At 36.8% G+C, this 288,358-nt stretch overlaps 7 protein-coding genes across 22 annotated transcripts; 1 reads left to right on the top strand and 6 right to left on the bottom strand.

The window, feature by feature from the left end:
• Positions 1–2,896: 2,896 nt before the first annotated feature.
• LOC117413894 (ly6/PLAUR domain-containing protein 6-like) lies at positions 2,897–29,658 on the bottom strand. Its single transcript, XM_034023331.3, has 5 exons — positions 29,482–29,658; positions 11,568–11,757; positions 8,951–9,049; positions 7,713–7,843; positions 2,897–5,665 (listed from the first exon to the last, which is right to left on the bottom strand). Exons 2-5 carry the CDS (start codon positions 11,683–11,685, stop codon positions 5,498–5,500), a joined length of 516 nt encoding a protein of 171 aa, XP_033879222.3. The 5' UTR covers positions 11,686–11,757; positions 29,482–29,658; the 3' UTR covers positions 2,897–5,497.
• Positions 29,659–58,952: 29,294 nt separating this feature from the next.
• LOC117400278 (ly6/PLAUR domain-containing protein 6B-like) lies at positions 58,953–89,251 on the bottom strand. 5 transcript variants are annotated; one of them, XM_059032378.1, is made up of 6 exons: positions 88,990–89,251; positions 82,604–82,650; positions 61,475–61,620; positions 61,236–61,334; positions 60,761–60,891; positions 58,953–60,457 (listed from the first exon to the last, which is right to left on the bottom strand). In XM_059032378.1, the coding sequence occupies exons 3-6, from the start codon at positions 61,593–61,595 to the stop codon at positions 60,287–60,289; spliced, it is 522 nt and encodes a 173-aa protein (XP_058888361.1). In that variant the 5' UTR covers positions 61,596–61,620; positions 82,604–82,650; positions 88,990–89,251; the 3' UTR covers positions 58,953–60,286. The 5 variants fall into 5 exon arrangements, with proteins under 5 accessions (XP_058888361.1, XP_033855906.1, XP_033855925.1 ...); XM_034000015.3 differs by having other exon boundaries at positions 61,236–61,337; positions 88,990–89,247; XM_034000034.3 differs by lacking the exon at positions 82,604–82,650 and having other exon boundaries at positions 61,236–61,337; positions 88,990–89,247.
• Positions 89,252–92,271: 3,020 nt separating this feature from the next.
• LOC117412040 (kinesin heavy chain) lies at positions 92,272–129,039 on the bottom strand. Of its 2 annotated transcripts, none has more exons than XM_034019998.3 (26): positions 128,535–129,039; positions 118,697–118,784; positions 117,626–117,699; positions 116,040–116,144; positions 115,185–115,233; positions 114,913–114,968; positions 114,563–114,650; positions 113,962–114,086; positions 113,543–113,647; positions 112,649–112,797; positions 107,759–107,907; positions 104,585–104,760; positions 104,256–104,324; positions 102,749–102,955; positions 102,096–102,242; positions 101,001–101,189; positions 100,579–100,696; positions 100,125–100,201; positions 99,678–99,787; positions 99,327–99,428; positions 99,044–99,104; positions 98,711–98,782; positions 97,524–97,628; positions 96,517–96,733; positions 95,772–95,894; positions 92,272–93,340 (listed from the first exon to the last, which is right to left on the bottom strand). In XM_034019998.3, the coding sequence occupies exons 1-25, from the start codon at positions 128,658–128,660 to the stop codon at positions 95,782–95,784; spliced, it is 2,877 nt and encodes a 958-aa protein (XP_033875889.1). In that variant the 5' UTR covers positions 128,661–129,039; the 3' UTR covers positions 92,272–93,340; positions 95,772–95,781. The 2 variants fall into 2 exon arrangements, with proteins under 2 accessions (XP_033875889.1, XP_033875878.1); XM_034019987.3 differs by having other exon boundaries at positions 100,125–100,204; positions 128,535–129,038.
• Positions 129,040–132,837: 3,798 nt separating this feature from the next.
• On the bottom strand, positions 132,838–147,773 carry LOC117413657 (enhancer of polycomb homolog 2-like). 2 transcript variants are annotated; one of them, XM_034022895.3, is made up of 14 exons: positions 147,304–147,772; positions 144,648–144,807; positions 143,775–143,920; positions 143,477–143,683; positions 142,451–142,599; positions 142,231–142,363; positions 141,794–141,979; positions 141,478–141,567; positions 141,064–141,212; positions 140,471–140,799; positions 135,858–135,994; positions 135,074–135,230; positions 134,297–134,630; positions 132,838–133,670 (listed from the first exon to the last, which is right to left on the bottom strand). In XM_034022895.3, the coding sequence occupies exons 1-14, from the start codon at positions 147,454–147,456 to the stop codon at positions 133,598–133,600; spliced, it is 2,403 nt and encodes an 800-aa protein (XP_033878786.2). In that variant the 5' UTR covers positions 147,457–147,772; the 3' UTR covers positions 132,838–133,597. The 2 variants fall into 2 exon arrangements, with proteins under 2 accessions (XP_033878786.2, XP_033878792.2); XM_034022901.3 differs by lacking the exon at positions 132,838–133,670 and adding an exon at positions 133,731–133,878 and having other exon boundaries at positions 147,304–147,773.
• A 10,209-nt stretch (positions 147,774–157,982) lies between these two features.
• LOC117412948 (methyl-CpG-binding domain protein 5-like) lies at positions 157,983–207,523 on the bottom strand. Of its 5 annotated transcripts, none has more exons than XM_034021623.3 (11): positions 207,092–207,523; positions 179,683–180,363; positions 178,849–178,951; positions 176,674–176,854; positions 173,953–176,208; positions 166,767–167,822; positions 163,458–163,672; positions 161,905–163,116; positions 161,278–161,351; positions 160,367–160,433; positions 157,983–159,970 (listed from the first exon to the last, which is right to left on the bottom strand). In XM_034021623.3, the coding sequence occupies exons 2-11, from the start codon at positions 179,790–179,792 to the stop codon at positions 159,899–159,901; spliced, it is 5,346 nt and encodes a 1,781-aa protein (XP_033877514.3). In that variant the 5' UTR covers positions 179,793–180,363; positions 207,092–207,523; the 3' UTR covers positions 157,983–159,898. The 5 variants fall into 5 exon arrangements, with proteins under 5 accessions (XP_033877514.3, XP_033877497.3, XP_033877505.3 ...); XM_034021606.3 differs by having other exon boundaries at positions 161,278–161,390; positions 207,092–207,522; XM_034021614.3 differs by having other exon boundaries at positions 161,278–161,390; positions 166,776–167,822; positions 207,092–207,522.
• Positions 207,524–207,580: 57 nt separating this feature from the next.
• Positions 207,581–223,707, top strand: LOC117401472 (origin recognition complex subunit 4-like). Of its 4 annotated transcripts, none has more exons than XM_034002223.3 (14): positions 207,581–207,723; positions 208,031–208,181; positions 209,483–209,559; positions 212,435–212,525; positions 215,022–215,097; positions 215,334–215,419; positions 216,710–216,758; positions 217,800–217,951; positions 218,733–218,906; positions 219,076–219,162; positions 219,648–219,756; positions 219,933–220,028; positions 220,631–220,698; positions 221,278–223,707. In XM_034002223.3, the coding sequence occupies exons 2-14, from the start codon at positions 208,125–208,127 to the stop codon at positions 221,458–221,460; spliced, it is 1,305 nt and encodes a 434-aa protein (XP_033858114.1). In that variant the 5' UTR covers positions 207,581–207,723; positions 208,031–208,124; the 3' UTR covers positions 221,461–223,707. The 4 variants fall into 4 exon arrangements, with proteins under 4 accessions (XP_033858114.1, XP_033858140.1, XP_033858122.1 ...); XM_034002249.3 differs by having other exon boundaries at positions 207,632–207,752; positions 208,105–208,181; XM_034002231.3 differs by having other exon boundaries at positions 207,632–207,752.
• Positions 223,708–223,853: 146 nt separating this feature from the next.
• Positions 223,854–271,666, bottom strand: LOC117410738 (activin receptor type-2A-like). Of its 3 annotated transcripts, none has more exons than XM_059032375.1 (12): positions 271,633–271,666; positions 246,514–246,721; positions 245,343–245,452; positions 238,693–238,847; positions 232,425–232,448; positions 229,545–229,688; positions 229,052–229,195; positions 228,495–228,640; positions 227,972–228,086; positions 227,431–227,569; positions 227,120–227,250; positions 223,854–226,656 (listed from the first exon to the last, which is right to left on the bottom strand). In XM_059032375.1, exons 1-12 carry the CDS (start codon positions 271,664–271,666, stop codon positions 226,462–226,464), a joined length of 1,545 nt encoding a protein of 514 aa, XP_058888358.1. In that variant the 3' UTR covers positions 223,854–226,461. The 3 variants fall into 3 exon arrangements, with proteins under 3 accessions (XP_058888358.1, XP_033873406.1, XP_033873414.1); XM_034017515.3 differs by lacking the exon at positions 271,633–271,666 and adding an exon at positions 268,511–270,008; XM_034017523.3 differs by lacking the exons at positions 232,425–232,448; positions 271,633–271,666 and adding an exon at positions 268,511–270,005.
• Between the last annotated feature and the right edge of the window lie 16,692 nt (positions 271,667–288,358).

The raw sequence follows: 288,358 nt of genomic DNA, 5'->3' as shown, positions 1-288,358 counted from the left end.
CAACACGTTTGAACAGACAAGAGTGGAGTCTCTATATGTTCCCAATCATGGGGAAAATGTCATGGATAACAAATACAGTACTGTCTTTGTGTTGTCTGCCTGCAAGATATCTAAAACAAATATATATTCAGCAGAAGAAACTAAAGTTCAGCCACTGTTTCTGTAATTGGTAGATTACATCTGTGCATTATCCTCTTAATGCTGTACAACACTTTGTAAAACAGCCTTTTCTTTTTGTACCATTAACAATGCATGAACGGTAGTAGCATTGTTTTTTATATAAAACCTTTTAATAAAGTGCTTTACCAGCAATCAGTCCCTTCTACAATAGCAACAAGCAGTGTAGAAAGAGTAGTTTTAACAGCACCATGTATTCCACTCTCTCAGATATATATATACCTGCGTTACAGCTAAAACAAACATTAAGGAGGTCATAGTGGCTATGGTTTATACTTTTTTGATGACAGATACTTGGCATAAAAAAACAAAAGCACAAATAGAAGCTGCAGGTGCTTAGGAATAGCTTTCATCAGTTACCTCTTAGCTAGCCATAGAAAAAATTGCATTCATCAAGGTGCAAGAATCCATTCGCTATAGATGCCTGAAGACAATCCAAGTTAGAACTTAACGTATTAACTGTTAAGTGCCTGGTGCAATTTTAGTTCAATAGCAAACTGAGCATGGGCTCATTGAGTTCATACTGGTGCCAGTAATTGGGTTTGAATGGAGTATTAAGTTACAGTATACACTGTAGTAACAGAATTGTATTAATAATTAAAAGGTTGTTTTTGTTGGGTCACTCAAAACAAAAATGTACCACGGAGTTCAAAATGTCAGATTTAAAAGTTACGGAGGTATTATGGAGGTATTATGTTCTAGTAATGGATGAAAATGAATTTCCCTTCTCTTTTATACACTGCCTAGTCTCTGATATTACTTAAAGTGCCCAAGATGTGTTATTTATCAGATGACTGAGTGCTTTAAAAGTGTCTGTGTCCTTTTGTTGGCAACTATGCAGCACACTTACACAGGTGGTATTGGCAGGCACTGGTTGTGGTAGATTACTCTTATTGCAAAGCAAGCATTTATTGAATGGTAACAAAGATCAATATGTGGGGGGTCTATAATGGCTTTAATATTTATAATTATGTTATTGCTTTTTCATTGTGGACTTGGAAGCCACTATTAAAATCATGTCACTGTCACTTATGAGCATGACATCATTAAAATATTTGACAACCAGTATTCTATATGATCTAAATTATTATATTACTCTTACTAGTGAGGAAATACATCAGCTAGCTGGAATGTCTACATTGGTCACCAAAAGCTGACAATAGCAGTTACCTGCAGGGGGTACTGAGCATGAAGCAGCAAGTAAAATTAGAATTGGAAATTCAGGATTACACTTCCACAATACCAGTTTTTTTTTTAAGTTGTGTAATTGAGTTTTTGAAACTACGCCAACTTAGCTGGTCCCATGCTGCACTTAATCATTAAAAACGTATTAGCAGCCAGCCATTAATTACTGGTTATCACTGTACTTTAAGGCTGTGCATTGTAAGCTGGAAGCAGGTGAAATCCCTAACAGAATCTGAGGAAATTGCCAATCATTACAGGAACCTGCTGCATGGAGATGATTTACTCTGATCTAAGCAGTGGCGAGTATCAAAGGCTCACCAAGGTTATCACAACCTCCATTCACCTTGGAGAATGGCCAGTGTGTTCCTTTTATTTGTGAAACGTGTTAAAAACATTTCTGCTGACAGAGAACCTTCCTGTGCATTATCTTGCGGATTGCTTAACAGTGTTATCTGCCATTCAGTTGCTTTCATTATTCACTGTAATTAATGTATGCCATTCCCTGTTATTGTTATTGCAATATGGTGCTTTAAGCCGTAACTACTACTAGGGGATGCTTGGAGAGGCTTGTTGCTGTGTTCAGTTTGTCTAAACGGTGGTGGATCTAAGTAAAGTTTGTAACATCATTTTACAGGCAGAAATGCATTAAAGAGACTCACATTAATTGGAACATGTTGGATTTTTCTGCACATTGTTATTATCTCAGTAGCGGTATTTAGATCAATTGACCACAACCCTTGAACTTATGTAGCTAATGGTTAACTCACTTGTTTTTTGGACTTTCTGAAGCTCTGTGCTCAATGATGTGAAGCAGATTGCAAAAAATGAATTTAGTTTAATTCAGATTATGGCAGTACATGCATCCAAATTGTGCAATCATTAATGAAATGCCATCCAGTGAAGAAAAGGCCATAACGCTGTGCAAACGTGCCTGACCTCCAAATTGAATCATATGCGATGATAGCTGGGGTAGGTACTTCAAAGGAAATTAGCTGTCAGTGGGACCTAATTCAGTACCTATGGAGCAAAACTGTTAGAAACTGTAGAAAGCTAAAGGTCATCTTAAAAATGAACACCCAGTTGCCGATGAAATCTAATCCATTTCAGAAGGACTTTTTAATTGAGCTTTGGCTTATTAACACCAGCTAAAAGATCTTAAAAAAAAAAGACATCAGTTATTTTGGCCTCTGAATATAAGATCCCTTCACGACTAAACTCCAATGAAACTCTGTGTTATTTCATCTCTTAAATCTTAAATCTTTAATCTACTTTGAATGCAGTTACAGTTTCTACAGCGTCAACTGAATTTTATGCACTCATTCAATCAGTGGACTCACTGAAGCACTGACAAAGAGCCATGAAAATAACCCTTTGACCTGTGCTGTTACAACCTCCAGGGTCATGTTTCTGAATGCAGACACATTTTGTAGAACTTGTAAAGCATTGAAAATCCTCACGAAATCCCATAAAAACCTTTTCATTTACAACTGCCATTATGGCAAAATGTCTTATATTTTATATTTTAGGGGCTTTTAAGGTTCATATAGCAGGTGAAGGGGCCCTAAGCCAATGTGGATTTTGTTTACCAAGCTTTGAAGAGTTGGACATGATGGAATGATTGAGAAGAATGTATAACACAAGCATTTTTGCATTGTAGAGAGACCTTGTACCTCTTTTTATTATGTTCACTGAGCAATGTGTTTAGGGTTTCAAACAGAAAATATGCAATGATTGAATTGCCTGTGCCATCAGATACCCATAAATACTGTGAGATGTCAAAATGAGCATTGATGTTTGTGTTTGTCTCTGATTCATTTCCATTCTGATCACAAGTGATCTGTGTCCTGGTTCTCAAAGGTCACCTTTGAATGCCCCAACCAATTTATTCTTTTAAAAGACCCACATTACATGTTGTTCAGTACCTCAATGAACCAGTGTCCCAGAACATAAACGCAACCCAGCAACAAACAGCTCTGTATATGGGTGACATGTTCTTGACATTAGCCCCATTTAAATAAAAACAGACTCCCTAAGGAACATCACTGGAAAGCTGAAACTTCTGCAAAAACCTGAAGTACGAAGCATAAAGAAAGGAAGTGCTTTGGCTCATTCATTTCCTTTCAGTTGCTGTTTTGCTACCTTCTTTTACTTTCACTGCACAGGTTCTTAATATTTACAGAGCCTCCTTTGCTTTTGCTTGTTGTTTGTGGAAGGAAAGTCTATTCAATATGAAAAGCTAAAGGTAAATCACCTCCATCCCTCATTCTCCATTTACTTTAAATTGCTCAAGTGGTCAGTATTTACATAACAGGAATGTAATGAGACAACAATCAAGGACCGGATTCTTTGATGTCGTTTACGCTTCTCACTTGCTGAAGTTGCATTGAAGCAGGACCAGTGGGTATATTTTCTGGAAGGTCTATGGCAAGCAGGGTGATAGCATTATTTACTGAAGCTGGCACACAGCTTATCATGCAGATACTAGGCTTCCTATTAAACTCCAGCGACAAAAACATAATATCAGATAGAGCCACTATACACAAACTCTTTTGTATGTTGATGTATATAGAAAAAAAGCTTTGAAAACCATTTTAATATTGTTTTTTTGGCGTGAATGCAGAATCCTAGATATGTAAACATTTTAATCAGTAACAACACTATTCATGCATTTGCAGTGTCTAAAGAACAGCAAAACCCAGCCTTTAGATATACAGCCCTGTCTATTTAAAGCACTGCATGAGATGAAGAACTGTATCTGTGCAATCCAAGAACTGAATTTCTTTTCAGATTTTAAGTGAAACAATGTGCCAAGTTCAATTCATGATCATATTTACCCTTCTGTATGTGACGTAGTGGCAGGTGGTGTAAAGACAAAAATAAGCTCTAGATTCACAGCTGAACATAACGTCTGCTGACATTGCACATGTACATGGTTCTTCTTTTCAACGAGTCACTTACAACAGTTCACTGACAACTGTTCTTCAACTAGCCCCTTTTTATTTCAAATAAAATCACAACTAGTGTTTGGTTTTAAATATTTTGTCATGTTTTTAATGTGAACACTGGCAATGTATCAATGTATATTTGCAATGTGTACAATATTTACATTAACGTTACACAAAGAAACAAATTAGTCTGTGCTTATTATTTACAACTTTACCAGTCCTAGACAGGTACTGTATATACTGTACAGCTTCACTGAATACAGTTACCAACACACTGATAAAGAGATTGGTACTGTGCTTATAGATTTGATTGGGGATCTTCAAATAATGAATCCACTAGTGTATGTGCCACAAACATCCCAATGCTGAGATGCAGCATCTTGATAAATAGAGAATTTCACAGTGGCTTTTGGCAGACAACAAGCATAGCCTCTAAATCCAGTAACTATCATTTTTCACTATCCCTTCATCCCACAGCATGGGGAAAAAAGGAGCATTGTCGTAGAAATGTGTTTGAAGCAATGCTTAAAATGTTCTTCATTTTGTTCACATCACAAAATGGGGAGGATGGGGGCATCACAGAAATAACTTTAGTTGACAATCTTGTAAATATATTGCTAATAAATACAAGAGTGATTCCACATGTTAAAACATGTTTTTTTTTTTTTTTTTTGTTATTAAGTTTTGGTGCCTAAAACACTATATTTTATTTTCTAATATAAATGTATTATACAAAAATAAATACTATATAAAAACTGTACAGGAGAAATGGAAAGACAATATTCAACTCACTTAATTAAACAGTTGCATCACATACCAGTATTTGTTTACATTTAACTTAACTTGACCCATCACAAAGTGCCAATCCTGGACCACTGAGCATTGTGGGAAGGGGCAGGATGCGAATGTGCCCACAAATTGCCTTAAAATACAGGGTTCCAGTGACTGTTATAAGGTCCATTAGAGTAATTAACCCTTTAATGCACTACATATCAGTGTTTCACGTGACTGACTTGGAAATGCGTGGATCTGTTTCTATTTTTATATCATTTAATAGATGTGCTTTCCTGAGCTTTACATTTTCATCCTTGAAGAAAATACTGTAAACCATCACATGATCAGTAATAATAAGTTACACTTTTAAATAACATGAAGGGTGTTTTTCAGAGCCAGTTTCACTTTTGCATCAGCTACACGAGCATCAGGAGCATGATGCTGATACAGGTTAAAACTAATGAGCTACTGTGAAAATGCTGTGTAGTTTTGTTGAGTGGAGAAGTGGTTGCAAAGATTGCCTCCGTCTCATTTCTTGGCAATGGCAAGTTGCAGATATTTCCTTCACAACAAGAAGTGCAGACCTGTGTTAAAAAAAAATTACAGCAGTTTGTCACAATCTGATATGAATGCAGAAGCCAAACTACCACGTTTCATCATTGACTATACATAGCTGTGTTCCTGTGAAATGCCCATAACATTAAGGGATGGGTTCAGTGTTAAAGTTTAGGTTTCTTATTTTTCTGCCCTTTGAAATTAATATATAACAGAGGGTGGTTGGTACAGCAAAAGCAATAGTTACTCAGGAACAATTCCCAATAAATTTCATAGACTGATGTATACTATTAAAATAAGCCATCTTCTGTATACAGTGCACTCTGTTTATAAGAATCAGTGATATATGAATCAATCGCATATTGTGATCAAAACCACTGGGACCAAATCATTCCTATACCAGCCAATGTAAAATAATCCGCTTGTAAGAATCAAGCAATCCGCTTATAAGAATCATTTCGGGGCAAACTGACTACATGTAATATGATACTTGATCAAGTGCAATGGTGTGTACAGCCAATAAAAGCTGTTTTTGAATTTGAATTTGACCACATCTCACGTCATTAGGCACGTACGCAGAGTGGATAGTGCAATGATGCAGGAAACACTGCATTGTTTGTAATCAAACGTGACTGCGCCACTGCATTGTGCACGTGTGTTTTTTGTGTTCTCTGTTAGTGAACAATAAAGTGAATACACCTTCATTGAATACATACTGAGTACAGCAGTGTTATTGTGTGATATGCATGTAGAGGGAGTGGGATTGAGGTGCGGTGAGAAGGGGGGGGGGGGGGGGTTGCAGAGCTTTGCATCTCCGCTTAATGAAAAACTGCGAAATTTGCATCGCTACAGAAAATAAGTAAGCCACAGATGCTTAAATGCAGTGGTAGTTTTAATTCAAAGGTCACTACATGTAACACCGCACGGCAGTTAAACTAGGCACCCTCACGAGACGATAGTTTCTCAAGTATACTGTAGTAAAATAGGATTCTGCAGCCTTGAGTACACATAATCGTGATCACATAACAAGCTGTTTACCAACGAGGACTTTTTTTGATGTATTATGCAGTGATTGAGCACCATTGACATCTGTATACTGTATTTAAACTGCTGATGGCACGCTTTTGCTAATTGTAAAACAATAAAGTGGCCGAGGACAGTGTAAATTATCAGGCTGATGTTGGTTTTATTTTTCTTACACTGCGGTGGTGAAACAACCGCTAATAAAACAAACAAAATAAATCTAGCTCTCAGCTGGATCACTAACTAAACAATACTGTGTGTGGAACAAACACTAGATCTCTTACTCGAGTTCTGTTTTTTTTTGTTACTTCTGCTCCCTTACACCTCTATAACCCCATCACAAAGCTATCGGCTAAGCCATGGGTAGGCAACCCTGGTCCTGAAGTGCCACAGATACTTCTGGTTTTTGTTTTACCCAAGCCCTAATTGATTCAATGATTGGCTTAATTGGTCAGAATTACCATGTGTTCCAGATATGTAGCAATTGATGATTAAGAGATACCTTAAGCCATTTCTATCGAGGTGTCATTAACTTTAACAAGCAGTTAACCAATTGACTATTATCCATTTTTGTGGGCGTGCATACATGCGGGAACTCATGACATCTAGTGGTCAACCCATTACACTACAGGGAACAAGCTCTTATTCTCATACCAAGTGTGATTCTGCACCACAGTAATCATATCGGTCCGCTTTTAAGAATCAACCGCTTATAAGAGCTCTTATAAACGGAGTGCACTGTATAATGTAACATGGATGCCCCCTTTCACACATTTACATTAATGCTTGCCAAAGTTCTGGAAAACAATTCTTCACCTTTCTTGAATAAATTCTCCTTGAGCCTTTGTCTTTGTTTTAAAAGCACCCCCTTTGCTTTTGGTCTATGTTTATTTAGGCTTATGTCTTTTATTAAAACCTTGAAACTTGTCTCTGCTTTGTCTTGGTGTAATAGATCCCAGCTTCTTTTTAATAACATCTCATTTTAATGTTTTATATCAGACTGAAGAGACTGCCTTACATTTCCGCTATCTGTCTTGCCCCTGTGTTCCTCACCTCATGTCCTTCATGATTAGGCTGAATGCATCCTGTAGACAAACAATCCTCCAGGGCTACACAGCGCTTAGTAACTGATATACTCTCTCCACTGGAATCCATTTTGTGACGTGTAAAACAGTATCTTGTCGCTGGTGGAGGGAGATTGGGGGCATAAGAAGATATTAGAAATTTAGAAACATAACTCCTCAGACATTTCACACACTATTCAAATACACATGGTGACACAACACAACCAACTGTGATTTTAGAAAATCGTACAAATGCTTATTATGTAAAAGTCAAGAAGACATTAGACACTAGTGCCTTGAGAAAATATTTTTGAAGTAGAGGATGATTCATATAAATGCTTCCACGAGGCATATGCACAGCCTGATTAGCATGTTTAAACTGTTAAATATACTCAGATATTGCTTATATTCAATATAAATGTGTTTCCCTTTTGTCAGGATTGGGTGGAGATGTCTTTGTTTTACTGGGGGTGCTGTTTTTAATTGAAATTTTACTGTCAGGCATACAAACCAGAAACATCCAGTAAAAACAGAACAAGGAGGTGGCAATTTCCTGTACTTAATGTAACCTCAAGTAAATAAAACCTGGGTATTTGAAGCAAATAAAAATCACACCGAGTATAACAAAAAATCCCAATGACTCCATATGATAGTCATTATCAAGTTATGTCCGGGTTTGGTTTTATTTTCCACTCAATAGAATTAGATGTTGGCCTTTAACTGGCATTCCAATCCAATCAAACCAAAATACATCATAGCAACACATCTAAAGTATTCCAATCCAATCAGACCAAAATACATCATATCAACAAATCTAAAGTATTCCAATCCAATCAGACCAAAATACATCATATCAACAGATCTAAAGTATTCCAATCCAATCAAACGAAAATACATCATATCACCAGATCTAAAGTATGTTCTGAGACGTTTCATTCCAACTATGCAAATAAACAGCACTTTTGCGTAGAGAGGGCCGTTACATGACCTCTGAAAAATCTTGTTTATGGTTGTTTTCATTGCTTTGCAAAGAGTTTCACTTTGATGAGTTTCATACCAGGTACTCTACGTGCTCTTCGTGTACTTTCATGGGATGACAGACTCAGACCCTTCTCACTTTGCTTTATCCATATTTTTCTGATCCAAAGGGTTGCATTATGCAGCAGAAATGAGAACTTACCAACTGTTTCAGGCTTTCAGGAGAGAAAGAGACAAATACGTACTCACCTCGTGGGCAGTAAACATCTGGTGCCCATCGATTGCATTCATAGTTATCTGAAGCATTTTCACACGTGAAACACTTGAACCCACCAGGGTATGGGGTGGCTATAACAAAATGGAAATGATACATTGTTCATCAGAGAATTCATTAGCCCTAGAATTTTACAGTATGGGTTAGTTTTCAAAAACTGTACAGGGCTCATAACATTGAAACATTTATTTGAATTGGGACTTGCGCAGATTTTAAATGCAAATGGTTTAGTGCAACATACAGTACCTCATGTAATCAAGGTCAATCTTGACTGTGAATGCGTCCCTCAGGTTATAAACATGATGCTTCTGATGCAAGAAAAGACAACACTCCACCTGACACTCATTGAATAGTTTCAAAAGAACTGAAACTGTATGGATAAACCATCTGTTACGATCACACAGCGGGTTGTTATGCTCTTTCATTTAGTACTATCAATGTACTAATCTGGTAAGACCTCCGTTTCCCTGTAGCTCTGACAGCTGTGGGTCTAAGGGTCATCCAAACTTCAGTCACTATACAAAGACCCACAGTAAGCAAGCTGCCATTGCTGCCATGAAGCTATTTGTGCCATTTTCTTTTATGAAAATCTTTTTAATAGCCACATGTTAATCAGTAACATAAGCCATGCCATCTCCAGTAGGGCTGGGGAATGGTGTGGTCCAAACATGGCTTATATTAAAGAGAAAACTGTCTTCATACCAGTCAGGGAAAGGAATGTGAATTGCCATAGCACGGCTGCAGTTGGCAAAATGTAGCATCACATAGTCAAAATAGAAATACACAAGGTTACACTGGTCCTACTGAGCTGTGAAACTGCTGTGTGACCAGAACGGTTTACTTATTAGTGATTAGTGGACGAGGAAGCTGGTTTGCAGATATATTTTTCCAAAGATCCTTCTTGATAAGGGTTTTATGATCGAAAGCCTGACCTCTAATATATTGACTTCCCTCTTTAATGGTACCCTTAATCTTTTGTTTACACATCCCTTACTCGCTCATCATTGTCAATTAGATTATGGTAATCTATAGTTTATTACAGTTTAAACCATAGATATTTTAGACATTTTTCTCATGTCACAGTGCCTTAACTATGGTAGCAAGACAAATACATGTTTATCTTGTTATCTTGTTCAGCAAGTTATGTTAGATAGCTGAGATAAAATATAGTCTAACTGCATATAGGACCCCAGAAAACACAGTAAATGGCAAACAAAATGAAAAAGCTTTGTTCCCATAATTCCGGCTCTCTCAATTAGTAGCTGGGACAGACTTACTCACAATATTATTAAAAACAACTTAACATGCCTTTGTGTGTAACATGCACAATAGCAGCTGACATATAACAAAAACCTAGTCTGCTTTCAAGGTCCATTTAGGAACTAAATTGTGGCCACATTATCTGATTCATATTAGAAACAGTCCAGCCATGTCCTATTTGTGTGAGGCTGCTGTACAGAACATCTTGCCCAAGTCAGTTAGACTTCAACTAAACTTGAGGGGAGCTGCCAATTAATTAACAACATTTGTATTTGCTACAATTTTATCATAGCAACATAATTTCTTTATGGTCCCAGCATTAATTAAATCAACATTTATATTAATTAAACTTGGAAATGGAGCCAAGTTACATGAATTAATAAGGACTGAAATGGGAAGCAGTGCAAACTGTCTTCACTGGCTACCCTATTCTTTTCTCCGTGGTCCATAGCAAATTACTGTCACAGGATGCCAGTCTATCAGAGAAGAGGAAATGGCCAATAGTTTTGAAGCATTTTTGTTGATGTGATGGGAGGTAAATAAAGGGGCCTAGACAGTGGAATGAAGACTGCTTTGTGCCACTCTCTCACCCACAACTGACAGGGGGTAAGATGGGGAGAGATTGTGTGAAGGTTCCATGGAGATGTTTGAAATTTTGTTCTTCGTCACTTCAAAGAATTGATTGGAGCGCCGTTGTGCTGCACACAGTTGTTGTTGCAACTGTATATAAATCTCATTTGGCTGATGATCACAGAAGTTAGTAAGCCCTATAGTCTCTGCTCCTAGGCCTTGGCCTCAACAATGTGGGCAGTCCTTCAAAGAAATTAGCAACTTTACAGATTCACAGTGGCCATTAACAGGCTGTAATAATATCCTTAGCTAATCACTGGTTTTAAAGGAGCCTTTTGGTCTGAGCATTCATGCCTGTGCGGCTTACAGGATTTCAACAATCAAACGGTGTTACACTGACAAGGTTTAAAATTACCAGCCAAGGCAAATGACTAAAATCATTTTTCTGCCAACCCAGGAGTCTTTTCACAGTACTTTAGTAGGGTAATGAAACCAGTATTTTAATGACTGCAAGAGCGTGATTTTCTGTAGCAGGTGTGCTATGACACAAACGGTTTGAACCAGCTGTGTTGCTAAACTGACCTAACAACATAATATTTTAATTTATTAGCTAATCTACAGTACATCGAAATAATAATAAGTCAGATAACTAATTATCACTGTTACTAATTGTGGGCATGTAAATCTGAAAGAAATGTGCCTTAAATGAAAAAAAAAAAAAATGAAAAAACAATGTTTAGAGAAGGTATGAGTGTCTCTTACTAGAAGGATGGAGGTAGATGATGTCTTGCACTGTAAACTCCCGTGAGTGGACTGCTTTCAGCCAATCAGCAATCAGGCTTAGCAGCAGGACCCAGGCCACTGCAGGCCAGGGTTCCATTGCCGGGTGTGGCCTCACACATACAGCTACCCAATCAGTCAACACCTTCTTCACTGCTGGATACCTGGGCACCTAAACAGAGAAAGAGTTACCATGATATACAGGCAAGTGCAATGTAAAATCATAACGCAAACAGCAAACAAGGAAGGAAGGACCGGACTTTCCAATATGGAGGTTTTTTTTATTACGGTAAGTTGATTTACCTTATGGAGATGGCAAGCTCTGATGCTAACACTGCCAAGATAAAATCATTATAATATCTAAACTAACTTGAGTGCATTTGCAAAACTTTTGTTCAGTTTTGCAACATTTGAGTAAAAAAAAAAAAAAAAGCTGTAATTCAGCCAGGCAGACAGCACTGCACTGCTGAAATGATTGTTTACTAGAGATGGGTCCTGGGTGTGTGCAGGAACTTGCTATCTGCTCTTTGTTCTGCTTTTCCCAGCAGACACCCCAAAAGACAAGCCGGGGTGCAAACAACACCTAGCAAGGGCTGATTACCACCCTGGAATAAAAGACCTCGAGAAATCTTGGAAATTGTCCATCGGTCCTTCAGAACAAGAGGACAATCCGCTCATAATTATTAAAATGACCTCTTGTCGGTAATCTGATTTAGTGCCCCTAACTCATTAATGATGCGACAGTCATTATTAATCACTGCTAACTCTAAAGCAGCTTACATTTGAATCTATCAAATAAAAAGTGCATTTTAAAGAGAACCAGTGTTTTGGTATACTTTTTTTGTTTTGTATTGTTCACATTAGCAGCAGTGTGAGGTGAATTACAATCATGCAGATATAACTGTGTACAAGATATAAAAGATGATACTTTTGCCTTGTGACTCTTTCCATTTCATACAAGTAGCTTATATATTTATATGGCAAGAAAAATGTCAGTTACTTAGTATTTATTACATTTTAGTGGTTATCAGGGTCTTGTCTAGGGGAAAGAGTGTTTGCCGCTGATACAGTGTACCCAGGAAGACTAGACAAAGCAAGTCCCTTTTCCCTCAGGTTTCAGACTAAACAGGAAACTGTTCTCTTGGGTTTTGACCTGTTACAGAAATGAATGTTACACAAGTAAAGGATACCAATCAGAAAGAAGTCACAGCATTGGCTGATACATCATCTGACTATAATTAAGATTACATTTATTTTTTATCAACAGGTTTTTTTTTTTTTTTTTGTGAAACACAAAGGTTATTTAACCTATACAACCTGGTCATAATCCCTATCCAGGACAATACACCTCCAAATTCAGCTTTAAATCAACAATATTCTCATTTTCAGTCTGCTCCACTGACTGCTGTACCCAATTACCCAATTACTGAGTTTGCAGAACCTTGATTATCAAGGGGACATGTTATCCCTGCCTTCACAAAACCAAAGCACAATAGCAGTCCTACTTCTTATGGGGAGCTGCAAATTCCAACATTCTTTACTTCCATGCCAGTGCCCACAGTAAAAGGGACTGATTCTCTCGGATTAGAATATGTTCTATGAGCAGAAAGCATAAGCTTAGCATTCGCCTTGCCTGTGACCCCTATCATTTATGCTGTGCCTCTCCACTTTTGCAACAACAACAAAAAAAAGACGGACAGACCATGAGGTCAGGTTTCAAGATGCAAGCCAGGTTTTTGCAATCACCTTTGCTTACATCTAGAAAGTTATCTACTGATCTGAAAGGAGAACATTCCACGTTAATCTCACAGAATGAGAACAAATTTGGAAGTGCCTAAGAGACCGTGAATTATACAAATTATTTTTAGTGTTGTCAAATTAATGTGTTTTTCTCCTTAAAAAAAAAAAAATGTCTGGTGACCCTTGATGAACTGTGCACTGTTTAAACTTTTAAAACCTTGGTGGCAAATGTCAAGCATTGTGCAACAAAAAGATGATTAAGGTATTAAAGAGCTTGTTAAACAGTGTATGTTGTCTCTAAAAGCAGTGGGCTACATAAAACAGCTAGCTTGTCCAATCAGTGACTATACCTTTGGCTATGACTAGTAACATATTCAAACATTAAACCACAGCGAGCAAGGAAATGTTTTATCCATTGTTAGTTTCAATCATAATTATAAGAGACCTGCAGCAAAGCACAAAGAAAAAAAAAAACAGTACATCCTACCATATATTAATTGCTATCACCTCAGAAGTATAATAGTTTAAAAAAAAAATGTTTTAAAAATGCATGTATTATGGTAAATATGTATTCATTTTTTTTAATGGTATTTTTTGGTTGCTGTTTGCGAAGGACAATTATCTGACTGGTGTTCCACATATTTTGGTCTTTCACTTCTACTTGTAGTTTGCATTTCTGCCTTGTATTACTTTAAACAATGGCACCCTAAAACCGACATCCTATAAAACTATATGAATCCAGCTGTACTTGGACTATTTAGTATTTTATTACCACTCTTGTTAAGTAATTTATTTTCCATGAAGTGCTGTAATAATGAATTATGATAAGAAAACTGTTATCGAGGCTCCTACATTTCATTTTTTCAAAGCAGATGAACCTGTACAAAACATTTCAACACGTGCAAGCTGCCAGCAATGGCACTGTGCCCACTTTTCTGATTAAAAGAGAGTATTCCTTGATAAGTTTCCTTTAAGTGAGCCAGTAAGGTCATGGTTCACTTGGGCGTCAACAGAATTTACTATTTTATTAAACATGTCAGTGAGAATGCCAGGATGAGAACAAAAACATTATTACTCCATTGCTGTGACATGCCTATAGTGTGTCTGTTCACTAACTGGCTAACCATATCCTTAATGGAAAATACTTGACTAAGAACAGTCTTGTTAGGACTTCTGCCTAGTCCCATGATATAATATTCTGCTACTGTAAGTTTTTATCTGGGTTATGGACTGTCCAAGCCACTATTTTAATTCTGTCACCGAGCCAAAAACAGCACGGTATAAGACACTTTTTAACTTTTCATTTTATTTACAAGTATTGGTTTCACTTGTCAGAAAAAAAGTTGTTCTTTACTTAAAAAGTTCCTTACTATGTGCAAAACTATATCTTGCTATCAGTAGAAAGCTCTGAAATATTAACATCTACTGTACCATCAAAACTGATAGCTACTGTATCTTGGTATTTTCCATCACTCTGTTTAGTGAAGACAATGCTATGTGAATTTATATCTACAAAGCAGTCTGTCAGTTTAGTGTTTACTGTTCTGTAAGTAGCTTAATAAAACTCTGTCAACCAATCCTATTGACAAGTCAATAGTGCTACTATTTCCTCAGACCCAGTCTATTTCCTGATACAGATTTACAAATATACACGTCATTAAACTCCAGCAATGTGCCTTTTGGCCGTGACCAGGAATTGGAAAAAGACCATCTTGGCTGTAATGTGTAACCATGAAACAACAGAAAAGAGATCCATACTTTCTCCAAAGCTATTATGAATAAACATTTTCCAAGAACTGCATTTTTTCTCCTCATTTTTTGGGCAGTCAACTGAACAACCACAATTCTCCTAGAGCAATCACAATATTTCTTGCCAGCACCCTTGCATTATGTCACTATTGTTTTCTGACTGTAGCACAAAGCGGGTCATTGAAATCACCTAAACAGCCCGTTTAACAATATGCTAGTTCACCCAAAACTGGCCCACTTCCTTAGGAAAGCTTTCTAAATGCTTTAGAACACTCACACTGCTGAAAATCCAAAGTGCCCCTGAGAAAAATAAATAAATACATCTGAAGAGACAGTCCCAATGGATGACGACAAATCTCTGAGCAAAACTCAAGAATCCATACACATTAATGTCATAATCTGTGTATTATCTGTGAATAGTTTTGACAAAAGGAATTAAGTAATGTACAGCCCTTGCAAGTTCAAGAAATAGCTAACATTAATTCACCACTGAATACATATAGCAGACTTTTAGTTTCTAAAGCCATCTTCATTTTGGCTCTGAAATGTGTGTCAGCAAATTGTTTAAAGAAAGTGTTGCATCACCTAGAATTTTAGGATTGAGACATATTTTTTTTTTAAAACAAACTATATGAACATAATTTAGATATTTTATAAAACATCATGTAATCAAAGAAACTGCAAAATGTACAGTATTTCTTGTTAGATTTCCAAATTACACATTTTTCATTTTGTTTCAGTTTTTAATTAACTATATGGAAAACTACAAAGCGGTATGTAATTCAATATGTTAACGTAACATTATTCAGCAGGTTTCATTCGACTTTACAAAGCAAAATTAGTTAATTATACAGGGAGATGCAAAACTTTTGGCCATAACTGTACTAATGATATGCTGGAACTAAAAAAGGCTTACATTGAAGCTAGGATAAGGGTCTGATTTCACATTGCAGGTGCTTAAGCTAAAGCCTGGGGACCTCTGATTTGTATGCCTTTTTTTTCTCAGAGGTTCTACGTTTTTTTTAATGCTTTTGCTGCATGTCCTGGTGGAGTAGTTAAGGCTAACTCTATAACCTCTGGAACAGGTGTGATGGGTTACTGAGACCTAATCAGTCAAACTTGAAAGAATAACTACCTGTCACTGGTAGCAAAAAGAACTTTAGCTAGAAACTCTTAAGAGGGTAGAGTTACAGACTGAAATTTTGACTTCATTGTTTTTCCAACCAACCTACTGTTTTTGTCAGAAATCGTATTTATAAGGGTATTCACAACCGATGAAGCAGTTACTGAAAAACAAAGCTTTCAAATATTAAATAATTTTCATGTTTAAAAAACAAATAATGTTTTTTTTTTGTTGTTGTTTTTACCATGTCTACTTTTGCCTCTTACAGCTTGGATTGTGCAGAAAGAAGTACCAATTCAAAAGGGTCTGGTTTTCAGATGGATATCATTTACCTGGCAACAATTTACAATCATAAAAAAACTACAGTTAATTCTTAATTGGAGACATTTTTAAGATCTGGGTAGGTAAGGTTTACAAGTTAAAATGATTTATAATTAATTCAGATAATTATGGATATAATTATACATTTTGCTGGTATGGTTTCCAAGATAAAGTTGAGTAACCTGTGCCAAGTTTATTCTCTTTATTTACAGCTTAGAATTGCTACATTTTTTTTATTTATTTATTTTTTTTAAGAAATTATGCAAAGCACGTAAATAGTATGTAGACTATTTAACGGATTAATTTTCCACAACAAAGAGAATACATGTCTTGATTCCTTGTTGAGACAAGAATTATAAGTGTTATGTTGTCATGTATTATCATAAAGACTGAATAACCATGTGATGACACATTGCCAGCCTCATCTTAAAAAAAAAAGGATCAAGAAAAAAGAAAAATGAGAAATATGTACAGATGAAATTGTGTCTGGGCATGGTGACCAGGAGGAGATGACATTTTGAAAGGTTATTTTGATAAGAACCAGAGCTCATCTATCTATAAACCCCCATTAATACTATATTGTTCTGGAGGACTTCTACCCGTCTCATGAATCACAACATTTGATGAACATGAAGGAGAAAGTTGGAACTGACGCACATACACAATTTGTTCATTTTTTTTTCCAGTGTAAGCTTTTGAGCTATTTAAAAGCTTTCCATGGCACAACTTGCATAGTGTTATAGCCTGTTCCAGCGAGTGTTTGTGACTGCTGAGCATCGCATGGATGTCATCAAGGTTTCTTTCCTGTTCCAACACTGCAAATTGCTGTGATTATCTCTGTGGGAAATGGAATTTATTCTGAACTACCAACTTCTTTATAGCAAGTGAAATACTATAAAAAAATACCTAACCAGCATTCCTACTGTGACATAATTTGCTGCTGCTGAATGAATGAATGATAAAGCTTCTGTTTTCACGTGTGTTTCACAGTGATACTGGATCAACCACCACACCTACCACATTTCCAGCTCTGCTAAACTCATGGGTCAGTACTCTGTTCTAAACATAGGGTGAAACATAACGACACCCAGTTCTCCATACTGTAATTATCCAGAGTTTTTCCAGAGTTTTTCCAATAGAGATAATAGAAGTCTGACTCCTAATTATGTAATGATTTATTATAAAATAACTCTTCTTTCCTTTTGCCACTGTAAAGTATAAAATTAAATGCGAATCGAATTTGCTTTCGACTTGAAATACGAAAGGTAGCCTTGGATACCTTGCTCATTCTATATGTGAAAATGAATGGGCAAAATGGTGAGAATATACTGTACAGGGAATTGCTTAACTACCTTTTTATTATTATAATTGCACTTAACAGTAACAAAACCATTTGTATAAAAAATGTATAATAAAGGTTGATTACTTGAGTAGTGTTTCTTATTAGATTGCTAAACTTAAAACTATTTATTAATTAAACTATCAATGAATGGACTGCAATGACAGGCAACAACCTGCACACCTGCAACAAATTTAAGACATTATATGAGGATGCCAATAATTAAGGGCCATTGTGGGTTGAAGTAGGAGAATCAGTGGTTCTAACTGTTGGTGAACAATGGCTAAGGCGTCGTCTAAAAGAAAGCAATATGGCAAAGCGAGTTTATTTGTTTTACTCAAAGAAGTGGAACGCCACAAGGACCTACTGTTTTCAAAACTTGGTGGCCGTGTTACGACTACTGCAAAGACGGTTCGATGGACTGAAATTGCTGCTAAAATGAGTGTTACGAGTGACAGGAGGGCCATATCCTGAGAAAAGGCTAAAAAAAAACCCGGTCTGATGCCTTGATGCCTTGATGCCTTGCTCAGTGTCAACGTATCACCCAATACATTCTGGAAGGAACCGCTGGCAAGAAAACGTTGTGTAACCAACACTTACAGTTCTGTAGACAGGGCATCTCTTTGATTGTCTGCTTACATGCGGCTCAAGCGAGGTAAAAAGTTCCTGGACTTTGCAATTATTTCCTCATTAGATAGCTTGTCAAAGATTTTACGCACATGTCTGTTACTGTAATTTATCTGCGTTGATGTTCTAAGTCTGTAATTCTCTCGCTCTGTGTCGTAGATGTACAGCATGCATCAGAGACGCCATTTGTTTAGCAACCATACACAAGAAACTCGAGAAAACTAGGTGAGACTGACCTTTCATAATTATATGATGACAAATTTGGTGGTGATAAATTAAGAATGGTTTTACGAACGAGTGGTCTGAGTGTTGGTATATATAAGCGCAACTTACGATATCATATCTGCCAGATACGCATTCCTATGTGTATACAGAAACAGGTCCAAGACCTGTAATATGATAGTCTAAAAATCCTTAATATATTTATCAGTATATTTACAATTTTTAGTGCTGGCACAAATATCCAAATATTCGAACAAATATTTTTTGACATGTATTCGGATACAAAAATCAGATGTTCATATTCGCTAGAAATGACAAAAATACCTTGCACCTCACCAGAATTTGCGCTAGTTTCAAAAATGGCAAATGAAAAAGAGCTCTGTGTGATTTGTGAGATTGAAGTGTTTAAAGTTAAATTTCAGTTTTAGTTTGCTGTTCAGCTACAAAAAGGCACAAGTAAACCTCATGTTATTATTTTATGAAAGCGTGTCTATTGGCCACTGTTTACTGCAAAGAAACAGCAATAGCAAGGAATGAAATGCGTCATTCAACTCATTATCTTTACTTAACAACTGATGTATAATCGAGTAGATAGGGGTATTCCAAGATTACTATTAACTTTAGTTGTAGTGTTCCTATAAAGTTACACATGTAGATAATAAACGTTTTACCTTTCCTAAATTACATTTCATCAACTTCACATAGATCTGCAGTGTGGCATGTGTCTAAAAACACCTTCAATTCTGCTTTTAATACACATTCTCACAATTAGACTGGGGAATGGTACTTTATTGCTTTACTGGGTTTTTAATGGAGCTGCTGTTTAAACAAAATGCTTATCTTAATTGGTTTTGGCCAAAGTGGATGCAAGATTTAAAACAGATATTTTATTATCATGCTTCCTTTAAAAGGTGCTTGAATAGTAACTGTTGGTTCTTTTCTATATTCTTGAAAATGTAATTGGACTGTTGCCACTAATAATAGCATACAGAGGTGGATTGTTTTCTGACAGGTTTAACTATCCATGCAGGTCTACATGATGCCAATACATTGAAAAACAAAAAAAGGGCAACAAAGAGATCACGATGCAAGGGTAGGAAATTGAAAACAGTTCCCTACATTTTACTAATCTGCTCCGGGCAAGAGTAAACAGCCATAGGTATTTATTAAGATGAAAACGAAATGGGCTTGGAGTTCTGCCTGGAAAAAAAAAAAGAATACTACATTAATGTTCAAGTTATACTACTTTATCAAAAGGGTACAATTAAGAGTATGTTAAATACCAAAATGCCCAGAACTTAAACAAAAAATAATTAAAAACCTGCTAGCAAGTTGTCAAGGAAGGATCTTAAGAATGGCCAAGGCTATTGCAAAACGGTGGCAGACTCTCTAAATAGAAACAAAATAACCTAATTATACTACACAGGATACAAAATTTCACTGCTAGAAATTACTATTGTTTTAATAACTGTTGTGACAATTAGATATATTACAGTAAGACCTGTGGCATTCCGCTTTAGCAAAGCCCTTGGCTTCTATAAGGAATCACATGGTGGTCTCATAACTAGACACAACTGAAAGTTCCAGCGTTAGGATTGAGATATCAACAGGATGTTCTGTCTACACCTTCTAACTAGCTCAACAGGACCATGCTTCCTGTTGGGACCGGTGCATTTTCCACTAGTATGGACAGTATATATTGATGTTCTTTGCGTTAGAACAAACGACGAACAGATCCAAGAACGGGTCATTTGGGTTCATATTGTTAGCAAGCTAAATTTCTGTCACTTATGGATGATGTCATAACCTTTGATCAGCACTAATCTTGGACTACAGTACCTAATCTAAAGTAAGGAAGTCCAAGATTAGAATTAATCAAGGTGAAACCAGCCAATATTCTTCTTTTGTGCTTCTTGCTTTCACAATAGTCTAACAGCAGGCAGAGTTTAAATGTTAGAAGAACACCCTCTTATGGCTGACAATTACATATCTAAAAAGTCTTTCTCCCCAAAATTAAATGAGAAAGTTCAACACACTAATTCCTCTAAAATCTTAACCTTAATTCTACCCCTACAGTAATTAATCATGGAGAGATTGTTATTTGAAGTGTCAAAAAGTGCTAAAAGTGTCCTGCAATTAATCAAGGTCTCTTTGCTATGCCCTCCCCAGAATACAAATCCACTGCACAGCCAATGCATCTTACAGTGGTTGTCAATTGCTTTGGGAAATCTTGATCAAAGTGCATCCTTTCTTATGACATAATTATGTAGAATAACACATGATGGTCTTGAGGAAATTAAATAACCATTTCAATAGTTCATGGAAGGTTTTGTTCACTGAAATGGAAATTAGAAAAAATAAAGGTACATATATGTAATTATTTTATAACTTAAATTTAAAGGGAAAAGGAAAAAAATATATTATTAAAATAGGGGACAAAATAACACAATAGGACCAAGATCAAGCAGAATATAGAAAATTTAAAACAGGCAAAACATACAATCTAAAGAAAGTGTTCACTGGGAAGTTCAGTGATTTCAGTGAGATAATAAAACCAGTTACAGGTTAGTAGTGCGGGCGGTTACTTCTGTACTGTTACATATGAACATAATGCTCTTTGTGGATAACTGCAGTTAAAGCAAGCCTTCCATCTGAACTTCATTGGTATTCACACTTGAAAAAAGGAAAGTCTCTGCCTCAGTCTGTTTGGAGATAAATAGAGGAGAGCTGAAATGTTAGTCAATATGTCTGTTTTAAATCAGTTTGTGCTTGAGGTTTCAGGTTAAACATTTCATCGAACAGCCCAGGTATTAACTCCTGGGAGCTCTTCCATGTGTTTAAAAGTATTATTGTATGCATCTAGCTTTCTGTCTAAACTTGTACTGAGAATCATCACCTTAGTGTTTTAGTTATGCAGACCGCCACTAGACAGAATGTATAAATAATTTAAACAATATATATTCAGTTCAGTTGCATGAACCCAAGTGATTGTCTAACCAAGTGGTTGCTCACAGAAAACCCTTTAATGTCTAAATTTAAAGGCAGTTTTTGGCTTAATTACAGTACCAAGCCTGGAAGCTGATTATGTTCTACTCTGCATCAATTCCCCAGTTTCATTTGAAAATGCAGGAGTTCAAAGCAGTGTCTCAATTAATTATGCATCTTACGCTTTGATCTATATTAAAAAAAATTTAAAAAAACATCAAGATGGTCAGAATTACCAGTATATTCGGACAAGCATAAAAATCGAATATATAATTTTATATATTTTTTACTATGTTTTGCTATTCGTAAGTGCTTGATTTGTATATTTACATGTGTTGAAATAAAAATAGTCATATGCCCAAACAACAGCAGGTGCACACCAGGGTGCAAAGGACCTTTAGCCTTGCGTGCGGTTGCTTACAGATTAAATCCATCTGCTCTATAAATCTGTAAAAAAAACTGCACGCAAAAAAAAGCTAGTTAGCACCAGAATCAGAAACGCCACAAGGCGTCTGAATGCTCCCGCCTTATGAAATGGGTATAAAACCACTTGGACAAGTAAATCAAGATACAATTGTATAAATTTAAACTGAACACAAACCAAATTACTGTAAACTGGGGGTTTGGTTTGGGTTAGTAGAGTCTAATTCACTGCCAGACAATTTGTTTAACCCTACATCTAAACATCAGTTTCATGTCAGACTGGCTGCTTTTTAAGTGGAAGTAGACAAATTCTTACTGAGTATTAAAAAAAAAATGACCAGGTCAACCAAAATAGACTGTTAATCCTCGGGCAAATACTGGTAAGACACACTGGTCACACAACAAGGAGAGGCAGAGATTTTTAGAGAAGAAACTTCTGGGGTTTTCTGTTTAGAATGACTACTGTGAATTACTGTCACTGCTTTGAGCCCCACACTACAGGAACCAGAACTGTAAGAGTGAGCCTCTTCCTGCAATGCACAGCTGAAAGTGGTTTGATTTACCACTTGGAAGAGTGCAGATCTCAAACTGATTGGAGCTAAAGGAATTCACCCTGAAGACCAGCTAAAGCACAGTGTCAGAGCTTTTTCTTACTCAAGGTCATGCTTTGTTGTAATTGATAACCAGCAGTCCTTTTAACCTCCAGTGACAGACACATACTTTTTTCTAGTATTTAAATCCCCTACAGTTATGTAAAGGGCCAATGCGTGTTATACTGTGTTGCATTTAGTAGACAGTTCATTTAAACCTTGTTCATAGTCATTTTTAATACATACAGACATTTTTTCAGCCTACAGCAGCAATCAAAATAAGTACAAGTCACCAAAATCCTGATTGCAAGTGAATGTTTAATACAAAACATGATATTTTATTGTAAGAAACCAGACAGAATCAATGTCTTGTTTTTATTGTATAGAGAAATGCCTGCAATGACAAAAAAATCCTTGGCAACAAAAGGAATATCAATAGCTTACCAAGATTTTTTTAATTAACTGATCAGTAGCAGTACACTTTTAAAATCTTTGGATTATGGAAACAAAACCACTTGGAAGAAAGATGAGATAATGAGTTCCACTCATTTCTGTAAGAATGGTCTGTAATTCTATTCAGAGCTAGAAGTTGTTAGAATTAATTAAAATGCTTACAAGATCACATAGCCCAGACCAAGGTATGATAACCACTCTGCCTTTATCACTTCTCTCAAGTGTATCTGCAGGTAGAGTATTGTGCAGGTATTAGTGTTTTTTCTTTCTTCCCCTCTGTTTTGTAGCGCACCTATGTCTTGTGATGTACCAACGCCCACATCCAAAGATATATATTGTCATAATTCTGTTTTGCAGTGTTGTTGCACCCTGCACTCTGAAAGAAGTGCTGTCACTTGGCTGAGGCTTCCAATGTAATGCACTGTACACCAATATGGATGCAGTGTTATTGAACCCTTTGAGCTGACCCTGTGAGAGTTTCCTGAGCCCTAGCAATGAATGGGATTAAGAAGAATGCAACAGAACCCCCATAACTGTCCTACTATCAGTAATCAAAACAGGGCAGTGTAAGCAGGCGATACATGTATCTTAAAATTAAATTGACCTAAATATATTGTCCATATATCTCAGGGTCTTATGCCATGCACTTTGTGTTGTACAGTCGTGCATGGGGTATCTGAAGGATTTCTATCTGTCATTTATCATCTCATTGGTTGGGTATTTGTATTATAAAATGAAAGAATTTTCTTGTTAAGTGCTTGAACTGTCAAGTAAAAACGTTTAGTCAGATTAGTGGTTTGCCTTTTAAAACATAAAAAACTACTAATGGCGAGGGAATGAGGGTATACTGTAAGTGGGTGTTTACTGTATATCAGTCTGTCCATCTCTGCTTTGAAGTACAGTGCAGTATTATAAAAGCCTGCCTCCCTCACAAGGCAACCATCCACATGCGGGTATCATCACACATAAAAAACAGAAAATATAAAGTGTGCTTAGATTAAAATCTGATCTTACAAGCTGCAAACCATTTACCTTTGTTCAGGGACTTGTATACAGCACCTGAGACTAAACTGGACCCTGATCCAAATGCCATGCTGTTAAAAGCAGTGGGCAGCAGTGTGGCGTAGTGGTTAGGGCTCTGGACTCTTGACCGGAGGGTCGTGGGTTCAATCCCAGGTGGGGACACTGCTGCTGTACCCTTGAGCAAGGTACTTTACCTAAATTGCTCCAGTAAAAACCCAACTGTATAAATGGGTAATTGTATGTAAAAATAATGTGATATCTTGTAACAATTGTAAGTCGCCCTGGATAAGGGCGTCTGCTAAGAAATAAATAATAATAAATAATAATAATAAAAACATCTTCAATACACATCTGTATATTATTACTTTCTTTCAAAATGACTGAACATCCATGTACAATTGGGCTCAAACCCCTTGAAACAAATGTACTGTACTTCAGACTGGCCGATCCCATGTAAAGGTATAGCATATTGTGATAAGTAAAAGCTGGATAGGTCTGGAATGACCCCTCAGGGACTCCAACATCAGCTTAGAGGTTAGCTCTCTGCTGCCTGTGCACTGTTCTCATTTATCAACACAGCTCTACAAAAATCATGCCGTTGTAAGCTGTTCTTTACAGCAGTCAAGCATCCCAGTACAAATGGCATGCTACACGCTTCTCACTTCTCAGCTGCTCCTCATTATTCCTCTGTATGTGCTATGCATCAAGCTGCTGTCTGTTTGTGTAGCTCCCACGCTTCCTACTTCAAGACATGAATGAGTTATATGTGTGAACACTGCTTTTAAAACACTTTCATAAATCTGTCATCTCCCGACATGCATCCTCTCACTAGACACATAGAATTCTGGCTTAGTGCATGAAACCTAAATGATGTTCACTCACCTTTTTTATCAATGAGCAAAACAAGTCACATGTATACATAAATTGACCTTATGAGTTGTCTCATTTTGTAAAAACAAAACCTGTCTTTGCTTTGAAAGTAATGTACTCATTTTGCACTGGACCCTAACTTTGTGTTAATAGCAAAACAATATTAAAAAAAAAAAAAAAAAGCTTCTCTTGAATATTGATAAGGATCATTTTCAAAAATGTGGAGAGCCTAAAATATGAAAAGTTACTATTTTAAATTAAAATCAAGAACAAGAAAGACCCGTAACCCCATCACATGAACACTGAATAAACACCAAAGGGCACTCATGGAAGATGACCTGCCTCTTCTCATTATCACTGTCAGTCACAGATGACAGGAAGATTTACAGTACAATAAAAAAAGTCTCTCTTTCACATAAATGCCAGATAAATTATGTTAATGTTAGGGTTCATGTTAACCCATTAAGTACCAAATATATTTTTCTTTAAACACGGGATGTATTTATGTACTTTAATACATTCTAAATTAATATGTTACCATTCTATACGTTTCCAATCTGTTAGACGTGTATAATGACAGGCACATGTACAACAAAGATTCCCAGCGTACAGTCAAGTTAGACGTGTCTGTAATCAGACCACTGAAATTGCACGCCGGTTATGAAGCTCAACACTTAGAAAATGGAGCGTTATCGCCATTGTGGGGAGGAAAACACCAAGAAATGTATAGTTTTCAGGTTTCAGCTTCTTATTTTATACTGAGGAGTCATATTGCAATTGCACTGAATGGGTTAAAGCAGACAGAGTGTACTGTGATTTGATGTTCCATCATAGAAATGTAAATATCAGTTTTATACAGACCAGATTAGTTTGTTCATAGACATATTTACATTAAAGTTCCTACCACAGTATCTTGTATAAGCTGACCTTTACTGCCTGGTACAATAACATGCTGGAACTACTTCCATCTGCTCTGTTCAGTTCAACAAACAGATTACAGTACTTGGCATGGAGACACTTAAAAGCTATGCCAGTTTTTTATATGATATTGTGCAAGCTATATGAATCAGAAATTCGCCAAGTACGTATATTAGGAACAGTAAAGTATGCTGTGTTCCCTGTTCAATGAGGTACAGATGAGCTATAGATATAAACTGTGCAGACATTATTATTATTATTACTATTATTATTATTATTATTTATTTCTTAGCAGACGCCCTTATCCAGGGCGACTTACAATCGTAAGCAAATACATTTCAAGTGTTACAATACAAGTAATACAATAAGAGCAAGAAATACAATAACTGGTTTAAATCACTGAATCATGTAACAGCTTCAGACACCACACATTCCTCTGTAGTCCCGCTTTACCATTCAAAATCACATTTAATTACAGTACAGTGAGTACTGCCAATATTGCGATCCAGCACATTTTATGATGTGCAGCACTTTCCAAAATTAAACTGTTCAAATAACTAATGCCTTTTCCGAATCAGCTTATTAAAAATTACAACAGACCCTGAACATTGGGCTCAATGAAGCCCTGGTAAGCATATGGTGTTCATATGAAAAATGTTCTATACCCTGAACAACCCAATTACTGATGATGAAAAACATAGATCAACTATTTGCCTTCCTATCTCACAAATACTATAGTTTTATTAAGAACACAGCACAGATGGTCTTTTTGGTTTTAAATCTAATAATTCCTGTACAGAAGGCACAAAAATGGTAGTACAGTATAGCTAATCCTGCTTATAATGATTACCATTCAGGTATTGTGTAAAAGTGGTCTTCATTGACATATATATATATATATATATCAGTACTGTGCAAAAGTTTTAGGCAGGTGTGAAAAAATGCTGTAAAGTAAGAATGCTTTCAAAAATAGACATGTTAATTGTTTATATTTATCAATTAACAAAATGCAAAGTGAGTGAACAGAAGAAAAATCTACATCAAATCAATACTTGGTGTGACCACCCTTTGCCTTCAAAACAGCATCAATTCTTCTAGGTACACTTGCATACAGTTTTTGAAGGAACTCGGCAGGTAGGTTGGCCCAAACATCTTGGAGAACTAACCACAGTGCTTCTGTGGATTTAGGCAGCCTCAGTTGCTTCTCTCTCTTCATGTAATCCCAGACAGACTCGATGATGTTGAGATCAGGGCTCTGTGGGGGCCATACCATCACTTCCAGGACTCCTTGTTCTTCTTTATGCTGAAGATAGTTCTTAATGACTTTCGCTGTATGTTTGGGGTCGTTGTCATGCTGCAGAATAAATTTGGGGCCAATCAGATGCCTCCCTGATGGTATTGCATGAGGGATAAGTATCTGCCTGTACTTCTCAGCATTGAGGAGACCATTAATTCTGACCAAATCCCCAACTCCATTTGCAGAAATGCAGCCCCAAGCTTGGAAGGAACCTCCACCATGCTTCACTGTTGCCTGCAGACACTCATTCGTGTACCGTTCTCCTGCCCTTCGGCGAACAAACTGCCTTCTGCTACAGCCAAATATTTCAAATTTTGACTCATCAGTCCAGAGCACCTGCTGCCATTTTTCTGCACCCCAGTTCCTGTGTTTTCGTGCATAGTTGAGTCGCTTGGCCTTGTTTCCACGTCGGAGGTATGGCTTTTTGGCCGCAAGTCTTCCATGAAGGCCACTTCTGACCAGACTTCTCCGGACAGTAGATGGGTGTACCAGGGTCCCACTGTTTTCTGCCAATTCTGAGCTGATGGCACTGCTGGACATCTTCCGATTGCAAAGGGAAGTAAGCATGATGTGTCTTTCATCTGCTGCAGTAAGTTTCCTTGGCCGACCACTGCGTCTACGGTCCTCAACGTTGCCCGTTTCTTTGTGCTTCTTCAAAAGAGCTTGGACAGCACATCTGGAAACCCCTGTCTGCCTTGAAATTTCTGCCTGGGAGAGACCTTGCTGATGCAGTATAACTACCTTGTGTCTTGTTGCTGTGCTCAGTCTTGCCATGGTGTATGACCTTTGACAGTAAACTGTCTTCAGCAACCTCACCTTGTTAGCTGAGTTTGGCTGTTCCTCACCCAGTTTTATTCCTCCTACACAGCTGTTTCTGTTTCAGTTAATGATTGTGTTTCAACCTACATATTGAATTGATGATCATTAGCACCTGTTTGGTATAATTGTTTAATCATACACCTGACTATATGCCTACAAAATCCCTGACTTTGTGCAAGTGTACCTAGAAGAACTGATGCTGTTTTGAAGGCAAAGGGTGGTCACACCAAATATGGATTTGATTTAGATTTTTCTTCTGTTCACTCACTTTGCATTTAGTTAATTGATAAATATAATCTATTAACATGTCTATTTATATTTCCAGGTGATTTATATACTGATGGTTTGACTGTGTTGACTAATTCCAGATCATCTTGCAATAACACTCTCAACCCCAAGTCATTGCACAAACATGGCTCACAACGTACTGTATGGTCCAGTTGACATAGGTAACATGATTTGTTAATAAGGCCGTTTTAGTCAAAACAAAGACGAAGGGCAACATATGTACAGTTATTTACCGGTTGATAATTCACCTATATACATTATATAGGTGACAAAAAGGGGAAACTCGTTTTTTTATCATTAGAATATTTATTTTCATGCAGACCGCTGCAGTGACAAAGACATAACAGTCAACACATTCCATATTATACACATTAAAAACGATCCGTTACAAATGTCATAATACAGTATTTCATTAGTTGTGTTAAACTGTTTTAATATGATTTGTATTTGCTTACGACCTGTTATGTCAATGCCCATCTTACACTTTAGTCTTATTTTTATTGGAAACTGTCACAATAACCCGTGCATGCGTATTGGTCACACAAGTACACACAGTTACAATTTTAGAACGAACATATGAATACCAAAACTTAGCCTCTACAAAACCAAACATGTGTTGCAAATGCATATTGAGAAGATAATATTGTATCCCATCCTGTCACTGCACATCCCATATTTCAACAAATTCACTTTTCAAATCTTAGTTCGTATTCATCAATTTATTAAAACGTAATGATGCACAAAAAGGTGTATTGTAACCTTTGTCTCTATCTAAAAGTAAACGTCTATAAAATATATTATGTGTACCCATCGCAACAAAATATTGTGCAAAATAAATTTTAAAAAAAATCTATTGATCTATTGTCAATTAAATTTAGTTTAATCAATTAAAATGTATTATTGTTGTATTTTGTATCTCCATGACGCCCAAACTTGCATTCTCTATGAAAGGTGTTTGCTCAACATAAATAAACTGAGTAAAATATGTGTCCATTGTTCTTTTGATGGATATAGCCTACACAGACAATGCAAGCAATAAAGTAACATCGCGGGCGTTTACTTGATCCTGCCACACATAAAACTATTTGAGATGCATTACGATGACTTACCTAGAAACGCTTCCGTTTTTAACTTCAGTTATTCTACTTGTAGTATTCCACGAGTCAAAACAAACATCCACTTCTGCGTGCGTTAGGTTTGTTAAGGGATATTATTTGAGGTGTCTCTGGTTTTTACTTTCTGAATCTGTCATTCAGAGGGGCACGCAGTCCTCAATCGCTCTCTGGCCGCTTTCAGGGTTAACCAATGAGGATTCTGATTGGGCGTGACCATCGCTGGAGGAGAGCGTCCGTATTGGTGAATAACCGATGCCTTTGGCATATCTGCTGTGAAATCCAGGATCTGGCGACACACCCACTGACTGTTCATCACAGTCCGTGCAAAGAGAAGAGTTGATTTACGAGTTTGTCTGGGATTATATCTTTTTTTAAAAGACAAATTAGTTGTTGGAGTCTTGGAATTATTTTGGACACCCCTATGTATTCGTTTTTTATTGTATTAACGTAACGGACGCCTCTGTGCCCACCAGCTCATCTTGCACTGCTTCTGGGTTACACAAAAATGTTTAAGAAAAGTTCCTTTCTCGCATTTCTCATCAGTAATGTAAATCTTAATAATTAAATACAAATTCGTTTACATATACAACACGTCATTAAACGTGTAATGCATTGTTCTTTTTCTGTTTGCTGCCATTTAATTATTAATACCTATTTGCCAATATTTTGATAGTTGTCTGTGAACGTTGGGGAAAACTGCAATACATGTCAACAGTTGTAAAGTACAGATAGTATCAGTTGACAGAAATACGCGGGTAAGCAAATAAGGACAAGTGGTGATAGAAGTTTGCTGCTTTAAGATTAATAAGCTCTTCTCCAGGTGTTGTTTTGGAACCTACAGAGGATTTAGCATTTTATTACAACTACCAGTATACAATTTTCCAGCAATATGCATCCCATTTAGTTTATAATTCACTATAACTAAAATATGATATTTAAGCACGTCCAGTTTTATTAGTACAGCATTTAAAGCTCTGAACACAGTGATTATTTCTCCTTCTACGTTTATTGACAGAAACCAGACCTAAGACACCGCACTCTACTGGCGAGAGGTTGTAACTCAACATTAAAATAGACCCCCATAGTCTCTACAGTACAGCTACTGCAATACATTGGCAATAAATAAATAAATAAATAATATCTATCTATCTATCTATCTATCTATCTATCTATCTATCTATCTAGATAGATAGATAGATAGATATTGGTACCATTTGAATTGCTATTTTTTTTGCTCGTTGGCTTGGTTTGAATATAAATAATTATGAAAAATGAGTCTAATTTAAATGTGGACAGTTTTATGAACATGGTAGACTGGTTTAAATCCAATAATCTGTCAAATTGGATAGTTTGCAAAAGCATGTTACAGATTATAAGTAGATAATTAGTGTTAACTTGTCCTGTTTACAGAATGTATTGCCTGACCATTGTGTATGGCTAGCAGGGTGAAATATATGTTGAAATACTGACACAAGACAGGACATATATCAATGTCTTGAGGTCCTCCTTCAGGCCAGGAATGGAGTGTCAAAGGCCTTGTTGAGGTCTAGCTGTTTTAGCATTATTATTTCAGATCTGGAGCAAACTTACACTAAAACTTAGAAATCTCAGTCTTAAACATTTTAAAAGGCAGAGGGGTCACTATGAGGCTTTCAGGAAAAACAGGAAGGGGAAATTAGGTAAGATCTGTAAAGCTTGGGTTCTCCAATCTCCATGTCTAAAATCACCACAACAGTCAGCTCAGTCCCCTTTATAGCACTAATACATTGTGGTAAACAAAGACTCACACACATTCAAAATGTAAGCTATCTTCCTTTAGACCGCAAATGGCTGTTGAGTTTGAATTTATGATTATGTATGAAGAGGGTTTGGAATACATTCTACTTCCTCTGTAGTTAGTTATTGGATTTACTTTTTCTTTACATTCAAATACATCTTTGACTAAAGACATAATTTGAAATGATAACATCTTATTCAATTTAATAATAAATTATTTTGTTACATGTATTAGTAAAACAAGTGGATTCAAAACTGTCCCCAGTGGATACATTTAGTACAGTACATCATTTGAAGTGATTTAATAACAAACAACTTGCATACAAAATATTTTTCTTTTAACAGGCAGTAAAATTAATCATACCTTCTTCTCATCAGAAAAGTCTTGTGAAGTTTGTAGTTTTTGTTATATATCAACACCACATGTTAAGATGTAATTGTCTTGGGGGTTAATTGAACAGTTAGAGCCATCATTTGAAGAATCTATGTATTGAGTTATCTAGTTTTTTAAGTGGCTTAAATGGCAGACACCTCTTATCTATCAGTGTTTACAGTATTGTATTTATTGTTGTCAGATCAAGAACCTGGTAGAATCAACGTGTCAAACATGTTTTTCTCTGTTTCGGAAAAGGGAGACCAACCAAGTGATGCACTATTGCCTTCAAGCTGTTGTCATGCACTTAGAAGGTGGATCAAGGACATGTAAAGAAAGTATAAAGAATGCTCTGCACTAAGTACAACAGCTTAAAGTTTGTTTTGCAGCCGGAGTAGAAACTCAGTTGAAACTCTGCAGGACATTAACACATAGAGCACTAAGTTCATAAAAGCTAAAGCTGTTTTTGAAGTACTTTTTTTTACTCATCAAAGAATGCCCTAGCATTTTTAAACCAATTATACCATTATTTTAAATTGTTGCTAAATGCTTTAATGGAACCTCAGTTTTAAGGAATTTATCCTTCGTAAAAATGCCTCTCTTCCAAATTCTAAACATGAATGTTAATTTTGCTGTGATCAGGGGTAAAGAGGCATTTGTTAACAATAACACACATAAACAAACATGCATAAAGAAAATGAAAACGTGCCAAAGACCTGATTGCATGCAGGTCACAATCTGATGCACTGTATATAAAATTTGGAACATAAAGTTACTGTACCTTTTGAAGCTGTAATTTATAACAGTTCATAAGGCCTAGAACCTTTGTATATTGGTGAGGGTTGATATGTGCCTGTGTACTGGGAACTGCAACTTCTACCAGGAAATCATGGACCAATAACATTTTAGCTGGAGAGAAATGTAGGGAAATTCATTGAATTAATGGAGCCCATTTGGCACAATACTTGGTAAATGCGTCTCGTCACACGTTTCTGTGCAGATGGTGAAGTTGATGAAAAATGTCAATAGTAGTAACAGACCCTCCACCTTTCCAGCCCCTCCGCACAGGGATCATAGGACATTTAAGGCTCCACATTGGTCAAGATGCTATTTAAGAATAGGAACAAAAAAGAACAGATGAAAGATATTTTTAAGTCTAATGAAGTAAACTCGAATTACCCATTTAATTGAAAGACATCAGCAATTGATGAAGGGGGGCTATTTCTCTTAAAGGGTGGAAGAACAGACTAATGAAGGTACCAGAGCTTAGGGCAAAGACATTTTAAAAACTCTGTGCCTAAAATGACCCTCAGTTCTTCATGTACAGTAGTTATTTTTTATTTATTTTTTTTGACATTTCAATTAACAACCCAAAGAGCATTGTGTTCCTAATAGAACATTTGAAAGTAGCATTAAAGGAAACGTGATCCTAATTTGGGAAAAGGACTTGAAACAAAACCAACAAACTACAAGCACTCTTAAGAGTTTGCCACAATACTCCAGCTGGTAATCCTTAAACAGCAGAGCAACCGTGTCACTGTATGGGCCTTAAAACACCAAGGAAAGATATAATCATTCAAAGGTTAATCATGAAAACCAAATCCTGGTTCCACTTTGGACTTTTTGGTGATCAGTTTGGCATGGGTCAGCACATACACATTAAGGTATAGCAAGCGTTTTCTATAACATCCGTGATATATATTTTAGTAACCAGTTTTGCCTTTCTTGGTTTTCTCAGCTGAACTGTAACGTAACACCAGATAAACAGGCAAGGCAAGGTATGGAGAAAGTACAGCGACTCCATACTATCTCCATATATTACAAACACAATTCCTGTCTGTCTGCATGCAGTCTTTAGAAAAAAGGTCTGTCTTCTTAACAATGCTCTTTGATGATCATCAATTCAAACCAAATCCACAGCTGAGAACCTTAGGGTTATTTATTTTATCTTGAATCCTTGTCACTAACAAGACTTGCTATTATCATCTTAAGCACATCACTAGACTTTGGTCTACTGATCAATGAACCGCAAAATAAACAGTTTTTTTTTTTTTACAGACATTGCCTGTGCAAGACAACATATTACACCAGGTCTGGTCTCCAGTTAAATACAGAATTGATTTTAAAACAAACAAAACTTTGAAAGGTTGAGAGTCTTGTGCATAGGTGCATAGGTGGAGAGTCTTAAACAAGTCAGTGCAGAATAACTGGTTCAGTCAGTCAATGGTTGCTGTCCTCGACCTGAATATAACGTATACACACAGTAGCTTATCATACTTAGTTGGGAACATCCTTTTCAGGTAAGGCAATATGCATGTCAAACAATGTACTGTTGGTTTTTATTGTTGTGCTGGATGACAATTTTTATTTCTATTCAATGTCAACACATCTAATCACAGTGTTTAGTGTTGTGGGTTTGTTATCAATTTTGTAACATTCAGTACCCATTAACATTGCAAACTGGTGACTTCATCCATTTACCTTGGAACGCACACAGTAAAAAGTGATTTAGCAATGACTCTCACCAAGTTTAATGTAAAGTCATAATGCATGAAATGAATGAATCACATGGCCAGTGATTAATAATTAAAAAAAAAAAACAATATCCTCTATCAGTGAACACACTGCAATCCTTTTCTTCCAAGTAATTATATTACAGTGAGTTAGTCAGAACCGTACCATTTAGTGCCTCCTATTTTCTGTTCTGAATGCCCCTTTATCTAATCTCCATTTGTGACCCCTGGTCCTTGTTTCTTTTTTCAGGTCAAAAAAGTCCCCTGGGTCGACATTGTCTATACCTTTTAGGATTTTGAATGTTTGAGTCAGATCGCTGCGTAGTCTTCTTTGTTCAAGACTGAATAGATTAAATTCTTTTAGCCTGTCTGCATACGACATGCCTTTTAAATCCGGGATAATTCTGGTTGCTCTTCTTTGCACTCTTTCTAGAGCAGCAATATCCTTTTTGTAACGAGGCGACCAGAACTGAACACAATATTCTAGGTGAGGTCTTACTAATGCATTGTAAAGTTTTAACATTACTTCCCTTGATTTAAATTCAGCACTTCTCACAATATATCCGAGCATCTTGTTGGCCTTTTTTTATAGCTTCCTCACATCTAGATGAAGACATTTGTATAATTTAACAACACTCCTTGATCTACACAAAGGCAGCCTTACAAAGTGCTGATACTATAATGTTGTTAAGAGGACACCTTATCAACTCAAGAACAGAATAAATCCATTGCTATTTGGTGTCTTCGTGTTTGGACTAATCCTTATGAATATTATAAAACAATTTCAAATTAGTACACACAGAGACAAATACAAAGAAACCTACTCATATTTCAACACTGTACATGTTTAAAAATAGGTCACTGTAACTTTTTGGTATAAACTAAGCCAATGCTGGTATTTATCACATAAACTACCATGTGTGCTTCAATATTGCAGCACAATGACAATTTGCTAATAAAAACTTCCCTCCAGTATTGTTCAATTTGGGACTGTTCTATTTAAAACACAATTGAACTGGATACACTGCACCAGATACAGAGATCTGTAATAACACACAGGCCTTTGTGTAATTTGAATAACCACATAAACTCAAACATTTCCGAAAGTCTGTCTATCCCAGGTGTATAATAATAATAATAATAATAATAATAATAATAATAATAATAATAATGACATAACTAAATTATTATTATTATTATTATTATTATTATTATTATTATTATTATTATTATTATTATTATTATTATTATTATGGTTGTGTAATATTGTTTTGTGGTGTTTTGGTGGTGGTTGGCAGGGATGGGGTTAATTTGCTATCCCTGCCAAAATGCATGTGAGAATGTGGCTGCTCCTAATTGAACAATTGGTGCTAATTGGGAGCAGCCACATCCAATAAATAGAGAGCAGAGGGCTCTGTTAAAGAAGGAGTTTTGGGTGTGTGAATTTGTGTTAATATAGAGTCTGCATTTTGTAGTTAGAGAAGTTCAGTGAAGGCTCTGCTCAGCCTGAACAGTTTTGTTTTTGTTGAGCAGTGTTTTGTTCAACTTTTCTATTTACTTTTGTTTATTAAAATGCTCATCAGCGCTTTGAAATGCAGCTTTCCTGGTCTCTGAGTCTCTGTCCCTGCCGATACCATCTAGGCCCGCAACGCTACCTGCCACAGGTGGTTATTTACAACCTTGGAATTTTTCAAGCTTTCACCACCCACAGATGTGGTCACTGGTTGCAAATATTGAAAATAATTCCATGTTGTTGAGATTCTGTAGTGGCTTCAGTGAGTTTCCTACTGAAAACGCCAGGAGATGAGGCTCCTTGTGTCAGTCGGTGCTGTGGAAACTCTTGTCTGGTACACAGTACCAGCAACACAAACTAGTTTGACTAAGGAAGTATATATCCAACTCTCCTGATTTATTTTTAATCAATACATATTGTTTCAAAATGTTCCTTAATAAAAATAATGATTCCCTATATGTCCATCTTATTAACAATAATCACAATACAAGTCTGGTGTGTTAGCCAGAGGTAACTGGGAAGACTTATGAAACATAAAATATTTATGTGAAGGGATCATTTCTTGCACTTCTACCTTGACTCAAAGCAACTATATTGGATAGTTAATAAAAGCCTTGTCATTAGCATTTTCAGAGACACACAGTTATAAATAGTATATATTAATACTGAAGTAATATTCATTCTGGACAAGGTATTTATGCAAATATTCTGCAGTTTAGAGGGGAAGCTGCTACACCATTACACATAGCAATAGAATGCAATATGAAGGGTATTCAGGTGGGAAGAAATACATTACTAGATGTCCTCTGGCTATCAATTGAATTACAAGCTATGTGGTCTGCTTCTTGAATGGAAAATGAGTTCAACAAAAAGAGGAGCCCCCAGTGCTGTCATACTCTTCATTTGAACACACAGACCCATATTTTTATTGCTGATTATCAAGCACTTCTTAAGGACTGCCTGCCCCCAGTACTTGCATTATGAATAGAGGTATTGTACCATATCACAATGTTTGATCTGGCTATCTGTGCGGTACAGGTTCTAAACAAAAAGACAAGACACATATCAGGTTTATTTGTATTATAGGTATAGTTTAGTAAATATTGCAGTGGATATTCTTATACAGTATCCAGTACTGTACTTAGAATAAACACCTTCAGTTATGAGGCTGCACTAAGCTTTCAGCCCCATTATGTTTTGTATGCAGCAAACACAGAAGAACCCCCCCTCCGATTTGCATTATTTGTATGTGCTCCACAGTGAGAGAGACAATGGAAATATTGAAGAGCTTACTAGCGCAGACAGTAAGCTATTCATTCTCAACGGAATATCTCTGCTGGAATCAAGAACATGTCTTCAACTGTATTCTTTTTTTCTTACATTGCAACAAACCCCACCCCACCGATAAGTGCACTTAAAAAAGATTCTGTAGGGTCTTTATCATGGTATCATCCTTGATTCTAGCTGTGTATATACCTACAGACGTGCTCAGATTTGTTGGTACCCTTACAGCTCATTGAAATAATGCTTCATTCCTCCTGAAAAGTGATGAAATTAAAAGCTATTTTATCATGTATACTTGCATGCCTTTGGTATGTCATAGAATAAAGCAAAGAAGCTGTGAAAAGAGATGAATTATTGCTTTTTCTACAAATATATTCTAAAATGGCCTGGACACATTTGTTGATACCCCTTAGAAAAGATAATAAATAATTGGATTATAGTGATATTTCAAACTAATTAGTTTCCTTAATTAGTATCACACATGTCTCCAATCTTGGAATCAGTCATTCAGCCTATTTAAATGGAGAAAAGTAGTCACTGTGCTGTTTGGTATCATTGTGTGCACCACACTGAACATGGACCAGAGAAAGCAAAGGAGAGAGTTGTCTGAGGAGTTCAGAAAGAAAATAATAGACAAGCATGGTAAAGGTAAAGGCTACAAGACCATCTCCAAGCAGCTTGATGTTCCTGTGACAACAGTTGCAAATATTATTAAGATGTTTAAGGTCCATGGAACTGTAGCCAACCTCTCAAGAGGAAAATCGACCCCAGCTTGAACAGAAGGATAGTGTGAATGGTAGAAAAAGAACCAAGGATAACTGCCAAAGAGATACAAGCTGAACTCCAAGGTGAAGGTACGTCAGTTTCTGAACGCACCATCCGTCGCTTTTTGAGCGAAAGTGGGCTCCATGGAAGAAGACCCAGGAGGACTCCACTTTTGAAAGAAAAACATAAAAAAGCCAGACTGGAATTTGCTAAAATGCATATTGACAAGTCACAATCCTTCTGGGAGAATGTCCTTTGGACAGATGAGTCAAAACTGGAGCTTTTTGGCAAGTCACATCGGCTCTATGTTCACAGACAAAAAATTAAGCTTTCAAAGAAAAGAACACCATACCTACAGTGAAACATGGAGGAGGCTCGGTTATGTTTTGGGGCTGCTTTGCTGCGCCTGGCACAGGGTGCCTTGAATCTGTGCAGGGCACAATGAAATCTCAAGACTATCAAGGCATTCTGGAGCGAAACGTACTGCCCAGTGTCAGAAAGCTCTGTCTCAGTCGCAGGTCATGGGTCCTCCAACAGGATAATGACCCAAAACACACAGCTAAAAGCACCCAAGAATGGATAAGAACAAAACATTGGACTATTCTGAAGTGGCCTTCTATGAGTCCTGATCTGAATCCTATCGAACATCTATGGAAAGAGCTGAAACTTGCAGTCTGGAGAAGGCACCCATCAAACCTGAGACAGCTGGAGCAGTTTGCTCAGGAAGAGTGGGCCAAACTACCTGTTAACAGGTGCAGAAGTCTCATTGAGAGCTACAGAAAATGTTTGATTGCAGTGATTGCCTCTAAAGGTTGTGCAACAAAATATTAGGTTAAGGGTCCCATCATTTTTGTCCATGCCATTTTGATTTGTTTTATTATTTACAATATTATGTTGAATAAAAAATCAAATGCAAAGTCTGATTTCTATTAAATATGGAATAAACAATGGTGGATGCCAATTACTTTTGTCAGTTTCAAGTTATTTCAGAGAAAATTGTGCATTCTTCGTTTTTTGTGGAGGGGTACCAACAAATTTGAGCACGTCTGTATATGTTAATCTAACATTTAAACAGGCGTAATGCTCTAATGTAGGAAAACTCTTCAAAAGATTAGAAAAGACAATCCAGGGGCTCTGAACACTTTTTAAAGTGTGTCTCATCGGTGTCAAACATGTATTATATATACTTGTGGTCATCTTTTAAATTAACTGGGCAATTAACAGGAATTACAGACATAAACAAGAAATAAGGTCTGTTATTGTCTCTGTTTCCCTATATTAACTGTTCAAATTGGTTGTTTAATTCAATTATTTGTCTACCAGCAATCGTAACTACTGGTAATCATTTCACATGAAGTATTACCATACCTGTTACCCTACCAACTAAAGACATGGAAAAAGTCAACTTTAGCTGTGTTGTGGATGCTCAAATGGTTCAGAAGAGTGTGGTGTTCATACAGTGTAATCCTGTTAAGTGTTGAAAAATGATACTGTCTGGATGTCTGATAACAGAATCCCTGCAGTGCCATAATTGCACCCTGTCTAAACCAATTCAGGTCTTTCTGGCTAATTACTACATAACAAACCTAAAATAGTGCAAATTTAACGCCATGTTTTGAAAGAGCTAATCCTGTCTAGTGTTTATCCTATAGATAGGATATTTGTGTTAGTGAGTGATACTCTAGTCTATGGCACACACGTGTGTGCAGCTGGGCAAAAAAACGCAAAGATTTTATTTACTCAAAGCAAGCAGTCTCCAAGTCATTTCTACAGAATTCAGTTGCTATCGAAAGGATTTTTTTTCCAAATGATTTTTTAAAAACAAAAATACAAATGTGTTTTGGAGACATTCAGCCAAGGCCATTTCCATGTACTGTATTATAAATACCTTAATCCAATGACTCTGACTATAATACCACTGTATATCTGTCTCTGTATGTGGGAGTCATGAAATCCAGCAGAAGCATGCCAATGCATTGTAAAACTAGCTTTACCAGGTTCAATAGATTGATTTGAAAATGGTGGATTGTGCTTGTAATGTAAAACAATTAAATATAAAATGAAAACAATAACATATTTCCCTCACACATGTTTTCCTATTGTGTTCATCCCTTAAAGGTTAACATTGTCATCTTGTAATTGGCACCTTTCAAGTGTTAGCAACAATTACCCACTGACACCATCGCTATATTTATGTTTTTTTGTTAGAGGTGTTTTATACTAGGCTTGTGCTAATTAGTAGGTTTTATAACAGCACAGAGCAAACAGGTGGTGTCTTGGCAGACTTCCCTGTATTAAGGAGGCAGTGTGGTCCAGTGGTTAAAGTCCAGGGCTGGTACCCAGATGGTCACTGGTTCAAATCTCACCTCTGCCACTGATGGTCACCAGTTCAAATCCCACCTCTACCACTGACTGACTCACTGTGTGACCCGTGCAAGTCACTTAACCTCCTTGTGCTCTATCTTACAAATGAGATTGTTAAATCGATGTCCTATTGTAAGTGACTCTGCATATAATGCACAGTTCACAGCCAACCTCTGTAAAGCACTTTGTGATGGTGGTCCACTATGAAAGGTGCTAAATAAAGGTATTATTATTATTATTATTATTATATATCTGTCAGAAATGGTGACTGTGAGGAACTTCATTCGGATTGGTATCAGTAGTTGCAACTCAAAAGGTGTCACCTGGCAATAAGAGTTTTTTATTTAAGTGAGTTGTTCGGGGTGGAATAATTAACTGTGAAGTCTGTTCTGTTAACTAGAATTGTGAATAGCACAGTTATCCATTTTCAAGTTGTTCATATGAAATATGATTTCTGCAGTCTTAAGCTCTTTTCACACTGGCACTCCTACCCAGGTCACAATCCCGTAATGTGAAACTACGTACCTGGGTCGTACCCGGGTTGGCCGGGGTTCCAGCGACCCAGCTCAGCCTCTGGGTAGACACGCTTTGACCTGGGTTGAGCGAGACAAAATGCATGACGGCTGTTCGGAAGCCGATGACATAACAAACAGCCCCGCCTGCGTGTAAGTTTCACTTCAGCAAGGAACGTTTCTATTTAGCCATATTTTTGTTGCTTGAGACACCATGAGCCAGATTGCAGCAGGGATGAATAAACATTTGTTCTAATCAACACTTGGGCCGACCTGTTCAATCCAGAGAAGCTTGGATGGAAGTGTTTGTAACAAGCTGCTTCCTTGGCATTAATACACGCATTATGTACTTGCGTCTGTCACCTAGGTCAACCCTGCTTTATCAAAAGCAGTGTGAAATCACATAGCCGACCCGCATGACACCATTTCCTGTCCTGGGTAGGTTTCGACCTGGGTAGAACAAGCCAGCGTGAAAGGGGTTTTAGATAAAGACTGACCTGCCAGTGCCAACCAAGCTCTTATGATGTACTTTCCTATTAGTCTATTATTGTACAAGGCTAGTTTAACGATTCCCTTTTTGGTTAAAAATGCATTTACTAATACAATCCAAATTTAAATAATTATTTCCTTCGTAATTCCCTAAATAGCGGGTCTGATGGAAATATTCCATTATGCAGGAATAGGGGTCAATATATTTTCCACGTTTATCATTTAGAAAATCCACTGGAACAAGCAGTGATCAGTATTTGCAGGTTCATACTACACCTACCTCCAATTTGTTCTAGTTTTTAGAATTGTACAGACCTCAAATTACACAGCTTATGTCATTCTCTCACATGGTCTACACATCTTTCAAATGGCCCCACAGATTAAGAGGATGCAATGCTCCCTTTTTGGAGGAAAGCTGAGACTTCATTCAGACTCTCTCTCCTGTACAGCACCACGGGGCATTTATTACATGACAGCCTCCCTAAACATTAATTTTAATGCTGCAAGAAAGGTTGCTAGTACCCAGCAGTATACCATGTCATTAATACTACAATAACAATGGTTTAAAAATAGAAATCCACACAATAGAAACAAGACCGTAACTCAATTATACTGGTCAAGGATTTAGTTTAGGCCTGCATGAATGTCATGGGGGATTTGCTGTTCCCTTTTGACATTTGCTAAACAGAAATTGAACTTTGAGACCTGTCCTCCATCTTTAATTATACTTTATACTGCTGCAGGTGCTAACATTTCTCTGATAACTGCTGTGTTTCTAGCAAGTCTTACTGCAGTAAGCTATGGCTGGGAAGCCTGTGACCATGTCTCTCTCAGACTGCCTAAACTCTGACTCCCCTCTAATTCTGAAATCCTAAATCCCAGCTAAGATCATCCACATGTGCTAAGTAGCCAGGAGATAAACACAAGTAGCATGAGATGATCAATGGTTAATCTTTGGCAAATAAGAAATGACCCAAGCCAGAAAATGTCTAAAATGTCTTAATGATGCATATGATAGTGCACAATTACCAATATCCTATGCACGCACAATAAACAACCTTTCTCAATGTTCTCTCTTCATTTTCAATTTAATATAAGTATGGTTGACTGGCGTTCAGAACTACCTTCAATTATGTCTATTTTTTAAATGATCAGGATTTTGAGAAATGTTTAAATAAATAGCTCTTACCCTATAGCAGCATTAGGAAAGACCATTCATGCTTTAATAAGCTCCATCAGTTGAATATAGATTTAGCAGAAAAAGACAGGTGTCAGACAAACAAACATAGTTTGAAATTCAGATGAGAGGAAAAGAAAGTACAGTACAGACCCCCCCACAAGAAGAAGCTCTACGATCCGGCAGTGATTTTCAGAAATTAACTTGTAAGCTGCTGAAATCTATTGCATGCCTCCTTTAGTTGAACAAACCATGCAATTCCATCTAAAACACACTTTGGGGATAAAGTTCTTGCTACTATTGCAATTTGACCCACCTTTCAAGGAATTCCAGTCTCTCAAATTCTATTCATAGGCTTATGCTGATGGATTAACGACCAAACTAGTACAACTTGCTGCGTCTAAAGGTCAAAGAGTTTTTTAAGGACTTAATCACCCTGTTTTTTAAAACCAACTTCCCCTGCCATTTTCCATACGTTAAAGTCCTGGGAGTTACAATTAAACACATTCTCATTGGGCCGACTTGTCAGTGCAGCACTTTGAATAATAATAAAAAAAACATGAATATATCACTGGCTAAAGATTACAGCAGTTCCGAAGATTTACAGTATCTCTTTCAAAGCAGGTCTAATTGTGATGCAGGAGAGTTTTTGAACCCTCACATTCATTTACATGTGATATATATATATATATATATATATATATATATATATATATATATATATATATATATATATATATAAAGATATGTACAACATATCGAAACGTTGGGCAGCTGGCTCTTTGAGCTAATATATATATATGTATATATATATATATATATATATATATATATATATATATATATATATATATATATATATATATATAGTTAAACACTGATATACACTTAAAAAAAAAATAACATCACAACTTAATGCTGAAAGACACCTTATAAAGAACATGGTTTAAAAATGTCTTAGTAAGTAATCCTTCTATATTACCCCTTTTTGTGCTCAGTAATAAATTACATATTTGGTGATTATAATGCAAAATAATAATTCATTGCAAGCAAAAAGAAAAGTATTAAAAAGTAAGACATTTATAACGTGGCATTGGATGTTGATGCCAAGGCATTGCTAGATTATGGCTGAAGCCTTGCTAGTAATGCTTTAAGTTACTGCTGCTTATAGTGTAGGGGATGAATTGAAGGTCAAATGCTGTCATAAGAATGAAAATAGACAGTAACTGTAATATTATTTAGATTAGTTTACTTTTTATATAACACTTTATTGGCAAGCAAAGAACACACTCCAGACATAACAGCTTTGCTTATTTCAGAAGCTTGGAATAAGATCACAAGAAATAGGTTTAGACACTTTTATTGGATAAATTGCTGAAACAAGAAACTATAAGAAATATCATAATGCGTGACCAGTAAGCCTACAGAATTCCCATCTTCTCATTCATGCTCTCATTCCAATTGTACAGCTTTCAAGGCTGCACACTGTAGTTTTTCTGACAAGCTGCATGAAAAACTTTGTTTCAATGGCCACCTGTTTCTAATGACCTCTCTAATGTATGCCTGTGTATGTATATATGTCCAAGTTTACTGTGGCTGGTAAGAGTTAATTCTTCAGAAGTTAAATGTAGGAAGCTACATACTTACATACATACATACATACATACATACATGCATAAAAAGCCCAAACATCTGAGACACATCTTCACTTGACTAGCATATACAGTATTTATTTAGCTTAGGTCCTTCAAAGAGAACAACTGGCAGCCTGACATATGGTATATGAGTCAGTAAAGCTGAACACAGGTTCTGTGAAAAGAAGACAGCCATGCTGTGATGGGTGGAAGCCATGGTATATTTCACACCAAGTTCCTTAAAACTGGGGTGGTAAGGGAGGAGATGGCCTGCTCAACTAAGGTGAACCCCACAGTGAGGGGAAACCAAAAACCCCAGATTGAGTATCGAACTCCAGACGGCACCAATTAGCAGCCTGCAACCAGCAGGCTCCCCTCTCTGGATCTCAGCATCCTTCCACAGCAAGACCTGACCTTTACTTTGATAACAACCTACATTTACTATCCAGCTCGCTCTGACAGCTTGAAGTGTCAAGTAAAGCTTCAAGGTTTAATCGTCATGGAAATATCAGAGCCCACAGAAGAGGCTTGCTACTTTAGCTCTGAAGGCAACACTGACAATATGATATCTGGTGACTTTTCTCTCTCAAATGTCCCATAAACACAACATTAAAAAAGACACACATATTAAAATCCTCTCATTTTAAAAGTGAAGTGGAATTTTGCATGTAAGTGTTTTTACATACATGGTTTTAAACTATGAGAAGTACATCCATAGCTTGCAACAGAGTTTATAAAAGCTGTTTCATTTTCTCAAATGAGATGTTGTAGGCTATACAGTAATAATATACAAGTATTTTATATTTTTTGTAAGAGTGGTAACCTTGCAGAATTAGAGTGAAACTGAGCTAGAATACAGGAAATAATGTTGTACCAGGAAGCAACTTTTACAGTGTGGATTTTAAAACATTGGATACCAACCATTTAATGCTATACTTTTGCACCATAAACACAAAACAGAAACTAGGCAATGCACAGCAACAAATAAACTTATATATCAAATTACATCTCAGCAACTGCAAGCAAGATCAAAATATAATAAAGAGCACAAGATCATTTTAAAAGTAAAACCACAGACAAGCAGCTAGGTGTAATTATTATAGTGCAGTTAGCTCATAAAACATATCACTAAGTTCTGTTAATGTATTACTTCTAAGTTCACATTAGGCTATCTTCAAAATAAATCAAAGATTTGTCATAAACCTTTATTGTTGTGGATCAAACATAAAAATGGCATCTTCTCCTGGAAAAGATGGACGCCCCTGTTTACCACTGTTGTAAACTTTATCTTCACTTCCTTATTTACACCAGATGAATATCTCCCCTTATAATCTGTACCCATTACTGTCTGAAAGATTATTAGTCACAAGCATCCTGACAGTAGTTAGTTTGTCTCTAATATTAAATCCAGTAGTCTGAGACATGGTTGGTGGCAGTTAAGGTATTAATGCCCTGTGTTTTACTTGCTATCCACCTGGGCCATTCATCAAGCTGAAGTGGCTTGGGAACTGTGTAATTAAATGTGCTACATGTTTTCCGAACTACAGTCACAAGAAGATCAAACATAAACAGTCCAGCAAGACTCTGTACAAATGCAGTCAGGTTGTTGGGGTGTCAGATAATTATTTTATTATGTACTGTATTACCAAGACTAAAGTCAACATTAAAACAACAGCTGGAAGACCTCTGGAGAACATCCAGTATTCATATTGTAATAAAGAAGAGTACCAAGAAAACTAAATGTGTAAGTGTCACAAAGACGGCCAGAGTGGGTGGCGTCAGACCAGAAGCAGGGAGTAAATAAACAGAGACTTGGGGTTTTGGTGGAGCTGAGCGAATGGTTTCGCTCAGCATTTAATAAAACAGCACAGAAAATAAAAGGTTTGAACAGACAAAAACACGGGACACGGCACTTGCGCCAAAATAAACAGACATACAAAACGGACTAAACACTTAACAAACGGTGCACGGAGACAAACAAACACGGTGAGTACAAACAACTATTATATTTACTATCTTTACGTTCTCCTTCTCTCTCACCCGTTCTCCTCTTCCGAACACCCAACCACGAGTGACTAAAAATGTGCCTATTTATACTGTTGTGCTGGGATTCAATTACTAATTAATTATTCACTTGAATCCCAGCACGTGAATTAATTCTGTGCAACCCCGTGCTCACATATTACATTTAACCAGCACGTGAAGTGATTTGTGCTCTCCTCGTGCCTAAATACAAATCTACACTTTAAATATACGTGAAACACAGACCCGTTTATATCCCGTGTACCAATCTATACACCAACATTAACACACACACGCACGCAACATACAACACAGATCACACAAATGCACACAGGGGCGGGGCACTTTGCCACATATACCCCCCCTTGTGCGCAGCACACATGGCCTCAACGGCCACCTCCCCCCTTAAAAACCCAGCAGTCCAGAACAAAGTCTCGGGCTGGGAAGGGAGGCTTCAGTGGGCCCTTGGCTGGCAATGCTGTCAGCACCCCTGCCGGTAGTGGCACGGCTGACAGCCTGTTGGTCCCATCCTGCAGCGAAAAAGCTGCGGGGGCAGGTGGTCCCCCGACCTCCCCCTTCTTCGTAGCCGGCAGCTCCCTCCTGTGGGGCTCCGGCCACAAGAACTCCTGCAGCGAAACTGCTGCTGGGGAAAGTGGTCTCCAGACCTCCTCCCCCTTCTTCGTGGCCGGCAGCTCCCCTTTCTGGGGCTCCGGCCACCGTACTCCCTGCGGAGGTACGGGCAGCAGAGGCAGCTCCTGCTCCTCTGCTCCGGGCGGTGGCGGAGGCAGAGGCAGCTCCAGCTCCTCTGCTCCTGGCGGTGGTGGAGGCAGAGGCAGCTTCAGCTCCTCTGCTCCTGGCGGTGGTGGAGGCAGAGGCAGCTCCTGCTCCTCTGCTCCTGGAGGTGGTGGAGGCAGAGGCAGCTCCTGCTCCTCTGCTCCTGGAGGTGGTGGAGGCAGAGGCAGCTCCTGCTCCTCTGCTCCTGGAGGTGGTGGAGGCAGAGGCAGCTCCTGCTCCTCTGCTCCTGGTGGTGGTGGAGGCAGAGGCAGCTCCTGCTCCTCTGCTCCTAGTGGAGGAAGCGGTGGAGGTGGCGGAGGCAGAGGCAGCTCCTGCTCCTCTGCTCCTGGTGGTGGTGGAGGCAGAGGCAGCTCCTGCTCCTCTGCTCCTAGTGGAGGAAGCGGTGGAGGTGGCGGAGGCAGAGGCAGCTCCTCTGCTCCTGGCGGCGCTGGCTCCCTCCGCTGTGGCGGCTGGGCTGGTGCGCGCCGTGCTGCCTTCAGCAGCATGAATAGAGGCTGCTGGGGGACACCAGCCTCCTGCCCCTCTCCCCCCCAAAAATTTCCAGGGGGTTGGGCCTGTAACTCCTCCCTTTCCGGCTCTTGGGGCTGAACCAGCAGGCATTTTCCCTCTGCTGGTGGCTTGGGTCCCAGAGTTGTGGAAGCCCCGACTTGCCTCCCTTTGGGCTGTGGACGCACCGACTCCTCCCTTTTGGGCTGTGGACGCACCGACTCCTCCCTTTTGGGCTGTGGACGCACCGACTCCTCCCTTTTGGGCTGTGGACGCACCGTCTCCTCCCTTTTGGGCTGTGGACGCACCGACTCCCCCCTCTTGGGCTGTGGACGTTCGGGCTCCCCCCACTCAGGCGTAGGACGTTCGGGCTCCTCCCACTCAGGCGTAGGACGTTCGGGCTCCTCCCACTCAGGCGTAGGACGTTCGGGCTCCTCCCACTCAGGCGTAGGACGTTCGGGCTCCTCCCACTCAGGCGTAGGACGTTCGGGCTCCTCCCACTCAGGCGTAGGACGTTCGGGCTCCTCCCACTCAGGCGTAGGACGTTCGGGCTCCTCCCACTCAGGCGTAGGACGTTCAGGCTCCTCCCATTTGGGCTGTGGACGCTCAGGCTCCTCCCGCTCGGGCTGTGGACGCTCAGGCTCCTCCCATTTGGGCTGTGGACGCTCAGGCTCCTCCTGCTTGGGCACTGGCGAGCTGGCACAGGGGCATCCTGACCAGTCATGTCCCCCTTCCTCACACCGCCCGCACCAGCTCGGTGGCACCTCGGAGCAGTCCCTCCAGCGGTGATCCACCTCTCCGCACCAGGTGCACCAGGGGAACAGGTTCTCTGGCTCCTCTGGTCGCTGTTGCACTTGTGGCTGGGGCGGTGGGAGCAGCAGTCTACCTCCCCCTGCTGGTGGTGGAGACTGAGGCGACCCCTGCTCCTCCCTCTCCTGATGGACAGGGCAGTGGGCCACGAAGTGCTCACCTCCGCAGATGGGGCATCGTTGGGGTAGCTGTCCGAGGGGGTACCAGGGGCAGTTGGTGCTGGAATGCCCAGGCTCAGCACAGCAGTAACACCCGGGCTGCTGTTCCTCCTCCTCCTCACCTTGGAAGGGGCAGATCGCCACCGTGTGTCCTTGGACCCCACAGGCCATGCACCAGCCTTGGTCCTCGAGGCCCCCGAGGAGGTCCTCCAGGTCCCGGCAGCCGTCTCTCCAGCCTTCCATTTTCCCCTCGGGGTGCACCAACCAGTCCCATATTTTTCGGGACGGTGGGGAACCCGGTGGCAGTGGGGTGGCTACTGCTGGTTGGGGTGACCGCTGCTTCGGCTGCTTCCTGCAGCTCTTTCTCCCCATCCCTCTTCTTGCTCTTTTTTTTTTTTTTTTGTAATCCAGAAATGCTGTTCCTGCTCTGGCCTGAGTCCTGGAGGCGCTGTAGATCCCACGCAGGACACCACGTGTCACAAAGACGGCCGGAGTGGGTGGCGTCAGACCAGAGACAGGAAATAAACAGACAGAGATTTGTGGTTTGGTGCAGCTGAGCGAATGGTTTCGCTCAGCATTTAATAAAACAGCACAGAAAATAAAAGGTTTGAACAGACAAAAACACGGGACACGGCACTTGCGCCAAAATAAACAGACATACAAAACGGACTAAACACTTAACAAACGGTGCACGGAGACAAACAAACACGGTGAGTACAAACAACTATTATATTTACTATCTTTACGTTCTCCTTCTCTCTCACCCGTTCTCCTCTTCCGAACACCCAACCACGAGTGACTAAAAATGTGCCTATTTATACTGTTGTGCTGGGATTCAATTACTAATTAATTATTCACTTGAATCCCAGCACGTGAATTAATTCTGTGCAACCCCGTGCTCACATATTACATTTAACCAGCACGTGAAGTGATTTGTGCTCTCCTCGTGCCTAAATACAAATCTACACTTTAAATATACGTGAAACACAGACCCGTTTATATCCCGTGTACCAATCTATACACCAACATTAACACACACACGCACGCAACATACAACACAGATCACACAAATGCACACAGGGGCGGGGCACTTTGCCACAGTAAGTTACTGCAAATGAGCTGAGAAAGTCGGACATATACAACTGTCAGTGGTGTCTTTAAGCCAACTCTAATTTAGAAAAAAAAAAACATGAGAACCAATTACTGATTTGAAAGGACTTTTAGGCCATAAATGTATACTTTTGGTGCTCAATGTTAAAGAAATTGAGTTAACTGAAGCATAATACAGGGTGATTAGAAAGTATGTTTACCACATCAACACATTTCTAATCACCCTGTACATTATTTGAGGTGCTGCTGAAATTCAGCTTTTTCAGAATGTCCCCAACAATGGTCAAGGTGATGTATTGTCTACCAAATCTTAATCCAAATCAACAAATCTATCAAGAGCTAAAGCAAAGTGTAAAAACTAAATAACTTCATCACAAGGAACTTAATGCAAGAAGAATGGGCTGCTCTGAATATATGTGGGACATGTGTTCCAAGCTGCAGGTCAAATAAGGTCAAACCAGTTCAAGGGGGATCAAACATACCACAAGAGACACTTTTCCAGGTTATGTATCCTTTCCTTTGCCTTTTACCATTAGGTATACTTTCTAATCAGGACTGTATTTTCTCTCTGTTAGTTAATGAGGATAAAACAAGAAATGGTCTGAATTCCATTTGTATGGGACAGTGCTCTTCATTATTAAAGCCCTTTGACAGTTGGCACTGACTGCCACGTGATGCAGCAAAGAATGCAATTTAAAGGCTGAGTTTTAGGTCAGATGGATACAATACAGCATTTGGCAGCCCACCTTTAACATTACTGTAGCTACACAATTACTTAATTACATTATCAATAGTTTATGTGAGATTGGAGTAATCTGTATCTGAAATACATCTATTGAATGTGTAAATGTTCAGTAATGTCTAAATTGGGAGTTTAGCAGCAGGCTTGGGCTGGCTCAGTACATGGGTGGGAGTTCTCCAAGGAATGCCAGGTGTTGTGAGAAGCGAGTGGTGTTGGTGGCTCAGTTGGGGGGAACTCTCAGGACAGAAACTCAATCCCATGGCCCAGCATGGTGGTGTCGGAGGGGCATTGTGTGGTTGGAAGAGTCATCTTTCAGACAGGACATTAAACTAAGTCCTGCTTTTCTGCAGGAATTCAGGATCTCTCACTATAACCATCTCAGTTATGAAACATTGGAACACACACTTTTAATAAACGCAATTAACTTTATATAAATTCCACAAAATTGTCAAATATTGCTTGTCAATAAATCTTTCAGCACCTGTCTTTCTAGTCACATAATTGTCCTGACCAAGAGCCGTTCCCCAGGCTATCTGACATGCCTATTCGACATGACTATTCGTCTTCACCTCCAGACTCTCCCCCAGACTAGCCCCCATCCCCAGCTCCCCATTCTACCTCCATTTGCTCCTAATGCCCCCTTTACTGACTTTCCCCCCACATCTTATTCTGAACTCTCCTCCATCATTTCAAAGGCCCACCCAACCTCTTCCCCCCTGGATCCCGTCCCTGCTTCCCTTCCCCCTTTACTCCCTCTTATCCTCCCCTATCAAGTCTCTCTTTTTAACTCCTCCCTGTCCACCGGTATCTGTACTGCTGCTTTTAAATCAGCTATCATCATTCCTCTGTTAAAAAAACCCACTCTCGACCCTGCCTGCCCTGCCAACTACCGCCCAATCTCTCTCCTTCTGTATTTTTCAAAACTCCTTGAGCGTCTAGTTCACGTACGCCTATCACAATACATATCTGTCAATTCCCTCTACCCCCGATTCCAATCTGGTTTCCGTCCTTCCCATTCCACAGAGACTGCTCTCCTCATTGTCCAGAATCATCTGGCCAACTCCTCTCACGCTGGCCTCTCTTCAATTCTCATTATCCTTGATCTCTCCTCTGCCTTTGACAGAGTCAATCATCCCATCCTTCTCTACACCCTTTCCAACCTCGGTATTTCTGGAACATCCCTTAGCTTGTTGCACTCATACCTATCTTCTCGCACCTCTGCTGTTGCTTTCAACAGCTTTACTTCTCCCCCCTCCCCTCTGACTGTTGGTGTTCCCCAGGGCTCTGTCCTTGGACCCTTGTTATTTTCTCTGTACACCTCACCTCTTGAAGCTCTAATCTCTTCATTTAACTTCCCCCACCATTTCTTTGCTGACGACACCCAGATTTTCTTTTCCTTCCCTTCCTTCACCCTTGACCTTTCCGCCCGTATAACTGCTTGCTTGACTGCTATCCAATCTTGGATGGCATGCCAATACCTTCTCATTAACCCATCAAAAACTGAAATCCTTTTGTTCCCCTCCCGTTCTTCCCCCCCCTCCCACCCCCACCATTTCATTTCCTCCCCTGTCCCTCATTCCAGTTAACTCTGCTCGCAACCTTGGCGTCATCTTTGACACGACCCTTTCCCTTGCTGATCATATTTCGGCCACTACATGCACCTGCCGATTCTACCTATTCAACATCCGCAAAATACACCCCTCCATCTCTTTCTCTGCCACTAAACTCCTGGTTCATGCTCTCATCTTCACCCGCCTCGATTACTGCAACTCCCTCCTCCTTGGCCTTCCCTCATATGCCTTCACACCACTACAGCAAATTCAAAACGCCTCTGCCCGTATCATATTCAACCTCCCCCATTCCTCTCATACCTCCCCTCTTCTCCACCAGCTACACTGGCTCCCTGTTTACTATCGCCGCTTATTTAAATTCCTTACCCTAGTTTACAAATCCCTCCATGGTCTCGCCCCACCCTATCTGGCTGCACTTATCACTTACTATGTTCCCTCCCGTCCCTTACGCTCTCAAACTCTGTTGTCCCTCTCGGTCCCACTCTCGCCCTGTGCTCAATCCTGTTTCCGTTCCTTCTCCCTCCTGGCTCCCCTTCATTGGAATAAACTCCCACTTCATATAAAACAGTCCCCTACACTACGTAGTTTTTGCTCCTCCCTTAAAACGCATCTTTTCACCCTAGCCCATCCCACTGCGTGTCCTAGCCTCTAACCCCAGGTCAGGACCCTGCTTGCTTGCCCAACCCTGCCCTAGCCTCTGTTCTCACTGTGGCACCACTCTACTTACTCACCCTTGCCCAATAAAAGTATTTTCTTCCTTCAGCCTTTTCTTTTGAATGTACCGTTTAGTTTAAAAATTGTTCAGCGCCTTGGTTAAAGGCGCTATATAAATAAATATAAATAAATAAAATAAATAAATGCCTTTTTCAATTTGCTGATGAGTGAAGATGACAGGTTATGGGTTTTCCAGACCTCGTGGCTGGGGTGAATGTGAGGTTTTCTGCAAAACATGATCTTTGTTAGTTTTGGGTAATCCTTTTTTCAAAAATGTGTGTATTTTATCAATAAGATAGGGACAATGGTCCTTAAAGACTAAACTGAGACCACCAAACCCCAGTCCATTCACTTGATCGAGATTGTTGGAAGATCTGTATTTGGTTACAGCCCTTCTGGCCATTTACTAACACAGAACAATCCCCTGAACAAAGGGCAGTACTGTAATAAACAGCTTTCCAGGCAAACAAATATTATGCTTCAAAGCATGGAATTCTATTGTTCGAGAATTGCTAGAGGAAATGAGTAATAGAGGTATAACAAGCACATGCTTCGGATGAAATTGAATTAGATATTGCTGAGGAGGTCACATGTTGTTTTGAACTGTAACAGTAAGTATTAAATAACTGTCTTTCTTTTTTTTTGCTCTGAATGCATGTTTCTACACAAGTTCTCAGTACTTGAGGTTGGGTAATTGAGTGATTTTGCCCAATAGGCAATTTTAATTTATTGTGACGACAGCACTCAAGCCTGTGATCGCTGGGAATTTCAACAGAAACATTTGCATGTCAAAAAGACACCTCTCAATCTATCCATGGCCTCTGACACTTAATCTAACCCTGTAATATGTTGTGTTGTATAAATTGTGCTGGGGATGTTAAGACCTTCAAGGCTATGATTATAACATTATTTAGAAAGCTAAATATCACCATGTTTACATTTTTACAAAGCTGTGCTGCACTCAAATGAATTTTAATTTTATGTGACAATGCAGATTAACATCTTGAAAATCTGTTAGAATAGAAATGAAAGCCAGTTGCAGAAAGTATAGCTTTCAGATGGGTGTTAAGTAAACATAATGCCACCAAAGAAAGTTAATCTGTCATAAAAAAAGTTATGAACATTTTACAAACTTACCCAATGCAGATTGGGATACTAATACAACAAATTATTGGTATATCAATTTCAAAAGAACATGTTGTATGTCATAATAACAAATAACAGAAAGTCCATCGTTGTGTATGCATAGAAGTGAAGGGATCCCCTTAATTTAAAATCGCACAATTTAAATACACAAATACCAGTTTAAAAAGAACAAAAACATGAAGTGTGTATGCTTGGTACTTAATTAATGGAATAAAAAGACTGAAAGGGGATTTTATGATATGCTGGGGCCTTGAAACAGAACATTTTTAGTGGGTATTTGGCAAGATCTAGGGGTCAATACCTGTGTTTTTCACAATTGATCATGATATTACTTGAGCAAATGGGACCTTGGTTTATATCTTTGTTGAGGATTAACACAGATTATAACCTACATATCACACATGGAAATGTCTCAGGCCAGCAGCAAGAGCAAGTCTGAGAATGCAATTCTTTCAAAGACTGAGAACATCAGTGGGCTCCAAGTAAAGGAGAATTGAGTAGTTACAGGAAACTTAATAAAACACAATTCCACAAGATGCATTGACAATGACAAATTTAATGGACAAGCTTTTGTTTTTTCAGGAGAGGCATTTTAGTAGGCCTTAAAAAAGCACTTGTGTGTTTCAACAATGAGACATTCTTCATGTGGGTGCATATTCTAGTGAGAGCTCAAGCTCCACACCTAATAGACTCTGAACAAAAGAATTGTACCAACAGTCAGAACAACTTGTAGACAACCATTTTGTTGACCTTAGATATCTGCAGCCATGTGTATTGCACTCAAACTTCCCGGAAAGGTGTTTTATAGCCATGTCTTACTTGCTGTTTCTAAATGTGACTGATACGGGCTGGAGAGTCTGTAGGTTAAAATACTTTGAAAAAGAAAACTTATCTCAGTCGCTTTAAAAAATACTTCAGCTCAAGTAATTAGGTTGAGTATGTGACATTTTATTTTTTAAGTGTACTGTATGTCTTAAGGATAAAACATTTGATCCAGGTCATTTTGATTGTGTATTACAGGTGAAATAAGGCCTGTGTTATTTTGCAGGGATATAGCAAAGTACAAATTGATTGAACAGAAAGAGGAATTGTAGTCTACATTGAGCACAGATTAATGGTCTCACATGACACACCGCAGTCTCACAATTCAGATTATGCCAAATCAAACAAGTTAAACTGTTTCTGAAATTATTATTTTGCCCTTTCTTAAAGTAAATGGCTGCCAATGTTATCTTTTAAAGTGAGCAGCATTACTTAAATTGATTATCAAACATTCTAATACGACTATTCTTGGCAAAAACCTGAAACTACTGCCAACTTGCTTTGACTATGAATGGTACCTGACACAGAAGGTTATATAGAACATTATATTTGACATATCACGTAATTGTCACTTTGGATTGTTTGATGGGCTGTCTTGAAGTAATCTTTAGCACAAAAGCTCAACTCAGAGGTAAGGAGATGAAACCGTGGTAGTTATTTTGAAAATAGATTCATTGTTAAAACATCTTTTTATTTGACTCCTGCAGAGGAAAAGAGGTTCATTAACAATGTTGGTTCAGGACTGTGCTGATTTGAATCCTAACAGCATAAATACTGTTGTAAGAATAGTTTTACTTCCGACAGATTAATGTGACAATAGCAATACCAACAGGTTCGTACTCTGCTTCAGTGCCTCTGAATTTAGTAAAAGAAATAGGCACACTTTTTTATGCGAGAAAGGACTACAGATTAACCATAAGTTAACGTGAACAAAGACCTGCATATATACACAGGCTTTTTATAGTTCAGATTTCAGGACACAGATGTTAATTATGACTCAATATTGTAAAAGTAATTTTAATATTTTGTGAATATTTCACAAGTCTCACTTTAGTTAGATATAAGATAATATTAATACTGAAGACAATTGTATTATTTTTATTTCTTTTGAAATCCACTTTACATCAACAGGTGTTAACATGAATCCTGTGACAGACATAAGAAAACTATAAGTAACTCTTAATAACACTCTCATCATCTACAATCTTTAAACATGAGAATCTGAGTGGATCAATTTAGTAGATGCCAGTTTTAGTCAGTGAAGTTGGATTTGCACTTTTAAAACTGATTGGTCGTTTATCAATGTCAGTGTTATTCATCCAACAGACCAGATCTAGCAGCATTTATACTTGTCATTCAAAAGAGGTCTCCAAAGAAACATGACAACCAGAAAATGCCATTAATATTCCTTGTTTCCTAAAGTTTAATGTTTGTAAGGAGACTGGCTTAAAACCCTTTTGAATAAAAGTGAACAGCTCTAGCAATTATACTGAAACAGTATCCAGAGGGAGAAAGGGGGATCAAAGATAGCCGACTAATGAGATATCCGATAGCTCCAGATGATTTTCACTGCTCTCAGCACACCCTTAAGACTAAATACATAATTATAATAAATGAGTTATTGTACAGTCATTACCATTCAAGGAACACATGCACAGGCACAAGAAAATGTAGACTAAATATTGTACACTAGCATATTATACTTTCTTCCAGAAATATAATCTTATAGAATATTTTAAAGACTTTTTAAATTTCCAAAGAAAAGGGACCTCCCAAATGTTCCTCAAATTACAATGATGGGCCACTTGGGACTGGTTTGAAGAGTACAGCTGGCCTACCTAATCCCTAGATCTCACTCCAATTGAGGCTCAATGTTAAGAACTTGAATGAATCAACCCTATCCAACTGTCTAACACTGTCCAATTGGAATATGGGGGTCCCTGTTACTATCCCAAACTCCATAAACATCCAGTAGTGAGCTACAGAATATGGACATTTCCAATTAGTGAATACCATGGGCATATATTTTAGGTATTAATGCTGTGTACTCTAGTTAGGATTTATTTTGTATATAACTAAGTTTGCCATTCACAATATATATTCTTCAAGTCTGCCAGTCCCCTACCGAGATAATAACCATTGAGGGGTACTGTGACATCACAAGAGTGAAGACTGAGTGCTTTATGAAGTGCCACAGAACCCAAGGCTGCAACAAAATGTTCCTTCTTCATTCGCTCACTGCTGACCCTTGCCATTACAAACAACCTTTTATTATTTATGATACATCATATTGTTCAGCAAGACCATTTTTCGTGACCACTGGTTACTCACACAGATCAGTAATAATCCTTCCAGTTTTCTCTACTTCCTCATCCCCAACAATTTTCAACACTCCAGTCTCTCTCGGTGAGAATGGACTGATACAATCTTGAATTGCCTGTTTTTGCTTTTATAGCAGATTAACAAAGTCTTTGGTCTATTTTCAACCTCAGCAAAAGTTGATTTATGTTTTATAGCTAATTTCAAAAACAGTAGGCCTATAACTTTTCTTTTTTTATTTTGCTTAAACAGGTTTTTGTAAAATGAGTAAAACATAAAAAATTCCATTCCATCAGTCTATACTTTGTTTAGATTGGGCCCAATTGTCAAAGGTTTTTATTACAGAGTGTTAATTACTAAACAAAGACAATATCTCAACTTACAAAATAATAATGAACAGTCTTAAATTAAATATATTAAAATGTTTTAGTTCCGTAACTTTAATAGGTGTTTTTAACCTTTACTAGCACAACTAGTCACAATGACAAACCAATTATAATCTACAGTCAGCTACCATTATATTTCCATAAAATATTGTGTGGTTTTACATGTCAGCAGCTTTAGTTTGGTTGCATTCCAATTGATACAGACTTGGATGTTAAACAACTGGATAGTTAATTCAGTGCCGAAAACAACAGGAAATAAATGCCAGTGTATAACATACATATATTACAACATTGTAGTTTATCTTCAGTAAACTGGTATAAAAAAACACCATGTGTAAAATAAAAAGAATTGTATATATTTTATTTGCTATATTATTTCCTTCACGTGTCTGTCTTTAGAACTGCATTCCAGTATCAAAAACGACACTAGAACACTATTTAAAAGAAATATTAACACAATGTGTTATGAACAGTTGCAGAAGCACACAGCAGACATGACACAACAATATATATATATATATATATATATATATATATATATATATATATATATATATATATATATATATATTGTCCTGAAGCCAAATGCATTGTTTTCTATTTTAATGAAAGCACCTTTGTTATAAGATCTACACATTTAAAGAAGAGGACAGTAGTAGGTTATTTACCTTACAGTTATAGAAAATCGGATAACTGGGGATACACAAATACTAACACAAAGAAAGGGAATTTCCGTACTTGTCCTGTTTCCAGAACTTATTTAATGAAACAAAAACCCTGACTATGGTATCATCGGATTAAAAAACAGGTAATTAAAACAAAAGGTCAGTTGGAAAGCAGCAAAATATCCTCAGATGTTCGCACTCAGAGCAAACCCCCCCCCCCTCTCGTTTGAAGGGCCTGTTTCAAATAATAGGATCCTGGACCGACTGCCCAATTTACTTTTAATAACAAGTCAAACAGGACCACATTTTGAAAACCCAGTTTAATATTCTTGAAACTGTTCTTGACTGCTGTTAAAGACATTGTACCAGTCATGTTCCTCACTCCCTCTAGGGAAGTGAACTCCAGTCATGGAGTGCGGTTCCACTACAGGAAATTAAGAACACTTAAAGTGTTACCTTCATACCTAGAATTAAATGATTACGAGTGTCAGGCATCAGGGGTTTAAATGGTTCCATTGAACAATCCCCTACTGTAAAGCTCTGTTAACATTTCAACTATCTTTGTTTGTTTATGTAGTTAACACTTTGTTTGGAGTGTACACAGAGGAAGGCAGATTGCACTCTAAGAAAAGGAGTTTGTTTCACTGACATAGACCCATAACAATATATAATGTCACAGTCCACTAAAAATTCTAAAATGTTTCATTGAAAATCCACAGCTAAAAATAAATGTACCAGTATTGGTCAATCGAATACTCTGCTCTATAGCTTTGTTTTCCACTGAGAAATCCACACAATCATAATTTTAAATCATTTTAGCAAAGAAACCAAAAATATGCTGATAAAGTATTAGCGATATTAAGTGAATTAATACGTAATAAAACAACTTTTCTGAACAGTCCACCTACGATTGTAACAAACCTTCAGCTAGTGTGAGAAAAAATGCAGTTAGGCAAGTTATTTAGCAAAAATATTTAATATTTAATAAATGAATAGTTTTCATCTTGTATTGATAAATACCTATATAATTACCTGTTTGGGAAACACGCAAGTTTCCTTGTCTCCAGGGCAGAAATAAGGTATGGGTGGTCTGTAAATAAGGTAGGGGTGCTCTGACATTAAACCACAAGCGAGCAGTGCTTTTCAAAATATTACTAAATCTAGTAATCTTCAAATACACTGGTACACAAGTGTGGTAAAGCCTATTAATTGTTTACAACTGGGTAGTTTTCCCAAACTGGTCTTAAACATTAACATTTGAATTACATTTAGAGGCTGACTACACTAGTTTTCTGAAGAAGCAGAAAAAATGAACAATGTTTAGCCATCAGAAGAAAATAAACACTTTTATTTTTTTTTTTTTTTATAAAATATGTACAAAGGGAAACAGGTTTGGGTTACAGTAAGCTTGTCAACAAATGAAGAATTGTTTCTGTTGCCAGTCCATTTTTACTTTACCTGATGATGATATGGTTTGGGCTGTGAAAGTGCCCCCAACCCTGTGCATTATAATACCAGTAGTAGAGATATTATATTTTACATATGCGTTGGCTGTGAAACTGAGCTATTTGCTAGTAAGCAAGAAAAACATGGCCCCCCTTGTGTGTTTCAGCTATAATACAAACCCTCCTCCCAAACATTTACAGCTTACTAAGTACTGTGCATGCTATCTTGTGCTATTTTGGGAATTTGGATGAATTGCAAATACTAGATCAATATACAAATATTACAGTTCTGATTTCTGTTCTGATTTTATATATTTAAAAAATATTATATTTAAACATATAACACTGCACACTGCACATTGCCATAATTACATAGTTTCTTTGAAATTAAGGAAGTGCTAAATGCCATTTGACTTTTCCCCTTTAGACCCATATATATATATATATGTATGTGTGCATATATATATATATATATATATATATATATATATATATATATATATATATATATATATATATATATATATATATATATATATATACACACACACACATACATACAGGCCTACATAAAGCAATTGTCAATTACAGAAGTAGATGCACCATCTACAATTTTATAATTGATGGAGTCGTTGATTCCTCAAATAGTATACAAATAACTTTGAGGAAAGTGTAGAAAAAGTAATTTGAAGAAATGTGCATCAAATACAGTTCATTCCAGAAGTCCTCCATAGCAACAGTCCATCAGTCTTCACGTGCTACATTTTGCTGGACTCACCTTCCCATCGTTGGATGAGTAACCCAGTGTCTCTTATGTTACTGTATGTTGGTAATAAGCTCCTGACACCCAAGGGCTCAAGAAGACTTGTAAAATGAACATAATTTTCTAAAATAGCAGCCATGCATTGTTAACACGTTGAATAACAAATGTAAGACTGCCTAAGGCCAAATACAATTAGTTGACATTTTCAACTTCAGTCACTTGGGTATTGTAATTCCTTGGTTAATAGCCAGTTTGTATCCTTCAGTGGTTATTTTTCCTGGATGCAGCCCCGATAAGACACTGTATATGCATGTAATGATCCAGCAGTCCATATATCACGTACCATGCCAAGTTTTCCTTCATACAGTAGTTTCTTCTTGGAGAGTTTTGCGTGCACTGAAGATAATTCTTCTTGTTCTTGTGGACTCAAGACGTCTCATACATGTCATGAAAGCAGCAAAGCAGTAAGAAATGTTAGTGAGAAAGCTGCAGAGCTCAACGTCCTGGCCATGGCCCCCGATGAGCTACGAGACTGCTTGATGACAAACACTGCGTTGGTGTGATTTGTAGGGACCTCCACATTGCACACCATCCCCTCACAGCAAGAGATACATTCCTGAAATACAGATAAGGGAATGCTTGTAGCCTCATCACACATCAGGCCCAGTTCCCTCATTTAGCTCTATCATTGTGATAAGTTAAACTCTTACTTCAGTGTTTATAAATAAATGTGCTACAGTTATCAACTTAAGGGCCCCAATAAGGAGCCACACATTTTCAGACTCTTTGGTGATCAATTAATTCATGTTCCAATACAATCAAGAGGTTGCTTTGAAAATGCTATATTATAGAGCTGTTGAGTACAACATGTTGCTAAAATCACGATACGAGCACCCTGTATTTTGAAACTTCCACTCACTGTGTGCCCTGTGTCCCTGTGGTGGCGGCAACCCACAGCGTGGCAGTCTGCCTTCACGGCACATCTCTTAGTGACAGACTTGCTCCTCCCCTGGCTGGTAAAGTGATGCACCGTCATGCAGTAATTTGTATCTGTACAATATAATAAAAAAGGTTCATTGAAGATATGGGGTTTGAGGTCTCAGTTACATTTTAAATGCAGTGGTAGATCACTTTTTACTATGCTGTCAATAAAGGCCACTGGAACGGAGTAGTCAATATATGTTTACGGATGACAACAACAAAAAAAGAATTATATTATTTCCACACCTAGAAGTATTCTTGGACCCCTATTATCTTTTTACACATTACGTTTACACATTAAATGGCATTCATTTGCAAGCAATGCACAAAGTGGATATTAAACAGTTGTAATGTAGTTTCAAGCTACACAGTTATTTTGTCAGCAATGAAAACCTGTTGTTTCTGACACTCACGTAGGGGGCACCATTTATCTTCAGCCCATCGGTTGCAATTGTAATTGTCTGTTGAGTGGTCACAGGTGAAACACTTGAAGCTGTTTGGGAAGGGGGTTGCTGCTAAAGAGAGCAAGAGTCTACGTCATTGGTTGTCTCAACTTTATTGTCAGAGTTCAAATGTTTAATTGTTTTGTCCTATTGGACCTATAATCATTCTTTAGCACAAGCAATGGAAAAAATAAATAATAATTACTTACGATCGACTGGTGGGGAAAAGTTGTGAAAGTTGATATTTCTGGTCATTCCAGAGTCTGCCATGATAATGATTAGGAGGACCTGAAGGAGAACGGCCCAGCAAGGGAAGCAAGAGAGCTCCATTCTGGTTTTACACAATTCCCCACGTCTGGAATAGAAGAGTGGTATGGTTATGTCTAGCAGCTATTGCTGAGTCTCTGACACTATTAAGCTCTGACAGCATTCTGCCAATACAAACAATAAATACTGTCTACAGTGATCTTACACTATACTTTTGCAAAAGGATGAATGGAGCTATTGCATTTGATCTTGCTTTACAATGCCTAAACATATTTGGTAAATTCAAAAACAGACCTATGTTTAATACCGTATGTTCAATAACCCTCCCCCCCACCCCCCAAGAAAAAACAAAAAAACATTTTTTAAAGTTTGGTATTTTCAATATTTAATTACCATTTCTATCAAAAAAACTACTACAGCTTCCACTTGACTATGTAAATAATTGCCCTTAATTGTCTCCTTAAATATTTTCAAGTCAACCACTTGATTATCCAAAGCACTCGGTTATCAGAACAAAATGTATACAACCCTAAGGGTATCATTCATGGGGTTTCCACACAAGTTTTTTTTTTTTAAATCGAGACATTAACACGAGAAAAACATCTCATGTAAAATGCTTTTCTGGGTTTCCATTCACTCAGTTTATTTTACTTGAGTAAACCGGGCTTTTCACCCGACGTCATGCAAATGAATGGGAAAGGTGGAGGTTGATATGTAAATTAGCCATGCATAAAATACTCGTGCTGTTTTTGAAGATTACTAGTGAAATTTTGTGAAAATGTGGTGTCCATGCGCAGAGAACTGGTACATGAGTGAATCTATGCTGCTGTAATAAAGCACAAAACCTTGTATCTGGTTGGTTAGTAATGTGTTTTACTGCTCTTGCCCAAATTGTTTTTCAAATGTCATTAGTGGGGTGTCATGTTGTTAGTAGTGGATACTGTTTCAACGACTCATTAATTAAAAATAAACTCAGAGGTATAAAATGAAACTGACCAACAGGTATTGCAGATCACCATGTCTGAAAACTGGCGGTGGAGTTCTCGGTGGACAGTTTTTGATGACACTGGCTGCTCGCGCCCTAGGTTGAAATTTGCAGTCAGTTGATCTGCAGTTGCTTGCCTGTTTTGCCTTGCACTTCGAATTAATCCACGGATACCATGATCCTGGAGTATGCGCTTCCGCCCACAGTTGCCCTTTGCTGATGATGTCTTTCCCTCGGAGTTCCATGCCGACATCACCTTAGACACCGTTGCTCGTGAAACATCAGCAAGTTGAGCTGTTTTGGGTGATCGAGCCGGCTCATCACATCCAGTTCACCAACTATATTTATTAACGTGGAGGGCAGACACGCGTTGTCTTTGGACATAGCTCGGATCAAAAAAAGGACGGGAATGAATTCAGTTACATTTAAGCAGCTCACTTGCTCTTCGTGTTTAACTTTAGCATAGTTTTTACAGCAAGGGTTTTCTCAAACAGCTGTGTAATACTATAATAAGGGCATAACGCAGTTCATGGTAAGTGGTTTTATACAGAACTGTAAACCCACAAGAGATATTCAACATGACAGTCCAGACACAGCAAAAAACAATAATAAAAAAAGCCAACCGCCAACTGGGTTTCCATGCGAAACTGGGCGTGGATTTTCCAGTGTGTTTCATCATTTACACGAGTAAATGAGATTTACCCCATCCCTCTCTTTTGCCGTTTTTTTCAGCCACAAACCTGACTTACACGAGTAATTCTCCCAAACGTGCACACACACCGCCATTTCACATGCAAATTGACCCGCATGGAAACCCAATGATTGTTGTCAAAAGCAGGATAACCCTTGAGTGGTTACATACTCTCCGTATCCTTCAGGCCACAATGGAAAAGGGGCTGTAACCTCACTTTACACGCCTAACATAAACTCCTCAATCCTCTGACAGGTAACAACAGGCCAGGTAAGAATACAATGCCAGAAACAAGGGCGTGACAGAGTAGGAAATATCACCGACAGATAGGAACAATTTGCTGAGGTCTTCCAAAGTGCAGTATTTATTAACAGAGGTGAAAATGACCAGAAATATTTACTTTTACCCTAATCTCAGTCTTCTGGATGCAACTCAACAGAGCAGTAATTGAGCAAAAAAAAAAGTCTAGTCTATACTGAAGGTTTAAAGTAATGGAGACAGTTATGACAATATTTTTCCTTGAACATTTATAATTTATAACATTTATAAATATAATTTGTTTTGGTGCAAATTCCGCTTAAAGTAAACTTATAAAATGTCATTTTTTGGGGGGATGGAACTTGGGATGCACGCACCCTGCCATTAGGTAGTTTTAAGACAGGTGTCCTATTTATTTGCATGGCAATACATTTTGTCTTAAAGAAACAGTTGCACAATGTGATCCCTGGCTGAGATCCAAAGGTTACCTCAGTACAGTATATCTGACACACTGGTACCTCCCAGCATGGGAAAGTAAACTCAGACCCAAGCAGAGTCAGTGCCAGATAATACAGTGTATTACCATCAGCCTACAATTCTGACTGCGTAACATTGACTTAAAAAAATAAAAACTCTATTGAAAATTTTGCACAAAAAAATTATACAAGCTTTTTACTTGTTTTGTCTTCTCCAATACTGTGCTTGACAGGCAGTATCAACTCTACATATACGCAAGATTCAGCCCCTGTTTACAAAATACAGCAAATCCCTTTTACTCTTTGTATTTTAACAATAGGACATTTAGAAGTATGCATTCAAACATTTTGAAACCTGTCCTGACTATTAAGGGCTGTTCCAGCTTGGAATGGAGAGCTGTTCTGTATATAGTTTGAAGGTATTTGTGAAACATTACCCTTCAAGCATGCATGTTGGTTTTCAAATGAGCCATGGGCACAACGAAGGGAAGAAATCAGTGCTTTTCTTCGAAAGCCTGCAAGGCTGACAGGATATTAGGAATAAGACCGGCATAGATATGAGCAGAACTCAGTAAGGGAATCTTCTAACATGAAGTAAATCAGGGCACTAAGATTCATTGTGAAGCTTGGAATATATATCAGTATATCATAGAGGTAGATACTGTAAGTTTGAGACTTGGTCCGCACCTTTCACAGACTGACATGTACAATTATCTGGCGCTCACATGGTTCCAGTGTCGTCTTTAATAGTGATGTGTTTGATGACTAACTCCTGTTCGGGACTCTTAATGGTCAATAAGTCAAAAATTCCACCAGGCAACTACTAGATAAGGGAAACTCGTTAATGAAAATGTATGTTAACGAGATCAAGAAGAATGGATGGAAGCATAATTCGCTGTTATGGAAACAACTAGCGTACAGGGAGAATTTATTTAGAACACTTCACATAGAAAATGCTGATTACCTGGTGTGTGTGTAAAAATCGGACGGTACGGATTAAAAAATAAATAAATATTAAACCCCACTAGTCATTTACCCTCTTTATTATTATTATTTATTTCTTAGCAGACGCCCTTATCCAGGGCGACTTACAATTATTACAACATATCACATTATTTCACATTTTACAGATATCACATTATTTTTACATACAATTACCCATTTATACAGTTGGATTATTACTGGAGCAATCTAGGTAAAGTACCTTGCTCAAGGGTGCAACAGCAGTGTCCCCCACTGGGGATTGAACCCACAACCCTCTGGTCAAGAGTCCAGAGCCCTAACCACTACTCCACACTGCTGCCTCTTTCGGGGGGATATTTTGCCATAGCTTACTCTAGAAAACTCTTTTAATGTGCATTTTGCAATCCTTTTTTGGTTAAAAAGAAAAAAAAAATACAGTAAGCCATCTATGTATATTGATAAATCAACATAATTTCGGAAATCACATTTGGACAATTATTTAATAACGAGATAGGCATAACGACCGCCAAAATCAATGCTACATACCGGTTTCCTGACTAACACTAGAGTTCTTATTTACAACCTTTTGAAAATCCTGCCCCAAGTTTCAGGCAAAGTTGGCCTGGAAAGGGGGAAGTAAAACAAAACAAAAGTAATAATTTAGTGTGATAAAAGGTTTGATTGGTTGATGAAGGATCTCATTATTAAGTGAAATTTGCATATTAAAAGCACCCAAGATGACTCATGCAATGTACATCTAGATTAGGAGTTTGTTGCCATAAATAAATAAATACAAAATCATAGCATATTGAATGTGGAAGCTTGTCTATATTTTGTATGATTTTTTGTATGCAAAAAATAAATAATAATAATAATAATAATAATAATTTTAAATTATTAATTACTTCCATTGTTATGTTTCTGTGTGAAAGCATACGTAGTTGACAGTCGAGTCTGTTTACATTCCCCCAAATGTAGTTTTAGCTGCAGGGAATAAGCTTCCCTGCCACCTTAAAAGCCGCTTAAAACGAGATCACTTTAGAAGCCAGTTAGGCACGTTCCTGCTATTGAAGTACTTCCAGGTGTATTATAAGAGGTTATAAATGACATCCTCAGGCTTTGTTAAAGCTCAAGAAGCACAATAGAAAAGAATACTGTATATCGGTTATAGGCCTACTCACTGCATCTGAAAAGAAACATAATACAGATGACTACCTTTTTGATTCTGTTAATACTACTGGCTACAGGGAAACTAAACACTCAAGCAGTGTGCGTAGTTATATCCGCTGTACAGTAACGATTACAGTATATTACTACAGCTACTCGGAGCAGCCAGCCTTAGTCATGAAGGATGTCTTCAGGGCAGGAACACCCCCTAGACCTTGTTCAGAGCCCAGTGTTTTCTTGCAGTGAAATGCCTATAAAATTGTTCACATGTTCCCATTACTTTTCTTACCTAAATGCAATTTCCTACAATTTAACCCCTCTTCATAGATGCCAATGTGGGTACAGATACTACAACAGCCACAGTTAATTAAAACACCTCATTCCACATCCTTCTGCTATTTAAAACTGTAGTTCTTTGTGGGAATGAGGGGATGTAAAAAAACAAACTCTGTCACCATTTTAACCACGGATGCAGACATGGTTAACTATTGTTCTTCAATCATTGACTTTTTAACCTGTTACAACAAGCTATAATAAGCATTATATCACACCTGTGTGTATTCTACTAATGATGTATAAGATAAATACCTTTGCACAGAAACCCAACAACTGTATGTTGTGTCGGCTATCTCCTCATAGTGTACATCAAAAGTACCACAGCTATGGCCAAATGTTTTGCATCACCTAGAATTTTACGATTGAAACGATATGAACATAATTTAGATCTTTTATTGAACATCATGTAATCAAACAAGCTACAGAATGATATCGCAAAAGTATTTCATATTAGATTTCGAAACATCACATTTTTCAATTTTTGTCAGTTTTTTGTTAAGTACATGGAAAACTACAAAAGCGGTATGTAATTTAATATGTTAACGTAGCATTATTCAGCAGGTTTCATTCGAGTTTATGAAGCAAAATTAGTTCATTCCATAGGTTGATGCAAAACTATTGGCCACAGCTGTAAATTATTTCCCATTACCAAAACGGTTTGGCTGTGAAACCCCCAACACTGACCCCTCAGTTACAACAGAATGCAAATTAGTTTTAGGCTCTTACAGTGTGATAAGAAGTGATTGCACAGACTCATGCTCCTGAAATGGAGTTAAGGTTTGACCTCAGATGGACCTGAAAAAACCATGTGTAAATTGCCATTTGCTGCTATATGTGATGACACTCCCTGTGTAAGGACAAACAGCTTTCAAATACATGGCTTACAAACAGAAAAGACAGCTGAATTTTTCTAAAAGATGTTCCAAACATTCAAGCGGTCTACTCCTTATATGTAGTCGATGTAGTTTTTTTTACAGTTATATGTGCATATACTGTTCACAGTACATTCATTATATACAGACTGTAGACACAAACACACATGCAAGTACAGTTAGACAGACATGCAAGACAGACAGATAGACCATGTTAATCAGACATGAAGCTTTAATCCTACCTTGTTTCAAACTTGCTTAGGCTGCCTAGCTCTTTTGCAAACCACTGCTCTGGGAGTCTGGACTATCTAACTGCTGCTCACACTTATCAGCTTCTGGTCAGTGACCTCACTTATGACACTTTGCACACCACTGCTATTGGCCAACAGGTGATAACTCAGACAACTCCAGGCTGTGTGAGCAATGGTTTGTAAGCAGCCTTCCCTGCCTAGGCAATTAGTACCTCCCAGCTTACAGATCTTTTTACCTGTTGGGGAGGAGTTTGTGACGGGTGACAGAGCATTAGCTAAACGGCAGGATGCCCAGCACAGAAGCCCAATTAGAATTTCCTTTCAGCCCAAGGCTACTGTGCAAACAAAAAACAAACAAACAAAAAAAAACACAGAGCAGACAACTTGGACTAAGAAATGTAATGGATTCTTTTTTGTTTTCTGTTTTTATGAGTCAGACTCCTATGTCCTCATGTATCATATTCTTTACATCCAAATGCAAATTTGTAATTTTTTGTGAAAGTAAACTGTTACTTTTACATAATGAGTAACAAACAACTCAGAAGTATATTTAAATTACTCAAAAGTGAGCCAACTTTATAAGCTGCTACTTATATAGTATTAACAGTTCTGAAAATGTTGTGCAAATTGCATTTTGGTGTAAAGACCTTGAGAAATGTGTACCGTAACACCACACCTACTGTACATATGGAGCACAGGAAACAGTATGTTCTTTGATCAGATAACCCTTACACAATTATGATATTATCTTAAACTCAAAAAAGCCAACTTAATCTTGTGCAAAGCAAAGCACAATTATGGATCTAATATATTGTAGAATGTATTAAAAAAATACCTGTGTCCTGACAAAAGAACAAAACTGCCCAGATCTACCCAGCACAGTACCCAGCACAGCACAGCAGGTGATATTTTGACCATGGTGATATTTCAACAATACAGCCTGTATGGTCTATTTCAGAGACCAGGTTGGCTTTTTTCACAACAATAAAGTTTGTTACTGCAGCTATGTTACGTTTTTTTGCGCAATATTTTTTGTCATCTCTTTTCAGATATTTATTTTTCCTTTTTATAATGTAATAAGCACTCAGAGGTGCAACATGAACTTCTACTGACACACACCGGGAGTTCTTTTCAGCCATTGAATTCAATGCCTATCATGAGTGCAGAATCTTTTCCCCTTGCCAGGAGATTGCATTATAGGTAGCCATGGAGTCGAAAGGTTTTGGAGTAATGAAATTGTTATCAGCTGTACATGTCAATACAGGTGCTGCCCCTGCTCCTTAAGAAAGCCAAGATATCAGTTATCACCCCAAGCTGACTTATTCCTGGCTTCCATCACTTCACAGACTGGGGGCTCATTTCAAGACAACAGAGGAAAAGAAAACAACAGAGAACATTCAAGAAAATTAATAGTGCTTACATGTTCCCCCAGGATAATCAGAAACACAAATTTTCCTGCTTTTTCTCAGCCTTATTATACTCAATCCGAATCACAATCCTCTATAAGTGCTGCTTTCAGATGATTGTAAACATCAAAAGACATTCACCAACACGGTTGGCTAGGGATATTTACACTACATGAATATATGCACAAATAATTTATTTTGCTTTATTTATACAGTGTTTGATGGCTGCAATTACCTTGATATGGTACACTTTAAAACCAGCTCTGAATCTGAACCCCTCAGTTGAGTTTCAGTCTAGGTAACATGCTCCAAGACAGCTGTTTATTTTTTGACCCGTTTAGACCTACATAGCAATGGAAACCCTCCAGCCTCTGATCCTGCAGTTTTAACAGATGACCCCTCTGTACATTAAATATGACAACCAGTCATAAAACATGAGTGGGAGTAAGAGGTCAGGTCATGAATGATCGAGTCTTTAAATAATAAGAATAAAATAGGCAAATACGTTGTGGAGAATTTGCACCGTGGGCAATGAAACTTCTACAGCTCCGTAAAATTCAAGCAGAGCGTGATGTTTGGGTGTGAAATGCATATATTCATTCCAGAACCGTCAGTGAATTGGTAAATATAAAAAGGTATGTAAGGGTTTACATGGATTTAAACTTCTTTAGGTTATTGCAGAGAATACACTGAACACAAGGATGTATGCCTCTGTAAAGCTTTCTAAACAGTTTGGTATGAAGTCACGTCGGAGTTGGCTAGAGAGAAGCCTGTCCTCTTTCTATCAGCCCCAGGTGCTTGCACTGAACCAAAGGCCCCTTGCGTTGCAGGCACAGAGCACCTGGCTTTATCAGGTACCCTCTTGTTTATTTTAACAAAGTTCCATAACACCAAGCAAAATTCTAGTACTGTCTAACCTCCAGCCAACAAAAAAATAATATAATAAATCTTGCTAACAAGACCCGCACTGCTCAGGATTCAGTGAATGATACTGGAGTGATTGACACTGCAGCTGTTGATTTCCATGGGATTGCTGTGCATGCATGTGTACGAAAATATCACTTGTTTGCTGAAATCATGCATGAAAGGTCATTTTTTTAATGAAAATGTATGTCACTGACATACATCCCCCAGCCATTGCTGTACATAGAAAATTAGAGCTACCAATAAAATGAAACAGATCACCATGACCTACATCCACTGATACATTCCTCCACAGACCCACCCCCCCCGACTCCGATATTAAATTGCACTAAAGAATGTCCAAAAATAATTAGTAAATATACAGTAATAAATCAAGCACTTTACAGTAATTTAAATGTCTTTGGTATTCCCACTACACTCTGAAATTCCCACAACTCAAAAATAATTACTGTTTTCCTGTATCTGTAATCACACCACAGTAGTTAATTCCAGAGACTTACATTGATCCCAAACTACAGGTATTGCAAGCATGCCTCTTTGGAATTTCATTTGTAAAATAAAATAACTTGAACTTAATAATAAATAATAATAGTAATTATCCAAATGATACTGTGCACTATAGTCATAGCTATTGTACTGAAAATGGCTTTTTAGAAAAATAGTAAATAATCTTAAAAACATGAACTAGGTCCACATTTAATTTAAGTTGCCTGTAGGGCACTGTTATCTAACTTCAATCAGATACAAAATATTTTATAACAAAAAGGCCTGACTCGATTTCAAAAACATAGCAGCAGCATGCATGGGTGTCTGACAAGTGAAAATGCCTTTTAAACGACTGTATCATGTTTCTGAACGTTTCAAAACAAACAGTAAATCACCTGCAATGTAGGAGTCCCGGTCCTAAAGCCCCCATAACATTTTAAACATCTGCACTGGAGATTGTGGGTGGAATGTTACATGGATAGATATCTGTATCAAAACCCTTCACGCCGGTTTTCACTTTGAGATACACCTGGTTATGACTTAATAACCCACATCAAGCTCTTAAACAATCCACAAATCAATCCTAAAATATTTTCTTTTCAGCCTTTTAAAGATTTATTTTTTACACAACTTAACTCTCATCACAACAAAACAAAAAAGTAAGAGGATTGCAAATTAGTGGGTTGTTATAATGGGATTAGAAGGTGTAGAATTGTTTTGTTGAAGTCTTTCACTTAGTACCTATTAGTATACTTTATCACAGCACAAATACTACAGTTCCCTAACTACAAAATACACTTAACCATGCTGAAGAACATTGTCATCTTAATAATTATCCAACCCAAATCAGAAACAGACTAAAAATACACTGGAGACTGAACTGCATCTGCCAATTGCTGCATGCAGGGCACCACCTTAAGCCTCTGATCACATGATTACCACCCAACTCTGCACATATCTTCCCTTGAGGATTTGCTTCTTTTGTGTTACTGTAAATAACCTGTACATTAAAGGGAAGGGAGGTAGCTTGCCAATTGAGTAATACCATGTTATTCTATTTACCTAGTCGTTAAGACTGAAAAGCTTTCTAGAAGATAGGTGCGGAGGTTGGAAAGGTACATTTCCTTAGCCTGTAAGCTAACAGTGCGAGATAGGTGTGGAGGTTGGAAAGGTACGTCATCTTAGCTTGAAAGCTAACAGTGTATTCAGCAGATACTTTCTGACCTAATCTCAAAAAGCCCAGACCAGCTACTTGAATGCTGTAACGATCAATACTGTACAAGCTCATGGCCGGAACCACAGCTGGGCAACTTTTGTGCTCACCCTGAAACAAAATACTCATTATACCTTCAGAAATGTTAAAGGTTCTTTATTGCAATCCTGAAAACTAAACTACTATAAATGAGCTGCCCAGAAATAACCTAAAGAATGTACAGTTCATTAACATCTGTGTAGCTGTTGATTTTTAGGCAAATCTGAAACATATTCCTCATAGTCACATAACTGTTCACATCAAGCATGCATCCAGGCACTCTACAATAAGTTTGACAATAGTCAAAGTACCTATCATGCGCCCTCATTATTTGGAGGGCAGTGAATTACAGAAGAGAAGGGTCTTTACAAACTGAAGTACAGTTTACTGTCAACATGGCCTAATCATAAACTAAACACATTTGTGACTTGCCAAATTATTAAATAATTAACCATTCACCATCTAGCAAATTCACAAGGTATGACAGCAGCAGTAACAATATTTACTGAATTCTTTACACCCACAGCTTTGTAATTACAAGCATGAGCGCACCATGACCACACCAAATATTATTTAGCAACTAAGGGTTTGTCGTATTTGTGGTTGGTCTGGTCTTTCAGGAAAGAGCGCCACTTGGTACAGTACCCTGGGCTTATAAGGCACTGTTGCCCATAGTGACGACTATTAATAGTAGGAAATTCTGGGTCGGCTATCTTTGTTTGGGGTTGGAAAGCTCATATGTTTTCAGCAGCACAAAAATGCAACTAATTTAACAAGGCTAATGAAATAAAAGACTATTCCGATAGTTAGGGTTTTATTTGGTTCCATTAAAATACTTCAAATTCCAACATTTTCTTTGTCAAAGTTACTGTTCTGTTAACCCTTTCAAACAAGAATTTACATTAAAATGAAAATGTGTTGGAATGTACACAGAAATAGCTTTCCAATAATGAATTTTCATATTCTGAAGAATTTAAAAAATAACTATTTTATATACCGGATTCTGCCAAGTCAACACCCCGGTTCGAACGATCGCCCCACCCCAACTTTTAGCTGACAGTCAAATTTTCACCATTCATTTCTGGTTTTTAATAACCATGCGCAATTATCTTCAGTTTAGGATCAGAGGATACAGACTCCGCAGTCTGGTTGATTAAGCTTTCCTGTTATTACGCTACAATCCACATTTTGGACATACTGCAGCAGCTTTGAGTTGTATTTCACCAGTTATTACATATGTTAACTACACTTCTTGATATCATGACTGTGTGCTGTGCTCTACCTTTGAATTGTAAGCATGCCTAATTGTAAACATAATCTATCTACCTAATGTTAAAAATACTCCCTCTGCAATAATGCCTGTAATTCTGCACCTGTGAGTCAACGCCCCCCACTCCCACACACACACTTTTGCCTTAATGACAATTTTACTCCCCCTGGGCAGAATCCGGTACACAAAAAAAAGGTTTTATTACAGCAGAGCTGACGAACATGCTAAAAGAGCCATGCTGATCTAAACAGTTTTAAAATTTACAATATGTATACTGTACCTTTAAATAAAAAGAGGTATATTTTTTAGATCAACGAGCTATAAACTGTATGGCTCAAGTGCCATCTATTGCACTGTCCTGTGTTCGATTGCTTGGCCTTTTAAAACAGTAAAATCCTCAAATTGGATGTTGGCATAATTCTTTGTTTACATGGAGGCACTCTCCTATATTTTTTTCTTGGTTCAGTTTAGCCTAACCTCTGAGGTATTTTGTTTCTGCCTTCTGAGTAAAAGAACAACGTTTAACTGCCTGGTTTTACAGGGCAATTTAAGAAAACTAGCACCTGGAAACTCTTAAATGAATATTGTAGCTGTAGCTAGAGCTATGCCAAGCACGCCATGAAGACAAGCTGTCAGTGTCACCGCTGCTTTGAAATTGAGAAGTTTACATAAAGGATCTACAGCTTATGTACAAAACAATATGATAAAGTTTACAGTTGCTCAAAATATCTGGGTAATATTAATACATACCTGTTGCACATAACACAGACTCTTCTGATCTTCATTTAGCTTGGAAGGGTAGGGCTATATTACACATTTCCATAGGAAAATCTTAATAATGTTTTGCTAAACCTATTCATCAAAAATGCTGTAAAAATGAAATCCTCTTGTCTATATATTGTCCATTGATTTATAAGCAGAGTTGTGCATTTAGAGGATTTATTCTCATCAAGTTCAAGCACATGTGGCAACAACAGAGAAATCTGATCCCAATTTATCTGTGCAGGCAGGTTTGCAAACTTACTTAAAAGCGAAGCAGGTCTGTGCTTCTAAAAAGAGAGAATTGTACTGTTTGTATACAGGTAATACACAATACATTTTACTCACTGTAAATACTTTCAGATAATATTAATGTACATTACATTTAAGTTCACTGCCAATTGGCCTATTGATGTTGACTGCTGTTGAGGGCTACACTAACAGATACACATTGGGATATATCGTAACTTCCATATCATGCCTGGACAATGTTCCAAAGGAAATGCCTGGAAATAGCTGTTACTCGATTGATTAATGACTACATTTTGAATTAAATATTTATGCAGGGTCATATATTAAACTTTTTTTTCCCTCACTCTTTTCAGTTAAAAAAAAAATGTAATAAATTCAGTAAAATAATCAATAAATCAATTTATATCAACTAGTATTAATTTTACAAAAATTAATATGTGTCATTCCCTCCAAGGCAACATTCCAAGCAAGAGGTCACACACTATAATTGATGGTATAAATACTAGTTTTAACACATTTCCGCTTGACAACTGCCTTTCATCACATACATGTAGTTTAACCTCTCAAAATTATAGGCACAAATTACTCTCACAAATACAAAAAGAAAATAAGTGACATATCAGGTATCACTGAGGCATGGGCATTTGCACACATAGCACTTAAACACCCTGTTACTAACTAACTCATTCAGCCTTTCTGATGAGAAGTTAGCTTTTTAGTTGAATATTTGCAAGTAAACAAACAAACGCCTGGTGAAAAGCAAAGCTGTTCAATAAAACTAGTTAGGGGTGCTCTGGAGCCTGTGACAGTGCAACACAAAGCAGCAGTTCTCGCAAGCCACCCAATAATGGCAGTTCCTTACGACAGGAAGTGAGAGAGGTTATGGCAGATAAAAACTCTTCAGGTTTTATTACTTTTTTGTCCCCAAGCTCATTCATCCTTGTTTGTTAACCGCAGCTCTTCCGAATCAGACGCCCTGCTATAAAGGACATACCACAATCAAACAATACAACAGGAAAGAAAAAAACACTTGCCTTTGCTATTGTCATGAGAGGCTTCCCTGCTGACAGCGAGTGTTGATTTGAGTGTTAACTGGAAGCACTGTTGCTTCCAGTTAACAGTATTGCAAGCACCACAACCAATCTGCATTGCTACTTATGTAGGAGACACATTTTAATAAGAGCTCCTTTTGTTGGATCAGCAATGTCTGGAAAGACAATCTGCACATGCAGCTGAGCCACTTAATGCTTTATTAAAGTCATTTTAATAATGGTGTTTGTCTTTAAAGTGTTCTGCATCTTTTTTAAACCACCTGTAGGGCCATGTATCTTATATGTGTTGAAAATTAATGTTGGTATTTCACCATAGGCAGTTATGGACACAGAGCATTATGGTGCATAACATGGTGCAAACCTAAAACCTTTGATTTAGATTTTTACATTTTCTATTGCAATGTGGAATTTGGCACAAAAAATGCAGATAAAATGAAATGTATTTTTATGTTTACTTAAATGTTAATGAAAAACTTTGATGACACTGGTATGGATTTCAAAAACAGAGAAAAATACTAATGCAGGTATGTATAATTTAATGTTACTATGCATGTATGTAGCTTTCTATTCAGTTGCATCTATTATTATTATTTGTTTATTTAGCAGACACCTTTATCCAAGGCGACTTACAGAGACTTGGGTGTGTGAACTATGCATCAGCTGCAGAGTCACTTACAATTACGTCTCACCCGAAAGACGGAGCACAAGGAGGTTAAGTGACTTGCTCAGGGTCACACAATGAGTCAGTGGCTGAGATGGGATTTGAACCGGGGACATCCTGGTTACAAGCTCTTTTCTTTAACCACACAGCCTACAGTGGCTCTCACTGCTGCTTATGCATGTTAAATATTTAAGGCTTTTATTTACAACTGCACTTTAATTCCCCCTGTCACTGTTTTAAAATAATACTTAAACCACTTTGACTGGAATCATTCCAGTCATTTGCTAACACAGTAAATACCATATGAGAGAACTGTTATTTCAGGACAGTCTCCAATTTGACCCAATTGCATGGAATCTGACAAATGAGTCTGCTATAACAGCACCCTTGAGACTCGAAACCAGAAAAAAAAGGTTTCAAAATCACATGTAGAAAAGAGAGTGAACTTAAAACATAAACTTGCCATCACAAATGTTGGTTCAGAGAACTGCAAAATGTAGGACACACATGACGAATCTCTATTGGTAGAACCAGGTAAACTACAGTCTGGCTCACTGGCAAAGGTTGTCAACCCTGACATAGTCAAGATACCTTTTATATAACTTCTTAAAACATCCTATAGATAGGCCACGTGTCTGCTTTGAATGCTGAGGGGAATTCAGTACTGACGCTTCACAAGTTATTCAATAGCATACTATATTTTATTTCTGTGCACAACAGGACACTGGTACTAACACTACCACCCCACCCACGTATTATAATCATAAAGCACATTCTAATGTATTTGTCTAACGTATGTCACATCTGTACCTGTAACTTTAAATAAATGTATGCATCAATTGGCAGGAATTGACATAAAGTCAGCAATTACCTAACACTGTGGTTCCCAACTTTTTTGGGTGTGCGGACCCCTTCTGAACCTCCAAAAATTTTGTGGACCACCATGTATTACTATCATAGTGAGTGACACACAGCCGTTATACAAGGAAAGGCGTATTAATTTTGCTTTCCACTATAGTGCGATGCATTATAGTAAATTGATTAACTTATTTAATGAGGTGGCTGGTGCTGTTTCAGTGATGTCACAGTATGAATGTCCAGTTGGAGTGATGACAGTTTTAGCCTTAAATCTGGTCCCACATCCATCCTACTGCGTTACTTTGATTTCAACCCAACAAGCTCAGAAAATCCACTTTCACAAGAGTATGTGGAGGCAAATGGCATCATGTACTTCACTGCCTTGTCGGACAGTTCCGGATACTCAGATTGAATGAGTAACCAGTCAGATTTAGTTGCGTGAATACTAACTTTAAAGAGCTGTCACATAGCTTTGTTAGGCTGTCTTCCTCCTTTGATGTCAAGTTTATGTGCATTTCACTGTCAATGTTCACAAATGGGTTACTAATCCACCGTTTTTGGAGTCTGAGTCACTGTGTTTCATTTTTAAGTGGCACCGAAGCTTAGCTGGCTTTAAAAGTTTAGCTCACCAACGCCTCGTAACAGCCGAGGCCATGACTCACTTGCCTCGGCTGACGAGCTGCCTCTGTACTCCACTGCCACTTGCTTCATTTTCACTCATTTTCCTCTTCAAAAACCCTGTTTTTATCCAGCAATCCATTAAAGATACTTCCCACGAGCGGGGCAAACCACGTGGGGTTGCTTCTAATGTGCTGCGAGTTGCAGCGTGTGACGTGATTCAGTCACCAGGCTAAATCACGTCACACGCTGAAACTCACCACACATTTAGCCACACTAATACAATGTGTGCAAAGTGTAATACAGCGGCAGGTGCTACGTTCTGCCGAAGATGATTTGCGTTGTGAAATTGGGGACTTCCCGCTGCAAGGAAGCTATTTTTATTTTGTTTTCCCGCGGACCCCCCTCCGATGGCTCCGATTGACCACAGGTTGGCAACTACTGACCTAACACATTAACCTTTGATAAAAGGTCAGAGAAAGAGACCCCATCTAACATACCTATTGTCAATACTGGTCTAACATTAACCACTATGGAAACACACAGTATAACCCATCAGACACATGTGGCACAGGTTGCTCTCTGGGTCACTTTATTTCTGGTTCTATTTACTTGTGTGTTTGAGACAGGACTTCTCTGGAGCTCAGCTGAGATGCAGAATCTAATTTTTTAAAGAAGGTCAGTGACTTGCCCAAGATCGTTTATGAGATAGAATCTCTAGGAGTGTCATCTACCCTTTCAACTTACAAACTCCCAAAAGCTTCACACTTAATACATACTAAGTTATTAAATGTAATTCGTTAACAATTCACTCTCAGGACATGTCACAACAAAGAATGTATATAACTACATTAAAATATTTATCAAGCAAAAGCTGCTTTACTTGTTTCCCAAGTAAAGGTTTAACGTGTTCAGCTCTTATAGATCACCCATATTAGGAATAAACTTAATTCCCCCAGTTATCCTAGGATTATTCTAAACTTGCAGAACTGCCAGTACGTTGTCTGATGGCCAAAGATAGGGTTAGACCAGTTCACACTTAGAAAAAAATGGTCTGCAAAATATGTATTACAGCAATAACGGGGGTTTTAATTATTATTTATTTTTTTTAATTACATGTATTTCCCAGGAGAATAATTCAGTCTCACTTTTACATGAAGTGATGAAAACGCTTTGGCTAAAGTGAATCTTCTGCACCTTGAGGGGATCATTCGCAAGACAACCCCAAGCTGAACACGACACGATTTCAGCTATCTAAAAAAGTAATTTAATCCCAAGCCAATGGGGTCGTATTTCGGCTTGGGATCCTAACATCCACTGACCTGTTTGCACATACCATGTGGTTAAAAATGTTTTTAGTTGTAAGCTTTGTGAAATTTGCAATTAACAAGGTTCATATACAAGCACACACTGCCTTTCTCTGTTGTAATAAAACTGTTACTGTGCAAATTGGAGATTATGGATTATTTTGTTCACTTTAATTATACAGGGCGATTTCATAGATTGCACAATATTGTCGGAACTTCTGCTCACACATTGACATAAGGACGTGTTTTTCTAAATAGTCTTGGAACCAGAATCGAAATACCTGGTTTGGAAAAACAGTGGTTTTCTGCTGTATGGAGAATTCCCTTTGGCTCCTAACAACCTTCCAATCTGAATATCAGATGGCATCTGCCCAATTACTTCTTAGCTAGGATAGTTCTGTAGAAGATTTTACAAACAGCAAATATGGCAGTAGTTTTTTAGCCGTAGGGACCAAGGGAACTTTTTATTAAGCAATTTGGAAAGATGCTTTACCTGAGCGTACCTTAAGCACAGATGACCTTTATAAGACTGGAAACACCCTTTCTGATATCATACATTTTCTATTAGCTGACCTGGGTATACGCGCTAGCTGCTGCTTACACAACCTTGGGATAAAAACACAGATAAGTGTTCCACTCTATAACAAAGCCTTCCTCCTCTTCAAATTGGATTAAAGGAAACCCAAGTCCTGGCTTCACCACCTGGCACCACTTAACCCCCACTCCCCTTTCTAACACAACTTTACATCGTCTGCATAAATCTACTGCTCCAGCACCATCATTACAAGAAGAGGTAGAAACGAGGTCGCCTTAATTGGAAGCCTGATTCTCCCCTTTTTACTTTGTTTAGAAAAAATAGAAAAACTGAAAAAACTGAGAACCACGAAAGTCACCAGCATTGCAGCTTTCACTCCACACAAGGCCTCTCTTTGTGCTGGGCCTGACAGGAAATGGAGACGCTTTCATTCATTTGCTAATAAATGAATGGCTCAGGTATCGTGGGCCTGGCATTCCACAGGTAAATCCAGGCTCTGTTTGCCCCAGTGGCACCCCTCCAACTCCAGAGACTGGGCACCTGGAGAGGCCTTTTGCTATCAAGCTTGATCTTAAAAGCATTGCTAGGAGCAGTTTTATTTTCGTGCCACAGAAAGAGAGTATTTTAATGAAAAGTAAGAAAGCCTGAAAGCGGCCCGAGTTTATATTAGGGCAAGAGAGTTCCCTCCTGAAAATGAGGGCTCATTTACATGCATGTCACATTGAGCACCACACTCTAACCTGGTGTTAACTGAAGCAGTAGATATACTCCCTGCACACTGTACAAGATCAAATGTTTCTTTATCATGGGCCACCAGTCCCCTATTTTAATAGTGGTGCAGCATTTCCAAAACACACTCAGAATGTGCATAGGAATATTGAAAATATTTTTTTTATTTATATACCAGTTGATGGCAGATCAGTTTTTATCAGGGTTTAACACACAGAATATTAGGTTTTACAAAATGCCCCCCCCCCCTCCCCTCCCCCCCCAGTTTAAAGTTAATTGAATTGGGCCTTAGGAGAGAAAACATTTGTGCAAACGGTATGGACAGGTATGGACAGCCACAATGCATATCAGATGGCAGTGCTAGAATTTAACAGCAAGCAATAACGTTTTATTGCTATCACAAAACAAAACAGAAAGAAATACAAAACAGAGGCTGTTTATAGAAAGATGAGAGAGGAAAAAAGAAAGAAAAAAAGAAAGTAAAAGGACTGTGGAACAAAACAGCCTTTCACCCCGAGAACACACCGGCCTATTCATTCTTTTGAACACCTGAGCATGGATTCAGGGGAGCATTTAAATAAAAGATACATTATTCATGAATATAAAAGGTCTGCCTCTCACAGGTGGGAGATATAATTTCAGAAACAATGCCATTTTTTTGAACTCTGTTTTTAGATTACTGCCTCATAAGCATTCATCTGCTGAAAGCAAAATGTGTAAGGGCATCTGAGTTGCACGTTATAATATATAAAACTTGCTTGTGGTATTCAATAGAATCAGATTCTCTTCTAAATTGCCAGTGGTTCTCAGTCTCAACTGAAATATAACATTCTATTTTACTCAGTAATGTTATGTTGTTTACATATATATGATACATTATGTTTTGTTATTGAATCTATAACTTATCAGAGACTTAAAATAAGGTACGGTACCAAGCTTTGTAAACCTACGTACGTAACTGTTGTATTATAATTGCTACACTGTATTTGTGTGCCACTTTTTTGTTTCCATACCATGCATCTTCTATGAAGCTGACATGCCACGAAGGCTTTTACTAAACTTGAAATGGTTGAAACTGCCATGCAATGACTCTCTCTCTCTCTCTCTCTCTCTCTATATATATATATATATATATATATATATATATATATATATATATAGCATAACCTGTACATATTCCTTCCCCCTCTCTCCTGTTCACTTGTAAAACATTAAGTGCAGTATGATACATCTGGAAATAAATAATCTACAAAAGGTATACTACCAATATAGCTTTAAAAGTTTGCTTATTAGAAACATTCCATTGCCTTACAGTAGATACAATCAATTGATTAATATTCCCTCAGTTATGTCCCATATCCTGTCAACTTCATTAAACCAAGCTTTCCTTTTCCGGAGATTGAAAACCATTAAAAACGAGGAAATCAGCAAATGTTCTGAACCAGTGGTTTTCAAAGCCATAGCTTATGGTGACAAATGCGGAGAGGTCTCTTGGAAACACCGTCACCAGCAGTAATTGCTGGAGAAGCCAAGCATAACCAGTTAACAATAGCCTACTGTGCTCCGGAACAAGTGAGAAATTAGGAGTTAGCAGTATGGGAAACTTCTCTTGTGTCTAAAACACTGAGTCACTCATGATATTATAAGGCGCATAATTACATTCATGGACTTAGGGAACTCTCTCTGGCAACCCTGCTTTATAACATCATTTGGATCATTCTAGCATGGGCCATGTTTTCAATCTAAAAAGAATGGTATAGCAAAACCACAGCGTTGCATACAAATAGTTCATAAGCCAACAAGCCACCAATAAGGACTAGCTAAAATGAAGGGAAGACATGTACAGGTACAGTACATGCACTTTGTGATGGGTTACATGAGTGTTCACACTCAACAAACAGCCTGTTTTACATGTGTGTTACTTTCCTTTCCTGTGCATGGACATATATTTCCATCATCCCTTTCACAAACAAATAAATAAATGGTGAACAACAATGTTGCTGTTCCATTGGACCACATTAGGACAAATTTCTCATTTCATCTGTTTGTATTCCATCTCTAAGATAGACATACTTTTATAAGTTCCTCTTGTCTAAGTTCTTTGCTCCATTTCTATGCAATGGCTGGGGGTTGCAGAAGCTGATTAATGAACCTCGTCTAACTGCCCTTTGTTTTAGGAGCTCAGGCCCTGTTCCCCACTTTCTTTAGGTACCTCTGTTATCTGTGATCCCTGGAGCTGATCCTCGAGCTACCTGAAGCCAGGCGGAGTCTTTCAACTGTTACACTCAAAGGGACAAACTTTAACTTACATATAGAACTTTTTAAAGTTACAACCTTAGCAGAACACTGGTATGGTTTTTATTCATTAGTGTTAAAATGTGTTTCACTGTTTTTCTTGCTTTGTACACATATAGAATTTCTTGACAGAAGTGTGGATTACTTACAAAAACAAAACTCAACAGAGTTTATTAGTTCTCCTCTAAGTTTAAGTGCTGGTGTATTTATTGCTCTTTTTGTTACTGTAGGAAATCCTACTAAAATCCTTATGCATGCTTCACTCACAATGTAAAACAAAAATACTTCTTCTGTGCTTTACATTTCAAACCTTTGTTTAGTAACTGAATGACACAATGTAATGCTAACCATCAACTGTTGTTTAAGGGAAGAGAAACTATTTTAAACATAAACCAATTTACTAATCAGACATTGAAGATGGCTTCAAAATAAGTCATGTGGTTATTCAGTTATGGGTATGGGAACTGTGCTACAACAAGTACAGTGAATAAAAGACACTGTCTAAACTTTCTACTATTCAGAGGTAATATCATGACCAGGCATATGCAGAAACCACAAAGAACTGTATTGTATCACTAACACAACTACCTTAAGCCTGTCACATGAATATTGTACAACTGTCAGTAATTTCAAAAGCATCCTCTTCAGTCCTTTATAGAAGTACTTACCATTTGCAAACAATTTAGCAGCTAACAGTTGCAGAAACTTCCTAGACCTGAAAACAGAAAGTTAAAACAACATGTCCTTTAAAAATGAATGAACATAATACTTTACAGACACATACACTTCAGTTATCTGAAGTGAGTTTGACACACCATAAACAAATATTTGACACTGCCACACAGCTGCCTTTACTTGCCTCCAAGTACGATTTGATGTTCCGTTTCTCCTATGAGCTGCTGTTAACCATTTATGCAAAATACAAAATGACTGTTCAAGTTCACAACAGGAGGGAGGAATTCAATGAATAAATGAATAGAAAAGCTGAACAGTAATAGGAAAAATAATGTATACACACCTGTGTGAAATATACTATACAGTAAAGGTGCTGTACATCATTTCAACTGCTTTTTAATTCTGTGCCACGGTTTTATTGTGTCTATTAAGCGATCATTTAGAGCTCTCAATTAATATGCCAGCTTATTATCTCTAAATTTGAATTTGAATTGACTTAAATTTCAGCTCATAGTTTCTGAATTTAAATACCTTAAATGTCATTATCCCTCCACAAAATTTGAAGTGTTTCTTGCAAACCGCAACGCAATAATGCCAGGTTCAGGTTTAATTTTGTATGTGAAGCTGTTGAAGGACTGTGGCAATGTGCCCCACCCCTGTGTGCATATTATGTGTTGTATGTTGCGTGCGTGTGTTAATGTTGGTGTATAGATTGGTACACGGGATATAAACGGGTCTGTGTTTCACGTGTGATTTAATAAGTGTAGATTTGTATTTAGGCACGAGGAGGGCACAAATCACTTCACATGCTGGTTAAATGTAATATGTGAGCACGGGGTTGCACAGAATTAATTCACATGCTGGGATTCAAGTGAATAATTAATTAGTAATTGAATCCCAGCACAACAGTATATATAGACACATTTTCTTTCACTCGTGGTTGGGTGTTCGAGAGTGGAGAACGGGTGAGAAAGAGAAGGAGAAACGATAAAGTGAAATAATCTGTAAGTGTTTGTACTCACCGTGTTTGTTTGTCTCTCCGTGCACCGTTTGTTAAGTGTTTAGTACGTTTTGTTTGTCTATTTATTTTGGCGCAAGTGCCGTGTCCTGTTTTGTGTTTAAAACCTTTTATTTTCTGTTCTGTTTATTAAATGCTGAGCGAAAGCATTCGCTCAGCTTCACCAAACCACACCTCTCTGTCTGTTTATTTCCTGCTTCTGGTCTGACGCCACCCACTCCGGCCGTCTTTGTGACAAGGACATATAGACAGAATTTAAGGAAATGTGGAACATATGGAGTGTGACTTTCAGTGTAGTTTTGTACAGAGCATGGCATAAAAGTATCATATACTGTAGTTAAATTTGGGGATACAGGGAAATGATGGTCTGACGACTCTCTAATAAACTCTTGAACATGAAGTCCATAACCCTATAGGGGGCGCTTAATTGAGAAAAGAAACGAGTCATGTGGTCCATCAAGGCATGTATGTTTTTAGTACATCACTTCCCCCAGGATGGTTTCCTAAATGATCCTATACGTGCTTTAACCTGTGCATGGTTTTAAATAGCTTAAATGTCATATCAAAGAGCAGCGCAACATGTAGACCCTATAAATGTCTGAGCCTATGCAAGGTTTCTGCTCTGCTTTATTTCAACACTGAATTGTTTTTTCTTTAACTTCCACCTATGCCTCCTGGCCCTACATAGTGTCTGTCACCAGTATTGATCATGTCTACAGCTGTCACTCAAATGTTCTGATTTTTATCTTTTAAAAACATTAAAAAGAGGAAAAACTTGAAACAATGTTCCATTTTTCTTTGAACAACCAGATAGAATCAATTTGATGTTGGCTTCCAAACGATGACAAGCAGATCTGACAGATTGCTCGCTGAGTACCTTTAAAAGAAAGATGCTGTCAGTACCTTCAACCCAAAACCACTGGATCACAAAATGAAAAAAGCAGCATTTCAAAGTCACAAGCCTCTCCCCTCCTGCATGCTTCTGTTTCTATTTAATCCATCAAACGTGTGCATGACTCCGATCTTGCTTTCACCCAGTGAAGTAACCTGGGGTTTTGTCTGTTTCTGTCAAGTAAATGGTTGTAAGCTTCCTCGGGTGATGTCAAGTCTGTCATCATTGATCTAATCCATGTTTTGTTATTTTGCTGTGAGTAGTTGGTGCAAATGAATTGGAAACAGTTGCACATCGCTCAATGTGGGAATTGTCTTGTGATTTATCAGCGGGAAACAAGTACAGAGGAAACAAGTACAGAGGGTTTTGAATTGCGTAGTAGATTACAGACACTGTAGAGCTGCCACAAATAACATGGTAAGGAAATATTTTATTGCAGAGCACTGTATAGTCATTGCATATTTGCCTATTCGCCTTTTACTAAACATAATAAATCATAAAAACAAAATGTGGCAGTGGGTATTTAAAGTTTTGTTTTTTTCTGGAGTTAGAGCTTTGTGAATAGAGCTGAGTGTTTCAAACGTGCTTGAATTATTATCTTTCTATCCAAGCATCCAGAGGAGGCTGGGGCTTCTGGTGATCAGTCGTTTTCTGAGGTGTAACACAGGAAAGCTCAGTTGACCTCTCAACATCACATCACCCATTCAGTCAGCAAGTTGTACGGATTCAAGATAATATTGATTGACCAAAGATACAGGTGACTTTAAGATTGACAGTCTACACCCACTTCCCTCCAGGCAACCCCTCGCCTCAGAACAAAGGAGAGTGACTGTGGCAGTCTGGCTCGCAGTGGTGTGGTGGATGACGTCACGGACCAGGAAGTAACTGACTCCAAAACAGTGGATGGGCGGGTGAAACCGAGTGCAAAAGCACTCAGCGTATTTAATAATAAACAAACAAAAGATTTAAACAAAATACAAACAAAAGGGCACGAGGGCCAAACGAATAAATAAACAAACAAGTAAGTGCCGTGCTGGATAATCCAGCACGTATTAGCAATTGTTTTTTAAATGTTATTCCTTCTCTCCGCTCCCCGTACTCTCTACTCCAACACCCCAACATCAAGTGCAGAGAGCTGCAGGTTTATATACTCTGGCCGAGGGATTAACTAGTTGTTAATTATCTTATTATCCCTCGGCCAGAGTCTGCACGCGTTTGGTAAGGATGCATGACTGTCAGCTATTTAAATAATCAGTAGCTGATCAGCCATGCATCCTCACGGGGTTTTTAAATAATAATAAAAGACGCGGCGCTTTTACCCGCGCCGCAAACAAAAATACAAATAATAATAAATAGGGGCGGGACACTCCGCCACAGTGACCCTTGCCTATTGTACAACTCAGATTAAAATGTGGCTATTCCAGCAACAGAATGTCCTGGTTATCAGTTTTGAATGAGCCTCTATCATCCTGGGGCATGTCCCATCATCTCCTGGTGTCCATGTGACACAAAATAAGCAGGGATTCCACTGACAGTTAGACGTGACAGCTAGACAGCTATGCTTATGCTTCTGAACACTCTTTAGTTAAACATTCACACATCATTGTGTGATGGAATAAAAAAGTTATTTGTCTCTGTCAACATAAAGTAATTGTAATTATGTAGATCAGGTTTTACGTAGAGCCAGTTATTTCTAACAGTTCACAGAGCCTTTATAATGAGGATTCAGTTCCTAAAAGTAGATAGAATATAGAATAGGTCTTACTTCATCTCATATCTTTCTTCTTTATTTTTTATATAGTGCCTTTCATAGTGGAACACCATCACAAAGTGCTTTACAGGGGTACGCTGTGAAATGTGCATTATATGCAGAGTCACTTACAACAGGACATTGATTTAACATCTCATCCGCAAGATGGAACACAAGGAGGTTAAGTGACTTGCTCAGGGTCACACAGTGAGTCAGTCAGTGGCAGGTGGGATTTGAACCAGTGACCTTCTGGTTACAAGCCCTGGACTTTAACTACTGGATAGGCGGAGTGTAAATCCTAAATGACGTTGTTCATAAAGGGCCCGTTTCTACTTGCCTCTAAGCAATTATTCAAAGTTCATGCAGCACTGTAAATGTATTCAGGATAAAGAGCACTTAGGTACAGTACAGTAGTGTTTGCTCAAAACAGACTGAAATGTGCTTACTGGGTCATATCACAAAAGATATATACATATTTATTTGTTATCTTCCTGTGCATTTAATACATTTTCCTATCAGATGAATAATGTATGTTTAAGCCATGACTAGTTTATCAAGCAGGCAACCAGTATAAATATTTGTTGCTGGGTCCATTCAGGCTTTGTAAATCTGATATGTCACACCTGGTAGCTTTCCTAAGAATGAATCAGCGCTAAACTAAAACCTTGTTGCTATTGTTGCACTGTCTAAATAAAGACACATTTTTTCGCGGTCACATGAAAAAAACTACAGTTAGCGATGTAACTTTATTTGATTCTATTAGATTTCTGGTTACACCTTGATATTTTGGGGATTCAATGAATTGCACTTCAGTAACGCAAACACCCAAGATTACCCACTACTTCATCAACCTAACATGTTCACTTTGGATACAAGTACTGTCTGTCCATGGGGCATTTGAAATGGGCTGGATACAATCTGGGGATAACTACAGTGCAGGGTTTTCTGATTCTCCTTAATAAATGTAACAGTGACACAGTCACAGCCATGCACTCCTTTTAAGTTTGTACTGGTAGAAAAGTCACATGGCAGTAAATGTCTGTACACCAATACACATTAAGATCAGAGACAGCTCTGGAGCAGAATTATATTGAAAGCCAGCAGATACTGTAGTATATTATTTCTTGTAAAAGTATGCAAGATATTTGAAAATAATGTACCAGTAAATGTCCTATGTTTTATTATGGACAAATGGACCAGGTCAATTAAATAAACCCTTAATGCATAATATGTAATGTCTGCTTAATGCATAATGTCTGGTCTGTTATCATTGTATTGAAATCAAATATATTTATTATAACTTGGTCAAATAATATAAATAATAAAAATCCGTTCATTGATTCAAAAGATACTCTGCCAGAAAAATAATTTAAAATTAGTTAACAATACAGGGTAATGTTCATTATTTTTCATGCAATTCATCCCAGCTATCTGGAAATCTGCTCTTTAAATATGACTCTATCCGTATGTCTCCAGGTTGAACAATATATTGCAGCGATCATGCTGACTGACTGATAACACAGGTAAGCCATAGTCTTGACTGATCACAAAAATGGCTGTTAGGGTACCTGGTATCCCAGTTCCTTGTGGCACTGCTACTCAAGGTTCACTGATAAAATACCTGAAAACAAGGGTATCTGTCAGGCACCTTCTGTCAAAATAAAGGTACAGACTGCGGAGTTACCAACAGGAGAACATGAGACGGTTGGCTCTTAACAGCCTTGGGGTCAAAAAAGATCCCTCAACCACTGATGAAATTGGTTCTGCTACAGGTTCATTCTAATGACATACGGAAACTGAATAATTATATTGTTTGTTCACTTGATTGTTGGAAATTCCTTGTATCTTTCAGTCCAGTCCAGGATTATGTATGTTTTCTCCTATAAAGATAATATTTTCACCATGGGCAGAGGATAAGATCCAAAACATTGTTCTTTAAAATATTAGGTGGATTACTTGTGATTGGTGTTTGAGAGCATACAGTAATAAGAGATCCACTTTTCAGTGAATGCTGTTTGCTTTGGGACCCATTCATTAAATCACTTGTTATAGTGACTGATTCTCTAATGAAGTAGGAGTTACTTACCTCAGAAGCCTGCTATTATAATCATACTCATTTCAAAGGCATCTATTCTACCAACAGCCACTTGGACTGACTTTTTAATTCAGTGGTTAAAGTCTCCTATAAGTGACAAGAATCTCTTCAGTAAGTGTAGTCTTACACACAAGGGTAGGTCAACAACAGGGAACTGTTGTTTCATCAAAGCTAGTGCAAAACCACCTTTCACACAGGCAAGCTTAGCAGTGGGAGCAGAAAATGCCAATAATGTCACATGTAGATGCAAAGGCAAGTCTCTGCTTTGTACCCTTAAGTGGACCTTGCCCTGTAAGTCAGCTTTTTAAAGTATGTCAGGGTGAGATGCACTTAAACGACTGCTTCATTTACTTACCCTAAAAAGTAAGTGCATGTTCTTAAACAGAGTAAACTCACCTAGCTAAATCAGACCAAGTCTCTATATATAAAACATGCAAAGTTAAAGAATTAAATAAAACAAAAACTACAAAGCATTACCACTAGAACTCAAACAACTACATACCACAGTTATTTTTACTGAACAAGATTAAAATCAGTTGTTTTGCAACAACCTGCTTAATGTAGAAATAAGTGGTAGGATATTTTTAAAACCTTATATGCAATGAAATGTTGTGTAATTCTTACCTTCTTTTAATCCAGATAAATTCTTCAAATGCTTAATCAGTCATGTAACAAAGATCTCCAGGCGTCTCAGCTGCAAACGACAACAAACTCCACAAAAACTAAACTTAGTAAATGCTTCCACAACTTTTTCTCTCCCTCCCTAATACAAGCAGCCAAGGCGCTTCAAACCAGACTCCACAAAGGGCGGAATCTGACACTGAGTGTGGGCGTGGTGAAGTGGCAGGTGTAGGCTTCCTAAAATGAGGAGACGTTTCATTTGCAGTCATAGAATGAAACGGATCAGAAAGTGTTAGAATGTAACGAAAAGAACAACAACAAAAAATAACTTATACAAAACTAATATTTTACTGTGAGCAAACAATTCAACCATCTGCACCACATTTATTCCCAACGGTTTTATCGATTAAAACTTCAACGGTAAATTGTGTTTGTTTTCTATGCTAATCTGCATCGGATGCCATGTGTTTATATAACATGATCTGTGACGCATCGATCTTTCTTGTACGAAGAATATTGTAGATAGATGCCAACCGTTTCTCAACAAAACACCCGACGTGATAAAATGGTCAACTTTATGAACTCTATCCACAATCACTCTCACTAATACCCCGGAGCCTTAATGAACAACATAATAGTAATGCTTCTGCGTCATGCTCAATAGAATGACACCATATATGGGTTGATGAAGCGCAGCAAAGTCAAGACTGGAACAGTCGGAACGTTTTCAAGACACACAGTAACAGCAGACAATACACTGTATCATTTGTATACTGTTATACGGTCATGTTTATGTCTCTCAATCCAGACGCAGCTGCTAGCTGCCTTCACGTTGTACATACTCATAGCTAGCTATAAGACTTGTATTATTAAAATGATACATTGCTAAGGGCATGAAACAGTACTGTCTAGATTAGAACCAGGAGGGAATAATGTACAATTTATATATATATATATATATATATATATATATATATATATATATATATATATATATATATATATATATATATATATATATATGCATCCTGGTAAAGACTGGATCATTAAATCAGTTCCCTTTGAAGTCAAGCATTCTGTGGGGTTTATGAATGTTAAATAAGTACCATTTACAGAAATATAGTAAGGCAGAACCCAGTACATTATACTACTACTTTTGTTTTAATTCATCCCAGTTAGACTGACTTTAAAAGTGCTGTAATAAACTAATAATATACTACAACTACAACTATACTACAACTACAACTAATCTCATTATTTACTGAAGCAGAAATGAATCTCTTATCATGCCCCCTGTGTTATCACACCAGAAGGAAAACAGTGCTATAAAGTTTATTTTAAATTTTATTTAGCACTCTGACATTTTAAAAGAAATTATACACCATGCAGTCACCAGTCAAACAGTTTACTGAACAGCATGGTTATAATTAGGATTAAGAGCCATCCATTGTTTTGTATTTCTATTACATAGTTAAGATGTGAAGCTATAACTTACAGCATCATTTCCCTAGCAATGCTTTTTTGTACATCAAAATAACATTTTTAACAGGCCTTTTTTGTCCTCCTTAAAATTTATTCTACAGATACATGGTGATGACATATCTGCAATACACAGGTACATATCTTACAGACACATATGTTACTACACATTGATTTTAATATCCTACAGTTTCTAAACAGCCCCTAGAACAGACAGTAGGCAGGCTTTTTGTTTTTGCTCTTTCTTATTTTTGATCTTATAGAGGGACAGTGGCGCTCATTTCATGAAAAAGCATTGGATGTGGTTCAGATATTCATGAAAGCTGCAGATTTCTTCATACCCCACATGCATAACACACTAAAGCTGCATTACAAGACATGGGTTCAGATGGTGAAGTCCCCACTTCAAACACTGACGTAAGTCATGCTGGCTGGGATGCACTGCAGCTGGAGTATGCAATGTTAACTTGGATTGTTTTCTTATACATAAAATAACATTTAAAACATGAAATGAAGTATATAGGTTATGAGACAATACCAACATCTGGACTAACATAGCAGTACTGGGACAATGAAATGCAATAGCAAAGATATGATATTTGTAAAAAAATTAATTTCAACAACAACATACCCAGTGTTTAAATATTTACCCAAACATTTTAAAATGCTAAAAAAAAAAAAAAAAAAATCTTGGAAGTTGTCTTTTCTACGTAGAATTGTGGCAGTTCACTTTGCTGTAAAATATTTGCCTGCTTTGTGGCCACCTGCTTTTAGTGTGCCTTATGATCCCCTGTATTTTACCAAGGGCATGCTTGTAACCCATAACCCCCCCCCCCCCCTCAAAATGCGAATTGCCTGGAGGAGCACGTCTGTATGAACAGCTGAAGTGGTACACTGTGAGAGGTCATTGCAAGGTAAGCTTTCTTTGAATCAATCAGCAGGGATATCAGCAACAGCTGAATCGAAATTATTATGGCTGAGGTTTTCTTCTGCAGCAAACCAGTCCAGGAAAGTCGTCTTTTTAGGAATTTGCCAAGTGAGCTGTAAAAATCCCCCCTCGGTTAAGTGCTAGATGGACTGACTGGCTGATCAGCATCTCAGCTCTGAGGGAAATTCTTGCTAGATCACAACCCATTGACTTTCTGCAACTAGATTGCGACAGAGCAGAACCCCGTCTCCAGTTAGCCAAAGACCTGGTACTTCTGGAGACTGGGAAATGTTGTCAAAATGATGACATAATGAAGGTAGTTGACATTATTCAATGGATCTCTATAAAAATCTGTGCATGTACATCATTAAAGTACAGAATATTTCAGAATTCTGGACCCAGGTTATTTACAATTCATTAACACATTTTCAAAATGTGTCCAACCACCATAAGGCATATGTGTAAAGGATTAGTCCAGGTATGCTGGCATGCTGGATCAGTCTGTGCTTCCAGACGTCTGAAATACCCGGTACACACTCTTACCAGACGCCCTATGAGATATACTACCAAGATTAAATATTAGGCCTTCATCATGCCCCCAAAAAATAAAGATGTACACATAAATACATTCATAGTGTTCAATAATAAAGCTTTCTCAAAATCAATGCATACCTTAACTGAATGGTGTTTGTTTCCACTGAAAACATAAAAATAAATTCTTAGAATTTTTCACTATTATAGTGAAATCCATTAGTGAAGGTGTTTCTAACCTTAACCAGGAAATGATAGGAAATGATGGTAAAGAAGGAAGCAAAAAAATAAAATAAAACACAAAGAAGATGGCAGGTATAAAGGAAATAAAAGCAGGAATGCAAATATACAAAAACAAATATGACATCTTTATTAAATAAAATATACAATAACAAAAATAATGCAAACAATATACTTAAAAAATGAATTGCAAAAAAAATTAGGTGCTAGAAAATATCTTAACATTTTGTGTTGACCTTAATAAATGTGACATGAATATGTTTTTTATAGATGAAATTGCACCCTTATTAAAACCAATACACAGTGAATAACAATTAGATTCCGTTGTTTTGACCTGAGCCTGTTTACCAGCAGCAGTACTATCTGATCTAGTGATAACTGTTACAAGGTTAAGTGTTGTTTACCTGTACAGTTCATTAGGCAAACAACCCTTTTTGGTGACGGAGATGTCTTCTCTACACACTCAATACAAACTCTTACCTGAAGTGCTATTTTAATCAAGTTTTATTGTTAAAGTTTTAATGTTAATGGGCAGGAGCAGCAACAACAAAATAATTGCATTACAAACCTTAAACAGCAGCAACAAAATCTTTTAACTCCATTTGGTTTATACATTGCCTGACCAAATTTACTTCACCAGCCTACCTGGTTTTAACTGGATCTAAATCTGATGAAGCCAATTTGGTCACAGGTAAGATGATAATACTAACAAACAAATCATTTAATTTCATATTAGGATAGCATTCTATATTAGGATTGCTTATGTGAATTTGTTTTTACTTTCACAAACCTATATAACACAACAGTTGGAGTAAGTACTATATCATATAGCAGTGTTACTGACATCACATTCCACCCTCCACCCAAATGCATATACATTGACACTGTATTATACAATACACAGACTCACAATAGAAGACATTAGCCTTCCTAAAGATGTTACTTCATTACTTGTTTCATGGTTAACACAGTCAGTGGAGAGAAAGCACTATTTCAGCAACTAAAGGCTTTTCCCTATACAGCATACTGTCTCTTTCAGACAGTGAAAAGGAAAAGGAAAGTGTGTCCACACTTAGCTTCTGAAAAGCTTGCAGGTGAAAGCTCTGGAAGATGAATAGCAGGTCCTGTAGGGGTACTGATCTGATGTTCAGATGTTCTGTACATGCTTTTTGGGCTCTGCAGAGGAGAGGAGACAAGTAATTCAATGTAAGTTAAACAATCTTTTTAAGGTCTAAAAAAGCCCACTAAAAAGCTATTGTAATTACAGTACATTGCTTGTATGCTGTAAAATGCTATTTAATACACTTTAGGCACAAGTAAAATCAGACTTTAAACTTTAAACAGTGCTCTTGCAGAAAACACAAAGAATGCCTCTCTGGTGTATGAAATGGCATTCCATTCTAATGGCATTTACTGCAGTTCTAATGTATTCTCATAACGATCCAGTCTGATCACACAAGCAAACTGTGCTCGCCTGGCACATCAGTAAGCTTTAACTACCAACAATCCTGCTCTTAAACCTCTTCCAAAACATTTTGCCACCACATATATTTCACCATTTCAAATCTTGTAGTGTACATACACATCAGTAAGGGGCATATTCATCAAGTATTAACGAGCCAGGAAATGCATAGCACCCCAATGCAAATAGTGACATGATAATTCTTTCTAACAGTTTTCACAATTGTCAAAAGACAAGGCTGTGTAGTTGCAGTACTTTCCAGAACATTCAGGTCAGCAAATATACAAATTTGACTAGCTCTACATATGTGTTGCAGTGGCTTGACCAAGACCTAGTGCTACCAGAAGCTGAGCTGGCAAGTTACCACTGTTGGGATAAGACCTGAACTTTGTTAGATTAGGAAGATGTTTACAATACTGATAGTATCAATGCATTCATGTTTAGCTTTTTAGAAAGTTGCTGAAGGCCCAGGTGAAAGAGCAAGAAAGCAGCACCTTTATTGTTGGATTCCACTAATAAGTCCTAGCTAGTGGCTCATTGTTCAAGTAGAGACAGCTGTGTCTTGTCCAGTGTTGAAGATTGTGGTGATTTGGGCCACTGTAGCACATCTAATGTATTATATGACACATCATGTGGCCACATAAATGTGCTTACATTAAAGACTAGGGGATGTTTACTTACTTTCTCAGTGTACATTCTCAAGGCATGGCCAGCTGGATTAAACTTCTGCACATATTAATTAATGATGAATAACATTGCTATGATGAAATTACATGCAGCAAGTAAAATGTATCTGTGTTAACATATCACCTTCACAAGACTTAGTAAAAACAAGAAAGCAAAATTAAGGTTAATCATATACACATACAAGTGAATTCAAAAGCCCAGTCGTATGCTGCTAGTTTATTATCTCACCGAGTGCAGTAGCCAACATGTTTTAAATATTTAAATATAGCATCTTTATAAAATTGATTCTTTTTTGCAACCTCTCACTGTTTCTATAAATATCAACTTTGCTTGCCTGACCCCTTTATATCAACTTTGCAGTTTTGGGTGATTTAGTAGAGAGACATTCTGCCCACTGGTGGTAATTAATGGAATTACATGCCTAGAATCTTACAAGAACAATGCACATCCTACTGCATTTTCCTTCTGAACAAAGTACAGAATCATACTGGACTACTACTGTACATAGCTGCTGGTGAACACACTGATCCCCCAATAAGAGCTTAAGAATGTACCTATACTCACTTAACACCCAAATCAATCACAGGGGGTGGGCTGTTCTAATCTGTACTTTACCCATGTTCAGACCCTCAGCTGTAATTCCTGTTCAGTCAGACACACATACAAGCCTTATAAGCAGTGGGAGGTTATTGCACCCTGGATGATTGCTGTGTGCGTCTGGGAGAGCCATATATATATATATATATATATATATATATATATATATATATATATATATATGGCTCTAAAAGCTGCTCCTCATTAGCAAACAGGCCGGCCACCATCAGGCCAGAGAGTTTCCAAGGGCCAGCCAGACAGGCAGTGAATAAATACAATCCGGTCACTTGATACTGAGAACTGATCACTTCTGTGAGAAATCACACACAAAGCAAGGCGGAAAAGGGGTCTAATACATTATTATTTACTTATTTCATTTTTAGAAATGTGGTTTTGTACTCAGTTTGTATTAGACTTGGTTCCAGGTCTCCCATCTGGGTACAAATCGAATGCTCTTTTTCAGGTTTACAGGGAATGCTGACTTGTTTGTACAATGTAATCCAGTCAAGGGTCCCTTGTGAAAGATCACAAAGGGATGGTGTGGATCCCGCTTAACCTCCACTTCTTCACATCATCAGTCCTACTGAATCTCCTTTGAGCAAGGAATGTTCACCAAACCTTTAAATAGAATGCTTGTTTGATCTTACAATAGCAGTGGTGAGAGAGAAGACAGATCGCCCAGCATCTTCAGTCACTTTGTATAGGTGGGGCTTTGTCCCATATAACAGATACAATTACATGTTCTCTGCTATGGAGTGTAATGGAGAATAGGCCAGGAATATGTTGCACTCAAGAGGCAGACTGACACATCTATACCCCCCCCCCACCCCCTTCCCCCAGAGCAAGATGAGTTGTACTAACCATTCATCCTCTACTTCATGTTGTGGTGATAACTGGAGATCGACGATCCTCCTCCGCCACCACGGACGGTGTGGGCAGCTGTTGGTGAGGATGCTGGGCAATGCCCAGGACGAATAGGCTTGGCTACAGGATAGAAGGAAAACAGCCATTGTTAAATTCAACACTGTAGGAAAATATAGTGTGTACTGACCAGCACCAGCAGTAGATCTGTCAGGTTAATCTTTCTGGCTGTCCTCAGTAAAAGCTAAACATGTTACAACTCCTTGGGTTTTTCCAAGACTGAACCATCACCAGATAAAAAGAGTTTCTTCTTCATTAAGAATTTCTTAGAATTTCAAGATGCAGTGTAGAGGCGTCATTACGGGACCTGGTTTGGAGGGGTCCATTATTCTGTGTTATGTGAAAATGGAAATCTGTGTATTGGCTTAAGCATTGTACTCAAGTTTTGCATCCATGCTTTAGGTATTTAGAGTACAAAATGTAAAAGTCAGTCAATTTACTTGTCTGTGCCCTAGGATTGCTATTGCTCTTGCAAATATGAATGTACTGGAGAAAACACAGCAACTTGCACCCAAAGGAGGCAGGATGCATCAGGAAGCTTGTTGATCCACAAACTTACACACAAGCCTGTCCTCCACACAGCTGTTCACAGAGGTGCTTGTTTCTTATTGGGGAACCTATCTAGAAACTGTAGTACCTGTAGGAGTCAATAGAGGGCGCTAGCAGCTGTGCTGGCTAGTCTTACCGATCTGAGCGGAGTGCCCTCGCCTGGCCATGTTCTTGGCTCTCACGGCTTCCTTGATCCGGTCCACCTCCTGCTGGTAGCGCTTGCGGTCCTTCATGGTGTTTTCTTTGGCCTCCTTCAGTGCACTCTCAAGGGCCTTGACTCTCTCAGCTGTAGCTCGGAGACGTTTTTCCAGTTTAGGAAGCTCACAACGCAGATCTGCATTGTCACGTACCAGCTGTGACAAAACAACAAACAAACAAAAAATAAATAAAAAAAGGTCCGCGCCACAGGAAAGCAAGCTTATCTGTGAAGACAGATTTTCAATATCTAAGGGAGTTCATGAAATGCAAACAATCCTCCCAGAAGAGATTTAGCTCTTGAGTGAAGTGGAAATTGATGCCTTTGCTTGTTGTGCTGAAGCACAGATACACACCTTTCTAAAACATTGGCATACACGATACCAAAAAAGATAGCAAAATGCAATATGCATGGTTACTGTCTCTTCTAGTTATAACTACTAGCCTAAAGAGGTCCCATAGTTTTATGCAAGTATTTTGCTAAACCCCTTGTAAATGTATACCTAAGTGAGTCTTTTTTAGTGTTTGCTATGGTGGCTGCGTAATTTAGCTCTTAATCCATTCCATTGATTACACAACAGTTACCAAAACAACTAGAACTGATCACTTTTTCAATATCTACATAGTCAAAATCTAAATAAATCCAAATAAATCTTCTAGTTTCACACAAATCGTTTATCCTATTTATCAACAAAGCTTTAGTTAACTGATTTATCACCCTTTAATTCACTTGGCTTGGCTTTCCTGCCATTGCCGTATTAAAAAAGCATTTAGCAAACACCATACTGATTCTAGGTTAGAGCTTAACCATTTTGATTGACCTTATCACATGTTTATGCCGCATGGTATAGTTAGCATAATTATTATAACCTTATGTTGAATAAAACTACCCACAGGTACTTAGAATCAAAACGTTCCCCTTGTACGGGCACGTTGAGCAACACCTACCTGTTTGTGAACTTTTGTAAGCTGCTCCAGGTTGTTCTCAAGAAAGGAGATTTTCTGTTTCTGTGCGGCGCTCCCCCCTCCATCATCACAGTCCAGTTCAGTGCTCTGAGAAGAGAAGTATGAACTTGAAAGCAGAGGTGCAAAAAAAGAAAACTAAAGTCGACTAAATTGATGCACTCTATGGTATTAGTATATCCGACTCTCTTCCTTTAAAAGTTCCTCAGCACATACTGAGACACTGTTTCTGGATATGTATTTTATAAAACTCTAGTAGTTTTATTTTAGTGCCCAGCTAGCCAATAACTATTAAGCCTCATTGTGAACAAGCAATACGTTGTGGGGGCTTGACTGCCAACAATGATCTGAACAGTCTGGATCTCGACACTGAAATTATGAACAAACAGTATTCCTGGAAATACAGGCAACACAAGTACTGCAGGGTGAGATGCAAATGTGCTCTTATTTATTAAACAAACAAATACAAGATTTAAACAAAAACAAAACACTACACACAAAACAAAATGGCATGAGGGCCAAACAAACAAACACACTCACAGAACAAAACAAGTATCGTGCGTAGCAATTGTCTTTTAGATTCTCTCTCTGTCAGCGATCTTTCACTCTGTCTCTCGTTCCTCCTAACACCGAACAACAACTCTGGTCAACAAAAGCTGCTGGTTTATATCGTGGTCGAGGGATTAACTGGTTATCAATTAGCTTGTTTATCCCTCGACCACATTCTGCACAGGTTTTCTAATAAGCATGGTTGCCAATTTGTCAATAAATTATTAGCTGCCGACCATGTATTCTCAAAGGATGTATTTTGGTAGAGACGAGAAGCAAACATCGTTCCTATCAACTATAGTTAACTAAAATAACAATACAAATACATTAAACAATAACAATAATACCAAAACAACAGAGATAAACATAGGGGCGGGGTGTACCCCATCACAATTCCATATAAAACAGAGGTGTGTTTTAATTATAAAAAACAAGAAATTGTCTTCTTTTGAGAGCATTTTTTAAAAATTATTTACAGTTGAGCTTGTGATGAAAAAAAAAAAATTTAATTGTTACATATTGCAGGGATCTCTTCAACGCAGTGGTGCAAGCCACTGGCCGGCTAGCCAATAACTACTAAGTTTGGCATCCTATATCAAACCCATAAGAAAATAGTGACTTACTTTCTTGACGCGAGTCGTGAGGTCTTGAACAAAAAGTCTACGGAGGTTGTGGAGTGTCTGGAGCTCCTTGGCCTGACAGAATAAGACAGAGCATTAGCTGCTTCATGGCATAGAGAAACAAAGGTTACCTCTCAGCAAGCTTCATGTTTGAGACAATTGCATTAACAGACTGAACATTTAAAGATTGCCAACTTGCTATTATGGGTCTGGTTAAAATCCCAACCTCAATCTGAAAGCCCTTTCCTCTTGTCCAGTTCATGTCAAAGCTAATCTCTGTCCAGACAGCTGTGATCTTAAGAACTCCAGACTATTAGGATTTTGTGTCCTTCTTACCACAGTCTCTTCTAGGCCTTTGAGGTCCTGCTTCGCTAGCTCCCTTTTGTCATTAAGGATACTGAAAGAAAAAACAGCTATAATGTGATAAAAGTTGTGTTTTCACCTCACTATCACTTACAGGACTGTGCAGTATCCTTAAACATGGGAAACACAAAGATTGTGCAGATTTTCTTCCCATAAGCTTGTCATAATAAAACATTTCTATTCTAGCAGCTGCTGATCTGGTGATTGAACTAAGGTGATTGAATTGAGAAAAAATAATGCATCTGTAAACACGAACATGAGTTTCTGCAGCTTCATATCCTTCTCCTGCTCTTCAGTCTTCAGTTTATCATAATCGGAGATGAGTTTTTTATGCTCCAGCTGCAGTTTCTGATTCAAGCTGGAATAAAAAAAACAAAGTAAAATAGACATTTTGTTTGATACAACAGTTCAACATGTATTTTGATTCATTTATACATACCAAATGAATAACATACACTCATAAAAAATGAAAACTGGGATATTTTCTGTAGAACAAAACATAAGCTGTGCACACGAGTTATGACAGTTTTGTTACTCAGTATCTGGACTAAATGGGGCCTGACTTTCAACTGGTAGTCATTTCCGTAAAGCAGATCCCCTTTCTTACTCTTTGAGCTCATCGATCATTTTCTGTTTGTCCTCGATCTCATCTCGCAGTCTGGACAGCTGCTTCTGGTGGATCTCTCTGTGACTCTCCATCTGTTTCTCCAGGGTCTCCTGAAGAGGAGTAGAGTGAGAGGTCAGCTCTGAAGTGGGTCAAACAAGACACCACCCAGCTAACTGCAGTGAAATATATTCAGGAATTACAGTAGACAACACTTTCAGCCTCTCTGCCATGGAATTAATAAGGTAATGAGGTGACTGTACATCACTGCTAAGTGTTACTAATGTTTTAACTCTGAGGGGTTGATGTAACTCAAAGTGTACATTTTATTAATGGTCATAGAAAGCTTTTTCATTTAATTATTTAAAACAGAAGCGCTAGGATTATGTTTGTTACTGCTATTACGTAAGTATCTCTGTTTTCAGTGATTTCCTTTTAGTTTCATATTACCTTCATCTCTACAGCATCCTGGAGCAAGGTCATGTGTTCCTTCTCTTTGTCCATAACTGACACTTCATGCATTGCATCTGCTAAAATAAAACAATAATCTCAGCTTTGAACCCCTTTATAGCTTTATATTTATATTTCTAATGCCACTAAATTAAATACTATGACATCTTTGGAAATCCAACCAAAGCGTCTTCTTTATCTTCAGAGAAAGGACATAAGCAAAAGCACATTGTTTCAAGAGCACACTTTAGACCTGCCCCAACAGGGACAACCTTCTTAGGGGGTGAAGGAGCAGTTCATTCTCCATGCCTATCTGATCTAAGGTCACCAGTGATAATTGTTTATAACAATCATTTAACATGTGACCAAAACCTTATTCAGGGCTCCAGAGTGAAAGCCTAGTTTATTAACCCACATGCAAACAGCCAACATCCCCTCAGATCCCCTTTGTTACCTTGGGCATTGAGTTTGGCCAGCTCCTCTGTGAGCGCGTCCTGCGACTCCTCAAGCTGTCTCTTCTTCTGCTCCACATTCTGCATGTAATCTGTCAGGGACTTGATTTTAGCTTGGTGCTGTCATGAGTAAACCAATACAAAAATCAGATTAACAGCACAGCAGCTAAAGTGGTTTCAATGCAGCTGTCCCACCTAAGTGAACATTTTAAGTACCACACTCGCTACCACAAATCTACCGGTAGCCAGTTTCCCAGTGAAATCAGCGCTTCCCATTTTGTAGATATTAAGGGAACCAGACAGGCATTCATCTGGTTCTCTGAGCAGACTAATGCTGGTATATCACACAGTACCCCTCCTCAGCCACTAGAGGGGGTGAAAACCTTCCCCTTGGCGTTCCTGCTGGCTGTACTGCTGGCCTCACCTGCGAGATGAGGAGCTGACAGGAAGCCAGTTCCTTCTCGTTGACCTGCATCTTCCGGGTGGTGTCGATCTGCGAGGTCTCCAGCTGCTTGCTGCGGTTAACTAGCGACTTCACCTCCGACTTCATCTTGCTGATGTAGAGACGAGCCATGGTGAACTCCTCCTCAATGACACCGTTCACCTCGGTCATCTAAATGCCAGGAGAGACCTCACAATGACTCACTCCTGGCCTGGCACCCAGGAATACCTGAGAGTGCACTGGCAAGGTCAGTTAGCAGGCAGGTAATTATTCCCTCAATGAACCAGAAAACTGTTTTAGGCATGAAGGTGTGATAATGACAGTTTGACTGGCTGAGATAATTGTGGTTTGTACTAATCTCCAAGATAAAAGCGCAATGTTTAACACATGCGGAGTGAGGGGCTCCCAACAGCAGCACCATAATTCTTTTAAAATACATTAATACATTATCCATCTTCAGCTCTACAGTTCATCTTTATCTAGACTTAAGTGCTACCAAGGATTTTGCAACAAAGGAAATTAGTTTGGATTATTAAGTATCAGACTGCTAACCTCATCCCAGCCCCATACTCACAGGGAATAATGTGATCATTATTACTCTATACCAATGAATAGCAGGTACTTTATTAGTCTGCATTCACTGCAGAGGGGGACTTTTCTTCTTCCATACACTAAGAAATTTGCAATCCAACTAGTAGTTTTGTTAAAATCTTTGTAACTTATTACCACATATAGACATCCTAGAAATATTCTAACACCAGTATTGCAAGAACTACAACACTGTATCACTCTCTGTGCTTCAATGCTATTGTTAAACAGTTTAATTTATTTAAACATGAATACATACTAATTTAAATTGTCATGGTCAAAGCAACTTAAACACTAGTTTTTAGCTGCAAGTGAGTACTACAGTCTCTTAATACCAGCAGAGGGCACTATTTCTCTTATTTGGCTGTTGCTGCTTTTCTAATCTACTACTTGTACCAGGCCAGGCCAGTTTGCAAGGTCTGAATTATTAGCCTGTGGTTCCAGACACTGGAAAGCTCTTGTGTTTCGAGAGCAGACGGCAGGCCTCACCACTTTGATGTCGTTGGTGCCGATGATGCCCCCGATCTCATTCAGGTCCTTCAGCAGGAGGTTAAGGATCTCAGCTGCTCTCTTCTTCTGGTGCTTGCTCAGTTCTTGAAGCTGGTTCAGCTCGCGCTGGACGGCCCAAAGGCACGTCTACAAATAAAAAAAGAAGAACTCAGTGTACTGTACTCTGATTACCGATATCAGATAAAATGCTGGTCTGACCAGTAGCCAGAAAACAAGAAGATGCCATAACTCATCCTGGGGAATCTTTGATGTAGCTGCAATCTCAACCACTGATTTGTGAATGTTCTCATATATTGTTACTAAGTGTTTAAGCAATGGGTGCATTGAAGGTATGATATGAATGTGTAAATTATAGAAATATAACCAGAAATGTTTCTAGAATGAGAAGGATCTAAACCAACAAAAATGTTAACAAATATGTTTCCATGAGAATCAGATTAAACTGACGAGAGAATAGGAAACAACTTCTTTATCCCTAATTTAGTCAATTGTATGTGCATACAAGGAAGTCCTTGATTTTTTCTGGATTTCAAACAGAGGGAGCACATACAAAAGTTTTGCTGCCCCCCCCCCCACTACACACACACACGCACGCACGCGCGTGTTCCAGATCACACCCCGCCGCTGCTCACTGTTTTCTGGGCGAGCTCATCGGCGAGCTGCTCGTTGGCCTGGGTCCTGTCCTCCACCTCCTGGGATTTCTGGTCGTAGTTGACAGCCAGCTCCTCCAGGGCTTGCAGCACCTCCTTCACCTCGTCCTTCGCAGCCTCGTTCTCCATCTGCAGCCTCGTCAGGTCCTCCTGGATCTTCTCATAGTCCCGCCTCGTCGACGCCAGCAGCTGCAACACACACACAAGAATGGGGATGTCAAGAAAGTTATACACTCCAGAATCACCCAGCTCTAAACCTGCTGAGCCTGTTAGCACTTAGAACCTAGATCCTAAAACGCCCGCCAGTAACTGTTCCTAAATGTCTCAAATGGAAAGTACAGCATGCAGTTCCAATCCCTCCAATTATGTTTTAAAAAAACTAAAAACAGTGCTTGCTTTTTGTAAGCAAACAATTTCACTACAATGTTTACTACAATGGCTAAATATAAACATTAAAGGGCAGTATAACCAAATTGATGAATTGTCTGAAAACCTTAATGTTAGAGAATAAAATGTGCCACAAATTGACCCACCTCAACCACTAGAGAATGCTAAAGAGCTATTATCAGATGAGTGAGAGCTTCATTCCTACTGCAGGCACTGCAGTTATGTATTAACTGTATATCTGTATTACTGTATCGTGTGTTTTTATGTGTGCATTAGGGCAGGGATAGACAAAAGTCGTTATGAACTTTACTATTTATGTTGCAATTTTCCTGACTAACAGTGTCCTTGCTTGACTCCTCTGAGCGAAATGTTGGATGAGCAAAATGAAAGCCTGGAGTTAGTGGCTCACTAAAAGGTTTACACATTAATGGCATGATTCATAGTTCCTTGCGTTTATTTTTAGATCAGGATAATCTGGAGTTTTAAAACACAGTCATTTGCCAAAGTAATTATTCCAGCACACTAAATATCTGTCAATAGCAAAACTAAGAACATAAGAATAAAGGCCATCATAAAGCTTAGCCTTTATCACCAGAGCTCCAAGGTTTCTCTGATAAGCAGGAAATTCAATTGTTTGCTGTTCTTTGAACGCAAAACGTTCCGGTAGGTGCCAGAGATCCTACAGATCCAACAAAACCACCCAATTCACAGGGAGTGACCAGGAATGCATATGCCAGCCCAGAACTCAACCACATACAACATAGCCAGGCTCTCTTAGACAAGCAGTTACAGACCTAATGTATTGCTTTCTTGTGTACTACCTCATTTACACCACAGGGGTCAGTCTCACTTGCGACCGCCCCTGAAACCCTACACTGGCACATGTACAAACATATTTACACTGTTCCTATATTATATAATGAGGGAGCACATCTGTAAATATTTATATATGTAAAAATGACTCGCTTGTGTTTTTATACTGTGGCTCTGGGTGGAACTTAATAATTTACCACAGTAACTCCCAGGAGCTCTTAGGCAATCCTGTTATCATTAATAATCAGTCCTGGGTCAGAAACAAGATTAGCTATGTTGGTTATCTTACCTCATCCTGGTCTAGCATCTGCTGTTTCAGTTTCTCGGCCAATTGGCTCTGCTGGTTAATCTCATCATCCTGCAGCACAAGAGAAACCAATTCAGTTTAAAGCACCAACAATAAAGACCACCTTCCCTCTACCTTCCTTATTTGCAATTGTATATCGTTTTTTAAACATCACTAATAAAACGTTCATAGATGCATTACGAATTGTTCATAACAGACCTTAAGCAAACACATCAGTAAGATGTCAATGCCCAGGCACCCACACATCACCACACCAGTAGAGTTACATACAGTTAAAGATCAACAAGCCACATTGCCGCCCACATGCAGACCTTGTCGTCAAGCTGTTTGTACAGGTTTGCGATGTTCTCCTCGTACTTGCTCTTCTCCTCTGCTGACAACGAGGGGTTGGGGGAGGCCAGGTTGTCGATAATGGGAGTGTTATCACAAGGCTCCAGGTTCTTCTGATCCTCAGCACTCAGCTGCTCATCTTCAGGTACTGCCTCACCTATTGAAGATAGATAAGAGCAATTATATTAATGCTGATAAGAGCAATGATATTAATGCTTCTAAAGTATTAATGCTTCTAAAGTCTAGCCCTATGCATCTTTAAGTATGCAGGATACAGACCTGCCAAGGGATAAGCAATGCCTGTACAGAGCCTCCAGAGGCTTCTATTGTGTAGATCATCAAGAAGATTATTCATCCAACCAAAGGGGTTTAATGATTTTCAAGAAAAACACTCAAATGAACATCTCCATTTCTCTTACAGAGACTGTCACTCTGACTGGGGCCCGAAACTGCTGAAGAAACACTGTGGAAAGATTCCCTGTATCAGTTGTGCCAGGACAAGAGCTAAGCACTCTCCTTTTGTGTTTGGGATTGTGGTTGACACCTTAAACCCTAGTTCTGTTTTGTACCACTAAGCAGCAACCTGGACTGCTGTTTATAAAGATCGCAACCTTATCAGCTGACCTGTCCAGGGATACAATACAAAAATCTTATAGCGTGTTCGTGCTTCTGAAAGAAATATTTTAACTAATGTATAACACATTTTTACACATAGGTTTGACTGGAATAGTCTAAACGAGATGCAACTATGATAACTGAAATAACAGATGTGCAGCGGTACAGTAACGATTCAAACCTAGGATTCCTCGGTTCACAGTCTGGACCAAACTTCACTCTTTCAAGGAATGATCTCTTTGTAGACAGTACTGCTCCCCTGTTCCAACTCGATGTTAAGACGCAATGACCCCTAGTAATAGAGGTTATATTGAAGAAACAACAAAGATCTCTGTAGATCAGGGATGAGCAGCAGGCAAGACCAAAAGGTAGAGCTTTTTTTTATATATATATAAACCTGCTATTACTGACATGCTTTGTTGATGCAGGGATTAAAATCGCAATTATCCTTTAGAAGAACCGGTTAAAAAGTGCGATCTTTTAGATGGAGAAAAAAATGATAACAACTGTTCACGCTTTCAAGATTAATAACAAATAAACTAAAACATGTGTACACAATGTGTAAATGCTGTAAATAAGCATTTGTATAATTGTGATCTTATATATATATATATATATATATATATATATATATATATATATATATATATATATATATATATATATACACACACATATATGTATATATATAGAACATGCTTAATTAAAAAAAAATGTGTGATTAAAAAATAAATACATTTGGGCCATTATTGTTCCTTGCAATGACACTGGTAGCAAACACTTCATTAACAGCTAAGGATTGATGGCGTCATATTAGGCCTAAGGCTTCTACATTCTTCTAGTTTCTATGGTAACCCTGCAGCACTGTAATCAAGATGTAAATCAATGTCCTGCAGTGATCTGCGTTTCTGGGCCGAGTCATGGCCTGCCAGCGTTACATTGTAAACTACAGACAAAGTCGACATGAAATGGATAGCAGACACTCCATAAACCTTAAATCAGTATTTGAGCAAAATAAATAGACATCTACCATAACTTAAAGGAAGACCTGATGGCCCCACAAACAGTGCAAACAGCACTTTCATTAATAATCATAGTTTCCATATAGAGTAGTATTTATGTTTCCAACTATAATCTAAATGCAATCACTAAATGGCCAGACGTCTAACAGTCATGACTTTTTAGGGCTTAAAAATAAATAAATAAATAAATAAAATCAACTGATTACCTTTAAAATGTTTACTTTTTTCAGCATATATGCGTGAAGTAAGCAACCACAGCCAAAAGCCATGGGACAATATTTAAATGTTAAACCACCCAACCACCTCAAATAGGGTCAGAAATAGACATTCTCCCTCATAAAATGCCAGCAGCTGACTGGCATGTGCCATGTCACATTTGGGAAAGCCAGTAACATGCTCCTACTGGCCAAATACTGAGGCTTGGAGTGAAGCCTCACAGTGGGCTGGTAATTCAACATTTCTAAATTTTTAAATTATGACTGTGACGCAGTTTGTCAATTCCCTGCTTTGTTGTGTATTTCATTTACTTTCTGTGTTGCACATCACTGCATAACCCCTTTCAAAAGGGCAATTAGAACAAGGCCTAAAGAGGTATGGGTAAGCATTCAATTATTTAAACAAGTTAAGAAAATCAGCTCTCTTAAGTCTTTCCTTAAGGATTTATCTCCTATACATGTCTCCATACATGTATCTATATTGATTTGATTTATAACTGCATATGACTTTACAAATCTTTCTGTCCACCGTTATAAACGATTGTAGCTTTCATTCAAAACACGGAGCAGTGGCTCTATTCTAAACTTCATTATAACAATTACATCAGCAATACTCAGCTCAGAATTTCCTAATGGCCAATAACCTGCGCTACTATTCCCCACGGACCTCGATCTGTACTGAAGACTGAAATACATTTGCATAATAACTGCACTACTGTACTGCTTCACTTGCTTACACAGCAATGTAAGACACCATGGATGCGTACCAACAGTCTGATACTGCCTTAACATTATAAATGAAAAATAAATAAATAAATATGGACATTTCACTACCAACAAATTGATGAAAAGATCCCTTACATTAAAATTTTCCAATACTCAGGTACACAGGATTAAATTACACACAAAATCTATGTGATGCTCTTTTTTGAGATCAGTGACAGTCTTCCTGAACACCCATTTTAATCTTCAGGAGATGCATTTCTCAGTTTAGCTATTTCATCAAAGCAATACAATCTTTCTAGAGATCATAGTCTATAAAAATGTCTCAAAGCAAGCACACAAGGGACATGGACAGAGTACGTTTTAATAGGTTCAGGTTTGGGAAGTTCATAGCTATCAGTTAAGACAACAATTGCTGATATTAAGGTCACAGCTCAATAAACCCCGAGTTCCAATGCCAATCCAATCCAATCCAATCCTAAAATAACCAATAAAAATGGCCATTAGGCAGCAGGCTCGGCTTATTTCACATCAATTCAACCTAGATAGATCCACGAGCAAGAGAAGCTCCCCGTCTTACCGTTCCTCCAGCGATTTAGCTCCAGCTCCAGCTGCTGGATGACATTCTTCAGGCTCTTGCTCTTCTCCTTCTCCTTCTCATACTTCTTCTTCCACTCCTCTGCCGTCAGCTCCAGGTTCACTGATACTGTGTTTTTGATGGTTTTGGCTCTGTTTGCAGGATAAAAGAAGTAGGATAATCACCAACACAAATCTCAAAGAATTCCAGTCAGGAACTAGGATATTCACCAACACAAATCTCAAAGAATTCCAGTCAGGAACTAGGATATTCACCAACACAAATCTCAAAGAATTCCAGTCAGGAAATAGGATATTCACCAACACAAATCTCAAGGAATTCCAGTCAGGAACTAGGATATTCACCAACACAAATCTCAAGGAATTCCAGTCAGGAACTAGGATATTCACCAATACAAATCTCAAGGAATTCCAGTCAGGAACTAGGATATTCACCAACACAAATCTCAAGGAATTTCAGTCAGGAAGTAGTCCCAAGAACCCATCGGTGTCACAAACAATTAAATTAGGATCAAATCAGGATATATAAATTCGGATAAGAAAATACATTTTGTGATTCCACCAACTCACAAAACAATACTGATTTAAGGTCTGTTTATTTTTTTTATATGTGTTTAAAACATTCTTTTAGGTTTGAAAAATGAGATGAAACATCTAAGCTTCTCTAACACAGCTTCATAAACTGCAAGCTTCTTTAAATTAATCAAAATAAACATTCCTCAAAACAGAAACAAAATTGTGGGAATTTACAGTATATATGCACATTGAGTTATTAGAGAGGAACTGGACCACCATGGTATGCATGAAAAGAGTAGGGGATGTCTATGTTCCTCAATTAGGATCTCATTAATAGTTTTGATATGATTAATTACACGATTCAGATAGCCTTTATTACTCTTAGCATCAGAAACCTTTCATGTCTTTAGGGAATACTGTTGCTATTCAGTAAAATCAAATCTATAGCACTTTCTACTTAAAATCCACTCAGAGAAATTAATTCCTTGTGAAGAACTGATACAAACAGTCTTTCAGTGATAACTGCCCATCTGAAATGCTGTAGTGAGTGTCTGTCTCTGACCTCAATATAAAGCCTCACTAACTGGATGGTACTTGTTTAGCCCCCAGGGTTCAAACCACTGTACCAGTTCAGCTCATTTTCATACCTGGAGGGAATATTTAAAAGCAATTAATTACAGACGATCTGCCTTGTCACCACACCCACCTGATTCACACATATTTTGTAGGGAGTGTTTGTGTATAATTATTTCATCAACAGTCTCTGATCCACAGCAGATTTGTAACAAGACAACAAATGATGAACTTCAACCACTGAAAACAGAGAATTTCAGGAGGGTCTTGTAAATGTACTTTAACTCAAATCAACCATCCCTAATCCCTGAGTTTACACAACTGGGTTTAACAGTGTTAGGACTTCTATGGTTACGAATGATATGTAACCAGCTGTACTATAGATAAACAGATGCACACAGCCTAAATCTATGGATTGCATGAAGTCAACAGCATCAACAGGACCTACCATACCACTACATTAGTAATGTTGCCATTCCAGAATTAGTTCAAATATTTAGGTAGGTCATAAAAACAATTTTAAAATGTGTTCTCATGTTTCATATTTATTTTGTCAATTTTTAAAAATGACACTCACAAGAATAATATGTACCCATTATACAAGCTCAAGGAGACAAAAAATGAAGACGAAATTAAAACTAAAATCTGAAAAAATAGGGAAGAATAAATTGAATGTTTAGAAAAAAAGCTCAGTAATTGAGATGCCACTGTCTTCTGCCCACTGAACACAGCGTATTAACTGAACAGGCATAAACTGAACAGGAAACATATGACTGAAAAATTACTAGGTACACATTTATGTATTTTTCATTTCAGTACAATGATTTCATGTCACCAATGGTAGAAAAGAACGAAATGTGGCTGTAAGAATATAAATAACAATCCCGAGACAAACCAAATGAAAACCAGCAAGCACAAGAGCCCACAGATAGTAAACGGCTGTCTGAGCGATTGGAATACAAACAGAACGTAAAACATCAGACATTTATTCCTGTGCCCCTAACAAAGCTCTGTTTGTCAACTGTTCCGAACAACCATTTCATTCTCTCCACACTTCGTTCCAGAATTGTCTCTTGGTTCATGCTGCAGCATTGAAAATCGTCACAGTGTTTACACTTGCCAGTCAGACAGTCTGCTATGTAACATGCACAGAAAACAGCCCAATAACCCAATACAAATATTCCAAAATAACTGAGATGCCACAGCTCATTTGCTTTTGGTTTGATGGACACCAGGTGGATGCAAGAATAAGGGAACAATTACATAGCCCCCAGGGTCAGAGCAATAGTTCAGAGGGATTGGTGTTATTTAAACAAAAGTGAGACAACACAGTACTGAACTGCAGCATATTACGATTCCATTGTGCTGGTGCCCGTAATATAACTGGGGGGAGCATAGAGCTTGTTTGAAACATCCGAGTAAGAATAATTTAATGTATTCCAACAGCATTTCCCTCGGGTCTACAGTCACCTAAAACACTTCAGTGAGCAATGGCTTGTGGATTTGGATTGTCAGAAGCTGAAAAAAGCCATCTAGCTTGTCTACTTTTAAATCTCAACTGTTGGAAAATGTCACCTTTTTAATATCTGTAATACCTGAACCATTTTTTGAACAGCTCTTCTTGCTCAACCAATGAAGCTTGTGAATACAATATTACCAATTTTCTATTTAATTCAACAATTAAAGTGCATTTTTTCATTTACACTGTAAAGCTAAGGGAACACAAAGCCCATTTTTCAGGAACTGTGGCTTGAAACCTGGTTCCAGGAAGCAACTTTGCTATAACAAACCCTAAGTCTCCCCTGGTGTACCATGCAGTGGCCTGAAACCTAGTCTCCTGAAACCAAGTTACAAGCCAGGCTTTGTGTTCCCTCATCTGAAAAGACAGAAACAATAATACTATGGGTTCTTCATCCAATAGCCTTGAAATATTTGTTTTAATGGATCTATGTGAAACACCACATGGTGTATACAGAACAATATCTAGTTGTTTAGAATGTTTTTTATGCTTAAAAAAGTGTGTTTGTCAATACTTGCTGTTATTGCTTAATACAATCCAAATCATTTTCTCTTCAAACTGTAGCAGATTAAATAACAATGAAGGTTAATTTTCTTGTCCTTCTCGGTTACTAAATAATAAATGGTCCAGCTGTCCTGCATTTATCCCATTAATCTGCATTAAACTAAATATCTAGAGAGTTACATACATAATGTGATGGTTCAGTAGCTCTCCGCATTAGCTATGTCAGCAACCATATAAACGGCAAGCTCTACACTCACAGGGGAGATTCTTGGTTTTGTAAGGCCTGCTTCTGAATGATTTAACTACTAAGAATCCCCACGCAGAACCTCATTGAGGGTTTGCTAAACACTGTACTTCACAGCGCTTTAAATATAAAACACAAAAAAGCAGTTAACAGTTTAATAGTAATCCACTTTCTATCTTTTACATCTTATCAAAGCTCCTGTCATTTTACAGAATGTTATGTACAGTATGTTAAACAAGAACATTTCCCAAGCTGCTACAGCATATCACTGGAAAATGATAAATGATATGTTCATTTATATGTGATGTATCTCCTCAATTCTTGTCGAAAGGTGGTTTACATACATACTGTACATGTATTTATATCAATACATATGACACACCATATAATACTGTATGTTCCTATAAAATGTTATATTGCCATAAATAATATATTAGGCAAAAAAACTGGTTACAAACAGTAGGCTTAATACTGTACCAAATACAAATATAATAATGTTGGAGAGAATAGTTTTGGCCTTCTGAGAATGCTATTTTTATGTTATGCTATTTGTATGTGTTCTGTTCTTTATCTCACTGGTGAAACACTAACCACCCAACCAAATGATTTATAATGAAGAGACTAGCATAGGTGATTCTGCACTTGGGTTAAAGTGTCCATAATACTACAATACAGCAAAATTCATTGCGGTAATACTATAGACTGACTAATTTAAAAAACTTGTGAAGCTTCAGGACACACCACAGCAACACCGAGCCAGGGATCCTAGTTAATTAATTTATACAGTAACAGTGCAAGAAAGCTGACAGAGGCTATGAACACAATAACGCCACTGTGACTTCTGACAGCAGCAGATTTAGTGCAAGTTAGACACAAAACCATACATGGGAAAGTCCACTGTCTGATTCAGCAGAGTAAGATTTATGAAATCTGGTCTTGACAATGCACTAGTGGGTTGCTACACAGGACTATATTTTTAAACCAATGGTAAGCAGTGCTATGATCAGTAACATCTACTTTCAGATGTATGATAAGTTTCCAGAACTGCATCATTTTCCTCAGGGAAGGGTGGAGTGGCTATAAAAAACAAGAGCTGGAGGACAAAATACTGGATATAGCCAGCTCAAATGTAGCTTCCCATCCACACATTGTAATCACCCACCAGTAAAAGGTATAGACACGACAACAATGAACTGCACAGCTAAAATTTCGATAAACATACTCATACTGGGGGAGCACAAAGCCACTTTTTCAGGAACAGTGGCTTGAAACCTGGTTCGAGGAGTCCGGGAGACCTAGTTTTAGGGTGTGTCTCCCCTGGTGTGCCATGCAGTGGCCTGAAACCTAGTCTCCTGAAGCCAAATGCCAAGCTACACAGTGGCTTCGTGTTCCTTCAGGTTAACAGGCAAGTCAAGTCATACCAGAAAAAAATCACTAAGGGTTACAAATCTAGTTTTGAAGTATTTCCTCAAGACATAATAAATGTGGTTGAATATAGAGAGAAGTTCAGCTCCCACCTCTGTCCGAACATCAGGGTGGACTTGGTTTCAGCCTCATTATAGACAGAAGGGGAGCAGCAGATGACGATGGTGGTTCTGCAGTTGCCCCCCAGAGAGTCTTGGAGAATACGGGTCATCTTGCTGTCTCTGTATGGTACGTGGGTTTTCTAGGAAATACATTAGCACAGAGAATACAAATAATGATAATAATGTGATAGACTCATATGTATGTGTATGTTTTAGCTCTTGACAACGATTTCTATCGCATACCCCACCCCCCCAAAAAATGTTGGAATAGACATAAAAATCGCCTTGACAATTACTCATTCAGCTGGAAATGATTCCCCTGTCACTTTCTATTTGAATGATCTTAGGAGGGTAATAACTGGGCTAAGTATATTTTGTAAGTCAGGCTTCCTCTATTTAACAGTGGTGCAGAAACGCAGGGGTTAGTGAAAACACTGAAAAAGACTTACTGTCCAAACGGCTGTCATTGAATTTTATACATTTCTATCGCTTTTGTAACATTAAACTACTTAGATTTGGGATTTCTCATTTGCCAACAAGCCTCAATGTATCTGACATCTGGGTCACAAAATGAAGAAGTTTATTGAATAGATTCTGCTCTGCACTATTACCTTGGCAACCAGTGGGCAGGCCCATCAAATACTTTATTCAGACAGCAGTATGCTAATGGGCCATTCCATGAAAATGTTAAAAATGTAAAACTGGACAAGTCATCAATATTAATATACTGGCAAGATCAAGTCCTTAGTACACCTTTGCTATCACACACAAACACACATCACTCCTCAAGAAAGGTGTAAAAAAGCAAGCAAAAGTGACCTCATCAAAAAGCTGCAAACGTTACCACACTAGGATTCAGAACGCATGAATAGTCAGATAACTTACAGTCCCTTCTGCCAGTGCAGAAATGACATTGCCCAGAGCAGACAGAGACTTGTTGATATTTTTAGCTTCATCTAGAACAGCTCCTTCTGCACCAGTCTTGCTGACCTGATGAACACAGGCAATAGAGAGCGCAGAGGATTAGTCAGAAAGAACTTACTTACTTCTATAAGAACATACACCTCCTCCACACCCACATCCCATTGAGCCAATGGGCCTTGTATGTGCATTGCCACATGTTTAATGTATTAAAACAATAAAGAAGTGCAAGCTCACTCACATAAAAATGAATAGAACAGACTGTGAATAAGGACCCTTACCATTGCTTACATAGACCCTTTAGCATTATGTGATAGCTTTTGAAACTTTAAAAACACAGGCAATGGCTACACTAGACACAGCGGGTGAAGATAAACGCTTACCTTCTCACTACCAGCCAAGTCTACCAGATACAGCTTCCCACACAGCTTCTTCTCTGTCTCCACGTTTTCTTGTTTAATATTAATCAAGAAGATGCTGTGGCTCCTGGAGCTGTGTTCATTCATATCTGTGTGGGGACAGTAGGCTGTGTATAAACTTGGGTCCAAAAGCATTCTACAGTATAGTGAGTAAAGCCCAAACAAAGAAATGTAACACAATTATGTAAATCACTTTAACCTAGTGTGTACCACTAGAAAACCTATGTGTACCAGCATTACACTTTCCACATCACCCTCTTATAGAATGTGAGGTAGACAGACAGTCTAGCAGCATTAATTATTGCATCATAAGCTTGCAGTGACTTTCAAACTGAAGTCAGTTTATAAACTCAAGCATTGTTTCCCTTGCAGTCATTTAAATCACACATTATATACTCAGCAACATGTAGCTAGCTAATTACACAACTTATATTTTCTATAACTATTAATCGTGGCACGATGGGCAAAACAACACACTATTTGCAGATATCTAAATAAATGTAAAGGAAGGTGCTAACTCTTTTTTCAACTCAACAGCAGAGAGATGTACGCGAGGGATACATACTTGTAACAGCAACGTGGCGATTGGCTTTTCCTTCATCAATAACATCCATCACCTCCTCGGGACTGGAGACAAACCTCTCTGTGCAACCCTAACAAACAAGCATCAGAGAAAAGGTTTTACAAACTGAAGATACCTATGCAGTGCACAGCATTTAAAACTAAAAAATATATACTGGTATAGCACGGTATATTTGTATCAAGTAAACAATTTGTTTTCTGTTTGTTTTCTGTTTGTTATTTTATTTGGGTTAAATGAAATTGTTTTTTGCTAGTTATAATATATTTTTCTATTTCTTTAGAAATAAACAAGGGCACAAAGCAGGCTTGTTCGGTAACATACTGTGTACGCACCTTCACATATGGAACTCTGTTTTTGTCTTCATGTACAGCTAGGTTGGTCTTGGAAACTACAAAAACACACAGATATAAGTAATGGTACCGGAGAAAGATTACACTATCCCCCCTAAACCAGACTTCAACATTGTGAATGAATGGAAAAGGAAGCACTTCAATAGGAAGACATTATCAAATAAGCTGTTTATACGTAAAGGGGTTCAGTTTACTCTCTTTGTATATAGTGTGAATCATCAGAGATAACTGTGCTAGGGGTCTGAACTACTTACCATCTAGCAGATCTCTAATTTTGTCCATGTAGATCTCAAAATAAGAAACCTAGTGGGGGAGAGAAATGGGAGGTTAATCATTCAGTTGCTATTTTTTTTAAACAGGCCTATCAACGGTACCTACAGTACCACCTTCAAATCAAACCCATTTAGCAACGTAATTTTTGTGAGCATCAAACATGTTTTTAATAAGGATTATAACAGGTAAGTAAGGCATTGATACAATCATCCACTGAAGATAAAAATAAGCAGCAGTTATCATATAACGGAATGATCTGAAAGTCTTCCCCTAGATAGTGGTCTGGTCTAGACTTTCTGCAACGCAGGCAAATCAGCAGTTGCATGGTCCCATCGTGTAACGAATTACATTAAAACTGCTGCAGAGAGGTACAATTAGCTGCATCCACATCTCTCTGTTTCTGTAGAGGAGTATATGGTACATTATTAAAGTATAGATACCCTATTGTCAAAAATACGTGACTTCATAATGTGATGCTAGATTTAATAGAAATTCCTTGACAAACATTTTGACTAAATATATTCTTCATATCCTATTATTGAGTATTTTATAGTTCTAGAATTACAGTATCCAGCATATTCTACTAACTAATGCTAGAATTAAGTTGGATATTCCCAAGTTCTAAATGATGAGTGTAACGTTAATATTTAGAGAATTTGAACTTTTCCTAAAATCTACTGCTAGTGTCACTTAGCAAAGGATGATTCTAAGTGACAGTCTTTAGCGGGCAGCTGTGTCAGAGCTATTTAGCCCTGCTGTTTGTTGATAACCGCCTCAGCCCTCACACACCCCTCGCTGGACCAGACACTTTATATAAGCCATCAGTCTGCATTTACCTTGATGTGGAACTCTAGGTTCTCATCCATGGAGTAAATGTGATCGAAGATGTCGTGTGAGATTCTAGGAATGATTCCCATCAGCTGAGGGTTATGCAGCTTCCCCTGGAAAGAAAAGGGGGTTTATATTACATTATCAGAGCAAAACAACCATCTTCAAAAAGATCAGAACCAGAACACTACCCTTAATTTAGAATGTGTATTACAAATGCTGACCAAGATACAGTGGCATGTTAACGTCTGATAATCTACGCCTCAAAGAATATTCAATGGCGAAATACTGCATATACTGAATGGAGTATCTTGGTCTATACACTGTGTGAAATGTCAGAAGCTTTAAGCAGAGACTTCCTATACCCACCAAACATGGAGAAGGTGGCAGTATGGCCTAATGCAATAAAGCTTAACAACCTGTTAAGACATGATTAATTCTAGCCAGTTTGAGTGGGTATGTGCCAAGTAGCACTGAAAAAAAGGCATTGTGGAGACTTAAAAATGGGGTTTGAAAAATTACTTCAAGCAGCATTCAATTTTCAGCAAACCTTCATGGTGATTAAATTGAGATCCCTGCAGTTTTGCCTGAAGGGATAATTACATCTTGAAATGCATGCTGGGAACACCAGCTATTAGCACAACAACCCACAGTCCTTTGCTTTGTATCAATCTGGTAATTTGCAATTACAGTAAACACAGCAAACGCACACAAAAAAATTATACGTCAGGCAAATATTCCTTCGGTTTCACAAAGCATCCTGGAGTTTCAGGAGTGTTTTAAGAGCCAAGACCCTGCAACATTGTACCTCCAACAGAAACAAATGCATCTATAGTCCCTGGAGACTGGTGCTATTTTCAGCTTCTTGAAGGCTCCAGCTTTCTTGTACTTCGCTAATCACTGCTAAATATAAGGAAACCCCATCTTTTTCATTTTTGAGGGATGTTAAGCTATGCGAAGCTTGAAAATATTTAAGTGAAATCCCTGCTTTATCATAATGCCCACTCACAATGCACAGGCCTCATCATAATCTCATTTTTAGAATTATAATGCTCTTACATCTCATGTGTGAAGACTTCTAATTTACTGCACAATGCAAGAGAGAAAAATAAAATCTTTCTGAGCCAGAGAAATTAAATTGAAAAATGGTTAAAAGCCAGTACAGTACAGTACAGTACAGTGTAGTACAGTACAGTGCAGTACAGTTTAGTACAGTACGCACCAGAAACAGTCCTGCAAATGCCATGCAAGGAAGTGCTGGTACCAGCAAAGAAGAAGAAATTCATAGACTTTCACACAACAGATGCTATCAATCCTGCTCATCAGTGATTGCAAGAAAAAAAGCAAGGTACCTATTACATACTGTATTGAAAAGTTTAAGGATTATTTCCCGAACTACATGATATGATATTATGTAGAGCCCTTATCATTTATGGTTACCCTGTCCCCATCACCCCTTTATTTTATAGAGGACTGTCACTGTTAGATCACCTGTACATATTCCATATACTATAAACAAACACCTTCACTTTATTTCCATTTTGTTTGTTTTTGCTGTTACCTAAAAAAATGTAGGCTGCCAGACTGCACTTACCTCCATGGTGTGTGTTTTTCCTGAGGAGGTCTGACCGTAAGCAAAAATGGTTCCATTGTAACCTCCAAGAACATCTGTGGGAAAAGATGATGACTATTAAGAGAGGGTATCTACCACACTAGCTGCAAATGCACATACAGTTAGCACTAAGTGCACTGGCTAACAGGTGTACTTACTGTATGCACACCTGATATGTTACTAAACTGTGTCAACATGGATTCTGATATCAGATGTCAGAAGCTAAGCAAGGTTTATATCGGCCAGTACTAACGAATAAGGAACATCAGGGATGCAGGAAGTGGCTTCATGGTAGCTCAGCTGGAGAAAGGATTCCTTCCCAGTGATGGAAAACTTGATCGGCTAGCAACAATCCATTAGTGTTTTTGTACAGTTTCTTGACATTCAGTCATTTTCTAAGCGTAATAACACATACCAATATGGACTCTTCTTGTGTAGTTGAATGCACTTGTTAATTACAGTATGAATTCACAGCTTGTTGTGTATTATTTCTTACATATAGTCCATCACATTGTACAGGCTTGTCCACTATAGCTTCCCCAGCCCAAATGCTGCCACTGCATGTTATTATTATTATTATTATTATTATTTGTCTATTTAGCAGACGCCTTTATCCAAGGCGACTTACAGAGACTAGGGTGTGTGAACTATGCATCAGCTGCAGAGTCACTTACAATTACGTCTCACCCGAAAGACGGAGCACAAGGAGGTTAAGTGACTTGCTCAGGGTCACACAGTGAGTCAGTGGCTGAGGTGGGATTTGAACCAGGGACCTTCTGGTTATAAGCCCTTTTCTTTAACCACTGGACCAGACAGCCTCCTGTGTGGTCCAGTGTTGACTTTCTAATGTAGCTTACCTATTGCAAGAGGGAATTTAAAAACATAATTTGTGATTTTGGTCAAATTTGATTATAGAATTTTGTTCTGATCTCGGAAGATTCTATGATAGATCTTAGAATCGTGTGCCAGCATAAATAGTTGAGATTCAATTTGCAGTTAACATGAATTTGGGCCTAAATGTTCTATCACCATTTATTTATAATGTAGACCTACCTTTAACAATCTGCTTTGCACAGGCATTGTAAACATTTTCCTGTGAAGTGTTAGGTGGGAGCACTTTGTCAAAGATATAGGGCTTGCCCTGTCAAATGAGAATGGATAAATCATTATTAAATCATACACCCATTTTTAACCCAGATTACTTTACACAGAGAAACTATCAGCCTAAAAATGATTCAATGCGTGTTGACTTTCAGCACACATACTGTACTTTCTGAAGTGTCACTTCAAACGCAACGCACTGACAGTTTCTATGAGGGAATCTCCTTTTTCTAGTGCCCACAGTGTCCACAGGGAAATGGGTTAAACAAAAAAAAACACCTATTAACCTACAGTCTATTCCATTTATTGTAGCTTTTGAGTTGAAAAACACGATATGCTCAAATAATTCTAACAAAGAATGAAACTAAGCCATAAAGTACTGACAGATTACATGCAAGTTGGGGGTCCGTTGTTGTTTTAAATGGAACATCTCTATGTTGGAGAGGAGGCATTACAGCTGCACACCCCTATTGGTCATTTTTCAAACCACCAGCTTTCTGCTTCTAGCAAATATGGTACATAATAATCGAAGCAAAACTATTGAGAATGATAAGTGTTCCTTAACATGTCATGCAGCCAGGAGGTGAATAATGTCTCTGGTGAGGTGAGTCATCAGTCACCTGCTACAACTTCCAATAAAGCTGACACTGTAGCCTTGCTTTCACTTCATCGCTGCACAGAGACACTGTACAGGGGGAAGAGGTGAAGCGAAAGGGAAATATCTGATTAGAGCGCATATCAGCTGAAGGAAAACAAAAACAAAATCAATACACTTGGCTGGGACTCCAAAGCTGGGGATATAGTCACATTTCTAACATTTTAACTGAGTCAATATGAAATGAGTTTTAGTAATTTGCTCCAATCTATGCCCACAAACCCATCGCCATCAGACAATGGGTGTTCAAAAACAAAAAGGGAATCGGTGTGTTAAAAATAATAATAATAATTAAGGTTATTGTTTTAAATTTGGATTAAACTCCCGTTTAAATCCTGTCTCATATGATTCTCTGAACAGCTGTTGCAAGGGGCTTAATACAAATGATTTAATAATAATACACATTTTAATAACAAAAAAATGGAATCCTCAAATATTTCTGTACATTTTCATTACAGATGTTTTTGAAATGTTTAATTTGATCAGAAATCAATTTTCGTTATGCATCACCAGAAGTACCCCATGTGACACTAAGATAAAAGCTATTTTAATGACATCCGTGGAGGGTCCATCATTCTATGCTCAGAATACTAACGTATTCATTTTATCAGGCTTGGGTGACACCAAGAACCCCCTCACAGTTTATAAACTAGTAATTTGTGCTCAAATTATACTGAAATTAGTATGCACCTGATGTGTGCTAACCGGTAAGAAAGCTCAAGGCTGTGGTAGGCAGAGAGATCCACTCCACCCCAGTGTGCAATTACTTCAGCATAATGAAACGCTTGTCATTTCTGTATGAAGAAGCCTGCGACCAGACTTAGCCACGAGTGAAATAATCCCAAGCTAGGAGAACAGAAACACATTGAACTCAAACAATCAGATACATTATTTATATACAGAGGTTTATGTAGCCTTCCAGACCCTGCTAACACTGAATAAATCATCCAGAACTTCAAAACGCCCAATCACAATTCTAACATAATACAATAACAAACTAACTCAAGTAGACACACATCTGTCTTGTGCCTTCTTCAGTATACTAAATAAACCTGCTTTGAACTGTGGAAAATTATAGTATAGTTAAGACATCTTTAATACGGCTGCTCAAGTTTACAGAAAAAATGTTGTTGAGACAAATAGTTTACTGCATAAAGGAGTTTCCAGTAATATAGATTTTTGTGATTTACTGATACACTTTGGGCTTGGGGAGAATACATTATTAGTATAGCAATACTACCAGGGGGCATTCAATGTAAAATATAACAGTACTACAATTTAACTCCATCTGCAAAGATCTGTGAGGTCATGAACCAAGCAATTCTACCACAAAGCCAAACTTAAATGTAATCAAGGGGCTCACAGGGAAAGAGACCTCTGGGGAAGAGGCCTGTACGATCTTCAAAATTAGAACTTCAGTAACCACACATTTAGCCAGAAGGGTGGGCAAAAAGCACAAAGATAATGTTTAAATCTGCAACATGAAGTGACAGAGCAGTACAGCACATTTGTTCTGCTCAAACAGTACTCTTTTGTGTTTTTATTTCAGTAAAGGATGGTCCAGTATTGAGGGTTAAGCAATTGAAGGGAAAAGGTAACGCAAACCCCTGGAGTATTGCCGCTAGAGCCTCCTCTCTTCCATTACGCAGACTTGTAAGAATAAGATAATGCTGATCGCAGTTCTTTTAGGCTTTTTAGGCTGAGCGGAGTGAACGCTACCTGCGCCATGTCAACAAAAATTACCAAAGGGCGACTGTACTGTAGCTTTCCATCTGAATCCAGGGATCGATACACACAAACCCAGATCAAAAGATAAAACTTTTAGGAGACGACTGCACAGGGATCTTTTTATTAAAACGCCTTGCTTCATTTTCAGAGTGCCCAGCATTGATTGCTTTTGGATTTAGGTAGCCTTTGTTTTGTCTGGCTGTTTATGCAAATTAATAAAGACATCGCATTTGCTGGTCATATTTAGTAATTATTTGAAATGATAATAAAAAGGTGATCAGTTTTCTTGGAGAGTATTACACGATATCAAATAAATGCTTTTTTAAAACTACAACATCACTGATGTTCTACTTGTCCCCAATCTCCACACAACAATAAGGAGCAGGCTGCATTTCTATGCTAATTGTGAAGGTGGGGGTCAAGACACAGTTAACAGAGAAGGCTGTGTACATAAGGCCCTAGTTGCCATAGAAACCAAGCCTCACGGGGAGTAAGTAAGGCATGACACATGCTTAGAAAATGCATCCACCCCACGTATCCCTAAGCAATTAAAGGCTCAAAGAGACATTACTGAGACAGAATCGGAAGGCATATATATCTCAAGCTGTTCATGCAACCTTGTATTATCCACTACATGTTAAATATACCTCATCCTCCTTCTGTTTCTCTGTTGTAATTTCAACTGCAATCTTTAGATTCATGTTTTTGCAAGCCTTCTGAATACAGGATTGTATATACTACAATTGTATAGGCTACATGAGGCACATAACAATATTTTGGTACGCAATTTTGTTTAAAAAAAAAAAAAGAGTATGCAGTATGAAAGACTAAATGCCCCCAACCACACAGATTTTCTAATTCGGGGAACTAAATAACACCATTCTGTTAATGTCCCTTGAGTGTGAATTCCATCTATCTTTACAAAACAGCAGGTAGAGTGCATTGGTAAAACAATGGGTTTCAATCCTGACATAAAAAGATCAAAGTCCAAAACAAAGGTTGATAATTCAGACAAATTCCCATGAACAAGGTGTAGCCCTGCGAATGAAAAATTGTTTTTTGAGTTGTTGTAAATGGTACTGTGTGTATTTATGTAAATAATTGTGTGTTTATTTGTGTAAATAATTATTAGAGAACTGGACGCTCCGTCTGTGACATCCTACCTGATGTGTTTGGTTGCGGGGGGAAAGCAGCTGGTGTGGCCAGCTGCCGATCACTAACCAACAAAGGGGCGTAATGTACTAAAGGGTCCCGCAGATACACCTCAGGGCTGCTGTAAGGGCATCAAACCATCGGGCAGTCTGCGCTGCTCAATGAGGATATAAAAGCCAAAATCATCCGACCACAGTGTGTTTAACCGGGGCCAGGTTTGTTCCAGAAAAAGGAAGACTGCGTGTATATCTGGGGTTGGGCTGCTGGTGGATGTGAAAAGAACAGGGATTAGGTTGGGATTGTAGATCCCCCCTCAGTACAGCAGCGAGGTATAGAAGCGGGACCTACCATTATTAGTGGAGTAGCACAAGCTGCATTAATGGCACCTTTTGTTTAATTGTGTTTCGTAAAAACTGTTTTATTTTGCTTGATGTACAATCTGTTGTATGTCCTCCGTCTCGGTCTCCCGTAATATGTTACATTAGGTTTCATGAGAAAGGGGTGCAGTATAGCCCACAGTGACACCCCAAATCCACAACTGCAAATCAACACACAGTGGAATGATCAGCTGCCAGTAAACAATTGGATGTATCTGTAGTTATAGCCTCCAGCTTGTTAAACAGAGGAGAACATGTGATTGCATCACAGCATGTCCCAACATTCTGATGTAACTACTGTTCGATGTATCACTTCTTAATACTGACTAAACTCTACTGAACCCAAGACACTACGGAGAAACAAGCAGTTATAGAAAAGAAGTAAAAGGATAGAGAAGCAGTTTCTGACTACATATGAGAAATACTGTTTCTGATACCAAGAGCATTTTGTTACCGATGACAGTTGCTGAGTCAATTCAACTGATACGAATTAACTAGCCAACTAAATATAGTTTAACAGCTACTGTACTGTACATAAAGCAAGGGCAATTGTTTTGAATAATGAAGATGTATGCAAACCAACTACGTGAGCTTTGAGTACCAAAACAGTGCATGTTGTTACGTTGGATAGTGCTTCAAACCATTTAAAGCACTATCATTCTAATAAGGTCCATTGGTCCAGAAATTGGTTTGTAAGTTTAATGGATACAACTGGACATTTAAGCAACGTTTCAGCATGTTGTCAGCTCACAGCAACACCAGTTCACTGCAGGGTGTTATTATGCAGCGCCTGCAGAAATCTGTGGTTCGCAATCTACTCTCTCTGTCCGTAACAAACAACTTCCCTTTTTGAGAATTCAAGAAGCTCAATGGAATTAATCTATTATAAAAAACACATTTAAAAAATACTCAATCAAATTTCAGGTTATACCCTGCAATTATATTTAATGACCAAAAGGCTACATCTCCATGGAGATGCCAATATCAGACAGTGATGAGAGCATCACTTCCAGCAATGAAACAGAAAATATTCTCAACAAAATCTGAAGGATATGAAATACCTGTTCTATTTCCTAAAACAACTCAAATAACAGAATTGTAAAACAACTCAAATAATAGAATTGTATAGCACCTGGCTTCTCAGAACAATTGTGAAATTGAATTACCTTGCGTACAAATTCTACCCAGTCCCTTACAAGCTAAAGTAATTTCCAGATCAGGATGGCAAACGTACCTTGTTAGAAGCGCACAATTTCTGTTACAGTAAGTATCATAATAAATGTGATATTCTTGATGAAAAGGGATTACACTGAACATATTTTTAGCTGCTTCGCCATTGGCACAGTGCATCCTGATACTTCCAGGTCTTGAATTCCCTGTTTGTCCCTGCCTGGATGTCCCTCTGCCATGGTCTGGCTCTCAGCTTGCACCCAAGACATCGAGGCCTGGATGTCTGCCAATTTTCTTCAGCTCAACACTAACAAATCTGAACTTCTTCTAGTAGGATCGAAAACTCAACTCAAGAATCTCAATATTGCTGCCTTGAACCAGGCCTGCTTGTTATACCCGGGCAAAAGCGCGCCACACTCGGAGAGCGCTCTTTTAGATTCATGGCCCCGACTCTCTGGCACTCTCTCCCAGCTTTCGTGCGTGCAGCTCCCACAATCGCTCGCTTCAAATCAACTCTCAAGACCCACTTGTTCTCGCTTGCTTTAAATTGTCTCTAAGCCTATATTTGTTGTTAGCGGTTGTCTAAATTGCTATTTCAGGTTTTTCTTATTCGTATAATTCTGCTTGACACACGCATCCACAATATTTAGAATTCACATCCTAGCCTTTTATTTAATGTATTTGCATTGTTTTTTTACTGTTGTATTTCATATACTATGCCATGTATTTCACTGTATGTAATGTATTATTTATTGTTCCTCACTATCTTGTAAAGCGCTTTGTGATGGTGGTCCACTATGAAAGGCACTACATAAAATAAATATTGATTGATTGATTGTTAAATTACATTTGTAGGACAAAAGATTAAGGTAGGCATGACTGACTGACTGACCTGAGGCATTCTATCATCTCAATTTACACCAGCTGTTCTTTTAATTTGGTCTTGGTTTAATTGTGTCTCTTTGTGTGACTGATTTCATTTCCATTTCTGCAAACCCAGTATCAATTCACAAGAGCCGAGGGAAGGGAAAGCCAGACTATCATTTTTTCTGTTCTATAGGCAGTTAGATGTTTGTCAACAAATATGTTTAATAAACTACCAAAAACAATACAAGTGTAAATTACAAACCCCAGTTTTTGTCATTAAAGCCGAATTATGACATTTTGATTCACTGCCAGGTTTATTAGCAAGGTGTTGTCATTTTATTCAAAAGCTTGTTAGACTGTAAGCAGTCATGAAACCACTGATGATTCCATTGCAAATACTCATTAAAAAGCAACCTCTAAAAATGTGCACATATTACAACCTTTTTATTTTTTTACAAATAATAATTAATATTATACATTTTTAAATCAATGAATCTAAAAAAAAAATAATACTTTCGCACATAAAATGTAATTAAATATTACCTGTGGATTACATTTTGAAACAGTAGTTCAATTTGTTAAAACCCTTTATTGAATTAAATCAAAAAAGTAAGAAATGAAATACAAATCCCTAACATTGTGCAACTGAGAAAGTTCAGTTCCTCGGTTACAGCTCCTCCCCCAAAGTCAAAGCAGGATGTCATTGCACACACATTTGGTTTACACAGGCTGCTGCTGCTATGTAGCTCATCCTTTGTGATCTGAGTATTTTGATGCAGAGCTGGCTGAATGGTACCAACAAGCTTGCGTACACTGCACCACTACTAAATTCCACAGAGAAGACGACAATGTGTGATCTTCATCTTCCTGGAACAGAAATCAGATGTCCTTTTAAAATGTGCCAGGAACGACTGCCCCTGGAAGGAAAAAATTATTCTGATTGTGATTAAAAAAAAATACTGGGGGACCTACTGCAAATAACAGGATGGCTTTTACTTGCTGGATGGCTGGAGTTTAATGCCTTTTTAATTTGACTGGGTCTGGCTGCATCCTGCTGCACAGCTGGCAAGGGAATCAAGGGGATGAGTTTACTGAACTTCCACAGGAACAGAGCAGCCACAGAGTCTCTGATAACAAGAGCAGCATCTCACTGTAATCTTACCAGGCCAAAAAACAAAACTGCTGGGAGTGTGGAATAACTCATCTTAATCCATCCCACCATCATCACGTGTACTCTGCTTGCTCACATCAGATGCTACCCAATTTAAGGGCACAGGCTGCTAATTTCCACAGTCCCTTCCCTGGGGTTTTTTTTTTTTTTGGTTTATGATAGCTGTTTAAATTCAGCAGATTTTACTTGCAATACAATCACACAGGATGAAGCTGGGCTCAATATATAAGTTATATTTTATTTGCAGAACAACACTATATTGCCATTAGTGAAGTATGAAGAAGTTAGCCATAATCAAAGTCTAAGAGGAATTGATATCCAAAGCAAAGATGATGGTGATGCTATTATTATTATTATTATTATTATTATTATTATTATTATTATTATTATTATTATTATTATTAACAACAACAACAACAATATTCTAGGCTTAACAAAAGTCCTAAAAAATGTATCTGCATCTCCAGAAATCACTGTATTCATTTTCTCTTTCTACTGGGAGGTCCAAAGCGTGTGTTGTTCATTGATATGCCAGGGAACAAGTATGTGGCTTAAAAGAAGAAGATGGTTAAAATGTTGTGTGCATTGTTATAGAAACATTTGCATCGATAACCACAATGAATGAGTGGCATCCTTATTACTGCAGCATTCTGGCAGTGCAGTATAACATTTGGGAGCCCATGTCTACACAGCCTTTGAATAATAAAGCATATACATTTGTAAACAGGTATTCTCTCTTCTCTTCCTCCATCTTCACTCCTCTCTACAGAATGTCCTTTCTACTCACTCTCTGTCTCCCCATCTCGCCAGCTGTACATTTCCAAGGACTCTTTATTAAATGCCAATTGTAATTTGAGGCAGTAGTGTGTGTGCATATGGGGGGTTCTTAGCTGATAACAGATACAACCTTCTGCCTTTACATATTAAATTAAGGCTAATCTAGGCCAGCACCTCATTCAAGGTAATGGAATCATCAGCTGCTTCAGCACAAGCTACTCTTTATTTTCATTTTATTTCAACAGACGACCTTGGCATCCATAAATCCATCCATCCATCCCTCACATGTAACATCTATAACACAGACCCCACTCTTAAAGTGTGAGGGGGTAGGGATTTTAACAGGCTTCATCCACAAAATTTCACTCGAACAAAACAAATGGGAAGAAAAACTATTGAATATCTCAATGCAATATTACATGTTTGAAATGCAATCCATCAATTCTTGGATAGGCAGGCATATCCATCTTCAGCAATATGCATGCAAAGATTATTCAGCATTGGGACAGCGGTTCATTACACCCCAATGCCAAAATGATGCATTTACAGATCTTGCCCTGAGTCAGTTGTTACTAAAATGGAATATTATGGAAGTTTAGTCCGAAGGAGGAAAGATAAATCACCTCCCCAGAATTTGGTCCACTTGAGCTACATTACAGACATGTTAAAGCTGGCATTTGCATAATACTAAACAACCCCATAGGGATACAATTAAGTTGAACCAGTTATCTCACATGACTTAATCCTGTTAGTCCTATATTATAGTTCTGCCAAAAGTCCTATAATACTGTATGCATAGTATTGTATAGTGTGCTTTAATGTAGTGTTTCTGAATAAGCAAGAAGTAGAAACATAATTCTCGGCCTTCTTTCGTTTTAAACAAAGTGATAGGTGATCCAGACTCTCCATTTTCAGATATCGTTTGGTATTTTATGGATACCAGGTTACTTGGTGGTATCACCCACCAATACAAGCATGCCCAGTGTTCTTGACATCACTCTCACAGGCGAGCTAAAACGCTGCAACTGCAGAATCAATAGAAACTAGAACCTGTCTACCTACCCTGCTGTCTATAAGGCTATTATACCTAAAATACCGGTAAAAGAAAATAAAAACACAGCCAGATCTATCGGATCAGAAATACATAAAGCAAAATCTCAGTAATCAATGTCAGAAGTTTAAAAGGGTGTTTCCTTCATAATATAGCGAACAAGCTGAAGCTGATAATAACATTTACTTACACGCTTTGGTTATAGAAAACACAGTGATATATATATATATATATATATATATATATATATATATATATATATATATATATATATATATATATATATATATATATATTCATTTACCCAATAAAACTGCTCAGGGGTTTCGTTATTATTATTATTTTCATTTCTTAGTAAAATATGCCTGTACGAAAACATAAAACTTACATTTTATTTTGATTTACAATCATATATTTTATAACACAGTTGTATTTAAAAAAAACAATAACAATAATAACCTGTAATAGGCGCCTGGAAAGACTCGATCAGAACTGATGATGGACACCGACAGCCCATAAGGGTGCAAATTATTTAACAGTGGCCTACAATTCGCACAAAGGTGCAAAGAAGTAAAGAAATGTATACGGTACCAATACAGCAATTGCACACCCCATGCGGAAAAAACAGAAGTAACACACCTGTATTATTATTTTTTTTTCTTTTTTGTTTATAAGATATTGATAGAAAAACAAGTAGTTTTGTAAAAACAACAACCACCAAACACAAGCACGTTATTCTAAACGAAAATAGACAGCATTTTGATCGTTTGTCAAAATAATAACTAATAATAATAATAATAATAATAATAATAATAATAATAATAATAATAATAAATACTTACCGCAATAACCACTGTGTCATCTTCTTTAAATTTAGGAATATATTTGTCTCCTCTAACAATCTCCGATTCATTTAATGGCCTAAAACGGCACATTACTTTTATGCTGCATTCAGCTTGATCCGCCATCTCAGTCTAGTTCAACGAGGAAAAAAAAAGAAAACAAAATACTACATTCACTTCTACAGCCAATTCAGCAGACTAAAGGAAACCTCAGCAAACCATTGTCACAGCAGCAATGCAGTCAATTGCAGCAGTGTATTCCATTCGGTGAGAGATGCCCTTGTTCGGCTCATTCACAATGGATTTTACAATTAAAACAAAATATTGCAATGACTCTTTATAGTTGTGCAGAAACAGAATTGTTTGTGGTCAGACCCTGCTGTTAAAAAGCCATTCTTCGCTTCAGAGTTCAGAAATCGCATCCTCTTTTATGCTCTGCCATCCAGCATCAGCATCAGCATCAGCATCTGTCACTTTTCACCCCCACCCCGGGCTTTCTAATCTCGCTGCATTACATCACCCGTTCTTAAAACACTCAAACCCGTGAGACGTTGGTAAACTGGGGATTGTAGTTCTTCCTATCCAAAAACCTATCTGCATATTACAGTACTTAAAATTCAGAGTTTAAAGCTAAAATTTATTTTCACTCTGCATCACAAACCAGAGATTTTAACAGCTAATAGCAACTTTAAAGTTAGAATGCATGCCGTGGTACTATTTCCTGAAGACTTCTGAGACGGACAAGATGTGCTGCTTTTAACCGTGCAGTAGAGTGGAACCCACACAAAGCACAAGCATATATTTCCAGCATCAGCTCAGAGGTCTGCTAGTAGGCATAATAACATAGATCTGTATTACAGTTATGTTCTAAGTTTTCTAGTTATACAGAAAAATGACCATAGTGAGTGAAACACTGACTATAGGAATAACATATATCCCAACATATTTGAGGCCCTTTAACCAAAATGGTAAATCAATTAATAATATGTGATATTATCAATTGATATTAATAATAATAATAATAATAATAATAATAATAGCATCTTTAGATTTTGCAAAACATCCTAAAGGCTGTATATTTAATCTTTAATGGCATATTGCCCCCCTGATAGCACAACGCCTGGTAGTGTTTAATATTCCGATTGCCTGGCTAAAGAGCAAATCTATCTATTAAAGTTTAGTAACTAAACCACCAACATATCCAAACTGATGCATGTCAAATAATTGACTAAATAAAGCAGTGTTGCTATTGAAACACAATAACAGTACTGCTTTTTTTTAGTTTTATTGCTTGATATACAGTACATTGAAAATAGCTTTATCTCAGATAACTGGTGGCTCTGTCATATGACTTCAGGTTACACTACCAGTGATCAGAATATTTATGGACTATTGCATCATGTCATTGTTTCTGATTACCAGTCACATGTCCAGTCATATACATCCCTAGGGATGGTAAATAATGCATCAGGTGGTCCTTCTGGGAGTAGCTGGTTTAATGAAACTGGAATAATGTCCACAGGCACATAGATCAGTTTTTTATTATTATTATTATTATTATTATTATTATTATTAATTATTATTTTCTTAGCAGATGTCCTTACCCAGGGCGACTTACAGTTGTATACCAAAAAAAAAAAAAAAAATACATATCAATTTTAATAGTTTAATAACTGAAAATCTAAAATATGAAATCTGGAGCTGGGTGCAATATTGGCTACGTGTTTCTCTCAAATAGTCTCTGCTAGTTTTAATTGTTTTTGGTCTAAACCTAAAGGGCACCTAATAGTAAAAAGAAATCTCTGGGTAAAAAATGTCTTCTTAATGCTACAAATCATTCTGAGCAACACCATTTAGGAGAAGGAAAAAAAAAATGAGCACATGCTTGGGAAATTAGCCTTCAAAGCTATTATGTCAACTCAGGTTTACAGCTCCATGTCAAATTCATTCCACATATTTAATGTATAGAACTGCTCTGCCAGCAGATCATGAAATACCAAATCTCCTATTTCAACATGATGTAAAATTAAACCAGAGCTGCAATATGCTGTAGATCTATAAATAACTATTCATTTTTCATACTTGAGCTGAATTGAACTAAAAAAAAAGGTATTTGCTCATGAGCAATAAACAATTATTAGATTATGGATATTGTTTATTACAAATCTTACAAAGCATAGTTAACACAAATTAATTTTTTGCTATATTAACTATTTATTTATTTATGAAATATTGAATAAAATATAATAGGCCAGTATTTCCATTCTAATTATATCTGCTGTTGAGCTGTCATAGTACAGCCCTGGGTGTGTGTTGATATTGTACAGGTCTTGCTTGTGCAAAAACAAACAAAAAAAAAATCAGTTTTGGCATGTGATATCCAAGACACATTTGGATAGATTATCACGCTAATGCACATAATCCAATGTCAGGCTGGTACTACACTGCCAAAGTCACAGTGACCAGAGTTGTGGGCATATGGTGCCTTTAATATAATGAACCCGATAGACTACTGCTCCTGTTTTAGCACCCTTTTTTATTTATCTGCTGCAAGTACCAAAGGACAGTATTGCTAGCAGCAGAACAATAGCAAACGGGCAATACATGTCAGTTTAACTACCAATACAAGGTACAATCAGAATTCTACACTGTGATATAAAACACTGAGATAATTTGCATAGCACATAACCCCATACATCCCTGTGACCTTTGCTCCGACTGTCTATTACACAATACAGTGTGAGATGTCAGGAATCAATTCTCAACTGCATATCAGATTATGAGTCGTACACTTCTGCAAGCAGTGATTACCAAAAAAAGTTGGGGGGGGGGAGAAAAAAAAACCCAAACATTTATTAGGTCTACTGCATGTAGTAGCAGGTGGAGATTATGGACTTTTTTTGTTTACATCTTTTTTGCAGCTCTTCTAAAAGTGCCATATGCAGGATTCTTTTTGGTAGGTTTGAAAGACACAGCATTTAAAAAATGCTAGAAAAATGGCTTTGAACATCCCAATAAGGAAAAGTTACTAACCATTCCTTACCAAAACTTACAAAACTTTGTACTTTTAATCAGAGAGGTTTTGTTAACAAAAAATGCAGCTAACTATGGTAAAACCTGAAGTGTGCACTTAGTCAATTTGATGAAACAGCAGCCCAAAATAGTAAAATGTGAAGATTTACTATTTAAGTGTCCACACTAAAAAATATTCCTTAAATCTAGCTTTTAATTTCTGAATTAAATGTTGGTGTGTGTATATATATATATATATATATATATATATATATATATATATATATATATATATATATATATATAAAAACACTTTCAGTTTAGCAAAAAAATAACCAAATAGTTATTGGCGCTCAACCCAACCTCAAACCCCTCCGCCCCCAAAAGGTGCATGTTATTCTTTAAGGCATCAACAGAAAAGGACCCCTGCACAGGGACATGCTTACAAAAGGGCTTCATCCCCATATTGGGAGTGCAAGTTTCTTGGGGATCCCTAGAGAAAACAATGCCAATTTTGGGTCAAGTACTATGCAAAATAAGATGCGAACAACAGGATACAAGTTGGTACTTCAGTCAGCACTTGGGACACTTTTCAGGTGCAATGCAATAAGTACAAACAATAAAAGACAATATTTAAAACTAAAAACAACATAATATTGGTGTTGTTTCTTTAGGATAAATTGTAAACTTTGAGAACCACTAGGTGGCAGCAATTTGAAAAACCATTTCCTTACCCAGCTGTGATGTCCATCAAGCCACATTGCAGGAAGGTGGTGCTTAAGATAGTTACTTGCATATCTATGTATGAATGGGGGCTGAATTTGGCAGTTCTTTTCAGTTAGAAAAAATTCAGACATCAAAACCAAAGTTTTGATATGTGTATATATATATATACATATATTTTTTATTTCCCTGCATTTTTTTTTTCATTTATCCCAACAAGTAGTAACAGCGAAAGTTTGTCTGAAGTAATGTGTAAACTAATGTTTAGATAACTAACACCGCTAACAAATCTTTACATGAACGTACTACACTATGTAAAGGTAGGCCTAACACTTAGACAGGTTTTTCCTTCTGTTACTTGCCTTGTGGCCACAGGAAACTTTACAAAAAAATCTGAAGAAATGTTTTTTGACACAGTTTTACCCTCCCCTCTCCCAAGGGGTGGTTTGGTGAGTTTCCAATAATTTGTAAGATTATATAAGATAGCAGATAAAATTATCCATACCTGATGATTTACTGACTTTACCCCCAGTAGTTTTAAAATGCAAATATTTCATTAAAAAGTTGATTTGTCTTTTTTTTTTTTTTTTTTTTTTTTTTAAACATTTGTAGAACTTGACTGTCAGATGCATACATTTTTTTGTTCTATGGATACAATGGCATGTTTTTACATAAAAAAACTATGTTAACATCTACAACATAAAACTAAAATTGATCCATCCCCATTTCCCTTGCAAAGTAATAGAAAATACTTTGTCTTAATAATGAAATATGTCTCTAAAGTTGTTACCAAAAGACCATCTAATCAATTTGTGAAACAATTAACCAAGTCAATACTTACATTTCTTTAAAAAAAAAAAAATACAAGAACTTTATATATGCTAACTATGCAAATCTCTATTTTTGTAGACAAAGTCTGATTTATTTGTACAAGATACAAAATGTAAACATGGCAAAATAAATAGTTAAAACAAGTGACATAGGATCCATTTTCATGCTCATGATCCCAAAACAAACTGTTGCACATTGTTCCTCTTCATTCGGTTGCATTTCAAGTGCAAAAGCATGATGACAAATATCTAGAATTCAAGTAACAGAAATAACATACTAATGATACAAATATACTATTTTACAAGGTAGTGATCTTCCCAATTTTACAAAATGTACATATATATTTGACAAATTCTCTAATATTTTGATATGCTGCGATTTATTAGGTCCATGTTGAGCACCCCCGACATTCTAGGGGATACATATTTTGCATTCATTCTGGGACAATTATGCCTGCCACAACTGTTTTTCATAGCTATAAGTCCAGCTGGCTTGGTCTATGTCACTTCCATTGCCACTGTGGTCTCTGAAATCCCATTTAAAGCAAGTCTTTCTGGTTCATGGTTCTCCCTAAAAGAAAGGAAAACTTTAATTTTTTTTATTTCATCCCTCCATTCTAAGGTGATCCATGAAATGTAGACATCCCTTGTTAAAATGTTAGCCCTGGTAAATATTAAAGTGCATCTGTATAAAATTACCTTTTTCTTGTCAAAGGGTACGGATCTTTTTAACATGCTGGAGCTTTGCAAAACAAACATCATTCCTAAAATCATTGTTTCTGAAGGGGATTATACAGTAGGATAATACTAGTTAGCAACTTTACTTCAATCATACATTATAGCCACAAGAAAGTTAAAATAACCTTCCTTTTGGCAGTATATTTTTTAAACATTCCTGCATATTTCCATGAATTTGTTCTGAAAATTGATTTTATTTTCAAATAAGCATAACTCAAAAATCCAAGAAAATAAATCAGCTTTATTTATGAATAAGGAATTTTCAAAGACAGAAAAAAAGAACTACTGTATTCCTAAACTGCCAAACAATGCACTTCTCTGTGTGTTCATTTCATTTTATTTACCATATTTCATTACATCAATGCATCAAGGAAGAAATAAATCGTAAAATAAATAAATAAATAAAAATACATATTGACACAACCTTACTATTTTTTCTATTTCTATCAGTTTACTCACCTTGCTATGCTGCTGATGGCACTACTGGGTGTCACCTTTGGCACCCTGTCCAGATTGGTAGCCACAGTGGCAAGTTTTAAGGCAGATGGCGAGGGTGCTGAAGTCCTTGTGCCGAGATGCACATTCATAGGGGAAACAACACCAACATTGCTGAGGTGAACTGCAGTTGCTAGGCAGGAATTGTTCCCTGGCAAAGACTGGGGACTACTTGTGCACATTGCTGGGATGAGGTGGTTGGTGGTGGTGTGGCTGACAGTCCTTACAAGCTGTACTGTAGAGATTGCTGGGCTGGGCGTCAAAGCTGTGCTGGCAGAATGAAGAGTTTTAGAGGTACCTGTAGAACATAAAATGTTTGAAATAAATAACCATTTTACCTCTGAACTTCTAGGCTATCAAATGTTTCCCTTTATTATATGTATGTGTCCATAGAAAGTGTAACACAAAAATGGGTCACTACTTTGTTTCTTACTGTGTTTTCACTTACTCTACGTATGTCAGTAAAGTGGCTAAAACTGATATAAAACCAAAATCCAAACCAACTAAAGTTATTATTCTTTACGTAACAGCATAGATTTGTAATAATGTGTTTATAAAGTGCTTTTTTATTTACACAACATACGTTTACTTTCTAGCATTTGGTATGAAATACATTCTTCTAAACATTATCAGAGTAGGGAGGTAAAGACGACATAAATGTCACTATCCTTTTTATACTAGACTAGAATGATAAAGTATATCCCAAATTGATCATAAATAAAAAGCAGAATCTGCACTCACCTGAAGGCTGGACGACACCATTGATGTTGCTGCTGTGAACTCTGTTGTCCTTATACACCTCGCGTCCTGGACCTGGGGCACTGACTACAGCTGATGCAGCAAAATGGGCACTTGCCGAATCCAGAGTTTTTGACATGCAGTCTGAAGTGCCAGATACCTATAAAAACACAAAACAAACAGTTAAAATACTAGAAATTGGTTATAGAATATAATATCATACCCTCAAATATGCTTAATCTTGGTGAAAAGAGTAACAGTTTCAAATTGCCAAATGTTTGTAAAATATGGAAAATATTTTTAGGGAAGAACATTGAAGACTACATTTAAATTCCATTTGATATACTGTTGATTAAAATAATCCAGTTTATTCTAAAAATCCACAGAAAACAGTTAATTTGTCAACGAAACCCCAGTCAGAACAATTCAACAGAAAGGCAAATACCATTTTATTACGTAACAATCAGTTGTAACATTACACATTTCAAATGTAACACTCAGAAAATGGCTTGGGATTGCAGTTTAGAAGTTCATATTGTTAATGAAAAGTTACACATTAGCATAATACAAAAAAGTTAGCATAAATCACAAATTAACTTCCATATAAACATCACCCTTCTAATTTTATTTCTCATATTTCTTCTGGATAGATTCAGGAACAGCAGCAATTTCATTATCACTCGGGACTAATGGTACTCGAAACAGCGAGTTATTTTTACAGATTCAACACGTTTGTCCCTTACAAAATACACAATAACTGGATAACACTAGAAATCTAAAAAATTACCTGCGAGTTTGGATGTGCTGGGCGTGTGGAATGCTGGGACTGCTGTTTCTGTTGGAGTTGTGCCAGCTGCTGTTGCTGCATCTGAACCAGCTGCTGTCGATGTGTCTGAAACTGCTCTTCTGTAATGCCACCTGTAACTGTACAGCAACAGAGTCAGACCACAAATGCAAACCAAAAGTATTCAGCACTGTAGGAAAACATTCTTCCAATCAGGTTACAACATTACATCCTTTGGGAAATAAGCTTCTCTTTAAATGCCTTTAATTTAAAACAGCCTGAATATTTAATAGGACATGTTTTTTTTTTTATTACTGCTGCATTTTGTAGAGATTCTACTTTAGAACCTTGAAGCATACCCATTCATTTACAGAAACACTAAATTATTAAACTGACAATGTGAAAATACAAAATACATAAATAAAAAATATGAAGTGTGAGAAGTTAACTTTAAAATACACCATCAATAGCATGAAGACAGTTATGCATAACTTCAGACAAGGATCCCAGATGGCTCAAAATTAGACATAAGATGTGGAGGAAGGCAGCAGAAACTTTCCAAATCTGTACATTACAGCCAGAATCAGCACGTTTGGCAAATCTTTCAATGCTTTTCAGGGGGAATTTAATCTTACAAATGTATCTCAATTGCTCTAAATCACTATGTTCTGTGAAGAAGAATAACTTTATTCCTAATAGTTAGGGAGAGGGTCAAAATTTCACCAATGATAAAAATATTCTGTATAAAAATGCTACGTTTAGCACGATTTTTTTGTTATATTGCATATCACTTTCTCACATCAGCTGTGACAAAGACACTTTTTCTGAACACATTTCCCCGCCCCTCTGTCACAAGGGGAAGTCAGGAAGCAATTGGCGCAACACACAAACTAGATGCTGATAAAAGCCTGGTGTATTAATTAAGGGTACAACAATTAAATCGATGCATTGATTATTGATAATCTGTCCTTAAATTTCCCGAGCTACAATTGTTAAATTAGTCAGGATTTGTGAGATTAATTCAAATGTTTTGCTTTGGAAAATAAAATGGTAACAATAATGAACAACCATAGTTCAAATAGAAATGACTTCTGTTAAAATATAGTATTTTTTATTACTATTACAATGTTAAAGGGACATCTGGTGCGGACGAACGCATATTCTTTTCAGTTAACAAGTCCTTTGTATTTCTTTTTTTTTTTTTTTTTTTTTAATAATCGGAAGTGTTTTAATTTGAATATAAGTTGTGCCTTTTTGTTTGAACTATTCCGCAAAACAGTGTTTTTAGTTATTGGATCTACTGTTAGAAAAACTAATGCATGTTCTTTATTTTGAAAAGTAAAACATCAATGCATCAAAAACGTCTACACGATAATCGAATACGAAATTAGGGTGCCGACTGCACCACTAGTATTAATACAAAAAAAGTTTTAAAAAAGTAAACGTCAAGAAATAGACAAACGCACGACTAACACCATACATATATATACAGTACTGTGCAAAAGTTTTAGGCAGGTGTGAAAAAATGCTGTAAAGTAAGAATGCTTTCAAAAATAGACATGTTAATAGTTTATATTTATCAATTAACAAAATGCAAAGTGAGTGAACAGAAGAAAAATCTACATCAAATCAATATTTGGTGTGACCACCCTTTGCCTTCAAAACAGCATCAATTCTTCTAGGTACACTTGCACACAGTTTTTGAAGGAACTCGGCAGGTAGGCTGGCCCAAACATCTTGGAGAACTAACCACAGTGCTTCTGTGGATTTAGGCAGCCTCAGTTGCTTCTCTCTCTTCATGTAATCCCAGACAGACTCGATGATGTTGAGATCAGGGCTCTGTGGGGGCCATACGATCACTTCCAGGACTCCTTGTTCTTCTTTACGCTGAAGATAGTTCTTAATGACTTTCGCTGTATGTTTGGGGTCGTTGTCATGCTGCAGAATAAATTTGGGGCCAATCAGATGCCTCCCTGATGGTATTGCATGAGGGATAAGTATCTGCCTGTACTTCTCAGCATTGAGGAGACCATTAATTCTGACCAAAGCCCCAAACTTGCAAGGAACCTCCACCATGCTTCACTGTTGCCTGCAGACACTCATTCGTGTACTGCTCTCCAGCCCTTCGGCGAACAAACTGCCTTCTGCTATAGCCAAATATTTCAAATTTTGACTCGTCAGTCCAGAGCACCTGCTGCCATTTTTCTGCACCCCAGTTCCTGTGTTTTAGTGCATAGATGAGTCGCTTGGCCTTGTTTCCACGTCGGAGGTATGGCTTTTTGGCCGCAAGTCTTCCATGAAGGCCACTTCTGACCAGACTTCTCCGGACAGTAGATGGGTGTACCAGCGTCCCACTGTGTTCTGCCAATTCTGAGCTGATGGCACTGCTGGACATCTTCCGATTGCGAAGGGAAGTAAGCATGATGTGTCTTTCATCTGCTGCAGTAAGTTTCCTTGGCCGACCACTGCGTCTACGGTCCTCAACGTTGCCCGTTTCTTTGTGCTTCTTCAAAAGAGCTTGGACAGCACATCTGGAAACCCCTGTCTGCCTTGAAATTTCTGCCTGGGAGAGACCTTGCTGATGCAGTATAACTACCTTGTGTCTTGTTGCTGTGCTCAGTCTTGCCATGGTGTATGACTTTTGACAGTAAACTGTCTTCAGCAACCTCACCTTGTTAGCTGAGTTTGGCTGTTCCTCACCCAGTTTTATTCCTCCTACACAGCTGTTTCTGTTTCAGTTAATGATGCTGAGGCAAAGGGTGGTCACACCAAATATTGATTTGCTTTAGATTTTTCTTGTGTTCACTCACTTTGCATTTAGTTAATTGATAAATATAATCTATTAACATGTCTATTTTTGAAAGCATTCTTACTTTACAGCATTTTTTCACACCTGCCTAAAACTTTTGCACAGTACTGTGTGTATATATATAGCCATTCCAACATGACTATTTCTGCCATGCATATACAAATTCAGATATTTATGCCAACCTGGAAAAAAACTTTACTGATTACACAAATACACAAACAAAAAAATCCACAATATGCAATTTCATGTCCTCCTTTCTCAACAAACTAAGTTTCTATCCTGTTTGCCAGTGATGGTCTTAGTTGGATCAAATTCACAAAGCCCACAGTAAAAATGTACACACAAAAGGTTATAAAACCAATTATGGCAGTTAACTTCTGCGATTAATACATACATTTTTTGGAGAATCAAAAAAAAAAAAAAAAAAAAAAAATTTAACACATGTTCATTGTGCTTGTCTTTACCCTCTTAGCATATGGTTTGTTCTCGGTGGCCCAATTTAAGTAAGACATTTTTCTGTGCATCAGCAAATGTAAACAAAAAAAAAAATACAAAGATATATAGGTTTGCATTGTGGAGCAACATACTAAAAATGAAGGACTTGTGAATGGAGAGTTTCATTGTAAGGAATTTGCGGATAGTTCAGTGGATAGAAAGATGGTTATTCGTATCTACTGTGAAGCTGTTCCAGTTGCTTAACATGCCTTCAGTTCTCAAAACAAACCGTCTAGCAGTTTTGCTACTGACAACAACAAAATCACTAATAAAAGGATGACTGTCAATTTCAGAGCACTCTAGAAATTCAAGAACACTGCAAGCCCTTGAATGAATCAATATTACGACAGTATAACCAATTTTGAATATATATATATATTATATATATATATTAAAAAAGGCAATCATAAACAATATTTTATGAGTGAAGGCACCCACCAGACACGATGCGACAAGCAAAACTGTGCAGCAACTTTTGATAAGTATCTTTCACGTGACAGACGACACTGGAGCTACGTGAAATAAATAGGATTGAATTCTATTTTTAGCAATTTGTCACGCGACAACTAGGGAATTGATCAATCAGAGAACAGCTTAAATGCACGTGGTCCAGCAGGGTGAAGCAGTATCCAAAATGATGGACGAACTAATACTAAATACTTGTCGTGGAAAAATACCCAGAGCTTTATGACAAAGGTCATCGCAATAGTAAAGATACAGATTTGAAAGACAATATATGGGAATCCATTTCAAAGGAAATGGATAAACCTGGTGTGAATGATTTATTGCCGTATATGTTGAAATACCATCAGAGAAGACACTCAATTTCCACATGTTGTCAAATACGTACCAGTCGATCATATTTGTCAGTAGCAATTCTGTATAGTTGTACAGATCTGGCAGTTTTCAAACCTGTCACATCGCGTCTGTGTCGCTTCTGGTGTGTATGGTCACGTCGCTGCGAAAGTATCTTGTCGCCCAATGAAAAATTGCATCGCGTCTGGTGTGGCAGCCTTAAAAGGATACCCTGACAATATACAGTTTACTGCATTTAATCTGAAATGCAGTAAGGTGAGTGATAACGTGATTCCATTTGGAGCAAATGCTGGAAGTTTTCTAAATAATTCAGTATAAATAAATGCAAAACTATAGAGACAGACCAACAAATATGAATACAGAAATAAGCAAACAAGGGTTTTTAGGCTTGGTTGGTTTGTCCTGTTTGTGTAGCACCAAAACCACCAGTCTATTTTCTTCTTTCTGAAAGCCAGCCACAAGTTTTGGATATAAAATTGTTTACTTTGAGACTTACCCGAAATTCCATTCCTGTTAGAGTTCAACAGTGCAACAGAGGCTCCGGTTACCCGTCTGTTACTCATAGTCTGTCCCAATTTCCTAGAAGTACAACCATCTCCACTGTCCCGAATTTGTATAGACTGTGGCCGAAAACACCGCAACCGACACATTTTGATATTGCTTAAAACTTCCTTAAGGGACATTGCATTCCCAGAACGTGTTTTGGAAGCATTGGTCCATGTGGAACAGTCTGAGGTTGAACTACTGGGAATGGAGTTAAACACTTCAGGGTCCAACTGCTTTAGAATGTTGTCTTGATCAGACGATGCACGGTCCAAAATAACCCTGCAAGGTAAGAAAATCCTCATTTAATATACATGTATACACCCAAAATGTGCTAAACCTGTATACTGTCATTTACATTAAAATAGTGCCTTACTGGAGTTTTACGTTTATTTATAGTCAGAAAGAAACATACAAGCACAGATAGTTTTAGAACCTTGATAAAATAAATAAAATAGCAATTCTAATCCAACTAGAAAACTTGTTCCAAAGTTATGAAGGAAGAGAAAGAGATGGTACACTTCAACCAAAACTAGATTTCCATACCTGCCTCCTCGCCCAACCCGGCGCCTCGCAAAGCCTATACATCTCCTGGGAATTGAGAGGGCTGTGAGGCAGTGCCTGTATTTTAACTCTTCTAACCCTGCAAGTTCAGTGCACTCCCAGGGGAAACTGTTAGCTTGGTCCAAACGAGGCTGCAAATGTAGGGCAACAAATTATATATTTATGAGAGATCAAGAAAACCGACATACTTAGAAGGAATTTATAGCAAATAGCAAAACGATTCTGTATGAACAAGATTACTAATTTTACAACAAGTCCGTGGATAAATATCCCATAAATACACACATACATCTAGCTGGTCAACTTTTAATTAGGTCCCCAAACTTCTACCCAACAGCAGTTTTATAAAGGAACCACCAATATCCGAGCTTTCTACTGATAATGATTTATACTTACAGCATGGTATTGGCACACAGCTTTCCTTCTGAAAGCAAAAGAACCATCTGGGTCATTTTCTTCATCAGGCTCTGATGTAGGGGATAAAGCCTGAGGAAAAAAAAAAGGAAATGTAAAATAGCATTAAAAATTCTGAAGTTTCATTAATTTTGCTGGACATTAGTTTAGAGAGACAATAGGGTTATAATTGCTGGTAACTGCAAAAACAATATTACCGGTTATTTGAATGAAATGTTTATCTGCTATTACCAGTCAGTAAAGCCCAGAACTGATCCCTGCTCCCCCCTCCCCCCTCCCCCTCCAAAAGATATCCTACCTGTAGGTACTCCTCATCATCTGAGCTGTGAAAGTCATATTGTTTTAAATCACTCTTATTAATGGCAGGTAGTGGCTCAGTGTGAGGCTGCTGGTATGAAATGTCCAGTTTCGTTTTTTTCAGGTATTTCTTCTTTGGTCGGACAAAATCATGACTGTCCTCCTTGACTGAGATGTGGTGGGGATGCTGTTACATTAAGAATTTTAAAAAATTAGAAAAATTTGTTTGATAAGCACAAGTTTCTGCTATAAAATGTGTCAAGACCCTAGCATTTGGAAGAGATCCCTTAAAAAAAAAAAAAAAAAAAAACACAACACTTGATATTGCTGAAATCTTACTGCTTTTTTTTTTTATTTTTTACTCCTAATATAAAATGCTGTTGTGATATTGGAACAGAAATAAATACAAAACATTGCCTGACTTCAGTTATGTTTTACCTTAATTTTAAATTCTAGAACTTTGTGGTGGTTCCCATTATGAAGAGATATAGGAGTGTTGTAGACAGATTTCTCTGGTCGAGGAATCTTCACTTCATTCAGAATTTCACCACCAAAGTCACCCAACTGATATCTACACGGAGCAAAAATTCAAATTGAGAGTTTTCTTCATGGCTTTTTGCAACTATCAAATATTAAAACAATGTTCAAGTCAATTTACCTTTTCTCCACAACCTCCAATGTAAGATGAAGCAATTCCCGTTTAGATTTTTCTCGTCTTTTTATCATTTCTAGAATGGTTACTGTCCTACTGAACTCTCGCCTTAACTTTAACATCTTCTCGTAAGAAGCTTCATCATTTTTCCGATTCTAGAAAAGACAAATTGTAAAAGTTAAAAAAAGTATAATATATATATATATATATATATATATATATATATATATATATATATATATATATATATATCTATAGATATAAAATTCACTAACTCAGAACAGTCAGTTTGTTATAAAAAAAATATTTATGTAACAAAAAAATGAAACAAAAACTAGAATGCAACATTGAATGGAGAATTACCAGTCAGGGCTTAAGAGATCGGTTGATTTTATGCTTAATTGATTCTTGAAATTTGGGACAAAATCAGGTTTGCAAACTTTCAGTATTAATTTTGACAAAAGGATTTTTTTCTTACAGATAACAGAAAACAAGTTTGTCAGTATCATACCCAACTAATAGTAATGGAATTTTACTAAATGATTAATATAACACAGACATGTGCCAAACGTGAATACACTATCCCAATGTGTGTGGTCTGTATCATTGATATGGCCAGAGGTTAAAGCACAGTGGCAGTAAAACAGTACATGTTTACTGAATAAAAACATTAAAGGAACTTAATTTGGACAGAGGATAATGTCAAGGCCACAAACACATTTTGCATGCAGTATAATCTTGCAAATTTCAAGTCATTATACAAAACTCTGACAGTAAATATTAACTCAGAGATGGTGATGTGGCACCACAATTGTACATAACTTCCTCTAGCTTTTACAAAGCAAAACAATTAGTATGTTGCAAAAGTTTAATTATTTCTTTGCAGCACCACGTTTTGACTTGGTTTTAACAGTACCAGGGAGCATTAAAATAAGGCATCTACCCTTAACCAGAAGGGCATATCAAAACAAAAATAATTGATTGATTTTTTCTGCAAATATTTAAAGAGCAGGATTAAAAGGGGATCCTTACTTTTCTTGTCTGCATCTTCTCTGTTCTCCTTCGAAAGGCCACATAGGGGTCACTGTTGGTCGATCCATCTCTCTTCTCCTGTTTAATTTGGGGAATGAGAGAGGGCCCTCTGCAGTTCTTTCTTTTTCTCACCCAGTAGTCATATACAGACTTTAGAAGATAATCATCCTCATTTAGTAGCAGTTTTGCTTCTTGAATAGTTACAAGCTAGGAAATAATTACATAAATGAAGAAATATCATAATAGGTTTGATTAAATAATAACATTTATATTTAATAGTACACATTTCAGGTTATACCTGGTTTGCACTGGCTTTCTCCAGCCTGTCTATCATTGTTTCAAACTGAACTGGTTTAATTTCCATCTTCCTGTTTAGCCTGTTGAGTAATGTGTCATCTTCAGAGTCCATGTCATAATCTGGTTGCTCATTATCGAGACTGAATGCTGCAAGAAAAGTGTGTAAAACATAAATGCATTTTTGTATTACCACGTGACCTTAAAGGAGAAAAATTAAATGCGGATATCCAGTACTGCATCGTTTCTAAATGTTCAAGTCAATAATAGTGCAATTAAATTATTAAGTTGTTAAACATCTAACCACAGGAACACATACAAAACACAGGTATGGAAATACGACTCAGTTTGCATAGCAGTTTGATCCATTCCTGGTTTTACTACAAGTAATAAGACACACCCTAGCTTGTTACCTATACACTGTGGTTAATCAAGCTTGTTGTAAAACTTGGAATGGGTGAAACTGCTATGCAAAGGTAGTCTTATTTCCATCCGTGTTTGTATGTTTATTTCAATCCCTGAAACATTGAATTGATCAACAGAAATTAAAGCTAACAGAATTAATGCTAAACTACAGATTGTATCTACTAAAAGTATTTAAAAAAGTGTTAACTGTAACAGACCAATCATTATCCAAAGTTTATAAGTACGTTTAAAAGTGCAATATCCATCCATACAAATTACTTCGTGAAAACACATGTAAAATGTGTAAGATTAGATAGATGTTTTCTTCTTTTATGGATGTGCCAACATCAGCAATAGCCATAAAAAAGGTATTGCTTTAATGTTTTGTTCAGTAAGAGGAGAAAGGTGAAGTTCAAATGGGACTGTCTGCAAAACCAAGAATGAAAATGAAATACATCCAAAGGAGACTTACGCTGAATATGAATGTACTGTTTAGGGACTTTGAACTCTCCTTTGTAGAGGCGATCGTAGTAGGTGATGTTACTCTCTGCCTCTGGAACTGGGATAACCATGCTTTCTTTCTTCTCCCTGAAAACCTGCTGTGCTGAAATGGCTCGCTGTAAATGGTGTTCCTGAGAAATGCAAGAATCAAATTTTCAATTCAGGGGGAGGAATAAATAAGTATTTGATGTCTTTGAATATGACAAAATAGCCCATACATATAACAGTCTCTGTGGTATTAATTCATTCTCAGTACAAACACTGTTACATGGAATGTAGAAATAAAAGACAGGGCTAAGAGGTCGGTTGATATTAAATGCATTTCATTCTTAACATGTGGAACACATCAGGTTTGGAAACTTTCTGTAGTAATAACTGAATTTAAGAAACAATATAAGTTGCACTGAACACAAACAATGCATCACTGATGAAATCATTCAAATTTAGAACACTCCCCACACACACAGTTGCTGTGCGCAACCAAAAAACTTTGTCAATTTCAATTTCAAAAGCATCCTGTAAATAACTACAATTCCTAAATTAAGCTTTAGTTTTACATTATCTTCAATTCCAACGATCTGTCAGATTTTTATGAACAATAGGATTAATTTAGGCACAATAAGGACAACTAGCCTATCTGAATTAATCACAGGTTAATGATAAAATGAACCTGGGAAACCTAAAAAGTATAACCGTTCCTGATAAATCATAAAGTAAATGTCATCATAAATTAGGTCATATCCCCCTGCCTTCTACTTAGGATTTCTAGCCTCCTATTTTAAATGAAAATGAAAAGACTGACACACAGGAGACTAGACATTTTAGATACTTGTAATATCGCAGCTCTGAATGCCAGTATCGCCTCTTTAAACTTGTGAAAGCCATTCAAACATTCCAATGCACAACTTGCATGCTAAAATATTTCCCCACAGTTAAGCCTTCTGTAAAGTGTACCTATCAGAAACATTGTGTACCTATGAATCGTGATACTTTGTTTGCACAAAATATCGTATCACAATAGAGGTATGTATTGTTTGTATCATGATACAAGACCAAAAGCATATTGCAGTTCATAGTGGTTCTTGAATGTAGTGTGTTTTATAGTTGGTATAACTACACTCTCCCTAACTCATCCGATTGTTGTCTTTAAACAAAATTGTCCTTCAATAAAATAAATGATAATCTGATCTAATTATACATCATACAACTAAATAAACCTAAATCTAAAATTAGAATACATGTTTAACTTGTTTCTATCTATAGCTAGTCCCTGTAACTATTATGTTAGATAAATACAAATCTAATTAATCCAATAGGAAGTTCTGCAATTCAGTAAACAAAAATGCTACAAGAATATAAATCTGATGAAAAACATTATACGTAGTGCTTTTTCCAATCATTTCAAAGATTTAAGAGAGCCCTTTAGTACGTAGAATATAACAGGTAGAGACTAATCTTGCCGAAATGTTTGGAGAAAAAACTAAATAAATAAGTTTTAAAATATGCTCTAACACAATCGTTACACACTTGGTCTAAATATGGATACATTTTATTATCTTGTAGCATGTCAGATTTTCCCACCTTAACATTTTCTTCATAGTCCAATCTCAGTGATGCTGGGCGTTTCCTTCTATATAAAAAGCCTATCAGTTATGTGTCTGCATGTTGCAAAAAGGCATTGTCCAATCCGTACAAAGCTGGGCGGGATTTCAGTTGAAAGAGGAATTTCATTGATACATTTCTTCTTTTCACAACATGTTTACAACTACAGACACAAATGTTTCTGTTTAACACGATCCTTCAACAGCATGGACATATTCATAGTGTCTGGTATTTAAGCTATTATAGACTATATACCTTAAAATGCTAAATGTATCGTGCAACCTCCATATTAGCAACCTGGAATAAACGACTACCGCACACATTTGCAATAACCAGATTTCGAAACTGGCGTTGCTTTACATAAACTTTACTTTCATGACAAACGCAGCTGTTTTCCAGTACATATACATCAAGACACCAGTCGGTTTTCAACCTAACAGGCATTATAACAATGTCACTGAAATCTGCAAGCCATGTCATTGTCGAGGAAAGAGAGATTGACTATTTGCTATTATATTTTTGTTTTACAGTTTAGAAACAGTATATAACTATATTTCTAAAAGAATTGCACATGATGAGAAATGGCGGAAATTTCCGCACAAACCATGTTTTTAAAATCAACGTACGTAGATCTTCTAACGTGACTTAAGATAACATCAATTTGAGCAACTTTACTTGCGTAAATTACGTTACGTAAGGACAAAGGCGGGGGGGAACAAGCTAGGCCTAAGGAGCTTCGCAAAACAACTACCCAACCATTCACAGATGAAAATACGCAAAGCTTGTACGTCACATATGCATTAAAAAAAAACACCTACTCCAAAATATTTGCGTAAGGGTATGGTGTTAAATGGCGGCATCGCGATTCGTTTCCTGCGAACTTTACGTACTTGTTAGGCAGCCTTTTCTTAGTTAAACCAGCGCCTACGTCCTAAAGTTTACGTAAGGCATTCCAGAATACCAACACCCCGCTGTACTCGCTTAATAATAACACACAAATATTATAAATATTTATATGGCCATACCGATTCCTCTTCTTTTTCCATCCCCGTCGGCATCTGCGGCACTGCCCGGTTGATAGAGACGCAGTCATTGAGGTCCGGGAGGTCTTTGCTGCGGTAGATAGGGAGAGGTTTGGCGGCGTCTAGCGCCCGCGCTCGGAACGAGAGTTTACTCATTGTTGTCTCCGATCACAATAACATAAAATGTGAAGGAAACATGGATCCACCGAAATTCACTCAAAAACTTGGTTGAAAACCAATAGGCACCCGACTCTTTCCACCACTTGGGGACTCATGGGCTCCCTTTGGCTCTGAATCCTGTATGGAAAGCCGTTTTCAGATGCGTTTTATTGGGTTTAAAGCCTTTTTTTGCTCGGTCGATTTGCTCCCTGCGCCATTGCAAACATGGCGGACATTACCACACAGCGGCAAAGCGATCCCGACAGCCAGCGCGAGACACCCGGAGAACATGGGCCGTGGCGGTGCGCGCGCAGCTCGTACATAGAACATGCAACACACAACCCAATAAATGATTACACGCAACACGCAGAGCATGAGCGTTCTGGAGTGTGTTCATGCTTCAGCTCAACATCGGAGTGTACCAGCAACATGCAACACAATTTGTGTTATACAAGACAGAGCCTGTAAAGGCTTTTCATTGACATACTCCATAAATGCGTAGAAGTTCGGAGCTGGTGCGCAGTGTTAAATCACAGTTGAACTTTTGTTTGTCCTTTCAAACCAGTGCCCAGGTAAGCCCCAGGTGGATGCTATATGATCGAGAAGAGGGAATAAGGGGAGGATTAGGGTCACTTTGAAATATTGGGACTTAATGTGTTTTATAAATGCTTTCGTGGTTATTCAAAGTCACCAAATATGTTACCATTCTGTGCAGGGTCTTGGTGTCTAGTATGGTGATCATAATGTGATCCAGATATGGAGACGTTAGAAACCAGTGATGAATACAGTAAAAAAAAAAAAAAAAAGTCTGTCATCATTTACTAAGGTAAATGTAAACAAACAAAAAGATATTACACCAATTCATTTACTATGAAATCATGTTTATACAATACAGAATGATCTGCTATCATTAATTGAACAAATGAAAAAGTCTAATTGATAACTTTAAGTTTGTAGGCTACTTTGCGGTACTGTACTACTGTGGAAAAGATTAATTGCCACAGAACAATGAATTGGCTGGTGGAGACTACAAAATAATTGATATATTTTTTTTATATACACATACAACTTTTCTTATACTATTGTTTCTTGATTCTCCTTGGATCTCTCTCTCTCTCTCTCTCTCTCTCTCTCTCTCTCTCTCTCTCTCTCTCTCTCTCTCTCTCTCTCATGTATTTATTTTGTTAATTTTTCTGTCTAGTACAGTATATGCTACTGGTATATTTTGCAATGCAATGCAAAAAAACAAACAAAAAAACAACAACATATAGGTAAACATGCTCCCTTAATGGAATCAACAGCTAATATTTTAAATACAATCTGTTTAGTGCAATTTAGAGACATCAAAAATAAAGTAATAATTGTTTCAAGAAACCAACTTCAGTTTTCTTTTTATTCAATTGCAAGCAAACCATCAATATTGAGATTATACTTGCAAAATCCATGCTGTCTGCATATACCACTTTCCCCACAGCTCCAATTACAAAAGGTGAACACCACAGGAATCCAGGGGCCATTATTCCCTTGTGCTTTCATAATTTAAATATTTCTGAAAATGCAACCAAATATCAGATATCTAGTACAAATAGATTTAAATAAAATTAAAAAAAATACATACATAAAAAATAAATAATAATAATTCATGCATATAAACAATAAGTGTATAAGACCCCACCTTAAAACCTGCTTCAATATAGCAAATTAATACAATGTATGTGTTTCTGTTTTACGGATACTGGATTTAAAAAGGCTAAACTAGAAAGCATACCAACATGTTTGTTTTTATTTTCAATGAATACACCAATTTCCCCTCAGTAAATGGCATTAGCTAACTAACCCTTTGTAACAGAGTAGTTACATTTAAAAAGGAGTATGTGTGCAGTGCAATGAGTTAGGGACGTTTAATCTAGGTTAGGCGAGTTAAACCACAGTAAAACTGTCATTTCTATAACAAATGCTATAAACACTGCTCCCTATATTCCTGTATGCCACCCCCCCCCCCCCACCCCCTTATTGATGAGTGTTTCACAGTAAATTACATTCATATCCAGTGATTGCTTTTTTCAGACACAAATAAAGTGTTTTTTTTTCTTATGGTATCTAGTTTAAATATTGCGTGTTCCAAAAAATGTGATTGGAAATGAATTGGGTTTTACAAGAATCGTCTAGAGTCTATACATTATAGCTGTTTCTGTTATTGATCACAATTCAGACTGGATGTGTGGTTTGTGATAGCATTAAGTAGCAGTAGGAGGCTGTGTGGTCCAGTGGTTAAAGAAATGGGCCCCGGTTCAAATCCCACTTCAGCCACTGACTCTGTTGTGTGACCCTGAGCAAGTCACTTAACCTCCTTGTGCTCCATCTTTCGGGTGAGACGTAGTTGTAAGTGACTCTGCATAGTTCACACACCCTAGTCTCTGTAAGTCGCCTTGGATAAAGGCGTAAAAAAAAAAAAAAAAAAAAAAAGTAATCTAACCTGGTAACCTTCGGCCAGACCTCGTTCACACTTCAGGTGCTGTTCTTTTACACAAATCAAAGACTGGTGGCATGCCTGTCAAAATCGGTTGCAATTGCACTAAATTAAATAGATTATGTGAAGTACAGTGTATAACTCTCTATATTATACATATATTTAAAGCTGATATACAATGATAATCTACGTGTGGTTTGTGATCATGAGAGTTGTGTAAAGTAAAAATCTATTTATTTGGATTAGAGTATTACTGTAGAATTGATATAAAATATGAATATATAACAGGACTTTGTCTGAAACAGCAGGACAGGTCACCAGGTGGGCTGTTCATATAACAGATTTCTTAAAATCGATGTTCGGATGCTGGAGGTTTTACTGTATTTAGACTTATGTTCAATATCTAACCAGATAAGGGGCCGGATTTTAATGATCTAAATGGAGTTGGTTTTAAATACTATGGTTGCCACTGCATACATAATTAATTAATAGTGAAATATGTGTACCGAGGGATAACTATGCAGTTTAGAGTTGGAATGAGACTGGCCCCTGCAGACTAAAGCAGGTAAGTTACGTAGTGCAGGATATATGTAGTGTTTTAGAAGTTCGTTCTTTAATGTCAAATACGCTCAACCTGAAACCCACTTTTGAATAATTTTGAATAATTTAACAAGGTTTGTTATTTTCAAAACAATCTCTGAGCTTACTGATAGTTAACAAACATGCCTAAATAATAATAATTAAAAAAAAAAAAAAAAAAAACATTAATAACTGAAGTTTCAATAGTGCATGGTGAAGCAGCATAGTGTCTGTCTTAGTAATTAAACACGTTTTCAACAGACACGGCTTTAATCTGCCCATCAATATGGTAATTGCTGCCCTCCTGAGACCTTTGCTTGTGATTATTTTGAAGAATGCTGCAGATGGTGAAAGTGGACATGTTTAAGTCAAACACTAATTAAACCAAGAATCTGACATAACCAAAGTAAAGGTTTTAGGCGTAAGCAGGAATGGTACACATTGTCCATTGCTTTTTTGCACTGTGGTTGAGCCGAGCTAACAGGAGGCTGTGCATATGAATCCAGGATGGAGGGTTGCTGTATGTCACATTTGCATTTAGATGTATTGATTTGGACCATTCTCTAGTGCAGTTTTGAGTGAGTCACTGTGACACATCCTGGAGCATCCTCTTGGGGAAGGGGCATTTTCTTGCCGGAATGAACCAGCAGAAATCTTACATTACCTCACTCAGCAGGGTGATAAATGCTGGAATGTCCAACATTTCTGTTTGCTTGATTGAAAGCAAGGGATTGAGAAATTGGTGAACATATTTAAATAAGATGATTAACACAGACATAATGTGCTTTCAGTTGATGAAATGCAATACTATCTCTTAAATGCAAAAGCTTACATAGGATTCACAAACATTTTACATATGAGCCACATAATAACACAGTTATTAATTTCTAAAAGTTAAGTATATCTGTTAATGTTACAACCTGTACAGGAGACTCTGCTTTGGAAACATTAGCAGTTTCTTGTTCAGTTCCAAATGCATTCAATCAACATATCTTTTATTGTTGTGTTTCCATATAGAAAAAAAAAAAAAAAAATCCGAGCAGGAGCCTAAAAAAATATTATATTTAGCTTAAATGTTTACTATCAGATATATTTTATGCACAGATGTTAGACAGTATTTGTAAAACAAAATAATTAGTCAACTTTGGCTTAAAAAATGAGAAAATAATAAACTACAAATCAGAGCATATGTAGTTAAATGATTTCTTCTTGTAAAATAAAACCTTTTTATGACATTAATCAAAGGAAGAACTGTACAACTATTTGTATTTTGTACAGATTGATAAATGTTACACATTATAGTAGGCTTCAAGGAACTTGTAACAAACAGTGCTTGAGGTAGGTGTAGATCATTGTCTTTCTTGTAAACACAAGACTGCCACAGCCATTAAGAAAAGCCTATTATTGTGGAGTGCCTCCTCTTCATATTGAAATCTTCACCATTGCCTATATGGATTCCAGGTCCAGAGCATCTGCCACTTTAAATTCTAAAACCCATCAGGGAATCCTTACTGGTCTGTTTACCCATCTTAATTAAAATACACACTTTAATACAACAATCAAGGTCTTCACTTCCCATGCAATTTGCATTTTTTTGTGTGAAAATAAAACTCCATTGTTATTACATTTTGTCATATCCTTTCATGTTGACCTACAAATATTTCAAGATTTTCTGTAAATAATAAGAGATATCTTTAAGGAGTCAGCACAGGAGTTCTGATCCTGGTTTCTGCACTGCGCTTAAAGTATTGGATAGAGTTAACTATGTCCTTTTAAGATTTTAAAGACTTCAGTCATATCCCTGCACATTTTCCTTTGCTCTAGGCTAAATAGATTTAAAAAAAAAAAAAATTCCGCCTGTGCTTTCCCTCATTTACAAATTGTGTTAAGAAGCAATCATTTGCCAATTCCACCATTTCAAGCTCTGTTGCTCCACAATCTGGGGGGTTGTTCCAGTTGATCCCTGGGATGTTGAAGTCCCCCATCATTATGGTGTACCCTTCCATGCATGCATCTCTAATGTTCCTGTATGAAAGGATACTGTTGTTGGTATACATGTTTGGAAGTCTGTAGCACACTCCTTGAGTCAGTCCTTTTGTTTTTTTGTCAGTAACCTTGACCCAGATGGATTTGCGTCCATTGGTCTTACCTTTGTTTTGTCTAATATACTGAGCCTCCCTCCTCTTCTGTCTTCTCTATCCTTCCTAAACAACCTAAACCTATTCACTATAACATTTTACAATCCTGACAGAGAAATGGACTGTAAACCAGCGCTGGGTAAACTAGCTTGGCAGACCAGATACCAGTAATTGATTGGACTGTTTCATACTATCACAGAGCTGACATAAGACATGTGTGTTGCACAGCAGACAGTATATTGATCATATGAAAATACAACCTGCAGGATACAACTAGGGCAGCATGGGAGGTTAAATCCTGTAGGTGGTGCCTTTGCCCATAGGGAGCACCACCAACCCATCTCATGGTCAGGAGGATTGTTTGAAAAGCATGTGTTGATCCATCCGTTGGCTGCCACTAAGTGTTCTGCTTGGGCAATATGCTGCTCCTGGGTCAACATGGTGGTAGAACCAGATGGATTAACAGCTCTTTTTTTACCATGTTGACATGCCATTCTAAAGTGGCCTACTTTTATAATGACCATGTGTAGAGTGGTGCCTACAAGTTACACACTTTGTAATCCATGTGGGCAAGACAAGGATTAATCCTTTGGTACAGTAGTGAATATTCTTGTCATAGTATTTATTTTCTTGTTTATAATTATTAGTTACATAGTTATGGTATGTCTTGCATTCCAAGAGAGGCTGCAATTGAAGTCTGCCATATCTGAAGAGATACTAATAATTTATATGAAAACTACTAACCTATCAAATAAAACAAGTATTATTCATTTTGCAATTGAAATGTTATACTTCTTGGTTTTGGTTTAAATGTCACTTTGCCATTTTCTGCATTATGACAAAAAAAAAAAAAAAAAAAAAGTTTTCCAAAAAAATGTCTGAAGAATTGAATATGGAATTAATAATTGTGATAACATCGGGGACATATACAGGGAGAGGAGTGTTACTGAGTTTGAATTGTGACAATTTTCTACTGTAGTGCATGAAAAATGACAGTAGAGGTAAATGACTTGGGGGGGGGGGGGGGGGGGGGGGGGGGGGGGGGGGAGACGACGACACAAACACACCCTGCTTACACCAAGTCTGGCCTTTGAGTTCTTGCTGGGCTACAGAGGAAAGATAATGGGAACAGTGGTTGCCCATAAATCTTCAGACCTTCTCATCGGTAAGGATGCTGTAGCAGTGAGGTGACATTCGAATTGGGCATCTCAAGTTCCGTAGAAAATGTGTTACAAAATGCATTAAAAAGAGAAGTTCATGAAACAAATGTGGAACACAGGTAAACAGTTAAAAAAAAAACAAAAAAAAAAAAACAAAAAAAAAAACAGCTTATTAATAAGCACTTCTTTGGCTAGATTTGTGTTCCTTTTAAATGAATAAATATCACAGAGTGAATATAGATCTGGTAGAGAATGTCACAGCATGATGTGTGAGATAGGGTGGGTGGGAAGATCTAGATAAAGGATACATGTTATAATTATTATTTTTTTAAAGATCAGGTTAACCATTATCCATGAAGTACTAGATTGGTTACAGGCGACAGACTTCATCTCGACAATGGAAAGTACAGTACTGTACCATGAGTTTATTGGCTGCAACTGAGACATTCATTTTTCAAAGTGTACTTTTGGCCAAAGACTATGAATCTAAACAGACAACCTGAAATAATCAAACATATATTGCATTTGTACACCACAAATTCATGCAATGCTATGCTTTGTGTCTTTAGTGCAATCCTCACTATTTGCTATTTTAATTTCGAACAGTACAAAGAGGTTATTTAAAATCTACTGGTATTAATGAGGAAGAACACTGACAGAACAGGTAGCGGGAGCTGGATTTGGAATAATTCAATGCTGTTTTTATTCTAGCCTTAGGTATTTTTTAACGTACACATTTGTTTTCACAGTACAACTTCCTTATTTTATATTTGAAATGACCCTTCTTGTGTGTCCTAGAAATTTTCTTTTTAAAGTGTTTCTATCAAACAAAGAAATGCAATGTGTCTGTTTGGAGAAACTTCACATTTAAGGAATGCACTTTTAGTTTTACTATGTATAAGTGTACCATGACCCAAGTCTGCTATTGTGTTGGTTTTTCAATGGAGTACAGCAGTATAAACCATTAATGAAAATACCTAGCTTGCTGTAGATTACACATTATTTACAAAATGTAACAAATATTATGCCTAGTTCCTGTAAATTGAAGTAAACACGACTATTCATCTTTTTTGATTATCGGCAACAAAATAAAGTTAAATGGACTTAAAAACCTAATAATCTATAACCCTGGTCAATGTATTACAGAGAGTGCTTCCCATCCCATTAAGTTTTTTTTTTTTTTTTTTCTTTTTTTTTTTTTAAATAAAGAATCTCTTGTGTAAACTGGCTTCAACAATACTTTGTGACAAATTCTGAATTCTCTAAACAAAATACATTCCAGCTCCCAAATTTTCAGAGGGCAAATTTTATAGGCACTTACAAAATGCATGTGATGCTTCTAGGGGTCTAAGCCTTATATTTCTAATGTCAATTCCCCTTTAAAAGACAATGAGATGAAACATTGCGTTATTAACATAACCCTGGTTCCCTGAAATAGGAATATTAACCATTACAAAATGGGTGCTTCCCTTTAAGACACCCGAACTGAAAAGTTCGATTTTCAGTTCGGGTGTCTTAAGGAAACACCCATTTTGTAATGCTTAATATTCCCTACTTGAAAGGGAACTGGTATATTGTCATGAGTTGTGATTGATACCAACATATGTAATAAACATATTATCTAGTACTATTCAGCAGATACTGTGCCTCATTTGTGAGTAGGTGGTGGTGTGGTTAGATCATTTGCCTTTCAACCTTGGTACAGGAGATTAATTTTGACCTGGTGCACTCATGTGAACTGTGGTCTGGTCGTCTGCACTGATCTCATCAACAAACATGCACAGTAAGAATTTGGAACAACTACAAATTAATATTAAAAAAGGAACAGTGTGTAGTATAATATGCCAGAGGTAGTTTCACTTCACTAATTATGAGATCCTGTGTGTGCTACATTGAGGCAGTATCTTCAAGGATGAGGAAAGCTGCTGAGCTTTAATGGAGATGGAAAACTAAACTGTCAGGCAAATGTAAATGCATAGCTTGTCTGTCAGTTTGAATAAGGGAGCCTGGACCTATGGTAACTGTATTCTTATTAATGCATTTGTAATTTTCAGGAAACCCCTTGGCAATGAGATTAAAACTGCAATCTGTTGTGTTCTGGTTAAGCAACAAAGAGAACTTCAGAATACCTTCAAACAGATCAAACAGATTTCAGACACAAGGCTGCAATCAGTAAGGGGTTTCTTTCACTACTGAAACTGTTCCAATATGCTCAAAAGTAAAACGTGGGAGTGTTGAGTGTCACAATACTGTACATCTTTAACTTTCCTACTCTGCTGGGGGCGCTGTTTCTCTATTCAGTTAATATGAATCTTATTAAAATAAGAATTACAGTACAGTCTTTCAACAATAATATAAAATCTCATATAAAAGAGAAACAAAAACCAAAATACCTCAACATGGGAATTTAAGTATGAGTGACCAGTTTTTAATTGTAAAGTATGTGCAACATTTTTAAAATGTTACATCACTGCATGACCTGTAATGCTCACAATATTTACATTAGACTGTTGCTTACATGAAACCATATAAACGCTAAAAAGGGGACTTAAAAACAAACTACTCCTAGCACCCACGTCAATGCTATCGGCAACCAATGAAATCAAGTGCACAGAAATACTTTACATAGCCTACTATTGTAAAGTATACATTGGTGAGAAAATACAAACTCAATTAGATACATGTTGAAAAACAACAACAACAACAACAACATCATCATGAACAAAAAATAAAGGGTTGGTCTCACAAAATAAGATTCAGGACAGAAAAGCAAAAATTAACACTTAATATTAACACACACACACACACCTGCAATGAGTAAAAAACACATCTGAGCAGACACACACATTAGGAAAGCAGGTTGGTACAATCATTTCAAACATAAAAACACATCAACCTGTGACAAAAATAAAGCAAACTTGAACTACACAAACATTTCACATGGGTTTGCACATGGGACTGAGACAGCCATCCATGTCATTGCACAAAGGGGTGAATGAACTTTACCAATGATACTGGAGCATCTGCTTCTTAGGCTTGGTAACGTGGTGCTGGTGCACCTCTGTATATTCATGTTGAAAACCTTGCATTTAAAACCTACGGCTAGAGGACAGTTCACTCTTGTATTCTAACTGAAGGATCCACAGAAGCTCAGACTGTTGACCCCCACATAACTTTTCAGTTCACCTTGTAACTCCAGCATCCTCTCATTTAGAGTGTTTAATTACGGACAGGCAAATACGTCCATGCTAAAATAGCAATTAAAAGTACGTCCATTCCTCCTACTGACGTTAAAGCTGAAATGTATCTTAAGAGATGTTTACAAGAGGGACAGCAAGCGTATACAAATGCACCACATCACTCGTAATATGTCGTACACAGGAATATTCAGTTATCAATGGTGCTGGTTACATCTTTGTGTGAAGGTTAGGTAGACAGGTTGCAAAAACAGCATCAACAGCTTGAACTCTCAAAACACTGATGTAACCAAAAAAAAAATTAAAATGTATAGCATTTTTTAAATGATTGAACTCTGTGTTTAACATGGCATATGTGCACTTAAATTATTGCAACAGTATACAACACTTTGCACAGCACTGCACTCCTGATAAAGAGTGCTCAACTGTTTGGCAATCTGCTGCTCTTACACCCAACATTTTCCATGCAGGTGCAGGAAAACTGGTTGACAGTCCACATCTCTATCTTTTGAAACTTCTGTTACTCACTATTGGCCTTGCACGTAAAAAAAAAAAAGTGAAATATCAAGGCCAGGGAATTAGTTATGGGCCCCTTGCATTAAAGTCTAATGGCATACACATGTTCTATTCACTGTCAAAATGGCCCAACTGAAAACTTGTGAATGATCAAATATAGAAATAAAAAGGGATGCCTCCATGACTTTCAAAAGGCTCTTATCAGTTACTTTCCCAAACCTGATCCACTGGTTGGTCAGATTTGAATATGAATATATATATATATATATATATATATATATATATATATATATATATATATATTCGATACGTTATCACCAGTTTCTGTAAAAAAACAACAGAAACTGGGCAGCTGGCTCTTTGAGCTAATATATATATATATATATATATATATATATATATATATATATATATGTATATATATATATATATATATATATATAATTTTTTAATTAAATTCCCAACCTTCAAACGAAAACTGCAAATAATAAAATTACATGATTACATCTTTCATATATTGGTTTAAGAAACAGAATATCGGTACTTTCAATACCATTAAGTACTCAGAATACATTAATTAGGTCTTCCAAAAAGAAGGAATAGCATTTAACCTAGGATATGAAATACATCTTTACAGAAACAAAAGTAATCTTCTTTTGGACGCATACAAGACTAGGAATCTGAGCCTATTATCATAATATAATACTGTGTATACAAGTTTATCTATTAAATAAAGAAGATACATACACATCTATCTATCCATCTATCTTTTTTGTGTTAGCTATCAACTGTATAGTGCTGCATATATGTGATCCATCATTGCAAAATTAGTTTAGCAGTGTTCAGTAATATTTCTTTATAGGGTTTCCATTATCATGTTTAAAAATAACTCACCATTTTATTGTCTATCTATTTTGACAAGAGGATAAAAACTATTCTTTGTTTTCATCAAATAGTTACTCTTTCAAATGATGTTGATGAACCTTTTTAATTGCATTTTATGCTAGGCAACTGATTTTGTACACATGGGCCACACATGGGCTGTAGCTCTAAATAAAAAAAACTAAAAAAAAAAACTAAGGCCATTCAGTTTAAAACTCTTACAATAATTATTGCCAACTATACTACTAATTAAATAACTATAAATAAATATGGCATACATTTAATATTTACAACACAAAATCTTTAAGGCCCCTAAAATTAAATCAATCTAAAGCATTGATGAAGCTTTGGCTGCTGTAGGTTTCTAATACTTGAAGTAAAGTGTGGATAATCACTCCTCATTTGGAATTAAAACTCTTTATGAATGCCTTATAAAAGTAACTCACTCTTTCAGTCCTTCTGTAAACATCTGTTAATATTTTTTGTCAAATATATTCAAGAATAGTGATTTACTTTTACTAGCTAAATAATTAGAACATTTAAATTTAAACATGTTGTCCTTTCAGGTTTTTAAGCTTCTGATGGCATCCTTTAGGACATGTTTACATCCTCAAATGTGTGAAAACAAATCCTAAGTATATACTTTCTGAAAATGTGTAAAGAATGAGTTTGAATGTCTACAAATCTCACTAGTGCAATTAAGGAATAATAAAAAATGGCTTTAAATATAGAATTCTCTCTCAATTTAGACATTTTGCACAACCTGCACCCCCCTCCACTCCCATCTAATATAAGGACTTGCTCCAACTTCGTGACTGCTCTGAAGCACATGCAACTGGTAAAGTTCATTCCATTCAGACATACATAAATGAACACTTATTGGTGTGAAGTGTCAGTCATAAATCAAGGGATTACATAATCATGCCTTTTCCTCTGCTGTTTGATACAAAAACAGCAATTTAAATATAGTCATATAAAACCTTTAGGCTGTATTTCTTTTTTATTTATCCTGTTTACACTGTTAGTTTTCTTGACTGTATACTGAATAAAAACAAAGAAATTTGTACACTTTTTTTGTACAATAAAAGATAAAGTGTGCATTAAGTACGCTTGTACATGACAGTATTGTACAATATTTACATATCTTTTCTGAATATCACCACGAAATTCTGCATCATCTATATACATATTGAAAATGTATCAGAAATATTTGGACTGTATTTTTCTTGTATGCAGTATTATATATATTTATTTTTATTTTTATTTTTCTTATTTTTTTAGAAAAAAATATTTCTTCAGCAAGCTGTAGACAAACTGTAACCATGATCTCACAATGTTTCTGATTGGCTTATCCAGCATGTTTATTGTCCCTCCTGACTGGTTGCAAAAATACTGTACCACGGTTTGAATGTAGCACCTTGTGGTGTTAATGTTTAAGACTCTGTATATACACAGCTCCACTGATAGGTACTGGACTGCTGATGAAGACATTCAATGCTATCTAGAGATCTTCCTTCTTTTGGGTTTCGGTGGTTTCACCTGTCTACCCATCTGTGGAATCTGGTGAACCTGCAAAATTAGGAAGAAAAGTTTTTAGAAAGAATATGCACATAGTATTACACCTTGCATGTGCATGTGTGTGTGTGTGTGTGTGTGTATCTCTATGATTCTTTAAATGTTATTTATAAAAATGACCACTAGAGATGTGCAGCTGTAATTTCTTTCCCCTCAAACAGTAATTTTGTACAGAATCCTGGTTGTCTCCACCCATTTGTAATGTACAAATCTTTAATAATTTGAGCTAATTGCCTTATTTCTTGCATAAAAGTACAAATCAGTCTTATTTCTGATCTCTATAAAGATTTGACCTCTTTTGAAGGCAATCTAAAATAATAATAAATAATCTTTTAGCATTTTTTGTTTTATTGATAATACAGGGTTAAGAAAAAGTAAAGAGAAACTCACACTGCCTGACATCTCACTCACGGCCTCGTGAATAGCAGCTTCTAAGTGATGATTCAACTTCCCACCTCTAAAAAAAACAGAACGTTTCAGAAATTATAACAAAAAAAGAGAATACCGGAACCTTTTATTGCTGGTTAAGCATTAAGCTCAAAACAGAAGGGCTAGATTTCCCAATGTCAAAACTGTAATTTATCATCTTATGTGAAATGACTTTAAAATGATATAGTTCATCCCAAAAGCATCATTTACACAACAGCTGATTACGTACTGGTGGACTTATACATAACATCAAGGTTTCATTGATGCTCACTGACAGAAAAATAGTGTGTCAGTAATATACTGTATACCCCCTCCACAGTAAATACAAAATTAGTTGTGAAAAATAAGATCTACAGACAGACAGGCAGGCAGACCGCTTCCTCCACAAATTCCCAGATAGTATCTCCTTTCTTAGCTCAATTTTTGTGTGAGTAAAATTACATATTTTATATTCATGTACAAAAGTTGTATCATATAAAAAAAAGGGAATGTTTTGTAAATCTTAACTTGAAGCATGCACTACATAGGTGGAATTGTATAAAAAAAGTAAATTTAGCTGAATGCAAGGACCAGCAGTTTTTATAACCTTCTGAAATAAATTCTGCTGAATATGCAAAGAACACTGCTGGGGATAATGGCTCCTCTGACATGGGCTGATTTTGTTGGATGATGATGCCACACTCTCAAGGCAAGAGGTCATTATTTTGTTTCTGGCTAATCAGCTCTGGTGTGTTAACTGACAAATTTCCAAAGGTCCTACATCAACCAACCATCCATCAGCACTGAACAACTACTTCAGAACCATTTGTGCTCCCTTTTACCCCTAAAACCAGGATTTACTAACACTTTATATAAAGCTCATGCATTCTTACTTTCTGTTCCTCTTCCTGGCTCGGTTGAAGGCTTCTAGACCTTCAGTTAGTGTCTTCAACTTCCCTGGCTCCACCTGAGTGAAGGTATGAACACCAAACCACATTACCCAGACCTGCAATTATTAAACATGGACTTTACTTCACTGCTAAACTTGTACTTCTTGCACTGTGGTCACACTCTAATCTGAACAACTGATGCTGTCATTTGTTTAACATTTGGTCAAGTGAAGTTTTATGTAAGCTGAATATTTAACCCCTTAACTTTTTGTTTTGTTTTAAGACCAAGACAAACACGAGTAAAATCCAATATGTAATGCAAGTGAGCAAAATGTCTCACTGCAGTGGCTATTTCATGTAATTTGAAACATTATTTTGCAGCTCCTCGACTTATTTTAAAAAGCATCCAAGGCAGAATATGGGATACTATATCATATTACTAAACAAAACTATTTAATTTTTTGGTTGCAGGTTTTTTTTAACAAAAGACAATTCTGGAGAACCACATGTCACTTTGCTAGCTGTTCAGGAGTGGTTGACTGATCATAAGGACCCCTTCCTATTAGCAACTCAGAAAAGATGACAACAAGAAAATGAGATATAATATATTAACAGATAGTTTTAACGCACCTTCCCCTCCTCAGTGTTTTGTACAGAAGAATTGTGCACCTCCTCCTCCCTCACCAATTTACCAGGCCATGAAGGGAAACCTTTGATCTGGCCCCAGACCAAGTCACCTGCATTGAACGTCCTAGGCCTGTAATGTCTTAACTCGTTGGAAGACGGAGAGTCTGGATTCCTCAAGTCCTCCTCGCTGCTTATGCTTTTAGTGTCTGAAGGGCTCGGGGCACACCCATTAATTCTCTCTGCACTGAAGTTTCCGTTGTAATGAATGTAATCTTTGACCAAAGAACCTTCCAAGCTGGTGGAGGAGCTGGGGGATTGATCCTCTGTTGCCAGGTCCTGCTTGGGGGTGCTCAGCAACTCCCTGTAACCCCTGCCTGGCTGAGGCTGGTTACCGTTAATGTATGCACACCTTTCCACTGTGTTCTCCAGTCTCTCCTTAAAATTCACCATAGTTCTTTTGCAGTTGTTAAACCTGAAGTTCTCCTCAAGAAACCGATTTTCGTTTGGCATTAATACTGTATGATGGTGGTGTTGCTGATGCTCAATAGGCAGTGGCAGCATTGGTGAGATGCTGTTGGGCCTCTCCTTGCAAGGGCTGCTGTGGACAGGGGCAGAGCGCCCTAAAACCTCTTCAAACTTCCATGGATTTCCATCTGCTCCTGGGACTTGGTCTACCTCCCACAGTTTCCTAGGGGTGTTGCGGCCTGGAGATTTGAAGTACTCATAGGCCTCCCCTCCTTCTGGAGTGCTTTTGCCCTGCTCAGAGTTCTTACGCACCCTCGATCCCCTAGTGTTTCTGGCACGGGTTTCCGGCTCTTGGCACGAAGGTCTTCTGCCGTGTATGACTGCATTGACAGCGTGGGAGAGGTTGACAGGGTCCGCAATGGAGGCAGTAAAGGCACTCAGAGCTGGGATGGGGCTCATCTGAGTGGTGCTACTCACGGATGTGGTGATGACCACCTGCATGCCCTTGCTGGCAGCGTCCACCACGGCTTTGTAAATTGCATCCACAGAGGAGTCCCCCCTGGGACCTGCTCCTTGGAGGCTACCTGTGGCCTGTTGGCCTGCAGTTTGTTCTGTTCTTTGTGGCTGTGATTCACAAGGGCCGTCTCGGAAAGCAGGTAGGCCTGCGTGGGGATGCTCAGGAAGTGATGTCATCCCAGACTGAAGGTTCATCGGTTTGCTGGAAACAGCAATGTCTTCAGGTAAACTCACCTGAAAAATAAATTAAATAAATCACAGTTGCTTAATGAAGAGGATACCATGATGTGCAAATATGTGCATGCTCAAACAGTAGAGCAGAATTCATGTAAAATAAATACAAAGATTTATGAGTCATCCCCTTGAATACTGCCACATAAAATGGGGGGAATTTATTTATTTATTTTTTACATCATTACACTGTATTTTAAGTAATGTTAATAATGTTAATAACCGAGTTAAAAAAGGCAGTTAACTTAAATTGTAGTTTGAATAGCTGTAAACCCTTATATCAACAAGACCCTCTCTGTGAACAGGATGTTGGGTTTAAACTGGGCTGCTGGGTAATATATCACCTGAAAATTTTGAAATAGACAGGCCATGGGGCTGGAGCTGTCAGCTGGCCCAGAGAAGAGGTGCTCTCTTTGGAACCCCTGGTGACACTGGACACCTTGAAGTCCCTGAAGCAGCTGCTGCTGGTTCTGATGAAACATCTGGTTGTTGTTGTTAATCAGTGACTGTAGATTACTCAGCTGTGGGTTATTTAGACTGTTTAATGAAGAGACATCACCTATTGGGTAAAAAAAAAAGAAAAAAAAGATAAAGAAATATAAGCTACTGTTCAAATAAAACCAAATACATATATACAAATTTGAACTATATCAAACTGAAAATAACATTAAAAAGAACTTGTTAAATGTATGTAACCCATTGAATTGTTAAGTCCGTGCTTGAATAGTGGTTCTTTAGCTCATTCAATTTCAATATGCAAAACACAGGTTTGCAAAAAACAATTCTGATATGAAACAACCAAGTGCACAGTATTTCTCAAAATTACATCATACTGTAAACTGTAACATAGAAATTATGCCCATCACAGCTCCACATTAAAAAGGTTAAGGTCAAGAAATACTACTAACTTTTTTGTGATTTCATACTGGCCTATACCATTCTGCTGAATCATTACAAAGTGAGGCAGAGTATATTCTATTTAATTTCAAAGCAACATGGATTTAGAAAACAGGTTGTTAAATACCAGTAATATTTTCTACTTTCTGTTACTTGACAACTGCAGAAAGCTAGTACTGATCAGATTTACCATGAACAGCACACCTATTCAATATTTGCTGCACATTCATGCAAATCGATTAACTCAAGCAGGCCTCTGGGTTTAAGAGTCAACCCAAGAGAGTTTCTGTAATGGTACAGTATCAGTGATGGTGTGACACATGGTGCAAGACAGCATTATTTTGTTCAGTGGAGCAGCTCTAACACCAGACTGAACACGGACAATTACAGCTCTATTCAGATAAAAGATAACCCCTGACTGAGTAATAAGGAGAAATCAATAGGGACATTAAGGGTCATAGCATACATCTGACACAGTAGTTTGGATAAAGTTGAAATCCATATTTTCTCCAGCATGACCATACGAACGACCAACACGGGTTAAATAATGTGTCACTCAGATTGACTGCAATTAAGTAATAGGCCACGATAATAATAATCCATTGGAAACTAAATAACAGTTGGACTAATCTTAAAGTTTACAACAACAAACTAGATAAATCACACATTAACGAATAATGTACCAAATACAGACCGAACTAAAGCACTTTATTAAAAAACAGTACTTTGCACTTGTTTTCTTAAACTACACTGTGCTGTTATCTCTTTCAAATCAACTTTCTTTTATTATTTCTGCCATTCACACATTAATTTTACAGTAAGATGATGGTACAGTGCAACATAACCAGTTGCTCCCTCCTTGTAGGCTACATGACATTCTGTTTGTGTATATTATAGTGAAACAAAAGTATATTGTGAAGCTTACAAAAAACAAGAACAATTTGTTTCCATGAACGACTGCTTGCTCAACGAGTCCTGCCAATTCACACTGTATATTAAATATTTTTTTCACTGAGAACTAAATGTCAATTAATTGTATAATTCTGTCTTATTCCATCTTTGCTGGGAAGATGAGTGTAGTAAAGCCTATCTGAAACTGGTTAGTTCTTTTAACTTTCACTGGTAGTTTGAAACTAACAGAAAAAAATATATTGCTAAGAATCTATTGTCAACTGACTGGCTGTCAAAACTATTTTATTATTATTTCCTGAAAGGTATATACTACGGCTTGTATCTGTTACAACTTAAAATGCAATACTACGCACACAATGAGAAATGAAATGCTCAGAACGACTTAAAATGCAATACTACGCACACAATGAGAAATGAAATGCTCAGAACGACTTAAAATGCAATACTACGCACACAATGAGAAATGAAATGCTCAGAACGACTTAAAATGCAATACTACGCACACAATGAGAAATGAAATGCTCAGAACGACTTAAAATGCAATACTACGCACACAATGAGAAATGAAATGCTCAGAACGACTTAAAATGCAATACTACGCACACAATGAGAAATGAAATGCTCAGAACGACTTAAAATGCAATACTACGCACACAATGAGAAATGAAATGCTCAGAACGACTTAAAATGCAATACTACGCACACAATGAGAAATGAAATGCTCAGAACGACTTAAAATGCAATACTACGCACACAATGAGAAATGAAATGCTCAGAACGACTTAAAATGCAATACTACGCACACAATGAGAAATGAAATGCTCAGAACGACTTAAAATGCAATACTACGCACACAATGAGAAATGAAATGCTCAGAACGACTTAAAATGCAATACCACGCAACACAATGAGAAATGAAATGCTCAGAACGACTTAAAATGCAATACCACGCAACACAATGAGAAATGAAATGCTCAGAACGACTTAAAATGCAATACCACGCAACACAATGAGAAATGAAATGCTCAGAACGACTTAAAATGCAATACTACGCACACAATGAGAAATGAAATGCTCAGAACGACTTAAAATGCAATACTACGCACACAATGAGAAATGAAATGCTCAGAACGACTTAAAATGCAATACTACGCACACAATGAGAAATGAAATGCTCAGAACGACTTAAAATGCAATACCACGCAACACAATGAGAAATGAAATGCTCAGAACGACTTAAAATGCAATACCACGCAACACAATGAGAAATGAAATGCTCAGAACGACTTAAAATGCAATACCACGCAACACAATGAGAAATGAAAGCTCGGATCCATTTAAAAGATTTGTGTTTTCACCAACTCGTTGAAGGTGCAACTATCCTGTATCTAAAATAACTATAAAACTAGATGTTGAGCACAACCTATTTCAGTTTCATAGATTTCCTTGTAAATTAATATGAGCAAAGTTCATATTTATCTGTGAGTTCATACAGGAATCCAAAATCAGAACATTGGTTCTACTCCTACTTTGAAAAAGACAATAACAGAGAATAGATCAATTTTGTTGGATATTTTGACCTACATGGAATGTAATAGGAGTTTTTACCTAATTTGTTTAAATTTTACGGAATCGGATATCATTCAATATTGAATATAGATCAGCACAGCATTCCTTAATTTTTTATTTATTGCAGTATAAAAGGCCATTTGAAAGGATTTCTAGTACACTTGTGTTAAGGCTACCTCTCCCTGCACGTCAACATAAAAAGCCCACATTAACAGTAGAACTGGTTACCTATTCTGTGAGAAAAGCATAAATATTTTTTTACAATGTGATCTTACTAAGCAGACCTGTCCCCAGCACAGGGTTCAGAAGTTGTGGCACCACTGAACCACTGAGGAGTTTAGCAGGTCCTGTCGCGTTCCCGGGGTTGTTCGATAGGTTCAGCAGTGTTTCTGCCATCGAAGCTATGGCCGACCCACCCAGCGAGGAGACAGCCATGGATGCCACCGACGAGGAGGAGGATGACGATGTAGTGGTTGTGGTAGTGGTTGCCTGGGAGGAGGTTGCTATGGGTACCTCAGAATGATTAGTAGCACTGTCCATTGCACAGTTCAGGAGGCTTCCCAACAGCTGGGGATTCATGGACATTAGCCCAGAGGCCCCAGTGACAGCGGGGAGGAGTAGGGCATTAGGAGTAGTGTCGTTTCTCACTAAAGAGCTCTGCAGAGGGTGGGCCATCAATGCCTCTGATCTACTGCAGTCTGACTGATTATGTTGTAAATGGTCTGGCAGGACTGGTGTCATGGAAGCTAAAGAGTTGTTTTTCGGTTGTTGTTGTTGTTGTTGCTGTTGTAACCGATCTGGGAGGTTCAAGTTAAAAGGGGGGAGAGGAAGCATTGCGGCCGCCTGAGCTTGATTCTGAAGCAGAGCTGCTAGGAGCTGGAGCTGACCAGGAGGCAATGCCTGCCCATCCATATCATTAGAGAGCAAAGCCAAAGCAGCATTAAGATTGGGGTTTAGGATGCCTAGTGTGTTGAGGTTGCTGTCTCCTGAAGGAGCTGCTAACATGTTTAGCAGATTCTGGTTTAGGAGCTGTTGTTGCTGATGCTGCTGCTGCTGTTGATTGTTCATGGCTAAAGGGATGGAGAGGGAACCTAGAAGGTTTGTGTTTAAGGGGTTTGGGAGACTGCTGCTGGCCAGGTTATTTTGTGGGAACTGAAACATCTGCTCTTGTCCCATGAATGGAAAGGCGCAACCAATTGGTAGCTGACCCTGCAGTGGGTTGCCACTCGCGGTTCGAACAATAACTCCATCCTGCATTACAGATGTAGTCTTGGTGATGGCAGGCTGATTGGCACCGGCTACTGCCATGGACGACGATAGGCCTGAATTTCCTGTAATATATAGAAATAGACTGATTAGAGGATTTATGCCTCGGATGTTTAACATAAGTTGGCAGTGTGGTCAACTGCCTACAGCCAAGGGCTGGAGGGCAACATATCCAGGTTTTAAACTCCAGTTTTGATGTTGACTATAATACAACTTTTATGTGCAAAGGCAAATGACCTTTTATGTTCCTTAAATAGTAAAATGCAGGTGTCCACTATATAGAAAATATAATATACGCAGGATTCCAGCCAGATTTGGTAAATTATTTATTTTTGAAGGGTTTATTTTTCAATGGTAAGTAGTAGTATTAATACTATTGAAAAAAATAATATTATTCACCCCCCTGCAAAGTTTTCACATTTTGTTGGCACCTGCGCGTACTCCACGATGCTTTCAAATTAGACTTTACTACTCCACATTGATAAAGTAAAAAAATGCATATAGAATATAAATAAGTAAGATTTACAGAGAAAAATGGATTAATCTCAGTTGCATAAGTATTCAACCCCTTTGATACTGCAGCCCTAAATCAGCTCAGGTGCAAATGATTTGTTTGAAAGGTCACAAAATTAGGTTTCAGCCTGTGTGTACTCAAAGTGGCTTAACTTGTAGATAATTTCCCTCAGGTATATAAAGACTTTCAAGCTGCAACTCACATAGTGATCCAACAAAGCAACCACGATGACCAAGGAGCTTTCGAAACAAGTCAGGGATAAAGTGGTAGAGAGGCACAGAGCAGGAGAAGGGTACAAGAAAATTCAAGAAGTGGAAGATGCATCATACCACCCAGACACTACCCAGATTAGGTCGCCCTCCCAAACTGAGCAGCCGGGCAAGCAGGAAACTGGTTCTGGATGTCACTCTGAAGCCAACAATGACTTGAGAGATCTGCAAAGTTCTGTGTCTGAGATGGGAGTCAGTGTTCACACATCAACAATAAGCCGGTCCCTACACAAAGATGGCCTGTATGGATGGGTGGCAAGAAAGAAGCCATTACTCAAAAAGCCTCATCTTAAAGCAGGTATGGAGGAAAAAGGTTTTGTGGTCAGACGAGACATAAATGTAATTTTTCGGTCTAAATTCCAAGCGCTACGTCTGGCGGAAGCCCAACACTGCACATCACCCAGTCAAAACCATCCCAACTGTCAAGCATGGTGGTGGCAGCATCATGTTATGGGGATGCTCCTCTTCAGCAGGGACTGGGAAGCTTGTCAGGATAGAGGGGAGAATGGATGGTACAAAGTACAGGCGAGTCCTTAAGGAAAACCTGTTTGAGTCAGCCATGACTCTGAAACGGGAGGAAATTCACATTTCAGCAGGACAATGACCCAAAGCACAAAGCCAAAGCCCCACTTGAGTGGTTGAACAAAAAGAGAATTAATGTTCTTGAGTGGCCCAGTCAAAGTCCTGACTTGAATCCAATTTAAAATTTATGGCGAGACTTGAAGATTGCAGTCCATCGACGATCCCAAACAAACTCATCCGAACTGGAGCAATTTTCCTGTGAAGAATGGTCAAAAATTTCACCATCCTACTGTGCAAAGCTAGTAGAGACCTATTCAAAAAGACTCATAGCAGTAATTGCGGCAAAATGTGCTTCTACCAAGTACTAACTTAAGGGGCTGAATACTTATGCAACCAGTAAATTTCATTTTGTACATTTTCTTTGCAAGTTTTGCTAACATTTAACCTCCTCCTCATATAACAGCATTCACTTTAACCACTACAGCTTTGAATAAAAAAAAAGTTTGTTTGAAAAACTGTGCACAGATTATTTGTAATTCAACAAAATGTGACATTATTGGTAGAGGGTGAATACTTCTGCAAACCACTTTATTTATGTGTGTGTGTGTATATATATATATATATATATATATAATATATATATATATATATTTACTTGACTATATGAAACAAGTTGGCAACAGCTTTCTTACTGTAGATCTGTCTTGTTAAGGAATCCTATGCCCTTGCAGAATGACAACACACACATTTTTAATTATAAATAAGTACTGTCTTGTTTACAGTGTCATCCAATTTTAAGGATTTTAAAAGATGATGGAAGCACAAAATGGTAAAGTGACTTATCAAGGCCAAACAATGAGTCAGTGTTGGATCCAACCCCAAAATCTTATGCCTTTTTAAAACATGCCCAAAATTAATAAACTGGTTGGAATAAGTTTTACAGTACATCCTTCATACTTAGGAACTGGAAATACTTCTGAAACACTGAATCATGTCTACATTTGTTGACATTTCTGAATGAATCAGCATTAACTTGGCCATTCTAATTCTTTTAGGTACCCGCCTCACTATTCCTGCAAATATTCTGAAGCATAACAGAAAAGTTACCGGGGACTTGAAATGCTCCAAAAGGTTAAAATAAAAGGAATATTAAGGGAATAATACTGCATATGTCTATATACAGCATCTATATGCACACTTATAGGGCTAAGATACATAATTAAGGCATCAAAAATATTAAAGCAGATGACATCGAAATCCATTTTTTAGCCACAGCTATTAATGTACTGTGCATCCAATTACATATTCATAAGAGTTAAAACACCCGTTACAGATTAATTCATTAAAAAGCAGCCTTGTACATCATTTCATGGTACCTCATAACTTCTATTGCATTGTTCTATAACCCAGGTATTCGTCCATTACAGAAAACAATCGAAGAGATGGATAAATTGAACTGAAGGGAAGGGAATAGCTGCATCAATGACAATGTACTGTAGCTAGGTAATATAGGCCTTCAAGATCTTCTGCAGGATATGAAAGCAAGTCATTTTCAACCAGCAGATTTAGGCAACTGCATGCGTTTATAAATCACAATGTACAATAAAAAATAAATAAATAAATAAATAAATAAATAAATAATGATCTATAAATGATAGCCTGGTGGTCGCCGGTTTGAGTCCAGGCTATTCCACTGCCGACCGTGGACAAGAGCTCCTAAGGGGCGGCGCACAATTGGCCGAGCGTCGCCCGGGTGGGGAAGGTTTAGGTCGGCCAGGGTGTCCTCAGCTCACCGTGCACCAGTGACACCTGTAGTCTGGTTGGGCACCTGCGGGCTTGCCTGTAAGCTGCCCAGAGCTGCGTTGTCCTCCGACGCTGTAGCTCTGAGGTGGCTGCATGGTGGGCCTGCAGAGTGAAAATAAGCGGTCGGCTTGAGGCACACATTTCGGAGGACAGCGTGTGTTCGTATTCGCCGCTCCTGAGTCAGAGCGGAGATGGCAGCGGTGAGCGGAGCCTAAAATAATTGGCTATTTCAAATTGGGAGAAAAACAAGGTAAAAATCAATTTGTGACTACTACATTTAAAATATATAAATAAAGAAATAAAATTAAATTCATTGGACTGCACACGCCAGTATTAGTGTTCTGTAGCTACCTGAGTAACATAAAAGTAAATATTAATTCTTAATGGCTTTATATACTGTGCAGACATAAAATCATTGTAAGTAGTACACACTTATAAATAGGTTCCACTTCTTTAGAGTATTTGTGGTTAAGCACAACGCCTTGTGCCAATGTGTCCTAGAGAAATGAATATTTAAGATGTGTGTTCTTCCTACACAACTTTGATGTATATTCCTTAGTACTGCTATCTCCATTACATTCTCAAACAGATGCCAAGGAAACTCTCCTCTACAAAGGGAAGCTTCTACTCTCAGCATCATTAACAGTCACAAAAGTCAGAACTGAGAAAAAAATGACAGATATTTTAATTATTACTAAAAATGTTAGAGGTCTTTTTACAGGAGGTCTCTACAAAAAAAGTACACAAAAAGGAAGGCAATTTCTTATGTTCATTTGTGGTGAAATTACTAACAGCCGCACTTCCATAATTGGGCAAATCCACTTAATGTGTAGGGTTCATTTATGAAATTGTCAGTGATGAAACTGTATTTTTTAATGTTACATAAATTTAGTCAACATAGTAGTAGCAGGAATGGGCTATTCATGTTTGAGTTCTGCTTTTTTCTTTTAAAATTAGGCTAGACAACAGACTGCCCAGTGGAGATCTGATAAAAGACAAAAGGCAGAATATACCAGTCTGAGGGACTATTTATTAATCTTAAACTGAATATGCACTACAATATCCCCCAAACCAAACTTAATAAATGATAAATAATTAGAATACTACTGTAGCTTTAAATGTTACTTGTATTATTTGCTATTGGAGTGATATTAAAATGTTTATGACATTGTTCAACTGTCTTGAATATTAAGTGCCATTTCAAAGAGAGCCTCACTCACAGTAGGTTCATCTTACTAACACAATTATTCCCAGAAATGAGTTAAATATTTAACACTTTATTAAGTATTTAAAACAAAATATGCAAGCAGCAATCCTTGTTAGATCAGAAGTATCTGCACTGTGTTATTTATATTCATTTAATTTGCACAGTTCACAATGCTGATGAATAACAACATTTGCACAGTATACTATTGAATGGATAATAAGAACAATGGCTACATGTATGATAATGATATTATTTATCAAACATGCTTGGAAGCAGAATTATTAAGCCTTGCCATCAGATTCTTAGCTTTACTAATTCTACTGTTTTCATCAAAAAAGCAGAAGCAAAATACAGTTAACAAACAAAGTCTTCCAGAGACTAGACAGACAGCCTGTGTCAATAACTGGACATACCAAGTTACAGATTCATATTTTTAAATTTGACAAATATTCCATCGCCCCTCACAACTGCAGTATAAACCTGCAGTGGAACAACCAACCCAGCACCACTGCTCTATAACCCTTACGAAGGGGTGACAATCACTTGATCACTGTAAACAACCACCACTAGGGGCTGCTAAGGTCCCTTGTTTTATTATGACAAGTAGAGGATAGAAGAGGAGAGGCAGCTAACTCTAACAGTCTTAAGTTTAGCAGAACCAAAAGAACAAAAAATAAAATCAATAAAAACATTAGCTTTGTATGTTTAGCACCGAATAACCCCAACAGTTGTACTGTTGTTACACAAAGACAAGACTCTTTCTACTACTGTATATGCGAAAGAATTCAGTACTGGCAAGTTGCAGAGCATTGATGGGTTTAGAGGAAGTCATTCTGGTGGATATCATTTTTTGGTTATTTTGTATTTAAAAAAAATCATTTTTCAAAAGTGTTGATATGTCTAGTAGTTATTTAGTGTTTTTAAAATCATTAATAAGAATTACATTTCTTGATCATTAATTTGTAAACTTAGTATAAACTTAAAAAATGACATAGGTTGTAATCTTCTCAGGAAACAGCCTTGGTGGACACTGTGTTACTTACCGCAATATTGGCACGGAAGACGCAGTACAAAAACAATCTTCTAAATGTAATTGGATCCTCTTAGCATGAATAAACTTTCAAAAAACAAATCAAAACAAAAATACAAATCAGTGTTGGGGTTATTTTGTGGTGTTAATTCACATTTGGAACCAGTACTAAATTCTTTCACATATCCAATTCAGGCTACACATGGCAGGACTTCCTTTCTATCAAAGATTATCTAATGTCAAATCCAAAATACATTAAAAAGGTACCAAATATGCACATACATAATGTAAATTCCAGATTATTTCTCAATGAGTGAATATTGGACTACATTTGAAAAATGATAATGATACAATGCCTGTAAAGGGTAATTTATATATATATATATATATATATATATATATATATATATATATATATATATATATATATATATATATTTTACACACACACACACACGTCAGCTAGATAATCTTTCACAGTAAATAAAAATATAACATATACTGTATCTAAATCCTAGATGTTTAATTGGTGACCCAGCCAGATTCGAGTACCAACTATTTAAAATATGTATTTAATGACATACATCACACCAATGAAACCAAGACGGCATTTCTGACCACCAAGTTTCTGAGCATCACTGATTGTAATAAGAATTAACAGGTACCATAAAAGTTGCGTTGTGGAGACACCTTCAGATACAGTATTTATTTGCCTAGATGTTAAGAGTAGATTTGTTGCAGGTACAGAATGCAACTAGCCTTTGTACTGTAGGTCAAGCTTCCAACAAATTGAACATGGTCGTAAGAAAACTATGCTTGTACGTTAAAAAAAAAAAAAAAAAATTCTTACCTGCTTCTGAACTTGCTTGGGCACAGTTGCTGCCACTGTTGTTTGGTACCATCGCTACTGAAGAAGCCTGGATCCTGGAAAGTTCCTGGTTATGATGATGATGATGATAATGATGATGATGATGTTGTCGCTCAGGATGATGAGGAGAAGGGTGATGGTGGTGGTGAGTATGGTGGTGGTGTTGAGGGGGAGGTTGGTGATGTAAGGGACTCCCTAAAGCGACTCCTGTCTGATTGAGCATCCCACAATTCCCAACAGCTTGCATCTGATTCACCAGACTTGCAAACTGGCTGTGAGGGACATGGCCTCCGCTGTGAACCAAGTTAGTGTTTACGTTTTGGCAGTGCATTCCTTCCTCCCTGGAAGGATGATGCTGCAACTGTAGGTTTTGAGGTGGAAAAGAAGTCAAACTGTTGTCTGTAAAATGAAGCTGATTCGAGGAGCAAGGTATATTAGCATTTGAGATACCACAACCAGCGCCATTATTTCCACTCATGTGACAGCTCATTGTCTGAAGCAAATGGGCCATAGAGTTATTTGGAGGAAGTGAACTTTGACCTTGCTTCCTCAGGTGGTCAGGTCCAGGATTGGAGGCTTCTGGAGCTCCCATCGGCAACTGCTTGAGCATGTTGAAAACCGAAGCTGGCTGCTTTCGTTTACGTAAGGGATCCTTTTGCTGAGCCATTAGCTTGTCTCGTAGTGCAGCTCGTCCACTTTGCTGCCCTTCACTCATCGTCAGCATCATGTTATTAGGGGGAAACATGGTATTTAAAGTGCTATGTCCTTCCCCGTTACCACCACTGCCAACAGGCCCGACACTGCTGCTATTACTGTTCCCCCTACTGCTGCTATTGTTGTTGCCAGTCAATTTGTTTTGATTTGCTAGCTGTGCTTTAGCTGCTGCGGACAGTAAACTACTTGCAGGAAACGAAGCAGCATTATGTTGATTCAAGATCTGATTAAGGGGCATTCCGAGCAGCCCTGGGTGATTCTTCTGCGGAGCACTTCCGGCTGATGCGGGTGGAAACATAGAGTTGGACTGAGCGTTAAGAACGTTGCTCTTGCCAACAAGCAACTGGTTGGAGACGTCTTTGTACTGATGATGAAGACCATCAGGCTTTGTAGAGGGGCTTGAAGGCATAGATGGCCTTGGTGATCCAATGGATGACCTAGGTGACCTCGGGGGAACCTTCATGCTACCACAACTGGCCTGAGGCCCCGGTGGCACGATGAAGCTTCCATGGTCTGAAGAAGTGGAAGATGAGCGTGACCTTTGAGGAGATGCCTCTATCCTCCCCATGACAGGTCCCATCATGTGCACTGGGGAGGTTACTGGGGAGTGTGATATGGTGGTGGAGGCCACATGCTGGACCCTCTGTATGTGGCTGCCATGATTTACGGGTCCTGATTTGACTGTTGGCAAGGGGAGGTTACTTGGCAAGGGAACAATAGCAGGGGGGATGTTTACATTCATCATAGGCACCTGAGAGTGGACATTTGACTGGAAATTAGAGGGGTTCATTAACATATGGCTCTGGCTAACTGGTTTACTGGGGATTGGATCGAGGATGCCCAAGGGGTCCTTTTCTGAAGTAATTTGCTTTTTCTGAAGAGCACAGGGGGGTGGTAAGGGTGGTGGTGGGGGAGGGTGTGAAACTTGAGGGGGTTTATGGTGAAATACTGCTCGAGGCATGTCCATATTGGGTGGAAAATTACACATAGGCTTTTTTAGAATAGGACTTTTTGTAGTCACTGTAGGTGAAAGCGGTATATTAGTCCTTCCAGCCATGGCGCAAGATGACTGTGCTGGAGCGTTATGGAGCAATACTGCATGGGGAGATAGTCGAGTCCGGTTGTTTAATTGAATGGGGCTAGAATTAGACACACCATGAAACCCAGGATTGTTCCGTGTGAAAACATCAGGGCTTCCCAGAGGGTCAGTCCTGGGAGACAAGGAGCCATCACCGTATATTTGAGATCCTGATGACGCTGGGCTGGGCAATCCACCATGACTGCCACGGTATGGAGACTTCTGTCCATGCTCATTACTCCCAAGCCTTTGTCTTGGATAGCCAGCGTGAAAATCTTGCAGCTGGCCTGCAGTTAGTTCCTGTTGATAAAGCCTAGGACCTGTCATCATCATCATCTTGAAAGGGTTCTTGCATTCTGTGACCACAGAATTAGCCATTCCTTCATGTGATTTATTCCTTATTGCTCTTGGAGTTGCTGATCGTGTAGGTACCACTGGAGTTGCACCTGAAACACAGTTTAAATAATAATAAAAATAACAATAATTATCAGCTGGTCAGTTTCTCAAAATGGGAAATACAATTTATTTACAAAATAAAATTATCCTTGTAGACAAGTATAAAATAAAGTATGAATTACACACATCTCTCAATTTCTAGGCCTTGTCCTGCGTATCTGTTGAAACAGAATTGATTCTATGCATTGTATTGAACGCAGCTGAAGGCTCATATGAACCATTGCAATAGTGTACTACAATACAAAAAAATCAATTAAATGTAAATAACTTGAAATCATGAGTTATATGGTGCATTATCAGCAAAATGCACGGGAGACTGCAGGTAGTGTTAACCTTATGACTGACAGGCATCTGCTCTTTGTTTTCTCTCTGAGTTTTTTAAATCCTTTTCTCAAAGGTGGCACACTTAATTTATTAGTAGACAGTTTTTAGTGATCAATAGCTGCAATACATACTTGTGCCACCCCCTGGACTAGTTAAAACTAGAGAAGGATGGGGTGTTTCCATGCTTTTATGAAGGGTGGCAACTGCAATGATTTTCCGTTTATGGATGCAAAGCTTAGTAACATCTTCATCTGCTTTGACATCTTCTGCGGTCCTCTGTTTGACAGCTGCCCCAGGATCAAAATTAAACACCTGAAACACATATTAGCCATTAGATGTTGATTTATTTGGTTTGTGACTCATTTTTATTTGAACATGCTTGGACATTTTTCAAACTTTAGTACAAAAACTTTTGGGTCATCTTCAGGAGCAAAACACCTTACTCCTTTGTTAATCTTTCTCAAGCAGCATATACAAACACCACCACTGTTTGGGTAAGTAAATCAAACATGTAACAGTGCAATGCTCCTGTTTTAATAATAAATGTAAATAGCATTTTGTATTACATCTGCCACCATTTAGATAAATTAACAAGACTTAACTTTTTTAGTCAAGATTCTTATATTAGCGGAAGAACTAATCAGTTTTGAACCATTAACCATTTCAACACCATGACGTACGCACGTATGTCAAAGGAAAACCCACTTACAGTACCATGCCGTACATGCGTACGTCAAGTTTCCCATTCTATTCTATGAGCGGTTTCTCAGTCTAGCGTTTCAGATTTCATTCTCTAAGGCAGTACTACAATGGGAGTGATGAAGATTTTGAAGTTGGTTCGGAGGATTTCGATACCAGCGACAGTGATGCTGACTTATCACTCAGCGATGATGATGAAGAGGATGTGGAGCCAAGAACAGCAGGGGACTGGGTGTTTATTACTGATCCCTACGATGATGCCAGTCCTTCATCATTTGATTTTGCACCTGTTTACACAGATGTGCACCCCGTCGTGGAACCTGAGAGTTTGCGTTCTCCATTGAAGTGCTTTTTGGCTTTTGTTCCAGAATCACTTACCTTTGTGACTGTACAAACAAAAGAGCATGCAGCTACTTTACAGGTAAGCCAACTGCAAACGGGAAGGTGTTTGGTTTGAAATGGCAGTGCTGTGACGAAATACTATCAAAACACAGTACTGGGTATAAGGCAATGAAGCAGGCGTCTGCGGCAGCCAGATCCATTACAATGCCTGTGCAAAGTAGTCCTGTACACGCATTTGTGCCTATCCCTCCAACACAAGGGAAGCAGAGACCACAAAAAAGGTGCAGGGTCTGCCAAGAAAATGAAAACAAAAGAAAGGACACAAGAAAAATGTGCAGTGGTTGCAAAGGCAACCCCGGGTTCTGTTGTATTGAACATTTCAATAAAAGTCGATAATGGCACACATTTTGATGTTGATTTTTTATTTGATAATTACTGTTTACTGAATATTATTGTTTTAAGTGTTTTCATTGTTCAAACAAAACTTTTTTTTTTTTTTTTGTTTTTATCTCTATTTGGAACTATTTGTGTTTTATTCATCATATGTTAACATTTTATAGCAATTACAGGTTTGAAAACATTATTATTATTATTATTTTCAAAATCTGGTACCTGGGAAGGGTTTTTTTAAAATCTGGAGTTGAAGTGGTTAAGATCTACTTCTGGTGCATACTTGTGTATAATATGTTGTCTTATTTAGTTTTGAACTGCCCACTGATTTCCAAAATATCCCATTCAGGTTAATGCTTTTAAAGCAGTCCACGTAAATGTGTCTTGCAGGCTGATTATGTACATAGACAATTGCCAATTCTCAGAGGCTGTTAGTGTTGTTTTTATGTGCACTGCAAAGCACTGCTATTAAAACAAAAACAGAACTGCAGGTGGTTGCAGAAAGCTGGAGCTCAGAACCACAGATTAAGCCTAAATAAGATCAACACAGAAATCCTGCACCTTCCTGTTGACCCACCACTAGTCAATATAAAACAGACATACACACCTTTTTTTTTTGCAATTAAAGGAAATCAATTAACCATTTTAAATCTATATTGCGGAAATACATTAATCCAAGTCTTGAGATTATACACACTAACTGCAATATTTTCTGCAGAAATGTACTACTGTTTTCAGCTCTAGTATAATTCTTAATTCATGTAAAATGTGCAACCAACTTTATATTACCATTAAATTTAATCTAGAAAATGTAAACCCCCAACAAAGACTTCCACGTTATTTATTTCTAAAGTGATTCTTACTGTAGTATTTACCTTGGGGAGAATAAGAGGACATTCCAAGCCGCACTTGCAGGTTCCGTCAGTTAACAGGTATGTTTTAACCTGCTCCAGGCAAGATAGGACTGAGCCACTTGGACTACAAGAAAAGAAATAAGGAGTGGGCAACACTGATAGCAATATGAATGAATATATTTTAGCCAAGCGATACCTTCTACACATACCACAGGTGGTAAAGTCACAGTCATAGGCTCTGAAAAACTATTTGGTTTCTCTTTATGGTGGCAAAACTACACAATAGGGAGAGTGTCCTTTTAACCAGCACTTGCACTGATAAGTTCACCTGCACAGATTTCATTACTACTGTACTTCCTTGCTTTAAAAATGCTTATATACATGTAGCTCTTTTACTGTAAAAGGTCACAATTTGTCAGGTATTGCAACACATTTTAATAAACCTGCAACTTTAGAAACCCCTCTATGGTTGTAGATAGAATATTAGTATCATGATGCTATCTCTGGACATATGTACAAATGTAAATATGCATGTACAAATAGACAGGGACATATAATGGTATAAAACCAGTAAGTTCACAGGTGTTGTTTGAAAAATATTTTAATGTTTTTAATGATGGAAGACTTTCAAGAGATAAACAGTTGCTGTATTAAGCAGTAAAAGCAATTAAAAAAAAGCTGTATCTAGGTGCCTGATCCTTTACAATCCTTCAGTGTTGGAGCTCTCTGTTTAGTGACTCCACCCACAAAGTACTCTGTGGTATTTATTTGAAGAATAGTTATATCGTGGACCTTTCCTTAATGAGGACATTTCCACAAAAACGTGTACATGCAGACAATACTTGAACTATTTACCTTACGTAAACCACTTGGTTTGGGTCCGCCTTGCGCTGCCATCCTATTGGAACCTGGGCGGGAGGCGGCCCTCCTTTGTCCCCTCCTTCATACTCCCTTCCTCCATTCATTTTTTTGTTTTTACAAACGATGTCTTAAAGGTATCAAATGCCCATCAATGTCCACAGACTACATGTCATCTTGGCCTTCCGAAAGAGGACCATGCGGTACAGATTTAAAACTGTACACAGCTGTTAGAGGCGGCTCGCTTTGGAACCGTCTTTGATGTCCTTCATCTTTTGCACCCCTCTAAACACCAAGCTGATTTCCCATTATAGTCTTCATTAAATAAGTGCTGGCAGGTGAATTAGAATTGAAAAAGTCAAACATGAATTCTAAATGGATGAAACTGGTTGTCAACAATTCGGGATAAACATGATTCAAGTAAAAATGTTAGTGGAGTATCTTTTCTGTGACTGGAAAGTTGTTTCTTTCAGCAGGCAACAACTCTTCAAGCTTGCTGAATGCTGTTGACCTGCGCTTTGAGGACTCTCATTTCTAATAAAGTGAATCAAAGCCAATGTTCTCCAGCATTACTCCCTTCAAGATCCCCATGTTTTTTTTTGTTTTTTTTAACTTCCCAATAAAACATCCAACATGTACGAGGGCTTAAAGTGTGGTCTCCTCATGACTGTTTACCTGCTGAAGAAAAACCATGAAGGAATGGTTAAAAAACAAACAATAAAAAAACAATTAATATTCCATGAAATATACTACGTAGGCCAAGTTAAACATTTGTAGAAATGTTCAGATTCAGGAGTAGGCTTCTGTAGTTAACTTTTACCAGCCAAACAGACAATATCAAATGCAGTACAGTTGACAGTCTGCAAAATATAAACACACCCTACAACTGGTGTTGAACTGTAGGCAGCACAGATTTAGAGCCTGCTAAAGACTTGAACTGAAAACATAACACTGCAGTATTTTGTTTTTTTTATGGAGTTGCGTGCACCATTTCCAGTCACCAGTATGCTAAGGAACTGACCTCCACCCCACCCACCCCAGCCACAATCTTATTTAAAACAATGCAACAAAGATGGCTGAATCTTAAAATGATTACCAAGTACTGTAGTCCTGTATCACCCTTCACCATTTTAGGAAAAAAATAAAATACCATGCTGCAAGAATTTAAATCAATAACCTAAGCTAACTGACAGTTTAAAGAAAATTGAAAAATACAAAATCTTGGGTCGAGAGCAGACATCCAACATGCTCCTGCTACTCCCTCAGGACCAACTAGACTACATAAGATACAGTACATGGCAGTATGATGTATAGTAGTGCAATTCAGTTATCTCTACATGTTGTACTTGAGGAACAGGCTCATAAGGTATACAGGACTCGCTACACCCTTGGGGTATGATTACAGTCACAAAGTCTTTGGGTATGACTACAACACACGAATAATAGGCCACCGTTATCCCTATATTCTTCCACCTGAAATCAACGAAATAAATACTTAATATACTGAAGTATTTTGTGTAAGTATACTACAACAGGTCCAAATTATTGCTTAAATACAAGGATTTTTAAACACTACTGCATGATGACATATTTAAAATGTACAGTAGCTGCATAACAAAATAGCAGCCTTCAACCTCTGCATCCACATTAAAACCAGGGTTCTCACAAGAACTTACAGCAGTGCCAGGCTGGTCTCTCCATAAGGTGTTGCTATGGCATAAGGGGACAGGAGACATACAGACAACAGGTCCTTGACTTTTGAACACTTCGTTTGATGTCTTTATTTAGTTTAAAATAGCATAATTTATTTTACATAAAGGCATCTCCTTTGTTTGCCACATTATGCTGGACAAGTAAAATGTTTTTTTCTTTAAGTCTTTATCCAGTATCTACCATTGAATTTGTTTATGTTTAATTTAATAGCAGGACTAACTGTAACTTCTGCAAGAAGCTGCAGTGTCCCACAATTCGGTTCAACTTTACACTGTACACATTTAAACTAGGACCCAAAACCATAATATTACTCTGTGCTCCAGTTATCATCATCTACAACAAAGAGGAAACTATTTACTGTAAATGCAGAGAACAACATTTCATCCCTAAAGAGATCTCATCAAAAGGTACTACTGAAGTGCGTGATTAGAATGGGAAAATAAATACAATAACATTTAACAGTGGTGGCTTGCTGTATGAGTAAACCTTATTACTGCATCCAGAATGACACCAGCCACCAAAACAATGGTACGTGATATGGTACAGCTCTCTGGGGGGGGGACAGTAAGAATATCTACATTAACAGAGGCAGCTCAAAAGAACTTTGTTTTTGCTTCTAAATTTAGGACCTGTTGAGCTGTATTTGATAAACAAGTATACATGTGGTGTGTGTGTGTGTGTATATATATATATATTATATACACACACACACATACATAGATACATACATATGTACACACACACACACATATTAGATAGAGATAGATAGAGAGATAGATAGATAGATAGATAGATAGATAGATAGATAGATAGATAGATAGATAGATAGATAGATAGATAGATACACACACGCAGACAAAAGTACTGGCACCCTACACTCAAGAAAACATGTTAAATACAAGCTTTTAGTGAACATTAGCCACTAAATTAATATGACAAAGACCAAAATACACAATTTTGGGCATTTTATCAAACAATCCTTATAAAAAAAAGCACATAATCAATTTAAAATGTTTGTTAATGACATAACACAGTCTGTAAAAATGTAATAGAACTAATTAAAAAATATATTCATTAATTGAAAACCATTGCAGAGTAATTAAGCTGAATTATAAAGGCAATAGCCAGAAAAAAAGGTCATTTCCAACATCTGTTTAAGAAGAACATTTTGGCAACACAGCAGATGATGGTCAAGACAAAGGAGTTGGATTAATGTTTGAGAAAAGCACTACAACAAAGAACATGGCTACAGAACAGTATCAAAAATATGGGAAAACAAAAATACACAAATCAGAGCAATAATCAAGATGTACCACTGAACAAATGAAACTGAAACACTTGAAAGAAGTGGACATCCCAAGAAAATTACAGGAACGGCTGGTAGAATCGTCGCTGAACACAAACCAAAAAAAAAAAAAAAAAACGAACAGCCAAAGACTTAAATAGCAATACTGCGCGAAAGAACTGCCTGAACACAGAACAGTTGTATGCATGTAGACTTTACTGCAAACCACTGTAAAAGAAAATTCATAAGACACACCGTCTAAAATTTGCCAAGATATATTAACAGAGATTTGAAGCATTCTTCAACAAAATTCTTTGTTCCAATGTGACTAAAATATAACTTTTACCCAAACATGGACCACAGTATGTTTGGGGAAAAAAAAGGGAAAGCCTTCCGTCATTGAAGAAAAACCTGTACCTGATATGGGGTTACTTTAGCAGTCCAGGGACTGCAGACAATCATGTGATTGAAGACCAAATGAATGCAGCCATGTACTGTATCAAAACATTTTAAAGCACAATGACACCACTTGCTTGTAGGCTGATTGGCAGACAGTTTATCTTCCAACATGACAATGACCCAAAACATACAGCAAAGTTAATACTGGAATTCTTGAAGAAAACGAAGATGAAAGTTCTGTAATGGCCTTTGCAACCACCTGATTTCAATCCAATAGAAATGCTTTGGACTGATCTGAAAAAAGCTGTAGCCAAGCATTGTGCATCCAATCTGGCTGAGCGAAAGGAAACATGCAAGACTGAATGGGTCCAGATTTCACTAAAAAGATGTAAAATACTGGTTAAGAATGATCATAAAAAGACTGAAAGCCATAATACAAGTAAAAGGAAGACACACAAAATACTAAAGCAGGGGTGCCAATACTTTTGTCATGAATACTTTAAATGAAATATTTTTATTTTTTTATTTTTTATAAAGATTATTTGTTAAATTACTAAAAATTGTGTGTGCATCTATCTATCTATATACAGTGCTCCCTCGGTATAAGGCTCTCGGTCATAAGTAGGGCGTCTGATTTTCGGGTGAATTTTTTTTCCAAATTCGGGTGAATGCTTTTTTAAAAATTGGGTAGAATTATTTAATGAAAAACATCGGGTGAACTTTTTTAAAATATATATAATCAAGAAAGAATAAATAAATAAATAAATCTATATTCGGGTAGGTTTTATTTAGAAAGAAATAAACGGGTAAAACCCAAAAATCAGACGCCCTAGTTATAACTCTCCAACAGCATGTCCCCCAATTCCCTATACTAGTAATTCATGCAATATTTCTACAGTAAATACAGTACCGGTGTTGTTCAAACTATAAACAACTTCTCAGTCTAACTTCCGTTTCTGTTTCTCCCTTTTGATACAGTATCTGAACTGAAGAAAAGCTGCGCTGGCACTTAACAGACTTCTTATTCAGCATTCGTTTTATAACTAAATAAATATTAAGCCTATTACGTGGTTACCTTTCCTAATGTATTTACTTTTTTGCTGCGAGAGGAGTTGCGGCTTTCCCTCTTCCCCTCTCCCGACCCGCTCTCCTTCTCGCACTTGGTTTGCTTGTCTGTCGCTTCGAACTAAACTCCTGACCGCTGTTTAGTCAGATGTGTGTTGTTATGTGTCCCATGGCGCACCCTCACCCCTTCCCTCGTTTATAACGCTCTTCGGTTACAATGCTCATATTGGTGTGTCCCCTGAGACCCGCGTTATAGTGAGGGAGCACTCTATCTATCTATCTATATATACACTCAAATATACCGGATCCTAGACTAAGACTTTTGGAAAGCTTGTAGATAAGTCCATGTAAACGCAAACAGAAGACTCAGTAGCGATTTTATTTTCTTAAATGTTTGTGGGCAGCAGTGTGGAGTAGTGGTTAGGGTTCTGGACTCTTGACCAGAGGGTTGTGGGTTCAATCCCCATTGGGGGACACTGCTGTTGTACCCTTGAGCAAGGTACTTTACCTAGATTGCTCCAGTAAAAACCCAACTGTATAAATGGGTAATTGTATGTAAAAATAATGTGATATCTGTATAATGTGAAATAATGTATAATGTGATATGTTGTAACAATTGTAAGTTGCCCTGGATAAGGGCGTCTGCTAAGAAATAAATAATAATAATAATTAAGGGTAAGACAGTACAGTTTTTATTTTTAAACCATATAATTTTGGGCAAAGTTATTATTATTATTATTATTATTATTTTTACTTTGTAATTAAGTCCTTGCGATGTTAAAACATAATTAACTTATTTAGGATTTATTTGCTTAGAAAATACTAACCTGGGCTGTCAGTATCAGAATGTAATATAAAGTGTGTGTGTGTATGTACAGTATGTAGATATGGTTTAAATGTTTAGATGCTGACATTGAAAAGAGTTTAAACGTTCATAAAAATTTTACCAAAAGTGCATCCCTAATAAGCAACTAGCAGAACAATATCCCAAACAAATTCATGAAAACAGAGAAAAATGTGAGACGGCATGCAAAAACAAACTTATTTGTCTATTTAGCAGACGCCTTTATCCAAGGCGACTTACACAGACTAGGGTGTGTGAACTATGCATCAGCTGCAGAGTCACTTACAATTACATCTCACCCGAAAGACGGAGCACAAGGAGGTTAAGTGATTTGCTCAGGGTCACACAATGAGTCAGTGGCTGAGGTGGGATTTGAACCGGGGACCTCCTGGTTACAAGCCCTTTTCTTTAACCACTGGACCACACAGACCACTTAGTGGTCTCCAAACAGTAATGCTCAATGCATAGATTTTGTTTTAGTGTCTGTACTGAAAATCCAGTAATAAAATGTATTATAAAATGTATTACTATGTTTTTGTCAAGCATGCCAGAAGTGAACCGGAGGTGGGTTATTGTTGATCATCGCAGTTAATTTAATGATGGAAGGCAACATGGTGAAATTGGGTGAAATTGGGTGAAAATGGGTAAAAGCTGGACCAGCACATTTCACTCTGACGGGGCACTTATTTAAAACTTAATGTCACATATCATATGTCAATCAAATACCCCCCCTATAATTATCAAAAAGAATTATTCTTGAACCACCTATGTTGTTTTGTAATACAATAAGTAAAAAAAAAAAAAAAAAATTTGCCGGATGAGCCCGGACAGAGCAGTTAATTCAACTTAAATAACACGTATCATATGCCATTGGATTCCTCTTTCCTATTCCTATGGTTGTCCTGTAAATAAAAAAAACAATAAATAAAGAAAAACTGGTTTGGAAGCATTAGAATGTTTTTTTTTTTTTTTTTTTTTAAATGGGGAAACTGCTATAAGGACAATTCTTTTTGATATGTGGACTATGGGGAAGGAGTCGTAATTTGATGTCGGTTTTAAGACAAATCAGACCTCTTTTAATGTCCCATCTGGGCATTTTTGTCAATTAAAAAAATATGCAAGTCTACTGGTCTTAGTTCCTTATAAGTTTTACCTTAAAATTGCTTTACTGCCACGGAACTAAATTACAACATGAGGTGCCTTTTTATACTACAGACTACTTGGTGGAGGTGGCGGTTAACACAGGTCTAAACATTTTAAAAATCAGTTTCTTGATTCTTGATGTCTGTATTGTAAGTCAAGTAGGTACAGGACAGTACCCTTAGAATAAACAGTCAGCACTGCCTTTATACATTTTGGGCAATCGTCACGTGATCGGTAGTCTTTCCAAGCTTCTCTTTTATTGTGTAGAAGACGAAGAAAGTATAAAAAGGTATTGATTGGGTGACTCAAAAGAACCATGACTATCACCCCAATTTTAAATTACAAACTTTTTTTTTTTTTTTTCAAAGTATGAGCCATCTGTCTTACAGTATACATTTCCGGCTGTTGACAACAGACACCCAAAACAGTAGTAATAATGCAGCATGCATAAAAGATACAGGAAGCTGTACATTTATAGTTGATTAGCAGCTGTTTATTATGCAAATTGTATTTCATGAATTAAATTTACAATCACTTCCATTTAATAAATCATATTCAAGATTTATTTAGCAAATAAAAAATTCAAATAATAGAATTCACTTGTTTTTTGTGAAAATAAACGATTCCTTCTTCCCGATCCAATGGGTTAGATTACATGTCTTCCTAAAACAAAGAATTAAACATATAACCCTGCCAGATTCCTTATAAAAACACATTATTCTTTATATATACCCCCCCCCCCCCCCCCCCCCACGAATTTGCTTTTTCACATTTATTTAGACATTCTTTGTACTAGGTTTACAATGAAAATAGGAGGTACAGTAGAGTGCTAAGACAGCAGTGCAATGATTTCTAAAAACTACCCTGAGAATGGTTCAATAATTATTTGTAAGAGGTTTCCCTTAAGATTCCCTCAGAGCTCAAAAAAAGATATGGTAGTAATCTGTGCTAATGTTGTTACTTATAATTCTATTTCTGTGTACTCTACCCCCTCATTCCTCAGACGACTGCGACCACCAGCATCATTGGCTCACTGTCACTGAACTAATATTATGAACAAGAGATTTTACATGAAATAAAATCTAACATACTGTAATTTTCTCTATGTCAACCGAGGTGATGAAAAATAAAATAATCAGTTGCTTAAAATACATTTGTTTACTCTGGCAATTGAGCTGTAATGTAATACACAGCTCAGAACCACGTTGTCCTCCTCCCTCCCCTGCCACTGTAACTTTTAAGTTACGTGTCTACTGTCTACTTGCAAGGACAAATAGTTAAGATTTCAAGGGACAGAAAAATAACGAATGGGGGAGGGGCAGGCAGACTGTGAGCAGATCCAAACCAGGAAAAGGAAACAATGTAGGAGGAGCATTGTGCAACTACAATCACAAAAAAAGCAGGAATTCAGGTTCAGAAATAATAATAAATGGCTGAATTTTATAAATAGAAGATCGGTTTAGCACCAATTGTACAACAGTTCTACAAGGAGACCTCAGAGTTACAGAAAATATTCTGTTAACAAGGAAAGTCACTTTCCATGGAACATGTTGTCTGTGGCACAAAAAGGTGGTGTACAGTACTTTTTTCCTTAAAAAGCACAGCAAAAGCGCAACACATTTTTACAAATGAATACAAATAAATCTAACCAATTTCAATTCAGGACTAAATTGGTTTGTAAAAGGTGAACGGCTTTTTGTTAACAAGCTACATGCTTTTACAGTATATGATCATACAAAAACATAATACAGGCTAACTATAACGACCCCCCCCCCCCCACGGACCTGGTGAAATGTTCGTTATATCAGGGGGTTAACTAAATAAATGCCAAACCCTTTCTGTATCAGAATAATGACAAAACTGAAAATTTGAATTGAACATCAATATATTGTACTTTTATGAAGATTATTGTGACAAGGTCCTCGTGTCATGTCTGGGTAACCGCATTGCAAGACAGAGGAGTTGGAGTTTAAATGCTGACACAGGCATGCAGGATTTATTAAACACAAAACAGAAAGTAAACAAACAGGTCATGTGATGCTACCAACGATGGTAACACACAGAGGACACATACAAGACAGGCAGGCAGCAAGTCTCAATAGAGTGCCCGTCTGTAAACAATCATTTGACCAAACATAACTCTAAAAAGCACACAAAACAAACCCTTTTCCACAAAAATAATTACACCAACACTAGTTCCCCACTGTGGTATGTTTAAGCGAAAACAGTAAAGAAATGAAAAAGGAAAGAATGTACACTTACAGTGGCTCTCAAAAGTATTCACCCCCCTTGGACTTTTCCACATTTTATTGTGTTACAATAATGGATTTAAATTAGGAGTTTTTGCCACTGATCAACACAAAAAAGTCCATAATGTCAAAGTGAAAAATAAAATCTACAAATTGTTCTAAATTAATTACAAATACAAAAAATAATTGATTGCATAAGTATTCACCCGCTTGAGTCAATATTTGATAGAGGCACCTTTGGCAGCAATTACAGCCATGAGTCTATTTGGATAAGTCTCTACAAGCTTTGCACATCTGGACACTGCAATTTTTGCCCATTCTTCTTTGCAAAATTGCTCAAGCTCCATCAAGTTGGATGGGGACCTTTGGTGAACAGCAATTTCAACTCTTTCCACATATTCTCAATTGGATTGAGGTCCGGGCTTTGACTGGGCCACTCCAGGACATTGACCTTTTTGTTTTTAAGCCACTCCAGTGTGACTTTGGCTGTATGTTTGGGGTCATTGTCCTGCTGGAAGATGAATCTTCTCCCAAGTCCCAGGTCTCTTGCAGACTTCAGCAGGTTTTCTCTGTACTTTGCTGCATCCATTTTGCCCTCTATCTTCACTAGCTTTCCAGGCCCTGACGCAGAGAAGCATCCCCATAGCATGATGCTGCCACCACCATGCTTCACGGCAGGGATGGTGTTCTCAGGATGATGTGCAGTGTTAGGCTTGCGCCAAATATAGCTCTTATGGTTGAGGCCGAAGAGCTCTATTTTGGTCTCATTAGACCATAGAATCTTCTTCCACTTGGAGTCTCCCACATGCCTTCTGGCAAACTCTGGCCGAGATTTGATGCAAGTTTTTTCAACAATTGTTGCCGTATGTACAGTGTCTCCCAGCTCAGCCGTGGAAGACTAACTCCTTTTGACTAACTAACTCTTGGTTGCCTCCCTGACTAGTGCCCTTCTCGCCCGGATACTGAGTTTTTGAGGACAGCCTGTTCTAGACAGATTCACAGTTGTGCCATATTCTCTCCATTTCTTAATAATGGACTTTACTGTGCTCCGGGGGATATTCAATGCCTTGGAAATGTTCTTATATCCTACCCCTGATTGGTGTTTTTGAAGAACCTTATTCCGGATTTGCTTTGAATGTTCCTTCGTCTTCATGATGTAGTTTTTGTTAGGAAATGTACTAACCAACTGTGGTACCTCCCAGAGACAGGTGTATTTAACCTGAAATCACGTGAAACACCTTAATTGCACACAGGTGGACTCCATTCAACTAATTATGTGACTTCTAAAGACAATTGGTTGCACCAGAGCTTATTTAGGTGTGTCATAGCAAAGGGGGTGAATACTTATGAAATCAATTATTTTCTGTTTTATATTTGTAATTAATTTAGAACAATTTGTAGATTTGATTTTTCACTTTGACATTATGGACTTTTTTTTGTTGATCAGTGGCAAAAACTCCTAATTAAATCCATTTTGATTCCATGTTGTAACACAATAAAATGTGGAAAAGTCCAAGGGGGGTGAATACTTTTGAAGGCCACTATACATGCTGAATACAGTAATTACATGTCCTTTCTCTTGAAAAAAAAACAGTGTAGACTGCTCCTCACGCCCGTTGCCTGGTTGCAGTTTGTGTGAAGATGACGGACAGGCAATGATTACATTCATCATGCATGATTCATACTACAATAGGTCATCTTTGAATTAGCGTTATCTTTGAATTAATCAACCATGGTCTTTGTTTTCATTGAGAGAATAACACACTTGACACTGGAGAAAGTTCAGTGTCAGTCAGTACTGAGATCAGTGTATCCGGGTTGATCCTGTAAGTGATTGTTTTAATAGGGCTAATTTGCATTGAAAAAATCAGTTCTTGCTGTTGGGGTCGTTAAAAACATTTAAAAAAAAATGTTCGTTATAAGAAGGGTTTATTATAGCGAAGTTAGCCTGTACTTCCAAAACTTTGTGTCATCTACAATAGGCTTGTAACAATAATAATAGATACTGCCCTGTACACATTTTTGTATTAACTTAGCCCAACATAGTGACCCTCATATAATGCATGGCATTGTATGCTGATTAGATGGTGGAGACAGCGCCACGAGGCAACCAAAAGAAGAGCTTAGCCTATTAATTTAGGTATTGACCAATTACACCGTGCAAACATTTCAGGCAGTGTTTGACTTTTTGTATAGTTTGTCTAATACACTTTAGCCTGTTTTAGCACAGTAAGAAAATATAGGCTGCCAGTAGATTGATAATAAAAAGGTAAATTGATAATTTACCTTTGATTAGTAAACACCTACAAAAAATATTCAAATGTGCACATATCTGGTATTTTTGAATTTGGGACACTCAGAGCAATTCAAGACTAATGTATTTTTACCTGTGGAACTAAAGCTGTCAATATTCCGCCATCTTGTGACAAGTTACATGACAAGCTACGTCACTTAAACCTGCTTCACCATTGGTTGACACCCTTATGACTAATCGGTCTCAGTCAGTCTTGGTCGGCAACCGCTGCACACAGACAGACTGATCACATCTGAACGAAACTGCGTCTGAAAAAGATTCAACATGTTCAATCTTCAAATCTGAAGACATCCCGACTGAAATCTGCATAATCTTGGTTTTACGATGTGGGCAGTAAGTCAATTAATAATAAATCCACATACATGTATGAAAGAGATATTACACATATTCAAGCATGGAGATGCAAAATAAAATTATTGACCAGAGTTGGCACTGTCGAAAGTTCAGTTTCAGGAAAGGGTAGGCTACCTCTAGCGTACTGTTTGGAAAAATGACGATATAGTTGTATTCACTGAAGATAATGCAAATCTAAGAAGTGGCTATGCAGATTAATGTAAAGTTTTGATTAAAATACGACAGCAAAATGTGAAATGTATCTCTCTGCAGTCGCGGCACACTGGAAGTTGATTTATTTTTTCTTAATTTACCATTATGTTTACACTGAAAATTTGTCAGATTTTACACAAAACAAGGCAAAGGCTAGTGACAGCAGTAATATGAACATAAACATAAACTATATATATATATATATATATATATATATATATATATATATATATATATATATATATAGTGTTTTAAATTATTATTTTTTGCTTTATTATTAGTTTTACTTGTTTAGTTGTAGTTTATATAGTTTTTAGTGAAAGCTAAACATGGCAATGTACGTGGAGAGTGACAACGGGAGTGATGAAGATTTCGAAGTTGGTTCGGAGGATTTCGATACCAGCGACAGTGATGCTGACTTATCACTCAGCGATGATGATGAAGAGGATGTGGAGCCAAGAACAGCAGGGGACTGGGTGTTTATTACTGATCCCTACAATGCCAGTCCTCCATCATTTGATTTTGCACCTGTTTACACAGACGTGCACCACGTCGTGGAACTTGAGAGTTTGCTTTCTCCATTGGAGTGCTTTTTGGCTTTTGTTCCAGAATCACTTACCTTTGTGACTGTACAAACAAAATAGCATGCAGCTACTTTACAGGTAAGCCAGCTGCAAACAGGAAGCTGTTTGGTTTGAAATGGCAGTGCTGTGACAAAATACTATCAAAACACAGTACTGGGTACAAGGCAATAAAGCAGGCGTCTGCAGCAGCCAGATCCATCACAATGCCTGCGCAAAGTAGTCCTGTACATGCATTTGTGACTATCCCTCCAACATAAGGGAAGCAGAGACCACAAAAAAGGTGCAGGGTCTGCCAAGAAAATGAAAACAAAAGAAAGGACACAAGAAAAATGTGCAGTGGTTGCGAAGGCAACCCAGTGTTCTGTTGTATTGAACAATAAATGGCACAGAGCAAGTCGATAATGGCACACGTTTTGATGCTGTTTGATTTTTTATTTGTTACTGTTTACTGAATATTATTGTTTTTAGTGTTTTCATTGTTCAAACAAAAAATAAATGAAATAAAAACGTGTTTTTATCTCTATATTGAACATGGGTATGTAGTACACAGGGGCATAAAGGGTTCATGAAAAACACAGTTTTGGTCATTTATTTGTGTTTTATTCAGCATATGTTAACATTTTATACCAATTACAGGTTTGAAAACATTATTATTATTATTTTCAAAATCTGGTACCTGGGAAGGTATTTCATTTTTACATCTGGAGATGAAGTGGTTACACCCCGGCTGCTGTACCTCACAAACCTGAACACACCTACAGTGTCTACAACAATTATTCAGGCAGAGCTACCGTACATTTTTTAGTTATTTTTAAAATCTTTTACATTGAATTTTAATGTTGCGAAGAATAAAGCTACTTATTTGTATTTAACATATATTTCAGGCAACTTGTAAACAAAATTCAAACACTTTCTCACAATGCATTTTTTAAACAAAGATTTAATGCCAGATGTTCTCAAACAATGTTTCAGGCAATCTCAAAACAATCAGGCAGAGATATAATCCAAACTTAATTTCTTTAAAATATTTTTACCAGGTGTTAATTGAAAGTATACAAATAAAAAAAAAGCACACAGGTTACAGAGTCACTGTTTTCAGAATAATTTATGTAATTTTATGTCAAAATGGTGAAAAGAGCACTACAAGTAGAAACCGTGTAGTAAACCAATGAAGGTTACAGCCCTAGAGAAACTGAAAATACCACACTTTACTACAAAAAAACCCCAAAAAACCCACAAGAATCACCACAGCCACAAGGTCAGGAGAAAGATGCGAGTGCTTCTGATATTGTGCAGGACCTAGTTGAAGAATATGGTGTTAAGGTGTCAACTCAGCAAAAACAGTAAGAAACAGAATGAAAGAGAAGGGATTCAGTGGACGGGTACTGTAGCCAATAGTAGAATTAGCCCTTCAGCAGTGTAGTCAACAAGAAAAATTAGCTTTTGCCAAAAAAATACCTCCAGAAAGTCATTTGGTCAGATGGGTCTAAACTGAACTCAGATGGGAGAGTGATGGTGTGGAGAAAGCCATCAGAAGAATTTAAAGAGGAGTAGGCCTATCTGCAACCCACCGTGACACATGGAGGAGGCAACATTAAAGTCTGGGGGTGCATGGCAGCTTTAGGTGTTGGTGAACTTGTACTAACATAAGGCAACATAAATGAAAAAAATCTAGGAATTTAAATGCAAGAAAGTTTCTGTTCCAACAAGATCAGCATCCCAAACACACATCTAAACTTGAACAAGGGTAGCTGGTGGGAAAAAAAAAAAAAAAAAGTGGACTGGATGAAAGACTGGCCCCCAGTCACCAGACCTCAATCCCACTGAACATTTGTGCAATTAACTAGGTTCCAGGATGAAGGGAAGAACTGTTAAATCTAAGGATGAACTATGGAAAAACCTGCCGGAAACATGGAACAGCACTGAACCAGACGTTTGCACATTGGCGTGTAGCATGACACAAATATTGCAAGCTGTTATTAAAGCAAAGTGAGGTCCCACTACACTGAAAATGTAAATAAAAAATAAAAAATATATATATATATATATATAATAAAAAGATAAATAAATATTTAGTTGCCTCAAATAATTGTTTGAATTTTAAAATCGTCAAGTTGCCGGAATAGGCCTTTATACAGACATGCTCAAATCTGTTGGTACCCCTCCACAAAAAACGAAGAATGCACAATTTTCTCTGAAATAACTTGAAACTGACAAAACTAATTGGCATCCACCATTGTTTATTCCATATTTAATAGAAATCAGACTTTGCTTTTGATTTTTTATTCAACATAATATTGTAAATAATAAAACAAATGAAAATGGCATGGACAAAAATGATGGGACCGCTAACCTAATATTTTGTTGCACAACCTTTAGAGGCAATCACTGCAATCAAACATTTTCTGTAGCTCTCAATGAGACTTCTGCACCTGTTAACAGGTAGTTTGGCCCACTCTTCCTGAGCAAACTGCTCCAGCTGTCTCAGGTTTGATGGGTGCCTTCTCCAGACTGCAAGTTTCAGCTCTTTCCATAGATATTCGATAGGATTCAGATCAGGACTCATAGAAGGCCACTTCAGAATAGTCCAATGTTTTGTTCTTATCCATTCTTGGGTGCTTTTAGCTGTGTGTTTTGGGTCATTATCCTGTTGGAGGACCCATGACCTGCGACTGAGACAGAGCTTTCTGACACTGGGCAGTAAGTTTCGCTCCAGAATGCCTTGATAGTCTTGAGATTTCATTGTGCCCTGCACAGATTCAAGGCATCCTGTGCCAGGCGCAGCAAAGCAGCCCCAAAACATAACCGAGCCTCCTCCATGTTTCACTGTAGGTATGGTGTTCTTTTCTTTGAAAGCTTCATTTTTTTGTCTGTGAACATAGAGCTGGTGTGACTTGCCAAAAAGCTCCAGTTTTGACTCATCTGTCCAAAGGACATTCTCCCAGAAGGATTGTGGCTTGTCAATATGCATTTTAGCAAATTCCAGTCTGGCTTTTTTTATGTTTTTCTGTCAAAAGTGGAGTCCTCCTGGGTCTTCTTCCATGGAGCCCACTTTTGCTCAAAAAGCGACGGATGGTGCGATCAGAAACTGACGTACCTTCACCTTGGAGTTCAGCTTGTATCTCTTTGGCAGTTATCCTTGGTTCTTTTTCTACCATTTGCACTATCCTTCTGTTCAATCTGGGGTCAATTCTCCTCTTCCTTCCATGGACCTTAAACTTCTTAATAATATTTGCAGCTGTTGTCACAGGAACATCAAGCTGCTTGGAGATGGTCTTGTAGCCTTTACCTTTACCATGCTTGTCTATTTTCTTTCTGATCTCCTCAGACAACTCTCTCCTTGCTTTCTCTGGTCCATGTTCAGTGTGGTGCACACAATGATACCAAACAGCACAGTGACTACTTTTCTCCATTTAAATAGGCTGAATGACTGATTACAAGATTGGAGACATGTGTGATACTAATTAAAGAAACTAATTAGTTTGAAATATCACTATAATCCAATTATTTATTATCTTTTCTAAGGGGTACCAACAAATGTGTCCAGGCCATTTTAGAATATCTTTGTAGAATAAGCAATAATTCATCTCTTTTCACAGCTTCTTTGCTTTATTCTATGACATACCAAAGGCATGCAAGTATACATGATAAAATAGCTTTTAATTTCATCACTTTTCATGAGGAATTAAGCATTATTTCAATGAGCTGTAAGGTTACCAACAAATTTGAGCACGTCTGTACTAGATACTACAAAGAAGTATTGTAGCCTTTTCTTTGTAACAGTCAAATACAATATAAAAAATTACCAACAAAAATAGAGAAATGTGGCCTGTACGGCATACATTTTTCAGACACTCAAATTAAGCTAGTTTAAATACTGTAGGCAATTTACATTTTGTATAAATTCTCAGAAATTGACCCAACACTAAACAATAAAAAATACAAAGGGTTTATTTGACGATGCCTTCTAAATCCAAAGTACAGCCAGTAGAGTAGAATAGCAGGAAACTCGGTGAGCACTGATCTTAAAAAAGAGAAATTTAAAAAGTACAAAGAGAATCTTCACTTTCACAATTGATTTCTCACTTTATACCAATATGTTCACAGCAAATCTAGAAAAAGCTTAGATATCCAACATGAATCATCAGCCTTCACCTCAAAGTGTGTAGTACAGCGATGCAAAGCCAGTCAAATTATTTCCAGATTGTGCTGAAATTACAGGAAACTCCCACTATTTACAGGATACATTAAGAATTAAAAGGTGTGGTTTTTTTTTTTCTACTGAACATTCTTTTCCATCTACAGTACATTTCTAAATGAAGGCACAATGTCCTCATCAGTAGCAGGAACTCAAAATGAAATACCTTTTCAACAAAGGGGTAGATGTACTAAGATGGGCCAGTCGCAGCGCAAACATACTGCAATTTGCATTTGCGATGCGACAATTCACAAAGTATACATTTTGTCGTATGTACTAAGAAAAAACATGTTGATGAAAAGAGCCGCAATAGACTAATTTAAATATTTGTTGTGTCTTCTTAGCGAGGTCTCTAGCATTATACACTGCAAGAGTCCTGCAACATTGTTCATATAAATAGCGGGAGCTGAGTTGTGGTTTGCTGCAGCAGAAGGTGTCAGTTAAATTTGTTTGTTAAATGTAAACGCCATCTGTACAATGCATTCTGTTCCGTCTTCATTTTACACATATACATATACAAAGGTCATTCATTTTGAATGACTTTTGCAGCAGCACAGGTCATTCAAAATTATCTAGACAGCATTCAGAACTGGGCAGACACATGGCAAATGACATTTAATAGAGAAACGTGTAAGGTACTGCACGCAGGCAATACAAATGTGCATTATAAATATCATATGGGAGATACTGAAATTGAAGAAGGAATCTATGAAAAAGACCTAGGAGTTTATGTTGACTCAGAAATGTCTTCATCTAGAAGCTAGAAAAAAGCCCAACAAGATGCTCTGATATATTGTGAAAAGTGTTGAATTTAAATCAAGGGAAGTAATGTTAAAACTTTACAATGCATTAGTAAGACCTCACCTAGAATATTGTGTTCAGTTCTGGTCACCTCGCTACAAAAAGGATATTGCTGCTCTAGAAAGACTGCAAAGAAGAGCGACCAGAATTATTCCTGGTTTAAAAGGCATGTCATATGCAGACAGGCTAAAAGAATTGAATCTATTCAGTCTTGAACAAAGAAGACTACAGAGCGATCTGATTCAAGCATTCAAAATTCTAAAAGGTATTGACAATGTCGACCCAGGGGACTTTTTCGACCTGAAAAAAGAAACAAGGACCAGGAGTCACAAATGGAGATTAGATAAAGGGACATTCAGAACAGAAAATAGGAGGCACTTTTTTTTTTTTTTTTTTTTTTACAGAGAATTGTGAGGGTCTGGAACCAACTCCCCAGTAATGTTGTTGAAGCTGATACCCTGGGATCCTTCAAGAAGCTGCTTGTTGAGATTTTGGGATCAATAAGCTACTAACAACCAAACGAGCAAGATGGGCTGAATGGCCTCCTCTCGTTTGTAAACTTTCTTATGTTCTTATATACGCAGAGTGGATAGTGCAATGATGCAGGAAAAACTGCATTGTTTGTAATCAAACGTGACTGCGCCACTGCATTGTGCAGGTATGTTTTTTATGTTCTCTGTTAGTGAAAATGTGTTTCAATAAAGTGAATACACATTCATTGAATACATACTGAGTAGAGCTGTGTTATTGTGTGATATGCATGTAGACGGTGCGGCGCGGTGAGGAGGCGCTTTGCATCCTTGTTTAATGAAAAACTGTGAGATTTGCATCGCAACAGAAAATAAGTAAGCCACAGATGCTTAAATGCAGTGGGGTAGTCCTGACAGTAAAATACTGTACTGTAATGTCATTTTAATTCAAAGGCCATTACACGTAACACTGCACGGCAGTTAAACTAGGCAGATATGAAAATTGTATATCGATATCGTGCATGTATTTCGATATTGATAATATCGTCTAAATAAGTCTTCCAAAATACAGAAAACTATTATAACACAATTGCAATATGAAATGCATACAGACGTTAACAGATATTTACATAAAAACGCAATAACTTACTTTAACTTAGTATCTTAATATCCATTTACTATTCCATGCAATCATCAGCTACCTCAAAACTGAAATATTTATATACTGTACTTCACAACGCAGACTAGCCAGTCCGCAATTAATTTAATCTAAATGTATTAAGTAGCCTATGCTGTCATGCTGAATGTTGCATTATTTTGTGATGTGTTTTGATATTTTAAAAGTACATCTAATTTATAACAGTTCACATTTTAAAAATACCTTTCTAATAGTGTAAGTAATCACATGGAAAAAATGAAATGAACCAGTGACACATGCGTACATCTTAAAATAATCCCAATAGTGCTTATTATTTATTATTATATTATTTTCCTGTGTATTATGTTTGTTTGTGTTGAGATTGTTTTTAGGTCTGTATCCCTTTAAAACAAAGAAAAAAGACAGTCCTGTTTCTTAATTAGTTGATGCGCGCACTTTTTGAAAACAGGATTATAGTTTCTGGTAAGGGATTGGTCGGTAAGAGGAAACAGGTGAAGAAACGGGAGATGAGCACACGAGAGAGGGTAAACAGGTTGTGGATTTGTTGTTTTTCTTGATTTGTAGCTATTGAATATTTTAAATTAATTTGTTAAATCTGGTTCTTAGAAAAAGAAAAACGCCAATAAATGGAATAAAACGGTTAAATACTTTATGTGTGGTTTTTGCCTACGAGACTAACAATGATTGATATGTATAGGGTTTTGTTGCATCTTAATATAAAATAAACTTGATTATACTGCATTTGTATTGTTAGCAGTATTAGCAAAGTATGTCTCTGCAAGTGTACGTGAATTTTTTTTATTGCTACGATATCGCGATATCGATATTGGTGCCCATCTAGCATGGAGGAGGTAGGGCCCAGACATACAAGCGAAATATTAGGAAATGCGTTAATTCAGGCTGAAAACATCACATGGTTGATTATTGCGATGATTGCAAACGGCATGCATGCAACCAATTTCAATTGTGGAGGATACCGGATTCAACTTTAATGTTGTTGAGCCAGATTACAGAAGGCTGTGTTAAAAACAGAAAACGACCACAAGTACAAACAATATTAGCCTATATTTAAGCAAAACAAAAGCCTCGACATTTGGCAGTGAACAGTAGTTACAGTAGTCCATGTTATTGTCAGGTCATGTCCCACTTCCAAGTCTTTCTACTGTACAGAGAATATTTTTGCTATTTTAAGGAGACTATCAGGCCTTTAAAAGAATGCATTGTAACTAAAATGCATCATAATGTCTAATTATTGATGGGTGCCAGGTTAATTCATTCTATAAACAATGCAGGGCACATTAGTAGTCTGTGCAGGTAAAACTGGCGTTGCCAGGCAAAAAGAAAAGTGCTGGAAAGTCTTTTAAATCCTCTTACTGTAGCTTCAACCACCAAACCAGTGTTGTCATCATCACTGTCAATCTAAAACTACAGACACAAATCTGGCAGCAAGTACTCATAAGAAAAGCTTAAATAAAAACAGAAAAGATTTATATTCATATTACGCACACACACACACACACACATTATATATATATATATATATATATATATATATACATTATATAATTTGTAGCTTCAAAATAAAAATACAGTATGACTCTCCAAGAAAACAAATCTGCAGGCTACACTACTGTAGCACTGTAGGTACTGTACAGTATAGAGTGTCAATAGTATGTAGGCATATACCTTAAACTCATTACGTCACCCAGGATTTTCTGAAACACCCTAGGCTCAGAAAATATTCCCTTATCTAACAAGAATTTCATTTGCAACAGGATCAACATTTGTAAGAACCTGCTTTTTAAAGTAGATATAGCTAACAAAATATTTCCAGTAAATCTTATCTAATATTACCATCACTTCATAGATCTCAAAATGTCCTATATGTAGCCCTTATTTCAGCAATCATGAAATATAAGCTTATAGTTTTCCAGGCTTTGATAGTACAAACAATCAGGTTACCTGAACAGATTTCTGTATTATACAGCTTCTGTTTTCCTTTTAAAATGATCAGTATTACAGTACATGTTGGCTCTAAGAGCTTTGCTATAAGTCAGCAGCCAATCACAAATCCAAAAGCTGACTCACCATTAGCTTATCTGAAAGGACAGACATTCAAGACTTACATAACTCATTTCCATCTACTGTAGTAAAGAATATTAGGAAGTTAACCCAATAATACAGTAGAGTTAATGTCAGATCTTTACCATAGGAAGAGCAGATGAGAACCTGTCAAGGCTAAAATATAGGCCGAAGTATATAATATAAAGACAAACAACACAGCAGTGCACCCGTAAGGATATGGATTTGTGCTGTTAGTACAGATACAGGTAGAGGAGCAGTGTGACACTCCCCAAACTGCTCTGCAGCTCAATCCTTGTGCTTGAGGGACCATCTTCAAGGGTTATCAAGTCAGTATACTGCCTAACCCTAATGACGGTCTTGAATATGATCACGGACATATTGATGTGAATTGGACAGACCATCAAAACTCTTCTCAGACTACGTCACCCACTGACATAAGATGATGTTGGCCCACTGCTTGCAACCATCTGCACTATACAGTAAGTAAAATCAATAAACCGCCATGCACCTTCCTCTACTGATTTAGTTGTCCATCATATCTTAGCAAGCAAGTATACAGTATTACTAACAAGTTGTATAAAAAATGAGAACAAATCGGTATCATGAAAAAAGAGATTACCATGACAATACTATGCACCTGCTACTGTATGAACATTTAAAAATGTAAGTGCGTGACATTTACAGTACGTGGAGAAGACAGACATATCTTTACAGTATATCAGATTGTAACAATAAATAATGTCATAACCAAGGTGAATTTATTCATTATGGCATCTCCACTATACCCTCATTGCCAGGGATATTGTATGCAAAGATGTAATGGTACTCCTGTCTTGGATGGTTATCGGATTCTCGATTGAATACAAGCAGGCAACTAACTTTATATCCCTTATTTTTCTACTCTTAGAATGAACAAAACTATTGTACCAGGAAAAGACCAGGATTTCCATTCAAAATAAGCTCTGTAACAGCATAAAAAAATAATCCAACTACATACTGTACCACAGCAGAAAAGGATTCAACCTTAATTGATAAATAAAAATTACTTGAGTTCAGAAGCACACATTTACTAGATCTGTAGACCCGCAAGGTGTAAATCTGCAATGTAGAATGTACTGAACATTGTAGTACCCAAAATTGGATTGGGTGATGTTACTTCCAGAGAAAAGAAGACAGCAGGCATTTTCCTTCTGCAATGGGAGCAGTACAAAAGAATGTTTTTTCTTAGAGAAGCGAGTTTGGTTCTTGTCTGTTACTGTATGTGTGGCACCATCAGCAGAGGCGAGAGGGGGTGGATAAACAAACCTTTTAACTAATTTATATATATATATATATATATATATATATATATATATATATATATATATATATATATATATACATATATACACACACACACATACACATATACATACACAGTGCCAAGAGAACATTTGTGAACCCCTTAGGATTTTCACATATTTCAAACCTAAAATGTTATTAGATCTTAATCTAAGTCCTAATAATAGATCAAGAAAACCTGATTAAACAAATGACACAAAAACATGATACTTTTTCAACATTTATTTATCCACAAATGATTCAACATTCAATATCCATGTGTGAAAAAGTATGTCAACCTTTAGATTCAGTAACTCGTGGCACCCCCTTGAGCAGCAACTTCAGATGACTTCAACTAAGCATTTCCTGTAACTGTTGGTCAGTCTCTCACATCGGTTTTGAGGAATTTTGGCCCATTCCTCCTTACAGAACTGCTTCAACTCGGTGACATTTGAGGGCTTCCTTGCATGGACAGCTCGCGACAGGTCATACCACAACATTTCAATGGGGTTTAGGTTTGGACTTTGACTAGGCCATTCTAAAACTCGGAATTTCTTCTTCTGCAGCTCTTCTTTTGTAGATCTGCTTGTATGTTTAGGATCATTGTCTTGCTGCATGACCCACTTTCGGTTCAGCTTCAGCTCACGGACGGATGGCCTGACATTCTCCTCTAGAATCTTCTGATACAATGCAGAATTCATGGTTGTGTCAATGATGGCAAGCTGTACAGGTCCTGAGGCAGCAAAGCAGCCCCAAACCATTACACTCAACAGTTGGACTGAGGTTCTTCTGTTCCAACGCAGTGTTTGGTTTTTGCCAAACATAACGTTTCTCATTGAGGCCAAAAAGTTGACTCATCTGTCCAGAGAACTTTGCTCCAGAAGTCTTGTGGATCATCTATGTGCTCTTTGGCAAACTTCAGACGGGCAGCAATGTTCTTTTTAGAGAGCAGTGGTTTCCTCCTGGCTCTCCTTCCATGAACACCATTATTGAACACCATTATATATATCTTTTTCTGATAGTTGAGTCTGAACACTCACATTAGCCAAAGCGAGAGTGGCCTGCAGATCTTTGGATGTTACTCTGGGGTTCTTTGTGACTTCCTTGATGATTTTCTGTTTTTTTCTTGGAGAGATCTTAGTAGGACGACTGCTCCTGGGTAGAGTGACTGTGGTCTTGAACTTTCTCCATTTGTAGACTATCTGTCTGACAGTGGATTGGTGTAGCCCCAAACCCTTTCTAGACTGATAAGCATCATTAACTGTTTTTGATCGTGGCATGACATGTTTCCACAAACCTGTATGGTGAAGACCAAACTCACAAAGTTTCTGATCTTTATATAGGGTGGGGCCTCCCAAACTCACCCTGAAGATCTACCTAATTACTTAAACACCTGATTCTAATTATCCCCTTAATTGAGCTGATAAAACCAGGGGTTCACTTACTTTTAAAAATAAAAGGAAGCGCTATACTGGAGTTGCCGTTTTGATCACGCTGGGCAAAGTTTTGCATTCTAACATGAAAGTATATTTCAGCCTAGCCATGCAATAATTCTATTTGAACTGGCTACATTTTCAGTTTCACAATACTGTAATAGTTTGGCTGTGTTAAATACAACCCGAAGTTGGAGGAGTAGAAACAGCAGAAAAGTAGCTTTGACCGTTACAGTACATTGAGGCAATGTAAAAAAACAACTTGAATGCACAGTCATACTGTAATAGATATAGCACGCTGCAAAGTTTGACCTTTGATCTTATTACAGTACAGCAAAGTACAGCACATCTCTATGTCTAAATATGATTTATTGGGCTCAAAATACACTGCCGGGTTACTGAATTTTCACCAAGGGTAGCTGGTACCACAGTGCAGGCTGATGTAAATCAGGCATCAGGTGACTGGTATGAAAACTAAAATGGGTGCCAAATTCCAGTCAGAGTTGTTCCAAGATGGGAAATTTGAAGGACCTTGTAGTTTATAACAGGAACATCACTAAAAGGTGCATCAACAGCAGAACGTGGCAGACTGACCAGCAATCCCATACGTGTGTGTCTTGGACCTTTCTTCAGTGGAGAAATCACTATCAGCAAGAGGATCATGGTGCAGTTTTTGAAGACACCTGCAGAGTTGGAAATTAGTTATATGGTCCTTTGAATCCTGCTCTACTCTGTTTCAAAATTAAATCATTATGTACAGCTCCATATGCATTACAATCTTAAGGCTGGTAAGAAACAACACACAACTAAAACAAAATACAAGACTTTAAATTTGTGGCATGGCGATACCTGAAGAATTAGGCTGAGCCAGCCCAATATGATTTTTGTGATAAGGTGAAAAGACAATATTAGGGACTTGACTCTCATGAATAGTACTACAGTGCTCCCTGTGCAATTCAGCTCAATTGGCACTGGGCATCATTTGTAGGCAGTCCCAAGGAGGCCAAGCATTGGATGAACATAAAGTTCAAGCTAAACATCTCCCTCATCTTTTTACTGTCCAGGTAGGTATGGCAGTATAGAAGTGTTCATTATAGAGAAAAACAGTAATGCCAGGCTGTAGGAGAAACAGAGAATACTCTGCAGTAAAATATTCAAGAACTAAAAGAAAGAGTATCTCTGTTAAATAGTATACATCCCATGCAACGGCTGCAAATACAAATTTCAAGCTATCAGTATTATGAAAAAATAAATCTACAGTACATAATCACAAGGGATCCAGGATAAAACACAAGCTCATAAAAATGTGTGTTGTTTTGGGTCTCTGTCCTATGCCTGCCATTATCCTGTTGCAATGCAGCAACATCTAATGTTAAAAACTGCACATATTATGTATTTAGAAGGGCGACTTCAACAGATTATCTTGGAGTTCGATAAATGTGTGAAGTGGTAGATGGAGATGAAGTAGTCGCTCTAGGATGGCCTGCTTTTGGTCTGTGATCTACAGATCCGGTCTGGGATTTCTGTTAGAGCCTATAAAGGTGGCATGAGTTCTTGTCAAGTGCCACTCTTTTTAAGCATTCCAATGTTGTCTCGCATCCAGCAACAGGTGGGGCACTGAAGTATTTAGATATATTGGGGCACTTAATGTAGTCTTACAATTTTTTGTAAGAAAAATACTGAATAAGAAAGCTCTTACAATATACCAAACATTACCAAAATTGAAACCTGTTGTACAAATGTCCACTTCAAGTTTCATCAAATTGGGCTAGGGGCAGTTAGGAAGCCAAACACATTAGGGCAGAACTCAAGCAAAGTAGGAGACCGTACCTTACAGAACACTTTGCAACCTTCTTAGGAAGTTGCTGCACACATGAATTCAAAGAAATGACATAATGTATATAATGTCCACATGTGCTGCTGTTTGTTACAGTACTGTATGTGCACCTACTGTAAAGCACTTTGGACATTTGAATACCTACAGTACACAAGCAAATGCTGTAAAACACATCTTTGCAGCACTGCTGAAGGATATTTAGAAAGTATTTTTTACAAGGTGAGGATTTGAACTCTGACTGTAAAAGCATAAAAGGGAAAATAGCAACTCTTTCCAGGGAGAACTTTCCAGGGAGAAGTGCTTCTTTAAATTGACAATGGCCTATCCCTACAAGATGCTGAAACGGGTGCACCCTCAATCAAGGATGATCTCAAGAAGTCAAGTTCAGAATGTTACTGTGTAGCATTATGGTGACATCACAGTGCTACAGTAGTAAAGCCTGTCTTGAATTGTAGTTGATTATTTTCCTGATTTAAAAAAAAAAAAAACATGGAGATTTAACATCCAGTACACAGCAATGCCTTCTCTTAGAAAAACAAGTTGCAGTTTGGGATAAAAAGTTTGATAATTAGGCAAGATATAACTGTAAAACAATGCAAAACAAAAATATGTCAGTACTGTAGTATAGTAATTGACTTTCCTGCTGTTCTGAAGGGGGAACGTTAAAGTAACTGCCAGCCCACAAAAAGTGCCTGTTACTGTAGCAGGTTACCAATTAAAAAAAAAAAAAAAAAAACGTTTCCTGATAGAATACATTAACCATTTTATTGATTGGCCACTAAAAACACATCAGCCTAATAATTTATTATAAAACACTATCCTTTATTTTTTCCCTCTACAGTACCAATGCTTGCCAACTAAATGTATAAGCATAAGATTAAAAAAGTTAACTTTAGCCTCCAACAGAGGGGAAAAACACAAATGGCACTTTAATGATAAACGAAGCACTACAGATATTTAGCTATAGTATCTCATTTCTGACAGTTATATGCAATGGGTAAATGACAATAAACATCAACTGAAACCCATTTCCAATCCTAAAATCAGGATATGAAAACTTTTACATTCCAGCCATAAGTGTACAGATAAACATTAAAACACTGACACAACAATCCAAAAGTTCAATATGAAAATTTTAGAAAACGCATAGCTTACAGCACAAAAGGATTGTTGGTTCCCATTGATAGCTTACTTACTGTTCTTTATCAGGTGAGAAATCTCTAAAATTATGCCTACTGCAGAGGTTCAGCATTTCCAGTCTAAGTTTTATATATATATATATATATATATATATATGGAGGTAATAAAACGTTATGCAATATTTCCTTTGGTGCATTTAAAAAAAATGTTTAAGATTTGAACCTTTTTGTAATTATTCCTGGCAAGAGACCAGAAACAATCCAACATGTTTCAGTTCACTGGCTTTTCTGCTAAACAAAGCTACAAAAAGAATGTAATACTGCTACTGCTTTGTAAGACTGTATCAATAACACATAACTGAAAAGATAAAATCCTCCTAAATTTTTAACGATACAAACTGTGTGACAAAGTTACAGAAAACTTCAATAAGAGTGAGGTCTCGGTTTAAATAGTATAGCAGAAGATGGCTATAAAATGCATATTTCTGAGCAGCATTTTATTCTGTATATTCAGTCGATCTGAATATACTCTTAATATCATTGCACCCGCTATACAATACATCCAAGATATAATACATACAAGTACTGTAAGAATACACAGTAAGCAACCGCTATTCAAATATGAGTTGCAAATTATGTACATGACAATGCACAGCGGGCCCTTTGCTTTAAAAAAAAACAAAGTGTTAATAAATGCTGGATAGAAATACCAAGATATCCAGCAATAATATAATGCTGGTCATGTTGCTAGTTTTTACAGGTAATCCACTACCAGTTATTAACACACACACTAACACACACACACACACACACAACCGTGGTGCCACCAATGGCTCTTAAGTGGAAACCCAAACTGCGAAACAACAGTAGTGGTCACTGATCAGTCATAAATATGTACATGACATTCCGTAAAAACGCCAATTAATTTTAATATTCGAATGGATAAACTTTTTAATCAATCGACAGGCGTATTCAAAATCGTTTTCTGATGCTTGATTCACCCATCGCAACACACGGCAGCATATTTAGAATAAAATACTCTATATATTTTAACGGTTTATTTCTGCATTTTTTTTTTTCTAACGATCATAAATAAACATGGCCTTCGTCTGTCAACTTCACCAAAATAAACCACAACCACAGCTGTCAAAATTATGTAAAAGCGGCCTTTCGCATTCAATATACCCAAATACCAACCCGAACAAAACGGTCAGACCCAAATACTAGTAGAACAGATAAATAAATGCATTATCAAGTAGTACCCAAGGCAAATAAACAGATCCTGAAAATCACTTTTAAATAAATGTTAAGTCTTACACCTACCAGTTGGATATTTTTCCATTGCATTAGAAAACAAAATCACGAAGGAGTGACCGAAAAATAACGAAGTTTTTATTCTGTCTGTGAACTGAGGTCTCTTTCCTCAGAAATGTCTCCAGCCAGGGCCAAAGCAGAGACAGAGGGAGAGGAGAGGGCTGTGTTGCTTGCAAGAAGAAGCAGCAGACGAGAGAAAAGCGGGGCTTTCTGCATTTCTCCCTAATTTAAATGTCTAAGGCCCTTCGCTCCCATTTTTTATGCCCCAATTTTGTTCCTTGGAAGGTTAAGGTTTGAGATACGGCAGGTTTGAGCTGGTTAAAATGAGGTTCTGGCCCTTTAAAAATAAAAATAAAAAGCTTCCCCATCAGCTGCTGCTTCTGGCTCTCTCCCTGGGCTTGTTGGGATAGAAAGATGGAGCTCCTCATCGCGCCTGCGCCGCAGTCAGCCGCCTGGAGTAGAAGGGGTGTCCCGGCATGCAAGGCGAGGGGGCAGGAAGCTAGGGGTAAAACTTCAGGAAGTCGCCGTAGACTGCCCAGAGGTTGGAGGTCAGAGGTGAAAGGTGACAGACACTGTGGATGCCTGTCTCTGGAATGGGGCTAACTACGGGTGATTAGCAGAAAGTTTGGAACTGGAGCGTGGTAAATAACTGAAAGTTATTGATGATCTAGTAGGTTCTATATGTATTATACCAGGCACTTACTGTACTTGTTATTTCACTCATTCTGTTGTCGGGATGTCTAGTAATCGTAGGTTTGACTGTCATTCCGCGAGTGCTGCATAGGGTAGTGTTTTGTGTTATGACATCTACTACATTATCAAAGTGGGATACACGCGCCTCCTGATACTGACAGCAACCAATACCATACGGTACAGTGCGTGCAGTAGTCCAGAGTAATATGGGAAGAACTTGTTTGTATTGTTTATTGGCTCTTATTATCCCAACAGCCCTTCCTGGCCTATTTTTAACTCCAAGTATTGAAGAAACAAATATCTGAAGATTTCTTATACATCCCCCCCAGGAACTGAGTGGGCTAAAATCATGAGCAAAAGAAAGTCTAAAGAAAACTGCTTAACACATGGAGAATGTATTTCACAGGTCTGTATATATCTTCTATGCAAAAATGATTTGTAGTGTTTAACTTGGTGCAAACAGGATTGGAACCGCACTCACATGACTGTACACCAAACATTAGTGCTTTTACTAGGTAAGCCACTGAGGATACCACTTGGGGTGACATTTGACCTTGACCTCTGACCTAATATGGCTAGCATATTGCAGTTTTTCAACCTTTATAGCTTTTCAGATCATGACAGAGACCAAGAGCACTGTACTGACTTGCAATTTTGATACACAGCTGTAATATATTTTTTATGCTATCATGGCTCCGATAGGGCAGCAGTGTGGAGTAGTGGTTAGGGCTCTGGACTCCTGACCGGAGGGTCGTGGGTTCAATCCCAGGTGGGAGACACTGCTGCTGTACCCTTTACCTAGATTGCTCCAGTAAAAACCCAACCGCATAAATGGGTAATTGTATGTAAAAATAATGTGTAAAATAATATAATTGTATGTAAAAATAATGTGATATCTTGTAACAATTGTAAGTCGCCCGGGCAGCAGTGTGGAGTAGTGGTTAGGGCTCTGGACACTTGACCGGAGGGTTGTGGGTTCAATCCCCAGTGGGGGACACTGCTGTTGTACCCTTGAGCAAGGTACTTTACCTAGATTGCTCCAGTAAAAACCCAACTGTATAAATGGGTAATTGTATGTAAAAATAATGTGATATCTGTATAATGTGAAATAATGTATAATGTGATATCTTGTAACAATTGTAAGTCACCCTGGATAAGGGCGTCTGCTAAGAAATAAATAATAATAATAATAATAATAAGGGCGTCTGCTAAGAAATAAATAATAATAATAATATAGGTGATGTTGGCAAAGAAAGAGTTCAGGGGGAAAAAACACACAAAAATAATGAAACACTGATACGATAGCAGCATTTATTGTATATAACAAAATTTGATTACCAAATGTAAATGTTTTGCTGCAAGACCATTTGCTGCTACTCTGAGGGACTATTAGGCTATTTATTAGACTTGAAATATACTTGAATACTTAAATATATACATAAAAGTATTCAATAACAAGATGCCGAACATGAGCTGCCCATTATTATTATTTTGCAGTGCCTTCTGCTTATAAATGGTTCATTATTAATAAAAGCCTGCAGGACAGAGGTGTGTGATTTTATTGTATGCATGCTTTATAAATGGCAGCCTAAAGTTTTGTATTGGTTCCACATTTTCCTTCCTTCTACAATTCAAGCTGTTTGCATGTGTTAACTTGCTTTAAAGCTTTTTGTTTGTTTGTTTCCTTGTTTTTTTTTTTTCTGCTAGGCTCAGAGAATGTTACGGGAAAGATTTTGTCACCAGAAGATTCCTGGTAAACCGTTTGGAGTTGAATCCCAGCACAAGTATGTGACTTAATTAATATCAATGAAAGTTATTTAAACTTCCACCCAAGGTAGATTATTCAGTTAAGAAGATATTAATCGATTAATGTAAAAGTTGCGATTGTGTGAATAATTTGATTAGGCCAATTGTTACCTGCATACTTTGCTGAGCTATTTTACAAATTTGTGAGGTTAAATGTTGTGAAGTTAATGCTTTTAAGCATCTCTTATACAATAGGTTCGATAATGGTAAGCAGTTTATCTGTTAATATGTTTACATGCACAACATCTTCAGAATACTTCAGTATGAGTTTTCTAAGTAAGTAATGTGAAGAAGCTGTTTCCATTGATGTGGAATTTAATATTCCACTATTATTCCTTCGTTTACATGCAGACAAGTCCAGAATACTACACACGTCGGGTATACTGTATGCAATGACAGATATACAAAGCAAGACTGGTTTAACAGTATTTCAATGTTGTGTCCTAATCAATTCTAAAAGTGAACACAACAGACCATCTCGGCATCATTGCAGCTTCATTCCTTCCAATAAGCTAATAACTGCTTCCTTACCACCTGCGGAAGTATCTGTAGTACAAAGCAAGGCAAACTTCAACCTAACACTATGGATACAGTATTACACATACGTTACAAGGGAGTTCATTCTTCTTCTCCATGTTTCTTTTTTCTGTGTATGAGTATTCAGAATAATAATGGGATATTAGCTTGCATGTAATGTATGTGGGATCTGAAATCAAAGCTATGGTACTTCATCTGATGCCATATGACTGCTTTGTCTTATCATAAAGTATCTAAGCTGAGCACCTCTCAAATTAGGATGGAAATTATGTCTGTATGTATAAGGAAGTATACAATATTAGTTTGTTTGTTAAAATGTGCTTGTGGTGTTATTCTGGGTTGGGGTAATGCTGGGTTATTTCATCTGAAGTGTTTCTTCCTTGCGAAAGGGCTCTTGAGTTTCAACTTTGTATTGCTGAATGGAGCCCAATTAGGAGTGGACATTGGGGTGCAGACAGTGCACTTACAGCAAACTAAGTTGAGTCAGCTTGAATTTATTTTAGTGCAGATGTGAAGAACCCTTATGATCAGTCACTTCATTCTCAGCTATGATTTTGTGAGCTGCCCTAGATAAAACCCCTACATAGAGCCTTAACTAAATCGATTCAAGCATTTACAGTAGATATGCACTCATATTTTTCCATTTGCTGGAGAGCAATAAAGAATAAGATTTACAATCCTCTACAGTTTAGGGAAAAACAATCAAAAACAAGTCTGTTATAAATATAATTTTATATTAGTGTACAGTTTTTTTATTTTTGTTTTAAGTTGCTAAATAGTAGGGTTGGACGATAATTATGAATTATCATCTGTAAATTAGAAGAGAAAAAACTAGACAGTATATGCACCAAGTTTTTACATATTCTGGTGGGTGCCCAGAACAAATGTGAGTAGGCTATAAAAATACACGTATTGTAATTTGTATATGAATAAATTATGTAGTTTTCCTATAAAATGATTTATATTTTTTTTATTTAAACATGTTAATTCGAGTGTTTACTTTCATAAAAGAAAGTGCCACCAATGTATTAATATAACAAAACAAAATTGCTAACATTAGTTGGAAGCATTTGTTTTCTTTACTTGTGTGGCGAATCTGCCATTAAGAGAATCAAACTAGGTTTAAAAAACTAAACACCGGTAAATCCATCTCAGTTACATATGTGAGCAGGAGGATGATGGGAAATGTAGTTCGGAGAGGTCCATGCGTGTACATGTGAAGCCATCTTGAGGCAGGGAATGCAATTTAAAGGTTTAAAAAAGTGGTCAAAATGTAAAAAAAATAAATAAAGTACACACACCCTGCGTAAACAGTTATAACAACACATGGGAACATGTAACACAATAAAATAAAAGGTCCTTCTATACCCTTTAATTTCCCAGTGTACGCAGTACTCACACAGATCATGCTCTACTACTATTATTATTATTATTATTATTATTATTATTATTATTATTATTATTACTTAGCAGACGCCCTTATCCAGGGCGACTTAAAATTGTTACAAGATATCACATTATTTTTACATACAATTACCCATTTATACAGTTGGGTTTTTACTGGAGCAATCTAGGTAAAGTACCTTGCTCAAGGGTACAGCAGCAGTGTCCCCCAACCGGGAATTAAACCCACGACCCTCTGGTCAAGAGTCCAGAGCCCTAACCACTACTCCACACTGCTGCCCATATGGCTCACGCAGACAGTTCAGTGCCGCTTACTGCTCAATGCAGAGACGCTTCCTGCCTCACTGGGTCACGGACGATAATTATGATTATCGATAATAATTTTTCAACGCAATAAAATTATCGCTGCATCGTGAGTGTCGATTATTGTTCCAACCCTACTAAATGGCATTACTAAAAGAGAGTATGAAAACACTTTAAAACCCTGTTGTGCTTCTCAGGTTGGACTGGTCTTGCAAGTGCAAGCATTAGTACGGCACATTGTGAATGGAAGTGTAGGACAGGCAAGGTTTATGCATGTTTTTCATTAGTTAGGCCCTATAAGTTATAACCTTAAGGGAATTCTTCAAATTGTCACTTTTTGAATGGCATGGCATAGATATTCGTATGGAAGATGACAGTAATGCTAATGTGCTAGTTCCTTCACATGACAAAGCTATTCCGGGTACACCAGCTGTTGTATTTGTCTTGCATTGTGTTACAGCGCGGCAGGTTGTTGGTGCCGCTTGTTACAGAAGCGAAGCTGGGTTATGTTTCTCACAGTAGACTGGCTGCTGTTTTTCCCAGAATGCTTTTCTAAGTTGAAAGGTGTAGGCTGGGGAGATCTAATTTTTTTTTTTTTTTTAATCACAGACATTTGCTAGAGCTGCTGAAGCGGACAGCTGTCCATGGAGAGAGTAACTCTGTCCTCATTGTGGGTCCCAGGGGGGCTGGAAAGACAATGGTATGAATCTCTGGAACCAGTTCTTCTGTGAATCGTTCTCCTGTAACCCAGTCTGCCTTGATACCTTACTTTACTTTTTCCAAGTAGCTTGACTGTAAACAGCAGTATCCTTAGATTGAGGTTTAGTTCAGGTAGAGAGAGTTACAGCAGCTGCTACATTGTGCTCCTGACATTTTAAGACCTTCTGTTTCCCATTTGAAACTTGATGAGTGGATTGCTCCAAGCCTGTCAGGATTAAAGCAAAATTACCTCCTTATTCTAGTAGACAAATGATTCTACAGCTCTTTCGGTAACTAATCGCTGCTTTCCTGTGACTCCCTGTTTTCAGTTCCGAATGCGTTCCTTTATGATTGGAAGTGCAGCTATATTTTAGAAACAGAAGGTTGACAATTTTGTGTTCGCAAAATTGCTATAAAAACAATTCAAACAGACGTTTATATAATATGTACATGTTTCATGTAGAAAAATGTGAGATCTACAAAGTGATGGTAATACATAGGTAAAATGTACTGGAATTACTTGGATTATTTATTTATTTATTTATTTCTGTGATCAATTCTTATAGCCCACATTACAGAAATACTGTTGTGTTCAGACTTGCTCATCAGGTGACTTTGTTAAACATACTAAATATCCATGTGTTAATAAAAAAACATGTCATGAGGTAATAAACGTTTAAAATAAATATGATGTGAAATTCAGAGAGTGTACTATAGACAGTATATAGAAGTACTCCTGTGAGTCTTGAATTTCGTTCAGTTGTTTCATGTATTTGTTCAGTGAGGCTAAAGTTATATTTGTTTTGTCTCTTCCGTGCACTTCATGCATTGGCCATTGGTTATGGTGTCTTAACTGAGCTTGTGCTGTTCAAATGAAGTCGAAATGCTCACAGTTGTATCTTTATCTTGTGGACCAGACTAGTTTAACTGGGCAGCATCCGCTGCAAGGATAGTGCAACCACTAGAGTGCAACTAGTTAGAATGACCAACACTGAAATGCACAGAGCTGACAGACTAATCCCAGTGCCCTGACCTTCACAGAGCCTGTTCATGAACTCAATCGAATATGCATGCAATTGTCTGGAGTGGCAACCCAGTTGCTGGAGACTACCGCTTAAATAATAAGACATGCAGACCATTTCAAATTGTGGTTTTCAAGGAGCCACAACTGCAGTCTAGAGTGAATGTGACCCTGCAGGTCTGTGCAATCTCAGCTGTGCTTTTCAGATTCATATACTCTTCACTGATGAAAATGTCCAGTTGTCCAACAAACAACTGCTGTACCAGCAACACTTAATGACGACCTTATTTTAACATGTGATCCTGTGTTATTACGGCGGAATATGTGTGTACCGTATAAAGTTGAAAGTCAAATAATTATGCAGAATGCATTTTGTGTGCAAGTACAGATTCTACTGCCATTAACTCCCTGCATTGGATACTTGGCCCATCTGTATTACAAAAGCGCATGGCTAATTTGCATACCACGCTGAAAAGAGCATAAATAAAGAATGGTAGTCTTCCTTAACATGCAGCACTTTGCTCTATACCATTATAATAATCAATTGGAAATGAAACGCTCAGTCTAATGACTTCTAAAGATCTGGTGTTTGTCTCTGGATCTCTTTTTGTAACATACACTTCAAGACCCTATTTTCTGCATCAGTCTAATAGTAAAATAGCAGATTTCTCATACATTACTGCATATTTCAAATACTAAGTCAAATAATGCACATATCATTCCTGCTTAAAGATTGTACTTGTGTTAGTTTTTCATCTTTATAAATAATGTTAATACGCCTACAAATACAATGCTGTAAATCGTGAGAGTTGACAAAGTTAACCCTATCCAATACTTGAAGAGCAGTACAGAAACCAGTACCAGAGGACACTGTTGGAAATTACGTGGAGCTAGATTTGGGACAGATAGACCACATAGAATGGCGAGGGTATGGAATGGGTTACCTAGTCACATTGTTGAGGTTGAATCACATGGATCCTTTAAAACTCAACTTGACAAAGTTTTGAGATCAGTCAGCTACTTGGAACCAGAATGGCCTCCTCGTTCGTACATTTTCTTTTTTCACATCTTGTGACTCACATCTGACACCTTGTGGTTTTGGAGCAGTGTAACAGCTACACAAGTATTTATTTTTTTCTTCTTTTAAAAAAGTGGTTGTATTTTCACCCTTGTGTGAATCAATACTTCCCCTGCCTTTGCCTCGATTCCATATTCACACAGAAGAATTCTGAAATTTAATTGAGGATTTTTTTAAATGTACGAGACCTATTCCCCAAAGTAAAAATCATGCAATTCAGAGTTAAGCTTATCTGAGTTTAATAAAAATGACTTCAATCAGAAATACTAAAGGAACAAGATTATGTTCTATGTTGTATAGATTGTGTTAGTATGGTGAAGCAATGTAATGTATTCCTACAGTAGTACCTCACTGCCTGTCAGCTCTTGTTTTTAAATGACAATCTGCTCTCTTTGCAGCTGCTGAACTGTGTCTTGAATGAGCTGCTGGAAGTGAAACACGTGCAGGAGAATGTTTTACAGGTTCAATTAAATGGCAAGTTTCTGGGGATAAAAAAACACAAAAAACTGACAGCGCAAATCTAGCGGTGCATGGGAGTCTCTTTGTTACATTTATGTTTGTAAAGCTCCAGGGTGGGCTCTAAATGAAGTAAATGACTGCAGTATTAAGATCTGCTACCATTTAGATTACCTGAATAGACCATACAACAAACAAACCTATAACTTTTTTTTTTTTTTTAATGCATGTAATGTTATTTTTTTCTGTTGTAGGGTTATTACAGACCGATGACAGAATTGCTCTGAAAGAAATTACTAGGCAACTGCATTTGGAGAATGTTGTTGGGGACAAAGTTTTTGTAAGTTGGTAGTATTCTGTAATGTATGTAATTGTGTGTATGTATATATAGAATATGACTCATAATTATTTTTCTATTTATCCCCGTACATGATGCAAGTCGTATGTAAGTCAGCAGGAGCTTTGTATTAGTCAGTGTTCTACCTTTGTTTGTCTCTGTATTGTTTACCATTGAAATAAGGTTACTTTTAGTGAAAGCCTTGTTCTGTTAAATTATGTAAGTCATGTCCAAGTCCATTTGCTCCATCACACTATGCCTGTTATAAATATGGTATAAACAATACCCGCCAAACCCTTCATATTGTACAGTGGTAATCATGGATAATCAAATCTGCTTAAATGTTTCCAGTGATTTAACATATCCAGTATAACCTCAGAGTTACGAACCCCTTGGGAATGGAGGTTGTTTGTAAGTCTGAAATGCCCATAACTCTGAAAATTAGTTTCAGCGGTTTTAATAAATGTGTACACGCGCTATCTACATCCTCAATCTGAAGAATAATACAACGATACAGCACAGTAATGCAATAATCATATTGTTATGGTTCTAAAGTCTTTAAAACAGTACTATAAATGGTAAAAGGTTAAATTGAAGTTCCCATTGAAATCGTAACTGTAGCAAAAACACTGTAAATGTCCAGGAAAACCTGGGTTACCGTTGTGCTTGTTTTAAACAAAATACATTTGTGCAGCTTGCTCAGCCATTCAGCCTCCTTTGGCTAGGGGGAAAAAAAAACAAAAACAAAAGAAAACTGCTTTGTTTAAAATTAAAATGTTTCCAGTAAAATTGCCCGTACTTGTTTTGAAATCTGCCTCACCTTTCTGAATACATTTGCTGGTAAAGTCATTTTTCCTTCAACATGACCAGCACGCTGCTTAATGTAAAGCGCCTGTCTGCTGCATTGCATGCATGATTGAGTGATTGCATACTTCCAGTTGAAAGTGGGGGTTCGGTAGACCAGGCAGTTCGTAGGTTTGGTGTTCGTAACTCTGGGGTTCTTCTGTATGTGAATATGATATGCATGTTACAGAGATACCTAGTAAATTTACAAGGGAGTGCGAGTATGGCATTAAGAACTAAACATTCAATATCCAAGCATACCAGGCTTGTCTAACTAGGTAGTACAAGCATAACACTAATTTACAGGAATGGTCTATTTATTTTAGCCTGTTCATCAAGGTTAATACCACTGCTCTTATCTGCAAGTGAGCAATGGGACATTTTTATGTATACACAAATAATAAATATTCTAAATCCAATTACATTTATTTTTTTCATTTTTTTTTTCAGGGGAGCTTTGCAGAGAATCTTGCCTTTCTTCTTGAAGCTTTGAAAAAAGGTAGTCCAGTAATTTAATTTCAGTGCTCAGTCTCTAATCCAAATCATTTGGGAGCAGACCCTGTTCAGATTAGTGATTAGTTTAAAGCATTTATAGTAATCAGTACCATACTACAAATGCATGATCTAGTCTTTGTTTTTTAACATTAAACCTTTTTTTATCAATGTTTCCGTTGATAACCTGTGCTGTTCTATACATGTAATGTGTATATTCACCTGTGTGGACATTCAGTTTCAACAGCTGCTATCACTGTTTCATTATCATAGCATGGTTCAGATTAATGGCCAGTTCAGCCTAATGGGGTCCACATTAGTAAGAGGTGCCAGTGTGACCTACAAATGCTGTTCTGTTGCCACTAACTCTGATGGCTACATTACATTACATTACTTCAGAAAGGAGTTAACCACACCAGAGCTTTACTGAGACCTGAGTAATCAGCGGGATGTTGTGTTTGAGACACATCGGGACTGGATGTTAAGTGATCAAAAGATGGATGGCTTCCTGAGAAATTGGGATTTCCAGATTCTTAAATTCCTAGTTGCAATCGAGCTTCTCTCTGTTGGATTGCCCTTTTGGCTCAGTGGCAGACATTTTTCTCTCGCCAGTAGCTCTAGGCTCTTCCCCTACAATCCATCTTAATATTTTGTTTCTGCTAATTTGTTCGTTGTATATGGCACTATGTGCAACTAATTACATACCCAGGCCATAGAGTTAATTAGACAAACCTTTCAGCTAAAACCATCTGTACTATTAACAGTGTTTCTTGTGGTTTTGTAACAGGCCAGACTCCAATTACCTAGGGCCTCAAGCAATTTTAGGTTTTTCTATGAGCTTAGTTGCACTAAGCCTTTCTATGCCTAATTAACCTCACAGTTAAGCCCTAAATGTATTTGCTTTGCTTTAAGAGTATTATCTGATACCCCAAACCTGTATTGTTTGAAAATTGAAAACATGTAGGTGTGCTAATGTGTGCTCATGGCTGCGAGAGCGTTGGGAAGCAGCTCATATATTTGTGCTTTTTTTGTGTGTTGTTGTTGTTAGGTGATCGTAGCAGCAGCCGCCCAGTGCTCTTCATTCTGGATGAATTTGATCTGTTTGCTCACCACAAGAACCAGACTCTTCTTTACAACCTGTTTGACGTCTCCCAGTCAGCCCAGACTCCTGTTGCTGTGATTGGACTCACGTGTCGACTTGTAATTGTTCCCATTAGCCAGCCATTTATTATTTCCATTGCAATTCCACAGATTTCACTGTGTGGTTTTGGAGCAGTGTAACAGCTCCAAATGTATTGATTTAAAAATGGTTGTACTTTCACCCTTGTGTGAAGCAGATTTTACTATGAGATTATTAAAGGCAAACCATAGGGAATAAAAAGTATCCGGTGGGTCATGTCAAACTCACAGTAAAACCTGCCATGGCTCAAACTGCTATGCAATGGGGGGCTGATTTCCATTCTTCTTGATTGAGAAATTGGCACATTGATTAATTAAACTTTTTATACAGTACAATGTAAATGCATTTTCAAGCAAGTGCCTTAATTAGCTGGAGTGTGGCCTGTCGTCAAACCTAGACTAGTGGGGATATTCTCTGAAACGCCCTGACAAAACTTCTCTTGGTGTTGAGTCCACTAGAGGGAGCTATAATGCTTGATGTTTTCACTAGTGAGAACTGAAATGAAAAATTTGTGATGACCAACATATATCATTTGTGTATAGTTCGTTCATCTGGGGAACAATACACCATTAGAATGATTACTGTAACAGTTGAGAATATGCATTTTTAGTGTTTGAGGACATCAAGCAGTATTCTTTTGATGACAAAAATACAACAATGTGGGTATGCATTGATTGCCTTTTGAATTGGAAATAGGCTGGTACTTTTAAAGCAAAAATACAAATAAGTTATCAAAAAAATACAGGGAATAAAATAATATGTCATGTAAACTAACTCCATAATGATGTGTGCCCTCCTCAGGATGTCTTGGAGCTGTTGGAAAAGAGAGTGAAGTCCAGATTCTCCCACAGGCAGATCCATTTACTCAGTTCTTTTAGGTTCAAGCAGTATCTGGAGATTTTCAAGATGCAGTTAAGTTTACCCGAGGACTTTACAGACAGGAGGTTTGCTGAAGAATGGAACCAAAACATTAAGGTGAGTTAACAATACCTGCTGCATTCACAGAAATCTTCTTGAAAAATCTCATTATTTTGCATGCTTAGTTTAAGAAAATGCTGATTTGTTTGGATTGAAAAACATTTCATAGCAGTAAAAGACATGCATTTGTTTACAACATTTGTATTTATTGTTTCTTTCCCTACAGTCTTTATGTGAAGACAGATCTGTGGAAGACGTCTTGCAGAAACATTTTTGTTCCAGTAAAGATTTCCGATCACTGCATATGCTGCTGGTAAGGTTATTTGAAGATCTTAGATGATTACTATTCTTTTGGTACTGGTCCTTTGGTTCAGCTTAGTAGAGACATATTAAATTCAATAATAAGTCGTGTCATTTTGCTATATTCAATATGTTTGTCAGCTTTGATTGTCTGACTATAAAAGATCAGATGTAGTTGCTATTGAATGCTATAACATAGAATTCAATATACTGTAAAACACACTTTATTTATTTATTTATTTATTTACTTACTTACTTACTTACTTACTTACTTACTTACTTACTTACTTACTTACTTACTTACTATTCTTGGCTTCTTTAATAGCCAAAAACAGTTTCACGAATGTCAAACATTATTTTATTCATAAAAAACTCAAAAAGGCTATCTTAACATAAATAGCATGTGTAACCAATATTTTATTTATTGGTAAGACCTGGTTCTTTCTTCTGTGGGGTAGATGCGTGTTAAGATCACTGTATCGAAAATCTGTTTTCTAGATGCTTGCTCTGAGTCGAGTGACAGTATCTCACCCAGCCATCAAACCTACAGATTTGCTGGAAGTCAGCCGTCTCTGCACAATGGATTCTAAAGCCAATATTCTACATGGTAAATGACCTTGTGTGTAAAGAAAACACAGACACCTTGTATCGGTGATCTGTAAACCTTCATATGAATCAAAGCCATGAAATGAACAACAAACAAGAAAATCAAGAAATAGTGTGTGTATTGCTTTACTGTTTTAAATGTACAGTAGTTATACATTTTTTATTTTTTTGGTCCAGGTCTGTCTGTGTTGGAGCTCTGTCTGATTATAGCCATGAAACACTTAAATGATATTTATGATGGGGAGCCCTTCAATTTTCAAATGGTCCATAATGGTAAGGAAATCATGCTGTTTCAACATTTTTCACAGGGATTAGGACATTTTAAATAACTGTAAAATCTTAAAGAAATAGTGATGTGAACAATCGTCTACATTATAGCACTTGTTTCATTTTTTTAATTCAGTCAAAAATCTGACTGCATAAATCGTAGAGAGGAACATGGGATGCATTGCCACAACATTCTTCTTTAGTTAAATATTCACTGCAGTTTAGCTTGTAGTGTGTGTGTGTGTGTGTGGAAAATGAGGAAATACTGGTGCATCTACTTCAACTTACACAATATGTATAGCTGTCCAATTAAATCATGACGTCTTACTAGCCTGCAGGGTCTCCAGCACTAGGGCCTGAATTGTTCTCTAATTACAGGGTGTTTAAGTCTGTTGTCAGTCCCCTCTGTTCCTTGCTGTTTACACATACGTCAAATGGTGGGTGCAGCATTGTGAACATTTATGAATGATTTGTGAAGAACATGTTTTTCCATTTGGTCTTCTGGTTCCTATGGTTACAGACTTCTGAAACGCCCCAAATCCATATACATCTGTCAGTATTCGTTCTGAACATTTATTCCTGAAATGAATGTATTTGTTCCCTTGCAGAATTCCAAAAATTCATTCAAAGAAAGTCACATTCAGTACATAATTTTGAAAAGCCTGTAGTTATTAAGGTAAGTTATCTTCAAACCCAGTTTAACTTGTTATATGGTTCAGGTATACTATCGAGAATATGTTTTATTGCACAGTGTTCGTTTTAAATGAATCATTTTATTTGACTTAAGGCCCAACCTTTTTTCCTGAACAGCCTGAATATATATGTGAGATTAGTAAACTGTGTTATGCTGCCATCTGCTGGTAATTAAGTCACATGCGTTACTGGATTTGATTTTTGAACTATAGGATAACACTATATACCCTTATGTAGAAATAGTTATCACATTAAAAACATTTTTTTTACACAAACATAATAATGACATTTGAAAAAAAATATATATTCTTTTTAATCTACTAAGCTTACACTCCAAATATTTCTTATTTTCAAAACAAGTCGTTTACCTCACAAAATGATAACAGGGTGAGAATGTCAGCACCCAAGTATCCTGGTTTTGAAATGTAACCACATTTCTTTCTTTTAAAAATATTTTCACGAGAGCAAAGTATTGTACATTTGGCCTGTTCTATCTTGAATTGTAAAAAGTACTGTGTTTAAAGAACAGTTGGGCTAAATATGTTTTCCTGTTGTCTGTTAGGCTTTTGAGCACTTACACCAGCTAGAACTAATAAAGCCAATGGAAGGACCCTCTGTAAGAACACAGAAAGAATATCAACTGGTAAAACTGCTGCTGGACAACAGTCAGATCATGGACGCCCTGCAGAAGTACCCCCAATGCCCTACTGACGTCAAACAGTGGGCTGCTTCTGCTTTTGGATAAATGCAGCAGAGAGTATATAGTAGTTGGGAGCGGCTAGTGAGTTCAGTGTTTTGATTAGTTTATCTATTCCACTATCTTTGACAGGATTTTGGCTTACTTTGCACATGTCCAGTTATTATCTGGGTGTAGTAAAGATGGTGAGTCAGGGGAGGTGTGTATCTTTGCCTTAGGTTTTCATCAAACAATACATGCTCTTGCGATTGGTATTATTGTGTACATTTGAACAAAATCACTGTAATATCACATAAGATTGGAAAGGGGTGCTGTTGTTTATTTCATGCCATGTGTTGTGGCTGGTTCCTCCCCCAACTCTTAAGTGGCATTTCAGTCACTACTTTGTACACTCAGAAAACCACTAAACATGTGCAAAGATAACTTTACCAGGATCCTGCAAAAAATGCAGGCAAGATGAAACTAACGGAAACGTTAAACCCACAATCTGTTGCCAACTGTGTACAGCAAACGTAGCTATGGGAGGAGTCGGGAACCAACTTCCAAGAAGCGCTTCAGAGTAGCGCTACTACTCAGTGCTGTATCGTGGGCCATTATCTGCCTTTATTTTGCATTTCACACAAAAAAATTACATTCCAGTTGAAGCTTTTTGTTGTTTATTTTTTGTTATAAGTACCGCCATGTAGATTTGAACCAAAATAATATTCTGTTAGTTGGATAACTGAGTATACTGGAAATAGTACTCAAAGTTTTAAAGGCTATAACCATATTTGTACCATGTTATAGTACATTACAGTTTATTGGCTCTGCATAACAAATGCTAATTGGACTTTTTTTTTGGTTTATACTTCTTCATATGTAGAACCTGTCATAAAAAATAAAAAATAAATGTGTTTAGGACTGAAGAAATTTGACTTTTTTTTTTTTTTTTTTATGGATCAATTTGTCGTCTTGTGTTCATTGCTATAGTTCTCTTGCTATCTCGTGATTAGCTGATAAGCACAGTTAAGAGTGGCAGTAACATATGCTTCTCTTGACAATTCTTTCCCAAATAGCTTTATTTCCAGCTTTGTGATGATACATTTGTAAGTTTGCAATTGAAAGTATTTTGTGTGTAATGATTAGTCACCTGTATCTCCCCAAGTGGTAGTGAAGTAAAATTGGCGAGCAAGAGGTTTGACAAATCCTGTATACAGTTAAATCTGTGCTAATACGGTAAGACTGCATTTGGTCATGCATTACTTGATTATGCACTGTGTTTCTCTAGATCATATCTAAGGTTCTATAAAATTAACTCATACTAACCAAAGGCAAAATATATAAATATGATCATCCAGTGCAGGTGCAAGATAGTCCTTGACACATGGTGAATAGATTTTTATGTAATTACACATGACACCAAGTGCTATGTTGGAATGAAGAATGCAAAAGGAACAAGGTAACTATCACAATGAAAAATTGGTAATAAAGCAACATGCATCCTTTTTAAAAACTATGCATATGTTGTATACTAGTTAAAAAAACATAAGTTCTATAACAAATTGATATGTTTGGTGCAAAACCACTTGCAGAAAATAAAAATGAGGATGGCTTTATCTGTAATGTGATGAGCTAGAATGGACACAACATCACAAAATAAATAAACTGCATTTATAAGGCACTCACTTTAAGTTAAAAAAATAATATTTAACCCTTTTTAAACAACTCTTATGGGCAGAAAGCTTGACTAGCTTTGTTAAAGAATTACTGTACATGCAATATTAATTTGGACAGTCCACTTAATAGGATTAAAACACTATAATCATTGACAGAGTTGTGCCTTTTGTTTCCATGATGCTTTCTGGAACAGACAAATGTAGCAATGAATGATACAAACCAAACATTGAGCACTCACTATACTTTATTTGTAAGGGGGATAGCATACAATTTATCTGTACAATATTTAACAATCACTTTCAACCAAGCCTCTGAAATCATTTGTTAAATACTTGCAGAAAACGGCAAGTACACTTTGACAGTAGTACAGTTATTTGTGCCCAAGACGGACAGAACATCGTTAGAGATACATAGAGTAAAGCTAACATACTAGCTTTCTGGCATATTGAGAGGTAATGTGTGCCACATGAACTGAAACTGCATTATAAAACACACTGCTGGTCAGATCTCTGAGGTAAACAATGTTAAGATCCAAGGTGTCAATTGTAGTGTTTTGTCCAAAAGTTAAAAAAATACTGAACACATGAGGTGACAATATTTGGGCTTAAAGATAAGTATACAAATGCATTATTATTTTTTTTTTTTAAATTAAAATTGTACTTGCTACTGCAGGTTATTTCTATATGCTAACTTGAAAAACTCATGCTTATCCACATTCTAGAACAAAATCTGTATTTACATAATGTGCATTATCTATGGATTCGGATGACAATCTTTTGTTAAGGGTTTGGCTTTTATTAATTTCAATAATACCAGAAATAAGTGTGATTTTGTACAATTACAGTAATATGTTTTTCTAAAGCCAGGTCCACACCAACGTCATTTGGTAGTGCAGCTGCTTGTGTACTATTTGGATTGCCCACCACACAATCAGGCAATTGCTGTGTGGACAATGCTCTTGCTAGCAAACTTGGTTGTGCAATTTTTCACTCAACAAAGTTGCTTAGATTAAGAGCCAGCTTTAAAATCTGATGCCTGAGGCTGAAAAAAGGTGTCTAAACATACGAACAACTGCAAACAAAACAGTTAAGTGCACACTCTGATGTATGCCTTTGTTTTTTAATATTATAATGGAGACAACTTGCATCCAATAGTACCAGTAATCTAAAATAGGGTTGAGTCATATGGCTACAGTGAACAGCACAATGGCAGGTGTAATACATAGGCAATTGCATATATGCCTTCCACCCCTCCCTGCTTGGAGTCTGGTGACCTATTTTACAAACATTGTCACAGATTTCAGCAGAAAGTATATATTTACTTATCAGCTTACTGTACTGTTTTTTCTCTAAAGCTGCTAATCTGCAATATGCAAAAACATTCACAGTTAGATTATATTTGTTGATACTGAGAAATAACACTTTGTCCCTTTCATTTATCTGAATACTGTTTGAGACAAACCACCCACATTTAAAATATAACTATCTTCAGTTATTTTATCTGTATGCAAATAAGCACACCTACCTTCTCATATCCGGGTCTTGTCAAAAAAGAAAAGCAGGTATATTACTGTGCATTTACAGTAAAGTTGGCACCTGCTCCTAACCTCTCAGGCATGGCAATGTATTGTCCAGAAATAAAGACAACAGCACTTGAAGGTTTAGTATTTAAAAATGCTACAATTTTGTCAAGTTTGCCAAACTGGCAATGTCAGTATGTTGCTGTACCTGTATTGATTGCATATAATTAACTTAGTAAAGCATAGTATTGTATCCCTGAACTTCTTTAAAAAGCAATATAGAGCATCTGTCTGTGAAAATAAAAAATACTTTAAATACAAAATTACTATTTTCTGCAAGTATGTCTTAAATTTGATAAAATGCAGTATATGAACTGCTAATGAACATGTTTCTGGATATATTCCTATATTTTCCGTAGGTTGTTGTGTGTGTGTTTTTTTTTTGCCTAAGGTTACCTTAGTTTAAAAAGATGAGTTTGCCGGTTTCTCCAATAGTTTTCAATACACAAGCACACACACAAGTGCATTTTTCCCCTGGTTCTAGTCCCTTCAATTCATGCATTATTTGTGGCTTACATCCCAATTTGTTGTGTATAATTTACACCACAGATGTTGAATGTTTACTAGCATCAAAATGAGTGCCACAAAGTCACTTGTGGCTCGAAGCAGAGAGAGGGGTTTTAAAAACAAAGCTTCCTGAGGTGTATTTGATACAGTGATACCAGCAGACCTTTAACTGTGAGTCAGGTAAAAGGTAGAGAAAAAGCTACACACCAACAGTAGGAAAAAAGAAACGACTTTTAAAAACAAACAAACAAAAACATTTAGGCATACCACTGTCACAGCTCACAAGGGATGAAAAGAAAGGCATGCATATATTCTTAAATATTTCACAGACACAGGAAACCTAAAAAGGAAAGTGCTTTCACAATTTGTTTCAAGTTAAACTGAGGGGAGTTTGAAAAAATACTTTACTAAAACAAACGCTTAAATGAAATAATCATTTAGAAACAGCAGGGCAAATTAATATACAAGAAGCTAAAACAAAAAAAGGCAGAAACACTGTTGTATGAATGGCCATTTTCTGTTGGCAAAGAGTATAGCTTACTCTTTTAAAATGGTGAGTTTTTTTTATGCATAAATACCGAACAGAGATCAACTGATATATTCAGATTGTTTTAGTGTTAACAAAATTATTATTCGTCAGATGTGGAACTGAGGTATACCTTGTTGAGGGAGGTTTATGGTTATTTAAAGTAATGCTTGGAAGCAAATCCCACCAAATAACCTTAATTACCATTTTTGTTGATATACATACAGCAGCAGCACATTAAACATTCACAAGCTGTTTCATATTGGCATTACAATAGTCATTTATATAAACACAAAACAGCAAATGCATCAAAAACAAGTTGCCCTTTTTATACTGAAATGAAATGATCTGTGGTGTTTTATTTTTGTTTAGCTTTTTTTGTTTTCTTAAAAAACTAGCAGTTGTCCATTTGATGAAGTCTTTTTTAGTCGGATACCAAAAAATATCTGACAGCAGTTCTTTATTTAAATTACAAGGTCCTTGCAATGTAGGCGATGGTCATTTCTGCCCTCCTTATTTAAAGGATCCTGATTGGATTTCCCCCCTGGTTTACAGCACCCAGGTGTAAGTCTTCAGGCACACAACTGCAAATAAGTTTTTCCAGTGCATTGTAGAAAAGTCTCCATTCTTTTTTTCCCCCTCAGTCTGCACTGGATGAAGTACTGTTCTGCACACAAGAACACAATATTAAGTCATAATTGTAACCGGCTGATTTAGTTTAGCAGCTCTGGACTAGAGTCTGATTGGTCAGTGTATGCTTCTGTTTTAACCACTGCAGCCATCATAGACTGGATTCTTTTGGTGGAAAGTCTACATTTGTCACCATAGTGACCACTGTAACAATGTCCTCTGGGGTAATGGTGTTTGTCAGTCTTTGCATCTGAATGATTCGTTCCTCAACGCAGCCAGAAGATAACCTGGCTTCAGCTTCGTGATCCCAGCACTCCTCAATAGTTTCACACAACATTGCCAATCCCTGAAAAGAAAAAGAGTACAGTTACTATCTGAGACTGCCAAACATTCAGGCTGACTCCTATGGTAATACTGTATTGGATGCAGCGATGACAATGTTCCAAGCCTCTTTTCTGTGCAGTATATTAAATAGTTTTCATGTTCTTGCTACTATTATTTCTTCTATTAGCTGTTTATGTAATATGTAACATATATTACGATTAGTGATCATTTACAGCGACTTTTATGTTCGAGAAAATCATTTTTCATTTAAAAATGAGCCCATGGAAAAATACCAAATCTCCCTCGGTATGGCTGCACTTACCTTGTAGTGATTTCATATTTTTGCTCACAGCAGTGGAAATATTGCCCTTCCATTATGGATTTAAATGTATTTTAAACACCACAAACTTGGAGCATATGAACCTTAGCTTCAATTTTAAGAAGATTACCTTGGCTTTACAATGAATTACAGTAAACTCACTCACCGCATGTTTCTGCCAACACTCTCTCAATACGGGTCTAATTTTCTTATGAACCACAACCTCCTGCATATCTTCCAGAGATGGGTGCTGGCCCACTTCCTCTTCAAATGGCAACATGTATTCATCAACTGGACCTGTACGCAAAACAACAGTAATTAATTACAGATGTTATGACAAACACAGACTTATTCACAGGTCACAACATGTAAAAATGCCTTCAAACGCATTAATATATGCTTTACATATGAGCAGTATCACACTCCTCTCCAATTTGATTCATTCTATTGTTCTATTGTTTACAGTATAGTACTAACCATCAGCTGCTGTGCATCGTGATGCCAGTTCCCACAGCACCAGACCCACTGCGTACATGTCTATTCTTAGGAAAGAATCCCGTTGAAAGTTTATTGCCCCTTCAAGTACCTCTGGAGCCATATATCGGCGTGTGCCAACCTGAAAAAAACAGAAGAAAAAGTCAAGAAAAGTCTGTACACCAGTGAGCAATTTCATAAAAAGAATATATATATATATATATATATATATATATATATATATATATATATATATTCTTTTTTTATCTGAATGAATTGTAGGAATATTATTTTTACAGATTGTTTCAGCTGAGATTTCATTGGTTCACCATACTAAATAGTTCACACTGAAATCACAAAAATGGAAATGATTTTGAAGAAGTAGTCCACTTGGATCAACGGTTCTGTAAGGCGCCGGTAAGTAGATAAAGGGCATCAGTCTCTTGCTTTGTTTTGTACTAGAATAGGGTTATGAAGCTGCTTACCTTCTATCAATCCCATACCTAAATATGATTAACAAGACTGTAAAACAAAAGCTTCATACCTGACCATGAGTATCACCAGCAGACTTCCCAGCTTCAAACTTCAAAGCCAGCCCAAAGTCAGCTATACAGACTGTCAAGTTGTTTTTCAGCAACACGTTCTTGCTTTTGATGTCCCTATTTTCAGAAGTATAAAAATATTAATCCAAAAGGCGGCTTTACAAATTTAAACAGAAAGTGAAATGGAGAAACAAGATTCAAATGTTCATTTAAATCAACTTAAAACTAATTTTAAACACTTTGGCAGGAATATAATCCTGCACCCCAAAATAGGGTTATTTTATTTTATGATCCAAAAATGTTGGATTCGTCTGCTTACATAACTTGTTTGAGACATTAAGTTACCTGTATTAACCATTATGCCATTTTTACTGAGGTTCATGCCTGAAAAACAATTAAATAACTAAAAAAAATGATACTACCTGTACTGTTCAATAAAATGAAATGAAACCATACAAAACCATACTAACTGTATTAGATTCAAAATAACTAGTCAGTGAATAGTTACTGTAAACTAAAACATACCTGTGGGCGATGGCTGGCTTGTGCCCTTCTTTTAGGCCTGCTATATCTTCATGAAGATACGATAGCCCTCTTGTCATGGATTGAGCAATATGGCACAACTCATTCCAAGTGACAACATTTGCCTTAAGATAATCAGTCAATGAACTCTGTAGAAAGATAACATTATATTATAATTTTGACTTAGTATTTTATGTTAAAAAACATGCAATTGGATGCAGCTATGGCTCTCTCATTGAGGATGCTCATCCAAATACCATGAGGAAACACTAGGGGGCAGATTTACCCAACCTTTACTGTACTCCAACTTCTGTAGTATGTGTGTGTAAGTTAGGGTAGATCTGTGTATATAACCAGAAGACAGCTCTTATGAATGCAAATTAAGTTCTACCTTTTGATTAAGGCTACAAATGTCTGGGAACCAGCATGCTTAAATACTCAGATGACCCCAGACTTTTTAAATTTAAAATCTTTGATCATACATTATTATAATGCTCAGAGATATGGCACTGCATACAGTATGCTCCGTCCATAGTTATTTAATAATTGTGCAGTCGTACCTTTTCATGAAAAGCTGTTATCAGCCAAAGCTCCACGTCCATGTTAGTACCTCGCTTTTCTGCACCGATGAAGTGAAGAATATTCTCATGTTTCATTCCAGGCAGGGTGTAGATTTCATATTCATTTTGCCATGACTGTTTATCCTAAAACCACAAAGGAAACACAACACAATTACATTTTGAAGTAAAGCTGGCATGTATCCTGGCCAGCAAGAATGGTACAAACCAGAAATATCAGAAATGTTTTTTTTTTAAAGTTCATTTACTTATTTTTTTTACAGTAGAATACATTAACAATATTATGTCACAGAAAAGCAATACACAGCATGTTTTATATAATAATGAATATACATTGCAATATTTAAATTTTATGTATGAAAATTCCATAATTTTTTTTACTGCTAACGCCAGGGTTCCTAAGCATGTAAAGGGCATCTTATTGTGCTCAAGTTACACAAATATGACAATACTAACTGAAAAAGCATTATTGTACCTGAATTGTGAATATTTTGACAGCCACGTATTCACTTAATAGCTGTGCTTTCCAGACACAGCCAAAGCGCCCTCTTGCTTTGATCTCCAGTAACTGCAATGGCTTCTGTCCGAGTATAGGGGATGGAGGTGGTGGCCCAGGATCCTGGAACAGAATAGAAGGATAAGTTTAATACAATAAGTTTACTGAAAAAGGGACAGTTTATTAGCAATGGCTGTAAAATCCTAACTAATCTCACAACCTTACAGTACAGTTCTTCTCTTGACACTTGAATACAACAACAGAATTTCACTTACATAGCACCTTTCACAAACAAGGCCATCCCAAAATGATTTACACATTCATTTTATTTAATAGCTAAATCAAACAAATACATATTAAGTTGAGATTTAAAAACTGACACAGTCTCAGTCCAGGAGCATAGCAGCTGAATGCCCTATTGCCTTGCATACGTCTCCTGGTTTGGGCTCACAGAGCAAACCCATATTCGAGGACTGAAGAGATCGGGAACACTGGTAGGGTACATACAACTAGTTCAAAAATGTGTGCTGAAGCAAGCCCCTTTGTAGTGTTGTAAGTTAATAGAAATGTATTTCGCTGTCTTACGGATTCTGGATGTAGCAGACAAGTTTAAGTAACTTTAATAAAATAATTACATGAGGATATCAATGTTATAGGATAATAAACCAGGTGGTCACCCAAAATGATTTTAGATGCATCACTAAGGTATGGCAACACTGTCTGGAAAAAAAAAAAAAAAAAAAAAAAAAAAGGATACTTTTACTTGCGCATTATAACATTATACCCAGCCAGCCACTTAAAATATACTGTAAGATGGTCAATCAAAAGGTTCACATCCTCTGATATGTGTTAAACACTTCTGTAATGAGCCTAGCTACTTCAAAAAAGATAAACCAACTTACCTGTATATATAACTTCTAAAGTGCTTGCCAAGCACACACAAAGTGCTTGGCATACAAAAACCTGCTCTTACACCATGTTACCTTAAGGAAGATGACATATGAAAGAGAATTGACTTGTTTATGGCTCTTTATATTCCACATTGCCTGTAGCGTAAGACATCCTATAAACCAGAGATGAAATGCAGCACATTGCAACAGTCTGATGAATCACCAAAATCTTCAAGGGAAAATGTTAATGTGCACCATCCATAGTTTGGGCAGTGGAGACAGAGAACATGTGTTCTTTTTTTCTAACAACTAACTCCCCATTCTCCTTTTAATAACTGTATTATAAAAAAATATTTGGTTGCTGGTATCTTTGATAATGAAGAAAATAATAAAAAGGTTTCAATGACTATAATACGTGCAACACCACACAGTGTAGATCATTACAGCAAGTGTAGTTGTCTTTATTTCCAAGACATGGAGCTGCTGTCCTGAAGTCTTAGCGTACAAACACACTACAGGATGCAAGTGGACACGTGTAGTGAGTGTTCATAATAGGTTATAAGTTTAAGTCTTCAATACATTCAGATTAAAAATTATTCTGTGACAAGTCTACCTATATAGCACTGTCCTATATAACAGTATCATAATGTTTTTTTAGGAGATCTACTAAAATAAAGTACTAGTTAAATGCACGCCACCGACCATTAGTGTTGCTAAATTAATACCGTTTGAACAGCAAACGGAAAAAAATAATCTATTCACCTATTTAAATAATAATGCTTTACCAGTAGGTAAATAAGATATCCTTTAGGCACAATTTGCACACTATTTAATTAATTAAAGCTGCCTTCAATAAAATAACCCATCAAGATTTGTGAATACTCCCCATTAGCCTTTAAAATTCAGATATCTCACAAAAGATAATAATATCAAATTAAATGTACATGATTCACAATTAAACAGCTCTGTTTTATAAAAAAGCTTTTTTTTTATTTGGGCAGTGTGGTGGGTTGTGACCTGATCAAAGTTCTTCCTTTTTGACAGCAGTACAAAGTCACTTGCCATGGGAGTAAGCCAAGGCCAGTCCCTTGGAAAGATCACAGTCCTGAATAAGCACATTCACTTTAATTTAATAAAGTCTAAACTTCTTTCTCAGCAGGCAGGCTTACAATGTGAACACTGTTAAAGGCAATTGTTTCTGCAGCTGAGGCACATTAAAGACTGCAGTAGCCAGAGTTGCACCTTGCTACATTAGTCTTTTCTGATTTACTCCAGGTAGCCAATCAAAATGTCACTAGCCTATTTTTTTTTTTTTTATATAAAACAATGAAATCGACATGGAACATTGTGTTTTGTCAGTACACACAGGAAATGAAAAAAAAAATCTATCAATAGTTTCCTTTTAATACAGCAGCCTCCCTTCCCTCAGTAAGCGAGCACGTCACTCCATGCTGCAGTCTCACTGCTTCAAGATGAGCTGCAAGGGGACTACTTATACCCAACATACATACAGTACACATCAGTAGATGATCATTCAATGTATCGTCACCATCCACGTCTTTATGAATAAATACATAGTTTTCTTGATTTTCAAGTCAATTCAAATTATAAGACTGTAGTATGACAGATAAGTTCCAAGTCTTCATAAAACTACTACAGTACCCCATTTTCTTAATTTCATCAGCAACAGAATGATGCAGTGCAGTATACAACATACACGACTATAAACCATGCTAAAAATGTATTGGGCTACAAAGCTGTTTCTGTAGTTCTACATGCATTTTTTTAAAATGCTGTTTTGCAGTCCATTGTACAAGGGGTTAAAAAAAATCCATGCAAATAGCATAACAAAAAATGAATTGTTTAAATAAAATAAAGAAAATAATGGAAAAGAAGAAATGCAATAGCCAGGTTATCAAGGCTTCCCAAACCCATTGAAAGGTTTATGAGTTAATTAAACTTATCTTACCTCTATCATTATATGAAAGGCGTGCTTGTGAAGGAAAAAAGAGGCAAAAGAAATTACTGTTTCAAGTGAGGATGAAATTAAGGTAGATAAAGTGGTTTCAGTAGATGATGGATGAGCTGGGTTGGGAACAGTCTCCGAATGAATCAATTCCAACTCCCTGACCCCAGTTTAGTGAATGAAAAATTGAAACATGATGACATGATGTCAGCCTCGTTGTAGATGCACAGGGAAAACAGCTTAACATGATGCATTGGAGAAAAAGAATATTGTTAGAAGTGACATACAGAACTGAACGAAAGATGGAGAATAAAGCGTTTTAATCTTATTTTGGAGCAGAGCCATAAATCCTTCCTCTTTATCACTTAAAAAGGCAGTTTATGTTGCCTTTACAAAATTCAATGTTAGGTTGTTTCTAAAAAAATAATATTGGTTGCTGTTTAAAGATTAAAAAAAAGTATATGTATGCACAATACAAGACAGGCCATTGACCAAACAGATATTCTTCCTTGGATGTACAGTCTTCCCAGTTACCTGCACTGCGGCCACTTGCTCTTACCAGCCAGTATGTGAAATACTTGTGAATGACAGTCACCTTCAATAAGCTGCCACAAAGGTTCAGTCCCTTTGGTGACCGTTCAATTCAGATTTCACTGTATAGACATTTTAAAGTCCTATTTATTTTTTACTGGTGTAGCGATACACTGAACTTGCAATACAATGTATATGACGGTATGCTGGTCATGGTGCAATGCGTAACATGATGCAGTGATTTGAAGGCCCTGATGGACTAGCTTAGAACGATTAGTAGATTCGTACATTCCAGGAATCTAAACCAGTCTAAAAGATGGCAAGATGCCAAATGGAATCAGATTCAAAAGAATATATACACTTCTACCACTGCATTCAAAAGAATATATACACTTCTACCACTGCATTCAAAAGAATATATACACTTCTACCACTGCATTCAAAAGAATATATACACTTCTACCACTGCATTCAAAAGAATATATACACTTCTACCACTGCATTCAAAAGAATATATACACTTCTACCACTGCATTCAAAAGAATATATACACTTCTACCACTGCATTCAAAAGAATATATACACTTCTACCACTGCATTCAAAAGAATATATACACTTCTACCACTGCATTCAAAAGAATATATACACTTCTACCACTGCATTCAAAAGAATCTATACACTTCTACCACTGCATTCAAAAGAATCTATACACTTCTACCACTGCATTCAAAAGAATCTATACACTTCTACCACTGCATTCAAAAGAATCTATACACTTCTACCACTGCATTCAAAAGAATCTATACACTTCTACCACTGCATTCAAAAGAATCTATACACTTCTACCACTGCATTCAAAAGAATCTATACACTTCTACCACTGCATTCAAAAGAATCTATACACTTCTACCACTGCATTCAAAAGAATCTATACACTTCTACCACTGCATTCAAAAGAATCTATACACTTCTACCACTGCATTCAAAAGAATCTATACACTTCTACCACTGCATTCAAAAGAATCTATACACTTCTACCACTGCATTCAAAAGAATCTATACACTTCTACCACTGCATTCAAAAGAATCTATACACTTCTACCACTGCATTCAAAAGAATCTATACACTTCTACCACTGCATTCAAAAGAATCTATACACTTCTACCACTGCATTCAAAAGAATCTATACACTTCTACCACTGCATTCAAAAGAATCTATACACTTCTACCACTGCATTCAAAAGAATCTATACACTTCTACCACTGCATTCAAAAGAATCTATACACTTCTACCACTGCATTCAAAAGAATCTATACACTTCTACCACTGCATTCAAAAGAATCTATACACTTCTACCACTGCATTCAAAAGAATCTATACACTTCTACCACTGCATTCAAAAGAATCTATACACTTCTACCACTGCATTCAAAAGAATCTATACACTTCTACCACTGCATTCAAAAGAATCTATACACTTCTACCACTGCATTCAAAAGAATCTATACACTTCTACCACTGCATTCAAAAGAATATATACACTTCTACCACTGCATTCAAAAGAATATATACACTTCTACCACTGCATTCAAAAGAATATATACACTTCTACCACTGCATTCAAAAGAATATATACACTTCTACCACTGCATTCAAAAGAATATATACACTTCTACCACTGCATTCAAAAGAATATATACACTTCTACCACTGCATTCAAAAGAATATATACACTTCTACCACTGCATTCAAAAGAATATATACACTTCTACCACTGCATTCAAAAGAATATATACACTTCTACCACTGCATTCAAAAGAATATATACACTTCTACCACTGCATTCAAAAGAATATATACACTTCTACCACTGCATTCAAAAGAATATATACACTTCTACCACTGCATTCAAAAGAATATATACACTTCTACCACTGCATTTGGATTTTCGCTCAACTTGGGTTACATGCAAGACTCTGGCATCAAACTTCCCACTTTCAAGCTACAATTCGATTCAAATCAGCATGTAAACAACACTGCTGTGGAGCCACTAAAGTAATTAAATTAAAGACTTGCTCTGGCTCTTTCTTCCCAGAAACCCAACCCCATGACTTCTGATGGACACTTTTGCCTTGTATCCAACAATAACATCCCAAAGTGCAGGGTTCATAAAAATAACCTGTTGCTTAAATAGCCTGTTCTGTATTACACATCCACCCCCTCATGCCAAAGACCATCTGATTTACACTCTCATTTTTAATGTACTTTGAAATACCCTTCTTTATTTATTTTCAAACGTTGTTGCCATGAAATGTACTGAACTGAACGCACAAAAAATGCCTCTACTTTAATAAACACATAAATATCAAATTAACCAAGTATGTGCACAAAAAGATTGTTGGGTCCATCCATCTGCTTTTATTACAAGTTAACTTGTGGGTAAATGCGAATGAATAATTTCTTCAAAATAATGGGAAAGATACTTCTAGAATTTACATTCTGTGAATCAATGTTTTAAATAATTCAATATTGCTTCTGCTATAAATCATTCTGTTAAACTATTAAAGTCATCATATGCCTACATATGTTTGACACTGCTTGTTGAATTGGTCTCATTATTTACATAATATCTATTAAAACCTTTCAAAATGAATCTTAGTAGAGTTAAAAAAGTTCTGTAATGTAAACCCTGTGACCACAGAGATTCTGTGTGAACTACTGGGACAACAGTGTGAATTTCCAGAAATCTGAATCTTTCAAGGCAGAATCTCCCATATAATTTGCAATTTCAACAGTCCAATGCAACACGACTTCACTAGAAAGCTAAATCTATGCTTAATATATTATTACTCATTCAATCACAACAACCACATACACATTCCAGTAAATAATATATTTTGAAAAGGGTCTTTTTGTACACAGAGTGCCGTAGGTGCAACAGAATTTGTAAATCTTTGTTCATATACAGTAGCCCCTTCTCCGGAAGGCAAAGAATAAAAAATGAAAGAATAACAGGAATAGGGCATATTTAGGGTTTACTGTAGGTATGGGACAGGAACAATCCAGTCTTTCAAAAGCCTTATTCAGCCTATCAATATGATTTCTCCAAATTACTGTTGTTCAGACACCAAACTTCAAAGAGCACACAGCTGTGAGATGGTGAATGATCGGCAGGATTTCGTTTCGCGGAAGAGTTGGGTTACTGGTAATGGATCGAGAATTTTTCCACACGGCTGATATTTTTTATTGTCCCATGTTGTTGGATATTAATTTCAGACGGGGGGGGGGGGGGGGGGGGGGTCACTACCCCACTAGATACATAGTTCCCATATCTTACAGGTATGACTCAATTTGATTCTCTACATTTGAAAACTTTGTTAACAGGGGGCAGTAATACATTGTATGCTTAAAGAATATCAATCTAGCAAGCTGTGCAATTCATTCATTACTTCAGTTTATTCGGCCAACCTAGTGAATATCTGTCACTTAAGCAATATCCTGTTAGTAGCCATAAAGAATGAAGATACGGGGGAACTTGTTCATAGACCACACTCGGTGTGGCTGTTAGAAGAGAGTCTGAATATTTTAAGATTAAAGAGATAAGTGAGGCACACTGTATCAAACATTGGCAGCTCTGCCAGGGTTCTTCCATGCAGTTTTATACACACAACTCATTTTAAATTCACTATAAATGATTTCAGAAATGGCAGTGCATTGTAGTAGTTCACTCTATATGGCATAAAATCCAGTGCAGGTGCTGGTGTGTGTCAGTATGTTGCACTTTTGTGTACAGCTGGGTTTAAAAAAGGATGGTATTATGATAATGTATTTCAGCTGTATGTGAAAGTGATCAACAGATGTCAATGACAGATTCAGATCCTAAACCCAGAGCATGTTAGCTTAAAATAGTTTAAAACCAGCAAATAACTATTTGGAATAGTAAATGAACTGCTTCTATATGCAACAAACAAGTCTCTTGCCAATATTATACTATTTTATTTATTTCAGAAATGCACGGACGCTACCTAATGCAAAGGACATTAGGTTTTAAACCACGGTTTCCAGAAGAAGAAAGCAGAGTCAGAAATGAGAGGGTTGTTTTGTAGACATGAAATTCTAAAAATACTATTTATAGGCTTCTTTTTCAAACCTGTTATGATGAAATAAAGTTTGGTGTTCATTCTTTCTTTCAGTACTAAGTAACTGTAGAAAATGACTACCCTAATTAAATAGTATCAGCGTATTATTCTGAAAAAAAAATGGCAAAGACACAAACAATATTAGAAAATGAGATTAGTTTAGTGGTCTGTTTTTTTGAGTGGAGTCATCTTTCCTAGACCTGTATACATGCCTGGAGTGTTGAAATAGTAATGTTATTTATCAACACAGAAACTGAATGAGTTAATGCTTTGTGGAAAGGTAATGCTGAACTGAACTCTCTCATAAATAAAGTAAGGTTTAAGTTAAAATAACTCAAGGCTCCCCTCTTTCTGTTTTGAAAAGTGCATATTACAGTATAATAAACAGACAGAGCAACATTTTCTGGAATACATTAGGATAGATCTGTGAAAGTGTTGCTAACAAATAGCTTCTTTGTATATAGTTCTGTAACCTCCATTCTCCCTGGAGCTATTAAAATGTCAGGAGTAACCTACATATTTCACAGCATTAGAGACAGGCTGTTCTCACACCAAACATAATACTGTGTCTTTGTTTAACTAAGAACACGCCCTCATAAATGTGCTTATAATCGTTTCAGATGGAAATATAGCTATTGCTACTTTTTAATGCTCTGCTTTTCTTTTTACGTTTTACTGCAAGTAGTAACATGCTGGTGTAAACTGGCAAAGAACCAGATATCACTAACATAACAAACAACTTTAACAGCTTTGGCTGTTAAATTCAATTTGGGTATTAAATGCAACAATCATTTTAAGTGTTCATCTAATTCAATCATAGCATACTTTACAATTGCAAGGTTCAAACTTAGTTTGAGAAAACAAACAACAACAAAAAGGCATAGTGTAAATAATAACATCGCATTTGTCTCAAACAATGGTTCGGTCAGGGTGCAAATTACAATTCTATTTATTTACTGTGAAAAAATTATAATTATACTTCTAAGATTGATAATGAGTATTTTCTTTTTCAACTTTTCAATTAAAGCATTATTTTGTTATTATGCATAAAACATGCATAAAGATTAGGTTACTATATTTTATACTGTGCTGTATTTTATTTGATAGAATAAAGAAATAATTTATTTGTGTCAAACCCTTACATGAATCTACTGATGTAGAAAATAACACAACAAATGTTATAATTGTTCATATTGATAAATAAACAATGCCCTTTCAAATAGTAGTTTGACGGCAATATAATATTTATTTTAAACTAATGTGCTTCATTGTCAATGTTATGTATGTGTCATTTTTTATTTGCAGTAAACTGAACATGATTATGTAAAATGAAGTATTAGTGCACACAAGACAAATACTTGTTAGGCTTTCTTCCCTTTCTTGGCAGACTGAAGTTCATGTACTTTATTACCAGGAAGTATATTAGTAGAGTTCTTAGATACAGAATGACATCATAAAGCTACTTATGCACTCAAGATTTTTACACACAGTATTTTTTTCTTAAAATATTTAGGCTACCGTTAAAGATAAATATTTTAAAATTTGAAACACTACTATTTTTGGTAAAATAAATGTATGAATAAATAAGAGGCACTTACTTGGGTCGGAACTAGTACTGGAGGATACGCCAGTTTGTGATGCCTGTACATCCAGAATGAGAAAATGACAATGACGGCTATCCCCATGATGGGCAACAGTGAATACAGAAGGATGTTAAATAGCTGTGGCTTCCGTGTAACCGGGTTGGATGTTGCTGTAAAAACACAAGGATTTACACAAATTACATTTTTATTCATACACATATAGAAAATTAAGAACCATCTAAATAAAAAACATGATAAAGTATTCTCCAGTTTGTACAGTATGTTTCCTACACCACCGGAAAAAATGTATTTAATGTTAACTTTAAACATCCAGTCCATTACACATTTTTTAATATATATATATATATATATATATATATATATATATATATATATATATGTTTGTGCTGGCCTCTGGCGACAGCTCCGGAACGTGTTAGCTGTCAAGTGATTGCAAAAAACAAATAGACAGAACAAACAAACACTCACTCACGATACGAATACACGAAACACAGGTCCTTCCAGGTCACTTTTCATAACCCAAAACGAAGGAACAGATTGCAGCGCTTTGACCTATTTATACTGTCACTCATGACCCCTTGGTAAAAGATTGCAGCCGCTCCTCCAATCCGCGGATGCCACATAATTTCCCTTCCGGGTCAATGAGTTAGTGTACCAAAGCTCCGCCCCTTTTCTAAATGACGACTTCCTTTTAACCCTCGGAACGAAGTGTCAGGCCAAGTAGTCCAGGGTACTCTGTTCCTGTTACTTAGCGCCCTCACAGGTCGGGAGGGAGATTTCCCAAGAATAATTGTCTTTCTGTCACATGCACTTAAAAACAAATCCTCACTGTTATTTTACAGAAAAGTACCTTAAAATATATTTGGATTACTTTGTTTTGATATATATATTTTATATATATTTTGAATAAATCTAGACATTTTAGCTTTTTACTTTTCTCTCTTTTGCAGCAGACTTTGTATAAGAGATCATCTTGTTGAGTATGCAGGACTGCAAAGCGAAGCTGACATCTGTACACAGGATAAGAATACTGGAATTTTGGCAAATACTTCACTGTGATTGGTTGATTTCAGATATGTGATTTATAATACAGTAAATCAGGAGCCGTAGTGTATCGTGGCATATCCTACAACAACGAAACAATCTGATTGGTTGTAAAGGCTGTAATGGTGTATAATAAAGATTATTGAAGAGAATCATAGTACTATTATAATATATAGACCCAGAGATGTTTTAAGAGCTAAAAATAGGGTACTATTACATTTCTTATAGCAATAGTTAAATGTAGGGTTTATGTGGGAGTACAGAGTATAGTATAAAAAACGATTACATTTGGAGCAGTTACAATTTTTATGTCATCTGTACATCTTTATAGTAGTCATCAGGTACATTTTTAAACCTACACTTGAGGGAATACATTACAAATGCAATCTACTGTATATGATAAATCAATCTGTTCTTCACATCAAGAATGGGTTTTAAGAGTTTTAAAACACACTTACATTATTTTATTCCAGATTGGCTTGGAGACACATTTTTATTGAGAAATAGGTGTGTATTTTTTCTACGCTTGTTTTGCTAAATGGATTTGTAAACAGGCAGTTAAGTAATTGATTTTATGTTTTCATATTTGCCCGCTTTGGAAAGAAGCCAGGTCAGCGACAGGACAATCCAGCAGATTGCAGCTTCAATTGAAGTGGAGATTATTTTGATCTGGCACTATTTACAGCAATGTGGGCTGTCAACCATTTGCTGAAACTAACTCCAATACACTTTACCTGTATGGAGTACTAATACAGTAGTCAACAGGCAGTGAAAAGAAAAATACAATATAAAATCAGTTTCAATGTTTACAATAAAAATAAAAAAATAATAATAATAAAAAAACATTTGATTAATCATGCAGCTTCCTATATCAAAAACCAATTGGTAGCCCTCTGGTAACCCAATCACATTAAACTACTATATATACAATGACACCTAAAATGATTGCCTGCACAAGTCTGTATGAGGTAAACTCATATTATTAGCATATAGCTTTTTTTCTCTTAATGTCATTTCAGAAATTTCTAGAGGTCAACAAGGTAGCACCAATGGTCTTTTTATAGAATAGTGTTCAGTAAATGCTACCTGTCTACACCCTAGATAAAAAAGACAACGTGAGAGAAGACTGGTGATTTATGTTATTATTCAAATTGGGAAGAGGACTAATTGACATATAACAATATATTTACAGTATATGAAATCTATATTATTAATATTAGTATGCGGTAAAGTTATAATGCATGCAACTGTACTGCATTCATGAAAAACAAAAAAATAAACTGCATTTGTGAAAAACACAAAGCTATCACGTTACTCATTTTACATCATAAATATACCTTAGAGATATTTCATGATTAATGGTATCATAAATCAGACACCGTTTTTATGCAAACTGAAGGGCACTTCTTTGGTATTCATGAAAATGATCCATAATTGATGGAAAATTCATATTTTATGCACAGAGGAGTTTTATTCATATTTAAATGATTTGGATTAAGACATCAATTGATAAAAAACCTCCTCAAGGGCAGTGGAATCAGCATTTTTAGAATATTCTCACATACATAGCAAAATGTTAGCTTTATTTAAAATAATCCCATTCCCTTTCACATCAAACCAGTACAGAAATTTGATTTTCCTTACAGGTGAAAATCAGCAATAAAGGTTCTAAAAAACAAACAACAACATGAAGGCATTTTGGATGAGAAAAAAGCCTGTTTAGAATTGGAACCTCATTTAACTAACAGTCCCAGCAACATTATTACTAAGACTAGGATTTAAGTCTTAGTTGTAACAAACTGAGATAGGATGCTGTTCTGAGGGATGAGATTTAGGATTAGTCTTTCAATCTACAGTAACAGCCTGAAAATCCCTCATTCCTGTTAAATTAACTGACTAATCGCCTGGTGGTTAAAAAAAAAAAAAATCTTATATACAGTATGCTGATACTGTAATCGTCACTGGAGGATCTTACATTTCAGCCCAGACATGAATCTACATATTTCTTCTAATTGCATTGTGAGACGTAATAAAAGAACCTATTCAGATTGTGCACCTTATCCAAGTATAATGCGTTTCTAATATGTTAATACCTGAAATGGCAGGTGTTTTTTCACTGCTCAATAAGTTCAATTAAACATAAAATGATACGCCTGGAGCAGAGAATAAACTGTCGGAATTTAGGTCAGATTCTTCATAATCCACAAAATGTTCCTGATCAATCAAAACTTCTTAACACTGTCAGTGTAATGAAGCTCTACAACTGCTATGACAATGTTTTAATCTGCTTTGAGTTGTTATGTTACCTTTGTAGTGTGCAAGGTATATTTGCATTTGGACTAGTTTAAATTTTAATAATAAAATACCTTGTTTGAATTCAAATCATGTAGAACCCAACCTCTATCGCAATAATCAGACTAGACAACGTTTCTAATGAATATAAAGGAACAGTTTTATTGGAAATAAAACTAAATTAAGGAAAAATTAAAAGGTGGATGAACTAAGCTAAAGTAATACAGAAAGCAAGAATGAACTAAACAGTACAGAAAAGAAAATATAAACAACGACATCCCACTCCCGCTGGTTAGAACATAAGAACATAAGAAAGTTTACAAACGAGAGGAGGCCATTCAGCCCATCTTGCTCATTTGTTGTTAGTAGCTTATTGATCCCAGATCAATAAGCTACTAATCAGCAATCCAACGGCATCTATGGGAGATTCCCTTAAAGCTTACAACTGCATTCCTGACAGCTATTTAAGACGAAGGTTAATCTTAACAGGGGTATCGTTAGTAATACAAATATTCTCACTCTTGTCAGATAAAGACACTCTGCGTCCAGACAACCTATCGAGAATCATCTATTATCAAGACAGCTAAATCTGGATTCTAGCCTTAAAAGCAGAATGATAATTGCCTTATGAAACCCACATCAATTTGTATAAATCACATACAAACAAATACTATAGTGTTCATTAACTCGAAGCATGAATTGAAAGCAATAATACTTTTCTTACATTCCACTTAAAACAAAACGTTAATTTTACTTTAAGGTCTGCTTATTCTCGAGTTCATAAGAGGATTAAAACACTACTCATTGAATACTTAACGGACCTTCGCTGCCTCCTCCAGCTGATTCATGTCTTCAACAATACAGGCGCTCAAAGGCTCTCCCTGCTGGCAAGGACAGGTCCAGGTTCCATGGTCTACCTTCCTCGCGTTTCGTCTCCACTTCAGGGTACGAAAGAAATGTCTTTGCAAAGAACAAGACTCATTAACTATTTAGGTATTCCACTGAAACAGCAATTCCTCCACCAATATGTGCACTCTTCAATCCGGTTATGTCTGGGATATTCCACCGCAAAACTCCAGCACTGCTAGCTCAATAAATTGAATATATTTCAACTTATGTCGACTTCAAATGTTCATCCAACTCTTTCTCCGGTGATCAATCGGGGCTAAGTTAGAGATTTTATTACAAGTACTTTAGGATTTTAAAAGTCTCATGCAGCGGACTCCCACACCAAGGCAAACACTCGAATAGTTATTTCGTATTAGAGTGTCCGAAAACGGTATCTCTTTTCCAGTTGGTCGCCGGCTGGATCTTCAGCTTGTCACAGTTCATAAACTTGTTTGCATATTGAGAACCTTGGATTTCGTGTCGGGAACCCTGTTTGAGTGTCACACTCATACTTTTGTAATGTTCTCTTTACCCCTGTGACTGGATAGTTTGGTTATTTTGGGCGGTGCCTGAGTCCACGTGGATTGTTTCTCATTGGTTGTTCTCATTCCGATGCAATGCCTTGTTCTCCTTTGGTCCGCTATTCTGCCCCCTGTCGGCTGGATTTATGAGATGGACTGTTTTCTTTTCCTATATGTCAAAGTACCCAAAACTGTCTGGCTTGTGGAGCCAAAAAAGTTATTAAGTGATCATGAAGATAAGCCATTTGTTCAGCAGTTAGTTTCTTTCTTTTAGACTCTTTTTATGCAGTGCCTTTTAAACCTGTTTTACTGTGAAAAAAAAAACTTTTAAACAGCGCGTCTAAAATAAACTGCGCGCGCGCCTGAGACGCGCTGACTAAATGGACCACAAAGGGTTAAAAGCATTCTTTGTCAGTGGGGGAGCTAGTGACCAGAAACCAAGTAGACATAAAGAATGGCTTAAAATCCCCCTCTGTATATTTCAATTATGTTACTTTCACACACAGAATGATATTATGACCCACTCTGACGCTACACCTTTTTCCCCTTGCTGCCATTGTGATTACTGCAGTTTTAACTAAGGGTTTTGTGTGCTGCTTGCTAAGCAAGAAAGTTAATAAAAGTTTGAAATTTGTTAAAAGTGAACTTGACAGTAGAATACTAAGATGGAACTTGGTGTAACATCAGCAAAGTACACATATTTTTGTTGAATGTTCCATTATAATAAGGTACAGTACAAGTAACTGAATGCAACCAGAAAGGCCAGGAAAATGTCAAAAGCCAAAATATTCAACAGTCCCCAAAATGTTCTTCAATACTGTATTTTGCCTTATGGTTGGAAAATCAATAACTAACCTTGTACTGTAAATAATTATTTATTTATTTTTTTAAATTAATTTGTTATATTTGGAGCAAGATACTTCAGGTACACAAAAATGCTAAACAATATTTATATACATATACTGGACATTAAGTTTGCACTAAAAATCCCCTAAGATGAAAAAACACAAAATAAATAAAAGTATAAAATACATATATATTAGTTTTATTCATGGACAGCAATGTCAGCTACAATGACTATTATAGGATTGTATAAAGAAAGTACTGATTTATGAAATATGCTGTAGAGTAAATCAGCAGTGAAAGCAAATGGACTGTATTTGTAATAGCAAGCACTTTATGGTAATTATCTTAAAGGCAGAATTGGAAACATTACAAAAAATATTTGCATAAATCTATTAGTACTTTAGCGTGTCGGCAAGGCAGAAGAAAAACAGCGGAGATGCTCTTTGAGAATTGATGCTCTTATTTATGTTTCTCTCGCAGGCAGGTTCAAAGTCCACAGCTCTGACAGCAACACTGCTTCCAAGAACAAAGACCCAAACTGGCAGGCACAGCTCCTTTTTATTCCCTCGGTCCCACCCCCTTATATGCAAACGAGGTTACGGAACCCCACGCACATGCTATTGGCCCTACACTTGAACGTGACATTTTAATAGCCAATCACACCACAGCGAGCCACAGCGACAGTACGACACAGTGGACATTACAGTACAATAGTAGTTTCACTGATAAGACTAAACATATCAACTTTTCAGGTTATAATGTAAGTTGTGCCCCATTCATGTTTATTTTTACATCCTAAAAGGTTGTAATATTGGGAAAGTAGAGGCTTTTTATTATAAAAAAAAGTTATCTGTACAGTATTTTTAAAATACTGTCTCTGTAATTCTCTTGAAGTTATGGGACAGTCTACAGAGAAAGCAAGTAGACTATTGATCCCCAACTGTTGAAATCATGTTACTGTAGGTATACAACATGTCTTTGTTAAGGAGTGCAAAAATAACCATGCAGTTTCACATAACAGCTTATTCTGAAATAAGAGAATTTGAAACTTACGTTCAATGACCAGAGTTTCTGGGGTATAAAAAAACCTCTCATTACACATGTTGCCCTCACAGCAGCAGAAAAACACATCCGGACTTTCTTTCTTTTCCACGCAGTCATTTCTGTAAAAGTTTTAGAAAATAGGTGTGATTAAGCAGTACTCAGATGATTACCCCAAAAACAAACTACTGGTACTAATTTCTTTTTTGCAAAATACATTCCAAATTTTCTTTTGATACAAATGTATTCTTGGAATAAAAAGGTTCCAATAGTGTGATCAGTTTCTTGCTTTCCTGCTTCAGGATCTAATAAAATTCTTTAACAACTAGCACTCTACTCGGATATTTAGAAAAAACAACAATGTACCTTTTCTTCATGGATGTTGTAGGACATCCCACTGCTAACCATAGGAAATGATACATCTGTCAACATGTTAAGCTACCAAAGTTAAACTTCAGAAAATACTTTAAACCTATGTTTTTTTTGTAATGTTTATATACTAAACCACAAAAATGTGTTCAAGTCCTACAGTATACAGGTCTTTCAAGACTGTACAGTACAACAGTACCGCTAGCAAAGCAATGCATCTGCTTGAAGATGTTAAGTGATATTTATCAACATTTTCTATTTTAGGTCCTATGTGAAGAATTCTTTCATTGATACGGTAGCCTGTTGAAAAAAAATGAAGGCTGAACCACACCCCTTCTATAACAAACTAAAAAGATGTTCTATTTCAAATCCCATGCTATTTTATTTAGTTTTGCCTTAACTACCTACTGTATGACAGCTACTACTCAGATTTTAACAGTCATTGGGCAATCCAATTGGTAAATGTGTATCTTCAGCCTGTATGTTAAGTTTACAAAAAGCAATACATTAATTACACTACAAAAAACAGCATTTAAAAATAGACAAAACTATTTACAGCATTTACCATTGATGGAAAAAACTGTCCCAAACCTATAAAATATATTATTACTATGCTTACTCGACATCGAATTCAATGCACTTTTAAGCAGTTTAAAACACATTCGATCAAGCTTACAGTATAGATACAGTATTTCATTAATAAGACAAAAAAATTACTACTTAGCTACATGTAATCTCCACATATTGTACAGTGCTTTAAAATATCAACATAAAAATAAAGTGTTTATACTGTAATAATAAGAACAAAATTAACCTGTCATAGCAGTTGATGTCATCCAGCCAGCAGCCTTGCTTGACGATCTCAATAGATCCAGAAATGTTTTTCCATGTAGCAAAACAGTGTCGTCTTTTATCTTTCTCTCCAAAACAAGGTTCAATGCCGCTGCGATTTGTTCTGTCCTTCTCCCAGTTGGCATTGTGGAAAATACACTCTTGTGTCTCTGATCGACCAAGGATTGCACCTACAAGCAAGGAGAAAAAATGATAGTATGAAAACATTGTAAACATTATTCTGTCCCTTTGACTGGTTAACTAAACATGACACCAATAATGGGCCAGTTACAAGATACTGTACCAAGAATTGGCAGACTTGTATCATCTGGTGTTAAATTTTTTTTAATTGTAAATTTGTAGGCTACATAATGTATAAATATACAATATAGTATACAGTAATTTGTATTTTTATTTTAAATTGTGCCCCATAACAATATGCAAAACAAAATGTCACAGTGGTGTACAGTATATGTTTTAAATGATGAATGAGCAAGTACCTCAGCAATATGAAACAATAAACAATCATCCGCAGAGAAATGTTGTCAAATGTTGTTTTCAGGCTACGTTCTATATTACTGTACAGTGTTGCATTTCATTGTATTTGTTTTTTATTACTTTGAACATGCCCTGGAAGTTGCTTTTTAGTCTGACTGTAAAGTACAGTACAGCTGTAAACCACTAATGGGAAGTACAGGAAAAATCCAATAAAAAAATGAATGAACGAACAAATGCAAGTCTTGTCAATATATGGTAAGAAAGATTATAAATCAAAATTGTAAGTTTATGGTGCAATCTTTTGGGAAATGCTACTGCTAAATATTTTAAGTCATTTTTTACAAAAATAATGTACAATAAATGACTTGTTTGTTTACCTTACTGTAACTTTACAGTTGGCTATCTTTATTGTAAGTCAACCCTCATGTAAGACAAATTTCAGCCAACTATATTTGATCTTAATGTACAGCACCATTTCCCAGCATGCATGCTGTTCCACTATATTCACATGGCCTGCCTTTCTGAATCAAAGCTTCTTCATCTGTCCAGCTGACACTGCTATGAACTGAAGCCAAACACACCATCTGGCACTGATCCCAGAAACAGTTCCACTGTGGTTAAGATGTGTCACACGCTACAGCACAACACGTACAGGACAAGGTCCATCAGTAATCATTAATAGAAAATATTTCCTATCCTGCTCCACAGAGCAGATGACTGTGTACTGTAATTAACTCTTGGTCGCAAAAGAGTAGTAATTTAACTCAGAATCTTCTGGGTGCTGCTTAATAAATGGATCAGTCAACATTTGTACGGTAGTTCTTCTTGAGATAATCCACATTGACTGTATAAGAGTTCATGAATTCTACAACACGGCAAAAAATTACAGCAGTCTTGATATTTGTATTAATCAACTGGGGCACTGCTGCCAAAATAATTTCTTATGTAGCACATGTAGAAAATCTGCAGTTTCCATTTGAAACATCTGAATACATGCTTGTGTCTCTAAATTGAAGTTCAGTGGCTGTTTCAACACTGTAACATGATGAACAGCATTCCTTTTATAGGGACGTTGCCTTTTTAACATGGTACAGTACTGTACTGTTAATTAAAATGATTGTAAAGTAAACTCCCTGTCCCTTGACCAAGAGATCACTATAGTGAAGGTAACAAGGCCTCAATAAAAAGCATACTCTATTTAAAGCACTTAATGTCATGCTACCGTAGAGCAATACTGTAAGATAGAGTGCATTTTCTTGCAACAATAGTCTTGATAGTATGGGATGCCACTGTTACATAAAAATGTGCCAGTACTGTAGTAGTCCAAATCCTGCAATTCCCATGCTAACTAAAAAAGGAATCATAGAGTGCCGTTCTTGTAATTGCGATGGTTTTATTTTTTTCTTCCTGCTGTAGGATAATGTTGATTTCAGCAACAGCATTGGATTTTTGAACTTACTGAAGAAGCAAGAGCTTTTATTTACAAGATATTAAAACTGATACGAAACAGAGGAAGCACAGACATCATGCACAGTCTGCACTTTCCTTCCTGTGTTTTCATACTGTAGTTTATTAATCAGTAATTATTTCAATCAAAATGTTACCTCTATTAAAACAGTGTATTAATCTTTTGTTTTCCCATATAAAGCCAAGCATTTCCCATATTCAGTAAACATTACTGACTACCATAAAGTTCACATTATTTTGACACACAAAACTGTAGCCCGAATTGATACTGTACAACTGTAGGGGTTGCTGTTTATATATGGTTTGAGCTGAACACTTCTACACACATTTAATAAATACTCCATAATACATTTTATTTAAAAAAGAGACTTTGAAATATTCTCTGTGGGGAGGCATAAACATAAATACAGCTGACCCACATCATACTGTAAACAGCACTACTGTACTGTACTTACATAGCAAAACAGACTTGCTGCACATTAAATACATTTTAATTCGTCATTGGTCTCTGGATACCATTTAAAAATAGTCCATCAGAAAATCTGCACATGTCAAAAGTATTCAATCAACCAATGTCTGAACTCGTAAATCGCCTGTGTGCCCTGCTTTGGCCTGGATCCATTCCTGCAGAAAGGAACTCAAAGGCTGCACACATTTCTGGCACTGATCCATACCAGCCTGGCCCAATCCTGGCTTTAGCAATAGCTCTTTGATATCTCTAAAGTTGGTTCTGTGCCTGGTCATTATCCTTCTGCTCCTGGCAGATCTCCACAGTAGGGTAAGATCTATTGTAGAGCCGTTCCTAAGCTCACATGGCAAATTTGAGTACACAACTACAGTATATCAGACCTTTTTGTGTCCACATTATGAAAAGAACATGGAAAAAAAAGCATTATTTTACTTCTTATATCAGCTTACTATAATTTATTAGACAACTATTCAGTATCATCAGCCAATCAGCTTCCAGCTATAGTGGGCATTAAAATACACAGTAGATGCCCACTGGAACATCACCTCATCACCTGTGAATCGAATTTAAAATCAATCCATGCAAGTACCAGCTATTCACCAAAACTAGCCAATCAATACTCTGAACGGACAAAAGCAACCAATCCTGTACCTGCAACTGCCAAAGTAAGCCAATCGACAATTCAGTAATATTGTTCCATTCATATATCTGGCAAGGTTCAGATAAACTATAAGCAGCAAGTAAAAAAAGGTATTTGTTTAATAAAGTATGTTTTCCCTCTAATTATGTGTGTGATCCTTTATGAAAAATTTTGTGACTTTTCCTCAAACCTTTCTCAGTGGAAGGTTACCCCGACAAATCATTACAAGTTCAAGGCAAATGTAGGTTTTAAGGTTGTTGTTTTTTTTAAAGAAAATAATGAGAAGAATCGCGCTAACGAAAGTCAAGGTCAACTACCGCATGGTAGAGCCTTCATCGATGGGCACTATCGCTTAAATAATGCCACTGTACATTTGATATTGTACTCTATACTCACACTAATAATGTTGACACAACCATATGTACAAAAAACTATGAAAAAACTTTAAATTCACAAGTTGAGACAAGCCTAAAGAAGGCCTATCTGTTGATTTCACTCTTGTTTTGCCGTTTAAAAGCAAGAAATACAATTACTTTTGTTCAAGCAAAGTACAAGTGTGACAAACCACAATTCAATAATACAGCAGATAATAGTGATAGTGACATCAGGATATGATTAAATAGTGATAGTTACATCAGGATATGATTAAATACAAAGTACTACAGGTTAAACACTTGGCAGATTACAGTATTCTGAAGTACAGGATTAAATGCAGTAAAATAGGGGGCAGATAAGAGCAAAATAAAGCACATTTACATGAAGGGTGATAGTGTCCCAGGATACAAACAGAGGAGTTCTACAGGTGCTGTTTGAAGAGGTGAGTCTTAAGGAGGCGCCGGAATGTGGTCAGGGACTGGGCAGTCCTGACATCTGTAGGAAGGTCATTCCACCACTGCGGAGCAAGGGTGGAGAAGGAGCGGGCTCTGGAGGCAGGGGAGCGTAGCGGAGGTAGAGCTAGTCTTCTAGTGCAGGCGGAGCGGAGAGGTCGAGTGGGGACTACAGTAAATGTTCATTTTTTCTGTAAACTATTAGAATACAAACTTAAAATATAAGTTAATACGTCATGTGAAGGGTGTCTCTTATTGTATAGGAGATGTCATCTCGCGCATGTCTCTTATAGAAGAAGAGACACCCTTCACACGACGTATTAACTTATTATGAATCACACACATAAGGATTAGACACACAAAAATCTTTACAGTGAAAAGTATTTTTATTTTCATTAAATATAACATTCAACCCCCCTTCTCCCCGTCTAAAAATGGTTTGGTCCAGGATCGACCGTAACTAACCTACAGTAGCCGATCTGTGCTGTGTTTTCAGACTAGTTAAACGTGATTAAACTATTTATTAAAAAACAATGTACATCTTTAAAACTTGCGCCACTAGCATGTAAGTGTCCTGAAGCGTCGTTAGTAACTGAAGAGTTGAAACAGTTGCTCTGATTTGGTGTAGGAAAGTTATTACTAGGCATCGCTGTCGCAGCAGGGGGGACTTGTTCCTGAAGACTTGCGTGAAGAAATGTATTTATTTCCCTTTTTTGCATTTCATCTGTGTTTGTCACGCAATGCTTGAGACTGAGTTCGCTCTTGTGTCCAGAAAATGAAATAATGTGCCTGTCTTCAACTCCAGCATCACTTAAAACTTGGCAACAAGTGGCACCAACACAGTGGTTGGTGTATATTGTAGAGAGAGCAGCTTCTGCAGAGATTTTTTTCATTAAACTGGCAATAAAACGTTCACCGAAGGGATGATTCCCGTACCGATTTTTTTTTCGTGGAATTTGAAAAAGCCTTGGTTGTACATCTTAAAGCTTGGAAACATACAGCTTAAAGCTTTTTACAGGACAATTCTCGAAATCTGGCTGCGAGTACATTTGTATATCAGTGATATTGGGACTGACTTTAGACCACCTTGGTGATTTTTGGTCTGTAATGCTGACGTTTGAGTGACATATTCACAGCCAGTGACATCGGTACGTAATATGCCCCAATTACTTATCAAAATTAAAACAAAAGTTGAAGTTAGTAACAGGATTTTCCATTTTGCTATGTTTTTATTTAGAGCGTTTTAGTTTTAAAGTACCGATCATTCTATACACCGGACGACATTTATACACAAGATAAATGGTATAGGAATGTTTGGAAATGCTGCTCTGTGATTGGCTGATTTCTCATATGTGATTTACACCAAGAATCGTTCAACTTATTGTGTACTGTAACGCCTTAAGCAACTATGGTACTGTAAATCCCTGCAATTTGAATTGGTATTGTGGTTAGCCAAAACAACAATTTAAAAGAATGCATTTACTCTGTAACAAAACACATGCTAGATCAAGGTTATGACCGCAAACATTTGGATTGACAATTAAACAATTTACAGTTATCAATTTCCAAATGTGACCAAACATTATTAACACAAAACACTTTACATGCAATCCTACTTCAAAGAATAAGCTCTCATGTTGCCTTAATGTGGAGTAATCCTTTAATTCTGCTCTATAATGTGGGGGTGGGGTGGGGATGAACTCGGTCACTGTAAAGACAAGAGGCATAAAGTACATTTTACTTCCAAATTCCAGTCTTTAAACACTACAAATTATCCACCAGTTGAAGGCAACTGAACTTAATTTGCAACAGTAGTATATTTAACACATAATACAGTATCATAAACAGTATCTGCTGGTAAACAAAAAAGGTGTTGATTTATTTCTTTACAGCTTTAGGTTTACTCTCTCCTGGTCATACAGTAATGATGCTACTATTACAATTGATAGCATGGTTACAGTATATTTAGAAGCGTAAAAAGACACCAATTGGACAGCAGTGTGGAGTAGTAGTTAGGGCTCTGCACTCTTGACTGGAGGGTCGTGGGTTCAATCCCAGCTGGGGGACACTGCTGCTGTACCCTTAAGCAAGGTACTTTACCTAGATTGCTCCAGTAAAAACCCAACTGTATAAATGGGTAATTGTATGAAAAAAAGTGATATCTGTATAATGTAAAATGTGATATCTTGTAACAATTGTAAGATGCCCTGGATAAGGACGTCTGCTAAGAAATAAATAATAATAATTCAACTTTTCTATCCTGTAATACAGACATACATGACTACACTATTTTCAGCACTGCATCTGCATAGGTGCTGGCTACAGCATTTTTTAATATTTATATGGCTGGATTGTGCCAAAAACGTATTGTAACCTCAGTTGAAGTTATTGTCATACTTCGATTTCTAGTCTCTCTTGTGTGAGACTGTCTGGCTACCTTTAAAAGAGTGCTCGTCAAAGTCTAATTTTTCTTGTCACACAGCTGTTTCCTGGTAGTGCATGATTAACACTATGCAGATACCTGGATTTAGAAAATTCCTTCAATATTTGGGAAACACAGTACATCTAATTTTGGTTAAGATTAAGTATTAATATTAGTGCATGACAAAAGTGCTACAAGCTTTTATGAAAATGTTACAATTATGAAACTGTGCAGTAAACAGTAGTACAACAACAGGAAACAAAATTGATTCCCCTCACCGGACGACAAAAAAACTAAACTAAACTAAAAAATTCTATACAGAATATTATACTGAACATACAAATCATCCTACTGTACCATAGTAAGGCTAATAGACCATGACCGTTCTCAGAAACACATTTTTATAGATTTCTTTCCACTACAAAAAACTCATTTTTTTTTTCTTTCAATGGCCTAAAACAAACACTACTGCTGAACATATTACTGTGTATTTGGGTTTTGAAAATGCTTCATCGCTGCCACAAAAGTCTAAAAGTTATAAAGGCATTCGGGACTGACAGGACAATGACATGGACTCCACAGAATCTAGACTTGGCAGACTTACTCCACAGTTCCTGCCATTAATGCTACACACTCATTTGCTGTATTGCTGCCAGATGTGATGGAGGGAGATGGTAATCACATTTACAAGCCAAAACAACAGTGATGTAACTGGCAACAGCACAAAGCTGACCAGAAGTTACAGAAATACACAACTTAGAATAGTGCATCGAAAAAACCTTTTTACAGCTGTCATGACATGTGTTAGCATTAAAACAATGGGGTCTATTCAACTGATCTAAACAGTGACTGATCTAAATACCGCCACTGTTTAAATAATGAATGAAGTGCCCAAGGCTATGAACATTATCCAACAGTGTGCATTAGTCCTTTGGTTTACTGTTGTCTGTAAAAATCTGAAAAAACGAAGGTTCATATTTTACTGCCCATTTTAGAGTGATTTAAATGATGGCAGTATTTAGATCAGCCACTGTTTAGATCAATGGAAGTGAACCCAATGTGTGTTTCATTTTAGGTCTGAGTGAGACAAAAGTAAAGTACTTACAGTATCTCTATAAAGTAATTAAGTTTATAAACACAACAAAACTAATATTACAAGTACAATACTGTACACTTGATGACTAGATGATTACTGGTAATGGCCATTGCTGTAAAATGATACTGGACTGTGCTCACCCATGTTCTTGTGGATGTATTCTACTATACTCTAGTTCTATCATATTTTGTATCAATGAAACACTTTCTTTGAAGATTAAATATTGTAGTATGTAAATGTGTGCATTCTTTTACTCTACCCTGCAGTTACAAATTTAATATTTCATTGTCCGTCACCATCAATCAGCAGTCGTTTCATTTATTTTTATGCTACAAGTCACTCGTACTTAAGTTTCTGAACTCAAATACAACAATATTTATTGCAAGAACTCACCATCTGCATGTTCCACTCAGGAATCCTCAGTTTCATATCCTGGCTCTATTCCTTGTATTTGTATTTACTGCACTAAGAAATGGCTCTGTCAGTAACTAACTTACAGGAAGTAATTTACTGTACAAAATAAATCCATGCCCAACGACATAGACCGACATGTATTCTGTTTCACTGTTTCATTTTTCTTTTCTTCATTACATCATATTCCACTGTATATTACAGTCTGTACATTAAACATCTGTGATACTATCCTTTAATGAATGGAATTCACATACAGCAGCTACTGCCCAAGGCATATTCTGAAAGGGTTGCAGCTTGGATACACTGCACAATTTACAAAGATATCTACGTCATTTTAAAACATATTGTGAGTGAAGATGCTGCTGCAGGAAAAACAGTAGATCAGGAAGTTGCTTAGATAAAGCTACTGTACTGTACAATGTCACCCTCAGGCTCATTAGAACTTTGACTGCATTACAATAAACAATGTATCGTAAGGTTTCGTACAGAAATCTTAATTAACCATATAGAGTGAAAAAGTATGACGCACATATTATCTACAATTATTTATAATTTTAAGGAAATATATTAAGTTTGAATCCATTATGGCAGAATTTGTAATACAGCAAAGATTGCATTTCCTTTTTTTGGTCTGAGACTTTGAAGCTATACTGTAATATTTGAGGACTGTAATAAAGTAATATGATTATTTTAAAACCCTGTAAAATTCAGAACACAACAAAACATTTTTAATTAGTCAACCAGGCAAATGACAAGAGGAGGCTGGTTAGGACGACCTGACTGAATCCTTTGTTATGGTATAAATCATTTTCATGTGAAAAATAGCATCTTTGTTTGCAAACAAAACGACAGACCAACCAGAATTTTTTGGTAAAAGAATGGTCTAGACTTACCAAGCTACAAATCATTCTATAGAAAGAACTGTGTGTTTAATAAATATGGCCCAATGATCGAGACTTTACAGGGGACAGTCAAAACTGACATTCAAGAACAAGGAACAAACTGCAATCCTACACTTTAGAGTACAGTATACAGTACTGTGAATATGTAACATTTTACAATACAATCATGGATACATCTCTGGCTATCTGGTTATCCCTACAGTACAATGTTCATGGGCTTGAAAAGGTTGTCTTTAGTAGGTATAAATACAAAAACTGGTGTCTTGAACACATATTCAATATGTATTAAGCCTTTTCCATATACTATACAGTACTGTACACACATACTGCACACATATCTTTTCCTGTACATGAAGTAATAGAAAGTTGGCTAACAGTACTCAAAATATGTAACATTTTAATATTTAAAAACGGGTAAAAAAGGTTAAAGAAATTAATCACATCTACACACCTACAGAACATTACTGCTAACTGAAATTGACAAGGCATTTGTTTTCAAAGAAAAAATACCGTCCGATGCTGCTAACTGATGTCGCTGTAAACTTGACTGAATCTGCTATGACAGAAAGTGCATCAGGGATTTATTTCCCTTATCATCCTGTCACTGCAGATACTTTAGTGGAGTTTTATACAATTGGATTTGTCATTGCTGTCAGTTCTTTAAAAGTAAACTAATACAATTTATATAACAGAACAAGTTTACTTGTCTCAGATAGGTCTAACAAGAAACCCAGTGCCTGGACAGCTTTGAATAATATTACACTTTTACAGAGTATGGAAAACACACACAAATATACAATATCTAGGCCTATAGGTTGATTGGCGGATACACTACATTAAGGAAATGAAAATGTATTAGAGGTAGAGATTACGGGCCTGATGCAAACAGGCTATGAAAAAAATAGAAATCTAGTGAGAATCCCACACAGTTGAATGTAGATTCTCCTCAGGCCTGGCAGATCATGCCTGCTCTCTAGAAATGATAAAGAGCACCATTGCTCTTTTCCAGAGTATCCCGTGTACAGTACTTTAATCAGCCAACTTTTCATGTACAGCATTGTCTGAAATATTAGGCCTACAGCCAAAGTATAAAATACAAACAAAGAACTAAAATATCTTCAAAAGAAAAAGGGGTAGTGATAATACTGCTGGTGCTAATAAGGTCTAAGAGAATAGATTTCTAAACATTGGTTAAAACTTAAAGGGGACAGAACGAGCCCCAGTCTTACCTAAGCTTGCTCATTGGGTGTTTTTACACTGTACTTTACAGTGGTAAGGCTTATGGAAACAAAAAATGAACAGTTATTGAATTGGCAAGCTTTGCGAAACCTAAAACCAGGAGCCTAATTTTGTTCCACTTACTGTAGTTTATTACTGTGTCCAACTTCACCTTTAGGAAATTTTCCATAAATACATTCTAACAATGGAACGCTGGAATGGAAACTGATACTTTAATCAGTGGTGGAATGTTTAACAGTCCATCAGTCTCCATTTATATTAGTTTAATCCAAGTTGATACTGTAATCAATAACTAAGTCTATTTTATTTTTTGCTGTCCGAAACACTTAAAATACAAAAATGGAAAAAATAAATAAAGCATATGAGCACATAAAAGTCTTGCGTGACTTAAAATGTGAACACAGTAAATGTACTATAACCAGTTTTAATCAAGGATCAAAGCAGGAGTTGAGCGCAGCCACACTGTCTAGACTGGAGTCTACTTCAGGAAGCCGCTGTAGCATATAAAACAACATCTGCAAGGCACATTAATCACACTTAGTCCTTTCTTCTGGGGCTCCTGTACATTAGGAAACTTTCACTAAAATGTATTACGTCATCACAGTTTATGACAAGTACTGTACACCATTGGGGCTACTGAAGCAAATGTACCTTTACAATATGGAGCAGCAGGCCATGAAACCTGCATATACAGTATACTGTACTGAAGTGATTTCAAACCATACAGTACTTTGCAAATGAACAAGATTGCAAAAGGTTTTCTTGCATGCTTCAAACTGAATTTGTTTGAAAACATGATCTGTTGTCTAACATCATTTTCCAATGCATAACATACAGGTGTGCTGAGGCGCTGGAACAATTTTATAGTGGGGGTGCTGAAAGCCATTTAACAAAACTGTAACCCTGTGTGTGATGGAAGCCATACAAAGCCAGGGGTGCTGCCGCAGCCCCAGCACCCCTAGTTCCAGCGCCCCTGCAGGTGTGGTGACTTTTGAAATTTGAAAGTCTAAAATAAATTAAACAAATCAATAACTGTTTGCAAAATATAATTTTTACAAATTATGATACATTGCTAGAAAAACAGTACAGTATGTGAAATCTTGTAATGTACAATACTGAGTATTATCACAGTACAATAAAACCCTTCGCGAGTATTGTTCATATTTTGTAACACAACGACAAGATACTCAATCACTCCAATTCTAAATTAACAATAATTAATTTGAAGAACTCAAAGTGTGTTGTAGAAGCGCTGCCTGCTCTAGTGGAAGATACAACAGTTTAATGTACTGCACTGTTGAATACACAAGAAAAAGACCTTACCTGTGTTGGCTTTTTCCATACATTTTGAAATTGTCAAATTGTTTACAAAAGCATGCCTGTCAGGTGAAGAACAGTATGGCTGCCACAGTTTTTACAAAAGCAGCAGGCTGTATTACACTAGATTGTAATCACTTTTTGATGGCAACAGCAACAATGTTCTAGGTCTATGGATTAAACTTTAGCAACCACAAAGGAAATTACATGCTGGTGAAAATAACTCTGTGGCAAAATCTATGTTAGTGTAAACAGAAAATTCAGAGTTGGAGCCAGCTTCTATAAACAAAGAGGAAGTACCATTATAAACTTTCTCACGCAGGCAGCAACTACTGTACAGTTTTGGTCCTCATAATATGGTCCCTGGAGACTGAAAATGCAACCCCATGCTCTCCAGGAAAACAGAATCCTTGCTGTTAAACCTACTTTGCAAATCTCCACGCCCACCTCAGTAGCCACTTTAACCAGTCTACAAAGCTGAAGCATGTGACCTACATGACTGCTACTGTAAAGGAGCAGTTTGAGCCAAGATTCAGTTAATGCCAAGGTTCCTGACATATCATCTCTACAATGTTTGCAAAAAATAGATACTGTAAATGTTCAAAATACTGTGAGAGCATCTGATAAAAATTACAATTAAGAATACAGTATACAGTATTGTATTGTACTTTGCCTTGCTCTCTTCTTAAAACTCATTGTGAAATGTTAGACTGGGTTCAGAAACTGGAACACACATTAACATGTGGATCGATTCACCCATAATCAGATTCAGTTCCACTCCCCTATGAGCTTTACTTCACATTTATTATTTAGAGAGAAAATATGCTGAGCAAAACTGGAACAAATCTATGGCCTGCTTCCAGAGTTCTTTGCATTGCAAGCATGGGGGTGAAACAGTTAATGTTTTACTAGAAAACACCCATAATAAAACTGGATTGAGGAAATCATATAATGCAACTGTGTTCTAATATGAAGACAGTATTTCAAAGCAAACTGTCTCTATAATCCATAAACCTACAAAAGTCACCATTTTATCACAGGCTAATGCCAAGGTTTCTCACCCATTTAGTCTGCAGTGTATAACCCTGTAGATATAAAGTCAGTACTGTACCTCCCATGGTCTCCATGATATGAGGATATTAATTATGAAGGCATATCTCTTATGGCATATGAGACACTATATGAGCTGTTGGAAAACATGGCAGCAGATCCCCTGCAGGGTTGCGTAACAATTAACAAAACATCCCAGTACATCTTAAAGTGCTTACCAGTCACTGCAAACATAGGGCATTAAATGCAGACCCAGCAAGTCTTGCACTTACAGTATGAAGAGAAACAGCCATTCCTGACTCTATGGAGGCTGGCGTTCACTTTCTATTTCTTTTTGCTGTAAATCTTGAAGATCTAATATGTAATCGTGATGCTGATCTTTCCACCTCATACTGTACTTCAACCACAACTTTAATTACAGTTCTGTAGAGTACACAGCCCTGTTCCCATTGTACTGTGCTTATGTAACCGTCTGTATATCTGTGTAATACAGAATGTTGGAGGGGACAGGCAGTACTAAGTAAGGAGCAACAACAACTTTCCCACCATAGACTTATACAGTTGTATGTGTATTAGGTTTTGCAATCAAAATCAGAGATTTGCAGAAACTGATGAAGGGCTATATTAAGTTTACTGTAGGATAGACTACTACAGTATATTATGAGAAAAACTGGTATTCTATTATTTAAAGCTTTACTGCGTGTAGGCCAGATAAAGTGAAAGTCATTCTAGTTCCTAAAGCACTGCTTTAATATCCAGGACAGGTGAGGGGGATTTAAGTTTTATAGTTCAATACCATCTAAATTAACATTTACAGTAGCAGGATCCATTCAACAGTATGCTACAGCATTTGTATTTAAAAAGGGAAGCTGTTCCCCAGTACCAGGTTGTGGGGTTTGTACCTATTTATAAATAGGTAAATATAAAAGTTTTCCCCAGATACAAATAAACAGTGTTTCCAGACTATACTGCAGTACTGTAGTTTTCTACTACTGTAGTTTTCTTATTAAAGACTTGCTGATTTCCTAACTATCAATTGAGATGCTGTTTATTTTTTTCTGGTGAAGTGAATTTGACTTTCCTTTTAAGAGAAGAATTCTACAGTAACAAAACATGTCAGATAACTTTCATTACATTATGCCTACAGTGTAAGATGTTTTAATCATAGTAAAGATTTCAACAAGTTATTTTCTAAGTTTATTATTTATAATTGACAAATCTATAAATATTAGTCATGGATAGTTGTAGATTTTGCAGAGTACAGTAAAAACACATCATGTTTATTAAAACATATTATTAAAAGTAAAGGTAATAGGACTCCCGAGTGGCGCATCCAGTAAAGGCGATCTGCGTGGAGCGCAGGATGCACCCTATAGCCTAGAGGTCGACGGCGTGTTTGTCTTCGCCGCTCCCGAGTCACCGCGGGGGTGGTAGCGATGAGCTCAGCCAATAAGATTGGCTATTTCAAATTGGGAGAAAAATGGGGTAAAAATCAATTGGCGACTACTAAATTAAGAAAAAAAAAAAAGTAAAGGTAATAGCGCTCACTGAACCGAGACTGTTTGAAGCATTAGGCCATTGACTAATTTAGTTGTTCCTAAATACAAATATAGTAGCTGCCCCACTGGATCATTAATTATTCCTTTCTTTCTCAACTTTTGTGTTTTTGAGATAATTAGCTATATTTTTATGCTAACTCCCAGTATTCTGACTTTCAAAAGTATCAAAGCAAATGATGATGAATGCACAATAGTACAGGGCTCCTGCCCTGCCATATGCCCAAAGTGTTGGAGCCAACCAACAAAAAGGTCAGGATCTGTTGAAAAATTTACATAAAATGTAGACTGAAGGCATGTCTCTCTTTAAATGCTGCCCACAGTCTAGGGTCTCTTTAGGAAATCACTTGTAGAGAGGTTTGGTGCTAGTCTATAGATGTGATTATTAATGCTGTCTTGTCTGTGATTTCCAAAGCATGTGACAAGCATGACTCTTTCCTGTATAAAGAAACTTTTAACACCAAATTTTTAAAGAATGTAATTGAGTTGTAACAGTGTATGACAGATGGTAGCTGTGACCAGATACAGATCTCCTTCATGATAGAACTCAATAAATCAAAATGATTGTTATGACTGAGAAAACACTGTAGCATTACAGAGTCCTGCGTGCATTGTAAGATGTTCACAACCTTGTTACACAAATTTCAATTCTCTGTATAGAGCGCCACTGCTTTTTAGATCAATTGAATATACCTCAATTCAGAGTTATTGCAGTAGTTTGCAGCTAATGCATTGCAGATCTGCCAGAAGTCTAAACCTTAAGAAATTCATCTGGGCTCTCGAGTGGCGCGCGGAGTGCAGGATGTGCCCTATAGCCTGGAGATCGCAGGTTCGAATCCAGGCTATGTCACAGCTGACCGTGACCGGGAGTTCCTAGGGGGCGGCGCACAATTGGCTGAGCGCTGCCCGGGTAGGGAGGGCTTAGGTCGGCAGGGGAATCCACGGCTCACCGCGCATCAGCGACCCCTGTGGCCGATAGGGCACCTGTGGCTCTGCAGCGGAGCCGCCAGATCTGTGTTGTCCTCCGGCACTATAGGTCTGGTGGCATTGCTGTGGCTCTGCAGTGCGAAAAATGACGGCTTGGCAGGAGCATGTTTCGGAGGACGCGTGTTCCAGCCTCCGTTTCCCGAGTCGGCGCGGGGGTTGTGAGCGGTGAGCCGGGGGTACAGATAATAATTGGGCATGCTAAATTGGGGTGAAAATCGGGGTAAAATAATTGGCGACGACTAAATTAAAAAAAAAAAAAAGAAATTCATCTCAGCAGCATAGTTGGCTTATAATGGAAATACCTGTGATGTCTGTGGTCACAGCACTTGCCAATTTGGGAAACACTATTCAACCATAACCATAAAGTAGTCAATGCTCTGTAATAAATGGCTTATCCACAATAAAGCAGCAATACAAAGTCCACCTGACCTTAAAATCACCCTGTATGTTTAACTACTACCATTTTTGTATAATACAGAATCTTAAATCTTTGGCTGAATTGGAGCATTAGGACGATTGTCCTGAGGATTTACTGAACCAGTTACAATACTTTAGCCAAGACATATGTAGTGGTAACTTCCCTGGCCTAAGCTTTAAGATAAGCCCGGAACACAGTGCCCGATGCGACCGTCGCATCTCAAAGTAGGTTGCATCGCAAATAAATCTTTGCGAACGGGCATCACACACTTGAAACTGCAGGATGGGATGCACAATTTGTGATTTTTTTCTGATGTTTGATCTGCCCTGGATGCATTAATTACAGCGGCAATGGGGCAAATCAATGACAAAAGGCGAAAAGATAAGGCTTTACTATCTACAACTTTGGCTAGGTGGCGTGATTGTGAAAAACACATATGACTAGAGACATGCATATATTATCTCTCTATTAATACACACACACTCACAGATACATAAGCAGAGATGCCAACTTATGAAAGTAGAAAATGGTTGCATAGTTTTTAAGGCCAGGGGTTGCTAACCCTAGAAATTAAGCCAATGCCCTAATTTTTGCTGTTTAATCCATAATTTTGGTAATTGTAAACACATGGCATTTAGAAAGTAACAACCCCAATACAAATACTTCAACACTGATTTTTTTTTTTTTTTTTTGGAATTCTATTTATTCTGGATTTAAATACTAGAAATGAAGAGTAAGTGCTCTCAAACCTGGACTGAAATATTCAACCTCAAAACTTTATAAAAATAACAACACCTCAAGAAGATTTAACATAGTTTTTTATTTACATTTTTACTACTCTGCAACTATCAAAACACAAAATGCAGTGTAGTACCCAATAATTAATTATTTAAAGCGAGTTAAACTTCAAAACCCATTTGAACAAACACAGTAATAGGGAGTGTCAGATTTTTCTTATTGCTGGTGTTTCTTCATACCTACGTGAGTGATACAGTCCTGACGCCCACCATGTTTCACAGAGAAATCTGTCTGGCAGGATTCACAGTAGACGTTAGATTGAGACGCTCTACTTCTTTTTATGAACGACCATTCTGTGGTAAATTCCTCTCGAAAGCAACCTTGATCTTTTTGATTGAGGAGAGTGACATTTTTGTTTGATTTGTGATTCCTGTTTTAATAACTGATAAGGCTGGGATTTTGTCACGACAATTTGTACTAAAAATCACAGAGCAGTCACGCTAAATTTGTTCAGAATCACAGAGGATAGGGGAAATGGTGTGTAAGTAACAGGGATGAAAATTCATTTTTTATTTTTTATTAAATACAATATACAGTACCTACAAAAACATAAAATTGGTCTGTCTGTAGATATAGGAAAAGGAGGTAATTAATCTAAATATTTATTTATTATGGTTTTTACAACATGCGATTCTGTAAATCGGTAAGCTTCACAGCATATACAACTATAAACAAAAATGTTTGTTTTACATAACATTTGGTGGGGATTCTACAGGACAGCAAACAAAAAACTAGGTTTTACATACCTTTAAAAAATAATGTTCAAAGTTGAAAGACTCTTTGTGTTCATTTGGTGTTTCTGCTGTGGTACAGTTTGCAGTTATTTTACGGTTTGGTTTGTTTGTTTACATATTATTCTGATACATGTTGTACATGTTTGGTACCTTTCTGGAGCGCCGGTCATCCCAAAGTGCATTTTTTTATACAGAAAATGATTACAGCAAGAATCTCGTTTCCATGTTTTTCCAGAACTGGTAAGCGTTGCATTTCATTTCACTGACAATTTTTCAGTAAGCACGGTATTCACGCTGTGCTACACAGTTGTCTTCAAACAGTAGAATGGCCTCAAAAACACTGCTTTCTCAGCTATGCTGAGATACTTTGCTTGATTTGGGTCAAAGACCCGACAGACATTGAAAAATGCAGCTGCAGGCTGACAAAATCGGGCAGTGGCGTTGCACCTGCATGTATGTTTAAATCAATTGACAGCACTGAAAAAAATCCAAAGTTTGTTTTGTTTTTTTTTTCGTTAAGGTGGAATTTCAAGTTGTGTTGGTAAAGTTCAATGTTCTCTACTAAAATCAATTAAACTGTGTCCACCGTGACTTAATCACAGCTGTACTGACAAGCAACCATGTAAACGGCGATTGATAACGATAGCAAGGTGACATTTGAGCAGTGGTTTGTGAAGGACCCCTAAACTGGTTACTAAGCAACCCAGCTCAGAGATTTTAGTATGTCAGTTAAAATGCCACGATAAACTGTCAGTGAAATACAGTATTATTTAAAAAACATCAATTCGTTAAAAAAATAAAAAGGAAAACAGACACATTGTATTGAAATAATATTTCATAACAAGCTCCGACAGCCTATCATTGTACTTGTTAACTGTTAGACGAAATATTTACAAAAAACCTAAAAACTACTACTACAATCATGATTAATTTATTATTAATAGTGTTTTAATTAAATTATACCTAATGATATTTGTATTTACAAAGTTGGGAACCTACTGTGTCACCCAAATGATTATAATGAAAACATTTACAGTATTATGTTTTCCCTTCATTGTAAATAAAATATGATTAGATATAATTTAATTAAAACACTATTAATAATAAATTAATCATGGTTATAGCAGCAGTTTAAGTTTTTTGTAAATATTTCGTCTAACAGTTAAAAAGTATAATGATAGGCTGACGGAGCTTGTTATGAAATATTATTTCAATACCACGTGTCTGTTTTCCTTTTCAATCTGTATTGTGTAAATATTTCATCTAATAGTTAAAAAGTACAACACTTATGGGGCAGTCAGGGCTTGTTTTCAAAAGATATCGGCACAAACATTATATACAAACCAATGGAATACCTTGTGTGTGTGCGTATGTGTATATTAATAGCGAGAGAATGCATGCATGGCTGTCTCCAGTCATATGACTGAACGCAGTGAACTCATTGGTTGCTGACTTTGAGACTTGCAAGTGGGTATAACACATTGCCTGATGCAAGTGAATCGCATCGCAAAATATTACATGTTTAATATTTCGTCTGATCCTGTAAAATCGCATCGCAAAGCATAACACACTACCCGATGCGACTGAAAAATCACGTCACTATTGATTGCTTTGGGCAGTGTGACCAGGGCTATAGTGACAACTGGCTTTGGACTTTCATTCACCTTCCCTGGCTAAGAGGAACTCAAGTTTGTTTTTTGTTTTTTTAATATATCCTGATGGGCATATTTCAAGATTCATTGTTCATCATCCAATTTTTCTTAAATAAACATAAATCTGTGCTCTTTGCTTGTAATTTTATTTTCCACAAACCAAGTGGGTGTATAGGCACTTAAGAGTTTTAGTGGGTAGAACTACTGTACCACAAGTATTTCTTACATACAATCAAATTGCACAATTGAACTTACAGAACAGTAGAATCGGTACATCTCATGAACAGTTTAAAGGCATAACACACTTGTTCATATATTTTTTTAATAATACAATTGTGCTTCAATTAAGCTTTAGTGACTTCGAATACTGCTCTGCAGTGTACAGCCGGCATTTAAAATAGTGCTTTCTCAAGAGGTACAATAAACCTACAAACTAATAAAAGAAACAAAAAAAAAGCCTAGTTTTGAACATGTGTTAATTACTTTTGTGTTTAGCCTGACTTGGCTTCCCATATGCTTTTTATCAAGTCTTTTTCATCTTGCACATCAAGGTTTGGTGACTAACTAATTAAATGGAAAATATACTAAGAATTTGGTTTAAAAATCTAAATATACTGCTAAACAACAAAATAAATAAAAACAACTCCCATGATATTAACTACACTCTTCCAATACAGTTTGACCCTAGAGCAAAATGCAGCTCAAAGATAAGTGGTACTGTGACATCCTGGACCCTGACTTCTAAGGACAACCCTGACTGACCAATTTAGTAGCAGACTTAAAAAGAAAATATATACAGGATTAGCACATCAGCTTGCAACTCAAACTGGGGTAAACTGCACAATTCTAAAAACTGTCAATCATTGTTAAACACTTAACAGTAAGTTAGCATCAAGTGCCATGTTTGCACCCTAAAATACTATAACCCAGATGGTAATTAAAAAAAAAAAATAAATAAATAAACATAATGCTAAATGTACAGTACATGAGTTCTGTACCATTTTTCTATAAAAAAATGGTGCATTACTGTATATTTCTTACTGTACCAAAACAAAAAGATTACAAATATGTTTTACTTATTTTTGTAGTAAACAAGGGTTTATATTACAAAACCTATTACAAAAAAAAACATTTAAAGACTGCTGTGTGTTTATTGTTGTGTAGTACAAAAGGTAATACTGTAACCTCTATTTAAAATGGAACAACTTACTTTATTTTACGAATGTTTGCAGTCAACATCCCTATATTATTCTTTGCACTTTGGAATGATGTTCTTCAAACACTTGAGTATTCTCAACAGTATTTGTATCCCAATTATCATGATTTTATTTGTGTGATTGTTTAACAGTCAAATTCATTGGAGGGCTCCATTTTAAGGAACAACATTGGGATACATTTGTAAAGAGTCAACATTAGATGTGGACCCTGTAGCAGAAACCATAATGTTCACGATGTTAAACCACCAGCCAGTCCTCAGAGTCTATATACTATAAGATTCTTCAGGCACAGGTTTGGTAGAACTTCAGAAAACAAATTACTTACTGTACAGTAACAGCCCCTAGGTGATTTGTAAATTAATTTGTATATGTTATTTATTTATGTATACTTTTTAGGGGCCAAATAATAAAAACTGATATGTAATAATAATAATAATAATAATAATAATAATAATAATAATAATAATAATAATAATAATAACATAAAACAATATATCTACAGTGGCTACATGACGCTGTGATTTTAAGTATTGTATTCATTTATTCTGGGTATTAACCATGTTAACTAAAATATCATGTCTCAAGTGTCTAATACAGTGCCATGTAATGTAATATCTCCTGATTTTGAATACTGTTATCATACAATCAAGTATCCCCCCCCCTCCTCCCCTCCTCCATTAACATGACATTTCAATGTTTAATGTGTAAGCTTCAGAGTTTATCATGGAGCCTTTCTGATGCAATGGTCGAACACAATGAAATAAATGCTCTTCGGTGACATTTCAAAATATCATATTGTTTTCAATATATATATATATATATACGTAAAATCGTAAAATTATATATATATATATATATATATATATATATATATATATATATATATATATATATATATTAATAAAATACATTATTAAGGTGCAAATTGTATTCTTTTCTATCAAAGTAATTTCCCAATAGTCTTAAAACGGTGTTGTGCTTTTTTTTTCTTTCTGCATCATACTTTTAGTTCTGAATTAATGTGTGCCTAAATAAATTAATATACATTGGGAGTTAGTCAACGTCAAATATCTCAGGAATGATTAACATTTAAAAGGTCCCGTATCATCGCTGTGTGCTTTCACGAGACATTAACGTCAGTGTGATCAAAATACATTTTTACCATGAGTCTTCTCCACTGTCCTTACAGTAGTGTGTGTTTTTGGCTCTGCTCGCCATTTCACACTGCATACTGCTGTATTCTATTCAGGAAAAGCCGATAAATACCACTGCTAATACACTGGTGTGGCCGTTGTTTCTGTAAGGGAAGCTCCACATTCATGAACATTTCAAACACAGCATTTAACACAAACCGAAACCTAAAATGCAATTAGAAAATACCACCGAAAAAATTGCATAATCATGTTTGTCTTTGCTTCTTACTAGTCTGAAATGGTAACTTCTCACCACTGTGCACTTGAAACCTTCATTTTTCATCAATGTATCAACACAAAAAATTATCAAAGTGTTTAAATAAAAATGTTACTTTCATTAAAACAACTTAAGAAACGGGGTTACTGCAATACAGCCTTCAGTCAAGATTATGCATCTGATCAATTTTGTAACAGTTTTTATTCTTTAGCCTACATGTTGCTTTCGCCTTTAGAATTCAACTTGAAAAAAATATTATGTGCCATACATCTGAGGTTAGATAAGTATTTAGCTTTATCGATTTTGTTTTACAGTATAATATAAAACAAAGCACATTCTACCGAACACCAATGCTAATTAACAGTTAACAGCTATGGTTATTGCAATACGCACAATACTGTTAATCAGTTTTTATTGACAATTTGATTAGTTTTCCTGATTTAAAAAAAAAAACGCACACATTGTAAAAATACCGGTAAACAAAATAAAACAAACAAACATTATCTTTAAATATAAGGCAGATGATCTGATTGCATATGGCATGCGGTTTTATTCCTTTAGAATCAAACACACACCAGTCCGTATTCGTGAAAAAATAGGCGTATAAAAAATGCAGTTTACGAAACATATTAACTCGTTCAAGGTTTATCTGCACACCATCTGAAATCAAAGCCCCGAGAGTGATGGTTACATTGGTGGCCAATAAATTCGATCGCCACTTTGTTAACTGTACAGTGAAATAAATGAACAGCTGTATTTATAACACACGCTGCTGACGCCACAACAAGAAAACAATGGTGCATGTGCAATACATATTTTTAAAAAAAATCTGGACCAAACTAAAGCAAAACATTAAGCTGCACCCACCTGAGGAACACGAGATGAGAAACACTGCAAAGGCTAGTTTTGTAGCTGCTCCCATTTTCAAGCTGGTAACAAATCCTTGTTTTAAAATCCTAGAAATGATATCGCCCTCAAAAGCCAAGGATGTCCATCCGCATTCAGTGTTTTTATTTCAATTTAACTGGACACATCTGTTCTTATGCAAATGTCACGCTTAAAATCCACAAATCGAAACAATGTTAAGAAAAAAAATATTCTGACAAGTTGACGTTGGCAAAAGCCCAGGTCCTTGCAGGAAAGGCCCGCTTCTGGATTCTCAGAAATAAACTCAATAGACATGTGTCATTTGGCTGGATGAATTCATTAGCATATTGGACATATTTTAAAATATCTTCAGATATACACTTGTTGAAGATCCCACCTTTTAAATTACAAGATGCTGACAAATCCACAGATTCAAAATACATGTACATTACCTACATAGAATAATTTGCGGAAAACATCGTAGCTTGTTGCATCCAACGTTTAGAAATAGACGAAATCGACGATACAACCGAGAAAAAAGAAAACGTTCAAATATGCCACAACACACCTTATTCAGTGAATGTTTTATTTTATTAACAAAGAAAAAAATGTTTTTTCTAAGTTTTTTTTTCTTCTTTTTTGTATTAAATTAATTCCAGCAGCAATATAGATTAAAAAGACAGCTCCGTACAGTTCGGTGGCATTTTAGGATTTGCATTTCATCGCCTGAGTTCCTAACGGATTCTGACGACACTGGTGTAACATCAACATTGTATTCAATTTAAGGTGATAACAACACAAATCCACATGTATCAATCCTGGATACACTTCTTGTGTAAATAAATGTCTTGAAGAGCTTGCTTTCAAAATCCACTTTATCTGTGTCACGAGTGGTCCTTATCCTGGGAAACGTTTATTCGTTCTGCTAAATCAAGTCCGCAATTTCGCATATTAATTACGAGTAAAAAAAAAAAAAAATCGCAATATTTGATAAACGAGAACGGTGGTTTTCCTTTGTTGTGTTAGAAGGTAAACATTAAAAAAAAACACACACAATCCTGTTGTCGCTGCCTCGTCTCGGCTTCTTGGTTGTCAAATCCAAATTAAATGCTTCAAGCTCCACTCTCAATAACTTTATTCTTCTTGAGACAACACACTGCACAATATAAATACTCAAAAACTGTATGGTTTGAATACGAGGTTGTTTTGTTTTTGAATGGGAAGTTGTTGGACGCTGCAGCTGTCGTCTCCTTGGCGGTGTTACAGTTTCTTATTCCTCATGTCTTTTTTTTCTCTCATTCAGTGAACCTGACTAGATTCAAGATGGCGGCCAGCACGGATTGTTTTTGTTTATTATACCTCCTCCTCCACTTCTCCTCTCCACCTTCCACGCGGATAGCACACTGTAATCCTGCAAGGCGAACACCCTTGACTGACACCACTGCACGTCAAATCAAAAGGCAGGAAAACCACACCAGCCGCCAGAATGCCTGGAAACACAACCAATCGCACAAAGGACATGTTTAGAAAGCACTGAGGCTTCAAATGTCTCTCTGGCTCAAAGGCAGCTTCTGATTGATAGGCGGAATGTCCTATCTTAAGCAAAATGATAGTCACTGCTCTCTGTTGTGTGATATGCCAGCTTTCTGTTTAACTCAGTGAGAATGTGTGATAGTACTACTGTGTTATTATGTTGTTGACTTGATGATTTTCGTTTCTGTTTTAGAGTATCTGTACTGTTAACACTTTTTAGTTTGAGATTGTTGCAATGAAAACGGGATTTCACAGCCCACACCTCACGCCATACAAAATGCTAATTTTAAACCAATTTACACTGCTTATTAATTCCTGCAGTTAGACTTGAATTGTTGGTTACAAACAAATGTTCTATGATTTGTGTTTTACTCAGCTTAAAATGATTAGTCTACTTTAATTATGCCTCAGTAGTACCCTTCATGCTACACTTAAAACTTAGTTTTATTGGAAAATGTGACATGTGAAGGTGAACCAAAAAAATATATATATGTGAAGAAAATAAATTGTCCATATACAAAAAACATTTACTTTTTAAATAACCTCTGTCTATTAATTAAATAAGGTTTTGTATTCCGCAGTGCTTTATCATCGTATTCTAAACAGGTTTTACATGATTCTAACCTTTAAATAAATCAGTTTTGAAAAAAAAGGTCCCAATTTTTATGAGGAAGACGCCATCTGAGTTATCCTCCCCAAATTCCATTGGAGGGTTGTGTTTTTTTCAGTATTCCTTTTTGGATAAAATTCAAACCAACCACAGGTGAAATGTGAGTACAATACAACTTTTAATCCTATTGCCACCTTGGCATTTTATTTATTAGCAACTGCTTCTGTAACAATCATATTACTCCGTAAAAATTTCTTATATGCATTAGGACTGATCGAAGGGCTCACATTTCAAAATAAATGTTTTGTTCCGAGGTCATTAGCCCATACCCCACTGCTGCCATTGGATTTACCTTTTACTGAAGTTTGCATAATTTTTTTATCCTGCTCTTTACCTGTATGTGAAAAATATGTCAGGTGACAATAAAAGTGGATCAGGTTGGATTAGTTTGTCTAGGAAGTGATAATGATATGTTTTAGTTGCATTAATACATACCTATATAAATAGCTTAGATAGTTTTTAACAGGCAACAGTTTCAAAGCAAAATTAAAAATGAAAAGAGAATTTATTGTTTTTCTTTTCCTGCTGCTGTTGATAGAGAGAGACACTGTCTGCAGCATTAAAAAGGTGCCGGTATATCTACAGGCAGTGCTAAAGGCCACAAGTCACGTTCTGGGCTGGGCTGAAAAAGAACATTTAGGCCTATCCACCCAAAATGAAATATATATATGGAGGCAGTATTTTTCAATCAAGACATTTGTGGAGCCAGCAGGATAAAAATGACCCTAAAAAATGTATTTTTATTTAGCATCTTACAGCTGACTAGTTGGCATTTAGCCAAATCCAGTTACAGCTTATTTAGCTGTCTACAAAAGAGATGTTTTATAAAATGACTGAAGTGGTTTTACAGAATAGACTCTCTATTTGAAAACTGGAAAAGTAAAATGACAGCTACAAATACTTCTGAGGAAAGTCTTACCTGTTCTTCTGTTAGCCATCCCTAGGAACTGCATACAGTACATCTACGAGAAAGAATCTTTTTTTTTTTTTTTTTTGAATGCTCAAGGCCTAGTTTATATGCTCTTGAATCAAAGGAATGTAGTAAATAGACACCATGGAATTATGCAAGGCTATCGCTATTGAACAAGGAAGACAGGGCAAAAAAAAAAAATCTGTTGTCAGAACAAAAGCTTTGAACCCAACCTGTCTGTCTTTAGGGTTGTTTTTTTACAGAAGAGAAAAAAACAACTTAATACACATTTATCATACAGTGGCTAGCATTCTTTAAGTTATGGAAGTCAAAGCTGTATGTCTATCTTGGTTATATATGTTTAACTGCATGTACCAGTATATAACTTTTATCCATGCATGTGTGGGTTGAATATAAATTATATAGTGTCAGCATTGTGTGCATTGCCTATATATATTTGTGTAACAATGTGTATATTAAAGTGAACTTCCACCTGACATTTTATATTATGTTACATGCTGTGTACTCCTTAGCAGGAGTTTTCTTTCACATTTGTTCAATTACTGGCTCACTATGTTTCCAAAGCTATAAAAAAATATACCTACACTTCAAGTATGCACCATTATTGTTTCAGTCTGATTGAATTGTCCTAGATATTCAAATTATTTCTATAACACTTTCAAATTAAAGTTAGTTAAGACACTTTCAGTCATTTGGTATTGAGAAAAATATATTGATGCTTGACATAACCCACAAACTCACTGTATTCTATCACCTGTTAATTAATAGAGTCCATTGCATACAAAGCGAACATTAACCCAACCCGATAAAGAGCATTAAATGCAATGTTAGCTATGCATTTCTGTTCCATGCACTTTCAGACCTGGCGTCATTTGAAAGCTGGTACTTTTGCAGGGATGTAATATGATAACTCCAGTGGGGTTCTCATTAATGTCTAAAAGAGGAGGCTCTGTAGGGGAAATGTATCTCAGGCAAGTAAAGTATTTAATGAAGTGTATTGATAATATACAGTATATATGTAGTATACTGCATTAAACATTATATAAGACATTATAAAATAGTACAAAGGCCTTTTGACATTCCTTAGTGAAAACTCCAGTTAGTAAATACATAAACTGAGCTCGCAATTAAGACCCTGCATTATTCATCTGCATAACCTTTTCCCCACAGTGTATATTATCCTCAGTCAATATACTGTGATCTCTCAGAGCAATGATTACCAAATTAGTCCAATTTGTTGTGGTTTTGTGATGTATAGTGTACTGAAGCAAGCCTGCTTATCTCAACTTTAAAGTGGCCATTCAGAGCCATTAGAGCAACATAATTTAGTCTTTTCAATCTATAGTAATTTTTTACAGAAGGGCCCTTCTATATTTTTCTTCCTGTAATCATTCCAAAAGCAGTGGATTGCTACACAGCAGCCCCATAACAGGCTGAAGGGAAAGAATAGAGCTGCAGGTTTAGTTATTCACGACTCATTTTCATGATTAAAAAGGTGCTGTAATGGAATGGGCTGCAAATTAGTTATAATATTTGATAAAGGTCACTATTAAAACTGAGTCTATATTTTACCTTTTCTGGACAAAAGAGGCATATGAGACAGAAAATGAACTTATTAACCAATGGACATCCTCATCTTTAGAGATCAACTTTTAAAAGAGCCAGACTCCATGTTAAAGGGATACTTTTCACCAGTTACATTTTCATAATATTTAATTTCTTACATGTTTAATATACTATTATGAATTAAGGGGTTTTAGAAATGACCACTAGGCGCGTGCAACTGTGAGATAGTAAATAGAAATTTGTTTCACAAAATCATTGAAATTATTGCTGAATACTCTTATTGGTCATTTTTTAAACCATCTCACTTAAAAAAAATCAGCTTTAAGAAGCAGACCCAGTGGTTGAAGAAGTTCATGTTTACTGTACTGGTTATTAGTCAGTAAGGTAAGTGACAATCTAAGCAGGAACAAGAATAGAGAAGATGCATAATAAGTAAGAAATTGAATGTTATAAAAATGTAGATTATATTCAAAAAATCACTTTAGGTGGGATTGAAGTGTTTTCTGATTTGATTTGTTCACACAAAGAAAAGTGTTTTGTTGAAATGAAATAAAACAGCACACACTGGATGTACACTGAGGCATAAGCTGCCTATGGTAGTCCACTTTGCTTTTTATGTCAGTTGTTTTAGTTAATGTATAAGCTTTTTAAAGTGTTTGGTCTCACAAGAGGAGTGTTAGGACTTCTTGGTATAGCTGACATGTAGTCTCACAATAGACCAAGGTTCAGTTCATTCACATATTTTAAGGTTTATTTATTTTTAATGAAAATGTTAATTGGGACTTGAGTGATAAGAATGTAGTGTCTGTTTCCTAATACATAACTTAGAATTACTAAAACAATTGATTAAGTTTCATTTTTTATTTCTGTACCTGTTCTTGAAATGCATTCTCTTTTCCCAAGGTTGCTTACCTCTGCCCTATGACAACATTGTGAGTCAGAATAAAATGAATACATGGTGGAATGATTGTACCCTTAACCATATCCATGAAACATCACTTGTTACATTTTAAATTCTTTGGCTTCTAAACATTCTTTTTCCGAACTACACTACATCCATTCATAAACCTTTAATCAAAGTTCTAAAAGTTCTGAAGATTATCAAGATGGGTTTCAAAGAATACTTTAGCTTCCACAACAGTTGTCAAAAGGCAGACAGGCCACCTGTTTAAACTTGTTCCTGCTTTCTGTCATTTCTTGTCCTTGAATTGGCATGCAAGTGGTATTTCCAAATGCAGTTTAATTTCACTTTATATCTCGCCTCTCATTAATCTGGTCCTTACAGCATTTAAAAGATTCACTGCACTACACAGCTGTGTAGAACTCAGTTTAGGAGTACATTATGTTATGTATGACAATGGTGTCCCAACAGTGGTGTTACCAAAATATAAAATAACAGTATTCTAGGCTACACATCTTTTGTAAATCCAAACTAACTTTCTCTAAATAATTATATAAATACAATTATATAAAACAGTTAACAGCAAACAGCTAACCAATCAAACTTTATATATTAACAGAAAAAAGGAAATAATCAAATATATAAACAAATACATTTAAAGGACAATTTTATTAAGATCAAACGCTGCAATATATACTGCAGTAAATTTATTATCCAAAATAATTGCAGTACAGCAGAAAAGCATTGCATAGAGCAGCATGACAAATCTTGCATTTTCTTGGCTCAGTGGATACAATTTTAGCTGGCACTGCTTAAGTGCTTTAGAGAAAGTGAAAGTTAGTGCTTTGTGAAGAACATTCATTCCACATAGTACATACCCCTATCACAGAGTCAATGGAAACTGTTTTAGAGAACCAAAATGCTAAGATAGATGCAGTGTGGTTAAATGAGACAATGCTCAACCTGACACAGGAGGTATTGATTATCCTAAATAACAAATGTCTTACAACCCTTACCTAACAGTAAAACAGGCTGCAATCAAAATGTTCACAGTCACATTGCTGATGTTTTTGTTGTCATTGTTGATTTTTGTTCATGTGTACTAGTTTGTTACATTTTCCTTTCTTTGGTGGAATGTTATAGATATGGTACTGTAGAGCAGTATGCCTTGTCAAACACCCAGGTTGTCCAGAGTCAGACAACACATTAGAGATTTTTTCTGCCATTGAAAATGAATTAACAGGCCAGCATGCACATATTGTAGCTAAATAATTTCAAAGAAGATAATTTGAGTTAATTCAGACTAGATTAGTGGGGGACTATGCCAAAGGATTAGGTTCTAGGGCTAAATGCCAGTCCAGAGGCAATACCATGACACTAATAGTTCCCAATTCTTTTAGAGCCCATTTAAACAGTTTGAAATGCATAAGAAATTAGTATCTGAGTAAAAGGGTAGAACCCCCTGCAACAGGGTTATTGTGAGGGGATTTAAATTGACATATTTCACATTTTACCCTGTCCAAGGTGGATACCTCTGTGTTTGGGACGTTTCCATGGACCACAGCCAGCATAAAACCAAAAAATATACCTTAATTTTACACAATATATGTACAATACAGGAGGTCATTTAGATATAATTGTCATGCCTATAAGCTGTAAAAAACATGGTTACAGTCAAGCGGTGATTGACTAATTATTATTTGTTTATTTAGCAGACTCTTTTATCCAAGGCGACTTACAGAGACTAGGGTGTGTGAACTATGCATCACTTCAATTACATCTCACCCGAAAGACAAAGCACAAGGAGGTTAAGTGACTTTCTCAGGGTCACACAATGAGTCAGTGGCTGAGGTAGGATTTGAACCAGAGATTTCCTGGTTACAAGCCCTTTTCTTTAACCACTGGACCATACATCCTCCTAATTCTAGCATGATAAGTTTGTCATTCTGACCTGAACAGATGGATAAATGTGGGTTTGTAACCTGCTTTAGATCTACTGGTGAAATGAAAATCACTACAGAGGTTATAGTTGGATGAGACTATGAATAGTTTCAAAAACGCACTGGACAAAATCTGTCATATACAGGTGTTTAGGAATCACCCTACAACCCTTCCCTTTATTGGTATATATAAATATACAGTTATATGTTCAAAACCCCGTCACAGTTTCCAGTAAGAAATAAACTCATAGAGCTGTGTAAATCGAACCACATCCTTTCCCTCTACATTCTCTAAATACTGAACCACATTTCTCTCATTTCTCTGGTTTCAGCTCCTCTCTTTTCATCAAGCATTCTGGTTAAGCTCCTGTAAATCATACTACAGCCTGATCTCTTAAATCACATTAATGTTAATGCTTGGCACAGTGTGTATGTATCCTTTCATTCACAGAGTACCAAATAATGTATTGACTGCTACTTTGTCTAATGATTTCTTGCACTCTTAGTAAAATAAATGAATCCCTACTTCTACCTTTAGAAAATAAAATGTAAGCTATATGGCAAAATACTTTCAATTAAGTTCCAGAGGGTCTTATATTTCAGCCTTATGGCATCTACTAATCAACATTTTTGAAATGCTGTCTCATTTCTTATATTACACACTCCAATTGAAAGAAAACACAAGTGCGTTCCAAGTAGATGAAAGAGGGCCGATGCTAGTTCGATGCTTAGCATGCATCCCTACACGTTGCTGTGTTGTTTTCATGCTTCTAGTACAGTCCTTTACGGAGATACATGATTTTTTAATGGAAATCAATACGATCCTAAAGTTTAATCATACTACCTTTCTAATTTGTGCATTTACCACCTTGGTGATTAGTTTTTTGTAATACAGTAATACAAGTTATACAAACTACCTCTTACTTACATTTCCATTCATTTAACATTAATATTCATTTATCTTGCACCACACTAATACATATTAAACCCCAAATATTCAAAAGCCCACTTACAGCTTATCTAAAGCTTCTAGAAATTGTTCCTTTTCTCAATTTGTATGTAATTACATTGTTACTAATGGAACTTAAAATTAAGCGTGAACAATTAGTTTTCCACATTCCATTTCTTCCCAGTGATCTCTGCTTTAAATGGTTTTGTCCATTGCTTTCATTTGCAGTGGTTAATAGAATACAAATCATAGTTGTCCTTTGAACTTGCGGTACCATTTAAAAAAAATAAAAGAATAATTTAGAGCTAGCAACTGTACTTGTGTTAATCTCCCAAACAGGATCATTCCACTTGTCAATTTAAATAATTGTACTCCTACAGTTTTGCATGCATTAAACATCCTTAAATAACACAACATCTGCTGGTAGTCCTTGGGGTCTGCTTTGCCGGTAATGTCAAATGATGTCATCATTTTGTAATGTATCATAAAATGAACTGAGAGAAACAAGAAGCAGGCGCATTTGTCGTTTCGAAGTATGTAAGGATGGTTACTTAAAGAACTGATATTATTTAAATGAAGACATTGTTAAAATCAATCTGGCAAAACTCCCAATAAACATCCACAGTATGTCTAACAAATTGAAGGTGCCACAGTGATATATTAAGTCCTTGTGCATTCTGCATAATCAAAAATTCTACAGGGAAGATGAGAAGAAATATTGACCAGCATGCCCTGGCAAAATTTATGCCAAGAAATTTCTCTTATAAAAATACCTTTCCTTACCTTGCTAAGGACAAAGTGTTAACTCCTATTTTTGAAAGAAAGATCTTTAAAAAGTGCTGTCGAGACCTTGAAATATATCACTTAGTTGTTTGGTTCTAGTTTTGAAGTTTTTCTAAATGCTTTACAAATATGTCCCAGCACCACTAAAAGTGCTATCCTGTTAAACTTGCTAAGGCATCAAAAGTCCTGCTTAACAGTGTGGGTACAAAAATAAGCTCTTAAGTGGAATCTGATATTTTGGACCCTGTATTTCAAATGAATTACACTTCAGATTCATCATTTATTGCGCAGATTGATTTATCTAACACCTGCATAGCCTCAGGATTAAGTCCATTATAAACTTGACACATCAGGCTTCACAGTATCAAGTTTTCTGGTATTACTCATGCCTGGATAAAACACAATGTTCAATAGTATGTCTCTTTACCCCTCAGGCTCAGGGTTACATTCCAATTGCCTACACAGAAAATGTAATTTTATTTATTTATTTATTTGGTTGATTACATAGAATAATATATGTATTTGATCTTTTGACCCATAAAAGTGTGAGCATAAATTCAGTTCCTTTGTATTATATGGCTATGTATTCCGTTTAAAAGTAATAAATGCCCACCAGTTCCATTTATTTTGCATGTCTTTATTAAGTGGTTGGTTGGCACGATGCCTATATTTACAGCTAATGGGCTGGGCCAGATTTACTGTGAAATGTGTACCATTGTTTTGTTTTGAAAAATAAAATTGTTTACAAAAATAGTAATAAGAAAGTCAGTAGGTTCGTTAAGGTCTCACAAGCATGCATACATTGTATTCGACAGTGGATAGTGGGGTATAGCTTACCCAAATGATTTAATCTTCTAGTAAAACAGCTAGCAAAAGAGACAATAATAGTAAAGGATAATGGACAAAAACATTCCAATGACTTTAAAAAGAGAGTTCATAGGGAACTTTTATATAAAAAAAGCAGGAAGTACTGTATACATTTGAACAGGTAAAACCAAGCTTTTTTTTAAACAAATATAAGCCATATTTTATGTTGTTTTTCCACAACATGGTAAAATGTGTCAAACACATGACCCAGAAGGTGTGTTATTTTTCACTTGGGCTCTTGCAACACCTATCCCTGTAATCACCCCCTGTCTTAGTCATGCTAAGGAGATAGCAAAAGTTTGCAAACCTGCCTAACTTAATGGTGTTAATCTGAAGATACTGAAAAAGGCCTGGCCAGAACATAATCCCCATTTAGTGTAAAAATGCACACTGAAATAGTTACTGTTGAGTGTACTGTATGTGTGCATGCCTAGTGTACTGTACTGCCCTGTAACACCTGTAAGTCGCCTTGGATAAAGGCGTCTGCCAAATAAATACAAATAATTATAATAATAAACAACTGTATTACAAAATACAAGTTAACATCATTAGGCATGAAACAGAAACAGGACATAACACATTTGGAGAATTTCTAGAATTTAAATGTGGTTTGTTCCTCTTCTCTAAAGACAATAACCCACACTGAATGTGTATATAAGCAAGAGAAACTGACAAAAATAAATTGCTGTTGCCCCTGGTTAAGAGAAACCAGTGTAGATGAACAACTTGGAAAGCCCAAGGTCTGTTTATTTGTTGTATGCTTTGTGGCATGGTATTGTTAATATTGTGTGTTTTTAATGTTTTGAATGGGATTGATTAATTTGCAAATCCAATATTGCTTGAATCATATTTATGCCTTCAATAGAGATTGTCTTTTAAAAAAAAATGTAAATAAATGGTGTTACAAGCCTCCAAAACTGAATGTTTAACCCAGCAGAAAAATCTGACAGACTGTGAAACATTAGGTTTAGAATTAAATACATACCAGCAGGGAGTCACTGTTTACTTTGCATATGCTTAATCAGAAGGACATTGTGAAGGGTATGCAGTATGAACTCTTTCTCAGAACAGCAGCTGAAAGCACTGCCTCCTGGAGTAGTTTGAGCTGAATCAGTAAGTGCATTGGCAGTGAACATTAATACAGCAGTTTAAGAGTTAAATATCATTGTCTTGTTTACAAAAATAGTAATAATTCTTAAAATGTGTCATGAAATAAAGATGTGTGCAACTTTCCTGTGAAGGTGTGACTTCACTGACTCGTGCGTGTTTGCTTGTGTGTGTAAAATGGAATTGTAAATTTAACAATAACTTCATTCTCCTTGGTACTCAAGTGGCTTGTTTTTCCAATCACTATGGTCACGGCAGACAGGGATTAACAAGTTTAGATGATGTCATTGAATGCCCTCTGTTGACCCTACATTACTCCCATTGTATATCAATCAGTACCACATGTATTCCAGTTTACAGGTAACTAAAAATGCATGATACAAACCAATCAGCATTTTATTTTTAAAACATTCAATAAAATATGACTTCACAATGTCAGCCATGAATAAAGACTGTTATAAAACTGCCATTCTTATTTCTGCTGAGAATGTTTACTAAATTTAATGATTCAAATATTTGGTGAAAATATGTGCATTTGCTCCTGAAAACCGAGCTAACAGGATTCTGATTTCAACATGTAATAAACACACAATACTTCAAAGAAGGGAAAAAGTAGCAGTAATTTAATTATTTTTATGAAATGCCTATTACAATTTTAAATTGAGATACAGATACTGAAGTCTTGCAATTGCTTTACGGTAAGCCAGAAGCCTAGGTGAATCAACCTCTTAAAAAAATTATTAAAATGTTCTTTGATGGCAAAACTTGGAACAAATATAAATGTAATAAAACTCAAGGCTATAATTTCATATACATTTCATAAACAATATATTTTTTTACGTGATTATTATTATTATTATTATTATTATTATTATTATTATTGTATTATTGAAATGTATTTTTGTTTACGACTGTAAGTCGCACTGGATAAGGGCGTCTGCTAATAAATACATATTATTATTATTATTATTATTATTATTATTATTATTATTGTTGTTGTTGTTGTTGTTGTTGTTGTTGTTGTTGTTGTTGTTTTTGTAGTAGTTGTTTTTGTAACATTGGGGCCTTGGGGTAGGGTAGGGTTAGGGTTAGGGTTAGGGTTAGGGTTAGCATTAGGACTTTGGGGGTAGGGTTAGGTTTTGTGCATTAGTGTTAATATTAGGGTGAGTTATTATTTTGAATTGCTATTGTACATATAGACCTGTAAATGATATAATGACTTGCTCTTGTAAGGAACACCACAAACCTGACTGTTTCCAAAGGTTAAGGACAACAGAGTTTGGCAGACAAATGTAGTTTTGTCTCATCTCTGAACTGTAAGGCTACAATAATGCAAATCCTGCCACAACATGTTAAATGCTTGGATACAATTAAGGCATAAGGGTAATGATTTTTGGGAGATTATAAGTTTAAGACATGTATAGATTTGTTCTTTGTTGTCTTTATTAAAATTGGCACAGTTGCTGCTGCTACATGTATTGCAGTTATATCAGGTATCTTGTCAGATAAAAAAGAACACTTTTTGAGATCTGCATTCTGTTTCAATTTATTACTATACCCTGTCTGGATTCATGTATTGTACTTGAAGGAAATACATTTATTTTGTCCTGATTTTAATAATAAACAGTCTGGAAGCCATGTATTTTTGTATTTCATGTGCATGAGTACAACAGCATGGTTGTTTGTATTATGATAATGATTCCCTAGGGAACTAAGCTTCGCTTACACATCTGAAAACTTAAAAAGACATATGGAGCACACTGAAAAATAACCATAATCCATTATGTGTGAATTTTTTTAATCTTTTTATTTTTATTTTTATTTTTAAACTGCTGCCCTTGAACTCATAAACCTGCTCCATTACATGCCTCACCTCTGGGAGCAAACACAAGTGGGATTAATATAGAGATAAGGAATGTCGTACGATCAATAACATTTGCTGTGTTATATTGTGTTATATCTGATAATAAAATAAGAGAAACCAAAAGTTTTATTGTAAGTAGGGCATGATCTAACAACATTTTCCTTTCATTTTTCCTTTCATATTTCATTTAAAGTAGCCGAGAAAACTATGACTGAAGGATTGCATTCCTGTTCAAACAAAGATTTTGTTTAAATGTGTTTTGTGAAAAAACATTGATCTCCAATGTTTATTTTTGAATGATGTTTGATGTCAATGCTGAGAATTAAATTAGTTTGGGAGCGAAAAAAACGTAACCTCCCACAATGCCCTGCTCTGACTTTGATTGGCTTAGCATCACACATGTTAGAAACACAGTGTTCCAGATACAGACTTAGATGATGATGTGGAAAAGAAGTGTCAACAATTTCCCATCAGTCCTGATAACATCAACTTTCCAGATAACAAAGAAACCTGGCATGTTGAAATTAACAGTGGAAGGATACATTTGCATATTTCTGTAAAAGGGAGTATATATTTGAATAAGTTAAGTAATAGAGTAGTAGTATTATCTCAATCATTGCTCATTAAGACATATTATAATATTTCCGTTGCTTTAGGCTAAACCTCTATAACAGGGGAGTTCAGTTAAATGTTACCATCCATGGTTTATCCAAGAAATTATGTAATCTCCCGTTTTCTTTGATCAGGAATGTATGGCATTTGAATTGTCTATTTGCTGCAAGTTGTTAAACAGGTTCCTAAAATAATTATGCCAAAGCATTACTATAATGGGCCTATTAACCACAACTTTTTAAGATTGTACATACAATCAGATAATCACTTAAGCAGAGACAATGTTCCAACAAATACTATTTAACCACACGCAAAACCACAATTATTTTTAGTTATCAGGTGTAGAAGAGATTGTGCCAGGACCTTGTTGTAAAGTAAAATATGTTATTTCCATATTAAATCCCAGATAATGCACTCAGGCACTGCCAGTCCACCATAGCAAAGGGAGGGCAAGGGAGTAGTTGTAGGGGATAGTCTATTAATTCAGTTGGAACCATAACCCTGTTTTATAAATAGAATAAATATCTTATTGACCCTAATTTTTAGAATGCACAAATTAATTGATAATGCAAATCAATGACCACCAAAGTGACAAAATAAATACAATAGAGAGCTGGTCCCAATATTTGTGTTATTATTACATTTTAGAGAGAGAGAGAGAGAGAGAGAGAGAGAGAGAGAGAGAGAGAGAGAGAGAGAGAGAGAGAGAGAGAGAGAGAGAGAGAGACAGAGAGAGAGGACTTAATTTTGAGTTAGAATATGTTATTTATGTCTGTTTGTCATGACGTCGACTTTCTAGACAGAGAATAAGGGATTCTGGCAAGAGAGATAATGTATGTCCTTGATTACATTCAAGGGCAAGCATTTTCATAACGGAGAGAGAATGTAATGTAAACTCCCCCCTGGTGGTTGATAAATATCATGACGGGTTCGTTACTTTAAATGTGTCGAATCCAAAGCTAAATCTTCAACTGACAGAGTGCCCATCTTGAGCTGCTGTTCAATTCTCTTTAATATTTTATTTAACAAATATTTAAAATTGAAATAAATAAAATTCTAGTAACACTGTCCTAAACTACACTTCCAATACATTGTAATGCTTATTAGAGGAGAAAGAATTATGTAACCCTAACGCTAAACCTAACTCTTTCTTCTGCTGAATCCCCTAACCCTAACCCTTTTCTGATTGTGTACTTACATATATTGTGCAGAAAGATTTACATGTTAAGTACATTGTAACTATGCATAATAACATTGTAATTATGGGTGAATACACATGTATTTATGTAACTACTATGTAAATACACAGTAATAAGAGAAACTTACTGTAAAGTGTAACCCAATGAAGTGTGATAAGGTCCTTGCCCAGCTTTTCCTGTGTCTACCCACCACTTCAAACAGTTTCTAATGTATGCATTACATGTTTCTTTTTATCATAAATAATGCAGCTTGAGCATGTATACATACATACTGTATCTGCAATTGACTTACAGACCATGGCACTGTTCCTTTATATAGGTAATTATTATATGAACATACATGTTTATTATATGAACATACATGCTTACATTTTAAAATGGTAAGGGTTATGTATTTTCATTTGAGCTTCATTGAGCTTTCATTGGAGTTATATCCTTGTGTTATTACGGTATGCTGGTACAACCACAATAATTATACTGGTTTTCAAAATTCAACTGATAAGTTACTTGAACTACAAGAAACTGAAGTTATACCAACCTGAGTTTGCCCCCAATGAAGTGTTTAAAATCTTGTTTTTGTGAGGGCGCAGCCTAAATCACATTCTGTGTGTACGCGGGGGTGATAGATTCCAGTTTGATGCATGTTTATGTGCAGGATCTATCAAAGATTCCAGAATCGCAACTCCAGCTGTTGAGCTGCAATCAGATTAGTGTGCATATGAATGTAGCTAATATACTCGCACATGATCAGCAGTGGTAATCCACTTCCCCTACAGCTTTTGGGGGAGGGTATATTAGAGTTAATTCCATCAGCAAATAAACACAAAGTTCTGTAATGAATCAGAATTAATTGCATGGTAAATAAGAATATTTCAAACAAGGTCCTTACAAAACAGAGCAGTGGCATTCTAGAAACATATACATAAAATGAGAGTGTTGGGGAGGGTGGTGAAAACAGTCAGGACGGTGTCTTTAAAGGGGGCAGAAACCAACTGGACGAGATTGGGCAGATAGAGCCTGTGTACATCCTTCCAGCTCTCATTAAAGCTCACTAATTGAATGGTAAAGAAGTCTGTTACAAACTTTATCTAAACAAAGGCATGTAAAACCATTCCGTGAATTCAATGTATCTCCCATAATTCTCACTGGAGATACTGGACAGCTGCGCCAGTTATTATTAGATGTTACTTATGGACTGGTATCTTCTTTCATTTAACAATCACAGATGGTGGTGTGCCTTTCAGAGTGTGATCTTGCACGACAATTTGGACTTTATTCTGTGGGGGCCAGGTGAAAGGATTCATGTGGCCATTCCCACTTTAGTATGAAGAACTAAATAAAAAAACTGGACTTTTTACTGTGTGAAAACTAGAACATATATGTATGCATCTCTGAACTGGATACATAGGACAAACAACGTCTATTGGGAAACCACTTGTCCATACTGCTATACATGAAAAATCCCGGCATCTGTCTATACAGTATATATGTATCTTCCAGAAACTATGTTGCCAATCAGGCTTATAAAAAAAAGAAAAAAAAAAGAAAAGATGTTTCAAAGATGTCTTTCAGATGATGTTAGAAATGTGGTTTTAGTGACAAAGAAAACCACCCACGTATTTGAGGTCTGACCTCATATTACTGTGAACCACAGGCATGGATTTACAGTATGTTTGACACAAGTGGTTGATTCTGAATGTGAAAGTTCTCCAGTAACTGTATTACACAGCCACACACACACATATGCTTCCTCACTACAATTTGAACTGCATTATTCATGGTTAAAGGCATCAACTTTTGAAAGTTTTTGAACAGCATACTGTAGCCTAAGAACATATCTCACTGGATTGCTTAAATAAAGAGATACATGACATTGTGCAACACAATATAAAACTATGTTAAATCGGCACAGTCATTTTGCAGTTTACCATATTCCCATGCTCAATCTTTTATCATTTTTGGCTATGCTAAACGGTGCTTTATGCTTTACATGGTTTTGCTATTCTTTTAGCCAGATATACTTCACTCATTGTTTTTTTAAATACCTTTTTTAGGATCCATTTGTATGTACTTTAAATGTCCCACTTACCATACAAACAGCAGTGCTTCTGTACCTTTAAACTTGGGCACTACCATTCTTTATACCATGTGCTATGGTCTGAGTAGAAATGCTAATCTTCCTTCCTACAGATGTCAGGACTGCCCAGTCCCTGACCACCTTCTGGCGCCTCCTCAAGACACACCTCTTCAGACAACACCTGTTAAACTCAACTCTCCTCTTCTGGTCAATATAGCACTCTGCCTTTAATGCACTTTAACTTGCACTTATCTGCTCACTATGTTACTGTATATAATACTGGACTTAACCCAATCTGTAGTATTTTGTATTTCACTTGCACTCGTATCTAACCCTGATGTAACTATCAACACTGTTATCTGTTCTTGACCTGCCCCGATATCAAGTCATACTGTGTTTTGTATTTGCTCTTATTAGGACTGAAGTCATTGTATTTTGTATCTTGCTCTTAATTGTACTGTAATTCTTGATATGTATTTTTTATATACAACTGTAAGTCACCCTGGGTAAGGGCGCCTGCTAATAAATAAATACATAAATAAATAATAATCTGAACCATGTTTCTTAATCCCCAACAGGGATGAAATCCTTTTCTCCTTTCAGGGTCAGTTGTGTTATATTACTCCACATCTATGTCTAGCTATCTAGGTACAGGTTTGTATAGGTTTTATTTATTTAAACAAACAAACAAACAAAACAAAAACCTGATAATGGGTGAAGTTCCTTCATTATCAAGTGGGGAGATGTACGTGGAACATTTAATTCAAATTTTTACAAGAATGACCTTGTAAATGTTATTGATTCCTCTTAGTCTCACATACTGGTCTGGGAGTAGGTATGTAAGCATAAAATGGCATGAGCAACTGTCACTAAATATAATATAACAATAATTACATTACAAAAGAATACAGTATACATCCTGCACATTCTTCATCTAAACCCGTTTGCCAGATGAAATAATATTGATTAAGGGATTAATCTGAGTAGATGTTAAATGCAGTCACTATGAAGTATTAAGAAGTTCTGTCACTTAGATATAAATACCAAATAAAGTATGGAGGCAAAAATACTGACTCAGTTTAAACATAAAGGCAGGATGCTTGCTGTCATTTGTCCAGAGATCTGGTCAAATGTGATACAGAAAATGAGAAATTATAAAATAACACTTTACCATTTCTCATAGCCATGTTTCTATATGTCCTTTTAGAAATGGTCCTTGTGCTTTACACTTTTTATTTCATATCAAACAAGATTTGAACAGGAAGGAGGTTTCTTCTACTGAGCTATGCCTTGCCCCAATCCCATTAGTAAATCATCAGACACTAAATCTCCTTAAGGAGCATTATGGGTTCAGGCATCACATATGATGATGCTAGCTAGTTAGTACTTAGAGCTTAGCACAAGGTTTGTTATTCTACCAGTCGCGTGCATCTGTTCTGTCCCAACGCCTGAATAGTACTGCAATTCAATTATGAGAACTAAGATCATACTCATAATGAAATGAGACATGCTATTTAAAGGCCAACACACAACTCTGCTGCCGAAAGAAATGAGTGTCTTCAGCCAGTCTTCTTCTTCGTACCACAAGATTTTATTGGGAACTTCCTTTACTTGCCTTAAGTCGGTAATCATACAGAGAAAACTCTCAGACAGGGAAACAGAAAAACACTGATCTCCATGAATCAGCTCACCATTTTGGTTTACACTTGAATAGAATAAAGCAGGTGTTTGTCTGTGTGTAGCAGTGTTTACTTGTTTTCGGTGACTATTCTTATCAAACACTTTTCTGTGCAAATTATGCTATCTGTCTTGCTTATTATTGTATTATGGTATTTGTCCTTATATTTTGCCATTACAGGCATGACTTTGACAAACTATTTCTAGTTTTATTCATTCAACAAAGAGCTTAGAATTCCCTCTGCCTGCTTCATGACACTGAGCATGATTCTAATTTGAGATACCCCCTGGGCTGTTCCAAAGTTTTCATCACTCATTCTAAAGAAGTTAATACTATAAAAACTGGAAGTTAAGCTCAGCTCCTAAAATTTAACAGAGGAAAAGCTTTACTGTTTAAACATTGAAAAGATCTTGGCAGAAGATAAAAACAAAACTGTTTAGTTTGATGGGGTCTGGGGCAGGGTGTTGGAGAACCTCCAACTTCCTATTCCTAGGTGATACCATACAAAACAAACCATAGTCATGACTTGTATTCTACATTGGATGTATGTAATTATGGGTCTATGTACAATATTACCTGCACCATGTATTGTGTTGACATGCGTATTCATATATATATATATATATATATATATATATATATATATATATATATATATATATATATATATACAGTATATTGCTTGTGTGCAGAAAACCTGTATCCAGAGTCTCATCATCATTATCTTAAAATGAATAATGAGAATGCATTGAATAGCTTGCATTATTCAATGCATTATTCAATGCATTATTCAATGCATCCTGTTATCTAGAGGAATCATAATAAAGTCATATTTTGCAGGAAACATGTTTTAAGAAATGTGTCTATTTAGATAAAACCTGTTATTTACAAGTATTTACAAGCATTGTGTATTTAAGGGTTCGTGAAGCATATAACTCACTGGTGTTTTATTGAACGATTTCATACTTGTAGATCCTGGTGTCAAACATAAACTCAGTCGGATGAACATGTAGTCAAAGAGTGACATTATTTAGATTATGCGTAAATAATTAACATAGAACCATATTTTTACTTCAGAAACGCTTCATAAATATTTCCAAGTATATCATGTTACATAATATGTTACAGAAATCATGAGCCAAACTCAAGAGATTTGGCGTACAAATCGCAT

This window comes from Acipenser ruthenus, chromosome 10, assembly GCF_902713425.1.
Source record: "Acipenser ruthenus chromosome 10, fAciRut3.2 maternal haplotype, whole genome shotgun sequence".
Lineage (NCBI taxonomy): Eukaryota > Metazoa > Chordata > Actinopteri > Acipenseriformes > Acipenseridae > Acipenser > Acipenser ruthenus.
The sequence above is the reverse complement of the archived record's forward strand: the minus strand, read 5'-3'. Positions and strand labels throughout refer to the sequence as shown.

Coding starts and splice junctions, on each gene's coding strand:
- LOC117413894 (XM_034023331.3), bottom strand. CDS start 11,685: ATGGAACCCTGGCCTGCAGTGGCCTGGGTCCTGCTGCTAAGCCTGATT. Junction 9,050..11,567: donor CATCTACCTCCATCCTTCTA/GTAAGAGACACT, acceptor ATTTTGTTATAG/CCACCCCATACCCTGGTGGG. Junction 7,844..8,950: donor AGATGTTTACTGCCCACGAG/GTGAGTACGTAT, acceptor TCCCTCCACCAG/CGACAAGATACTGTTTTACA.
- LOC117400278 (XM_034000015.3), bottom strand. CDS start 61,595: ATGGAGCTCTCTTGCTTCCCTTGCTGGGCCGTTCTCCTTCAGGTCCTC. Junction 61,338..61,474: donor CTTTTCCCCACCAGTCGATC/GTAAGTAATTAT, acceptor TGCTCTCTTTAG/CAGCAACCCCCTTCCCAAAC. Junction 60,892..61,235: donor AGATAAATGGTGCCCCCTAC/GTGAGTGTCAGA, acceptor TATATTGTACAG/ATACAAATTACTGCATGACG.
- LOC117412040 (XM_034019987.3), bottom strand. CDS start 128,660: ATGGCGGATCAAGCTGAATGCAGCATAAAAGTAATGTGCCGTTTTAGG. Junction 100,205..100,578: donor GGCCAAACTCAATGCCCAAG/GTAACAAAGGGG, acceptor GTTTTATTTTAG/CAGATGCAATGCATGAAGTG. Junction 99,788..100,124: donor AGGATGCTGTAGAGATGAAG/GTAATATGAAAC, acceptor ACTCCTCTTCAG/GAGACCCTGGAGAAACAGAT.
- LOC117413657 (XM_034022895.3), bottom strand. CDS start 147,456: ATGAGTAAACTCTCGTTCCGAGCGCGGGCGCTAGACGCCGCCAAACCT. Junction 144,808..147,303: donor TGGAAAAAGAAGAGGAATCG/GTATGGCCATAT, acceptor TGCATTTCTCAG/GAACACCATTTACAGCGAGC. Junction 140,800..141,063: donor CGGGTTGGGCGAGGAGGCAG/GTATGGAAATCT, acceptor CTTACCTTGCAG/GGTTATTTTGGACCGTGCAT.
- LOC117412948 (XM_034021606.3), bottom strand. CDS start 179,792: ATGAATGGAGGAAGGGAGTATGAAGGAGGGGACAAAGGAGGGCCGCCT. Junction 167,823..173,952: donor CCAAGCAAGTTCAGAAGCAG/GTAAGAATTTTT, acceptor TATATATTACAG/GAAATTCAGGCCTATCGTCG. Junction 163,117..163,457: donor GTCTATTTCAAAATTTTCAG/GTGATATATTAC, acceptor TTTATTTTTCAG/GTGAGTTTACCTGAAGACAT.
- LOC117401472 (XM_034002223.3), top strand. CDS start 208,125: ATGAGCAAAAGAAAGTCTAAAGAAAACTGCTTAACACATGGAGAATGT. Junction 212,526..215,021: donor GGGGGGCTGGAAAGACAATG/GTATGAATCTCT, acceptor CTCTCTTTGCAG/CTGCTGAACTGTGTCTTGAA. Junction 216,759..217,799: donor TCTTGAAGCTTTGAAAAAAG/GTAGTCCAGTAA, acceptor TGTTGTTGTTAG/GTGATCGTAGCAGCAGCCGC.
- LOC117410738 (XM_034017515.3), bottom strand. CDS start 268,565: ATGGGAGCAGCTACAAAACTAGCCTTTGCAGTGTTTCTCATCTCGTGT. Junction 232,449..238,692: donor CAGTACTAGTTCCGACCCAA/GTAAGTGCCTCT, acceptor TTCCTTCACAAG/CACGCCTTTCATATAATGAT. Junction 229,196..229,544: donor TCAAAATATTCACAATTCAG/GTACAATAATGC, acceptor TTGTGGTTTTAG/GATAAACAGTCATGGCAAAA.